The 248,896-nt window shown below is 44.5% G+C and overlaps 2 protein-coding genes across 2 annotated transcripts; one reads left to right on the top strand and one right to left on the bottom strand.

Annotated features, from left to right (window-relative positions):
- Positions 1–28,212: 28,212 nt before the first annotated feature.
- Positions 28,213–192,853, bottom strand: VWF (von Willebrand factor). Its single transcript, XM_079975009.1, has 52 exons — positions 192,758–192,853; positions 190,486–190,540; positions 186,124–186,261; positions 182,980–183,082; positions 182,678–182,886; positions 178,120–178,244; positions 170,048–170,264; positions 167,105–167,227; positions 165,793–165,904; positions 164,588–164,634; positions 162,339–162,475; positions 160,145–160,280; positions 156,898–156,998; positions 152,600–152,795; positions 151,624–151,839; positions 146,797–147,037; positions 145,079–145,173; positions 143,773–143,933; positions 139,979–140,082; positions 136,562–136,700; positions 134,781–134,921; positions 129,210–129,359; positions 125,764–125,904; positions 124,316–124,435; positions 121,154–121,310; positions 120,108–120,275; positions 118,453–118,588; positions 115,102–116,438; positions 113,405–113,524; positions 109,315–109,458; positions 96,257–96,400; positions 94,474–94,638; positions 93,225–93,268; positions 91,986–92,163; positions 90,820–91,040; positions 88,416–88,608; positions 87,435–87,776; positions 76,527–76,732; positions 70,990–71,092; positions 70,170–70,244; positions 69,167–69,271; positions 68,337–68,542; positions 65,721–65,870; positions 56,373–56,483; positions 54,660–54,843; positions 52,914–52,954; positions 46,876–46,992; positions 43,422–43,520; positions 40,455–40,583; positions 39,078–39,117; positions 31,176–31,273; positions 28,213–28,567 (listed from the first exon to the last, which is right to left on the bottom strand). The coding sequence occupies exons 2-52, from the start codon at positions 190,538–190,540 to the stop codon at positions 28,379–28,381; spliced, it is 8,409 nt and encodes a 2,802-aa protein (XP_079831135.1). The 5' UTR covers positions 192,758–192,853; the 3' UTR covers positions 28,213–28,378.
- Positions 192,854–207,091: 14,238 nt separating this feature from the next.
- CD9 (CD9 molecule) lies at positions 207,092–237,054 on the top strand. The gene is made up of 8 exons (XM_079975500.1): positions 207,092–207,250; positions 226,730–226,832; positions 229,055–229,152; positions 232,052–232,126; positions 232,935–233,027; positions 234,972–235,064; positions 235,720–235,803; positions 236,682–237,054. The coding sequence occupies exons 1-8, from the start codon at positions 207,185–207,187 to the stop codon at positions 236,745–236,747; spliced, it is 678 nt and encodes a 225-aa protein (XP_079831626.1). The 5' UTR covers positions 207,092–207,184; the 3' UTR covers positions 236,748–237,054.
- Positions 237,055–248,896: the final 11,842 nt, after the last annotated feature.

The following is a 248,896-nucleotide window of genomic DNA, read 5'->3' as shown; positions in this document are numbered from 1 at the left end:
GAGCTACTGGAGGCTGGAGTACCCAATGGAGTGAGCTACTGGAGACTGGAGTAGAGGTGCTCTGGTGATGCAGAGATGTGTACGGGGAAATGCCCCTATTATCACAACATCCCAGGGTCCCTCCATGCATGATCAGTCAACTAATTAACAGCAATTTGCATTTAGCTTCATAATTTGTTTAGCTTATCACTTATTCTAATAGCCATTTTAAATACCCATTTATGTTTCAAAAGTATTCCCCTACATCTTGCAATGATCTTAAACAATAGGATAGCCAAAGGTTTCTTCTGCCTTGCAGAACTGTGTAGAAAGGGGAATTAACCAAGTCCCTCACTATCTTTCATCCTTGCACAGCAAACATTTCGTAACAAAATTCCCTCCTTTAAGACAACTGTTAAAGGTGTAGCCTAGAGCTAAGTTCTGTTCAGGCATTCAGTGTGCACGGGTACCAAATGTCTGACAGGGTCAATGGGAACCCATAGGGTTAGCCAACCTCCTCAACAACAGGGAGCAGTCTGTCTGCTGCTGCCACCCCAGCTGACCCATGGCTGGCATCCATCCGAAGATGACTGCTTCTGCATTCATAGGATTTCCTTCACAGAGATGAGAGCACTGAATGAGCAGAGATTCCTGCCCCTGTGTTCACTGATACGGGATGCCTGGTCTCAGTGCTGTATAAGCACCTGGTTATCACTTTGTACAAGGGACGCGGGTGGCACTGTGGGTTAAACCACAGAGGCTAGGACTTGCCAATCAGAAGGTCGGCGGTTCAAATCCCCGCGACGGGATGAGCTCCCGTTGCTCAGTCCCTGCTCCTGCCAACCTAGCAGTTCAAAAGCACGTCAAAGTGCAAGTAGATAAATAGGTACTGCTCCGGTGGGAAGGTAAATGGCGTTTCCGTGCACTGCTCTGGTTCGCCAGAAGTGGCTTAGTCATGCTGGCCACATGACCTGGAAGCTGTACGCCGATAAATAAAGTGAGATGAGCGCTACAACCTCAGAGTCGGCCACGACTGGACCTAATGGTCAGGGGTCCCTTTACCCTTTACCCTATCACTTTGTACTGTACACTTAAACAGCAACTTGGTCTCCTGCAATTAGCCACCCCCCCCCGTCTTAGTTTTTAAAGATTTGTTTTCTTTTGGTGCGGGGAGGAAAGACTGCCTTGAAGAAGCCTTGGTGTCTTGTATGGATTATTAATATGCATTAAGCACCAAGCAATCAAGGAGGTAGTTGTTGCCATTATCTTTTCCAATTTCTCACCATAAATAATAAAAATTAGAATATGGGAAATATCAGAGCCTTTTACACATGCTGTTGGTTCCTTGGAGTTAGAAGCTTTCCAGAGACAAATTCAGGAGCTGCACAGCTTTCCCCTGACATCAGCCTTTGAAGCATCAGAAGGCTTTTTCCCTGGTTCTTCTAGCCTTCAAAATCATCCTTGTTTGCTTAGGTCTTTCAGAACAGTAAATAGGACCCAGGGCTTGGCGTTGCAAGAGATATAAATCATGTTCTGTACATATACAGAACTGCTACAAAGCTTCAAAGAGAAGGTGTTATGTTCATCTGAGCCTTGTGTGGCAGGCAGTTACGGATTTTGACAATATACCTGAAAGGATTTTGACAACTAAAAAATTTCAATGAATTCATGGAAGAGGAGTCTAATCAATGGCCACTAGTTATATAGGCAACTTCCAATTTCAGAAGCAACATGACTTGGGGAGATCAATTCTATATTCCCATTTATGCCAGGTTTAGCACCACTCTCCCAATTGAGTTTTGGCCACAACCTATTCAGCCCGGCATGTGAGGCTAAAAATAACAGGATGAAAAGACAAGTCCAGCAGAAAAAAGCGTTGGACGCTGGAATAAGTTGGCTATACCCTACAGTAACTAATTAAGGATAAAGTCCACAGTTGCTCTCTCTGCACATGCATATGGAGACAGCAGCCACCAATAATGTTCTGTACACACACACCCAGCATGTATTCAGTGTCAATTCATTCAGTGTCCAATAGCTACAGTGGCAAGGTCCACTAGATGAGCTGGAGGCAGGAGTTCAAGCACCACCAGGGGAAAGGTGACCCCCCTGCCTTTTCCATATCAAGAAGCTCCTATGCTCAAACACTGCAGACACCACAGACACCCTAACCACTAAGCCACAGCTGCAGATGGCCATAATAATAATTTATTATTTATACCCCGCCCATCTGGCTGGGCTTCCCCAGCCACTCTGGGCGGCTTCCAAAAGAATATTAAAATACTGTGATACATCAAACATTAAAAGCTTCCCTAAACAGGGCTGCCTTCAGATGTCTTCTAAAAGTCTGGTAGTTGTTGTTCTCTTTGACATCTGGTGGGAGGGTGTTCCACAGGGAGGGCACCACTACCGAGAAGGCCCTCTGCCTGGTTCCCTGTAACTTGGCTTCTCGCAGTGAGGGAACCGCAAGAAGGCCCTCGGCGCTGGACCACAGTGTCCGGGTGAAACGATGGGGGTGGAGACGCTCCTTTAGGTGTACTGGACTGAGGCCATTTAGGACTTTAAAGGTCAGCACCAACACTTTGAATTGTGCTCAGAAACGTACTGGGAGCCAATGTAGGTCTTTCAAGACCGGTGTTATATGGTCTCGGCAGCCACTCCCAGTCACCAGTCTGGCTGCTGCGTTTTGGATTAATTGTAGTTTCCAGGTCACCTTCAAAGGTAGCCCCACGTAGAGCGCATTGCAGTAGTCCAAGCGGGAGATAACCAGAGCATGCACCACTCTGGCAAAGCAGTCTGCAGGCAGATAGGGTCTCAGCCTGCGTACCAGATGGAGCTGGTACACAGCTGCCCTGGACACGGATTTAACCTGCGCCTCCAAAAATGACTCCCAGGCTGCGCACCTGGTCCTTCAGGGGCACAGTTACCCCATTCAGGACCAGGGAATCCTCCACACCTGCCCCCAGAAACAGTACTTCTGTCTTGTCAGGATTCAACCTCAATCTGTTAGCTGTCATCCATCCTCCAACTGCCTCCAGGCATTCACACAGGACCTTCACCGCCTTCACTGGTTCTGATTTAAAAGAGAGGTAGAACTGGGTATCATCCGCATACTGATGAACACCCAGCCCAAACCTCCTGATGATCTCTCCCAGCGGCTGCATGTAGATGTTGAAAAGCATGGGGGAGAGGACAGAACCCTGAGGCACCCCACAAGTGAGAGCCCAGGGGTCTGAACACTCACCCCCCACCACCACTTTCTGAACACGGCCCAGGAGGAAGGAGTGGAACCACTGTATGACAGTGCCCCTAGCTCCCAGCCCCTCTAGACGGTCCAGAAGGATGTTATGGTCGATGGTATCAAACGCCGCTGAGAGATCCAGCAGAACTAGGAAACAGCTCTCACCTTTGTTCCTAGCCTGCCGGAGATCATCAACCAGTGCGACCAAGGCAGTTTCAGTCCCGTGATGAGGCCTGAATCCCGACTGGAAGGGATCCAAATGGTCCGCTTCTTCCAGGCATGCCTGGAGTTGTTCAGCAACCACTCGCTCAATCACCTTGCCCAAGAATGGAAGATTTGAGACTGGGCGATAGTTGGCCATCGTGGCCGCATCTAAAGATGGTTTTTTAAGAAGCGGTTTAATAACCGCCTCTTTCAGCGGGTCTGGGAAGGCTCCCTCACGGAGGGAAACATTCACCACCCCACGAAGCCCATCGCCCAGCCCTTCCCGGCTAGCTTTTATAAGCCAGGATGGGCAAGGATCAAGGAGACAGGTGGTTGATTTCACTCCTCCAAGCAGCCTGTCCACATCCTCAGAGGTAACAGATTGGAATTGATCCCACACAACTTGAATAGACAGGACTCTAGCACTCTCCCGCCCCGGCCCTGCTCTCACAGTGGCGTCTACCTCTTCCCAAATCTGAGCGACTTTATCTGCAAAAAACTTTGCAAAATCATTGCAGATCATGTGGCCCGTACTGGGCCCCGATGTAGCAGGTGGTTCCGCTAAATTGCGGACCACCTGAAAAGGTCTCCTGCTGCTGTTTTCTGCAGATGCAATAGAGGCGGCGAAGAAAGTCTTCTTCGTCGTTGCTACCGCCACTTGGTAGGCTCAACATTGAGCTCCAACCTGTGTCTGGTCAGTTTCAGAATGGGTCATCCGCCACCGGCACTCTAGCCGTCTCAACGATTGTTTCATTGCCCTCAGATCCGTGGAAAACCACGGGGCTGTCCGGGCTCCATGCAATCGGAGAGGGCGCTTCGGAGCCAGACAGACGATAGCCCTGGTTAACTCCACATTCCAGCAGGCCACCAGGGAATCGGCTGAAAGGCCATCAACATGGGATAAAGCATCCCCTACCAGTCCCAACAAAGATCCCACAAACTTAGGGGGTATTGGAGGAACCTGGCTCTGGGGAGCAGGGAACATGCATGTGGAAGACTCCTGGTTTGTCTCTGAGGCACAACGACATATGGGGCGGGGGGCTCACACCTCAGCCAATCGGCAGGAGTCCTGCAGAAACCAAAAGCCTTGCTCCTTCATGGGTCAACCAGCTCTTTTGGCTGCCCCCTCATTGTAGCCTGATAGGACTCTGCATTCTTCCCTTCCAGACAATTGTCTCTCCCATGTCCAACTGCCTATCTCTCACATCATGAACCAAAAACAAACCCCTGTGTTGCAATAAGAACCAGTCATAACAATACAAACACAACACGAGGGCTAATAGTTAGTAGAGAATATGTAATAGAATAATGATATCATTCAAATTATAGGAATAAGCCAATCAAAATTCATATGTACAATATAACAATGTGTATGCAGGTAACTCAGTTTTGTTATCATTCATCGGTTGTATGCCTTGTATCTAATTTCCAGCTGATGAAGACTATTATGAAACAGTAGTATAATTCCAGAGACACTGTCCTTTTGAGACTTTTGAGATGTCTTCCATTGAAACTTTTAAAAGACTTCTGAGAGACTGTCCTTAGACATCTGTTTTGAACACACGGCTTGACGGTCCTTGCTACCACTCTGTTATATTGTACATATGAATTTTGATTTGCTTATTCCTATAATTTGAATGATATCATTATTCTATTATATATTCTCTACTAACTATTAGCCTACGGGTTGTGTTTGTATTGTTGTGATTATCTCTCACACCATGGCAGTATCCCCCATGGGATACTGAGAAGTCTGTTCCCTCACAACCTTGGGAACCCAAGTGAATCTCTTCCTGAGGCAGCTGAAGTGGCCTACTACTCCCCATCAATAAAGTTAAAACCTTGAGTGAAAAGCACCAGGGATGGAGAAGATCCTAAAAACGCAACACCAACATTTAGGGTTGCCAGCCAGTCCCTCCTGCAGGGCTCCTATGACTTGGGGGGTTTCCAGACCAACATCAGGATAGCAAATGGAGCACCACCAGTTCAATAAAAGAAGAGCAGCACATGCTGCGTTAATATCCATCGTGGGGAATGTATGCATGGGGAATGCAACCCCCACAGCAGAACACCAGGAGCATCATGGTTGCTGCTTCTTGTAAGGTGGCAGGCCTCTGCTGGATCCTGTGCCAGCTGGAGAGCAGCAATGGAAAGGAAGGAAAGGCACAGAGGAAGAGCAATGGGCAGCAGTTGGAGCACATGGTCCCTGGCCCTGCGGGCACAGAAGCCATTTGGGCAGGAGTGGTGCCACCTGAGTGCAATGCCAGGTGCCCTGGGATCCCTTAGGTCCTGCCACTGGGGAAGAAGGAGGCTAGAGTGACTGCGAGTATACTCACCCCTTCCATTTTTCTTCTGGTAACAAACACTATGGTGACAGCTTGCTCCCCTCGGTGCTTTTGGGGTGTGATTCTGCAAGGAAAAACCGCTCATGAGTTGCAATGGTTGGCGTGGAGTGTCTGGCCTTGGCCAACCCAGAGATTACCTGCACATGGGGATGGTTCCAGTGTTTGAAGAAGGGACAGGAGTGTTAGAGCAATGCAGGTTCAGAAGAGACATATATATTCACACAGCAAAAGTGGTAGTGGCTGTGGAGAGACACAAGACTGAGTCTTTTTATAAAGCAACAACAGCCAAGAGCAGTGATAGAAAGGCTAAGACTCCATGTGATGCAAGAACAAATTTTGGTAGATGCAGCCCTGCAAAGGCAAGGTAAGATACTCCTGCTTGAAATTTCCTCTTCCGTACTGATATTAACAGCCCCCTCTGATGTTTCATAGAATCATAGAATCACAGAGTTGGAAGAGACCACAAGGGCCATCGAGTCCAACCCCCTGCCAAGCAGCAAACACCATCAGAGCACTCCTGACATATGGTTGTCAAGCCTCTGCTTAAAGACCTCCAAAGAAGGAGACTCCACCACACTCCTTGGCAGCAAATTCCACTGTCGAACAGCTCTTACTGTCAGGAAGTTCTTCCTAATGTTTAGGTGGAATCTTCTTTCTTGTAGTTTGGATCCATTGCTCCGTGTCCGCTTCTCTGGAGCAGCAGAAAACAACCTTTCTCCCTCCTCTATGTGACATCCTTTTATATATTTGAACATGGCTATCATATCACCCCTTAACCCCCTCTTCTCCAGGCTAAACATGCCCAGCTCCCTTAGCCGTTCCTCATAAGGCATCGTTTCCAGGCCTTTGACCTTTTTGGTTGCCCTCCTCTGGACACGTTCCAGTTTGTCAGTGTCCTTCTTGAACTGTGGTGCACAGAACTGGACACAGTACTCCAGGTGAGGTCTGACCAGAGCAGAATACAGTGGCACTATTACTTCCCTTGATCTAGATGCTATACTCCTATTGATGCAGCCCAGAATTGCATTGGCTTTTTTAGCTGCCGCGTCACACTGCTGGCTCATGTCAAGTTTGTGGTCAACCAAGACTCCTAGATCCTTTTCGCATGTACTGCTCTCAAGCCAGGTGTCACCCATCTTGTATTTGTGCCTCTCATTTTTTTTTGCCCAAGTGCAATACTTTACATTTCTCCCTGTTAAAATTCAGGCTGCCCCTGTTTCAGGCTGTCCCTGAGGAGCACACCTGTTGCTGCTTTTGATAAGGCGAGTGAGCTTCCACATGGAGGAGGTTCCACACATCTTTAAGCTGCAATCAAATGTCACCCATTTTTGAGGTGAAATGTCTGAGGAATATTGAGGAAAGAAGAGTTTTGGTAAGACTAGCAAAAAAGCTCTGGTGGTGGGAGTTCTAGCAGAAGGGCATCCAGTTAGCTAGTTGTTAAGATCGACTTTTTAATCAGACATATCCTGGTTCATTCATAACTGCTTAATTAACCAGATAAGTTTAAGTAAGTCAATGGTCATTCCACTGATTCTACTTACAGAATTTTTATGAGTCGCTCTGTAGCCAGATGGTTCTGAAGCTCCATTGACTCTTCCAAAATGTACAGAGCGCTGATTTTGAGGAACGGTGAGATATTTTTTGCTGTTTTTTGAAGCAGAGATCTGGGTGACTTTTCTGTTGCAGGCAGGGTGTGGGAGAGTTAAAGGCATATCTGAGGAGCAAAGGTCAAGAAGAGGAATAATTCTGTAATATTTACATCAACTGAATAATTCACTACTTACTTAGTACTTGATTCATAGTAGCACGTGTGAATTAGCCTCCTTTGACAGGCATTACCAGTGAGGACATGTGAATGTCTGGAGGCGGTTGGAGGTTGGATGGCGGTTAATGGATTGAGATTGAATCCTGACAAGACAGAACTACTGTTTCTGGGGGACAGGGGGAGGGCAGGTCCTGAATGGATTAACAGTGTCATGGCTGGCATTTTTTTGGCACAGAAAGTATTGGGTCACATTATAGAGATCTTTTCTATTCTACTTGATTCAAGAAGGTTCTGGAATTTTCTCTGTTTGATACAAGATGGTGCAAGCTGGAAGTTTCTAGCTGACAAGTAAGTTTCCTTTGTGCTGGTGTTGTTTTGGTTTAAGATGGTTCAAACTGATATTCTATTATCTCTCTCAAGGTCATGCTAACTATAAAAACAGGCCAGAAGGAGCCTGGTTTCACTTTCACTTTCTTTCTTGGTTCTCTCTACTTCCTGTGTGGTGATCTGTACATAGCATGTTTAAGTGCTAAGGTTTTAGACTTATTGTAAGTTTAAGGTTTTGTTGCAACTTAAGGACTGTACCAATCCCGAAGAGTCGGATTTATGACCGTTGCACTCATTTGCCTTCAGTAAATAATTAGCGGATGAAGCTATTTACTGAAGGAGCGTCTCCACCCCCATCGTTCAGCCTGGACACTGAGGTCCAGCTCTGAGGGTCTTCTGGTGGTTCCCTCACTGCGAGAAGCAAAGCTACAGGGAACCAGGCAGAGGACCTTCTTGGTAGTGGCACCTGCCCTGTGGAATGCCCTTCCATCAGATGTCAAAGAGATAAACAGGCAGCCCTGTTCAGCGAAGTTTTTAGTGTGTGGTGTTTTTAATATTTTGTTGGGAGCCCCACAGATGGCATATAAATATAATAATAATAATAATAATAATAATAATAATAATAATAATAGTTATTTATTACACTCATATGAAAGTTCTGCATGAAGTGTTTCATCAGAACCAAAGTAGATCTGATGGGGTAGGCACTGTTCTTATTTGTATGTCAGCCCCACTCAAATAAAAAAGGGGGGGGGAGTGAGGTCCCAGTTTTACAAAAGGCGTGCACAGTGAGTCCCACAGCCTGATCTTCTGTCCAGCTCTGTCCAAGAGCCATACTGAGACAAAAGGTGCCTGAAGCAAGCACCTCAAGGAAGGGGAGGAAGAGGGTTTGGCTGTTTGGGACCAGGCTGCTTGAAGCAGGCTAATGGTTTCTGCAGTTCAAATTGATTTCAACATGGCTAGTTTTAATTGGCATCTCATTCCCACTGGGGCTCAGATTGGCAGAACCTTCTCAGTGGCGGAGCAAGCCGATCGGGCACCTGGGGTGGTGCACGTGCCCTGTGCCTGGGGGTGGGGCCAGCTGGGGCGGGATGCTCCATGGGACCTCCGAGGAGTCTGCCTGCCTCCTCCCACTCAGCCGCCCTACAGCTGGGGGGGGAGGCAACGGGCAGACCGTTTGGGCAGCATGGAGCCTGCAGGTGCTCAAGCCACCGCATCACTCCCAGGAGAGACGCGTGGCGCAGGCCCGTGGTGAGTGCCGCCCACCATTTTGCCCCCCCCAGTGGGGACACCCGGAGTGGGCCGCACCCACCACACACCCCTGCTACGCCCCTGTCCTTTCCCTGTTGTGGCAGCCAGCAGAGGCGGATTTAGGCGAGCACTACTGATTTAGTTAGGGATGCGGGTGGCGCTGTGGGTTAAACCACAGAGCCTAGGACTTGCCGATTAGAAGGTCAGCGGTTCGAATCCCCGCAACGGGGTGAGCTCCCGTTGCTCGGTCCCTGCTCCTGCCAACCTAGCAGTTCAAAAGCACCTCAAAGTGCAAGTAGATAAATAGGTACCACTCCAGCGGGAAGGTAAACGGTGTTTCCGTGCGTTGCTCTGGTTCGCCAGAAGCGGCTTAGTCATGCTGGCCACATGACCCAGAAGCTGTACGCAGTGGCGTAGTGTGGGTTGTCAGCACCCGGGGCAAGGCAAGTAATTTGCGCCCCCTAACCCGTGGATTTGCGCCCCCTAACCCTGGATTTGCCCTAACCCCAGATGTTGCGCCCAGTGCGGCCGGCCCCCCCTGCACCCCCCACGCTACGCCACTGGCTGTACGCTGGCTCCCTTGGCCAATAAAGCAAGATGACTGCCACAACCCCAGAGTTGGTCACGACTGGACCTCATGGTCAGGGGTCCCTTTACCTTTACTTTACTTATTCAGTTGCGCTGGGTGTGGAGCTTTGGGGATGCCTCAGGGGACGGTGCAGCTATGATTCAGAGTGGAGTGTGAGAGGTGGGAGGCACCAGATTTTGCTGTCACGCCAAACAGGGTCGTTGAAATTTGAGACCCCGTGGTCCGCCACTGCAGTCAGGTTACAGAATGTCCTCCTTTGAGAGGCCTGACCGACCCTCTCTCTGCTGCTAAGATGCTCTTATCCCAGTGTGACTTCCCATTTCCCACTGCTGTAGTCTGTGAAATATGCAGGCTAGAGCATGCATAAGCCCATTGAAAACTCCCCAGTTCCGCGCACGACAGCAACCTGTGAACATGATCTCAGAATCCACAAATATGGGGAAATATACAGATAATAATACTCAAATTATCACCCCTGCCCTTTTTCTTTTTCTAGTTTTCCCATATAGATTATGTTGCCTGTGCTAATTTATATTTTCCCAGCAAGAAACTTAAAACTAGATACAAGAAGACCTTTTTCCTGGACCCTGTTAGGAGGGAAAGCATAATTAAGAAAACCAGTCAAATACCATTCTGAAGTCACCTCCGTTCCTTCCCCTCCATGGGTTCGCCTCCTAGTGTCAAATTAACAGTGAAGCCAAGGGTAACCTTACCGTGGGCTTCCATATTTCAGCAAGGGCTTAAAGTTGCCTAGAAGTTGCCTGGACACTAAGAGGACGCGGCTGCGTTGGTCTCACGCTGGGGTATCATTGATGAGCAGCTATTTCCATCCTAGCCTGTGCTTTCTGAAAGTCAACCACGAGCCAAAGCAAATTAGCCAGATCTTCTGTTTCAATAATCACCATCTAAGCAAAGAGCAAAAATAACCAGCCACCATTCGCTGACGCTCAAGAGTATCTCCTAGGTGGGACAGCAGCATCTCTGCCTCCAGCTGCACAGACTGCCAAAAGCAAGAGCACAAACAGCGAGGGATAAGAAAAAGAAAAATCCAGGGCAAAGCCAGTGTCTTAAGTTAGAATCCGCTCTGCTCAAAAGCCAAAGGAAGCAGCTGCTTGTGTCGGTGAGGATTAAGCAAGGAATCCTAGCTTATTACTGCTGCAAAAAGCCGCAGTTCATCTGAAAGAGTGGACAATGCTACCTGGCAGGAGGTAAGTGTGGCAGACTTTTTAAAAGCCTGCACCTCAGCTTCCTCATGTTACCATACTGCCTGGATGCTGCATGCTCATTTCAACATGAAATATTCAAGGGATTATCTTGTAATCAATGGTATAATCAGAGCAAGGCCACCGGGTCCTACTTAGCCTCGAACCCCGAGGCAAAAGCAAGTCCTTCTCTGTGCTTGAGCTCTTGCTGGTAAAAGTTTTCTTGGGCAGAGGAAGTGTGGATCCCCGGGGAAATGTCCCTTTTGCCATTGGTATCCCAAATGATTTTTTATTTTGTCTTCTGTAGCCTAGACAATTTTGTACTGCGACATCTCTCACATGAGAGAAATAGAAAATGAGGCTGCCTGTTTATTGAAAACATTTTCCTTAAAGCACAAAAAGACAGAACATTGCAAAAGATTTGCCTCTTAGAAATGCTGACCATGTGTTCTTTAATGACAGGGTAGAATAAAACCCAGGGATTAACTGTAGTCAGTGTGGTATTAATTAGTTCACATCAGCAAGAGTTTCTCCCTTCTTCAACTAGCAATAATCTAAAAAGACACTTGCTGCTTCTTATTGGTTTAGGAAATGAGACAGAGCCACAGGGAACCAATCCACATTAGATTAGTATTCCGAAAAGATCACTGACCTCTTTACTAGGAAACAGATTAGCGGTGAAAGGGCTGTGCAAAATATGCGCCTTTATTTTCATGGGTGTTTCCTCCTTCGCTTGCCATGGCATTGCATGTTTGGGACGCTTGTCAAATAAATACATATATATTAAAGGTAAAGGTAAAGGTACCCCTGCCCGTACGGGCCAGTCTTGACAGACTCTGGGGTTGTGCGCCCATCTCACTTAAGAGGCCAGGGGCCAGCGCTGTCCGGAGACACTTCCGGGTCACGTGGCCAGCGTGACATCGCTGCTCTGGCGAGCCAGAGCCGCACACGGAAACGCCGTTTACCTTCCCGCTGGTAAGCGGTCCCTATTTATCTACTTGCACCCGGAGGTGCTTTCGAACTGCTAGGTTGGCAGGCGCTGGGACCGAGCAGCGGGAGCGCACCCCGCTGCAGGGATTCGAACCGCCGAACTTTCGATCGGCAAGTCCTAGGCGCTGAGGCTTTAACCCACAGCGCCACCTGCGTCCCTTACATATATATTATATTATATTATTTATTAGATGATGTTGGATGATGTTTGTTTTTTATGTATTGTTCTTTCTTTTTCTTTTTTGATTGTTCTGTTTTGACTTATATTTTTTCTTTTTTATCTGTAACCTTTTAAAAAAAATCCTAATAAAAATTTATTTTTTAAAAAAAGATTTTGTTTGTTACTATGGTATGCATTTCTGTGTTTTTAAATTGTAAACTGCCCTTTGATCCTCGGATGAACGGTAGTATAGACATCTAATAAATAATATATATTATATTATATTATTCATCCGAGGATCAAAGGGCAGTTTACAATTTAAAAACACAGAAATGCATACCATAGTAACAAACAAAATCTTTTTTTAAAAAATAAATTTTTATTAGGATTTTTTTTAAAAGGTTACAGATAAAAAAGAAAAAATATAAGTCAAAACAGAACAATCAAAAAAGAAAAAGAAAGAACAATACATAAAAAACAAACATCATGCAAGAACAGAAAAAAAGAAAAGAAACAAGTCAAACCTTTACATCACTTGCTTTCATTCGCTTACTTCCTTGACCTCCTCGCACCTTCCATTTTTGTATTCTAGTTCAGTTAGATATTTCAGCAAATCCTTTCCAGCTTTGTTTTTATCTTAATAATTTATCTTAATATACTGTGATTTTGCATTCCATAGTAACAAACAAAATCAATACTCTCTCACACACACACAGTTTAAAAGGCCACGTATTGTTTATTTATGCTGAGTGGCTGGTAAATCTGGGGTGAGTTAAGAATGGTTGCAGGGTACTGATGCCAAGTTCTCGTCTCAGATAGTCAACACTGTGCCCTCCTGATGTTGTGGAGTTGCAGTTCCTATCATCCCTGATCATGTTGAGAGCACCAGAGTCCAACAACACCTGGGAGAGACTGCTTTGGCTACAACAGGACTAGGATGAGTCAGGCCAGACGCTGTTGTACAAAAACCTCTCCTAACTTTTGCTTTTCAATTAGTAGCATCTAGCCCAGGCCCCAAGCTCTCGAGTGGCTGCATGTGCTCTTTATTGTCTTGGTTGATAGGCGTAATACCACTAAACTGTTGACAACATGAGACTCTGGCTGGTCTGCAGTCATTGTGCAGACTGATATCAGCCTTTTCTAATGCTACCCGTGAAAATGTGTCCCATTATTCTAAACTGAAATGTTGTGGAAGTGGCTAGGACCACTAATGCACTTCCTTTGTTTTGAGCTTCACCAGAAACTATAGATGGCCTAGGTTATTCATGATCTAGTTATTTCCAGATCACTGTGGTGTATTTTAAATACAGTGGTACCTCTGGTTAAGAACTTAATTCGTTCTGGAGGTCCGTTCTTAACCTGAAACTGTTAACCTGAAACTTGAAGGCAGTTTTGAAGCTTCAGTTAGCTAATAATAACAACAACAACAACAACAACAACAACAACAACAACAACAACTTATTATTTATACCCTGCCATCTGACTGGGTTTCCCCAGCCACTCTGGGCGGCTTCCAACAAAATATTAAAATACAACAGTCCTTTAGACGTTAAAAGCTTCCCTAAACAGGGCTGCCTTCAGATGTCTTCTAAAAGTCTGGTAGTTGTTTTTTCCTTTGACATCTGGTGGGAGGGTGTTCCACAGGGCGGGCGCCACTACCAAGAAGACCCTCTGCCTTGTTCCCTGTAACTTGGCTTCTCGCCGTGAGGGAACTGCCAGAAGCCCCTCAGAGCTGGACCTCAGTGTTCGGGCAGAACGATGGAGGTGGAGACGCTCCTTCAGGTATACTGGACTGAGGCCGTTTAGGGCTTTAAAGGTCAAGAACCAACACTTTGAAATGTGCTCGGAAACGTACTGGGAGCCAATGTAACAAGACCAAACAAGACCAGTGTTATGTGGTCTCAGCAGCCGCTCACAGTCATATTACTTTGCATATCAGTCATGAAGCACCATCTTCTGCCAATTGTCATGGTCATTGCAATGATGGACACAACACACTTAGATTGGATCGAATAAGGCCACATCTTTATTGACAACAGATGTGAGAGGTTTGGCAAAGGCGCTGGACTTCCAGTCCACCTGCCAGAAGCGACACCAAGGGTCAAACCAGCAGAAGGAGAAGGAGAAATGATGCTCTGACCGGGTCCTATAGTCCTCCCTCCTCCTTCCCAAAGTCAGGTGCCTCCTTGCCTGCCTTTGGGAAGGCAGTACGTGGACGGAGGGCGCCAAATTTTTGCTTCATACAGGGTGCCATGGTACCCAAGTCCACCACTGAGAACTGTACAGATAATTTCAATGTCCATCCACTTTGAAAAAGCCTCCGCACAGATGCAACAGTTACAGGTACAGCAGGAATAATGGGAAGTAAATATCTTGAATGTTGCATTGCACTTATGACTAAATTGAAAGGCTGCCCAAGCTGTGAATTATTATTTTTTTGGTTGATTATATAAACTAAAACACCTCTCTTGATTTCAGTCAGCAACTCTGTTGAATCAGTTAGTCCACTTTGCACCCCTTTCCAAGGTCAGCTCCTCCCATTTTAGCCAAAGATTTAACATCAAATACCAATTTAACTGAGGGACGCAGGTGGCGCTGTGGGTTAAAGCCTCAGCGCCTAGGGCTTGCCGATCGAAAGGTCGGCGGTTCGAATCCCTGCGGCGGGGTGCGCTCCCGCTGCTCGGTCCCAGCGCCTGCCAACCTAGCAGTTCGAAAGCACCTCCGGGTGCAAGTAGATAAATAGGGACCGCTTACCAGCGGGAAGGTAAACGGCGTTTCCGTGTGCGGCTCTGGCTCGCCAGAGCAGCGATGTCACGCTGGCCACGTGACCCGGAAGTGTCTCCGGACAGCGCTGGCCCCTGGCCTCTTAAGTGAGATGGGCGCACAACCCCAGAGTCTGTCAAGACTGGCCCGTACGGGCAGGGGTACCTTTACCTTTACCTTTACCAATTTAACTGACCATTTGCTTAAATCTACCACCTTTTCTTCCATCCACAGGAAACATTACCATGAAAGAATCATGTGTGAAGTTTGTCTTTGATCCAAGGAAAGTCTGTATTTCTTTCTTACATGCTTCCATGGGAATGTCTCTGCTGAGATAAAGAAGGCAGGCAATATTTTGTGGTATATTTTGGATTGCCATTTTGCCCCCCACCCCAAATTCCACCATTGCCTGTAAGGTAAAGGTAAATGGATCCCTGACCATTAGGTCCAGTTGTGACCGACTCTGGGGTTGCGGTGCTCATCTCGCTTTATTGGCCAAGGGAGCCGGCGTACAGCTTCCGGGTCACGGGGCCAGCATGACTAAGCCACTTCTGGCGAACCAGAGCAGCGCACGGAAACAGCGTTTACCTTCCCGCCGGAGCAGTACCTATTTATCTACTTGCACTTTGTGCTTTCGAACTGCTTGGTTGGCAGGAGCTGGGACCGAGCAATGGGAGCTCACCCCGTCGCGGGGATTTGAACTGCTGACCTTCTGATCGGCACGTCCCCTACCATTGCCTGTATGTAAGGCTTTATGTCTGCTTTTACCCAGAGCCCCAATTCCTGACAACTTCCCAAAATACCCTTCCAAAACAGGAATTGTTATTTACTTCGTCTAGTTGTGGCTAACATCTTTGTAACCATTTCAAAATCTTCTTAAGACCCTAACTTTTACATAGCCAAGTAAAGCAGCTTACAGGATATGAAGTAGGCCATTCCTTGTCCATTGACACATCCCTCTGTTAAAGCCTGAGACCTCCAACTTTTGTATTCCTGGAGATTGTAAATTTATTTCAGATGGTTTGAGTTAAAGTCAGTTACCAGGGGGATAGATATTACCTTTTTATATAATGAAGATGAATCTTCCTTTAGTTATCCCCCTCAGTGGTGCTTACAATTAAAGTCAGTAACTACAATCTTTGAAAGCAAGGGATACCGTATATTCAGTTTCATAAGATTTTTTTTATGCATTTAAGGAGGTTAAAAATTTGGACTATAGAAAAGAAGGGAGTCTTCCCCTTCTATTTGACTACCCACCTTTTGGAAGCTCAAACAATTATCTTCCCACAGATCCCAAATTGCTGTTTATATTGACAAGGTGAGATATCTCCCAGAAGATCTGGGGAGGAAAATAATTCATTATTTTTTTAAAAGAAACTTAAGACATGGTGACAAACCAAGATTCAGTCTGTTTTGCAGTTTCTGCCAAAATAAAGGATGCAGTCTTAAGTACACCAACAGATCTTCATGGGTGGGTGGGGAGACATTGTTACTCAACTTTGGGATCACCTCCTACTTCTTCAGCAGAACCTCAGCCTCTCTTCTCTGCCTTTGGGAAATGTTGTGAGATGTCCTTATTCAAACTGGATTCTGGTGTCCAGAGATAGCACAGAATAACGGGTATATTGTTATTCACCCAAGACCTTGGGGTGGGTTACATGTCCAATTAAATAAATGTAGTACAACTTTCAGTTGAGATAAATAGAGAAACACCGGTGTTTCTAGATTATATAAAGCATCCTAGTTCCAACTTCACTGGGTGTCTTTGTTTTCTTCCCAAGGCTAGGAGAGTGGTGTTAGCTGATAATGCAGAGCTGTGACAAATAATGCCGTTATGCTAGATAGTGTTTCACGTACTGGAGGAGAATAGTGCTTGAAAGTCTTTAAAGTTGACTGAGAGATTACATGCAGTTAATAATTGAGGAGTTATATAAAACTTCTCCCTAAATCCATTTAATGTTCCTGTAATCCATCTTCTCTGGTGAGCTGCAATTAAACCAGTTCTTCTCCAGTTGGCTGAAATGGTTGGGGCAAGTTCAAAACTATATTTAAATATACAATATCAGTGGTGGCACCAGTGCTTTTTTTCTGGAAAAATAGGTGCCGCTACTCACCATGAAGTTGTTAACAGTAAGTGCCACGCTTTTTAGCAATCCCCCAAAAGAGGTACCATGCAGAGGAAGAAGCGCAAGTGGAAAGGTGACTAAGGGACTGTGCTTAAGGTGAGGAATGGGTAGCGAAAGAAATTCCACCACAAGAAGGAATGGAAGGGCCCACGATGGAGATCTTCAATGCCCCACACCTCCAACCCCAGTTATGCCAACACCATCACAGGAGCTCTTGACATTGGTTGCAACCCACCAGCCAATCACACCTCACCGCCAGGCGTATATAAGCTTCGCATGGGCAAGCTGCAACTTAGCCCCGTACCAGATGAGCTCTTATCTATGTATGCTGCACATGATCCTGGCTGCATGGACATTAACAGGCAAAAGAGGACTCTGGCCCCGAAGTGCCCTTTCCTTCACCAAAGGTGCTTTGCAGTGCAAGGGAGCACCAAGAACACACAAAGGCTTCCTTGCTCACCGTCAGGGAACTTGGGGCAAAAGCTGCCTCCAGACTGAACTGGGAGTATTGGCCAGGAAAAACGGCCTTCCAGAGTTTGGGGAAGGGGGCAGGAAATAGTGTTTGAAAACAAAGAGTCCAGTGAGGTGAAGGTTATTTATGAATAAGTTTCAAAGCACTGGTCCCAGTGCAGACTTCTTCAGGGAGCCCATCAACACAGAAAGGGATTTGGGGGTTGTGGTGAGCAGCACAATGAAAAGAAGTTGGGGGTTGTTAGGCAAGGAATATTGACTACACCTGCCAGCATCATACTGCATGCTGGGTTGAAGGTTTTGCTGAGGTATCTACCGTAAACCCAAGGTCTCTTTCTTGTCATGTTAGGGATAATTGCTCCAATGTCTCTTTACCCGTTGACACACATCTGCCATTTTAATGCCCATTCACCCAATTTGGATAGATCCTTTTGGATCCATTGGCTGGAATCCATTGGTTCAGGTATTATCCTCTGGAGCAGGAGAAAACAAACTTGCTCCATCTTCCATGTATTCATGGCTCGTTTGTTACACTGATCATCATTATGCTACAGAATTCAATTGTATGTTATCTATAAAACTTCTGCCTTCTCTCTCTCTCTCTCTCTCTCTCTCTCTCTCTCTCTTTCTCTCTCTCTCTCTCTCGTGTGTGTACATACTCTCCCTAAAAAGGCATTTCTGTGTTTAAGTGAGGTGCCTTATCTAGGTGGGAAAAACTATAAGACATAGTATGGGGAAAGTGTACAGGGAGGGTCTTTCTCCCTCTCTCATAATACTAAAACCTGGACCATCCAATGAAGCCGTATGTTATAAGATACAGAAGAGATGAAATAAAGCACCTAGGTGAAACAATAGAATTCACTCCCTTTAAAATGTAGTGATGGCCTTTATAAGGGGATTGTTGAGGGCTTTCAGTTTTAACTCCAGTGTTGGATGTAGTGGGCCTCTTAACGTCATTTATTGGGAATCACAGGTGGAAACACTTCTGTTGCGATCAGGTTCTGCTTGCAGGCTACCCTGAAGCATATGGTTGGCCACTGAGAACAGGATGCTGCCCTGCAATGGGCCTTTGGGCTCTTTTTCTTAAAAAATACCCCCTCGCCCAGCTTGTCCGGAGTTTTGGGCTGGGTTGCCATCAGTATGCCGATGACACCCAACTCTACCTGTTGATGGATGGCCATCCTGACTCGGCCCCAGACACACTTGATCAGATGCTTGGAAGCTGTGGCTGGATGGTTACGTGGGAGCCGGTTGAAGTTAAATCCTTCAAAGACAGAGGTCCTCTGGCTGGGACGGGATGATATGGGATTGGGGTGGGGGGCAACTCCCACCTCTTGCGGGGGTGCAATTAGTGCCAGCACCATCCGTTAAGAGTTTGGGTGTAATCTTCGATACCTCCCTCTCCATGGAGGCGCAGATTACAGCTATGACAAAGGCGGCATTTTTTCAACTCCGCCAAGCTAAGCAGTTGGCTCCTTCCCTCTCTCTCCCTGACCTAGCCACTGTGATCCACGCAATGGTCACCTCCAGACTGGATTATTGTAACTTGCTCTACGTGGGGCTGCCCTTGAGACTGACCCAGAAACTCCAGTGGGTGCAGAATGCTGTGGCGAGACTCCTTATGGGGTCCTCGCTGCGAGATCACATTCACCCAGTGCTATACCAGCTGCACTGCCTCCCGGTGGAGTACAGGATCAGGTTTAAGGTGCTGGTTTTAACCTTTAAAGCCCTATGCAGCTTAGGACCCTCGTACCTACAGGACCGCCTCTCCTGGTATGTCCCACAGAGGAACTCATGGTCTTCAAATAAAAACATCCTGAAGGTCCCAGGCCACAGAGAGGTTAGGCTGGCCTCAACCAGAGCCAGGGCTTTTTCAGCTGTGGCTCCGATCTGGTGGAATGCTCTGTCACAAGAGACTAGGGCCCTGCGGGACTTGACATCTTTCCACAGGGCCTGCAAGACAGAGCTATTCCACCAGGCCTTTGGTCTGGGCGCAGCCTGACTCCCTCCTTTGGCAATCTTTACAGAACTTAAGCTTAATGGTTGCCATCAATTTGATTTTAATTAATTTTTATAATGAAATGTTTTTAGAATGTTGCACTATTTTATCGTTGTTAGCCGCCCTGAGCCTGGCTTCGGCTGGGGAGGGCGGGATATAAATAAAATTTATTATTATTATTATTGTTATTATTATTATTATTACGATTGCTATTGTGTTGTTGTTTTTAAGGAAGGAAAATACCTGAGAAAATACCTGTTCCTTATTATCAGCAAGAACCTTCCCACATGACTTGCTTATATAACTGTGTCGCCGCCCACAGTAGCAAATGCAACAGGGAAAAAATATTCCTGGCTCTTGACCCAGGAACAGCAGCTCAAAGATTTTTTCCCCACTAGAGACTCAACTCAAATGCACTCTCACTGCAAAACAGCAGGGAGCCGTAGAGTCCATATCATGCTCTTGCAGTTTGCTAAACTAGTTTATGTGCACAACATTCAACCTGGCTGCAGGCCCATCTCGTTTCTCAATCTAATCTCTTGATCTCATGAAAGAGCCAACATTAGCAGCCCTGAGGGGGAGGGTCTGTTTCTGAGCCATCTAATCAAACCGTGCGCCTCAAGTGGCTTGATTAAATTAATAGATGCAGAAGGAAGGAGCATGGCTTGCACAGCACTGGACACTGGACACTGGCAATAATTTTTGAGAGAGACAAAGGTAAGATAAATATCAAACGTGCTCAAAGTATAATGCATCAAAGGCCTGAAAACTTATTTGAGTGGAAGTGGCAAGGAGATATAAGATGAGTATGCCTACCATGGGCAATAGTGGTACTATCATACCACTTTAAATAACCCTGTCTATCTCTCGCCCGGGACTTTGATTCCCAGATTCCCACTCCTGCAACAGTCAGAGCTGCAGCAGGAAAACAAATGGCATTAACAGCTATGGAAACTGTCTTCTGGGATGCTGCTGGATGTTCTTGGAAACCCATGGTCTTCTCTGTTGGGAGCTTCTTGATGAGTGGACACCATTGGGCAATTAATGGGCTAATTCAGGTTCTTCATCTGGAAAATCCGTGCTGTCACTCTCAAGGTTGAAGTCTGCAATCTGCAGGCTGCAAGGAGGCTTTCCTCCAACCCCCAACTCACTCTAAACCAGGGGTAGGGAACCTAAGGCCCATGGGCCACAAGCAGCCCACGGGGGTCATTTAACCGGCCCACGAGCCACCCCCGAACCAAGATGCTCGTTTACAGAGTCCCTGCCCCTTGCGCTAAACCGGTGCAGTGCCAGAAATCTCTTCCTTTTTTAAAAAAAAATGATTTTTATTAACCGGCCAATCAAATCAAATTAAATCACATCACATCACATAAATTCTGAATTAGAATAGAATCATAGAATCATAGAGTTGGAAGAGACCACAAGGGCCATCGAGTCCAACCCCCTGCCAAGCAGCAAACACCATCAGAGCACTCCTGACATATGGTTGTCAAGCCTCTGCTTAAAGACCTCCAAAGAAGGAGACTCCACCACACTCCTTGGCAGCAAATTCCACTGTCAAACAGCTCTTATTGTCAGGAAGTTCTTCCTAATGTTTAGGTGGAATCTTCTTTCTTGTAGTTTGGAACCATTGCTCCGTGTCCGCTTCTCTGGAGCAGCAGAAAACAACCTTTCTCCCTCCTCTATGTGACATCCTTTTATATATTTGAACATGGCTATCATATCACCCCTTAACCCCCTCTTCTCCAGGCTAAACATGCCCAGCTCCCTTAGCCGTTCCTCATAAGGCATCGTTTCCAGGCCTTTGACCATTTTGGTTGCCCTCCTCTGGACACGTTCCAGTTTGTCAGTGTCCTTCTTGAACTGTGGTGCCCAGAACTGGACACAGTACTCCAGGTGAGGTCTGACCAGAGCAGAATACAGTGGCACTATTACTTCCCTTGATCTAGATGCTATACTCCTATTGATGCAGCCCAGAATTGCATTGGCTTTTTTAGCTGCCGCGTCACACTGTTGGCTCATGTCAAGTTTGTGGTCAACCAAGACTCCTAGATCCTTTTCACATGTACTGCTCTCAAGCCAGGTGTCACCCATCTTGTATTTGTGCCTCTCATTTTTTTTGCTCAAGTGCAATACTTTACATTTCTCCCGGTTAAAATTCATCTTGTTTGTTTTGGCCCAGTTCTCTAATCTGTCAAGGTCGTTTCGAAGTGTGATCCTGTCCTCTGGGGTGTTAGCCACCCCTCCCAGTTTGGTGTCATCTGCAAATTTGATCAGGATGCCCTTGAGTCCATCATCCGAGTCGCTGATAAAGATGTTGAATAAGACCGGGCCGAAGACAGAACCCTGTGGCACCCCACTAGTCACTCTTCTCCAGGATGAAGAGGAACCATTGATGAGCACCCTTTGGGTTCGGTCAGTCAGCCAGTTACAAATCCACTGAGTGGTAGCATAGTCAAGTCCACATTTTACCAGCTTCTTTACAAGAATATCATGGGGCACCTTGTCAAATGCCTTGCTGAAATCAAGGTAGGCTACATCCACTGCGTTCCCTTCATCTACCAGGCTTGTAATTCTGTCAAAAACCGAGATCAGGTTAGTCTGACATGACTTATTTTTCAGAAATCCATGCTGACTATTGGTGATCACAGTATTCCTTTCTAGGTGCTCACAGACTGTTTGCTTAATGATCTGCTCCAGAATCTTCCCTGGTTTCCCTCCAGAATTACAAAGCCGAATTTTAAATTTTGTTGGGGGGACCCATATTTCAAGATCTGAAGGAGGATTCTGATCATCTTCTTGCTACTGCGTTAATGTCCAAATCAGTCCAAATCAATCCAAACAGAGTTCATAATTCTATCCAGTCTTATATTGCTGTTCCCACATCACATCTTGTTCATATATTTTCTCTTTTTTCTTTATGATCTCTTCTGATAGTCTCCTCAAGCCGATAAACACCAATAATAATCCTGTGTGAATTTTTCCGTTCTTCCAATCCTCAAATCGAGATGGTTTCCATATATCATCGCCTTCATAAATAACATCGCTCTTTCCATCCTTAATCTCGCAAAACTGTCGCTCTTAAGTCCCACTGAAGAGTTTCACCCACAATATAAAAACAGCTCTATTTCTCTATTTCTCTTCTCAGACTTAAGGCCTCCGACAGAACTTCCCAATATGGCGACGGCATTTTTAACTGCGTCATTCCAAAGCTCTTATACATTCCACGAGCCGCCCCCGAACCGAGCCGCTCGTTTGGAGAGTCCCTGCCCCTTGTGCTAAACCGGTGCAGCACCAGAAATCTCTTCTGTCCATGTGCAGACGCCGGAAATCGAGTGTGCGTATGCAATCCAGCCCGTAGAGGGATCTCCACTGGAGTGAACCAACCCAGGTGAGGTAAACCTTGCTGACCCCTGCTCTAAACAATACCACACTGGCTTGGATTGGGGAAAGGGTACTCACATCCCCTGGGCAGAAGATCCTGGCTCAAGGCCATTATTTGACAAGCTACTATTGGCAAGGTCTGAGCACTGGTTCACAAACGGGTGTGGGTGTGTATACACATACACATGTTTGTATGTGTGTCTCAGTTTAACAAAATGTGGGTCTATGAGCATCAAGTATAGAATGCTTATATTTGTTTGTAAGAATACAAAGGGTTGAAGAACCCCAAGCATCAACCCCAAGCCTCCCCTGAGAGGTTGTGGACTCTCGACTCTCCTTCCTTGGAGGTTTATAAGCAGAGGTTTCTGGACGGCCACCTGCCATGGATGCTTTAGCTGAGATTCTACTAGTTGACTATTGGGGTCCCTTTCAACTCTACAAGTCTGTGATTCTATGCAGTGGCGTAGCGTGGGTTGTCAGCACCCGGGGCAAGGCAAGTAATTTGCGCCCCCTAACCTGTGGATTTGTGCCCCCTAACCCTAACCCCCGGGACGCAGGTGGCGCTGTGGGTTAAAGCCTCAGCGCCTAGGGCTTGCCGATCGAAAGGTCGGCGGTTCGAATCCCTGCGGCGGGGTGCGCTCCCGCTGCTCGGTCCCAGCGCCTGCCAACCTAGCAGTTCGAAAGCACCTCCGGGTGCAAGTAGATAAATAGGGACCGCTTACCAGCGGGAAGGTAAACGGCGTTTCTGTGTGCGGCTCTGGTTCGCCAGAGCAGCGATGTCACGCTGGCCACGTGACCCGGAAGTGTCTCCGGACAGCGCTGGCCCCTGGCCTCTTAAGTGAGATGGGCGCACAACCCCAGAGTCTGTCAAGACTGGCCCGTACGGGCAGGGGTACCTTTACCTTTACCTTTAACCCTAACCCCCAGATGTTGCGCCCGGTGCGGCCGGCCCCCCCTGCACCCCCCACGCTACGCCACTGATTCTATGAAGTTATTCATATTAACTGAAAGTTAGGGTTGATTTCGAATTATCAGGCTTAGGTGCCCGCTCATTTATCTACCCAATCGACTGTTTTATGTTAAAATCTTTAAGCAGTTTACAAAATAAAAGCATACATTCAAGTCTAGAATACAAACACAACTTAAAAAGTCAGTATCAAAATGCTAAACTAAATATTTAGCAGTGCAATCTAAAAAAAAATAGCAGGCAGGAATACTTCCTGCTTAGTGTTAATGAGGAAGGGTGCCCTCTGGTGGGAAAGCTCCCCACTGCACGTGAGAGAGTGAATGTTTTCCTTTTCAGCTATGATAGCAGCGGTGTCTTGATGAGGGTGGCTTAATGAATGTTTAAAGGTAAATGTAAAGGACCCCTGACCGTTAGGTCCAGTCGTGGATGACTCTGGGGTTGTGGCGCTCATCTTGCTTTATTGGCTGAGGGAGCCAATAAAGTACAGCTTCTGGGTCATGTGGCCAGCATGACTAAGCCGCTTCTGGCGAAACCAGAGCAGTGCACGGAAGCACCGTTTACCTTCCCCCCGGTGCGGTACCTATTTATCTACTTGCACTTTGACATGCATTTGAACTGCTAGGTTGGCAGGAGATGGGACCAAGCAACGGGAGCTCACCCTGTCATGGGGATCCGAACCGCCGAACTTCTGACTGGCAAGTCCAAGAGGCTCAGTGGTTTAGACCACAGCACCACCCGCATCCCCAATGGGTGTTGTCCTTGATCTGGAACACGGGGGGGGGGGGCACCAAGAGTAGCCTGCTAGTGGCGGTGTCACCATTTTGTACCTGACGGATGAGCAGCTCAGCTTGAACTGGCAACTGAAGTCTCGCCCTCCGGTCTTCCACAGTGGTCGATCTGAAGGACAGCAGAGGTTAGGGCAGAAGATGCCTCTTTTGGCAAGCTGCCATGTTAACACTCTCTGCATCTTGCTACAAAAGACTCAAGTTCTGAAGATGGCGCTGTGAACAGCTCCCCTCTTCGCTCTCTGAAAGAATCAGCTCGTAAGTAGCCAAATTATCGGTCTGCCTGGACTTTAACAGGGATTTAAGAAATTTCTTATCTTAGATTTCTATCCCCTTAACAAGATGTCCCCTAAAAGACCATCTGCTGCTTCTCCCTGTGCCTCGCCCTCCTCAATTTGCAATCAATCAGTCTTGGCTGAGCAGGGGAACATGGCCCTGGAGACAACTTCTTCAGATGTCCTCAAAGAGACTTTGGGTCAGCTTCATCTTTTGAAGAGAACTTAAGAACCATTAGGGAAAATATCTCCACGCTTCAAGGTGCTGCCCATTTTAGAGCAGACATTTCTGGGATAAAAGAAGATTCAAAACAAAGAAATGAAGAAGTCGGTTCTTCTGAAAAAACACCTGACTTTCCAAGAGACGGTTTCTTGGGCAAGCTACTACATTCTGGACAAGAGGACAACAGTCCTTATACGCCAGATGCATAGATGCGATCTTCATATAATTGACATTAGAAAAATTCCGTATCAAGAAAACCATCTGTCTTTATGGTGAACCGCCTTAAAAAACTTTTATCTTTGGGGGAAGTTTTCCCACTTGAAATAGACCAGGTCACTGTAATTCCAATTCTTCATCTCCCTCCAGCATTGTGATACTTCAGTTTCTTCGCCCTGAAAAGTGAGACATGATTCTAATTTTTTTTGTCCGCAATCTTCTTCTTCTTCTTCTTCTTCTTCTTCTTCTTCTTCTTCTTCTTCTTCACTTTTTAACTTTCTTTTCCTTGTTCTGGGCATATTGCCAAGAAGCAGATAACACTCAGCTAAATCGTCCATATAACAATACGCAGAACTCAGCCAAACTACTGCAGTATTAGGTTATAGTGAAGCATTTTCCCCACCCACCCCTCTTTCTTGCCATGAATGTAAATTGTTAGGCTCACTTCTTCATCGTTTTATTTGGACACCTGCAAAATATTTTTAAATGGCTTTTCTTTCCCCCTTTCCCCCTATTTCTCTTTTCTCCATCCCCTTTTTCTCTTTTTACCATGATTATTTTTTGCTTTTTATTTTTTTTATGATTGAGTTCTAATTCCATTGTCAAGAATAGAGAGATTTCATAAGCCTGATTCAAGTAGAAAGTTAAAAAAAAAGTTCTCCTTTTGTCTTTCTTTTTCCCTTTCTGCTTTATTTACTTTTAATTTTTTTAAAAGTATGCTGTAAGTTTTACTTTTTAAAATATTATTACCTTTTTTCTTAATTCACACAAGCATTTTTTTTAAAAAAATATTTTATTGTTTAAGATTTATTCTCAATTTCAGAAATAGAGCACACATATATTCAATAGAATCAAATTCATATGACAAGTTTAGTGACTGCGTAATTCTTGAACTTAGACTTTCTAGGGATTATAATAAAGGTAGAAAATATTAAAACTGAATCTTAGTCTATAAGGTTAAATTGTTAAATGAAGAAATAATTGAAGAAGATTGAGAAAGGAGTTAAAACTATTTTGACGACAGTTAGTCAATGTTAAAGGGCTGTGAGAATCCAAGAAACAAAAGCTAATTTTAACATATTTGAAAATGATGGGAGCTGACATAGCTTATTTACAAGAGATGCATTCAATTAAACAGGATACGTCCTCATTATTGAAAGACTGGGTGAGGCAGATATACCTTGCAGGGACTTTAATGAAACACTGGCTCTTCAGCATTTGTCATCATTACCAGCAATGTTGTGTGAACATTGAGTAGGGGGAAAACATGGAATTTATTAATTTCCAAAATGTACTTTATTATGTCTTTTCTTCAAATGTTTATATCCTGTCTTTCTGCCTCCAAGGCAGCTGACAATCAGTGAAAATGAATATAACATAAGGATTTGGGTTTTTTAAGACAGTGATGACTTAGGTGGGCTCTGAGAAGATTAGGACAGGAAACGTTATTATTTCATTTGTGATGAAAATAGAATTTGGATTTTGTCTCTGTGAAGTCAAGAGATAAACTTCTTTAGTTCAGAAAACTGCCTCAAGTTCAGGCATCTGTCTCCGTTGCTGCAGGTAATGCCCCCTCCTCAATCCATTGTGCCCCCCCCATACACAAGTTAAGTTTCAGGAAAGGGACTAATGGGAGGACTCAAGGCCGTCTTTACCTGGAGGTGCAAGCGGTGTGGGGTACCCGGGCGCTGAATTCTGAGGGGCGTCAGGTGCCCACCGCTGAAGCTGCCTAAGCTACCGTATCTACCTGTTATGAAATAATAAATAATTTTGATCAAGCTAGAAAAACAAAAGACATATATACCCAGGTATTTCACTAAAGGGCACTTGACCAAATTTAGCTGTGATCTCTCAAGAGCTGGTTTAACCTATAGAAAACAAAGAGATGGGCGGACAGACAAATCACTTTCCAAAATATATTGTATATGTAAAAACCAGTTCCCAACATTCCATCTCTTTCCAGTGTCACCCAAAGCAGAACCCGGGACTGGGCTATGTTTACAAGAGCTGTCTTGATTCTCAGTGGCTAAAACCAGGGTCGTCTTTACCTGGGGGTGCAAGGGGTGTGGGGCACCCGGGCACTGAATTCTGGGGGACACTAGGCACCCACCGCTGAAGCCACCTCAGCTCTTAACTATCTACCTGTTATGAAATAATAATTTTGATCAAGCTAGGAAAACAAAATACATATATACCTAGGTATTACCGAAATGTATACCTCCTGTTTCACTAAAGGGCATTCGACTTTCTGCGCTCATTTACCAAAGACGCGCTGCACCAGCAGTGGTACTTATCATTCACAACAGCGGTGCTTGACTCAGTGACGGTGCTTGTCATTCTCAACGGCGCTGTGCACGCAAAATTAACTCTTACATCAAAATATTATGTTATGTATTGTATTGAGCTGCACTGCTATGCGGCAGCGAGGTCAGGGAAAAATAAAAAAGTTTGTTTCTTTTTCCTCCCTTCTTTCGTAAACAAGAAACAAGGCGTAAGTGTGGTGTCTGAAATAAGCATAATCAAAGTTAATCTAGGGGCTAAACTAAATTTGGGGGCACTGGGTGGATCTTTGAACCCTGGTGGCACATATGCTAAAGACAGCGCTGGGAAGACTGACGGAAAGAGTTTCTGGGCTCATATTACCTGGAAGAAAACTCTTGCAGGGAGAGAGTTGGGTTCTTACATGGGTGTTCTTGGAGAGCAAACAATTCTCAGTTGAAAGTTTGGGATGGCAGTTCACCCATCAGCAAAACCCACTGGCCTAGAAGTCAATGGTTCCTGACTTCAGTGCTCTTCATTCAGTGGGAACAGCAGAAACGTAGATCAGAGACCTTAATTTTTAACCCAGAGTAGCTATGTGAATTGTCTAGATTCTAGAACTGACAGTTGTCCATACCACAACCCTGTATAAGGAACACGGCAAGATTCAGAAAGCAAAATATCCCAAATATGTGGCTAAATGAGTTCAGAGTTTATTGCTTGGTATGTTACAATGAATGCCTTGGCTAGAAGAACGGTATCAAAATACAAAATACACAAAGAAAATTAGAATTGGATTGTAAATTTCTTGGCAGCTGGGTACAAAAAAAAAATTTCACATTAGCTCCCAGAGATATTTATGGCTTGCATTTCCGAGAGAGACATTCACACTGTCTGGCGCTAAAGACTTCATGCTGTACGATGGAGCCATTGGCACAGCGGAGGGGCACTTGCATGGATTCTGTCGCTGTAGCCGAACAACAGGTGCACCGATCTTCAATGCTGTTCAGTGTAATGTTATAAATGGCTCTGCTTGTGCATTTGCCCTGAAAGTGAAATTAGAAATATTTTATCCCTGCCACACTATTTCCAGAGTAAAATGTTCTGCCATGACAATTGCTCCTAAAGTCTCTGGGAAATTAGTTTTGCAAAAGGTCAGGTGCAGACAGAAGGCCAGCTCTCTATAAACCATGGTTTGCAAATTGGACTCTGGCTGCAGTATCTACACTCCTCCTAAACAAAAATTCTACCTTATTTGCCTTAACCATGACTTAACATGACATCATGCCCACAACACAGAAAGGAGCATCAGTGTTCAGCTGTAATAGCCTTGCCAACAACTTCTTGGAAAAGCTTCGGTCATTAACATGGAGACTGACAGGCCTCTAATTGGACTCAAGAGTTTCTAAACATTGCCTGGATGCTTCCCATTCTATTCCTTTACTGAGTAGATATTTATTGCTATAAAAGCCTCATGATACACAGAACATTTTTATGTATAAACAATGTTCACAAAGTATTATAGACCATTGGAGTGTCACCAGGTGTGAAGTCTCTGCATGCTCCAAGCCCAAGATCAGTGAGCCCTGCATTGAGGAAAACCCCTGTTCACTTCTCCCTACCCAGAATCCCTCTGATTTCTGCTCTCTTCTCTGCTTACCCATTGCCACCTTCAGTGGGGCACTGCCCTAGGGAGTCGGAAAGGATGGAGTGAGTGAACTGCTTCCAACTCCCAGTGCTGATCAAAGGTGCTACCAGGCATCCAATGGAGATGGACCTCCACTGAAAGAGGAAAACCCATGGCATGCGTTTTCCTGCCCATGCTGGATAGCTTGGCTTCAGCAGAAGCAGGGCATGGTCGTCCTCCCAGAACTGGGAAGCAAGCACTTGACAAGCCTGGAATATGAAAGGGTTTGGTGTTTTTTAGGGGAAAGAATATCTACCATCTGTGGTTCCCCCATGAGTGCTGGAGAGAGAGAGAGAGAGAGAGAGAGAGAGAGAGAGGGAGAGAGATTGCAGATGACATGGCAGGAATGTGATGGGGGCACATCTGAAATGCAGAGAAGTTGGAGGGTTTGACTGGCCAGTTTCTGCTAAACCATTGAAAAACTTCATTGAGAGTTAGAGAATTGCAGCTGTCTGCTCCCCCTTTTTAACAGGGCATTGTTGATGTGACTGGCCCAGGGCAGGGCCTGACAGACCTATAAGAACTGCTGCTGGGGCTACCACCGAGGAGGACTCCCCTGCTCAGTGCCTGAGGGCCCCAGTCCTGCCACCCACAGTCCTGCCCAGGGCGGGGCCTGATGGGCTCTATAAAGGACTGCTGCTGCTGCTTCTGGGCAGAGAGGGCTCTGGTTTTTTTTGGGGGGGTGGTTGTTTTTTTTTTTTACCTATGTCATTTTAAACTCTGATATGAATGGTGTATTCTTAGTTTTAGATTTTGATTTATGTGGAAATTGTTTCCCATTTGGTTCTGAATTTTTTTTTATGTGGTTTATTTATTGTTTATGACTTTTGTAATTATGTAAATCTTGTTATGCTGTAAGCCGCCTTGAGCATTGTTTTTTTAACTGTGGAAAGGCGGCATACAAATTAAAAATGATGAATGATGATGATGATTGGGGAAGTAAATGTTTTGCATTCAGAAGGTCCCTCCCCAGGTGTCATCTTTGTGTCTCTAGTTAAAAAGGCTCTTGGCTGGCATCACAGAGTCACAGTGACTGCTACCTCACCCTCATCCCAGAACTATGAAGGAAAGAGTAAAGATCAGACATAGGCAAACTCCTTCAGATGTTTTGGGACTACAACTCCCATCACCCCTAGCTAACAGGACCATTGGTCAGGGATGATGGGAATTGTAGTCTCAAAACATCTGGAGGGCTGAATTTGCCAATGCCTGGTAAAGATAGTTGGATTGGGTCCAATCTAGAGACACAGAAGGGAGGCCTAATAAAAATGTAAACCCCAATGGCCATTCAAAAATTGAAACAGGCTTTGGAATTGGGTAAGTGGCAGGAGAAGAGATGATTAATTCTTTCCCTATTGGCCATCCTTCCACTACAGTGATTGCTCCCTTCCCCACTCATAGTGTTTCTACTGAGAAATAAACCCCCAGAGTTGCTTTTCTTCATGCAAAGTGACCATCAGGGCTTTGTTGTAGGGCCTTGTGTGTAGTTTGTCCCTGACGATATGCCCACACTTAGCAAGCCTTCTTTCCTTGGAAGATTTTAAGTTGCTGCTTATGATGCAACTCAGGCTGGGCAAAAGACAGGGAGACTGACTGATGCTGTGTACACATTCCTGTTTACTTTGTACCCAGTGCGCTCCTACTGGTGGTTTGGGAGCAGTGCACATTTTAAGCCACAACCCATATCTATCCTGGATCTATTCTCTTATTGTCTATTTTGATGCTTCTCCACCCCCACCCTCCGCCAAACCAACTTTGATCCAAATTGAGAAACAGAATGATCTGGGTGTGTTTCAAGCTGGCAATGTCTACAGCGCCAGAAAATACTGTTACAGAAAGAAAGGAACAAGCCTCCCTGCTGCTTGCTTTTTGTGAGTTGATGCTAGGACGTGTCATAGATTGTCTACAGAAATATCTCCTCCAACTTTGCTCACCCAGAGTTCACGAAATGGGTAAGGGTAGATTACCTCACAGTAGTGGATATTCAGCTGGCTTTCATTCACACAGTCGCCCACTTTCACATATTCCAGTCTGCCTGTGATTTGCTTGCATTCTGGCTCTACACCTAAAGAGGAAGGGAAAATGCAGTGGTAGCATCTGTAAGAAAGAGACATGCATCCTACCATTCTATAAAAAGGTAAAGGTAAAGGACCCCTGACAGTTAAGTCCAGTCACGGACGACTCTGGTGTTGCGGTGCTCATCTCGCTTTACAGGCCGAGGAAGCCGGCGTTTGTCCGCTTCTGCAGACAGTTTTTCTGCGTCATGTGGCCAGCATGACTAAGCCACTTCTGGCACAACAGAACACCAACACCAGAGCAGCGCACGGAAACGCCGTTTACCTTCCTGCTGGAGTGGTACCTATTTATCTACTTGCACTTTTGGCGGGTGCTTTTGAACTGCTAGGTTGGCAGGAGCAGGGGCCGAGCAACGGGAGCTCACCCCGTCATGGGGATTCAAACCTCAGACCTTCTGATTGGCAAGCCTCAGAGGCTCAGTGGTTCCACCCTATACTGCATACCAAAACAGTAAGCCATCTTCTGTGACACAAGTGGGCTGAGCTTGACAGGGTAAATATTGTTGGGTTCTACAGGTGGATTGACATGACCAAACCATGTGCTGCATATCACATGAGCAGTTTTTCTCCATGAGGTGGCAATAAGGCTGTCACTGCTTTAATAACTACCACCAGTAATAAAGCTGTGTGCCACAAGGCGGTCTACAGCCAATCTACAGGAGCATCACACATGCCATTGACATGTGTGGGCTTTAGCATTCATATTGTCCATCCTCACTAACACATGTGCTCTCTGGGACCCATGCAGACATGCAGCTGTGGCCCTCACAGGTCTGATGGCTTCCTTCCTTCTGTGTCCTGAGCTCTGACAAATCTTGATAGTGTCCAGGAGACTCAAATCTATGGCAATCTGAATCAGAAGCTCAATCGGGACAGCTTTGTTTTGTTTTGTGAATGTTTAAATAATTCCAAATGCCTTCTTTTGGTCCACCATAATAGCCAATTATACTGAAGCATTCTATGGATGCATTATAATCAGAAATGTATAAAAATTGCAGATTCTTTTAATGGAGGAAGTTGCACCAATCCAGGATAGAAACTGCACTATTTAGACCAAGGTTTACATTCAACCCATGCACAAAAACCCAGCTATTCAGGCATCGTGAATTGGTACAGAACATTGAAAAAACTGATGTGTGTGCATAGCACAAATTAACAGTAGAGCATTGTCTAATCCTAAATATTATGTGATATTTCAATCAGTTGACAAAGGATAGGCTTTACTAACTTTGAATAGAACCTAATAATCCACAAAAACCCCCAAAAAGAATTGTGGTCCCTTTCATATATGAGTGATATACTAGGAAAATCAGAGAGGTGATTGACAAATCAATAAAGCAATCAACCTATATAGTATTAGGCTGGCCCCATGTTCTCATGAAGATGTGAGCAGAACCTTAGAGACATTGTTAGCAGAAGAAATTGGAGGCTGATTTCTGTATACAATTAATTGCCTCATGGGGAAAAGGTTTTTGAACCCTACTGACAACAAACAGTATACATACAAACGGTTTTATAACTGTAATGCAAAAGGAGCGGTGTGTGCTATTCTGTGCCTCTGTAATGAGATCTATGTGGGAACAACAGTGAGATCCATCAAGGTTCGCATCTGTGAGCATTAAAGCTGCATTAGGAACCACAGAATACAAGCTCCCATTATCCAGCCTTTTCCAGAATATGGATGTATTCAGGAAGACCTAAATTTTTCTGCCTGGAAAAGGTCCGTGCCAAAGGATTACAATTCCATCAGAAATTCCTGCAGAAAGAACTATATTGGATGTAGACTCTGAATACAAAATCCTCCAGGGGCTTAAATCAAAATATGAACTGGATGGGTAACGTTATGAATTGTCTATAAAAGGAGATTCTGGCTGCATAAAGGCCATAGACGTCTGAGTATACATATAAGTATTTGTTCATGCTCTTTCAGTAATGTGCTCTGTATGTAACTATGTTTTGAAATGGAGGGTTAGTTGCTGCCGCATCAGTACAGTTTGCTGTAAATAAAATAGGGTTGCCATATTTCAAAAAGTAAAATTCCTGACAGCCGCAAAGTTGTTGACTTTTTTTTAAAGAAGACCTAACCCAAAAATGGACGCAGGTGGCGCTGTGGGTTAAAGCCTCAGCGCCTAGGGCTTGCCGATCGAAAGGTCGGCGGTTCGAATCCCTGTGGCGGGGTGCGCTCCCGCTGCTCGGTCCCAGCGCCTGCCAACCTAGCAGTTCGAAAGCACCTCCGGGTGCAAGTAGATAAATAGGGACTGCTTACCAGCGGGAAGGTAAACGGCGTTTCCGTGTGCGGCTCTGGCTCGCCAGAGCAGCGATGTCACGCTGGCCACGTGACCCGGAAGTGTCTCCGGACAGCGCTGGCCCCTGGCCTCTTAAGTGAGATGGGCGCACAACCCCAGAGTCTGTCAAGACTGGCCCGTACGGGCAGGGGTACCTTTACCTTTTTAACCCAAAAATAGAGATTTAAAGCTTTTTGAGCTGTTTCCGCAGCTTTTCCCATTGTGTTGCCATACATTTGGGTTTTCCCTGACATTTTGCCAATTCGGCAAAATTCCCCCAGCGCCATTTTTACACTGAAAACCAGGACATGTCAGGAATTTTCCTGACGTATGCCAAGCCTAGTTGTAAAAAACTTTAAGACTGGGATTTAGAAATGGAGGTTTAGGGCTCAATATACTAAGCTATGTGGCCATAGTAGTTGGTGTTCGTAAAATGAATTTTAAAAGATGACCTAGAATGCATGTGGCAGATGAATTGAAAATTTGATTTTGTTTGCATTTTAATAAGAAACTACTTAACTTCTCAAACCAATATGTAAAGCAAAATACACCTATCCTTCAATATTTGCACTTATCTGAATTTTGCAATACAACTCTCCATCTAAGCAAGGCGTACAAATATGCATGTATTATTACAGTAATATATACAGTAATGTATCAGCAAAAATAACACATGAAATGTATTTTATTTGGGGAAATTGCTTACAAAAATGTGCATATTAATTAAACCAGCATACAAAAATATATTTGCTAGGAGAAAATTGCATTAAATGCAATTTAATAGGGATTTTTTATTTTTGAAAAACCACATATTGCTGCAGAAATGTGAAGAACTGAAATTAAGATGGGAAAATACTTAAAGAACTAAAATACAAACTCATCCATTCATAGTGATTAGTACCCAAATAAACTGAGAAATTTTTCAGTTATTTCTAGTGTTGCATTAAAAATAACCCCGACAATAACGGACTGGCAGTACAAGCTACAAGAATTTGCTGAAATGGCGCAGTTAACAAATAACCTGAGAGGCAATTCAAAACAAAAATTTATGGAAAAGTGGGATAGATGTAAAACATATGTTCAAAAATACAGTAAAGGTTCGCTATCTATGCTAGCATTTGATTGACGTTGGAGTGAGACTGAGTTGAGAAATAACACTAAGAGCACATATTGATATAGGATTGTATTAGATAATATGTAAAGAAATATACAGTAATAAGAAATTCATTTGTAAAAAAGGAATATACAACGGGAAAGACAGGAAGTCTAGTGTGTTGGTATGGATATGATTGGGGGGGGAATGGGTTTTTTTCTTTGTTCTTTTTGTTGGTTGGTTTCATTTTCTTTTTAGGTATATAAAACTTGTATATAACTTTTGTATACATGTTGGAAATTATATTATAGTAAGTCCTGTAATGTAATATGACAATGTTTACCGATGCAATATAAGAATGTTAATAAATAAATAAAATGCTAAAAAAAATATATAGTTTGCTACTGTATTTGTCGACTGGGCACGACCAGTACAAGAAATCTTATCTGTAATAGCAATGTTACCCTTTTACATCACTATGACTGTCACCAGATAAGAGGTTCTTAAAATGGGTTCTGCAAAGGCACTGGCAAATGCATGAATCAGCATTATCGCACACGACTAAACGACTAAACAACAACAAGGTTGTGCTAAATGTATTCACTTTGAAAGGTGTGGGTTTTTTGAATGAGTGTCAGAGCTGCGTTCTCCTCCATTGTCCCTTCTTCCTCCTGCTGATGGCAAACTTCACTGTGACGTTCCTGGCTTGTATTAAGCAAGAACTCCCTGGTCCTGAATGGGGTAACTGTGCCCCTGAAGGACCAGGTGCGCAGCCTGGGAGTCATTTTGGACTCACAGCTGTCCATGGAGGCACAGGTTAAATCCGTGTCCAGGGCAGCTGTGTACCAGCTCCATCTGGTACGCAGGCTGAGACCCTATCTGCCTGTGGACTGCCTCGCCAGAGTGGTGCATGCTCTGGTTATCTCCCGCTTGGACTACTGCAATGCACTCTACGTGGGGCTACCTTTGAAGGTGACCCGGAAACTACAACTAATCCAGAACGCAGCAGCCAGACTGGTGACAGGGAGCAGCCGCCGAGACCATATAACACCGGTCTTGAAAGACCTACATTGGCTCCCAGTACGTTTCTGAGCACAATTCAAAGTGTTGGTGCTGACCTTTAAAGCACTAAACGGCCTTGGTCCAGTATACCTGAAGGAGCGTCTCCACCCCCATCGTTCTACCCGGACACTGAGGTCCAGCACCGAGGGGCTTCTGGCGGTTCCCTCACTGCGAGAAGCCAAGTTACAGGGAACCAGGCAGAGGGCCTTCTCGGTAGTGGTGCCCTCCCTGTGGAACACCCTCCCACCAGATGTCAAAGAGAACAACAACTACCAGACTTTTAGAAGACATCTGAAGGCAGCCCTGTTTAGGGATGCTTTTAATGTTTGATGTATCATAGTATTTTAATATTCTTTTGGAAGCCGCCCAGAGTGGCTGGGGAGGCCCAGCCAGATGGGCGGGGTATAAATAATAAATTATTATTATTATTATTATTATTATTATTATTAGAATTCCCTGTTATTTCCATACCAAGGAACAATGGCTCAGTCTCAGTTAAGAAGCCACAAACTCTTTTTATGTCTGAACTTGGGAACTCTGGTTTAATACAGTCTAGGATCTTCATGGTTTTCCCAGTAGTAATGTATGGAAGTGAGAGCTGGACCATAAAGAAGGCTGATCGCCGAAGAATTGATGCTTTTGAATTATGGTACTGGAGGAGACTCTTGAGAGTCCCATGGACTGCAAGAAGATCAAACTTCTCCATTCTTAAGGAAAACAGCCCTGAGTGCTCACTGGAAGGACAGATCCTGAAGCTGAGACTCCAATACTTTGGCCAACTCATGAGAAGAGAAGACTCCCTGGAAAAGACCCTGATGTTGGGAAAGATGGAGGACACAAGGAGAAGGGGATGACAGAGGACGAGATGGTTGGACAGTGTTCTCGAAGCTACCAGCATGAGTTTGACCAAACTGCAGGAGGCAGTGGAAGACAGGAGTGCCTGGCGTGCTCTGGTCCAGGGGGTCACGAAGAGTCGGACATGACTAAACGACTAAACAACAACAACAGGATCTTCATGCCAAAACTGGTACATGATAAGGTATGGCGAAAGCGTGGCACGTGACTCATGGCACCTTGAACTTGGACTGTGATTTGGTGTCCCTTGGCTGCTGCTCCTTCTTGTTGCCATTTTCCTTCATTTTGTCTGCTCTCATTGCCATTAAAAGACTCATTTGCCCAAGCTGTCATTTAATCCTGTCGTTTGGCAGTGGCTTCCTATGTGGTTTTAAGTGTCAGCGTTAGGAAATACAAGAATATCATTGAGACCATGCAGATGTGTTCACAAGTGCCAAAAATGGCTATAAAGAGGAGGTCCCTTTCAACATTTGCAGAAACCGACATGAAAAGAGGCAGGCAGTTTTGACTTAGCCCTAGAACTGACATGTTGGTCCTAAAAGCAACTTCTGGGCCTCTATAATGTTCATTGGAATTTTCACTGGATTCCCTCAATCTTGAATTAGTAGAAAATCCAATCAGAAAACTGATATTGGTCAATGTTCGGACTTTCCAACATATTTAGCATCATCCTATAAAAAGCTTTCCATTAGCAGATGAAAGCCAGAACTGGCAGATTACACTGTTAAATTTTACTTGCTTTGCTGATCATTTTCTGCAGTGTTTCTTTAAAGTTGTCTTTGAGCCTTTTCAGTATTACATTCACATCTGTTTTATGTAATGGTTAATTGGCTATTTTCAGTATTAGTCACTGTGCAGATAAAAAAAACCAAACCCTTCTTAATTAAATTAACCTGTGAGCACTTTACAGTGAGAGTCTATTATCTCAAGAGCTCCAGTGACTTTTATTTCTTAAAACTGGAACTTGCTGATATATGGACAGGCAACGGCAAGAAATGATCTTGGAATAAATTCCTCAAACTGGGGTTTTGTTACAGCAGTTAACTGTGGCTGCATAGGGATGGCCATCTTTTATTTATTGGCACATGAACAGAACAAAAAGTAAGAGGAGAGAGAATGAAGGGTGAAGAGGTGCTGACATTTTGACCTTCAAAGGAGGGATGGTTTTCAGTGATAAACAAATTCTATAATTATCCACCATATAACTTGACAACTGACGCCTTTATTTGAGGTCATGTTGAAGAATTAGTTTTGGAGACTGATCCAGGCAAAAGAAGAAAATCAGGGTAAAGTCTCCACTTTAAGAAATATAGTGTTTCCTAAACTTCTGGCAGTGGGAATCATACTTTTACAGCTCAAAAGGTTTATGCTTTAGAGAAGGCAATTAAAACAAAACCAAAAACAAAACCCCTGAGGAAGGAACTTTCTTGCATCCATTTTTTTCTGCAGGAGTCATTGACCATTGTGCATCTCTTTTTTATGCTTTGTTGTAAACACCAACAAAAATCAAAAAGAAAAACCATACATTTATGTCGTTACACCAAATACAAAATAAACAAAAGGATAAAATCATCTGTTTTGACGGTAAATCTTCTTAAGGTACATCTAATTTCCCGTCTTCTCCATGCTTCTTTTAATATTTACAATCTTATTGCATAAATCTATCTGTTCATTTTATATTAAAGTACTATTCTCTTATACCCTTGTTTCTTACTTAGTACAACTACAGAAGTTATTTGAAGGCTGTGACTACAATAATTGATCTTAAGATATGATTTGAAAACCTCCCATTTTGCAATAAATACTTGTTTTGACTTAGTTTTCATTTTTTCAGATAGTTGGGCTAGCTCTACATATTTGGCTAGTATTTGTAAACATTCTGACCTGGAAGGGGTTTTATCACTTTTCCATTTAGTCGCTTTTAAGATTCTCGCTGCAACTGTGGCATATAAAAAAAAACTTCTTTTACATTCTTAGGAATGTCTGATCCTGTAATTTTGAGTAGAAATGCTTCTGGTCTTTTTAAAAATGAAACCCTAAACTTTTTGTGATGTTCTATATAGATGTCGCCCCAGAAGATCTAATTTTTTTTTTTACATAGCCACCACATGTGGAACATAGTACCAGTTTCTACTCCATATCTCCAAGTACTAGATACACTTTTGAAAGCTTCCAAAAATGGGGGATACCTGCATCTCAGGGTGCTATATCTCTGTGTCAGAGAGAATCCTGCAGTCCAGTCACATCCAATACGGACAAAATGGAATCGAGCCAAGTGATTCAGTGCAGCGTAGCGGTTTGAGTGTGGGACTAAGACCTGGGAGACCAGGGTTCAAACCCTAAGGAAGCCATGAAACTCGCCGGATGTCCTATCTCACAGAGTCGCTGTGAGGATAAAGTCGGCAAATGGGAACTATGTGTGCCACCTTGAGCTCTTTGGGGAAAAACACAAATGTAAAAATAAATAAAAGATATGCAGCTACCAAAACAGCTACTTACATGTTTTGCAGCATGTGTTGTCAAGGTTTGCGACTTTACCCTAAAAAGAGAAGACATCTCATTTAAAATATTTTAAAATACAGTGGATGCTTAAGTTGCAAACGTGATCCATGCGGGAGGCAAGTTCGCAACCCGCAGCAGTCGCAACCCGCAACCCATGCATCTGCGCATGCGTGGGTTATAATTCGGCATGCTTCTCCACATGCGCAATTGCCGAAACCCAGAAGTAACCTGTAATGGGGTTTGGGGTTGCTTGTGCGTAAGGCGCAAACTGCTCCAAGCTGAGTAGTTTGGTTAAAACTTTCCCCTGACTGGACAGTCAGTATTCCGTGACTGTCTCAATCACTGGCAGAATCCATCAGTGGGCGTTTCCTGAATTTCCTCCAACATAAAAGTTCTTTGACACCAAGTCGCCGCCTAGCTTCCCTGCGCGGAAGCTTTCTGCGCAGAGTGGGCATCCCAAGGGGAGGTCCTGTGCTCTCCCCGCTGGTCTCGCTGGAACAGTCCCGGAGCCTTCCCTCCGAAGCTCCCTCAGCCTCCCCTTCCTCCCTGGCGCCACGTCTATTTCCTTCCCCAGCAGAAGCTCCCCCTCTCTCCTTGCTGGTTCCCTCTCCAGCGTCATCGGGGAGCCTTCCCACCACCCTTGGCTCCGATGGCAGTTCTCTGACATAACCTGTTCCGGTACTCCTGGGTTCAGCACAGTGCACAACCCGAAATCGTGTAACCTGAGGCATCTGTAACCTGAGGTGTAACTGTAAATGGAACCTGTCCAGAGTGGCGGGGGCAATGCAATCATATGGGTGGGGTACGAATAAAATAATAATAATAATAATAATAATAATAATAATAATAATAATACTCTTTCAGGGGTGCCAACTTCAAGAAATAATTGGGGGGTGGCAAGTAAGCCCTACCCCGCATATAATATCACAAGATGCAATGCACACACACTTTTTTTTAAGGCAATGCCTATCAACTGGGGGAGGGGGAGACCATCCTCCTCAAATATAATATTTAAAACATTCAGAACATAATTAAAATTAACAATAAGCTAAAGAGAGATTAAAACCCCTGTAAATATTCTGTATATCTGAGTTGACTTATCTAAAAACAAGAAATGTTTTAGCAGATGAAGGTGCCTGCCTGATGTCTGTAGGCAGGAAGCCCCAAGTGTGGGTGCTGTCACACTAAAATACGGATTTCATACAAATGCACAATGTGGCGCCTGTAGCAGGGCCAGTTCTGCAAATCAAAGCAGCAGAGTGCTTGTGTTGCTCTGCAAAGGACCAGCCACACAAATGGTGCCATAATAATCGGCACCAGCATCATTGCCACACTGTGCGATCTACTCAACAGGGCACTTGGCTCATTACTTACTCCTTCAGACAGACACTTGTTGGTATCAAATGGCGGGCAAGCAGTGATTCTCTTCTCCCAGGTGAAATCTCCTTTCATATTGACTTTGCAATAATGGGTGTCGCACCCGTCTTGGATCATTTCAGTGGGCTGTGGAAAAAACCAGAATTTCCAATTATACAAATTATTGTCATCATTACCACCATGCAGTTGTATTTTTCTCCCTCCCTACAGCAAGCCGATGCAAGTCTCAAGGTCAGCTCGCACTTCTACCAACCAGGGATTATTCACCTGAGTGTGGAACAGTCCCATGTGCTCCTGGTCATCTACTTATGGCAAAAGGTGGGGACCGCCCTGTCATCTTCGGATTTAGGATGGTATACAAATTTAATAAAGAAATAAATATGAATATTTTTTGGAGCGTGAAGTGTTGTGGTAGCTGGCCATGTGTACTCATGGTATGCGTAACATGTTCAGCAGAATTCATGTTGTGGGGGTACAGATAGCTCCACTGTTCCCTCCAGATACACAGTGTATTTGTCTGCAAAACATGTATAAACCAGCCCTTATTGTTCATGTTCAAAAAGGAAGAAGCCAAGCAAGACAACTGTTGTTGTTGTTGAGTCGTTTAGTCGTGTCCGACTCTTCGTGACCCCATGGACCAGAGCACGCCAGGCACTCCTGTCTTCCACTGCCTCTCACAGTTTGGTCAACTCATGCTGGTAGCTTTGAGAACACTGTCCAACCATCTCGTCCTCTGTTGTCTCCTCCTCCTTGTGCCCTCCATCTTAAGCAAGACAATACCTTTTGCCTATCTTCCCTCAAGTTTCCCCCTCTGACTGTAAACTGGATACCTTCCACCTGAAGGAGCATCTCCACCCCCATCGTTCAGCACGGACACTGAGGTCCAGCTCCAAGGGCCTTCTGCGGGTTCCCTCACTGCGAGAAGCCAAGTTACAGAGAACCAGGCAGAGGGCCTTCTCAGTAGTGGCGCCCGCCCTGTGGAACGCCCTCCCACCAGATGTCAAAGAGAAAAACAACTATTTGATTTTTAGAAGATATCTGAGGGCAACCCTGTTTAGGGAAGTTTTTTATGTTCAATGTTCTATTGTGTTTTTAATATTCTGTTGGGAACCGCCCAAAGTGGCTGGGGAAACCCAGCCAGATGGGCAGGGTGTAAATAAATTTATTATTATTATTATTATTATTATTATTATTATTATTATTATTATTATTTCATGATGCTGAAAGCCAGACAGGCCTAGAGACAACCACTCCTAAGACAACCTTATGGGGAGCCATCCGTGGGAGTTGTGGCTCAGCATCTGGAAGCATCCACAGATATATATGCAGTATACCTGAAGGAGCATCTCCACCCCCATTGTTCAGCCTGGAAACTGAGGTCCAGCTCCGATGGCCTTTTGGCGGTTCCCTCACTGTGAGAAGCAAAGATATAGGGAACCAGGCAGAGGGCCTTCTCTGTAGTGGCACCCGCCCTGTGGAACGCCCTCCCATCAGATGTCAAGGAAATAAACATCTATCTGACTTTTAGAAGATAGCTGAAGGCACCCCTGTGCAGGGAAGTTTTTAATGTTTGAGATTTTTTTGGATTTTAATGTATTGTTGGGAGCCGCCCAGAGTGGCTAGGGCCACCCAGTCATATGGGTGGCATATAATCACCATCATTTTTTTGTACATCTCCTGTTGCAAGTTCCTTACAGTACAGTGGTACCTCTGGATGCAAACGGGATCTGTTCCAGAGCCCCGTTCGCATCCTGAAGAGAATGTAACACACGACTGCGCATCTGCGGGTTGCGTTTCGCCGCTTCCGCACATGTGCGTGATGTCATTTTGAGCGTCTGCGCATGCGGCGAAACCCAGAAGTAACGCACTCTGTTACTTCAGGGTCACCGCAGAGTGCAACCCGAAAATGCTTAACTTGAAGCGTATTCATCCCGAAGCATGACTGTAGTTGTGCTGACATACCATCCCTAGTTAAGAAGGAAGGGGCTATATAGTCATTTGTTAGAATATAAGGTAAAGGTAAATGTACCCCTGCCCGTACGGGCCAGTCTTGACAGACTCTGGGGTTGTGCGCCCATCTCACTTAAGAGGCCAGGGGCCAGCGCTGTCCGGAGACACTTCCGGGTCACGTGGCCAGCGTGACATAGCTGCTCTGGCGAGCCAGAGTCGCACACGGAAACGCCGTTTACCTTCCCGCTGGTAAGCGGTCCCTATTTATCTACTTGCACCCGGAGGTGCTTTCGAACTGCTAGGTTGGCAGGCGCTGGGACCGAGCAGCGGGAGCGCACCCCGCCGCAGGGATTCGAACCGCCGACCTTTCGATCAGCAAGTCAACCCGAAAATGCTTAACTTGAAGCGTATTCATCCCGAAGCATGACTGTAGTTGTCTAAGTGCCTCTTAAACAAAAGGGACTCTCTCCTGTATGTAGCTGACACTCAAGGAACCGGACCGCTTGTTGCCTTTTCATCTGGAGTTTGAAAAGGCAGGAAATGTTCTTGCAGAAGCCCCTTTCTTGTCAATGGAATACAGTGGTGCCCCGCAAGACGAACACCTCGCAAGACGGAAAACCCGCTAGACGAAAGGGTTTTCCGTTTTGGAGGCGCTTCGCAAAACGAATTTCCCTATGGGCTTGCTTCGCAAGACGAAAATGTCTTGCGAGTTCCTGCGGGGTTTTTTCCCTCCCCCCCCCTTTTCCTAAGCCCTAAGCCGCTTATCAGCTGATCCGCTGATAAGCCGCTTATCAGCTGATCCGCTAAAAGCCGCTAAACCGCTAATAGCGCTAATCCGCTAAGCTGTCAATGGGCTTGCTTCACAAGACGAAAATACCGCTGTACGAAGAGCCTCATGGAACGGATTAATTTCGTCTTGCGAGGCACCACTGTATATGCTAGAGTGGAATCTTCCAGACAAACTGCATTCACTCGGCATGATAGTGGACCCAGTTTTAAGTGAAACCAACTCACCTTCAGGGAAATAATGGTTCTGTTCCTTAGCTGTATGGAACATGCAGATGGCAAACATTTGCCACAGCAGGAGCCAGAGACTGTTTCCATCCTGTAATTCTGCAAAGAAATAAAATGGGTGATTTCACTGAACCTCAGTTTTCACCGACATCAAAATAATCTGCTAAAGTGCTGTGGCACTGCCTCACTTCAAGGCCATACTCGACTATGGCAGTCCACTAGATTGAAGCCACATCATCTGTAACCCAGTGGGGATGCCATTCAGGAGACGGTCAAATCCATCGCGTGTCGAGGTTCCCAAGCCACCCCCTAAATAAATCACAATTCACACAGAAATTTTTGTTTAAGGTTTTTGGCATAATTTTGGCCACCATTTTATTAAAATACGTAATGCGAGTGGTTGCTTAGGCATTGGTTATGACTATCTGTAGGGACGCAGGTGGCGCTGTGGGTTAAAGCCTCAGCGCCTAGGGCTTGCCGATCGAAAGGTCGGCGGTTCGAATCCCTGCGGCGGGGTGCGCTCCCGCTGCTCGGTCCCAGCGCCTGCCAACCTAGCAGTTCGAAAGCACCTCCGGGTGCAAGTAGATAAATAGGGACCGCTTACCAGCGGGAAGGTAAACGGCGTTTCCGTGTGCGGCTCTGGCTCGCCAGAGCAGCGATGTCACGCTGGCCACGTGACCCGGAAGTGTCTCCGGACAGCGCTGGCCCCTGGCCTCTTAAGTGAGATGGGCGCACAACCCCAGAGTCTGTCAAGACTGGCCCGTACGGGCAGGGGTACCTTTACCTTTACCTATGACTATCTGTACCCGCCCTGGGACAGAACTGACTTCCAGATTCCAGCGAAAGCCAGTAAGGGAAAACAATATTGGGGAGAAATGGGGCTGGGCACCATACCGTCACCCCTCCCCACATGCTCCCAGGGGCTTGCATGGCCCTAGCCCCTAGCCAGGGATACGGACAAAAGTATGGCAAACCCCTGGATTCCTTTAACAGAATTCCCTTGCAGCAGCAGCGTTGGAGGGGCAGGCACAGCCAACCCTCCACCAACCAAAATTGGTACCAGCCAATCTGCCAAATGGACAAAATTCCTACCAGGCCCCTGCCCCAAAAAGCAGGCAACCCCATGACAGGCATAGCAAGGTCAATGCAATAGCCCTAGATTAGGGAGGGAGGGCAGGTGATCCGCAAAAGAGACTGAAAAAACTGTGTGCCAAGAATATATAACCTTTCTCACACCAGTGGCTCAGGTCCCTTGCGGGGAGACACTCCATATGATTATGTAGTTAGTGGGTTACAGATGACGATTGGTGGGAGGCAACTCTGTGCTGAAACACTTTTGCGTGGCAAATCAGATCCTCCTTAAGGAGGGTACGCATTGCACTCGGGCCCCCAGGCATCTCTCACCTCCTGGCGTGGGCAGGGCTATGCCCTGCTCAACTCTGGTCATTTCGCAGTCACTTGGTCCCTAAAGCCAATTGCTTGGCTTGGGGCGTGGCCACAAAACATTATTTAAACCCCGCGTGATGTTTGCTGGACTTCTTTGCCTTCGCGCAGCGGATCCCCCCCGCCTGCCCACCCCTTTATCTGGTGTGTGGGCCTTGCTATGGACATTGTTGGTCGCCTGTTTTGCAATGGGGGCCTGGTAGGAATTTTTCCATTTGGCAGATTGGCAGAGCCATTTGGTTTTCGCCTACCACGTAGCAATCATCACAGCTTTGTAAGATTTGGCGGTTAGGCATTGGATCAGCAATGTGTGGGGCGGAGAGGTGCGGTCATCACCTGCCCCTCTAAGCTCAAGGGTATTCTGTTAAAGGAATCAGGGGATGGCCTGGGTCTTGTCCGAAACCCCGCGGTAGGGGCTAGGGCCATACCAGGATCCCACGGGGGCTCCCTCTGGTTGTGTTTCACCCTTTTATCAGATTCCCCATGATGTGGGTGGGAGTCTGATATAGCTTGGATGATTCCAGTGCCTAAGCCAATACCACTCCCATTCTGTATTCAATAAAGTTGTGGCCAAAATTTTGCCCAATAACTTAAACTAAAATCCCGTTTCAATTGTGTTTTCATTTTTGGGGGGTGGTTGGGGGATCTTGAAGCGCAACTGTTCTGCAACAATAACCTGAGAGTCTGTCCTTAGAAGTCACACATTTGTCGTCATTTATAACAACACATACATAAATACTGCGTGCAATGTTACTTTGGGGGAGATTGGCAAAGGTCTATTTTTATTCCTTCCCCCCTCTTCCTGTCCCCCCTCAATGATTTCATCATTTGATGAGGAGGGATTGGGCTCAGAGGAAGCTTGCCTGGAGTCTAATCCCTCTTTTCAACAGCTGCTTTCAGGGATGAAGTGAATGTTAAGACCTCCCTTCATCTCCAAAGCAAGTCTTGTGGGAACAGAACTGGGCACAGAATAGGAAATCTATACTGAATGACGCTGAAGGGGTTCTGCCTTCACACAAAAACTAAATGAGCAAATCTGGATGGCAAATATTACAATAATAAGAAATATTACAATTTTTTTTTGAAATAATGGCTGTATTTCTAGCATGTAAAGACTTAAAGTGTCCAGTCCATCCAAGAACTCTTGAGAAATATAGGGGTCCCTAGAAACCTTGGCTGCTGCTGCTGCACACACACATGCAGTTTCTACCAGTATAAGCTGTGTTGTATGAACTGGTAAGTTAGCGGGAGAATTTCAGCAAGGTTCTGAGCCATACATGCTCCAGCCTAAAGTCCCCGCCAGTTTGGGATGCATCCACTATGAAAACAGTAATTTCAGGTATTTAGAAATGTTTTCTTAAGCGATTTTAAACAGATCCTTTACCTAATTGCATGTGGAAATATGCAAAATGCAACTCTAACCAAGTTCAATAAAAAATAAGGCTCACACTAAACAATATTCCGTTCTGAGCCAACCGGAGTGAGGGAACATGGAAAATTTAGGTAAGAATTGTGGCCGTGAAGAATGAAAAAGAGTCTTGAAAATTATCTGGCAGCAGCTGTCAAGTGTACAGAAAGACCCTGATCTTATTATTATTATTATTATTATTATTATTATTATTATTATTATCTTACAGGTAGCATTAGAAACATTTAAAACTTTTTGCAGACCATGTGCTTTAACTCCTACTTTTCTTTATGGCAAGGCTTAAAGGGCCTTCGGGTTCAAGTATTTATTTACTCATTTTGTAAAAGTTGTATACCACTGATTGTTATTTTTAAAAACCCTCAAAGTAGTATGGAAATCAGTGATACTGTAAGAAAAAGGATGTAGTTAATTTATATGGTCCAGCCAACTCCTGTGGCACAAAACGTATGCTGCACATTTCCATGAATTTTGGTAGAGTTTGCAACTGTGAGTGTGTGTCTTTTAACAGAGGTGTGAGAATATAGTAGCTTCGAATATATCCTAGACCTTCAATATCAGCAGGGCCATAACACACTCTCTTACCTTGGGGCAAGGTTCACAGGTGATTTTTCCACATGTCAATTTATATTTCAAAAACAGTCCCCTCTGTAGACTGCACTGACAGCTGGTGCATTGATCCAACAGCACACGTTTCCCAGGCTGAAAGATGAGAACAAAACTGCAGTTTCAACTGATCATGCTTTCTCATCAGAAACATGAAGAATGGACCATTCTTAACCAGATGAAAAATAATAATAATAAAACCGTTCAGCCTCTAAACATATAATTTCCCAAAAAAAAGATATGAAAACTTCTACTTTGCTGATAGTTCAAGCAAAAATGATAATAATATTAAGGTGTCCAGGGAATCTATTGGAAATGAACTATCAAGCAAATATCCTTCTGCCTTTCCATTCAGCTGTGGTTACAATCCATTAGGTAAAGGGTAAAGGGACCCTGACCATTAGGTCCAGTCATGGCCGACTCTGGGGTTGCGCGCTCATCTCGCTTTATTGGCCGAGGGAGCCGGCGTACAGCTTCCAGGTCATGTGGCCAGCATGACTGAGCCACTTCTGGCAAACCAGAGCAGCACACGGAAACGCCGTTTACCTTCCTGCCGGAGTGGTACCTATTTATCTACTTGCACTTTGACGTGCTTTTGAACTGCTAGGTTGGCAGGAGCAGGGACCGAGCAACAGGAGCTCACCCCGTCGCAGGGATTCCAACCGCCGACCTTCTGATCGGCAAGTCCTAGGCTCTGTGGTTTAAACCACAGCGCCACCCACGTCCCACATTACAATCCATTAGTTGACAATAAATGCAACAAAGGACACACACTCAAGGAAACGATATGCCAATTATTACCAGACAAACCTATATTAGGCTCCAGATTATCCTGATCCCCTTCATCTGAATTCACAGCCCTATGTTTAAGACAGGGTCACATACACAGGACTGATTTATTAGATTCCTACATGAAGTAGGAGAATTTAATTTTTGCATTGGCTAAAGTTGCCATAGAAAATCTAAAATTACTATATCCTAGGGTTGCTGGGAATTATATTCACAGAATTGAATCCAATGGTTCTCCATTCTTTTAGCTTGAATCATTTATTTAGAAAAAAAAGAAGTTTCTACGCTGTAACCTAGCAGAAAGGCAAAATTAAAAACCCACTAATATCCCATGTTTGGGGGAAAGCTGCCACCCAGATAAAATTATTATATAATTTCTTCAGGGATTATTCCTGGACGGTAAAAGGTAAAGGTACTCCTGGCCGTTATGTCCAGTCGTGGCCGACTGGGGTTGCGGTGCTCATCTTGCTTTACTGGCCGAGGGAGCCAGCGTTTGTCCGCAGACAGCTTCCGGCTCATGTGGCCAGCATGACCAAGCTGCTTCTGGCGAACCAGAGCAGCGCACAGAAACGCCGTTTACCTTCCTGCCGGAGCGGTACCTATTTATCTACTTGCGCTTTGACGTGCTTTCAAACTGCTAGGTTGGCAGGATCCTGGACAGTAAAGCCCCATTAACAAGGAGATTACTGGGAGCTGGCAAATGCATATTATTATTATTATTATTTAAGTTTGGGAAATACACCTATGAAATGCTGCATGAGAATCCTACAACATCTGCTAGCTCACTACTGGCCAATGCAAGCTGTAAAAGTCAATATCAAGGCAAAGAGCACCCGGGTCTTCCTTAATCACTCTGCTCAATAAAAGCCTGGGAAACCAGATGACTGTTGCAAGGCGATTCCATTTGGTAAGTCAAGCCACCTGGTTGGAAGTTTAAAGCAATTCAGAATGAACGCAGTTAAACCAAACTATGGGAGAATAAAGCTGGTAACTAGATACGAGGTGGAAATGTAAAGGGATTAAGGCAAAAACAAATGGCTCCAGTGATATAATGGCAACAGAAGACTCTGAACGTTGTTAATGGGGGCCAGTAGGGAGAGGTGAGGAAAGAAGAGAGGGGATTTTCCTTTAATGGAAAGTGAAATATGTACTTCAAGGGTGGTTAAAAATACATTTTTCAAGTCTGGGAAATGTAAGTGTGTGAGATACCAAGTCCTGCTTCCATGTTACTTCCAGCAGTACTTTATTGGATGAAGGCCAAACTCTCAGGAGAATGTCTAAATATTACAAATCACAGATTATGCATTTGGAGTTTCTTGGTTTTTTTTCATGGGAAAACAGAAACCCTGGAGGAAAGCTGGGTGGGTGTACTAAAGAAACACTGATGGGTTGAACTGAACTAGGAAGGGTGTTCTACAAAGAAAAAAACTTTTAATTAACACACTCACATACTTTAAACCGCTGAGAGTTTTTGCAGTGCTATTGTTTTTTTCTAGTTTTGTAAAGTTTTAGTTTTTTGCACTTTTGTCCTGGACATTCCAACTGGGGAACGAAGACAGGACACAACTTTTAGAACAAACAAACAAAGCTGCAATCCTATACTGCTTTATCTAGGAATACATTGCCATGAATTCGGTAGAATTTCTTCTGAGTGGACTTTCATGGGATTGCACTATAAACAGATAAATGCCCCTGAAGCAGTTATAATAATGAAGGACTAATACTGGGCCTTAGATAGAGCTAATAAGAAATATTTTAAAAATGTTTTCCTGGCATTCTCTCCCTCTCTATATCCCCCCCCCCCGCCCCGCTTCCTTTTCCTGTCTTTCTCTATCCTATCCTAATTTGCCTTTCTCTGATTCCCTCTCTGGCTCTCAGGGCAAAGCTTTTGATGCCCTAATTAGATTTGTGGGCAATTGTATTCTTACTTAAAAACTGCTGCTGGGGCTCCAGATTGGATTGAAACATAATGAAGCACCTTTTGAACAACCAAACTGCTTCTCGGGCATCTTCTCTGTAATCCTTTTGGATTTTTTTTGCTTTCAGAGTCAGCTTCCCTTTTCCACAGGCATTCCCCCCATGGAGGAAAATGCAAATGTTGCAAGGAAAGTCCCTTGGTCTCAGTTCCTTTTCATGGTAATAAAAAGGTAAAGGGACCCCTGACCATTAGGTCCAGTCGCGACCGACTCTGGGGTTGCGGCGCTCATCTTGCTTTATTGGCCGAGGGAGCCGGCGTACAGCTTCCGGGTCATGTGGCCAGCATGACAAAGCCGCTTCTGGCGAACTAGAGCAGCGCACGGAAACGCCGTTTACCTTCCTGCTTGAGTGGTACCTATTTATCTACTTGCATTTTGACGTGCTTTCGACCTGCTAGGTTGGCAGGAGCTGGGACTGAGCAACGGGAGCTCACCCCGTCACAGGGATTCGAACCGCCAACCTTCTGATCGGCAAGCCCTAGGCTCTGTGGTTTAACCCACAGCGCCACCTGCATCCCCTTCATGGTAATAGGGGTAGCGAAATCAAGCAGGGACATGTCACTCAAGTGCTTAGAAAGCCAGAGAAGAAGGAGACAATCCAGAAGAGGAGATGAGAGTTTATTCCCTGGTCAATCAAAGGGAATAACTGTATGAAAAACTCTCCAATTTACGATTCCACTTCTGGTGTGAGTAAAATGATCAAGGGTCTGGAGACAGAGGAACAATGGAGAGGGTTCAGTATGTTTAGCCTGGATAAGAGGAAATATGATAGCCATCTTTAGTTTTGTAAAGGACTGTCCCATGTAAGATGGAGCAAGTTCATTTTCTCCTGCTCCGGTGGGTAGGACTCAAATCAATGGCTTCAACTTACAAGGAAGGAGATTCCGGCTCCCAAACTATTTGAATTCTTTAACTTCCTCAGCTCATAGATATGCCTTTGTAAAGGCAAGATTCAGCACCTTCCCATCGAACGTGCTGAGAAATAGATTCTCCAATGGACAGATATCGCTCTTATGTGATTGTAATTGTGGGGCACCGGAATCGTTTCATCACATAATTTTTGACTGTCCTTTTCACTTACCGGCCAGGAGCAAGTTTCTTGCTCAATATCTTAAGGGAATTGCCGATGATACGATTGAAGCCAAACTGAGATATCTACTAATTCATGATGACCCCCTAAGATCACTCATGGTTGCCAGATTCTTGATCAGCGTCCTATCCCTAAAGAAGAGAAACGGACTCCTGTGTGGCTTGGATAATCCCTTTAAACCATGATCTATGTTTTAGGTGATATCACCATTGTTTTAAACCATGATCTATGTTTTAGGTGATATCACCATTGATATCCTTGATTAATCTATGAGCAGAGGGCGATGTATAGGTTACAAATTTATTGTAATGTATGATGGTGGTCTTTGTTTTTATTTTGCTTTGGTTCCTATTTGTCTTTTGTAAGTCTTGGCGATTTTAAATTTGGAGGTTTAAGTATATTATGTTTGTCTTTTGTAAGTCTTGGCGATTTTAAATTTGGAGGTTTAAGTATATTATGTTTGTCTTTTGTAAGTCTTGGCGATTTTAAATTTGGAGGTTTAAGTATATTATGTTGGGATGGGAAACTGTCGTGTAACGGGCCAATGGCCGTAATAAAGATCACTCCAATCCAATCAGGAAGAACTTTCTGACAAGAAGAGCTGTCTGACAGTGGAAAAGACTCCCTCAGGAAGTGGTAGACTCTCCTTCCTTGGAGGTTTTCGAAGCAGAGGTTATCTCGATTATCTGTCATGTAAACTTTAATTGAGATTCCTGCACTGTAGGGGGTTGGACTAGATGACCCTCAGGGTCCCTTCCAACTCTACAATTCTTTACGTCAGTGATTCAAGCAACCTATGAAACCTTATGGTCTCTTGATGTTTATGACTCCGCATACTATTGGCTATTTTTATCGTGATTTTGTTAAGTAGAGTTTTTGTATATTACTGAAATTGTAAGAAGCAAGAAGCAGTGTAAACATTTAATTAATAAAGTAGTAAGACCAGTTATAAGTAGAGAATTCCCCCCCCCAATCAAAACCGCTCAAATGGACTTGCGACTCCCGCTCTGGTATAAAAATATGTGGAGTTTAGCACTAGCTGGGAAAATAATGCATATATCATGTGTTGCCAAACACAGACATACAAGACTCCCTTCTCCACTGTCTTAACTGTACTCTGCTTACCTGATTTAAGTCTTTTCCAGATATGCTGTACTGCTTTTTTTGGTGGGGGGTGTAATTATACTTCCGTTATTGTTATTGTATTGCTTTGTTTTACTTACTTCAATAATTTTTAAAAGAGCGAGAAAATATACAGCATGGAAGTAAAGCACCTCCAGGCTGAATGTACTCAAAAAAACTGGTTGATGGCTCAGATCAAGGGAATGTAGAGGGAGAAGAACTATGAGGCTCATTTATACCATAAACCTATACAGGCGACTTTCCACTTACACAGGGATTATGTTCCAGGTCCCTGTGCCCATGCATGAAACACACATAAGTGGAGAGCACTGTGGCTCAGAAAGAGAGCCCAAAGATGATGTTAGGGAGGGTCTCCTCATGAGTCAGAGGTGCGACAGGGCTTTGCTCAGCTGATGCGTGGGAATGAGGCTGCTGCTGTGCTACCCCACGTGTCAGCTCTTTGGCGGGGAGGCTAAGCAGCCTCAACAAAGACCTACTGCACCTCTGGCTTGTGATGAGACCCTCCCCAGAGCCTGAACGGGGCCTTCACCTCCTCCTCAGTCTGGCCATTCCTTTTGGGTCCATCCATCCTTTCTCTTCACCCTCCAGCCCACTCCTGTTCTTATACACACCTAGGAGCAGCACATGTGTGGAGCTACTGCTACCAGTGTCTGTCCAACAAAAAGCTACTCCAAAACCAAGGAACGGGCTGCAGTTCTGATGTTCACCTGAAAACAGGATGGGACCCACTGGTGGTTCCTGTTGTGTAGATTGCATTGACCTAGATAGCCTGACCCAGTATGTTTCCTAGGTCCTTAACCCTGACACCTAGTTTTCTGTGCCAAAGAAATGTTTCAAACCGACAAAATTCATTCTTCAGAGATCTGATGTTCAGGGTTACCACCTTGTTGAGAACTAAGCCTAAGATTTGTGGTTAAAGGTTTAAAACTGACAGAGAGAAATGAGAAAATTTTCAAAACAGAGATCTCTTAACTCCCAAACTGAAGATCATTTCAAAAGTTGATTAGGTATTATCTTACCGCAAGAACGGTGCCATTCAAAACACAGCCGCTTACAGGTTCTACAAGAGAAAATGGGTGTCTATTAGCATGAGTACCTTCAATGCAACCACAGGGATTATAATAATCTATATGCAGCCATAAAATTAAAAGACGCCTGCTTCTTGGGAGAAAAGCAATGACAAACCTAGACAGCATCTTAAAAAGTAGAGACATCACCTTGCCAACAAAGGTCCGTATAGTTAAAGCTATGGTTTTCCCAGTAGTGATGTATGGAAGTGAGAGCTGGACCATAAAAAAGGCTGATCGCCGAAGAATTGATGCTTTTGGATTATGGTGCTGGAGGAGACTCTTGAGCGTCCAATGGACTGCAAGAAGATCAAACCTATCCATTCTGAAGGAAATCAGCCCTGAGTGCTCACTGGAAGGACAGATCCTGAAGCTGAGGTTCCAATACTTTGGCCACCTCATGAGAAGAGAAGACTCCTTGGAAAAGACCCTGATGTTGGGAAAGATTGAGGGCATAAGGAGAAGGGGATGACAGAGGACGAGATGGTTGGACAGTGTTCTCGAAGCGACCAGCATGAGTTTGACCAAACTGTGGGAGGCAGTGGAAGACAGGAGTGCCTGGTGTGCTCTGGTCCAGGGGGTCACGAAGAGTCGGACATGACTAAACGACTAAACAACAACAACAAATTCTGCATTTCCATGGTGTCATCTGGAGTGCACTGTCACCCATATGCAGACGGCATGCAGCCCTGTTTCTCCTGCTCATCAGGAGAAGCACATCCGTCTATGACCATTCTTGACTGCAGTGATGGACTCGATGGGGCCACACTGCCCCCTGAAGGATCAGGTTCATAGCTGGGGATACTCCTGGATCCATTGCTGTCATTGGTGGCACACATCGCTCCCATGACATAGGGTGCCTCCCGCCAGCTTTGGCGGATGCCCCAGCTCCACCCCATTGGGCTATCTGGGGGCTGGTAACCTCATGGGTAGATTACTGCATTGTGCTATACATGGGGCAAAAAACACATTTGTTCTGTATGATTCCTTCTGGGAGCAATGGAACATCAAGTCCTATTGCTCCCAGAGACTTGCTCTATCTGTGTTGAAAGTGCTGGTGGCAAGGAGTCCCAGGCACTAGCTGCTCAGGCTGTGGGTAGCTGGTTACCCTGTTTTAATTTAGCTGGTTATTACCATTTCTCAACAGTTCTTTAAAAGTGGTATACCATTTTAAAGGGGAGTGAAGAAGCAGAGGCAGCACAAAGCCCTCAGACCACCTCATAATGGAACAGGCCACATTGAGGATTCTGAAATGGACCACTGATTTCCCAAGGAAGCAGAAACTGCTATATTATTTTGCGCAGCCTGTTTTTGCTTCCAAAACTGTTAGGCAACAAAATGGTGCCGTAAAGTGCTTAGTCAGTCGTCTTCTCCTCCAAGAAAAAACATCCTGGAGCAATGAATTCCACAAGGCAATTGTGTGTCTGAAAAGAAAAGTGCAAAAAATAAAAAAATAAAAAAGCAAAAGTGAGTGGGGCCTGAGGAGGAAAGTGAGTGATCTAGAGAGGAAAAAAGCATAAATAGTGGCATCAGTATGTTCTTGATGTCACACATAAACAAAACAGAAAGCGAACTGTTGAGTTTGTAGCCCAAGTCCTACAGACCAAGCCAAATGCTTAACTTTTCGGACCACTTTTCCTCATAAGAAATACACAAGAAACTGGCGAGCCCTTTTTTGTGTGACAGACCATTCCGTACCACAGTGGCATGTAGGACAGCAGCCAGTTGTTCGACTACAGTGCAGTTCGGTTCCGAATGGGCAACTGGGTTGCTGTGCCTGAGCGCACGAGACGTTCTTTGTCTGAATAAACACCTCCTCGTTCACCCGGACACATTCTCTGACGATGCATGGATCTGAGGGAGAAGGCCACTCGGAGCCAACCTGTAAATGAAACACAGGAAAAGGACTTCTGTGGAATGAAGACTGCCTTCCTCTTTTAAAGTGGAGGGAGAAATATGTCAAGGCAGTTGCCTTCTCCCATCCAAGCAAACTCTGGCGACCGTGTCAGCCAGCCCTTAGGCCAGGCATAGGAAAACTCGGCCCTCCAGATGTTTTTGGGACTACAACTCCCATCATCCCTAGCTAACAGGACTAGTGGTCAGGGATGATGGGAGTTGTAGTCCCCAAACATCTGGAGGTCCAAGTTTGCCTATGCCTGCCTTAGGCCTTGCTGTTGCTAAATGTCAAGCAGTCATTAGAAAACAGCTACCAAGGATGCTATCAGGATGATGACACTTAATAGCATTGATCTGCCTTGTATCACCAAAGCCTGGCTGGGCAAAGGCAGAAAGAGGATTAGCTTCTCAATTATGCCCTATGTGGCTTCTCAATGGTGTGCCACCACCATGTTCTTCACTTTTTAGGAGTCCCAATTGTGTTTATATCTGGTGTTGAATATATAACCCCTATGGGACTCGCCAGCTGATACCTAGTGCTGAAGTGCCCAAGGCTTTCAGGCCTTGTCACCTGGGGACTTTGTGGGGCTATCCCAACAGATTAGACACCCAACAGTCATAGAATCATAGAATCATAGAGTTGGAAGAGACCACAAGGGCCATCGAGTCCAACCCCCTGCCAAGCAGGAAACACCATCAGAGCACTCCTGACATATGGTTGTCAAGCCTCTGCTTAAAGACCTCCAAAGAAGGAGACTCCACCACACTCCTTGGCAGCAAATTCCACTGTCAAACAGCTCTTACTGTCAGGAAGTTCTTCCTAATGTTTAGGTGGAATCTTCTTTCTTGTAGTTTGGAACCATTGCTCCGTGTCCGCTTCTCTGGAGCAGCAGAAAACAACCTTTCTCCCTCCTCTATGTGACATCCTTTTATATATTTGAACATGGCTATCATATCACCCCTTAACCTCCTCTTCTCCAGGCTAAACATGCCCAGCTCCCTTAGCCGTTCCTCATAAGGCATCCTTTCCAGGCCTTTGACCATTTTGGTTGCCCTCCTCTGGACACGTTCCAGTTTGTCAGTGTCCTTCTTGAACTGTGGTGCCCAGAACTGGACACAGTACTCCAGGTGAGGTCTGACCAGAGCAGAATACAGTGGCACTATTACTTCCCTTGATCTAGATGCTATACTCCTATTGATGCAGCCCAGAATTGCATTGGCTTTTTTAGCTGCCACGTCACACTGTTGGCTCATGTCAAGTTTGCAGTCAACCAAGACTCCTAGATCCTTTTCACATGTACTGCTCTCAAGCCAGGTGTCACCCATCTTGTATTTGTGCCTCTCATTTTTTTTGCCCAAGTGCAATACTTTACATTCTCCCTGTTAAAATTCATCTTGTTTGTTTTGTCACTATCCTTTAGTTGGTGTACTCTTGGACGAAGTCTAATTATGGTGATATATAAGTGGGGGAAGACGTCAGCTCTGCCCTTTCCACGGTCCAACCGACAGACTGACCTCATGCCAATGGACATCTTCATCTCCCGGAGACCAGTGTGATACCTCGTTGCACATCGTCTTCAGACATTTCCCACAACACACTCCTTCCTTGTTCACATACTTATATCCCTGGGGGGTGGGAATGGAATAAAAGACATTCTGATTGTACAATAGAAACAAAGGTGACTTAGAAATTAGTTTAATTCCTTTCTGGGGCGGGGGGAAGGAATTGTCAATTACAGATTGCCCTCAAACATTAACTACAGAGTTAACACATGCAACTAGAGAGATGACTAACCCTAGTTAACCATTGGCAAGCATATTTTTTTTAATTTAAGCTGTGTTTTTTATTTAAGCTATACCTGTGAGCAGATCCTTGCTCCCATTCTGCCTTGACAGCTGTACCTGACGGCGTGGTTGTGTATGCACCTAGGCAAGCGTAGGATCCCCATTCTCCCCCTCCTTCCATGTCTGTCTCCCCCCCAGCTGCAGGTCCCCTCCAGCAGATCCCATCCCCCAGAAGTGACGACGTAGAGCATGGGCAGGCAGACTAAGGCCTGGGGGCCGGATCTGGCCCAATCGCCTTCTAAATCCGGCCTGTGGATGGTCCAGAAATCAGCATGGTTTTACATGAAAAGAATGTGTGCTTTTATTTAAAATGCATCTCTGGGTTATTTCCGGGGCATAGGAATTCGCTCAATATTATTTTTTCAAAATATAGTCTGGACCACCACATGGTCTGAGGGACAGTGGACCGGCCCCCTGCTGAAAAAGTTTGCTGACCCCTGACGAAGAACCTAATAGCTCTTGCAAAGGAAGCAACCAGAGCAGTGAGCTGACCCTCCAATCACCCCTGATAAGGCTCTTCTGAAACCTCAGTAAGTACATCTAAATTGAAATAACTTGCTATATACATATTCAGCCATTTTGCCAGAGCCATCCAGATTTTTAACCCAGGTGGCGCTGTGGGTTAAACCACAGAGCCTAGGACTTGCTGATCAGAAGGTCGGCGGTTCAAATCCCCGCAACGGGGATTTCGAACCTAGCAGTTTGAAAGCATGTCAAAAAGTGCAATTAGATAAATAGGTACCACTTCGGAGGGAAGGAAAATGGCATTTCCGTGCGCTGCTCTGGTTCGCCAGAAGCGGCTTAGTCATGCAGGCCACATGACCCGGAAGCTGTACCCCGGCTCCCTCGGCCAATAAAGCGAGATGAGCATCGCAACCCCAGAGTCGGTCACGACTGGACCTAATGGTCAGGGGTCACTTTACCTTTACCTTACTTCTAGGTACCTATTCTATATCTTGGTTTCACTGTGTTTGCCATATCCTGCTACATGCCACATTCTTATTAACCATTCATTCTTTATATTATCTTCATATGGTCTACCTCAAGGATCACCTCTCCCCTTATGAACCAACCCAGACCCTGCAATCATCATCTGATCCATAGAGTGACAACACGAGAACAAGGCCTTTTCTGCAATGGCTCCCCAGCTGTGGAATGCTCTCCCAAGACAGCATCATTACATATCTTTAAGTGCCAGGCAAAAACTTTCCTCTCTAACCAGACCTTTGGCCTTTTAATCTGTGGCCTTTTAACTGTGTTTGTGGGAGGGAGTTATTAGTTTGTGATTTTTATTATGTATTTTGTGTTCTCATTTTGTATGTTTATGTTGGAAACTGCCCTGTATTCTTTGGATGGAGGGTAGTATACAAATTTAATAAGCAAAACGTTATCATCATCATCTAATAGACAGAACAGTGCCAAATCCACAGGTTATGATAAACGAAAGCTGTATGAACAAATTATTGTAAACTAAAGCGTTTAAATAGTTCTGATACTAAGGAACATAAATTAATTAAATCTAAGAGAGTTTCCAGTCCCTTTTCAAAATGATTACATGAGAACAATGTACAGAAAGTGGTAGAAAGCTTTGCATCTGCTACGGTCAAATTTGTGGTGATTCTGTCACCTCAGCTTTCTGCTAACCTGGATGTTTTCACCGTCGGAATGTCTGCTTCCCTTGTATTGTTTACCCAATTGTATTATGCTGTTGGGATTTAGAAATTTAACGAAGATTTAAAACACAAGATGTTCCTGTGATAAATATTCCTTAAGTTGGTCATATGGACAGCATGAAGATCACTATCTACGAGACTTGTGGGGGGAAATAATAATAATACTTGTCCCAGGAGGTCACGTTTTATGTAATTTTCTAGGTTTGAGCAGGTGATTTGGGAGTAATAATAAGCAGCAGCTGTGGGGAGACTTGCTCATATTCTGTTACAATAACTCTTTTGACTTGCTTTGCCAAAACAAGTACAATCCAACAGTGAGACTGAAGACGACACTTGCACTTTTCACCATGTTCTTTCTACTTGTAAAGCCAGAATTGGGGGTTGGGGGGTTGGGGAGACAATACTCATATTATGGAACAATGTGCTCAAGGAAGCCTACCAAAGTCTCACTACTTGCTAACCGCCAACTGCTGAAACTATTTTTCTTTTTCCTGGCAGTTTTTGGACATATCTGTGTTTCGAGTGTTATTATGGCTTTGTTTGAATTGCTTTTTTTAATGTCATTGCCTGCTTCTTGGGAGAAAAGCAATGACAAACCTAGACAGCATCTTAAAAAGCAGAGACATCACCTTGCCAACAAAGGCCCGTATAGTTAAAGCTATGGTTTTTCCAGTAGTGATGTATGGAAGTGAGAGCTGGACCATAAAGAAGGCTGATTGCCAAAGAATTGATGCTTTTGGATTATGGTGCTGGAGGAGACTCTTGAGAGTCCCATGGACTGCAAGAAGATCAAACCTCTCCATTCTGAAGGAAATCAGCCCTGAGTGCTCACTGGAAGGACAGATCGTGAAGCTGAGGCTCCAATACTTTGGCCACCTCATGAGAAGAGAAGACTCCCTGGAAAAGACCCTGATGTTGGGAAATGATGAAGGGCACAAGGAGAAGGGGACGACAGAGGACGAGATGGTTGGATAGTGTTCTTGAAGCTACCAACATGAGTTTGACCAAACTGTGGGAGGCAGTGGAAGACAGGAGTGCCTGGTGTGCTCTGGTCCATGGGGTCACGAAGAGTCGGACATGACTAAACGACTAAGCAACAACAACAACCTGTTCTGGTCAGACTAAGACTGAAGGAAGGATGTGGAATCTGCTGCAATGCATCTGTCCAAGGACAACCCCACAGTTTAGGAAGGTCTCTCTGGGTCAGGCAGAGGAGATGGAGCAAAGAGGAGCCACGACAAGGTAACCCTGCTCCTCTGCCCATTCTGTATTTCCTGTTGCTCCTGCCTTTATCTTATCTCCTGGGTAAAAGATAAAGGACCCCTGGACGGTTAAGTCCAGACAAAGGTGACTATGGGGTTGCGGCGCTCATCTCGCTTTCAGGCCAAGGGAGCCAGCTGGAAGCATCAGCCAATTTCCAGTCTGGGCCAGTGTTGCATGTATTCAACTGTAAATCTGTTCTGTCTCATTTTCTGAGCATTAAACACACACACGATTGCTTTTAAATTGCACACATGTTTATGCACATCCCCTGAAATTTTGTGTTTTGGATGTGTTTTATGATTGAAATATTCATCTTCACATGCTTTTCTGTGTCCTCCCCCCAAAAATGTGAAATTTTCTTCACATTTTATAAAAATCACACCAGAGAAGTATGTAGTCCAGTTATTGCCTGTCTTCTGAGCTCTGTCATGGAACTGATTTGCTTCAAAATGAAGCTGTAACAAATGCTTAATCTCTAGTTTCATCCGTTTAGGCAGTAAAAAGGTAAAGGTAAAAGACCCCTGGATGGTTAAATCCAGTCAAAGGCGACTCTGGGGTTGCGGCGCTCATTTCACTTTCAGGCCGAGGGAGCTAGCCTTTGTCCGCAGACAGCTTTCCAGGCCATGTGGCCAGAAGGACTGAACTGCTTCTGGTGCAACGGGACACTGTGATGGAAACCAGAGTGCACGGAAACGCCGTTTACCCTCCCGCCGGAGCGGTACCTAGTTATCTACTTGCACTTTAATGTGCTTTCGAACTACTAGGTTGGCAGGAGCTGGGACCAAGCAATGGGAGCTCACTCCGTCGTGGGGATTCGAACTGCCAACCTTCTGATCGGCAAGTCCTAGGCTCTGTGGTTTAACCCACAGCCCCACCTGCGTCCATGGGCTAAGCACACACTAATTTACCCCAAGACTTATAACAGATTAGCAGGAAAGGGGGAAATCTGGGAGGAAGAATACTAGTATGTCTGTTTGAAAGGAAGGTGATATAAAATAAAGCTCTACATCTACTAACCTTCGTCTGAATCTACATTCTTTCTTATAAGGCAACTGAATGCAACCATTCAGTCTCCATTTCCCCTCTATAATATGGGATAATAAAACTGGCCTATCTTACACAGTTGTAATGATTACAAAGCAAATGTATGCAAACTGCTTTGAGTACTTCTAATGTGATAAATGAATAATACTAAGTCTTCAAAATATAAGGTGACTTGGTATTTCATGTATTAATGCCTTCAATCCTGGCATTGCCTTTCTTTTTAACTTGTTAAATATTTTATTTAAAAATTAAATGTGCTATTTTTAAAAAAATGCTAGCATTCCTTTAAATAAAGGCCCTTTTGATCTTTAGTGCATTTAATGGTAAGTCCTTTTACACTCATGTTGAACATCTGGGGGAAGTTTGTGACTTCAAATAAAACTATCAAACTGAAATATTAGTGATTAAACTCATAGATTTCATGGTCAACCTCTATTACACTAACAATGCATCACGTGAAGCAAATATTCTAGTTTTCCTATGTCACACACTGGTCCAAAGGGTTGAGAAATATTTAACTGTCAATTTACATATGATTCAATGTGTGTATGATTAAAGTGTTTATTTCTGAAAATCAGAATAGGAATAGGGCAATTATTCTGCTTTAAAAGTGGTTATATATAATTAATGCAATTTCCAGGAAGAAAGAATCAAGAAAGCATATAAAGAAATAAATGCTTTGTTATTTTGTTTCTGCATGGAGGGTTTCAAAGTTGTCACCCACTTTATATGATTGCTGTGTTTTAAGATGTGAACACAAATCATGCTTACGAATCTCCAGAAGGCATTTTGGTCCAGGCAATTCTCCACCTGGTGGCTATCTTAGCAATAGCAGCAGGCTAGATAGAGAAGATTTATGTGGCGTCTTTGTTGGTTTATGGACCACCCAGCCCACAACACAGCACTCTTTGCAAAGGAAAGGGAGAATGAAGCTATCATTGCTTCCTTGCTCAAAGTCCATTTCACAAGGCTGCATTAGCAATCTGATATGTGTTACAGAAGGCTGATTTGCCTCTAAAGCTAAATGTTGGTTTAAACATGGGGTCACCAACCTGATGGCTACAGATGCAAAGCACCCCTGGCAGAGGCACCAGACTCTGAGCTTCCTTTAAAAAGGGGACAAAGGCTAAGTCTCTAATTATGAAAGAAAATGTGCAGGTATGCTTCTAGGCCAGGCATAGGCAAACTCAGCCCTCCAGATGTTTTGGGACTACAACTCCCATCATCCCTAGCTAACAGGACCAGTGGTCAGGGATGATGGCAATTGTAGTCCCAAAACATCTGGCAGGCCAAGTTTGCCTATGCCTGCCCTAGAAGTTCTTTTCTGAAAATACTTCTACACAGTAAGTGTTTCATGCAAGCCAGCCTGGAATGTATGGAGGTACATGCTAACCTCATCAGCCACACAGATTAGGAGTTGTTCCTTTGTATTTTGTGAAGGAATCAGAAGACTGCTTGACCCTGAATTCACTGCTCATCGTACCCAACAATCAACACTTCAGCATAATTAGCATATAATTAGTGCAGAGCCAACTTGTGAGATAGATTGGGGGGGGGGGGTGTTCCATGTATCAGGATGTTGGAGGGACCAGGAACATGGCAGCAGCATGGCTTCCATCACTGGTGCCTCTTCCTCCATCACCTGCCGCCACCACCAGCCAGAGATTGCTTCCTCCTCCTTCCAGGGGTGTAGGAAGGGGGGCGGTGGGAGCGGGTTGCCCCAGGTGCCCTCACTGAGGGGGGTGGCATTCGGTGCGCCACCCGCCCACAACTCCCAAGCCTACCCCGAGCCGTCGGGGTAAGGGGAGGAGCTGCGTCGCTTTGCCGGTGGAATTCCCCCCTTCCCCCTTCATTTTGACAGCTTGGGGGAGGCTTAGGAGTCGTGGCTCGCTCCGCCCCTGGCTGCAGTGCACGTGCACTGCTCCGGGTGCCAGAGCGGCTAGCCCAGGCCTGGGAGGGCACCCTCCACATCACGCCCCCCTCGGGAGCGCGCCCGCCCTGGGAAGCGCAGACATATACTCTGCCGCTGCCTCCTTCCCCTCCACGGCTGGAGCAAGAGGAGATGGAGGCAGGCACTGAAGTCCAGCTGTGCTCGGCTTCATGCTGGCCCCAGGTTTTTTAAAAAAATATATTGGGGTGGTGGTGCGTGAAACAGAAAAGAGGGAGATAGGATTCTATGCTGCCACTCATTCTGAGAGCAGCTTCTGAATCAGTCTTTTGCCAAGGCTTTCATTCTATAAAGTGTTGACCCTAATTCGAACCTATGGCTTAGGGAAGGGGAAGTCAACATTGTGTCCTCCATGCCGTGTAGGGTTATTACTCTCATAAGCCCCAAGCAGTGTGTCCAAAGATCCAGGATGCCAAGCTGCAGGCCCAACAATATCCAGAGGAGGCCATCTTGGCTACCCCTGGCTGAGGGTATATACAGAAAATATTATTTGATCTCGCCTTTGAAAAAGACAACCCTGTATTTCATTAAAGCAAGGGAGGTAAAGGTAAAGGGACCCCTAATGAGTTAAGTCCAGTTGTGGACGACTCTGGGGTTGCGGCGCTCATCTCACTTTATTGGCTGAGGGAGCCAGCGTTTGTCCGCAGACAGTTTTTCCAGGTCATGTGGCCAGCATGACTAAGCCGCTTCTGGTGAAACCAGAGCAGCGCACGGAAACACCATTTACCTTCCTGCCAGAGCGGTACCTGTTTATCTACTTGCGCTTTGATGTGCTTTCGAACTGCTAGGTTGGCAGGAGCTGGGACCGAACAACAGGAGCTCACTCCGTTGCAGAGATTCGAACTGCCAACCGTTTGATTGGCAAGCCCAAGCAGCACAGTGGTTTAACCCTCAGCGCCACCTGCTTTAGCAAAAACTGAAAGGCTTTAGCAAAAACTGAAAATCTTATCTAGGTTTAAATCATCAGATAAAACATTTTAGTACTCCTCAGCAAAGAAACATTCTGAATTTAATGTTTTAGAAGTAGATGGTGGGTTTGGTTTAGAGCAGAAAAACATCCCTCCTGCAACAAATAATTTTTACACTGTCCCTTGGACTTCCCAGCTAAAAGTTATAATGTCCATGATCCAAAAGAGCACACAGGAACCATCTGTGAACACACCTGGACTTTTTGGACTTTTTTCCCCTCTGAGTTTCCGCCACAGAACTTTTCCTGCTGCATTTTAAGCACCCTGGAGTTTAAAAATCTGTTTTGGGGATTGGAATGAAAATGGTTTTTAAACTGACAATAGGGAGTGTGGATAGCTCATAATCATTTGTGGAAATGTTTTTTTGTCTTTTTTTATAAGTGGCTCCCTAGCAAAAGTGCCCCCAGCAAACCTGCTCTTTAAAGTAAAGGGAGTTTAAAATGAGATTTGGCAGCACCTCAAGTTTTTGAAAATCCAGCAAACATGTTACCAGCTCTGCTCATGTGCACAAGAAGAGTGCAGTGCTAGCCTGTTATTAAATTCTGTTGGCTGCATACTAGATTGTCTGCAAAGGAGTTTTCTTGGTGTCAGTTCTTAACTTTTTTACTACCTGCCACAACCCACACACAGCCAGGGAATCTGGAGCGTGAAAACAACTGTAACTGGCAACCGGCCTCGCAGAAAACAACAGAAGCCAGAGTTAAAATTGCTTTATTAATATTAGTCAAGCAATAGGTGTCAGATTTTATAACCTGGCTAGGAACATTTAATACAACACTGGTTTGCGATGTATTAATGAATTTGTTTTATTACACAACTGAGAGAATGTGCAGGTCTAGGTCTTCTTCTACATTATGGTCTGGAGGGGAATGAAACCATGGAAAAAGTTTTAGGTTAAGAGGAGACTGAGAAGGAACATTTCCCACGCCCAGTTGCGCCAGAGCTAGCACAGGTCCCCACGCGATATATGTTCAGTGTCCTACATTGTGTGCCATGAACAATGAGGCCTCACTCCAGGGAGCAGAAGGAAGGCAAACCATACCAAATATGGTTTTAAAAGCCTCAGATCCACTTTTAGAAGTTACCTTTTGATGACCTTTTGTGCTTTTTGCTATTACATGAGAAAAATTATGTCCCGTTGCATGTTTCCTTGTTTGTGTCGACAGCCAGGAAATTAAGAGCCAAGTGTGTGGTTCAGCTCTGAATGCCTTTTTATGTTTGGTATGCTTACAGCTACACAAGTGAAATTATTACTGTACTGCACAAGTCTTCACACTGAATATTTTAGCGGTTTTTCAAAAATATTTTATATATTTGGTATTTTTTATATTTTGTTAGATTATTTTGAACTTGAGGTTTTGTAGCACCAAGCGGCTAATTGCAAATTTTGAAGATGGGCGGATGACTTAATTCTGAGAAACCCATGCTGTATCTTAGTAATCACAGCATCCTTTTCTAAGTGCTCACATTATCTGTTCTAGGACCTTGCCTCGTATCGATGTCAAGCTCACCGGTCGGTAGTTATGAAATGAAACTAAACTACTTTGTTACCAAAGAACAACAAATATAAAGTGTTAGGTATGCAAATCAGCCAACCATTCCATTTAGAGTAGAAGCTGCAGTGGGAAAGGGAAAGAAGTTCAGCAATGAGCGAATCTGCCCGTTTTCTGTTTCTCTCGGTTTCTCATTTTTCCAATCTTAAATTCACTTCTTCACATTTCCACATCAGTTTGAGAATCATGAAAACCACCAGCATTTTAATGCTAATTTCTCCTAACATAGGCATGCTTGTTTACAAAGTTCTGCAAGAAATTTTCTATAATATTGTGCATTTTTAATTTTGCTTTCACTTATATGTGCATTTTATGGTACTTTACCATAGTATATTGGAGAAATGTGAACTTCAAAGAAGTTCTCATATTGTTTCCAAATGTGCAAATTGGGTCTGAATCAAATTTCTTTCCCGTCCCTACAGAAGACTAACATGGCCATGGGAGGAAGGGTGCTTTCTAAGAACAGCCTTGCCGCCTTTAGGCCATCTGCTTCGCAGCAGTTATGCAAGGGTGCAATTTCCCCATTACACAGAACTCTATTCTAATGAAGATCTTGAAGTTTTACATACCGGTGGGCAAATCTTATTGCACTCCTTCTCAAGGCATTCTGTAATTCGAAGCCCGGTGACAGCATCTTCCATATCTGTGCAAGAACATTCCTTGCAGCCTTCCTCCCAAATCTTCCCAATAGGATAGACAACATTTTGATGGACGCAAACCTGCCAATAATTAAAACATGACACTTACTTCACACAAAACTGCACACCAAGTGTTCTCATAGGATTTTGCTGTGTTGCAAGGAAAGCAAGAATTCCTTTGTGTGTTCAGACCTTTAAACCTCCCACTTAAATAAATTCAGACAAGACTCAAATTTTGGTTTGGTTTTTGGCAGAATTTAGGCCACAACTTTATTGATTACAGAAAAGTGAGTGGTTGCATAGGCTCTGATTCGACTAGCTCCCTGCACTGTTGCAGGTAGCGCTGACCCAGGGCACCAGCATAGGTCAGCCAAGGGTGAACACCTGGATAAGCGGAAAGCCGGGAACAGGCTAATTCCGCCACCCAAGGGTCCCCCTGGACTCAGACACGGGCTCAACCCCCTCTCAGGGGTTGACCAAACCAATGAGTCCCTGGATTCCTTTAACAGAATACCCTTCACATAGGGATGGTGAGAGTGTTCTCCCATCCCTATCACCTGAACTAGAGCCTATCCGCAACCTAACAAGTTGTGAAGATTTGCTATGTGGCAGGCGAAACCCAAATGGCAACAGCCAATCAGCCAAGTGGGGAAAATTCCTGCCATGCCCCTGTCCCAACGACAGACGACACACAACAGCATAGCAAGGTCAATTACAAAATACCCTAAAATTAGGGAGAGGTGGGCAGGTGTTCCGATGCATGAGCCAAAAGAGGAAGCTCTGGGTCGCGTGGATAGGTATATATAGGTCCCTTGATCTGTTTAGGCTGTGTCCCATTGGCCTGATTAAACCCAGCCTCAAGGGACCTACCAATTGGGTGTTGTGGCTATCCAATCGTACCCACCCACAACACAGGGTTTGGTTGCCAGGTCTCACCGCAACATGTGCCCTTATTAAGGGAGGACCTGATTTATCAGGTGGACAAGCTTTCTTGTATGACAACAGGCATATCAGTTTGTTCACTGTTGCTAACATCCCTCACAATGTGCAGTTGTGGAAGCTTTGAGTTTGTTTTCAGGGCACACTCTCAGTTTAATCCTCCTTATGCTGATGCAGATACCGTGGGTCCCAGCAACTGTTTTATATATTTGCAAAACATTTTAGCAAACTTAAACCACTTCAGCAAGAAGCTTGCACAACTAATCTGGTCCCCCAAAACACCACATTTTTTTTTCCTGATATGGGGCATGAGATAGAGAAATGCACTGGAAAGTGTGGAATGACACTTGCTTTCATGAAATGTCATCTAATCTCCCTGCAAACAAATCAGAATGAATGCCCAATAAACGGATTGTCTGGAAGTGCTTACAATCTGCTATCAGTTTTATTAAATAATTCTGATTTCAGTACATCTTGCTGTGTGGTGTAGTGGTTAAGAGCGGTAGTCTTGTAATCTGGGGAACCGGGTTCGAGTCTCCGCTCCTCCACATGCAGCTGCTGGGTGACCTTGGGCCAGTCACACTTCTGTGAAGTCTCTCAGCCCCACTCACCCCACAGAGTGTTTGTTGTGGGGGAGGAAGGGAAAGGAGAATGTTAGCCGCTTTGAGACTCCTTAAAGGGAGTGAAAGGCAGGATATCAAATCCAAACTCTTCTTCTTCTCTTCTTCTTGTATTTTTTTGTTTTTTGTTTTGCATTTATTGTGTGTTATGTATTTTAGCAACCCCCCAGAGCAGTTTTGAATTCTTTTACAAAGAAACTTAGGATAGGATTCGAAAGCAAACATTGACATTTAGCATGCCAGAGTTTGCCTTCCATAACAACCAGTGCCGGATTTACTTATAAGCTAAACAAGCTATAGCTTAGGGCCCCAGTCTCTTTGGGGGCCCCCCAAAAATGAAAGAGAAAAAAACCCCTGGATGTACATTCCCAAAATATAAGATAAAAAACAAATAAAATAAAACCTACATACAGCAACAGTGTTTTGTGTTGTGTAGGCTCCTATGGTGTGAGTAATGGGCCCCACCTGCTAGCCTGCTCCCTAAAATACCACTTTGAAAAAATACATATTTGGTTATGTGCAAGTGGCTTTAGATACCTATTAGGTCCATAAATTACCATATAGCATACATTCAACACAAAAACAGCGACAATTTGTTGTTGACAAAGGACAGCTGGACATATAAAGGGCCCCATTACCTTCAGTAGCTTAGGGCCTCACCAAACCTAAATCCGGCCCTGATAACAACCATCTCCTTTTGATGTTATCCTCGTATTCTGATGGAGCCCTATGCATTACACCCCTATTGCAAAATGATACAATGTTCAGATAACAGCTGGATTTGGGTTGGATACACCAGAGCTGGCGGAAGATGGTAGAGGGAGGCGCAATTCCAGCCCCTGACTTGCACAAACTCTGCAAAGGTAGCATCTTGATGGGAATAAAGGAAATGGTCTGGGTGAGATGGGCAGGAATAGCCCATGCATGGTGCGAGCCTTGTCAACAAAGTCATTCTTCATGGGCAGGGAGGACAATTCATTATTTTTACCTTGTCGGGGTTGCAGGTGGTAGTTGTGCAGCCACAGTCGTTAGTGAGAGTTGTTGATAAGTATCCAGCAGGGCAGGCCACTGTTGAATTGACACAGTCACAAGTACACTGAAATTCATCACAGCACTGAGTCTTCTTAATAGTAAGCTTCCGGTGAGGTGGGCAGGGAGCAATTGGCTGTGGGTCGCAATCCTCTTTTTTGCACACTAGGAAACAAAAAATCCAGAAACAAACAAGGCTATGCAACAAGCAAGCTGTTATGTACTGAAGTTCTCACACTGGGCCAGCAGGGGGATACTGTAGATAGTTATGCAAATGAAGGATCGAAAGTGACGTTCAGTGATTGGATAGTTTTAGAAAGTTGCTACAGTAACGTTGTACTGGTGCTCTATATAAGCAGGCTGACTGAGCCCTCCAGCTCAGTTCTGTTCTGGCCTCTGAATAAACAAGAGCTGTTTGAAGAATCGCTGTGTCGTCTGATATGTTCATCCACAACTTAACACAAGCTGCAAAAGGAGCATTTGCTTTTCTTTTTTTTAAAAGAACAGTATTTGTATGTTGCCCAAAAGCTAATGTTCTCAGGGCAGTGAATACAATGTGAAAACAGTAATTAATTTATTAAGAAACAAGCAAAATCAAATAATTGCATTTTTTTTAAAAAAAGACCCACCACCAGCAATCAAGATAAACACCACAAAAATAAATCGAGTACATGGAGCTCACAGAGCACATCTCATATGCTCATTCATACACATAAACACACAAACATGCACCAGAAAGAATTGCATAAGTAAGTAAAACCAGTATTTGATGTTTCAAAGGAATTTTACCACATGCATAATCTGGCCTGCATTTTCCAGGATTTGTCTGCAAAAGCTGGAGACCATCTTCACAATGAGGTACAGCTGGCATTTTGCAACTGACCAGGTCGCAGACTAAAAACAGAAAACAGAAAATGGAAGGAATCAAGCGTTATGCATTTTCAGAGCCAGCCCAATCCCCACACAGTTTGGATAACCCTGATGTTCCCTAGATCCCCAGCTGGGGTCTGGGAGGGATAAATGCTCAATACCTAAGCCAAGGTCTCCCTACATCTGAGAATTTAATAAAGTTGTGGCCAATTTTAATCCCACAACACGTTGTCATGAGTCATTATTCCTCCCGGGGGTTGCCTGGGTTGGGGGGAGGGGTCTCCGCCTGGCCACACAATTTTCCTATTTGTACCCTACATATCTTACTGGGTTGCCCTAGTACTCCAGGCAGCTTGCAACATATAGAAAAACACAATAAACATTCGGAAAAAGCCTTCCCTACACAGGATTGTCTTCAGGTGGCTTGGGGGTTGGATAACTCCATACCCTCCCACATTTCTCCAATGAAAATAAGGAAAAGCGGGAAATTCCAGTGTTATGTACTGAGTTGAATAGGATCCAAATGCAGCAGTCTGATTGGTCCAAGAACAATAGGATCCAAAATGCAGCAGTCTGATTGGTCCTAGAACAATGCAGCAGTATGATTGGTCCACAGGAGCCACCCAATCCAGCTTCAGGAGGAAGTGAATCCATAACCTGATTGGCCTACAGGAGAATCCAGGAATTAGCCAATCATGTGCGGCCCATTGTGTAAATAATGTATATAAAGCAAATATTTTGGGGAAACTTTCATTCCTCACTACTATGAGCTGAATAAAGAGCATGAAATCCACACTTGACTCCGAGTATATTTCATCCAGGATCAAATCAGAAAGCGGGACGGCTTCTTTAAATAAAGGCCGTTCCTGGAAAATAGGGACACTTGGAGGGTCTGTGCATACAACCTCCCCCAGAGACTCACCGCATTCGTAGAACGGGCAGCACTGCTCAGAATCCCTTCGTAATCTTGGAATTTCACAAGAACCACAAGCAGGAGCTATAACAAGAGGGAAACAATAACCCACGTCCATTAATACTCAAAGCAAGAACAGCCAAACTTTCCCTCAAGGGCCACTCTCCTGGAGGCCAGAATTGTGGTATATTTCTCATAGATGGCCAGGCCCTATATATATTTTAAAAACTGGCCCTGGCTAGTAGTGAGGGCTTCACAGATGAAATCAATGACCTGGCACCTGAGGCAAATCACAAGATGGAACCTCCCTCCCCATAGGGGAAGAAAAAGTGAGTGAAGATCTACATCAGGATCTGCTGCCCCTGTGGATCTGCTGCTTGAGGTAGTCACCTCACCTTGCCTCCTGAGTGGACCGGCCACGGGTATAGGAAGAGGTAGGAATTAATGAAGCTCCTGAAAAGTCTCTTCCTGTGGCTCTGTGCCTTGCTATTGCCTTTCCACACTGTGCAAGAGCAATTAGCCCTGCTCAGGCTTTTAACTGAACACAAGTGGACTTAAAACAGAGGATAGGGAGGGATGGGCATGCAAGCTCCATCCATCCCAACATCCCAAAGGGGCGTATGGGCTCATTTTCACATCTTCATGTGTTTAACACAAAGGTCTGCACACATGTTTTAAGTGTGTTTTACAGGATGCACGTAGAAGGCAGGGCCATGGGGTGGAAGTACAGGTAATGTCGGACCGACAGCTTAATCCATGAAATAGCAGGGAAGTTTTAGATGGTAAAGGAAGTGTTGTCTTTTTTGAAGGGTGGGAATTCTTGACTTACGCTGGGGGGTTGGACAAGGCTGAATGGCACAGCTGATGGTCCTATTTTCTAGACACATGCAGATCTTGCAGGGTTCATTGGAAGGAATCCATGTTTCCAAGTGCTATATGTTTGAAGAAGAGAAATTGTCTGATTATTTGTTATGCAATCTGGTTGTGGGGGGGGGGGGAGAGTGGAAGAGAAGAGAGAGAGAGAGCTACCCAGAAAATAAAGCAAAACAGAATACTACATATGGTATTGCTTTGCTTTGTTAGAATAATTACAAGAAACCAGAGATGTTGCCCAATTTAACATTAGGGCGAATACATTTAGCAAAAGATGAAAAGAATGAATCAGATCTCTGCAATGCCCTTTTCCTGACTTTATGAGCACAATTATAAAATACTAGAGGAAATACTAGGCATTCTGGGGTTCTATAAGTTGAAGAACACATACCAAACATTGGCTGAGTAAGCCAAGTAAAGCTGGACCTTATAAAGTTTCACTAAATGAAATGTTTCAAATTAATCCTATTTTAGGCTGAGAATGTTCCAGATTTCTCGCTACAGCATATGACTATAGTCCTTTTCTATTGGATTTAGGCTGCTAGTAAACAGACCTTGGATCACACATCAAAAAAACCTCAGAGACATTGCTAAAAGACAATAAGTAAATTGGTAGCTGACGAGCAATTGACAGGTGTTCTGCACATGAAGGGAAATGAGGGGAAATACTTAAAAGACTAGTCCTAGGATTTCAGCCAACACATCAGTACATTACCCATGATCGGTGGATCTACATACACACAGAACATGCAGAAATTCATATTAAAGTTAGACAGAGGCAGGAATGGGATGTAAAGGAGGAAAGCGAAGTCCCTGGGGTCACCCAGCAATGGTAGGTTCACCACTCAAAAAGACCTACTTCTTCACACAATGCATAATTAACATTAACAGCCACAAGATGCAGCGACTATCACCATTTCTGAGGGCTATAAAATGGATTTAATAAATTATCACAGAGGATAAGGCTGTGTATATACTATACCTTATTTTTTTTTTAAAAAAATAATATTTATTCAAATTTTTCAACAAGAAAAAAGGTTACAGAAATAATGAAAGAAAGAATACAGAAGATGCATAACCAAAAAGGAAAAAATAGTAAAGAAAAATAAAAACCGTTAAAAATGAATCCCTCTTTCTCTTATCTTACCACTCATTTACTTATTTTCATGACTTCCTCACACCTCCCTTTTTTGTATTCCATTTAATAATTAGTTCAGCGAATCCATACCCTCTTTGTTTACCCTTAATTTCTTATCTTCACATATAAAAACTTCAAATTTTCATCTAGTATCAATCCATTTTTACATATTCCTTTTGCCTTATTGCTAAAACCACTTCCTTTCATTCCCACATCATTAACATTTGATAATTTTGCAGTGTTTCTGTAAATAGTCTTTAAATTTCTTCCAATCTTCTTCCACCAACTCTTCTCCTATACTATACCTTTAAAGCGCACCTGAAACACGTTCTTCCTCTTGAAGGGTCCTGGGCTCTGTAGTTTAACCCTCACAAAGTTATGGTTCCCAGCAACCCTTAACCAACTACAGTGCCCAGAATTTTCTGAGGGAAAGAACGTGCTTTGACTGAGCTTTAAGTGAATACACAGCATTGGAAAACCATAATCTATAATTCATTATGGTTCAGTGCACCATTTCCCCCCCGCCCCGCCACAGCCAGTCTCTCTGAAAACCCAACATTGCAGATAGGGAAGAGCCACTGGCTAAAAGCCCTGCTTAAAAGCTTTCCAGAGGCATTCAGTCAGCTGTCGCCGAGAGAAGCAAGACAAAGTTCAGAAGGTGCAGAATAGGTTATTGATCTGAGTAGCATAAATCTCAACAATCTCAGTCTCAGTGTATTTTAAGCCAGGATCTCTAAATTGGGGGACTTTGCAAAAAGATAGATACATTGACATCAATAAAACAATATTTTTAATTAATAAATAAATAAGGGCTGAGAAGGGAGTGCGGCATAAACTTTTTGTCTTTGGAAATGGGGAGGCTATGGGGAGGAAATTTGGAGATTTCTGAGGAGGGGGAATTGAGAAAAATGGGATAAGTTTTTTTTTAAAGCCTCTGCCATCACTACAGTGGTACCTCGGGATAAGTACTTAATTCGTTCCGGAGGTCCGTTCTTAACCTGAAACTGTTCTTAACCTGAAGCACCACTTTAGCTAATGGGGCCTCCTGCTGCTGCCGCACCGCCGGAGCACGATTTCTGTTCTCATCCTGAAGCAAAGTTCTTAATCTGAAGCACTATTTCTGGGTTAGCGGAGTGTGTAACCTGAAGCGTATGTAACCTGAAGCGTATGTAACCCGAGGTACCACTGTACTTTCCATTGTATGTTTGCATACTGAAAATTCCTAGAAAGTTCCCCTCTCCATTGCCAAAATGTCTTCCCCCACTTTAATGGCCAACAGAAGGATAAGATCAGGGGTCAGCAACGTTTACCTCGCCCGGGCTGGTTCACTCCAGCGAAGATCTGTCCGTGGGCTGGAGTGCGCACTCGCGATTTCTGGCACCACAGAAGCAAATCCCCGCGCTGCACCAGTTTAGCGCAGCGCACGGGGACTTGCCGAGTAGGCGGCTTGGTTCGGGGGCAGCTCGAGGGGTGGTTAAACGACCCCTGTGGGCTGCTTGTGGCCCATGGGCCTTAGGTTGCCTACCCCTGGATTAGATGGACTCTGGGGGAATTTCAGGAAGGTCCAAATATAGAGCATCCACCACCTTGGTTAGGAGCTGTTAAAAAAGGTGAGAAAAGCCTATCCTAGTTGCCTTTCTGACTTCACCTCTTCTCAGGCTACTTCTTTCTTTCTCACTCCTGGTATTAAGTTACTCCCACTTACCGCTGTGACTAAATCCACTCTAAAACATACACCTACTATATCAAGGGAAGTAGATCAAGGGAAGTAATAGTGCCACTGTATTCTGCTCTGGTCAGACCTCACCTGGAATACTGTGTCCAGTTCTGGGCACCACAGTTCAAGAAGGACACTGACAAACTGGAACGTGTCCAGAGGAGGGCAACCAAAATGGTCAAAGGCCTGGAAACGATGCCTTATGAGGAACGGCTAAGGGAGCTGGGCATGTTTAGCCTGGAGAAGAGGAGGTTAAGGGGTGATATGATAGCCATGTTCAAATATATAAAAGGATGTCACATAGAGGAGGGAGAAAGGTTGTTTTCTGCTGCTCCAGAGAAGCGGACACGGAGCAATGGTTCCAAACTACAAGAAAAAAGATTCCACCTAAACATGAGGAAGAACTTCCTGACAGTAAGAGCTGTTTGACAGTGGAATTTGCTGCCAAGGAGTGTGGTGGATTCTCCTTCTTTGGAGGTCTTTAAGCAGAGGCTTGACAACCATATGTCAGGAGTGCTCTGATGGTGTTTCCTGCTTGGCAGGGGGTTGGACTTGATGGCCCTTGTGGTCTCTTCCAACTCTATGATGCTATGATTCCATATGGCAGGGCAGTAGTACTTTTAATAACTATGATCCCAGGGGAAATTTGGCCCACACTGTGGATGCCCCTACCTTCGTTGTTGTAGAACTTGAAGTATTACAACAGTATTGTGGGATGAGCCCTTAGAAAAGTGGCTCCCATTTCTAAGAGCACCATATTTCTCATGCTGCGAAAACCGATGGAGATTTGCTGCAAACCGATGATGCCCTAACCCTGGTTCCTTTGCAAGGCTATTAAAAAGTTCGTGTGTATTGCATCACCCTTCTGCTGCTGCTTTTATGTTCTTTGGAGTTTTATGCATATTAACCTTTGTAATGCTGGAGATAGACGTAGGTGGCACTGTGGTCTAAACCACAGAGCCTAGGGCTCGCCGATCAAAAGTCAGCAGTTTGGATCCCTGCAACAAGATCTGCTCCCGTTGCTTGGTCCCTGCTCCTACCAACCTAGCAGTTCGAAAGCATGCCAGAAAATGCAAGTAGATAAGTAGGTACCACCCTGGCGGGAAGGTAAACAGCATTTCCATGCGCTGCTCTGGTTTTGCCAGAAGAAGCATAGTCATGCTGGCCACATGACCTGCAAAAACTGTCTGTGAACAAACGCTGGCTCCCTCCGCCAGTAAAGTGAGATGAGTGCGGCAACCCCCGAATCATCCGCAACTGGACTTAACTGTCAGGGGTCCTTTACCTTTGCCTTTAACGCTGGAGATCTGGGAAGGCGCTGGCTGGGGTGAGCCTTGTCCTTCCTCGTGAGTGGAGAAACTCGGCAGCAGGCAGGGAAAGATTCTATGGCAAGCCAAAACGTTCCTCCCTAAATGGTCAGCACTCACTTATTTTGTCAATAATGTACTACAAACTTGGAGCAAATTTAATTGCAGTTTCTTCTTCATGGGATACCCTTAGGGGGCTTCTATGCTGTATTGGGGTTTGAAGAAAAGAGGGTGCTCTTAAACCAAGAGGTATAGGAACAAAAATGTGAGAGATCAGATGGAAAGGTGAAGAGGGGAGTAGGGTTATGTGTTTTCTTTAGTGGCTATAAATCAAAGGTAGGCAAACTAAGGCCTGGGGGCCAGATGTGGCCCAATCACCTTCTAAATCCAGGCCACGGACAGTCCGGGAATCAGCGTGTTTTTATATGAGTCGAATGTGCCCTTTTATTTAAAATGCATCTCTGGGGGTATTTGTGGGGCCTGCCTGGTGTTTTTACAAAAGTAGAATGTGTGCTTTTATTTGAAATGCATCTCTGGGTTATTTGTGGGGCATAGGAATCCATTCATATTTTCTTTTAAAATATAGTTCGGCCCTCCACAAAGTCTGAGGGACAGTGGACTGGCCCCCTGCTGAAAACGTTTGCTGGCCCCTGCTATAAATGATACCCCCAAGGATACAGACATCACTACACGTGACCTGCCTTTAATTTGGAGGAGGGTTATGATAGAAGTACACATTATTTTAGCAAATGTATTGTTATGCATTGGGGGGGGGCAGGGGCAGTTAGGCTGGATGCCCTGGTCCCCTTCTAATTCTTGAAATAGCCAAGCTAGCTTCCTGGTGAGTTAAGGGGAACAAAGCAAGAGGCTCTTGTGCTAGATGGCAAATCGGTGGGGCTCCCTCTCTTGGTGGTTAGAAGCACAAAGGCAAAATGGAGAGCAGAAGAAGAAGAAGAAGAGTTTGGATTTGATATCCCGCCTTTCACTCCCTTTAAGGAGTCTCAAAGCGGCTAACATCTCCTTTCCCTTCCTCCCCCACAACAAACACTCTGTGAGGTGAGTGGGGCTGAGAGACTTCAAAGAAGTGTGACTGGCCCAAGGTCACCCAGCAGCTGCATGTGGAGGAGCGGAGACGCGAACCCGGTTCCCCAGATTACGTGACTACCGCTCTTAACCACTACACCACACTGGCTCTCCACCAGCAAAAAGTTGGAGTAACATGGATGTCCTTAAGTGAGCTGGAACCTAAGAACGATCTCCCTGGAAAACAACACTGACTCCTTAAGAGCCTGCCAAGATTCAGAACCGCTAAGCAGTATCTAGAGATCTACCTGGTGGCGTGTCCCATCCTCACTGATGCACTGGGTGCATTCTTCCTCATGAACACACCTGCCATCCAGGGTCACTTGTCCCTGTGGGCAGAAACAGCCTTCTGTGGGATAATCCATGCAGATTTCTGTGTTGGTACCATTCCCACAGTGCTTTATGCAGCCTCCTTGACAGTAGCCATACCTCATCGAGACTGGACATTCCATAGCTGTTAAGAACACCAGACACAAGGAAATAAAATAAATAAGTAAACAAATAAATAAAAATTATTATTATTATTTGTCTACAATGGAGATGCAATACAAAATAAAAACAGTCCATCTTAAATCCATCCTGAATGCTTGGATTAGGGTGAGAAAAATCTAAGTTAACTGCAATTCAATTCAATTCAATCAATCAATATTATTAATAATAATTTTATTATTTATACCCCACCCATATAGCTGGGTTTCCCCAGCCACTCTGGGCGGCTTACAGCATATATAAAAACATAGTAAAATATCAAGCATTTCCTGACATAGGAAATGCCAAGAGTGCCATTTCAGATTTCAGTTGGGCACATTGAATATTAAAACACAGGAGGAGGAGGAGGAGGAGGAGGAGGAGGAGGAGGAGAAGGAGAAGGAGAAGAAGAAGACTTTCTGAAGTCTTTATTGTGGTTACTTTTTGATGCCAACTATAAAAATGTTGTCAGCACTGGACAGCATGCCATTTTTTCAAGCAAATGGATGTCAGCCTTTGGCACACATAGCTCACATGCAGGCATTTAGAGTGCTCCAGGGGGTGTTTACTATGGAATGAGAGCTTCAGGAGCATCCATATGTCTCACAGCAATTCTTTCAAGCTCAGTCAATAGGGGCTGGTCTACGCATGCAGTAGATTGAGTGCTGGGAATCTTGAGGTAGCAAAGCTGGCTATGTGCAGATGGGAGGTGCCATTTCAGAATGCCCCCCCCTCTCTGTCTCTCCAGACTCCATTGTGGGTGGAATCTAGAAATCTACAAGGGCTCATAGAACACCTGTTCCACACTTACTTTCGTGGGAGATTGCCATCAAAATCCAACAATGCATATTCTTGCTGGTTTAGGGGCTAACAACTAATAACCTCCTCCATAGTTATTAGTAGTCCTTCCTGGCATTGGGAAGAGGGGGGTGCTAGGTATCGTATTGGACCTACACCCCGCCCCTCCCTCAGTGAAGGCTAATATTAGCTTCAAGAGAGGTAATTTAAGTCAGGGAAATGGGATGACAGTCCTCCTCACTCTCTCTCTAACCAACCCATATTCTGACCCTTAGCTACACAAATGAAGTACACCTCAATCATTAACTGTATTGTGTTTTCCTAAAGTAGATTTTGACAGGCTTCAGTGAAACTGAACTACTGAACATCTTCTCTTGTTTTTGATGAGAGGGATTTTCTGTGCAGACATGAACATAAGCAGAGCTTGTTAAAGATCTTATTTACATCAATATTGTGACCTGTACAATGCAATACACTTCAAATCAAATATAGGACCGCAGAACCCTAAAAGTTGCCCTGCTGGATCAGACCAAAGAACAGCCTAGCCCAGAATCCTGCTCTCCCGGGGAGAACGGGGTGTGATGCCTGTGGGATGCCTGCCAGCAAGACAACAGCCCTTCGCCCAGTTGGGAATCCCAGAAACTGGTATTCAGAGGCGTACTGCCTCCAACAGGAAGTACCGTATTTTTCGCCCCATAGAGCGCACCGGCCCATAGGGCGCAACTAGTTTGTTTTTTTTGGGGGGGTGGATAAATACAAAAAAATTATTTCCCCCCCCCCCAGGTGTGGGGCTGGGGCGGGGGAAGCCCGAGCTTTCCCCGACCCCAGCCCCCAGAACAGGCTGCTATCCGCAAGCCTAGGGAGCCTGGCGGGAAGTCACGCCGGTCTCCCCAGGCTTGCGGATATCTGCCGAAAGCCCGGCTTCGGGATGCAGGCAGCTCTCCGCAAGCCTTGGGAGACCAGCGCGACTTCCCACCGGGTTCCCACGGCTTGCGGATATCTGCCCGAAGCCCGGGGCGCGCTCCGCTCCGCTCCCCGGGTTTCGGGCTGCAGGCTGCTGTGTCCAAGCCTTGGGAGCCTGGCGGGAACTCCCGTGGGCTCCCAAGGCTTGCGGATAGCTTCCTGAAGCCCGCATTCGCCCCATAGGACGCACACACATTTCCCCTTCATTTTTGGAGGGGGGAAAGTGCGTCCTATAGGGCGAAAAATACAGTAGCTCAAAGTTAAGAGAAGTGAAATCAATGCATACCAACAAATTTAAAGCACTCAAATTTTGAATGCAGAATTGGCAATTAAAGCAAACTTTGATACTTAAGAGTTCAAAATGGCAAAAGTGGAAATTTGGGCAAAATTCAAATTTTGTGACACTCCAAGTCAGAGACTGCTCCAAGGTGCCGCAGTTAACTTTGCAGGCTGCACATCACTGTGACAATTCAGGTCATCAGACAAACTTTGTCCTCCCTTCTCCTTCTGCCTTTGCATTTTGGCAGATGGCTGCAGAGGGTCTTTGACATCTCAATCCCTCTTGTGGGATATACTATGCAGGAAAGATTCAAAGACGGGGCCCTTGATCGACCTGTAGTGTATTTAAAATATGTTCGGGTTTGTGCTTGAAGGATATTAGTAAAGCAACTGCAGCGGACTTTAATGAAGGTGTTACCCTTGTAGCATGTTAAAACGGGGGGAAATATATATCACAGAGACATCTTTATTGAAAGCCCTGCCAGAAAGTTGGCTTTGTAGCTGCTGAGCCTGCTCTCTCATTTATTTAAGTGACTATTACGAGTCAGCGCAAACATAACCCAGAACTTTTCCTATCCCATGTATCATTCTTTCTTACACTGGACAGGATCATCACCGGCTATTCAAGAATGAAACAAAATTATGTGTAACCCAGGGAGTGTCATGGTGGAAAGTCATTGCTGCCATCATGGTGGCTGCCATTGGCATTGGTGCGCCATGAGCTGAGCGCAAGAATCCTGATACCACCTCCTTTGGATGAAAGAACATTTTGCCTCTCCGAACTCCCCCCAAGTTCTCCTTCCCTACCCCCTTTCCCCCATCATAGCCCAAGCCAACCTAGAACAGAGGAGTCATTGGAAAAGGGTGATGTAACACCATGTCGTGTCACACATTTGTCAACTACGTAAGGGAAAGGGACCCCTGGACAGTTAAGTCCAGTCAGAGGTGACTATGGGGTTGTGGCGCTCATCTCACTTTCAGGCCAAGGGAGCTGGCGTTTGCCCACAGACAGCTTTTCGGGTCATGTGGCCAGCATGACTAAACTGCTTCTGGTGCAACAGAACACCACGACGGAAACCAGAGTGCACGGAAACACCATTTACCTTCCAGCTGCAATGGTACCTATTTATCTACTTGCACTGGCGTGCTTTCGAACTGCTAGGTCGGCAGGAGCTGGGATAGAGCAACGGGAGCTCACCTCGTCATGGGGATTCAAACCACCGACCTTCTGATCGGCAAGCCCAAGAGGCTCAGTGGTTTAGACCACAGCGCCACCCGAGTCCCTACAGGTAGGGTCATCTCACCCCATAGCATATACAATTTGGACCTTATGAAAGCTGTGCCTTGGGGGTCGGGTGGCAGGTGGACTGTAAATGTATTCCCTGGCTATTTCTTGTCGCAGGCATGCATTGCTCATTCACATCCATTACTACGGGTAACTAGCCAAGGATTAATTTATTTTTAGTTTTACAATGCACTCTCCTTTCCACAGACAGTGAGGTCATGTTCAGAAATGAGAACATTTTCCTAAACACCATCAGCATCCATCTGCAAATTTTTCGTTGCAAGGCGTGATGCGCATAGGTTACATCATACCTTTGTGTTTACTTAATTGCACAGCAACGTTGCTTTCTTTTTAGCTCTAGATGTGGTCCTTAAAATACGTTCATGGCTATAAAAGTCGGAGGTATTATTTGTAACACTTGCATCAAAATGGAGACATAAAGCCTCTCATGTGGGGCTTTCCTTGTGCTTGATCCAGAAGATGCAGTTGGTGCAGACTGCTGCAGCACAATTGCTGACGGGAGTGAGGCCTTGTCAGTATATAAGACCCATCCTCAGAGATCTGCACTGCTTGCTCATTTACTGCCGGGCCAAGTTCAAAGTGTTACTATTTGCATAGAAAATTCATCGAACCAGTTTACCTAACATCTCGCCTCGCGCCACATGTGCCCACTGGACCGCTTCAGTCGGCAGAATTGGAACTGCCACAGATGCCACATAATACCCGTTTTCTGCATTTGTAAAAACTTGATCATTTTGTGTGGCAGCGCCTACAACTTTGGAACTCCTTGCCAATTGAGATGCAGCAGGCGCCTTCGCTCTACTCTTTTCGGCACCTGCTTAAAACATTCCTGTTTAGACAAGCCTTCCCAGATGTTTAGAAAGTTGAAGTAATTTTTATCTTTATTATTTTTAAAAGTAGGTTTGTGATTTTTTTCTTTATTTTATTTCATTATCAAAATGTAAACTGCTTTGAGGTTTTATTTTATTTGATGAAATAAACAAAAGTTTAAACAAAATTATATTAAAAGTAATAGTATTACTATTACAGTGAGCTGTTCAGATATATCAATCTGTTTAGAAAACAAAATTATGAACACTGGGCGAGAGATTCCCCTCCCTCCACAAATATTGTAACTCAGTGTCAACCAATGAAACTGACTGACGGTAGATTTAGCATGACATAACTATTTCCCAACACAATGCACACTTAACTTAGCTTAACTTATCAATTCACTATAAGACTATTCAATTTTATATTCATTTATAAAAGTTGTAGACTGCTTTTCACTTCAGATGTGGTCCCAAAGTGGATTCCAACACAAAATGTGATCGATAGACTTCAGAAAAGGAGCCAAGTTCAGTTGGCTCTCAGCACAATCAACATTTAAGCAGAGAGGCTCAGAGATTGGGCAACCTTCACATTATGAGTCAATAACAATGGGCTGCGGGTGGCGCTGTGGTGTAAACCACAGAGCCTAGGGCTTGCCGATCAAAAGGTCGGTGGTTCGAATCTCCACGACGGCGTAAGCTCCCATTGCTCGGTCCCAGCTCCTGCCAACCTAGCAGTTCAAAAGCATGTCAAAAAGTGCAAGTAAATTAACAGGTACTGCTCCGGTGGGAAGGTAAACGGCGTTTCTGTGTGCTGCTCTGGTGCCGCTGTTCTGTTGCCCCAGAAGCAGCTTAGTCATGCTGGCTACATGACCCAGAAAAATTGTCTGTGGAGCAGACAAAGGCCGCTCCCTCGGCCTTTAAAGCGAGATGAGCGCTGCAACCCCAGAGTCGTTCGTGACTGGACTTAACTGTCAGGGGTCCCTTTACCTTTAACAGTGGGCCAGTGTAGCAATTAGGCTGGTGGGAAAGAGGAGATACAATTGGCGCATTGCCCAACTTTTGAGGGAGGCAGTGGAAAATGGGACAGCTAGCTGAAAAATCCACTGCAAATCAACACCCGAGGTACAATCATTGTCGAACTCACGAATCAGGGCCGAGAGGGGTGGCAGGTGATCCTAAATCTGAACCTGGACGCTATTGTTCTCTAGCTCAGAATCCCTGGGGTCAGTGGCTGGAGATGAGGAATCAAGGGGCTATAACCTGAAGTGCAACAGGCAAAAGTTACTGGCCTGTTGACCAGGCAAGGGCAGAATGACAGGCATGGTCAGTACACAGGCTTCATGCTGCTGACCAGTTGTTGAAGCCAGCATCACAGGCTCCTTTTCAAAAGAGATGTCCAGGCCCTGCACACACACGGTCCCAGATACTCATTGGGCCAGGTTCCAGATACAGCCCATATAGTTTCTCATTCAAGCCCAGGTAGCCCTAATATCAGGACACCCAGAGAAATGTTGTAAAGTAAACCATTTGAAGATCAGTCTACATCCCAATCCCAAAGAAGGGCAGTGCCAAAGAATGCTCCAACTACCGCACAATTGCACTAATTTCTCACGCTAGCAAGGTTATGCTTAAAATTCTACAAGGCAGGCTCAAGCAGTATGTGGACCAAGAACTCCCAGAAGTGCAAGCTGGATTTAGAAGAGGCAGAGGAACCAGAGACCAAATTGCAAACATGCGCTGGATTATGGAGAAAGCTAGAGAGTTCCAGAAAGACATTTACTTCTGCTTCATTGACTATGCAAAAGCCTTTGACTGTGTCGACCATGGCAAACTATGGCAAGTTCTTAAAGAAATGGGAGTGCCTGATCACCTCATCTGTCTCCTGAGAAATCTCTATGTGGGACAAGAAGCTACAGTTAGAACTGGATATGGAACAACTGACTGGTTCAAAATTGGGAAAGGAGTACGACAAGGCTGCATTTTGTCTCCCTGCTTATTTAACTTATATGCAGAATTCATCATGCGAAAGGCTGGGCTGGATGAATCCCTAGCCGGAATTAAGATTGCCGGAAGAAATATCAACAACCTCAGATATGCAGATGACACAACCTTGATGGCAGAAAGTGAGGAGGAATCAAAGAACCTTTTAATGAGGGTGAAAGTGGATAGCGCAAAATATGGTTTGAAGCTCAACATCAAAAAAATGAAGATCATGGCCACTGGTCCCATCACCTCCTGGCAAATAGAAGGGGAAGAAATGGAGGCAATGAGAGTTTTTACTTTCTTGGGCTCCATGATCACTGCAGATGGTGAGAGCAGCCACGAAATTAAAAGACGCCTGCTTCTTGGGAGAAGGGCAATGACAGGCCTAGACAGCATCTTAAAAAGCAGAGACATCACCTTGCCAACAAAGGTCCGTATAGTTAAAGCTATGGTTTTCCCAGTAGTGATGTATGGAAGTGAAAGCTGGACCATAAAGAAGGCTGATCGCCAAAGAATTGATGCTTTTTAATTATGGTGCTGGAGGAGACTCTTGAGAGTCCCATGGACTTCAAGAAGATCAAACCTCTCCATTCTGAAGGAAATCAGCCCTGAGTGCTCACTGGAAGGACAGATCCTGAAGCTGAGGCTCCAATACTTTGGCCACCTCATGAGAAGAGAAGACTCCCTGGAAAAGACCCTGATGTTGGGAAAGATGGAGGGCACAAGGAGAAGGGGACGACAGAGGACGAGATGGTTGGACAGTGTTCTCAAAGCTACCAGCATGAGTTTGACCAAACTGTGGGAGGCAGTGGAAGACAGAAGTGCCTGGCATGCTCTCGTCCATGGGGTAACGAAGAGTCGGACACGACTAAACAACTAAACAACAACAAACCATTTGCCTTATGAATAAGGACAGTTGCGAACCCCTGCTTTCCATCTACCCACCCACCTTTAAGACCCCTTCTTCTCCCTGGCCTTAAGGGGTGTGACAACAAATGCAGCAGCAGCACTGCAACCTGAGGGGAGCTCCATGAAGAATTACATTGCAGCTCCAGGAATTAACCAGTTCTCAAACAGAGATCTGCAGAAGTAGGTTAAATTAGGTTTGGTAAACCTATACGTATTTTTATTGGTCTGCAGTGTTACAGTGATTAAGCAATGCTGTCCACTGAGTCATTTGTGTATTCTGCACAATGTCCTTGTAATTGACAATGCTATTCCTGGCCACCCTAAGACGTGCACCTGCTCCTAAGAAACAGGGAAAGAAGATGCCATTGTTAATACACCAAAGACTACTTTATGTGAACTGGTAGTTAAATTGGGGAGTTCTTTGGCTGTATGTGGCTATGTCACAAGCTGAGAATCTGAGGAATTCAGAGAGGTTATTAAAATGCCTGAGCCTTGGATGCTATGACGGGAAAGCTGGCTTTCTCACTAAATCCAGGAAATGGCAGGCAGTGCTTTCTCTCTCTCTTTTCCCCCCTCAGATTATTCCTTATGGAGTATTTGCAGTAGGTAGTTTCTGAAAATACTAGGCTACTCAAATACTAGTGTCTTCTCAAATACGACTTGTGCAGTTCTCTTAAGAACTGAAATCTATTTCATTCTGCCTAAATTCCCCTTCTATTTTTCTCTGCTTGGATCTGAAGGACAAATGAAACCACCAAAAACACAGAGAGATGCCTTCTTCATATAGTTGCAAGGTGGAGACTAGACTGCACCTTCTGTTGTGGTTGCACCAACCTTTCAGGCTGTGGTTATTTTATGTGCAGGCTTGTGTGGCTGAGTAACAGAGGAATATTATAAAGAGTGAGAGGGAAAAGAGCAATACTGTACAGGAGAACACCCTTCACTGTGTCCTTCTAGGGAGAAAAGGGGCAGATCAGTAGAGCAGTGGGAGTTAACAGTAGACAAGAGAATCATGGCATATTCAAAATTTATATCCAAGATTTGTCTTGGAGACAGGCTATTGTTTTTAAGAAAACTGAAAGTGATGTAAAAGATACTTAATTTCCTGTTGAAGATACGCACTTTTTACCATATTTTTCGCTCTGTGGGACGCACCGGACCATAGGAAGGGGAGAACAGGGGGAAAAAATAATTCTCCCCCTCTCTGCTCAGCGCCCCTTCAGCGAAGCAGCAGGAGAAACGGAGCCCCTTCCATTTCTCCTCCCACTTCACAGAAAGGGAAAATTGTGCAGCGCCTCTCCAGTGAAGCGAAGCCTGGAGAGCAAGAGAGATCGGTGTGCACCAGTGGCGTAGCGTGGGTTGTCGGCACCCGGGGCAAGGCAAGTAAATTGCACCCCCTAACCCGTGGATTTGCGCCCCCTAACCTGTGGATTTGCCCTAACCCCAGATGTTGCGCCCGGTGCGGCCGGCCCCCCTGCACCCCCCACGCTACGCCACTGGTGTGCACCGATCCCTCTCGTTCTCCAGGCTTCAGGCGGCTATCCACAAGCCTTCAAAGCACAGCGGGAACTCCTGCTGCGCTCCGAAGGCTTGCGGTTAGCTGCCTGAAGCCCCCAGGGCGCAGCGAGAGTTCCCGCTGCGCTCCGGGGGCTTCAGGCAGCTTCAGCGAAAGCAATGCGAAGCCTCTGAAGTGCGGGGGGAGCTCTCCCTCTGCACTTCGGAGGCTTTGCATTGCTATCGCTGAAGCCAAGGAGCCTGCATCTGCTCCATAAGACGCACACCCATTTCCCCTTAATTTTTGAAGGGGAAAAGTGTGTCTTATAGAGCGAAAAATACAGTATTTACTGGCATCTCAGGCCCAGGGGCGTCTTGCCCATAGAGGCAAGTGGCGTGGAGTGCCAGGGCGCCAAGTTCTGGAGGGCACCAGGGAAGAGATGGAGGCTGGGCGCAGCACCTCCCGGCATCAGCTTTCTGCCCTCACCCGCCTCGCTGAAGCAGCACCGCATCCAGAGCCTCCACCTCTTCTCCACTGGAGGAGCCCCCTCCAGCCGCTGCCTACTGCCTACCTCCTCCAGCCCTGCAATGCTTCTGGCAGTGCCGTAAAAAGCTTGAGAACTCTGGGAAACGGGGGGGGGGGTGCGCCGGAGGGATCTTTGCACCGCGGCGCCGGATATACTTAAGACCTGCTCAGACCAAATGGATTTTTGAAACTGGAACATAAGAAGAGTCTTGCAAGATCACAGGTCCACTTAGTCAATCATCCTGTTTCCAACAATGAAATACGTCTCTGAGAAGTCAATAAATAAAGCATGGACAACTGTCCTCCCTTAAGTATTCTAAGGTATGCTGCCTCTGAAGAGGAAAGGTTCGTTAGATTTCCTGGCTCGCCCCCTCTAGAGCAAATGTGAGATGATACTACGACCAGCCATTTTCAACCTTCTGGGGCGAAAGCTCAACAACCATATTCTAGCCTTAAAAAGCAGAGCTTGATGTCAAATTACACTACCAATGGCCACTGGCGGAGGAAGAGGAGTGCGGGGGGGGGGGAGTGCACCGCCCCCGGCAGCATGATCATGGTGGGGTGCCATCGCGGTTGCTTCCCCCACCTGCGCTGGGCGCCATGCCCCCGCAGGTGGCGTGCCACACCCCCGGGATGCGTGCCAGCCCTGCTCCCTCCTGCTCTCCACCCCCCAGTGCCGGAGCATGAAGCTTCGCCACTGCCAGTGGCAATCACATGTATTTCCCACATAAGTCTGCAAAACTGAGCAAAGGGTTGGAGCACCCTCTCTATGAGAAAAGGTTGAAACATAAAGAGGCTGCATATGGTAGAGACAGCAGATTATGTGTGAGATGGGAAGAGTGAACAGAAAGCATTCTCCTTTCCTCATAATACTAGAATTCAGAATAACCCAATGAAGTTGATTGGCAATAGGTGTAGGTCCCAGTCAAGACTGGAGAGCCCATGATGGTTGACTCCATTGGAGCGGGAAGGGGAAGGGTCAACTCGAGAAAAACGGAGCTCTCTCTGCCCCAGCAAAGAGAAAGTGTGGGAGGATCCAAATCAAGGTGTGGCTTACCAAACCTCCAACTGAATTTCAAAGAGCAATTCTCACCACGGTTAATTGCATGTATTTAATTGTATATAGTTTCACCCTTAGTCATCTTTGTAAAGCAGTTACCACAGTCAGTGTAAACAACCAATTTACCCACAGCTATTAGTGAGGATGGTTTCATAATAGAAACAAAACAAAACCAGCCTCCACGTCCAAAGTAGTATTTCTCTGAATATCAAAAACTGGGAAGAAACCAGAGCGGAGGGCTACTTTCTTCACACCCTGCTTATGAACGTGTAGACATATTTGCATGGTTACTGCTGGGAGGCAGCAAAATCAAAATCAGTTATAAGCAGGGAGGACAACAGTCTGAATTAAAAGGTATACATTTCACACCTGTGTGTGTGTCATACATGTGTCTGTGTTGTCTTTGCTGGTAGTCAAGGGGGGGGGGAAATGCCCAACCTTCTCTTCCCCACCCCCACCTCCAAGGCTTAAATATTGTGTTCGGAAATTTGAGGCAGCTCAAAGACCAAGTTGGATTACTGAAGATTGTATTTCTATAAGAAGCAGTGAAATCCTTACCACAAAACTCTGGAGATCTCCAATCCACACAGATCCTTTGCATCCTGCAGAGGTGTGCGTAGGAAGATATGATCTCACATATTTCATCACCATAGCAGTTGTTTTCTTCACAAGCTGCATAGTACAAGTTTGGAGGAATGATTTGGTGACATTCGTAAAACTGAGGAGACAGCAAGATACTGCACTTCGTCGTGGCATGGCCAACGCATTGGCCAGCTCTGTTCACCTCACAGATCTCCCCTGGCTGCTTCACTGTCCATTCTTCAATGAAGATGCTGCTGTCGGATGTAAAGGAGCCATTTCTTAGCACCAAGTCATTGCCACTGTTTTGGTCACAGATCCCTACAGGAGAGGGACAGAAGAGAATATTATAATATCTTAGCTTTAGAAGTTATTTATCTCCAACAGGGAATTGAGCTTAGAATATGTATATGACCCGGACTTGAAAACGTTTGCTAATCCTACCAAAATTACGTTAGACCCATCTCAAAATTGCTACAGCCGTTTCACCTGAAGAGGACCCTTCAAATTTGCTCCACCGAATGCTACACCCCCTGCACATTTTCTGTACTTTAGGTGAGCGGCAGACACAATTCTAATCAAAAGTTCCTAGAAGATTTCTGAGAATGGCGAGAATTGGTTTATGCCATCTCCAATGCACACTATTTTCTAGAGAGGGCTCATCCAAACTTCTAGGCAAAGGTCTGGGCTTTGAAGCTGCATGTCCGAGTGTTTTTTGTTCTGCTGTGGTGTTGTGTTTTTATAATTTTTGTTGGGAGCTGCCCAGAGCGGCTGGGGCAGCCCAGTCCGATGGGCAGTATATAAATAATCAATTGTTGTTGTTCTTGTTTTGCCCCAGTTTTGCTTCCCCTGGAAAAGCCCGTGCTGAGTTGATATGAAATGCCCACCATTTAAAACATTAAAAACCCTTACCTGATAACTACCTGAAAACCACCCAAAGTGTAAAATTTTCTAACATACCACAAAGGCCATGCGTTTCTGAAGCGAAGCTCTTTGGGCTAAGTTGTAAAGTAAATTCATTGTTGCTTGGAGTGAAGGAGAGGATGTGACCCAGAAGAGAGAACCGGATTTCGTGCATTATTGCTCCATAGACATTGACTGCAACATGACCATCAGCATAAGGAACATTAGTTGTTATGCCATTCACAGCAACCTGTTTGAAAAAAAAAATGAGAAAAGCTTCTTGTTGTTTCCATGCATTGTTGTGAATTGCTTTGAGGGTAATGTAGACGATTAATAATAATAATAATAAAAATAAATCTTTATTTATACCCCGCTCTTCCTGGTTCAAAAACTGGGCTAAAGGGGGGCTAACAACAAATTTAAAACACTTAATTGTAAAAGCAGCATAAAATAAAGTATAAAAACATGGATAACAATAAAATTCAAAATTCAGAAATCAATTTAGGGGAAATAAGCATTAGAATAATCCCCAGGGCTAGGTGGATGAATTGGTCCTACTTGAGCCAGCGAGGAGGCCAGGGGAGAATTAGCTGTGGGGTCTCAGAGCGGGTAATCTTCATAAAAGGGGAGAGGGAGGGAAGGGAAGGGAAATAAAAGATCAGGCTGAATTCAAATTAAAGGCCAGGTGGAATAGCTCTGTCTTATAGGCCTGTCAGAAGGAGGTTAAATCCTGAAGGGCCCTGGTCTCATAGGATAGAGCATTCCACCAGGTCGGAGCCATCACTGAAAAGGCCCTGGCCCTGGTGAAGGATAATCTGACTTCCTTAGGGCCTGGGACCTCTAAACTATGGTTATTCATGGGCCTTAAGGTCCTCTGTGGGGCAGACCAGGAGAGGCTGTCCCGTAAATATGAGGGCCCTAAGCCACAAAGGGCTTTAAAGGTCAAGACCAGCAGCTTGAACCTGACCCTATACTCCACCGGGAGCCAGTGCAACTGGTAAAACACTGGGTGATTAAGGTGAATGACTGACTCATTTGGGGGACAGGACTTCATTAGGTGGCCAACACATTTGGGATGGGGGCTATACATTCTCCACTCCCCCGAGATCTCAGCCAGTGCAGTCTTTATCATTTGCGCCACTGGAGTGCAAAGATCCGCCCAGCACCCCCAAATTTAGTTTAGACCCCAAATTAACTTTTATTATGCTTATGTCAGACACCACGCTTAAGCCTTATCTCTTGTTTATGAAAGAAGGGAGGAAAAAGAAACAAACTTTTTTATTTGCTCATTTATTTACAATACACTTATACTGAAGTATACAACACCACCACACTTAAACTTCTAAGTATTGTTTAGGCACCTACTTAGGAGAAACATCAGTCGTGTCAAAGGTGCCGCTGACCCCGCTGCCACGTAGCAGCTCAATACAATACACAACATAATATTTTGATGTAAGAGTTAATTTCGTGCGCACGGCACTGTTGAGAATGACAAGCGTTATCACTGAGTCAAATGCTGCTGTTGTGAATGACAAGCACCGCTGCTGGTGCAGCTCGTCTTTGGTAAATGAGCACACAAAGTCGAAAGTCCTTTAGTGAAACAGGAGATATACATTTCGGTAATACCTAGGTATATATGTATTTTGTTTTTCTAGCTTGATCAAAATTACTTATTATTTCATAACAGGTAGATAGTTAAGAGCTTAGGTGGCTTCAGCGGCCGGTGCCTGGCGCCCCCCAGAATTCGGCACCTGGGTGCCCCACACCCCTTGCAAGCCCAGGTAAAGATGGCCCTAGTTTCAGCCGCTGAGAATCAAGACTGCTCTTGTAAGCATAGCTCAGTCCCGGGTTCTGCTTTGGGTGACACTGGAAAGAGATGGAACATTGGGAACTGGTTTTTACACATACTATATATTTTGGAAAATGATTTGTCTGTCTGTCCATCTCTTTGTTCTCCATAGGTTAGGCCAACTCTTGAGAGATCACAGCTAAATTTGGCAAGGGTGTTCTGGAAGTGGAGGTAGCGGTGTTTGTTGGGACACTGGCTGCCATTTTGAATCAAGATGGTCAACCGAAATGTCACTTTGGGTGACTTTGCCCGTTTTTTTTGGCTTAGGTTCAGCTGCCTCTTGTTTTGGCGCTAGGCTTCCCAAGTGGAGGGCGATGCTCTTCATCAAATGTTTGGAAACCAACTGCCATTTTATTTCAATATGGTGGGGATCTTCCAAGGTTCCTTCTAGCCAGCTGCAAGATTCAAGGTTGTATTCAGCTAAAGTATACTCAAAGTAGACCCAGTGGCATGAAGGAATGTGACTAGGTCCATTAATTTCAATGGGTCTACCTTGAGTAAACCTTAGTTGAACACCATCCCCAGGCTCGTTTCTTCTTCATTGGCTATACTACAACTCTAAGCTGTTTATCTAGTCCCCAGTCAAGCATTTTTCCCACTACAATGGCTTACCGTCATGTTGCTGAAGAGCAGCACAGACAAGCCCTTGTATGTGATCGCCATGGCATTCATGCAATTGAATCTTGGGGTTAAACTGCAGGGCCTGTTGCGAAGAACAACCTCAATATCATGTTCTTTGTCTTCAAACAATGTGTAGGAACAATTGCCTGTCAGTTTGAAATCCAGTCCATCAAAGGTGACAATATGCCTGGTTGAGCTTCCCATGCACGTGCCTGTAAAGTGGCAGGAAAAAAACAAAAACGACCATCAGGGGACCCGATCATTTTAATAAAACTTTCTCCTTGTTGAAATAAATTTAAAAAATTGTCCAGTGGCACCTTAGAGACCAACTAAGTTTGTTCTGCGTACAATCATGTCTTGTTTTGAGCCTGGGATCCGTTCTGGAGCCAGGCCACTAGGCAAAAAGGACACAGGGCAGAGTGCCATGTCTCCGCACGTGCGTGGAGCATTTTGCGCTTCTGCACATGCGCGAGCGGCAAACCCAGAAGTAACCCATTCTGGTACTTCTGGGTTTGCTGTGGATGTTCGCCAGAATGGGCGCTAGACGAGGTGGACGTTCGCAGAGATATTACTGTATAAGCTTTCGTGTGCATGCACACTTCTTCAGATATCCTATGTGAAGAAGAGTGCATGCACACGAAAGCTTTTACCCAGAACAAACTTAGTTGGTCTCTAAGGTGCTACTGGGCAATTTTTTAATTAATTTATTTATTTCGACTGCGTCAGACCAACACGGCTACCTCCCTGAATCTTCTCTTTGTTGACAGGCAAAGCAACAGGGGAAACTGAGCAGTTGGATTCTGGAGCCTTGCTCTCTATACCACTGTGCCAGTCCTCTACTGCGCTCTAGTGCCACAATTACAGGTGGTAAGAGGAGCCAGCTGGCAATAGTTGAGAGAAAGCTGCTGTCTGCAGCCCGGCTCCTGAGAGTGAGCAGTTTTCGAACTGCCAACCCACGCCTTCCTAGAGCCACTGTCAGCTTTCTTCCAGGCTACCTGTTTCACACGTATCCTCTACTTATAGAAGTATAGAGTCTTTGTAAAGATGTGTTGCTCTATGTGTTAAGTTCAGGTAAGCTGAAACTCTCATGCCTGTTACTTAATTCACTCTGTCAAGTACCGAGGGAGGATGAAAAGGCAGCAGAACAAACTACTCACATGGACACACCCAGCGGCAGCCACATGTTTCCTCTACTTTAATAGCAGGGAGACTGTTGCGACATGTTGGTCTGGGCATCTTCTCACAATTAATTCCATGGCTCTCCAGAGCTGTGCGGCCACCCGGGAAGCATGTCACAGTGTGACATTGATCCAGCAATGTCCATTTGTCACCAGGCTGAGCAAAAACGACATACTGAAGTTAAAATAGGATTCTATGTTTAAATGATAACAATGGAAGAGCATTTGGTAAGTAGCCACCAGACTGATCTACAGTCTAAAACTAGAAAGCAAGATGATACTCTCCTTGGGCTGCTAAAATAGCCTTGGACAATTAAATAAAAGAAAGGAACAGGGTTTTTTTTATGTGTGCAAAAATATGAACGATGTAGAGAAACACTTGGACATGAACCAGCCAAAGTCAGTGTTTTCAACTCCCACTGATTTCAACAGGAGAATTAAGCATGCATATTAAGGTTACCAGATTATTTTCAATGAATCCGAGGACACTTTTCAACTTCCTAATAAATAGATGGATTTTGTCAGGGGACTGATTTGTAAATCTGGGGACTGTCCCTGGGAAACGGGGGTGTCTGGTAACCTTAATGTATATATGTTTGCTCCACTGAGATCAATGGGACTTAGTTGTCTTTAGCTCTGACTGGATTGTCCCCTCTGCAAGAAAGACATGCCAAAATGTGAAACAATTAATATGATGGAATACAACACTTGAAGAGAATGGTATTGGTCCTATGAAGGACTTTACGATGAGAGTATATGAGTTCGTGCTTAGTCGTACAAAATTCAAAAGAGAAACATGCCAGTAAAGCACAGGATCTCTCTTACTTATTCCAACATGAAAACATCAGGAGTGAAACTGTAGACAGTCGCTTGATTAAAATTTACTAGAAATATCAGGTAAGAAAGGGCCACATTAGGTGGCACCACGTTTGGGTTGGGGCTATACATTCTCCACTCCCCTGATGTTTTGCTAAATGTTGACAGTTCTGATATATTAGCCAAAAATAATAAGCTCTTCTTCCATGGTTGAGCACCATCAACCTAAAAGGCATTTATTCCTCTGCACACCCAGTCCCATAAAACAGAAGTCATCTAGAGACATTCCCCAACACAAGTGGCTTTGCAGGCTGATTTGATTAGTTGGACATCCACATAGAATCTTTAAGTTATGTAAATGTAAATATAATGTAAATATAAACATATACTGCATCTACTTACTGCCCTCACATTCCCATCCTCATCTATGCACTCTAAGACAGGCTCTGAAAGACAAGCAATCATTACACATTTAGAATATCTCATTTATGCAGGGTGGTAAGGACTACTAAACTGTGGTTTCAAAAAATACAGGCTTCAGCACTGACCACTTGTCACAACATATGTTATTGTTGCTGCAGTATCCTGAGGAATCATCCTTTGCGGGTTTTAAGTTTTGCTCCTCACATTTTTATTATGTTCTCAATTTTGATATATCCACAAAATTCAATAAAAAGTATTGTAAAAATAAAATAAAATACAAGCTTCAGAAGAAAATTAGCCTGAAATATATTCTAACAAATGACTATGTAGCCTCTTCCTTCTTAACTAGGGATGGTATGTCAGCACAGGGATGGAGAGTGTAACCCTCTTGATTCCCTTTGACCTTTTTTATGGTCATAAAAGGTAAAGGTAAAGGGACCCCTGACCATTAGGTCCAGTCGTGACCGACTCTGGGGTTGCGGCGCTCATCTCACTTTATTGGCCGAGGGAGCCAGCATACAGCTTCCGGGTCATGTGGCCAGCATGACTAAGCCGCTTCTGGTGAACCAGAGCAGCGCACGGAAATGCCGTTTACCTTCCCGCCGGAGCGGTACCTATTTATCTACCTATTTGACATGCTTTTGAACTGCTAGGTTGGCAGGAGCGGGGACCAAGCAACGGGAGCAACGAGCTCACGCCATTGCAGGGATTCAAACCGCCAACCTTCTGATCGGCAAGTCCTAGGCTCTGTGGTTTAACCCACAGCACCACCCGGTCATGGAATCATCCTAAAAAACCCCACCCAGGAGCAGAATGGGACACACCTCAAGGTGCCCACAGACTAAGACAGAACAGATTTGTCCACCCTTACCAGTGGTGGCCCTATTCACACCCAACTTGACCCTATACTGGACTTGGGACCTTTCTAAGTTTCTCGCTTTCTGACAAAATTTGTTTTAAGCTACAAAGCAGATAAATAACCAGGGTGGGAGTTGGCAATGTGTAGCTCATAGTCTCCATTTCTTCTTAACAAGTTTTGTTCTTCATCTCTCACTATGTGATGAACTGGCATACTTGAAGAACGTCTACAAAGTAGGATCCTCTAGCTTATGAAAAGAGAGCGGCAATTTCTGAGAATAATGGAAGCCATTAAAGAAGTAAAGAGTGCACCTCATATATCCTGTTGTGGTGATGTTGTTTTCTTTTGGTTTGTTTTTCTGAAGCTCACCTGTGCAAAGTTTCCTGGAAAATGTATCACCCGATGCCAGCAGAGTTGGAAGATCATCAAAGCGTTGTAGCTCAATTATCCTGTCAGGGGCAGATGGCCCAGCTAAAGTCCTCAGTTGTGCCTTCTCGTATCTGTCTCCAACTCCAATGGGAAGCAATGCGACCCCTAAGGAAAAGTTTGGGATATTGAAATACACCCTTAGAAGGTGGTGGACTTGCTTCATTGGAAGTTCTTTAACTTATTATTATTATTATTATTATTATTCCCCACTCATCTGACTGGGTTGCCCTAGCCTCTCTGAACTGCTTGCCTTATATGTAAACATTTATAATAAAACATTAAACATTTAAAAACTTGCCTATACAGGGCAGCCTTCAGATGGCATGAGGTCAGATAAACCGTATCCTACTTCATGGAGGGCACGTGTTGCAGTGAGATCACCATAAACTGCCTCCCTGTTGTGGGGCAGGACTGTTTGGATAGCCACAACACACCACTGGTTGCCCCTCAGTTGCTGGGGCTGAAATTTGGCTGGTTTGGGTGTCTATTGGCTGCCAAGGGGCTATTTAAGAGGCTACATGTAGCTGGAGAGCTGCTCTTTCTCGCGACCTGCATCGAATCACCTGCCCTCCCACCCTATATTTAGGGCTGTTCTTTGGCCTTGCTATTTTGGAGCAGGGTCCCGGTAGGAATTTTGCCATTTGGCTGATTGGCTGTTGCCATTTGGTTTTTGCCTACCGTGTAGCAAATCGTCACAACTTTGTAAGGCTGGCGGTTAGGCATTGGTTCAATGTTTTGGGGAGGGGACGTGGTTGGCTGTGCCTGCCCCTCCATCGCTGCTGCTAGGGAATTCCGTTAAAGGAATCCAGGGGCTCGCCTTGCTTTTGTCCAAACCCTGTCAAGGGGCTAGGGCCACTCCAGAACCCCTGGGAGCATCTGGGGTGAGCTGTGAGACTGAAGCCAGCTTCTCACTCCCCCAGGATGCTTTCCCTTACTGACCTCTGGTAGCGCCCAGTGTCAGTCCTGTTCCTGCCACAAGCAGGTTCAGGTAGTCTGGAACCAATGCCTAAGCAACCACTCACATGCTGTAATCAATAAAGATGCCAAAAATTAATGCCAAAAACCTAAAACTAAATTCTGTGTCTATTGTGTCCAAATTTCAGCCCCAGCAACTGAGGGGCAACCAGTGGTGTGTTGTGGCTATCCAAACAGTCCTGCCCCACAACAGGGAGGCGGTTTATGGTGATCTCACTGCAACACGTGCCCTCCATGGAGGAGGATACGGTTTATCTGACCTCATGCTTGGGGGGGTCTTCACACGCAACTCCATACCCTCCAACATTTCTCCAATGAAAATAGGACGTCAGAAGGTAAAGCAAGGCATTAGAAACTGGGACAACTTCTGTAAACGTGGGACTATCCCTGCAAAATAGGGACACTTGGAGGGTCTGAATGTAAGACACCTGGAAAGAGCCAGGGAGGGAAAGGCTGCGCTTGGGAGCGGGACCAGTGTGTGCTGTGACATTGAGGGAGTGGGATTTACTCGCATGTTTTCATGGTTGCAAAGCCTCTGGTCTCAGAAAGGGGTACTTTGCAATAGAGACAATGTAGAGGGAAAAGGAACTCTTAATCATTTTTCTGCCAGACATTCTTTTGTCTCAACATATCCACAGTTATGTGGTTCCACTAACAACAACAATTCCCAGGGCTTATTTAAAAAAATGGAGTTACTTTCCAAAATACCCTCGTACTATAAAAATAAAAATAGTGGCAGAATATTTACTATTGACTCTTGCAGAATATACAGCAGCCTCCATGGAATCTTGTGATGGGGCAGATACAATGATCACAGCTATCTTGGAAGCGTTGGGTCTCCCTCCATTGGCTTCAGAAACGGCATGCTGAACCGTGAAGTCAATCACTTCTCCTGAAAATGAAAAGAAAAAGTGGTCCAGAACCCATAGTAGACTATTTTCAAGAGGGGTTAGTAAAGGGGCCCTCCACATATTGCTGGGCTACAACCTGCATGCTCTGGCTGGACCTGATAGGATTTGTAGTTCAATGAATCTGTAAGGTACCAGGTCAGTGAAGAATGATTTAGGCATGGGTTGGCAAACTAAGGCCCATTCGCCTTCTCAATCCGGCCCGCGGACGGTCCAGGAATCAGCGTGTTTTTACATGAGTAGAATGTGTGCTTTTATTTAAAAGGCATCTCTGGGTTATTTGTGGGGCATAGGAGTTTGTTCATCCGCACCCCCCCCCCATATAATCTGGCCCCCCCACAAGGTCTGAGGGACAGTGGACTGGCCCCCTGCTGAAAAAGTTTGCTGACCCGGACCCCTGATTTAGAGAGTAGTAGGAATGGTAAGGTTTAGGGGATGTATACTGTTGAGAGACAGAAGATTAAAAATAGGACAATTTAATAACTGGCTTCATTTAATCTACTTTATAAACTGCCAACCTAGCAGTTCGAAAGCACCTCCGGGTGCAAGTAGATAAATAGGGACCGCTTACCAGCGGGAAGGTAAACGGCGTTTCCGTGTGCGGCTCTGGCTCGCCAGAGCAGCGATGTCACGCTGGCCACGTGACCCGGAAGTGTCTGCGGACAGCGCTGGCCCCTGGCCTCTTGAGTGAGATGGGCGCACAACCCCAGAGTCTGTCAAGACTGGCCCGTACGGGCAGGGGTACCTTTACCTTTACCTTTACCTATGATACAGTGGTACCTCGTGTTATATACACTACAGGTTATGTACGCTTCAGGTTACAGAATCCACTAACCCAGAAATAGTACCTCGGGTTAAGAGCTTTGCTTCAGTATGAGAACAGAAATCGTTTTCTGGCGGCGCGGCAGCAGCAGCAGCAGCAGCAGCGGAAGGCCCCATTAGCTAAAGTGGTGCTTCAGGTTAAGAACAGTTTCAGGTTAAGAACGGACCTCCGGAACGAATTAAGTACTTAACCTGAGGTACCACTGTACTAGATAAGGCATTGCTGTAAGAAGACATAGGCTTGGTTTGCACACCACCTTAAGTCCAACCACCAAGAGACTGTGGTAGTTTTGCTGTTGCACCAAGCTGAGCTTAGTTTGACTTAGCATATCATCCAAACCTGGACTTGTGGCTCGGCTCTTTCCAGACTAACCACGAGCTGCAACCAAAATGTCCAGGAAGCAGCAAATCGACTCCTTTTCCAGAACCTGCACACTTGCACTAAGCCATAAATCGAGGTCATGCATAATACTAAACCAAACAAGCAAGCAAGTAGGGACCCAGAAGGAAAATGGCAGCTGCTTTGCTCTCCCCAAAAGATGCACTGCCTGCAACTTGCCATGGCTTAGTTTAACACAGTCTGCCCAAACCTACCAAGAGGGGTAAACCAAGAACTATTATTGGTTTCAGGTTGGGTTTTTTTTTTTTGGGGGGGGGGGGGAGACAAACCACAAACCTTGGTTCACACATATCACTAAGTCACACTGTGGGTCAGTTCTGGCTAGCACACCAGAAGTGCAAAGCGGCCTTGATTTCCCTTCTGGGTATTATTGCTATTATTATTTAGTAAATTTGTATTTCGCCCTTCATCTGAAGATGACAGGGCAGTTCACAACATAAAAATGGGAACCTTCGGACTTGCTCATTCTCATGCAAACCAGACCGTACATTTGTTTATATATTTACACTTGTTACTCTTTATGTTATGGGCGCAATATCCCTATAGCTATAGATCTGCAATGGTAGATTTATAGTACAATAGTACAAATTATAAGCATTTGTACGTAAACTGTAGAGCAAGATATAATAACGTACTTAATGTATCTGCAAATAGCTTGGCACTTACATGGAAAACAAACCTGCAAGGGAACATTGTAGAATGTAGAGGATATATGAAAAAGATTCTGGAGGGGAAATATTTTTAATTCAGTATCAGCCAGAACAATGGAAATTTGAAGTAAAAATAAATTACAGATGGCATTTATACACCCATTCAACTCTTCCTCATCACCTCCAGTCAATCTTCCAGTTGTTGGAAAGGATGTGGAAATACAGGAATGTATTTTTATTTGTGGTGGGACTGCCTTCTGGCAAGGATGTTATGATCCAAAATTTTTATTGAAATAAGGAATATTCTTAGATAGGCTGTTCAAACTACACCTCAGCTGGTGCTATTATCAATATTTTATAGTAGAAATGAGGAAATAAAATAAAACTTTGTTTTATTGTTTTTAAACTAGGTGGGAAATTATTTAATTTTTTTTTTTAAAAAAGACAGATAAATTATATGACCATACCATTTTAAATAAAATTAAAAGTTCACAAAAGAACTAGCTCATCAGGGCTATGATACAAAATTACCATTTTCAAAGCAAATTTGGAAATATTAACTTTCTAGTTATGAAACATCATTGAGTTATTTGGGCTGAAGGCTAGGAGAAATATTCAAACACAGCATATTTTAATGCCCTATTTAAATATTTTTAATGGTGCTACAGCGACACCCAGTGGAAAGAAAAAAGCAAAAAACATACTCATTCATTAGCACAGCATGCTACAACCATCCCAAACTCTTAGTCACTCGAACGCCAAAAGATATATTTAACAAATTCCTGACATGGCCTAAGGAGTGTTTTCACTGCTACCAGGAAAACACCCACAGAAGCAGCAGAGCAGCAAATTACCTGTGTGGCCAATGATCTGCCAATCTGGGTGACTAATCTGTATGTTGCTGTTAGGAGGGGCAAAGGTTGAAACGTTTGTGGCATTCATGGATAGGAACAGGAGACTCGCGGACTTGACTATGCTGTACTCTTTGTGTTTCTTCTGAAATGTTTACTTGGCTAAAACATTCTGTAGCATATTAATCACCACTATCGGGAATTTTTTTTTTTTTTAATGATATTTATTCAAAATTTCAAAAAAAAAAATAAAGAATACAACAACAAAACAAAAATACAACAACAAAACAACAAAAAACAGAAAAAAGAATAACAAAAAAAATACAAATACAAATTACATCCTTTCATTCACTTATTTCTTGGACCTCCTCACACCTGCCTTTTTGTATTCTATCTTAATTCATTATTTCAGCAAATTCTTCCCTTACTTCACAGTATTTATTTAAATAATTTGTCTTAACAATCTGTCTCTCTTCCCCCCCCCCCCGTTAACTCGACATATCCTTTCCAACTTTTACTATATTCTGTTATTCAATTTACCGTTGATTTCTTTAACCTTGTCTTACCTTAAGAACCATAAAATTTCAAAATTTTAACCATATTTATGCATACCTCCTTCAAACCTTTCTACTAAAGCCAATTAATTCCTTTCCAACATATTCTGATATTTCATTAGTATCACACTAATTCCAAAAAGAAAATATATAAGAAGAAATTCTTTTCTAATTAAATCCAACATCCCTTCTTCCTGGTTTCGGGTTATGTCAGTCCATTCTAACCATTACATCCTGTCCATCAGTCTGGTGTTCTAATGTCCGAGGCTCTCAGGTCTCTTCTACGCCCCCTCTATCAGGAATTTCTGTCCCCCCACCTCCAAAGAGATCTTCTGATGCCTTACAGTAACAATAACTGTGTTGGAGACACTTTGCAAGGTATGGAGCCACTGTGCCTCCAGATGGCAAGGGAACCCTGAGAAGGACCTCTAATGAAGAACTTAACACATGGACAGGGACATGTGGAGACATGCAATGGTTCAGTTCCATTTGCCCAAAGCCACATCGAAAACAGTAGCTGTACAGCATAACAGCATCATCCGAGAATCTAAACTTGATTTGCAGCACGTTTGCCAAAATTTTGACCACCTTATACTAGCCTTGCTTCTGAGCTGCCTTATGTACTCATTGTATATATATATATATATATATATAAAAGCTCCCCACATAGGAGAGTCTAGACTGGGGTCAGCAAACTTTTTCAGCAGGGGGCCGGTCCACTGTTTCTCAGACCTTGTGGGGGGCCGGACTATATTTTGAAGGGGGCAAAAATGAACAAATTCCTATGCCCCATTTAAATAAATGCACACATTCTACTCATGTAAAAACACACTGATTCCTGGACCGTCCGTGGGCCAGATTTAGAAGGCAATTGGGCCGGATCCAGCCCCCGGGCCTTAGTTTGCCTTAGTTTTGTTTATTTGGTCTTTCCATGAGCATTGAAATGTTTTTTTCATATTACACTACCCAGAGTTGTGATTATGTCTCTCTTAGATTTTTACGATTGATTTTACAATTACACTATTCTTATAATCTACTTAGAGATGTTTATGTTAAATGATATATGAACTGTAAAAATAAATCAGTGTGTGGGTGGCAAAGTCCAGAAACAGTTTTGCCATGCCACTCACTGTGTAGGTTAGACTAGCAGACATTTGTACTAACCAATAATAATTTAAAATCCCCATGCCAGGGACATATAGCGGGAGAGAATTGCAAGAGAAGTCTATGACTTGCAGATTTCCCCACTATGAGAGGGGATGAGAATATTTACTTGTTTCAATTCCTTTATGGTTTCTCTACTTGGATCTTTGCAGTGTTGAATTCTTGCTGAGTTCTGGTTTAACTAGAAGAACTTCTAAAATTAATTCCAGAATTTGAGCATACATAGCTTGCAACAATTTTCAGTCCATTTCATCTTCTCCTTGACCTACATTAATTACATTAGCATCTGCATACTTAAAACACTGCAAAACAATTAAGTAGCTGATTTTGCACCTGGAGGTGTGTGTGTGTGTGCCAAAAATCTTACCATGAACTAGAGATCAAGGTAAAATTTGCCAAAATTGCTCCTTGCAAAAAAATGAGGGGGAGGGAAGGGAAGGGACAAATTCTGCTTCAGACTGGCAAGAGGAAGAATTTCTCAGATGGGTGGGGGTTGACTTAGCAGTCAGGGGTCAGCAATCTTTTTCAGAAGGGGGCCAGTCCACTGTCCCTCAGACCATGTGGGGGGCAGGACTATATTTTGAAGGGGGGGGATGAACGAATTCCTGTGCCCCACAAGTAACCCAGAGATGCATTTTAAATAAAAGCACACATTTTACTCATGTAAAAACACGCTGATTCCTGGATCATCCGCAGGCCGGATTTAGAAGGTGATTGGGCCCCCGGGTCTTAGTGTGCCTACCCATGGCTTAGCTGGAGTGGGGAACCTTTTTGCTTCCACAGGTCAGATCGACTTCATGGGGCAAAGATATATCCAGGGAATTTGGCGATTAGAAGTCTTGACTTCAAAGCAGACAGCAAGGCACTGCTAAAGGAAGTCATTTCAGAAGCTGTTTCAACGCAGACTGCTTTAAGCTTTCCTTTTTGCAGCACATGGCCATTTTGGTCAAAGCACAGCCCACCAAAGAAGGTTCAGGTGCGTGAGAGAATTCCTTGCAGTGAACTCTCTTGCGCACCCAGATCAAGCAGGATTGCAGGGTTAACCTCCCTGCCTAGGTAAAGGTAAAGGTAAAGGTACCCCTGCCCGTACGGGCCAGTCTTGACAGACTCTGGGGTTGTGCGCCCATCTCACTTAAGAGGCCAGGGGCCAGCGCTGTCCGGAGACACTTCCGGGTCACGTGGCCAGCGTGACAAAGCTACATCTGGCGAGCCAGAGCTGCACACGGAAACGCCGTTTACCTTCCCGCTGGTAAGCGGTCCCTATTTATCTACTTGCACCCGGAGGTGCTTTCGAACTGCTAGGTTGGCAGGCGCTGGGACCGAGCAGCGGGAGCGCACCCCGCCGCGGGGATTCGAACCGCCGACCTTTCGATCGGCAAGCCCTAGGCGCTGAGGCTTTTACCCACAGCGCCACCCGCGTCCCTAACCTCCCTGCCTAGCATTTATTATTTGCAGTATGTCCCACTCTGCTCTTTTCACCCTTCCAACTGGAGGCAGAAAGGAAGGACTTGAAGCTCCTTCAAAGAGCAGCAGTTTCCATTTAATGGAAAGGAGAAATCAAGAGTGGATGAAAAGATAATAAAAACTAGGCATGTGCTTTCTTCAGAAACAGAGCAAAGTGCAGGCTCTTAAAGATGCAACAACAGGAGCCATCATGAAGGAACACCGCAGAAAGGTGAGAGCCACTTCCCTTAGGCGTGAGCTGTCCACCAAAATCTCCTAGCTCTAGAAGACTTCTGACTTTGCTCTGTGCAGGCATGGAACCCATATGTAGATTAGTTAAAGACCCACAAAGAAGAACTATTAAAATTAGACAGGCCGTCTTTTGCACCTGCCATATCAATGAACTTTCCACACTAACAATAAACTTCACAGGTAGTCAAGCTAGAAGTTCTTAATGGGAGATTTTTAGGCATATGAGGATCTATTATTCAACAATTCCATTCATGATTTAGAGAATGGGCGGGGGCAGAACAAGAGACAAAACAATCCCTTAGGCATTATATTGGGGCGCAATGGGAATGCGAGAGAAGCTGTAAAAAGCTAATACTTTTTAAAAAATTGGACAGGAAATAAAAACATAATGATTGGAAAGAGAAATGCAATGTAGACAAAAATCCAAATGTACTCAAATGGTAGAGAAGCAGAAACTGAAACATGATAGAATATCCATTTGTAGCTATTTTCTTCGTCTGGACACCCCCCCCCCAAAAAAAAAAAACCCCAAGGAATAAAATGTTAAATCATTTTAGGATGTTGTATAATTACAAGAGGCAGGGGAATTCAACAAAGCAGAAGTTCCTGCCTGGACCTCATGAATCACCATATTAAAAAGGTCTCCACGGTTCTAATCACACCTCTTCAATGGCTTTGACCACGGAAGCATGAATCCCCAAAGGCCTTTCTTCCCCCACACTTATGGAATGCTTCCTGAGGAAGAAGTCAAAAGAAGCAACTTACTATTTACTGAAATATGACAAAAGCAGACACCTGACAGGAAGGCTAAGACCTGTGATATATGATACAACTGCACTGAACTAAAAGGTTAACCTGTTGGACATACCCAACATAGCAGTTCTTCTTTGGCAATCACTCGTAGCCGAGTAAGATTGTCTTCCATGAACACAGTCTTAACAGTGAGTCTGTGACTGTGGAAGCCAATTCTGGATCCACATGTCCTTCCACAGTGGGGACAGAGGTTCACAGATGGTAGCTGATAACAGTGAGGGCTTGCTAACCGTGCTTTCCTCTTAGCTTGTATCTCCTTTTGGTCCTGAGTTTGAGCGTCTTCAAAGTTCATGACACCTTTGGTAAAGGCTGTTCTCCAATTGGAGCGCTCGCAGGCCAGTGTTTCCCAGTTGTCGTGTTCACACTACATTTTTAAAGATTTGCCTTGAGAGAGTCTTTGAACTTCTTTTGTTGACCATCAGCATTACGCTTACCATTTTTAAGTTCGGAATAGAGTAGTTGCTTTGGCAGACGATAATCAGGCACCCACACAACATGAACAGTCCAACGAAGTTGATGTTGAAGAATCATCACTTCGACACTAGTGATCTTTGCTTCTTCCAGTACACTGGCATTAGTTCGCCTGTCTTCCCAAGCGATATGTAAAAATTTTCAGAGACACCATTGATGGAATTTTTCAAGGAGTCGGAGATTGCGTTTATAAATGGTCCATGTTTCACAAGCATACAGTAAGGTTCGTGGTAAGATAGCTTTGTAAACAAGTATTTTGGTTTCCCTGTGAATGTCCCGGTCCTCAAACACTTTGTGCTTCAATTGGGAGAAATTTGCACTCGCAGAGCTTAGGTGATGCTGGATTCCGGCATCGATGTTGGCCCTTGTGGAAAGATAACTGCCCAGGTAGGAGAAGTGATCAACACTTTCCAATGTTACACCACTGAGTTGGATTTGTGGCACTGCAGAGCGGTTGTTTTGTGCTTGTTGGTGCAGCACTTTGGTTTCTAGGGTGTGGGGTAATAGGCCAAGCTTTTCATAAGCTCCTGCGAAGATATTTAGGATGGTTTGGAGGTCATCCTCCAAAGTGCACACACTACACTGTCACCAGCATACTGAAGCTTTATGATTGAAGTTATGGTACCCTTACTCTTTGCTTTCAGTCTACTCAGATTAAAGAGCTTTCCATCTTTCGATACATGATTTCTACCCTGGTGGGGAGTTTCCCTTTGACAATGTGTAGGATCAAGACAATGAAAATAGTGAATAGAGTTGGGGCAATAACGTAACCCTGTTTAACACCTGATCCCACTGTGAATGGTTCACTTTGAGAGCCATTGTTATCTGTGATAGTTGCTGTCATATTATCATGGAGGAGCCAAAGGATGTTCACAAATTTATCTGGGCAGCCAGTTTTCAGAAGGACAGTCCACAGGGCATTACAATTTACAGTGTTGAAGGCTTGAGTCAGGTCAATAAACGCCATATACAGGGGTTAGTTTTGTTCTCTGCATTTTTCTTGAAGCTGTCAAGCAGAGAGAAAATCATGTCCACTGCCCCCTTGGAAGGTTGAAAACCATTTTGGGATTCAGAAAGGGTAGCACTGGATTTGGTTGGGAGATGGTTTACCAACATCCTTCCAAGAGTTTTGCCGACCGCAGCTAATAAAGAGGTGCCTCAATAGTTTCCACAATCCGCTTGATCACCTTTTTTTTTTTAAAAAAAAAAAAAAAGGTTGATAATTTTAGCATCCAAAAGTCTGCTGGGATCTCCTCTCTCTCCCATATTTTTTCAATGAGCTTGTGAAATTGTTGTGTAAGTTCAGTTCCAGCCACTTTGAAGACTTCAGTGGGTATCCCATCGTGTCTGCTGACTTTGTTGCATTTCATTTGGTTAATAGCTGTACACAACTCTCCCATATTTGGAGATACTGCAAGCTCATCTGTAATTTGTTTCTGTGGAATTTGTGAGAAAACCTTAGGAGCTATGGGGGAGTTGCGGTTAAGGAGATGCTGGTAATGTTCTTTCCAGCACAATGCAATAGCTTCTTTATCTTTTAGAAGTGTGGTACCGTCTGTTGAGCATAGGGGACATATGCCATGATTTATTGGCCCATAGATGGTCTTTGTGGCTTTAAAGAAACTTTGTGCATCATGAGTGTTGGCTAAGTGCTGGATCTCTTGAGCTTTTTTTTTATCCACCAGGTGTTCTTTAGTTTTCTGGTTCTTCTTTGAACCTCATCCTTATAGCGTTAGCATAGGTTTTTTTCTTAGTTGCGCAGTTTTTATCTCTTTGCTAGATCTGAAAGGCCTTCCTTTTCTTGTCAATAATGCGTTCAATATCACTATCACTCTCATCAAACCAGTCGTGGTGTTTCTTAGTTTGGTATCCAATAGTTTGTTCCCAGGCTGCAATAATTGATGCTTTAGTTTGGTCCAGTGTTCCTCAAGGTTATTAGGGAACTGAAAGCAGATGGTCCTTAAAGAGTCATTTGGAAGCAATCCCACTTAACAGGATCTTGAAGGGCTTGAGTATTCATTTTGTGTCTTGGTTTCCTCCCTTGAAGCTTGCATTGAGGTATAATCTTGATAGCCATTGTGGAACGTATTAATCTGTGGTCTGTCCAGCAGTCGTCAGCACTCATCATAGCTCTGGTAAGGAGCACATCATGATGATCTTCAGCTCTTAAAATTACATAGTCTAAGAGGTGCCAGTGGTTTGACCAAGGGTGCCTCCATGGTGTTGTAAGATTTATTTATTTTGTTGAAAGAGTGTGTTGGTAATAACAAGGTTGTGCACTGCACATATAGTCAAAAGTAATTGTTGCCAATTCCTTCTTTCCCAATAGTCCCAGGCCACAGATCGAAATCTCACCCAACTCTTGCATTAAAATCACCCAGGATTTTATCTTCCTTCGGCGTCTCTGATAGAATGGCATCCAGCTAAGAATAAAATTTTTCTTTAATGTCTTCATCGGCATCCAGTGTCAGTGCATAAGCACTTAAAATAGTAGTCTGTTGGTTTTGGGCAAGTTTTATTTGAAGGGTTGGAAGTCACTCATTAATGCTGGTAGGGACTTCTGACAAGAGCTTCACAAGATTGTTTTTGATAGCAAAGCCTACTCCATGTATTCAACATTCCTGTTCAGACAGACCTTTCCAGAAGAATGTGTAGCCTCCTTTTTCTTCCTTCAGTTGTCCCTCTGCAGCTCTTTGAGTTTCTTGAAGCACTGCACTGTTAAAACATCACAACTCTCTTGCAATGATGGTGATCCTGCATTTGGGACTCTCATTATCTGTTTTATCCAGCAAAGTTTTGTTCCAAAGTTCAATGTACATAGTTAGGTAGGTGCTTCTGGGTGCAGATTTTAAGCATCCTTTTTTAATTATATTATCCCTCCAAATAACAATTGCAATTTTTCTGCCTCAGGTGCCAAAATGATTAGAACCTTGTCCTAGAGAGAAGCTGGAAGTGTGGATGCAGACTGAGGTCACATCCACACCATAGATCTAAAGGACATTGCTTCCCCCAAAGAATACTGGGAACTGTAGCTTGTTAAGGGTGCTGGGAGTTGCAACTCTATAAAGAGTAAGCTACAGCTTCCAAGACAGTTTGGGAGAAGCCATCGGCTTTAAATGTATGGTTGTAGATGTGACCAGAAGTGCACTAAATGTGATTCATCATATTTAACATAACTGTCACATTTTAACAAAATAATAATAATCTGACAATACAGCAAATTATACATTGCAATGGCTAAATGAAGCTGCCCTGCTGAGGATGGTGAAGGAATATATAAGCTACTGTTATTGCTAGCAGGAAAGAGCATCTTAGAGTTTTCTCATTCATCAAATGATAATATTCTCCAAAATTGACTTCTAGGAGCCAGTTTCAGAATGGCGCTGCAGAAGTATTTATTATTTATTATTATTATTATTATTATTATTATTATTATTATTATTTGTAAGATGACTAAATACGTATATAATAATAACACTAGAGCCAGTGTGGTATAGTGGTTAAGAGCGGTAGTCTCGTAATCTGGTGAACCGGGTTCGCGTCTCCGCTCCTCCACATGCTGCTGCTGGGTGACCTTGGGCCAGTCACACTTCTTTGAAGTCTCTCAGCCCCACTCACCTCACAGAGTGTTTGTTGTGGGGGAGGAAGGGAAAAGGAGAATGTTAGCCGCTTTGAGACTCCTTTGGGTAGTGATAAAGCGGGATATCAAATCCAAACTCTTCTTCATATGGACCAAGCTTAATGCCAATCAGACATAATGCTGAAGGCATAAAAAGGGATGGAGTCCACATGAAAGCAAGGGCCTGGAGGGATTCTGCATGTCATTTCCAGTCTCATAATCCTAGTTTTGCATCTTTACCAGCCCTTGGTGATTGCTGTTATGCATCTCCAGCCCCAAAGCCCAGGCAGCAGGGCTGAGAAAGACCTCAACCGAAAATTCTGCAAAATGACCACTAGCCAGAGCTGGCAGTGCCAGGCTAGACAGTCCCATTGACCCAGCCCTACAGAAGGGATCCTCGCGCTGCAAATCGCCCCAGACTGCTATGTGTGCATTTCTGCAACTTACCTATACGAGCGAAGCCATTCCTCTCACATAGAAAAAAAAAAAAAACCCTAACAGAAAATTCTTGACCATCTGTTTGGTTTTATTATTATTATTATTATTTCTCCAGGCTGAGAAAGCAATCATGGCCAATCCTCCAGCGAACTATGGAAGTCAGGTTTCATTTCTCACTTTTCGGCAGCAATAAACTCTACAGCACAAAGTAGGCCAAGGATCCTAAAATCTGGATACTCCCTTGCTCCTATGGGGCCCTGATGTTAGGCTGTTGCCAGACAGACTATATTTTCCAGTCCAAAAACATTATGGGTGGGATCCAAGGCCATCCACGGTGTTGCACACACGCACCAGGCTTGACTGATCCCCCCCCCCTTCTGTAGCAAGTTCTCTCCCCACACCCCCTGCTGCTCCTGAAGACTGTGGGATTCTCCGGAGTGGGAATAAATGTGGCACAAGGCACTGCGGCCAGGAAGCAAAACCAACGAACTGCCACCACTCCAAGCAGATGTGCACAGGAGTCTGTTTGGGTCTCGCACAATTCATTTTATGACCATTTAAGGAAAGCCACAAAATGAGGCTTGACATTTTAAAGGCTTGCATTGGGGCCTTCCGTTTACAAGGGGACGACCTCGTTACCTTTACTGTTTTTCAAAGGTGATAAGGAACGATTTGGCTAAGACTGGGGGAAATGGAAGCTTGTGGATTTCATTAAGGGTCCCCTTTCCACTCACGATTCCCCGATGATTGCCATGACAGAAATGTCGGCAAGGCCCTCACTGCATCGTTGGCTGCGACGCAGTTATGTACGCAGGTGACCTACAGGAGCATCCTTTCACCTGCTGAAAGCCCAGGTGACTTAGTCAGGAAGTCAGCTGACCTTAAGCATAGTCTCCAACTGCACCAAGAATGCCAGGACTGTCATGAAAACCCCTTAAGCTGTTGCACAGAATCCCCAATTCCCATTTTCGTTAAACACATGCTAACTGGAAATGGCTTCCTGTCAGGGGAAGTGGGGCGAAGCGAGAGTTGCGGCTGAGGCTGAATGTCACTTTGCTGTCAAGTGTGCAGATAAATGTGTGTGTGTGTGTGTGTGTGAGAGAGAGAGAGAGAGAGAGAAAGAAAGAGAACTCAACTAAGCCACATTAAAGCTACACCAGAATTTAGATCCAACCAGTATAGCTGGGAACCAATACATAGACTTTGAAGTCCTACATTTTCTGACTGCTGACAGGTGATTTCTAGAATTGTTGTTGTTGTTTAAGCCATGTTGTAAGCTGCCTTGTGCTATGGAAGAACAGGGGACGAAATGTTTTAAATTCAAAAAGCAAGTGTAGGTGGGGTCAACCCAATAAACCTTCATCGAGTCACTCTCTTTATAAAGTCCCTGCCCCCTCACAATAATCTGGTCCATCACTTACCTAGTTTGCTGGGGCCTTGCTCTCTTTGGTGAATTGAGCTCACCAGAGACAATAGGCTCGCTTTTTCTTGGGGTATGTTCCATGAAATTTCCAAAGTATTTGCTTTTCCATATTGAAGAACTGCTACCTGAGTTGTAGTTCGACCTGGGAGAGGGGGTGGGGACAACATAAAAATTATTGAAGGAAATGGCATCAAGAAGTTAAAGTGGTGGAACATATGCAGTCTGATTTTTAATGGTTTGCACCCACGAGACATTTAAATAGTTTGGGTAGCTAGAAGTGAGAGGACACTTGGATCTATGCTATATTCATTTATAACACTTGGTATCGGCCACCTAGTTCCCAGATTAACTTAGATCCGTCATTCAGAAGAAAGTTCTTTTGGTAACCAGTTTGCTCTATACCCCTTATATTGGCTGAAGTTGTCGATGCATCTACCCTGCCAGAAAAATAATTACCTGAGTGACAGGCCCAGTCAACACATGAAATGAGGCAGTACAGTTCTAAGGTGACAGAATAAATGCAAGGATGCAAGTGGGGAAGTTACCATATTTTTCGCTCTATAAGACGCACCAGACCATACGACACACCTAGTTTTTGGAGAAGGAAAACAAGAAAAAAAATATTCTGAATCCCAGAAGCCAGAACAGCAAGAGGGATCGCTGTGCAACGAAAGCAGTGATCCCTCTTGCTGTTCTGGCTTCTGGGATAGCTGCACAGCCTGCATTCGCTCCATAAGAGGCACACACATTTCCCCTTACCTTTTAGGAGGGAAAAAGTGAGTCTTATAGAGCAAAAAATGTGGTATTTTTGAATGTTCCCCTGCATGCAACGAACTAGCACAGGAGAGGACAGAGGGGGCTAGAAGCTTTGTCTTTGCCAAACTACTTTTATTTTTGCAGATGGTTTGTGTTTGTTTTTCTACAGGGGGGACAAATGGCGCTCCTATCTGCAGCCTGCAGCGCTACAGACCACTCTCATGACACTACCAACATGGTACTGTTACATGTTGTGGCAGATTAAACCCTGTCTGAATATTTCCTAATTTACACTCCTCTGCTTTGAAGTCATAGTGTTCATTTTTACTAAAAAATGTTAGTTTTCCCCATACGTCAAATATTGGCTTGCATATCTTTTTTATCAAAGCAGAATGGTTTTAGCAACATCTAATGCAAACAGACCAAATTCAAACAATTTACGTTGAAAAATTCTATTTTCATAGATATTACGCGGGCATGTTATTAAAACCTAAGTTGCTGATTAATTTATATTTCTGATATGTGTCTTTACAATAAAGTGGGATAGTACATTTCTCTTTGCTTTAGAAGACCTTGGATTTGAAAACAGCTCAAGGTTTGAAAACAGCTCAGGAATTTGAAGTTGCTTAGCAGGAAAGCAAGAACTTGTTGGTCTGCCACTAAGTGTCTGTCCTCTTTAACAAGGTCAGAAAAAAAATAGTAGAAATCTGTATGTGTGGTGTAGTGGTTAAGAGTGGTAGACTCGTAATCTGGTGAACTGTGTTCGCGTCTCTGCTCCTCCACATGCAGCTGCTGGGTGACCTTGGGCCAGTCACACTTCTTTGAAGTCTCTCAGCCCCACTCACCTCACAGAGTGTTAGTTGCGGGGGGAGGAAGGGAAAGGAGAATGTTAGCCGCTTTGAGACTCCTTCGGGTAGTGATAAAGCGGGATATCAAATCCAAACTCTTCTTCTTCTTTGTACAAGAAGAGATGCTGTGTCTGGTTGGGTGGATTCAGGTGTCTGAGCTGGCCCAACATCTGCCTTGAGTTTGGCATGTGCCAAACGAGCAGAAAATCTGGTATTGCTTGCTGTGATGATTGCCATAATCAGAGGCCTCGACCCAGTATACCTGAAGGAGCGTCTCTACCCCCATCGTTCCGCCCGGACCCTGAGATCCAGCGCCAAGGGCCTTCTGGCAGTTCCCTCACTGCGAGAAGTAAAGCTACAGGGAACCAGGCAGAGGGCCTTCTCGGTAGTGGCACCCGCCCTGTGGAACGCCCTCCCATCAGATGTCAAAGAGATAAACAACTACCTGACATTTAGAAGACATCTGAAGGCAGCCCTGTTCAGGGAAGTTTTTAATGTGTGACATTTTAATGTATTTTTAATCTTTGTTGGAAGCTGCCCAGAGTGGCTGGGAAAACCCAGCCAGATGGGCGGGGTACAAATAATAAATTATTATTACCGTATTTTTCGCTCTATAACACGCACCAGAACATAACACGCACGTAGTTTTTAGAGGAGGAAAATCCGTAGGCATGCCACCCATAGGCATTCCTTCCATAACACGCACAGACATTTCCCCTTACTTTCTAGGAGGAAAAAAGTGAGTGTTATGGTGCAAAAAATACGGTATATTATTATTACTAAGTAAAACTGTTCTGATTATTTATTTTACGAGGGTGGAATCCAACTGGTGCTTTTGCGCTCATGAAAGAACTTTTCATCCAGCCGAGATATCCACTAATGAAAAAGGAGCAAATGGGTTTTTAACCCAGAGTCCAGCCCTCTCACCGCACCTGTCTAAATGTCCCTGATAATCATCTCAAAAGAACTTGGGGAACCTCCTGAGCAGTGTGGAAGACGGCACTGGGGTTGAGGTTGAAGGGGGAGAATCAACAAAATTTGCCTTCCCACCTCCTTTGCTATTGGATGCCTCGAATGGATCAAATCCCTTCCATGGGTGCAAAGGTGTCAATACTGCCCTAAATGTATATCCCATCCTTCAGTATAAAACCTTTCTAGGGTGGTTGATATGTGGGGAAATCTATGTAGACTGAACCACACTTTGATATGTATCTCTTCTTTTGTTAGATTTTATCCATGATTTGTTCATCTCTGAACATGATTTAGTTCTAATATGTGGGATTTCTGGTACAGAATTCTGTTAATGGGTAATCATTTGTAAGCTTCTTTTCATAATATTTCAGCTAAAATTATTTGAATTCCAATTAACACAAAATTGTTTGCGTGCTTGGTGTAAAAATAACCAAGAATGTCACAGGTAGTTTAAATGTGTTCCTTTTTTATTGTGTTTTAACATTTGTGACCAGCCTCAATAATGTATCTGTGACTTGGATAATTGTTTTCTGTAACAGTATTTTAAAAATCCATCTGTAGCAATACACGGTAATAATGTATTTTCAACCCAACATTTTATCACCATTTGCAGGGGAGACAAATGCCCCAGAAATCTCAGTTTTCAAGAAGATGGTTTTATACTAATCAATATCATACAGCATCACATGTAGAACAAAATTTATTTTCAATTTCCCATTCTCAAGCTTAACAATAATGAAATTGCGAATGCACCCCAGTACTTCACTGGCTATTTCTGCTTTTGCAATTTCTTTCAGGATAATCAAATTTCTCAGAGGGACAAAGAAAATTATTACTGTTTGCGGTGCTTATTTTAAAATTATGTTAAAAATTCATTTACACTTTGCCTTCAACTGTTCATAGGGTTGTGCTGTTTCCTGAGGCAAAGCAGGGGACCTCAGCTCCCAGAGGTGAATTTTGGTTCCTCCATATCAGGGGTGGGAAAATTCTGGCACTTTGGCTACATTTGCTGCAGAAGTTCAATTGTTTGTTTTTTAAACACACATACCTGCTTATGTCTATGACAAATCAAGATTCTTTGCAGAAAGAATTTCTGGTTCACCACTTCATAGTCCCCTCATGCATACAATGAACATGGACCCCAAACTTCTAAAACGATTTAGTACAGTGGTGCCTCGCAAGATGAAATTAATCCGTTCCGTGAGGCTCTTCGTATAGCGGTTTTTTTGTCTTGCGAAGCAAGCCCATTGACAGCTTAGCGGATTAGCGCTATTAGCTGTTTAGCGGCTTTTAGCGGATCAGCTGATAAGCGGCTTAGGGCTTAGGAAAAGGGGGGGGGAGGGAATAAAACCCCGCAGGAACTTGCAAGACATTTTCATCTTGCGAAGCAAGCCCATAGGGAAATTCGTTTTGCGAAGCGCCTTCAAAACGGAAAACCCTTTCGTCTAGCGGGTTTTCCGTCTTGTGAGGCGTTCGTCTTGCAGGGCACCACTGTAAATATATGATACTCACCAACATTGCTGTGCTCAATAAACGCTTTCACAAATTGTTTCATTTCCTCAAATTCTGATTTGCTAACCTTCGAGCTCCCATCCAGAAGAAATATGACATCCATTGGTTTGCTGCAGGTTTCTAAAGATTTTTTAAAAAAGAAAAGGAAAAAGCTTGTAATTCTTTTTTAAAATGTATACAAAGCAACTGTTGATAGAAAGCAACCGCATGATTTCACAGAGAGAACACAAGAGGTTAAAAACATTACTGAGGGAATACATTCCCTGTCAACTCGTCTAGTACAGAATCCCTGCATGCCTCTCACAGAAACACTGAACTGCAGAATAGCTCTAGCATCCACACCATGCTCAGATTTTGGACCCTGCTGTCACCTCATGTCAATAAAAAACACAACCCATTTCCCATGTAGGAAAATTGCAGGGAGAGTATACAGTGGTACCTCGGGTTACATACGCTTCAGGTTACATACGCTTCAGGTTACATACGCTTCAGGTTACAGACTCCGCTAACCCAGAAATCGTGCTTCAGGTTAAGAACTTTGCTTCAGGATGAGAACAGAAATCATGCTCCGGCGGTGCAGCAGCAGCGGGAGGCCCCATTAGCTAAAGTGGTGCTTCAGGTTAAGAACAGTTTCAGGTTAAGTACGGACCTCCGGAATGAATTAAGTACTTAACCTGAGGTACCACTGTAGAACCAAACAGTGAAAATGTTCCAGAAGGCCTGCAAATGCCATCCTGGCAGTCAAGATAACCCTGGGACTAATTGTCATTTTGGTGCAAGAATGAGCTCACCTGTTTTGAATCTTTGAAGCCTTAGTTTTGGTTTAGCTGGTCAGGAGAAGGGAGGCTTCTCACACTGGCTGTCTGTCAGCTTCCACTTTTATCTAAGTCAGTGTTTCCCAACCTTGGGCCTCCAGCTGTTTTTGAACTACAACTCCCATCATCCCTGACTAGCAAGACCAGTGGCAAGGGATGATGGGAATTGTAGTCCAAAAACAGCTGGAGGCCCAAGGTTGGGAAACACTGATCTAAGTCAGGCATAGGCAACCTCGGCCCTCCAGATGTTTTGGTACTACAACTCCCATGATCCCTACCTAACAGGACCAGTGGTCAGGGATGGTGGGAATTGTAGTCCCAAAACATCTGGAGGGCCGAGGTTGCCTATGCCTGATCTAAGTGATGGAAGTAGACTGGGAAGGGGCCTCTAAGTCAGGGGTGAGTTAATAGGGCTATTGGTGCCAACTTACACAGCTTCCTATGCATATAAGTAATGCTCAACGTATTAGCACCTCACCGACAAGTCATGCCAACTGCTTGGTTGTATCTATCTTATTTGTAGCCATGCTCACACAGATAAGCACTAGAACTGGCCATTCGGGTGTTAATGACCCCCTTCTTTGGTATCCCTGCACCAAACCACTCACACAAGCTCTCCTTTGGGCCTGCAGATCAAAACAATGGAGAGATGAATCTTTACAAAAACCAGCCAGAAGCAACAGCTCAAGGGGGTAGGGTCGGAATGGTATGGCAATATGTGTGTTATCCTATCACCCTGAACCCTCTGTGGCCTGCTCAAATGTATTAGAGAAGATGCAATCTATTGGCTCCAGAGTTTAGCAGGAAAAAAATGGGTTAAAATTTTAAGAGGGTGCTCTCAAGATTCAAAACAAAACCCCAAGTTAAGAAAACAGGCATTACCTTCCTTTGAGCAGCATGTTTTTAATATCAAGTCAGGTCCCTCTTGGATGAGTCTGTCATAATCCTCTAAGATGATGGGAGCCTGAGGCTGGCTTAATTCTCTGAGTTCCTGGATGTTGGCGTTAGGGCTTATACCAATGGGAATGAGGTTGACATCAGTGGGTGGGCGAGTGATGGTATCTGTGGCAGGATTCGCAGTCACCATGTACACCAAGTGTGGAGCTTGCCTTCTTCCCCTTCTGCTTGTGGCTACAGTTTGTTCAGAGACAAAGTTGAGAGCCTTTCCAGTGTTGGTGGCATTCCCTCCACGGAACTTGATCTCCCTCACCTTCTTAATCAGGTCGGTTTTTGACTGTCTGTCCCTGAAGGAATATTCCACCGTGATTGTGAACGAGTACTGAATGATAGTGATATGAATGGTTTCTTCTCCGATATCCATTTCTCTGATTGTGCGGGCGATGAACTCTTTGACCAAATTGAAATTCTCCTCGCCAACTTTGTCAGACCCCTCAAGTAAAAATACAATGTCCATGGCCTTATGAACAGAAACTAAAAATGTTGTTGGGGCTGCTCTGGTTAACTCCCAGCCGAGTCCAGGGACTGCGGTGACACTGGGGATGGTTGCAGTAGGGGGCTGTGTGGTAAACAACATGGCATTTACTTCAGGCACAAGGCCACAGAAGTAATCAATTATTTCATCCCTACGTTCCCTTAGTTCAAGCACACTGTTCATTATGAAGGCTTTGTTCTCAGGTGACTGCCTTTCAATTAATTGAATTTGGTCAAGGCTGATATGAGGTCCAAGTCCGACTGGTATTACGGTGATTTTCTTCTTTTTCAAAAGTGGGAAGATCGTTTGAATTTTCTTCGGATCCTTACTAGCTGTAAGTAAGACAGCGATTCTGGCAGCGTTTGTTCGTGGCGCCTTCCCAAACACATGGAATACCACATACTTAAGTACTTCAGTTGCAGAGGCAACATCTCCACCAGTGTATTTTATATTCTGGACTATCCTCCTCATTTGAGATGGCTTTTTAATGTCTTTGAGGCCAAGGTAAATGTGTGAGCCAGTTCGGTATTCTAGGATCGCCAGGCGGATTCTTTTCTGGGAGATGTGGAGTTTTTCCATCATGCCAATTATGAAAGCTTTCAGCTGTTCAAAATCACTCTCAGAAAGCTTATTGGAGCCATCAACCAAGAAAGCAAGGTCCATCATTTTACTGCAAGAGTATTCATAGGTTATCTGATCTTCTGGAGCAATAGTTGTGGTCATTAGGATTTCATCTGTCTCCTTTGGATCACATTTATGGCATGTCAAGTTTCGTCCTTCACAATGGCTGGGGGGGGGGGGAATCAACAAGATAAACCATTAGAAACAATAGCAGTATTTCTCCACAAAACTTTTGCAACTAAGGATTGCCTCAAAACAACCAGGCAGAGAAGACACTGTAAACTGGAAATGAGTTGATTCCTTTCTCCACCTTTGGACTGTCATTGTGCTAGAATTAGTAACATATGCATAGGAAAGATTTAGAATAATTGTCTGCACCAACAGAATTACAATATGCAAGGTGAATAAAAGCCAAGCGTATTGGGTTGTCACAAATCCCTACTGCAGTGTGGCCTTAACTGGAAGTGGCCTTCATTCCCACTCTTCTGGTCATGACTCTCCCACTTACATACTAGGGCCATCAAACTACAGAACTGGTTATGAAAACATTCATACCCACCAACATTTCAATATATCTCAAGCATGATTTCCCCCTTGTTCTTGCCATCTTCAAAGAGTTTGTTTCTTCCAGTTGTTAAAAAAAGCAGATCTTGAAACAGTGTCAGAAGAGCGAGCACAAGAAGAGTGAGCAGACTAAGTTAAGAGGACAGTTTCTATCTTGATGAAACAATATGCCATGTGTACCTTCTTGCATTGCAGGGGGCTAGACTAAATGACCCACAGGACCCTTCCGATTCTACAATTCCATGAGTCCACAATTCTAGAACCTAGCCAAGGTAACATTAAAGAATTCTGCATGATTGTTTAATGTTATCTTAATGCTTATGTACCATGTTTTGTTTCAGCTGCTCCGTTGTTCCACCAAAATATAAGCACAATACTGATATGAAGGGGGATGGGAATGCGTCTTCTTAATTCTGATGCAACCAGGACAATGCAATACAATACAATACAATCAAGAGAATTAAGCGTCCCTGAAACACTTTTTTCTACCAGGAGATGTGGTTGCGGTGTGGTCAGGGATGCCACAGCATATAAAGTCTCCCTCGTGAGGCTTCCAGTTGCTGGAAGCATCAGAGATCTCTCGCTCCTGATTCTAGTTCCCTAGCTGTGCTGCACCTTGCCTGAATTTTCTGGGATGCTGACCTCACACTACTGCCTGACTTTGCCTCTGTTATCACGTCAAACCTATACTGATTCTCCATTCATGATCTTAGTTCCTATATTGGGCTGCTCTGCACCCATGTCCTAGTTGGTAGGGTTTTGGTAAGAGGCTTTAACCGGCTGGGCCCCTACACCCCAACCCCTGAGGGCACCCACTGGAATGTGATACTTTTGCCTTTGTCTTGCCTCATTCTGGGTGTGACAAGGACTGAGCTGAGGCTTTGGAAGTTCTGAAACAATAGCAGCGCATAATCCACTCACATCACTGGAGGTGACGTAATGCTGTTGTGGCTAAGAATTATTGGAATGAGTACACTGATTTACAGAACTATTGCAATTTATTATTTTAATCCTGGTGTAAATATTTGGTGGATGACATTCTACAAGCTTCCAATTTTCTTTGGATATTTGCTATAAAAATGCTTTCCTATTGTTTGTACAGGTGGCGTAGGCATCTAAATTAGGTGACAGCTACGTGCAGTGATGTATCCCTGGTGAGGCAAATGTACATAACATTCCAAAACCTCATGGAGGAAGAAGTCGCAGTGTGTTGCCATGCACGTTAAATTATTAGCAGGAAAACTATGGTATAGGATTCTAGGCGAGCAATTTCTCTCAAACGATATAGTGTTTAAAATGATCCGATTTTACAGTGCTGATAACCAAGGCCTGCATTTCCTCCCTGAATTCAGAGGGCAATCATCATTCAGAAAAGGGGCTTTAGGCATCAAATCAACCCTCAGATGTGTAAAGTAAACACTATATAAGGAATGATTCAGCATCCAGAACCTGGTTTTTACTTGCAGGGTGTCCTTCCTCCACAACAGAAAACTTTTCCGGAGTCTTGACTAAATACTTGTGCCTTCATGCAAAATCAATACTGGAATTCACTGTTCTGGGTTATTGGCATGCATACATTCATGCTCCCCATGCTCAGAAAAACACATCTGCTTTACCAGGATCGGCAGAGCTCCGCATCTTCAGTGTTCAACACGATCCTCTTCCCGTGGGGAATCCGGAGATTGTCTAATTCACACACCGGGCATTCTTCAAGATCAACACAAGACTCTGACAGCTCATCAAGTATTTTCCCTGTTTCACAAGAAGAAGAAGAAGAGTTTGGATTTGATATCCCGCCTTTCACTCCCTTTAAGGAGTCTCAAAGCGGCTAACATTCTCCTTTCCCTTCCTCCCCCACAACAAACACTCTGTGAGGTGAGTGGGGCTGAGAGACTTCAAAGAAGTGTGACTGGCCCAAGGTCACCCAACAGCTGCATGTGGAGGAGCGGAGACGCGAACCCGGTTCCCCAGATTACGAGACTACTGCTCTTAACCACTACACCACACTGGCTCTCTTAACCACTACACCACACAACAATATTAGAAGTTGGGCTTTCAAAAGAAACAGTAAGCAACAATCTACGCTTGCACTTCCCAAGCACCAATGATAAGGATGGGATCCGACATCTGCTTAATAATAATAATAATAATAATAATAATAATAATAACAATAATTTATTATTTATACCCCACCCATCTGGCTGGGCCTCCCCAGCCACTCTGGGCGGCTTCCATAGAAACAAAAAATACAGTAAAATATCACACGTTAAAAACTTCCCTGAACAGGGCTGCCTTAAGATGTCTTCTGAATGTCAGGTAGCTGTTTATCGCCTTGACATCTGCTGGAAGGGCGTTCCACAGGGCGGGCGCCACCACCGAGAAGGCCCTCTGCCTGGTTCCCTGTAGCTTTGCTTCTCGCAATGAGGGAACCACCAGAAGGCCCTTGGCACTGGACCTCAGCGTCCGGGCAGAACGATGGAATCGAGTTACCCATAATTGGTCCAGTTGAACAACTCAGCCAATCCCATCTCTACCTGCTCTGGGGACCATAGGAGCCAACTCCTAGGGGCTAAGGTCCCTTTGTCCCTCCCCCAATAAAATATTTGAGGCCCCCCCCCCAGGTAACATGCATTGCCATTCACATGATGAGTGAGTGTGTGCGCGCAGCATTTTGTGATTGATTATGTGAGGTGGGGTTTACCTGCCCCACCCTCAATATTTTATTCCAGTTGGCACCCCTGCTGTGGACAGTAAGGAAGGAAGTCAAGATCATCTGCGTGACTCCTCCTGCTGATGAGAGGGGCAATCCCAAAGAATCTCCAAACCAATCCCCTCCTTTCCCAACCAGAGATTGATAACAAAATTTATTTTCACTTTTGATTGCAGAAGATAAGCTAGTACGTCCACACCAAAAGGACCATAGAATCATAGAATCATCCAGTTGGAAGAAACCACAAGGGCCATCGAGTCCAACCCCCTGCCAAGCAGGAAACACCATCAGAGCACTCCTGACATATGGTTGTCAAGCCTCTGCTTAAAGACCTCCAAAGAAGGAGACTCCACCACACTCCTTGGCAGCAAATTCCACTGTCAAACAGCTCTTACTGTCAGGAAGTTCTTCCTAATGTTTAGGTGGAATCTTCTTTCTTGTAGCTTGGAACCATTGCTCCGTGTCCGCTTCTCTGGAGCAGCAGAGAACAACCTTTCTCCCTCCTCTATGTGACATCCTTTTATATATTTGAACATGGCTATCATATCACCCCATGCTTGCCTGTTGGACAATGCACATGGCATCCTTCGACACACTTCACAGGACAGACCACTGGATCCAAGTGTTGGCATGTCTTTGGACAGGCAGGGCCACAGCTGTTGTATCGCCATTCACACAGGTATCCTCCTCCTTCTCCTCCGTCCTTGTTCATGTCTTCACAACTTTGTGCTACCAAATATGAAGAAAAAACAAGAAGAACTGGATGCTTGTGCCATGAAGTAACATTGAGACTTCACATCTTATAGTGCTTCTGAGTATTCGGTATGCTTTGCACGCACCCGTTTATAACAAGCCTGCAATGTGTCAACACCGGTTATGACCATATTTGCAGATGGAGGTTATGACTTCATGGAAGAAGTGAGATTCAAACTGGAAACTTCATTTCACACTACTATAGATTCCATCTAGGGGTGGACTCAGCGACCTTGATCTGGTTTGTTTCTATGCCACGGGTTTAGCCTGACTATATATACCGTATATATTTAGGAAATTCTAAAAAATCCACACAAATTCAATACTTTTAAAAAATAAATGAAGTGGACATCATGCTTTCACTTTCTTTTTACACATATTACTATCTAGCTGAATGCAAAAATTCCAGCGAGTTCCATCCATAGTCATGCCCTAGGTGTGCTTTGCCACTCTGATATACGCACAAGATCTTGGCACAAACCAAAACATAGCAGTTGCCTTAATTCTGCAGAACATGGTGGCCATTTCTTGGTTTTGTTTTTTGATAGATTTCCCATTAACAGCAACAAACAGAGACTTGGATTAAATGAAACCGCCCTACTCTCTCCTATGCCAATGGAAGTGCTGCAAATTGCCACATACCGCACAGTTTAACAGTCCTGGCTTCCCCCAAGGAATCCTGGGAAGTGTGGTGTGTTTGCCACAGAGCACCCTGCCTGCACCCCTAACAAACTCCAGTTCCCATGATTCTTTATCCCATGACAGTTAGCATAGTATGATAGTGCTTTTAATGGGCACATCGCTCATGCCGTGATGATCCATTCCCCACCCCCCTACAACTCTCCAGCACTTACGGCATAGAGTAGGAGACCTCCAGTGAACCACAACCCCTTTCTGTGCACAGGCATGGGCGTAGGCAGCTAGGACGTCACAGAAACAAGCACAATCCCCAATGGATTCACAAGCACAGGTGTCATACAGGCAGATATCCACATATGGCTCAGGGTCCACCTACAAGGAAAGTCATATGGGTTAAATGTGCTAGTAACTTTCCATTGTATTGAATAACCATGGATTAGTCTCTCTCTCTCTCTCTCCCACACACACACACACACACACAGAGAGAGAGAGAGAGAGAGAGAGAGAGAGCTTCTCTCCAATTCAGACTCTAAACTTGTCTGTGTAATAAGATTTTGTTGTTGTTTAGTCGTTTAGTCGTGTCCGACTCTTCGTGACCCCATGGACCAGAGAACGCCAGGCACTCCTGTCCTCCACTGCCCCCCGCAGCTTGGTCAGACTCATGCTGGTAACCTCGAAAACACTATCCAACCATCTCGTCCTCTGTTGCCCCCTTCTCCTTGTGCCCTCCATCTTTCCCAACATCAGGGTCTTCTCCAGGGAGTCTTCTCTTCTCATGAGGTGGCCAAAGTACTGGAGCCTCAGCTTCACAATCTGTCCTTCCAGTGAGCACTCAGGGCTGATTTCCTTCAGAATGGAGAGGTTTGATCTTCTTGCAGTCCATGGGACTCTCAAGAGTCTCCTCCAGCACCAGAATTCAAAAGCATCAATTCTTCGGCGATCAGCCTTCTTTATGGTCCAGCTCTCACTTCCATACATCACTACTGGGAAAACCATAGCTTTAACTATACGGACCTTTGTTGGCAAGGTGATGTCTCATGTTAATAATGAAAGGATAGAGCTATAAAGGGTTCTGGTCCAGAGCGTCAATTGTCTTGAAACAGGAAGCTTGTAGAACTGATCAAGACTCCCAAAATGGGAGGGCGCTTTCTTGAGGAGAGTGACAGGCGCAGGAAGGAAAAGGACAGTAAAGGGTTGGAGCTCAAAGATGGTTGCAAGCTCCAAACCTGAGTGCTTTACTGCAACATAGAAGGGAGAGGAGGTTTCTACAGAGTGGGGAAGAGAAGATTTGTCCTCCCCCCCCAACCCACTGCAATCTCTCTCTCTGTGTGTGTGTGTGTGTGTGTGTGTATCCTTCCCCTTATACTGAGAGAAAGACCCCTTTTTCTTGTTTATTTTGCTTGTTTCACAAAGCCCTCAAAACTTCAGCCACTTTGGAAGCCAGAGCTGGTATGTGGTCTTTCCCTGCCAAGCTTCCTTGCGGAGTGGAGGGCCTCCGTGGGGGCTGCGAAGGGCTTTTATCAGCTGGGCGGGGTGTCTGTACAGAAGGGTGCAGCCTTTGTTTGCCTAGAACCAGGTGGCACCTTCTCAGGTGGCAGCAGACCCACCCCGCCTGATGGGGTGCATGCTGGCAATCTCAACATTCCCATAAGCAGAGGGTTGTTGAGTGAGTAGGGGTGCCAAGCTGGCAGGAGGGGTGGGAAAACTTGTTGGGACATCTTTGTCACTTCTTGCCCTGCTGCTGAATTCCCAAAGCATGACTTCTGAGAGCTGTGTCTGCTTCCAAACCTGTATCATTGCTTGCCTGACAGGATAGCTCTTCCTTTCTCACAAGCAAGAGCTTCTGTCTCTCTGTGTGTTAGGTAGGAGCCTAAACAGCCATTCCCCATTATCAAGATGGCCAAACTCAACCATAAGGTAAAGGGACCCCTGACCATTAGGTCCAGACGTGACCAACTCTGGGGTTACGACACTCATCTTGCTTTACTGGCCGAGGGAGCTGGCGTACAGCTTCCAGGTCATGTGGCCAGCATGATGAAGCCGCTTCTGGCGAACCAGAGCAGTGCACGGAAACGCTGTTTACCTTCCCGCTGGAGCGGTACCTATTTATCTACTTGCACTTTCACGTGCTTTGGAACTGCTAGGTTGGCAGGAGCTGGGACCGAGCAACGGGAGCTCACCCCGTCATGGGGATTCGAACCACCAACCTTCTGATCAGCAAGTCCTAGGCTCTGTGGTTTAACCCACAGCGCCACCAGCGTCCCATATACAGGACCTAATTTGGTATAAAAAATGATGGTCAACACTATCCGATAATCCTTGGCAGCAACTCGTTTCTTTCTTGTATTGAGGAATTCTTCTTATTTGCTTGTTCTTTGCAACAACATGTTTATTATATTTCTTCATAAAATATTGGAAACTTTCCAATAAGTTCAAGACAGCTTTAATCCTCAAAATTAAAACAAAGTAAACTGAGCGGCTTACACCTTACTTTCTATGATTATTTGTCCAAACTCCATTTTCTGGGTGTTCCTGGGTCTGATAATGGGAAGTGAGCTAGACTGGGAGGAAAGGGCCTTGGGCAATGGAGGGAAGAAAGGAGAATTCAACTCTCTTCTCCTACATCCACAAAAAGAAAACACATCCTCATCATCTGCGAATGCAGCAGAACACGACTAAGCATACAATGTTGTCATGGGCACCATGTCTAGTTTAGCCCTTAGATCCCACAGCAAATAGGATGAAGGATTATTGGGGGAGGGGCATAGCTGTCAACTGTCCCTTATTTTGCGGGAAAGTCCCTTATTCCAGCGTCGTGTCCCGCTGCTGTCCCTTATTGATGATGTCCCTTAAATTTCCCGGGTTTCAAAGGAAGCAGCTCCTCTCCCTCCCTCCCTGCCGGCCAGGGAGGAGGGAGGCTCCAACTGTGTTGCTTGGCTGTGTTGTTCACCCAATAAGGAGTCTAAGAACGACTGGGGGGGTGGAGCTTGCATGCCTTGTGCTGATCAAATCGGCCGCGTTGCCTGGGGATTCGCCTTTGCTCAGCGCTTCCCAGCGGAGAGGTGACGGTGGTTTTCCTTGCTGCATCCCCTTTGCTGGGTTGCTGCGCTGTGGGAACCACCGCTTGAGGCTTCGTTTGCTGGCTGGGCTTTCTGCCTTTGGCTTGGAGGGGCTCAGAAGCTGAACATACCTGTGCTTGGAAAATCCTTTATTTTGGCTGCTGATCCCTTATTTCCGAGGCTGCTGGTCCCTTATTTTCAAATCTGTAAGCTGAGAGCTATGGGGGGTGGGGATGCTGCTGCTGCTGCTGCTAAATATTTGTCCGGGTAATGAAGCCAGCAAAAGAAAGAATGAGAACTGGATAAGAAGCTTCTTACCAATTTTTTACACTCTTTGAAGGTATTGCTGTTCAGGACGTTGCAAGACGTTTCCACCATCACTTGCTTGACCACATTGCCATTGCACAAGGAAGATGCCAAGCTCTGTCCCTGAGAAAGCTTAACAAAGGGAAGCAATATTGGCATGTTGTTATTACTATACCATATGTGACTACTTAACATTCATCTGCTTATTTATTTCGCCTATATGTAGCAACAACAGTGATTATCCAATCTAGGAAGTCACCACTGGATCCCAATAAACAGACAGGGACAGATCTTAATATCTGACATTTCATTTCTTTATGAAAATGGCAAGATGAGCAGTTTAAGGTTGGGCACATGGAAGTAGCTGTGCAGTTCTTGCACCCTGTCCTATATTCACAATTTTAACAAGTATACATACAAAAAGGGAAATAGGTAAGCTAAGAAGCACATTTGAAAACCGTGATAGCAGAATCTGCTATAAATAAAAAGGTAAAGGACCCCTGACAGTTAATTCCAGTCACAAACGACTCTGGGGTTTCGGCGCTCATCTCGCTCTACTGGCCGAGGGAGCTGGCGTTTGTCCGCAGACAGTTTTTCCGGGTCATGTGACCAGCATGACAAAGCTGCTTCTGGCAAAACCAGAGAAGTGCACGGAAACGCCGTTTACCTTCCCACCTATTTATCTACTTGCACTATGATGTGCTTTCGAACTGCTAGGTTGGCAGGAGCTGGGACTGAGCAAAAGGAGCTCACCCCATCGTGGGGATTCGAACAGCCAACCTTCCAACCAGCAAGCCCAAGCCTCAGTGGTTTACACCACAGCGCCATAGGGACCTCCAAATATAGATAACAAACTGGAAACCATGCAAAGCCAGCTTCTCAGCATCCGGCCATACACTATTGTGTATAATGTTCATAACTCAGTTTTCAATTTCATACTGAAGCCTTAGAAGACTTCATGTTTGAATTAATTGTGGGATGTATCTTAATTTACTGATCACTTGTTTTTATTCATTGTCTTACTTGTATGATGTTAGCAGCTCTGAGTCCAGCTTTGGCCGGAGAGGGCGGGATATAAATAAAAATTATTATTATTATTATTAATTATTATTATTATTATTACCAGACTCACAATCATAACTACTTTAGCTTAATCTCCAACAATAAAATCATGGTTGATGCAAACTTCAAGGCAAACGCATCACAACCGTCACCATGTACTTATTTTGTCTTCAGAATTATTTATTACTCTTTGATTGGATTTTTTGTTGAAAGGTGTTAGGGAGGCTTAGACAATTCTCCAAGTCATACCCATGAGGCAAGGATCAGGGCCACACACAAATACTAGAACATTAAGCACATCCAGACCACTCATTAGACCTATCTATCTGGAGATTTAAAAAGTGAAAGTTTGAACAGGTGATTCTGCCCCCTTCCCATTCTGTTCACACCAACAATACCTTTGTGACATCAGCACACTGTGAATTAACTTTCCAGGAATTCCCAAAGTCACTTGGATCCACTTCAAGCTGGTTTTTGCTGCTGGTCAAGTCATTGTTTTGGATACCATCAAAATTGCCACACAGACCACATACTTTATCCTTGAAAATAAACAAACCACAATAACATACATTTATTTAATAAAAATGATTTTTGCACTCTGATTCAGTGGTGCCCCGCAAGACGAATGCCTCGCAAAACGGAAAACTCGCTAGACGAAAGAGTTTTCCGTTTTGGAGGTGCTTCGCAAAACGAATTTCCTATGGGCTTGCTTCGCAAGACGAAAATGTCTTGCGAGTTCCTGCGGGGTTTTTTTCCTCCCCCCCTTTTTCTAAGCCGCTAAGCCGCTTATCCGCTTATCCGATAAGCCGATAAGCTGCTAAAAGCCGCTAAAAGCCGCTAAACCGCTAATAGCGAGGCACCACTGTATTATTATTATTATTATTATTATTATTATTATTATTATTATTATTTACTAAATGTCTATACCGTCCTTCATCCAAGGATCACAGGGGAGTTTAGAATATAAAAACATAAAATGCATATCATAATAACAAACAAAAACACCCCATCACCACCATTCAAAAGGCCATAGATTGTTAAATTAGATTCCTGATTAGTTTACTTAAGAAGGTTTTTGCCTTGTACCTAAAGATATGTAACGAAGGTGCCAGGTGGGCCTCTCTGGAGAGAGCATTCCACAATGGGGAGTCACCTGAGAAAAAGCCCGTTCTTGTGTTGCCACCCACCCTCCAGGTGTCTCATGGAAGAGGCACACGAAGAAGGGCCTCAGATGATAATTACTGGGTCTGAGTTGGTTCATATGGGGAGAAGCTGAGGTCAGAGAGCTCTGAGAACAACTGAAAATGTAGGCTTTCCAATAAGTGGGCCTCTACCACAAATGTCTACTTTGAATGGTTTTAATTTTGCTTTCAATGCATTTGATCTTTTTGTTATTTCAGCTGTTATTAATTATCTTTAATGTACACTGCCTTGACACAGTTGTTTAGAAGGTGCTTAATAAATTGATGGTGGTGATGATTAGGTCCAAGGAGTTCACGGCAGTGTGGAGGTGAAATGTAATTTGCCCCATGTTCTCTTATCTTAAGAACAAGGCAGGTTAGGCTGAGAGGGAGGTACTGGCCCAAGTTCATGGCTGAGGTGGGCTCTGAACCTCAGTCTCCTCAGTGCTGGGTTACCAAATAGGCAGAGGAGCCAGATTTGTGGGGCCCTGCGACAACAAATCAAAATACCCGTATTTTTCGCTCTATAAGACGCACCAGACCACAAGACGCACCTAGTTTTCGGAGGAGGAAAACAAAAAAAATATATATTCTGAATCTCAGAAGCCAGAACAGCAAGAGGGATCGCTGTGTAGTGAAAGCAGCAATCCCTCTTGCTGTTCTGGCTTCTGGGATAGCTGCGCAGCCTGCATTCGCTCCATAAGACGCACACACATTTCCCCTTACTTTTTAGGAGGGAAAAAGTGAGTCTTATAGAGCAAAAAATACGGTAATATTGATTTAATTTTGAAAGAAAATTACAACCAAGCTTTCTTAGTTTGATATTATCCCACTAGGAGATAATCTGTGATCCCCCCACCCACCTCGGATATTTTGACCTCCTAGGGTCCTCCAAAGGGTTTAGTCTGGTTCTGAGTCTCTCCAGTTCAAACCCAACACTATAGCAACTACCTCATTGGATCTCATAAGCAATTTAAAAAGGATGCAATTCAACTAAGTTTTACTGAGAGAAGATCCATTGAAATCAGTAAGCATATCTGGTGCCATGGTGCAAAGCTCCCTCCGGCACACCTCCACCCCTGTTTCCCAGAGTTGTCGACCTTTTTTTAGGGAGGGCTTCATGCCACAGTGGCCACAGCAAATGGAGGCTCTGGACGCGACAGTGCTTCGATGCGGCATGGTGGAGGCAGGCGAGGGCAGCAACCTGATGTTGGGAGGTGCCACGTCCAGCCCCTGCCTCTTCCTTGGCGCTCTCCAGAACTTGGCGCCCTGGCGCCCCATGCCACTAGCCTCTATTGGTAAGATGCCCCTAGGTCCATTAATTTCAGTGGGTCAGCTCTGAGCTGGGCTGAATAATGCTCTCTATCCTGTGTTCTGTCAGATGCAGCACAAGTTTACCTCCATCAGCCCCTGATGGTGCCTTGCCCTGCCTTTATCATTCTCTTCCTTTCTCCTGTCCGAATGGTGTCAGTTGATTGGGAAAATGTATACCCAGAAACATTCTGTTCTGGGAATGCTGTACATTTGATTGCGCTGTACTGTTTAAGCCACCTTGTGGGCCTCAGTGAGAAAACGCAGAGTGAGTGCGAAGCAAATTTTTGGAGATGGAAGCCTGGCCTGGCCTGGAAAATGAAAGATGGAGAGATCACCTCATGTGGAGATCAGATGACCTTTGGATTATAAATCGGAGCCAGGTGGAGGTTGAAGTTTTGGGGGCCTTTGGATTGGAAAAGAGCGTGAAACAAGATTTGGAATATCCTATAGGCCTTATTTTTAACCATGGAAGTTTGGCAGGAAGGAATATGATTATCGTTGGGTTGGAGCTTCCCCAAGACCTGGCTTTCAACACCAAAAACTATCAAAAAGACCGGCAGAGGGGACATGAAAGAGACTTAAGAGCCTTGGATTTAAGATCTCTGGGTTGATGGTTTTCTGAGATTAATGGATTTTTTGCTGGGGGCCAAAACCGGGGAGGGGATCTGGTGGAAGAAAGTTGGGAATTTAAAATGTATATAATATAATTTGTTTCTTGTTTTTTTTTAATGAGAGATGGGAAAATCGTGGAATGGAATCTTTTTTGACCTTAGGGGAAACGTCTTAAGAATAAGTACAGATATATAGGTTTGGACGAGAGTTAAGATTGGACAAAGTAAAAGTGGACGGTTATTTGGTGAAAGAAAGAATGGAAAATTACAGTATAATAAGATAAGATATAAGGATAAAAATAAGATGAAGGATTTGTTGAAATATTTATATGAATTAGAATATAAAGAGGGGAATTATAGTATGTTAAAATAAATTATTGGGATTAAAATAAAGTTGGAAGGATTTGTTGAAATATCTAATTGAATTAGAATACAAAAACGGGAGGCGTGAGGAAGTCAAGGAAATAATGTAAGTAAGTGAGTTAAAGGTTTGACTTGTTTTTTCTATTTTATTTTTTTCTCTTATCTTTTTCTGGTTTTTTGATGATGGTTTTTTTTTGTATGTGTATTGTTTTTTCTTTTTTTCATTTTTGATTGTTATTCCTTATTATTCTTTTTTTCCTGTAACCTTTAAAATCTTAATGAAAATTTATTTTTTTAAAAAACAAAAAACGCAGAGTGGCTGGCATAAATACACACACACACACACAATTTCGAAATAAATCAAAGTGGACTTACTTTATAGTTCTCTTTCAGAATAACCGTAAGGCCCATGTCTCGATCCCAAGTGAGAGCAATTCCTCCTCCACCCAGTAACAAGATGTAGTAACGCCCAGACTTCAAGACTTCAAAGTTGACTTCTTCTCTAGGAGGTGTCAAGATGTTTACCTTCATCAGAAAATATATAGAGAGAAACTTCAGCAATGGAGCTATAGGTTACTTCCATACACAATCGCAGGAGCACCGTCAGTGATTGGCACTTGCGTTCAGCGCTGTGGGCTTGTGGGGGATCCTGCCCTCTCCACAGACCCAAAAATGCTGGCGCCACTGGCAAAGGACCAGCTCAGCCTAGGTCTCTTATATGCTTTATGCTTTCCCACTTCCCTAAGTGGTAAGACATTACAGGGGACAGCCTTTATAGGATCAGTTGTGAGAAGAATGTACAGGACATTTCTGGGGTCTTGCAATAACTATTTATCAAGTATAGTTGAAGTTTTCCTCAGGTTGATTGTAAAGGTAAAGGTAAAGGTACCCCTGCCCGTACGGGCCAGTCTGGACAGACTTTGGGGTTGTGCGCCCATCTCACTTAAGAGGCCAGGGGCCAGCGCTGTCCGGAGTTAATTCCGGGTCACGTGGCCAGCGTGACATTGCTGCTCTGGCGAGCCAGAGCCGCACACGGAAACGCCGTTTACCTTCCCGCTGGTAAGCGGTCCCTATTTATCTACTTGCACCCGGAGGTGCTTTCGAACTGCTAGGTTGGCAGGCGCTGGGACCGAGCAGCGGGAGCGCACCCCGCCGCAGGGATTCGAACCGCTGACCTTTCGATCGGCAAGCCCTAGGCACTGAGGCTTTAACCCACAGCGCCACCTGCGTCCCTCAGGTTGATTGTACACTGCCCTAAAACCTTGGACGAAGGGCAGTTTAGAAATATTTTAAATAAAGTAAGTTTGAATTTGTTTCACTGTTGGCTAAAGGGAGTAGCAAAGTTTACTAGCATTGAGGTTTAAAGATGTGCAACAAGCACACAGCAAGAAGGAGCATAAACACAGTTTTAGTTCAGCCCCCTCACGGAGGGGAGGTGTTGTGGGCGGGACGCGATTTCAGCGTCACACCAGGGGCGTTATGCCCCCTGCCCCACTCACCTGGCTGGCGCACCACGCCCACAGGTAAGCGCCCAACTGGATGGCTTGGAGAGGGCGTGGTTTGCAGATTAAGATACCGCTATGCCAGCCATTCTGCCTCACTTTTCACCTTCTCATTGCGAGTCACCCACCCACCACTCCCTTAGGGCTCAGGGCTTAGCTTTTCACTTGACCTTGCTTTGGACCTTTGGTTGGTCGCCCAGGTTGCCCAGGGGGCCTGGTAGGAATTTTTCTAACTGGCATTAGGCCTTTGGGTTTTTTCGCCTACCTCATAGCAATCATCACAACTTTCGTGGTATTTGGCGGTTAGGCATTGGAATGTGTTGTTGGTGTGTGGAAGGGCTAGGTGTGGCCATCGCCTACCCCTTCAAATTTGGGTATTCTGTTAAAGGAATCCGGCGGTCGTGGATCCTGTCCGATGCCTGTGTGGCGGGGGGCCATGGCACGACCCTCGGTGACATCAGGGGAGAGCTTATAGTTGTATTTGCATCAACAGGCTCCACCTACTGGTGAATAAACCCCCCTTTCAGGCTCACCCCTCTCCGAGTGGGTGGAGTCAACTGACGTAATCCAATGCCTAAGCCAATACCTTCTCACTTGCTGTAATCAATAAAGTTGTGGCCTTTTCTTGCCCATTAACCTTATACACTGTGTCCGTGTGTCTTTATTCCACAAAGTGGGGATCGGGTCCACGAACCACAACCTAGAAGCTCTTAGTAACTTGTAATGAATGTATGGGGGTTGCTCGTGCGTAAGTTGCCACCACACCTGGCTAGGTAGCCTGGTTAAACCTTTCCTGACTGGACAACCCTTCACTTCGTGGCTGTTCAGTCACTAGCAGAATCCGTCAGTGGGCGTTTCTTAAACTTCTTCCAGCACAAAAGCTCTTTGACGCCAAGTCTACGCCTACTTTCCCTGCGCGGAAGTCTTCTGCGCAGGGTGGGTGTGGGCAGAGGAGGACCTGTGCTCTCCCCGCTGGTCTCCAGCAAAGAGTCCTGGAGACCCCTCTCCGATTCCCCCAACCGCCCCCCTTTATCCCTGGTGTTACGCTGATTTCCTTCCCCAGCCGATGAGTTCCCTCTCTCCCTGCTTGGCCCTTCTCCGGCATCGCTTGGGAGCCCTGCCTCCACTTCTGGCTCCAATGTCAGTTCCCTGACATAACTCTTTCCATCAAGCAGATTGAAGATACTTTCCCCCTCTTCTGCTTCAAAAATATCCTGTTAGACCGAACTCAGTTAAGAATCCAGTCATTATCTAGGTCCATAGTGCCCATCATCAAGTGCCACACCATGCAAAAATTTGTTCTGCACTGCAACCTTTGCACGTTTACTCAGAGGTAAGTAGGTATAGGATTGCAGCTTCATGCAACTTTTCTAGGAGCAAGTCATGGCTCCTGCTGGATCTCTCATCCAGCTATCCCAGAAGGATAGGAAAATTTATGTTGGGTCTATTTCTGGCTGAACCAATGTTCATGGTGCAGATGCACACCAGCGGCCTGGGTAAAAAAAGAGCAAGGTTGGTTCAGTGCAGAATTTGGCCACTCGCCTTCACTAGCCAGATGCCTCTGAGGAGCCTTCAGAAGGAGCTCAGTGGAGACAATTATTTCCTTCTTATCTCAGGTAACACCCAGGTGTAAAGCTGATAGGTGTCTATAGACTTCTCCATGAATTTGTGACGTGCTTTTGAATTTTTTTAAAAGCAAAGTTAATGGGCATCACGACATCCACGAATGATGAGTTCCTGCACGAAAAAATACTTTCTGATTTCTTGCATAAACCTGTTGCCTGTCACTTGACTGGCTGGTTTTGAGAGGGAAACGTCTGTAAATTTTACTCACAGAATTCATAGTTTATAAATCTCTATTGTTTCTCTCTCTCTCTCTCTCTCTTTCTCTCTCTCTCTCACACACACACAGTGTTCCCCCTCCATGTGCCTAACTGGTAAATCTGTGTTCTTTAACACCGGAAGGTGTTAGCCGCCCTGAGCCTGGGGTATAAATAAATATTATTATTATTATTATTATTATTATTATTATTATTATTATTATTATTATCTCCTCTCTGCCACTTAAAGGCCATTGTGCCCTGAGGCAGAGGAACAGAGTTATACCAGGCCAGCAAACTGCTAGTTTATGTGTTTTAAAATATTGTTCCCTTTGCTGGTGTAAATTCATTTGAGCTTTTTTAAAAACTGAATTGTTTGTGTCTTCAAATAAAAAGAAGTGCTCCCCCCCGTGCAACTTAAAAATGAAATCTTTGAATGGAAAAAAAAAAATGGTGGCAACCACTCTTTGTATGTTCAAACCCCAAAACAAAGAAGCATTGTGTGACTTCAGAATTCACTGCAAAAAAAATGTTTGCAAAGCTCTAGTATTCCAGGGATAATACAGCACTTTCGGAAGTTTAGGTAATGGTAATTCTATAACACACTGGAGATCTGTGAAGGATGAATGCAGCGACATTCCTGGCTGTTACAATGCCCAAGACAAACAGCTGAACTCTGCCCTCTGGAAGGGGGCTCAGTCTTTTGTTCTTCCTTTTTCTGTGTGAGGGGAAATGCAAAGTGGGGTGGAGCCTCTGATTTCCTTTGCATAACATGTGGTTGAAAGGAGGGAAGAGCAACAGGGCCATCTACAGAATTATTGTTTTTCCTGGTCAACCCAAGATTTGCTTTTAACAGAGGGCTAAATATCTGAAGTCTCTTGCCTCCTGGATTTTGCCTTCTCTTGAAAGGTATGCCTTTTTTCCATCAGTCTTTTCTCTTCACCCCTGAATTTGTTGGGAAAGAATCTGGTGACTATTTAGTGCAGATCTGTCCTAAAGTTCTCGGCTTGGGGAAGTGTGAGATAGAACTGGAGCCCCTTCAACGAAGCACCAGTACAGTCGTACCTTGGATCCCGAAAACCTTGCGAGTCAAACTTTTTGGCTCCCGAACACCGCAAACCTGGAAGTGAGTGTTCCAGTTTGCAAATGTTATTTGGAACCCGAACGTCCGACAGGGTTTCTGTGGCTTCTGATTGGCTTCAGGAACTTCCTGCAGCCAATCAGAAGCTGCACTTCTGAACATTTCGGAAGTCAAACGGAATCCGTTCCAAGGTACAACTGTAGTGATATTTTAAATGCAAGGAAGAAGGAGGCACTTTGCTGGGTATGTAACAATCCAGCCTCCCTTAACTATCCTCTCTTGTCGTATTCCAGGTTTCCAGACTGCTGAAATGCAGTAAATACTTTTTAAAGGAGTGTCAGCAGTTAGAGTTTTCTTCTGCCATGAAATCTGAATTTACTTTCTGAATAACAAAAGATAGTGGGGCTCAAGTATGCCTTAGCAACAGGACCTGCACTTTGGAAATGATTACAGTCACCACAACTGGTTAACACAGATTATCTTGGTGCGTGGGACAGCAGGGGGGGGGGAATTTTTGACGTATTTAAGGCACCCACGAGCACCAACACAGAAAACAAGTTCTTGGGCTAATATGCAGGAGCCCTGCTTCAAAGGAAACCTTGCAGAGCCGAGATTCTCTGTTAGTAAACCTAAATTGGTTGCTCTCACCATCCACCAAGGGCTTCAGAGGCCTCATCCAGACTCCCACATGTCTTGCCACTCCCCGCCCCCTGGGAAGCCAGATCTTTACCGCTGAATCGGAGCATGCATCAACTGAGTTTTCCCCAGATTGGTGTTTGCTCTGATTCAGTGCTAAAGAGCAGGTTTTTTCTGGGGCAAATGGAAAACTGCTCAGACCCATGCTTTCTAAGCATGGGACAAGCGGAAGTGTAAACAAGCCCAGAAAGTCGTGCCCCACTGCAAAGTGGAATGCCTTGCTTTTAAACATGACACCACTGAGATCATAGTAAAGGTGAAGGGACCCCTGACCATTAGGTCCAGCCATGGCCGACTCTGGGGTTGCGGCGCTCATCTTGCTTTACTGGCCGAGGGAGCTGGCGTACAGCTTCCAGGTCATGTGGCCAACATGACTAAGCCGCTTCTGGCAAACCAGAGCAGCACACGGAAATGCTGTTTACCTTCCCTCCGGAGCAGTACCTATTTATCTACTTGCACTAGCATGCTTTCGAACTGCTAGGTTGGCAGGAGCAGGGGCCGAGCAACGGGAGCACACCCCATCGCGGGGATTCGAACCGCTGACCTTCTGGCAAGTCCTAGGCTCTGTGGTTTAACCCACAGCGCCACCCGTGTCCCACTAAAGTTTGCTCACCCCCTGTTCTAGTCCAACCCCCTGCAATGGAGTATACAGCTGTCCCTTATGGGGATCAAACCTGCAACCTTGGTGTTATCAGCACCACACTCTAACCAACTGAGCTATGCAGGCTGGTCATAGAGTAGCATATTAATCAAGTCAAATGTTCTTGGTCCAGACTTTTTAGAAAAGCATTATAAGGCTTGCTCCTCCACAAGGGGACTGAAGTAAAGATAAGAGGCTCATACTTACATCTCCGTTGTACAGCTCAATCACTCCACTGTCAAAGAGAATGCTAATCCTTTTAGTGCATGTCTCTCCTGTGAAGCTACATCCCTCATTGGCAATGAGTACTCGGAAGGTTCCAGAATCATCACTACCATCGCAGTAATCCTTTAAGAAAGGGAAGTGGTATTGACGACATGCACACAGCTCTGCAACTCTATCCAGGGGTCCATCAGTTTTGTCTGGCCTTGATACTCAGCAAAACTTTACAGTTGCCACCAACTCTGCCCTTTCCCCTAATTGCAGGTGGGATTCTCATCTGTGACACTATACTAACCTTCAGAACTAAAGTGAGAAAACTTGCTACAAAGTGCCTTTGGACCCCAGCACAATATCCCAAAAATCTCTCATCTTTCTCCAGGCTTTGGAGAAGAGTGATAACTTTGTTCTCAATATCATGCTGGGCTTTGGAGAAACTTGGAAACAGATGTACTTCTCATTGTGCCTCCAAAGCCCAGAACAAAAACTGTGAGGTATCCCTCACCAGATTAAAAGTGAACCATCACTGTGACAACTTGGCAGGTATGTTTGATCTGCCTCAATTGCTACTCAACATCTTAGGAACCTTCTGGCTATGCTTGCTTCACTGGCCAATGTTTGCACCAGCTTGGAGGGCAGGGAGCTTTGACCCTATTGGACATGGCCTGTTGTGACCCTACCCAGGCCTACGGCCTGTTGATGAGACAATGGTAGGCTCTTCTCCAATGCCAGACTGTGAAATCACACTCTTCATTTAAAGTTGTCATCAAATATATACAATCTAAAGTGACTTTGAGAGTTTCTTCTCTGGTAAAGCGTGTTCTCCTTCATGGAGAGCACGTGTTGCGGTGGGGGCTGCCAGGACACTCCAAAGTTGTGGGGCGGGCTAATTGATCGTTGGCCACTGATCCAATTGGGCTTCCGTTGTAGTTAGGAAGAAGTTAATGTTGCCATTTGTTGATTGACAGCCAGAAATGCTAAAACTCCTTGCACGAGGCTAGGGCTTCCTCTTTTTGCCCGTGCATAGGATTGCCTGTCCCCCCCTCCCTAGAATAGGGTTGTTCGCTTTGACCTTGCTATGCCTGTCATGGGGTCGTCTGCTTTGGGGCAGGGGCCTGGTAGGAATTTTGTCCATCTGGCTGATTGGCTGGGGCCATTTGGTTTTTGCCTACTGCATAGCAAATCGTCACAACTTGTAAGGTTCACGGTTAGGCATTGGTTTATGGTTTGGTTGGTTGAGGGGCATAGATTGGCTGTGCCTGCCCCTCTAATGCTGCTGCTGCAAGGGATTCCGTTAAAGGAATTGGGGGCTAACTATTGCTTGTCCACTCTGTCAAGGGGGCTCGGGCCATAGCAAGAGCTCCTGGTTGCATTTGGGGAGGGCTGAGGGCAGGTTCCCTGCTCCGTCGCTACCCCCAAGTGTATTCCCCTTTTCTGACTTTCGCATTGTGCGGAATGTCAGTCTGTCCCCCGTGGGGGGGGGGGCAAATAATCATAACCAATGCCTAAGCAACCACTCACATTTTTGTATTTTAATAAAGTTGTGGCCAAAATTATGCCAAAAACCTTAAACAAAAATTTCTGTGTGATGTGTGAGTTATTGGGGTGGCCCTGGGGACCTTGAGACGCAAAAGTTTTGAAGAATATTGAGGGAAGCCAAAAGAGTGTCCATAGGTTTTGATGGTAGCTTTACATATCTCTAACCCTTAGCATTCTCTCAGCCGCCGCCACCCTCATCTCCAAGAACTGCATTCTATCCCCACTCTTACCTGAACTAGCACATACTGACAGTTCCCTGGAAACCTGTATTTCAGTCCATCAAAGGTCAAGTAATGAGATGTGCCAATGACTGAGCAGGTACCGTCACAGACATTTTCTGTGCATTCCCACTTCCGAGCCCGACAGACACTGCAGAGGGCAAAAGACCAGCAGCTGTTATTGTCTGTGTTGATTAATAAAAGTCTGCTTTATAATTTGGTACATGGACAAAAGACAGTCTGTGTCTTGCAGGAAGCATGCAAAAATCATGTCACCTATAAAACCTTGAGACACTAACATTTCTAGATATCACTGCAATACCTTCACAATGCTTGTGAAGATAACAAGCTTCTTCAGCCTAGACAGTCAGATTACACACTTACTTACACACAAACTTCAAAAATTGAGGTCCTTTCCCCTGGTTATGACACTGCTGAAACTTCAGAAGTGCACAAATTTTTATTTAGTTTGGAAACCACCCAAAGTTTGTGGGTGCCATCAAATTTGCTCCTCCTCTGAGAGAATTCCAAGATCTAAGATTTCAAGGTAACTTTTGAAATCTGGAACCAGGCTTTTAAAAACTTTTTATGTGCTTCAGAATAGTTACACCTTCTTTATAACAACACACCAGTACCAAAGACCAAACAGGCAAAAAAAACCCCAAAACCAGTGTAACCATACACAGTTAGGATTCCCTACCATTTTATAGGCTTGAAAGTCTAAGTAATCTCCAGATTTTTCCAGGCTGCAGCCATGACCCTTTCGTGTCAACTGAAGTCTAGCGTCCAGATCAAGGGAAGTAAGAATACTGCTCTATTCTGCCTTGGTCAGATCCCACCAGGAGTCCTGTGTCCAGTTCTGGGCACCACAGTTTAAGAAGGATACTGACAAGCTGGACCATGTACAGAGGAGGGCAACCAAAATGTTCAAGGGTCTGGAAACAAAGTCTTATGAGGAATGCTTGAGGATGCTCAGCCAGGAGAAGAGGAGACTGAGGGCAGATAAGACACCCCCCAATTTTATTGTGAGGGTTAAATGTTAAGTTGTGGGTGAACATATCAGACGACACAGCGATTCTTCAAACAGCTCTTGTTTATTCACAGGCCAGAACAGAACTGAACTGAAGGGTTCAGTCAGCCTGCTTATATAGAGCTCCAGTACAATGTAACTGTAACAATTTTCTAAAACTATCCAATCACTGAACATCACTTTCGATCCCTTATTTGCATAACTATCTACAGTATCCCCCTGCTGGCCCAGGGTGAGAACTTCAGTACATAACATTAAACATGTGCTGAAATCTTCTCCTGTTGAAAACTGTGCATCTTAAACATGCATAAGTTTATCTGGATTGCACTCCACGCATTTTAAATGCTGCTTCTGAAAAAACCACTAACTTCCTTCTTTAAAGAAATGTACAGTCTGGCACACACTAATGTTGTGTGTGTGGAACCCACAAAGATCTATAAACAGCAAGTTAAGTTACCACAAATAGATTCTCTCTTTACTTAAAGGCTATGTGTAAAAATTTCTGCCACTTCTGTATTCCCAGAAAAAATCTAGGCATAACACAGAGTGGAGTATTTTACAACATGATTTACCATGGATATCCTGCTCTCTGCTGCTTATTCTCTTACGAAAACACTTTTATTGCCCTCTGAAGGCCAGTATGGGTTAAATAAGGGGTGTAATAAGGCTAGTATTTCCTTTCATTCATTCTTTTCTTTTTGTGTGTGCTCATAAGACGACTAAATAGCAGTTGAGGGCGTGAGACTGCATACTTCCTATGGCTCTCTGTTTACCAAGGATGGTCCATAATTTCTGGTAACAAAACAACAACAACAAAAGAGGCAACACATTAAAGGAACATCTGCCCTGACAGGAACACTGAATTCCTGGAAAGTGCTGTGCGCAAGGTTTTACTGGAATATGTTGAACAATTCATTATTGGGACAGTTTACTACTTTACAAAAATGGAATTTGCAGCTCCTTTCTGAGGCACCGCCTCTTCCTTTTGTTTCCTTGTGGTTGGTGCTGCCTCATTTATCACTTTTTATTTTCTTTATTTTAGCATCTCTTTTATCTCTGTCCCGTCTCTGGGAAGATTTCTGGAGATGCCTTTTAAAATCTGGTTATTTTGCTTCTACAGTAAAATCCAAGAATATTTTTCTTGGGTACCAGAAGTTTCCTGGATCTCAGAAGCTGGGGGTGGGAGACAGCTGGTCTATCCTGGGTGTGTCAAAGTCACACATGTGAACACGAAAGCAGCATGCCGTGCAGCACTGTGTTGCTCGTTGTTGATTTTGACATTATTCTGATTATGTTGTGCGTTTTTAATAGTTCTGTGGGTTCCTATGTTTGTTAGCCACTTACTGGATTTCCAAATAAAAATCGGGATACATAAGTCTTAATCGATAAATGAAGATCCCACAACAGGGCCTTGCACATGTTTCCATGTTTCCTTCCTTCCTTCCTTCCTTCCTTCCTTCCTTCCTTCCTTTAGTTCTCCCCCTGCTCTCTGATTCTTTGCATGGGAGGTGGGCTCCCCTTCCAAGTCGAGTTCTCTCGCTAGTTTACAGAAATGGCTTTGCTAAGAGGGATGCTCTTTTAGACTAGCATCTTATTGCATGACCAGGCGGCGACAGCCCCAGCCCCAGGAATCATAAGGAAGGAATAAAGACTCTGACAACGTTATATGGAATTAAAATTAGGCCACAACTTTATTAAACTTCCGAATGTAGGAAAACCTTGGCTTAGGCCTTGGGCGTGTATCCCTCCCAGCCCCCCAGCGGGGGGAACGGGGGCTCATCAGGGTAAATGGGATATGGGGGTGCTCTGCCAGACGTAAGTGTAGCAGGCAGCCAAGACCATATCCCTGCACACAGGGTAGTTCACTGACAGCCTTTCAGTGTATGGCCAGTGACACCCATATATATAACCCCTTTAAGAGGGGGACCCTGGAATCGCCGCCACAGGGGGGTGAGTCACCACTTCACCCCCCCCCCCCAATATAGGGAAGAAAAGGCTAAAGGATTCCACCCAAGGCCATAACCGCCAAAGTTGTGGCGAATTGCTACGGGGCAGACAAAACCTGCTAATGCAGGAAAATTTCTTCCCAGTCCTTCAACAGCAACCAGTCAAAGACCGCAGAAGTGCCAGCTAAACAGGAAGAAAAAGTTAACCTGCAAACAAGAAACATTAAACAAAGGGAGGGGAGGGAGGGTGAATCTCCAGAGCCAACTGCTTGGCTATTGTCAGCTCCACCCCCTATTTATAAATGGGGCTGGCCCCACCTCCCAGCAAGAAACTTGATTACTGAGGCTGGGCGAGAAAATCCAAAAATTTGTCATACAGAGTCAGGTTTTATTTTAATGCAAAATCAGTCTCCTTCCTGAGCCAAGGGACCTCAATGAGAAGCAATTGCTTACCAGGTATTGCAGTCTTTCATGACCGTTTCCCCTGGAGCGTACTCTCGCCCGTTATGAAAACAGGGGCACTTTTCAGGTACGATGCATTTGTTTCCATGTCTTACCTAGAACAGAGATGGGGGTTTTATGGAACCATTATAGGGGGCAGAATAAATATGGTAGCACACAACAGGAACATGAAAACAAGGCACCTAAGTAAAAACTATCAGGGCCAAATTATACGGAGAAAATTATACAGCCTCCAGTGAATACTGAAGACACAACTCTTTACCCTGACCTTTGACACCAGTGAGATGTGTTTGTAGGACCCATGCTACAAACCAAGCAGACGGCCTTCGTGGCAGTGGCGCCCGCCCTGTGGAACACCCTCTCACCAGATGTCAAGAAAATAAACAACTACCTGACTTTTAGAAGAGGCAGCCCTCTTTAGGGAAGTTTTTAATGTTTGATCTTTTATTGTGTTTTTAATATCCCGTTGGAAGCTGCCCAGAGTGGCTGGGGAGGCCCGACCAGATGGGCAGGGTATAAGTAATAACCCTAATAATGATGATGATGATGTTTCTGTAATCATGTGTTGGTTCAAATGGTCTTTAAACTGTTTTTCCTATTGTGTTTTGATGTTGTAACCCATCCGAACTCCTCAGGGTGAAGGGTGAGTAATACGTTATAATAATATAAGAAGATGATTTTAACAGTAGTAAAATATTTGAATGGTCAGTTGACTGGCATTCTCAATGGAACCTCATGAAAACAAATACTAAAGATATCTCTTAACCCTGAGTAAGTCTGCTGCCCACATAACCTGAATGAGTTAACCGCTAAGAAAGTGCAATGTGTGCCTTCAGAATTTGGTAATAATGAACTTTTAGAATCTTTTCTCTTTGGCACCCAGCAGAGAATGTCACACCTGGGAGTGCTGCAAAGATGCTGGCCTGTTTCTCTCTGGTCCTGGGGCCCTGATGGATTCCTGCTAACTAAAACTGTTAAGGCTGAAGGTGACAGAGAACAACTTGCTGTGAACCCAGAAAAGCAGGCTGTTTAGGAGTTTTCAATCATGTCAAGATTTAATAGTGGTGGTGTGTTACCTTTGCTGCTTTTGGGATTGTTTTTTTTTTTTTTTTTTGTATGTTCTTGTTAGACCTTACTCTTAATTTTTAAGGGAATTGCTTGACTTATTGTATATTTCTTAATGAGATGCTTTCATTATTGCATTTAAATTTTGTGCAGTGTTTTTTCATGCTGTGAGCTGCTTTGTGCCTCCAAATAAATGTTGATGATTCTTCCCCACCTTCCTTTCCCTGCTTTTCCAACTTATGGGGCTTCACTTTCTTTCTCATAAAAGGCAGAATTTGAGCAGATCTACCCTGTCATGCGGGACGCAGGTGGCGCTGTGGGTTAAAGCCTCAGCGCCTAGGGCTTGCCGATCGAAAGGTCGGCGGTTCGAATCCCTGCGGCGGGGCGCGCTCCTGCTGCTCGGTCCCAGCGCCTGCCAACCTAGCAGTTCGAAAGCACCTCCGGGTGCAAGTAGATAAATAGGGACCGCTTACCAGCGGGAAGGTAAACGGCGTTTCCGTGTGCGGCTCTGGCTCGCCAGAGCAGCGATGTCACGCTGGCCACGTGACCCGGAAGTGTCTCCGGACAGCGCTGGCCCCTGGCCTCTTAAGTGAGATGGGCGCACAACCCCAGAGTCTGTCAAGACTGGCCCGTACGGGCAGGGGTACCTTTACCTTTACCTTTACCCTGTCATGCAGAGGCACAAAAAGCTGCAGATGCCAAAACTCCAGTTTTCTGCACAAACATTGAAGGCAGAGGATCTATTTAGCTGTTTAGGCATCCACTTCTTAGTTGAGTAAGGAGCTGAGAAGCAGCGTTGAGCAAGAGTGCCATCTAGTGCCCTACAAAATACTCTGCTTTATCAAACGGGAAAAATATTATATCCAGCCGATTAAAAGCAGCTTTGGCTGGGAGTGTGGCAAAGACACATCCAAAATGAAGATTTACAGGATAGATGATTAAAATAAATGAGCGGTTAAATCTAGATGGCTTTCCCAACTTTGACGCAGGGGCTAAGACTTGAACTCAGTAAGTAGTCTGCAAGTAACCAAAGAAACAGCTTCTTTTCACAGGAAAATAACAATTATGGAAGATGCTTTCATGTGCGAATATATACTTTCTGATATATTTTTTCCTATATCTGTAGCCTGGCATTACTGCCTTTCTACAATTGACATACAGGAAACATTTTGTTTCCTGCATTGTAACAAAAGGGCTTTTTCCTTGTTTGTTTTTTTTTTGTTGTTGTTGTTGTTGTTGTTGTTGTTTTTTAGAAAAGGTCAATCAAAAATGAAAGTTTCCCCCAAAATGTGCTAAATAAATATTTTCCTCAGTAAAGAGGTTGTAATCGTTATTACATTTGAATCCTGTCTTTTCTCCAAAGTGCTTAGTTAGGACAGTGTTACGTCTATTGTCTCCATTTAATCCCCTCAACAAGCCTGTGGAGTAGGTTAGACTGAAAAACTAGCCTGTCCAGAGAATATTCAGACAATGTCCAGACAATGTGTACAGAATATGCAGGGGGAGGAAAAATATGATATCTTCCACTGTCCTTGCTCCACAAACTCTTATGCCCTCAGGTGAAAGCCTGAACAATGTGAAGGTCTGTTTGCTCTGAACAAACACAAACCCCTTTGTTGCAAAATGTGACAATCTACAAAAATGCAACGCGCTGGCTAATAACTGTTAGTAAATATATAGTCAGTATGTTGTCATTCAAAATATACGAACAAGTCACTTCAAAATAATATATATAACATACAACACATCTCACAAAATATACAAGTAACTGCAAGTTGTTATATGTATCAGAGTCAAACAAAGATTGAAACAATCAGTGAATAGCGAGGAACACCAAACTGTCTCTCAAAGGAAAACGTCTAAAAAAAAGTCTCAAAGGAAGATGTATCTCCAAAGTCTCAAAAGGAATAGGTCAACTGTTTCGGAATAAAGTCGTTAGAATTCACCACTAACTGGCTATTCATTGGTTGTTTGAATCTTTGTTTGACTCTGATAGATACAACAGCTTGCAGTTACTTGTATATTTTGTGAGATGTGTTGTATGATATATATACAGTGGTACCTCGGGTTAAGAACTTAATTCGTTCTGGAGGTCCGTTCCTAACCTGAAACTGTTCTTAACCTGAGGTACCACTTTAGCTAATGGAGCCTGCCGCCGCGCCAGCGGAGCACGATTTCTGTTCTCATCCTGAAGCAAAGTTCTTAACCCGAGGTACTATTTCTGGGTTAGCGGACTCTGTAACCTGAAGCATATGTAACCTGAAGCGGATGTAACCTGAAGTGGATGTAACCTGAAGCGTCTGTAACCCGAGGTACCACTGTATTATTTTGAAGTGGCTTATTCGTATATTTTGAAAGACATCATACCGATTATATATTTACTAACAGTTAATAGCCAGCGTGTTGTGTTTGCATTTTTCTACATTTCTACATTTGTGACCACTAGCAGGGCCGGCCCATCCATGAGGCAGACTTCGGCAGCTGCCTCAGGCGGCAGAATCCAAAGGCACCTTCACAGGTGAATCTCCCATCACCACCACTGTTGCCACCAACCCAGAAGTGAAATCTAGGAGTGGTGATTAGAGTGTGGTGCTGGTAACATCAAGGTTGCAGGTTCAATTTCCCAGATGGGACAGCTGCAGATTCCTGCCTTGAAGGGCTAGATGATCCTCAGATGATCCTCAGGGTCTCTTCCGACTCTACAATTGTATGATTCTTACCCATCCAGTGGGACAGAGGCAGCCAGATGTACATCCTTGGCTGAAGCAGCCCAATTCATAGGTTTGGCATGTCTTCATGCATTCAATTCCTTTAGCTCTTGGGTCATTTGCAGGACATACAAACATGGTCATTGGGTGCCTGCAGGCCACACTTCGTTTTGCTTTAAGAAATAACATTAGAACACAAGAGTTAGCATTCATTCCCAACAGCATATCATTACAATGCCCCAAAGGAGGTCAAACTTCATCGCTAATTCTCCGTACCCTATTGTATCCCTGTCCAAAAATTATAATAATGAAGCGTTAAGCAGAGGAACGGATGGAATAATAAAGAAATAATATATACAGTGGTGCCCCGCAAGACAAATGCCTCGCAAGACGAAAAACCCGCTAGACGAAAGGGTTTTCCGTTTTGGAGGTGCTTCGCAAAACGAATTTCCCTATGGGCTTGCTTCGCAAGACGAAAATGTCTTGCGAGTTTTTCCGACTCCCCCCCCCTTTTTCTAAGCTGCTAAGCCGCTTGTCCGCTAAGCCGCTAAAAGCCGCTAAGCCGCTAATAGCGCTAATCCGCTAAGCCGCTAATGGGCTTGCTTCGCAAGACGAAAAAACCGCTAGACGAAGAGACTCGCGGAACGGATTCTTTTTGTCTTGCGAGGCACCACTGTATACGCAACAACAGCAGCGAGAACGTTGGTGGCTAGTTACTGGAAAGGAAATAACATCCCAACAAAAAGGGAATGGTTAAGTAAACTATGTGAGTATCTGGAGTTAGCAAAATTGACGGATATAATAAGGCATAAATCTAAAACTATGGTACAGAAAAAATGGGAATGCTTAAATGAATATTTACACAAATTCTTGTGATGAACACAGAGAATACAAAGATTAGATGGACTATGAAAGAATTTAAGAGAAGTGACTGAAGAACGGATGTAATGGTGAATTAGATAACCAAGAGATGTGTGGTGAATGCCGTGGAAGTCTTTTATAATATTTTAACTAGGATTTATATATTGTAATGTTTGAAGTATGAATTTGGAATTATTGATTATGAAAAGTATTTTTTCTCTTCATTCTTTTTCTTGTTTCTTTATTTTATCTTTTGTCTTTCTTCTTTTCTAGTCTGCATTCTGGAAAATTGTGTAGATAAATGTTTTTATATATGGTTATGTATTGTTTCTATTTCTTTTTTTCTTTTTGGATTTTTTTTGTAACATCTAATAAATTGTTTTAAAAAGATTAAAAAAAGAAAAGAAATGTTAATTATTCGAACTCATTTTGTTAAAAGAAAAGAAAGAATACTAACCTCTGGCAGAAGGACGGTGTTGAAAGAAAACGTCTGGCAGGAAAGCCCCTGGAAGTCTGTTTGAGCTACAGTGCATGAAGCCGTTTTCACAATAGCTAGAAGAAAGAAAGAAGAAGTGACTCCCTTGCAATAAATTGAGGGACAGCTTATATACTATGCTTTGCCGCAGCAGCCAGTAGCCACATGGCTACCTGACTAGTGTCAACTGCAATCTCCAGAGGCAAAAAAAAAGGAGGGAAAAAAAGGTTGTAGGGTCATGTTCTGTTTCGCTTTAAGCAGCAAAATACAGTGTGTCAGGGAACTGCCATCGGAGCACGAGGTGGTGGCAGGGCTCCCAGATGCAGGGGAGGGAACCAGCAGGGAGAGAGGGAGAACTTCCGCTGAGGAAAGAGAGGAGGAGGAGGGGGCGTCGGAGGGAAGGCTCAGGGACGCTTCCAGCGAGGGCAGCGGAGAGAGCTCAGGACCTCCCATTGGGACGCCCACTCTGCGCAGAAAGTTGTCGCGCAGGGAATCTAGGCGGAGAGTCACTGTCAAGGAGCTTTTATGTTGGAAGAAATTCAGGAAACGCCCACTGACGGATTCTGCCAGTGATTAAGACAGCCACGAAGTAAGGGCTGTCCAGTTAGGGAAAGTCTTAAGCCAACTACTCTGCTTGGAGCAGGTTTGCGCTTACGCACAAGCAACCCCTTATCCCTTAACACAGTGGTACCTTGGTTCTCAAACGTAATCCATTCCAGAAGTCTGTTCCAAAACCAAAGCATTCCCAAACCAAGGTGCACGTTCCCATAGAAAGTAATGCAAAACGGATTAATCCGTACCAAACTTTTTAAAAAGACAACTCCTAAAACAGCAATTTAACATGAATTTTACTATCTAATGAGACCATTGACCCATAAAATGAAAGCAATAATCAAGGTAAAGGTAAAGGGACCCCTGACCGTTAGGTCCAGTCGCGGATAACTCTGGGGTTGTGGCGCTCATCTCGCTTTATTGGCCAAGGGAGCCAGCGTACAGCTTCCGGGTCATGTGGCCAGCATGACTAAGCTGCTTCTGGCGAACCAGAGCAGCGCATGGAATGCCGTTTACCTTCCCGCCGGAATGGTACCTATTTATCTACTTGCACTTTGACGTGCTTTCGTACTGCTACTGTACTATAAAATAAATAAAACAGTATTGCAGATGATAATTTTTTTTAAAAAAAACCTTACCTGCACTGATGATAGTCATTGTTTGGATGGGGGGCTTTTATCCATTTCCGCAGTCACACAATCAATCAATCAATCAATCAATCAATCAGTAGCTGAACTGGGATCCTCACAGTCACAAAAACAAATTAACTGAAAAGGCCTCAAAACAAAAAACGCAAAATAAATAGCTAAAACAAAAGCATCAAATATATCACCTCAGAACACTGCAATCGGAAACGGAAGGCTTGAATTACAATGGGGGGGTGCAAAGTAGCAGCGCAACAGGAAACAGGGGGACGCAAAACGGAGCACGTTCAGCTTTTGAAAAAAAGTTTAAAAATTGGAACACCTACTTCTGGTTTGGCAGCATTTGGGTTCCAAGTTGTTCGTGAACTAAGCTGTTTGAAAACCAAGGTACCACTGTATCCCAGCCTGGCCCTGCTTACTGTTCTCCTCACCTTCCAGACCTAGATTTAGACATAGCCACGCACAGTATGGTGGGATACAACGAGACCCGAGCCATGCACTCACCACATGGTGTGATGATCGGAGAAGACGTCATCTGGCTGGAAGATCTCTCCATCGTAGTAACAAGAGCACTGGGACTTTTGCACACAGTCTCCCTGCTGGTCAAGGAATAATCCAGCAGGGCAGTAGCAACCTTCCATGCAAAACTCATTGCAGTTTGTATCTGGATAGGACAAGGATCGGCAAGTCTGATTGCATGGACTTCCACACTGCTGGTAAATCTGACCTTCTGGACAACTCAAAGCTGTAGAACAGAGTAAAAGAGTGAAGAAATGTATTGTAGATTTTTAAATTATTATTTTAAAAGGTAAAGGGACCCCAACGAACAAAAAACACTGCCAATTTAAGATGAGCGTTAAGGGTCTCTCATGTTGGCTCAAGCCAATTCTTTCCACAAAGCTGGAAAACTGGAAGCCAAGCAGATGCTTCTACCCTAAAGGAGCCCACCTTTCCCTCGGTCTCTCAGGGCCAAATCTATGTGGGGATGATGAAGTATGTGGGACTAGCAGACATGACCCCATATTATCCCGGTCCTGTAGTTCCTTATGGAACCTCCAAACCTTACTGTTTTGCTAGAGCAGGTATATGGGACATTTATCTCAGCCTGAGGACTGCATTCCCGCATGACCAACCTTCCAGTTGGGGGAATCACATTAAAGGTAAAGGGACCCCTGACCATTAGGTCCAGTTGTGACCGACTCTGGGGTTGCGGCCCTCATCTTGCTTTATTGGCCGAGGGAGTCGGCGTACAGCTTCCGGGTCATGTGGCTAGCATGACTAAGCCACTTCTGGCGAACCAGAGCAGCGCACGGAAACGCCATTTACCTTCCCGCTGGACCGGTACCGATTTATCTACTTGCACTTCGTACTTTTGAACTGCTAGGTTGGCAGGAGCAGGGACCGAGCAACGGGAGCTCACCCCGTCGAGGGGATTCAAACTGCCGACCTTCTGATCGGCAAGTCCTAGACTCTGTGGTTTAACCCACAGTGCCACCCACGTCCCTATTATTATTTTACAGTTCCTGATATAACAGGAATGCTATTTGGGAAGGCGAGAGAGAAGAATTGGCCATCTTTTGTCAGAGTTGCCCCTCACCACTAGACATGCCAGAGGTAAGATCCTGTCAGTGCCTCTGACCTGTTCTCAAGCACACTGAAGAACACACATCCCAGTGGGAACAGGATGGAGAAACAATTTCCAAATGTCGAACTTTGGAGGTTTTTAATGCTGGGGAAATCACTACAAAAAAGTGCTGTCTTAAAGAATAAAGATTCAACCAAATAATTATTCCTTCTGAGCTCAAAAGCCACTGAAGTATATATCCTTTCCACACAATAATTTGGTTGAATCCATACTATTTTGTTATTGTTTTTAATTTATTCATACTCCGGTTTTTCCCACCTGATGGGGCTCAAGGCAGCTTATAATCACAAAAATAGGGGGAAATAACATTAATAGAATTGAAACTCTCTTTGTGGAACGCAAGGTGGCGTACAGACTTGAGTCAGGCCTGTTTAGCTTCAAAAAAATGGTAGCTTCAATCTTCAGACCATACTCTAGGGCCACCAGGTCAGATTAACTGGCCCTGAGTGACAGTGGCACATTTACTTACATTTACCTACATAACTGAAGACTGAAGATGCTAAACGCAAGACCTCAGGAATGAACCTTGTACCCTACCAGCTGGATTCCTCCCCCCCCCCCCCCCAGCCAAATTCTTGCAGTCCTAGCAAAGGCAGAGATTAGTCAATCCTTGCTGGGTCAGCATTCATGTCTGAATGTTCCATTTGGTGGGATTTAGGTTATTCAAGTGTGGTTCACTGTGTGAAAATAAGGACACAAATCATAGATTGAGGTTGAATCCTGACAAGACAGAAGTACTGTTTTTGGAGGACAGGAGGCAGGTAGGTATGGAGGATTCCCTGGTCCTGAATGGGGTAACTGTGCCCCTGAAGGACCAGGTGCGCAGCCTGGGAGTCATTTTGGACTCACAGCTGTCCATGGAGGCGCAGGTCAATTCTGTGACCAGGGCAGCTGACTACCAGCTACACCTGGTACACAGGCTAAGACCCTACCTGTCCGCAGGCTGTCTCGCCAGAGTGGTGCATGCTCTGGTTATCTCTCGGACTACTGCAATACGCTCTATGTGAGACTACCTTTGAAGGTGACTCGAAAACTGCAACTAATCCAGAATGTGGCAGCTAGACTGGTGACTGGGAGTGGCTGCCGGGACCACATAACACCGGTCCTGAGAGATCTGCATTGGCTCCCAGTACGTTTCCGAGCACAATTCAAAGTCTAGGTGCTGACCTTTAAAGCCCTAAACGGCCTCGGCCCAGTATACCTGAAGGAGCGTCTCCACCCCCATCGTTCTGCCTGGACACTGAGGTCCATCTCTGAGGGCCTTCTGGCGATTCCCTCCCTGCGAGAAGCCAAGTTACAGGGAACCAGGCAGAGGGCCTTCTCAGTAGTGGCACCCGCCCTGTGGAACGCCCTCCCATCAGATGTCAAAGAGAAAAATAACTACCAAACTTTTAGAATACATCTAAAGGCAGCCCTGTTTAGGGAAGCTTTTAATGTTTAATAGGTTATTGTATTTTAGTGTTTTGTTGGAAGCCGCTCAGAGTGGCTGGGGAAACCCAGCCAGATGGGCGGGGTATAAAAAATAAATTATTATTATTATTATTATTATTATTATTATTATTATTATTATAGCTAGAAAGTTCTTGTGTGTACAAAAGGACTACAGAAAAATGCAGCCTGGCAAACACCAATTCTTCTTTTTATGCACCCAACATTATATGGCACCAAGGCTGGTTCTGGACACATCAGAGAAGCATTTCAGTTAAACGAGTTGCAAACTTTGTATGAGAAATTGGGTTAGCAACATGGATCTGCACAGCGCCATCTGGTGTCACAGTGTTAGAATGCATAAACAACGCATATAAAGTGCTTTTTCTTTGCAAGAGTAGCCATTATTCTCTTTCCATCAGCTAGCCAGAAGGCCAAACTAGGTATTACTTTAATTTCATGATGAACAGCCAGCCACAAATATTAATAATAAGTTATTTATTTTATAAATAAACAAAATAACGGTATGTGCAAGTTATGTGTGGTTTTAATTGGGACAGCAAGGAGGGAAGGCTTGCTCCCTGTTGCCAAAGCCATGATCCTGACTAAAATCCCTTCTGAATATCACACACATACACAAACCCACATTTGGTATCATTTAAAAAAGCAAACAGATGTTGCTGCTGGCCACAAAACTAAAGTAACGTCTATTATTTTTATCTATTTTATTTGTACGCTGTTCTTCATTTGAAGATCACAGGCTGGTTCACAACTTAAAAATACAAAATGGGGACACAAAATTAGAATAGTGGAAATATAATTCAATACCGAAGGAACGTGATATTCCCCACTTCCCGAATCCCAAGAAGTAAAACTGATTCCTGAACCACCAGCGCCACACCTTTAATGCCACCCTTGGCATGCTGCCCACAATTGCACAAAGGTTTGTGCTTCTCTTGCCTGACAGGTTTCTGCAGGGCTTTGTAGTACTTCAATCCCCACAAAATTTATTTGCTCAGAGTCCACAGCGGACAGAACAATATTGGCACAAGCACAGCTCCGCCGCCTCACCTCTGAGCTTCTAGAAAACAAAACAATCATTCATACATCGCCTAGAATCCCAAGGACCAAAACTAGTTCAAGTCATTTTAACTGGCCGTGGAAGCACAAGATTCTTATTTCACTAACAGCCTGTGCGCAGGTCCCAATCCGGATTGTGGCGTGGGTGGGATGCCAGCAGGGGGCCCCAGCCCAATTTACGGTAATCCCCCACTGTAATCGTGATCTGGATGAGGGGGGCCCTGCCTCCTATTTGCATAGGAACAAACTCCTATTTGCTCCAATGAAAATTTTCCCCCCTATGCAAACAGCAGACACCACCAGGGCAACCTGAATCAGGACTGCAGTAAAGGCTTCCCCTCTCACAAGCCCCCAAATCCTATGGCAGTTTCCCAATCTGGACCAGGCACCCTGCGCTGGCTATTTGTGAAAGGAAAGTACTGTGCTCATGGAGAAACCACAGGATAAACATATTGTGAAATATGACCCACAGTCTCTGAGCAGGAAGCTGCCCAATACTCCAATACTCTGGTCCATTAGCAGTAATTATGCAAAACTGCCAGCTGCAATCTCAATCCATCTAAATGAGCAAACATTTCTTCATTGCACCATGAGAGGTATCTAGAGAACCAGGATCATGTAATGAGGCTTTTAATGGATCTGCAGCCACAGAAAAATCAGCATTTGTGCAAGGTGTAAATGCACATAACGGACAAGTGAAAGGAAGAACGAACTGCACCACATATCAAAGATTAATTGTGGCAATTGAATGTGTTCCAATTGTATCATTTTACCATTTGCAGTCCTTTCCCATTCCTTCCCCTCGTTCCTTTTATGATTGCTGCATCATTCTAGCAAAGTACTGCTGCCAACAAGAGGTTCATTATCACCATCCTCTCACACAGTCTCCAGGCCTGCATAATTTCAAAGGAGGATATATATTTTTTTCTCCTATACTGTTTCACTTCCTAAGCACAAACTATGAAGCCTTGCTGTGGCTTTGCATAGTTCTGGGCCACGTCTGATGCTGAAGGTCCTGGTTTTGCCATTTGAAGTAGGAAAGGGCGTGTCAGCCATGCATAATTGCACACCGACCATACACATTAAAATATATGTTCACATGCCCACAATGCACACTAAAGCACATAAAACATCATGCCATGTTTTATATTACTAACATTTCGGCAAAGCGCACATACCACAAAAATCTGGCTTCCTCCAGCTGACGAGAACTCCTTTGCGAGCGCAGGCCATCGCATAAGCAGAGACGGCGGTACACAGACAGTCTTTTCCGTCGGAACAAGAACAGACGTCATAGCGGCAATTCTTCAGGTACGGAGAAGGGCTGACTTTGCGGTGGCAAGGTTCAAACAACGGGGATAACAGAACTGAGCATGAGCCTTCAGCATACTTGGCTGAAATGAAAACAATTTCAACATGTTAGATGAGCAGTTATTGGCTGTAGAAAGAAATAGGAACCACCATAAGCCATCAAAAACACATTGACCCAGTTAGAATGTAACACCAGGCCAAACTTGTTTGTCAGACAAACCATGAGCCAGGATTTAGACAACACAGCATATACCTGAAGGAGTGTCTCCACACCCATCATTCAGCCTGGACACTGAGGTCTAGCTCCGAGGGCCTTCTGGCGATTCCCTCACTGTGAGAAGTGAGGTTACAGGGAACCAGGCAGAGGGCCTTCTCGGTAGTGGCGCCCTCCTATCAGATGTCAAGGAAATAAACAACTATCTGACTTCTAGAAGACATCTGAAAGCAGCCCTGTTTAGGGAAGTTTTTCATGTTTGATGTTTTATTGTGCTTTTAATATTCTGTTGGGAGCCGCCCAGAGTGGCTCGGTATAAATAAATTATTAATTATTATTATTATTATTATAGCATCCAGACCGGAGGAAGAAAAATGCACAAACAGTGGATCAAGGCAAAAAGGGGCACGTGCCCCAGGTGGCAGTGGTGGTCTGCCTTTTCTCCCTTTCTTTGTCAAGCTCTGAGCATGACAGTTCAGAGATAAAATGCTGATTCTCTCTTTTTTCCACTTCAGGGAGCCCTTTCCTTGTGGACTTGTCTGCAATGGAAGACGCTATGCTGAAAGAAGATAAACACGCTGCTATCTTTCACCACAAGCCAACCCTGGCTTCATTGCAAGGGCCAGTACCTAAGCGAGGGTTGAGACTGCAGGTATTGCTATCTTGCTTCTGCAAATCTTGACAATCTTCTTTGAGCTTCCAGGAATTCCCAAAGTCTTCCACAAGGGTTTCCACCAGGCCCGAAGGTGTCAGGAAATCATCTCCTTGGTTGCCATTGTAGTTGCCACACAGACCACAAGTTCGTTCCGTGAATTCTGAGGGTAACTGAAGAAGCATAGGAGTTAAATTCAGTATTTACACATTTCATTTTTTTGTCTCCAGTCAGCTGCTTATAGGACTTCTGTTGAATGAACCTTATACAAATTGTGCTAAATATAAAAGTGCTGTATATAAAACAAAATAAAAGGCACTGGCCATGATCCCCTTACCCAAGTAAATTTGACTTAAGGGAATTTAAGTGTATATAAGTACACATTAAACTTTGCGTTGGATTAACATAATAGTTTCTGTCCTCATGCAGAGGACAGATCCGTGATCTTCAGGATCACAACTGACAAAATGGTGGCGCAGATTGAGTGTTTTGCCCATATAAGCATTTTGCATGTGCCCAACAGTATCAGGAATCTTGGATAAGGAAAAAGCCAGATGATTATCAATATTTATCTCCTGTTTTATAGCAATATCACTCTTCCAATAAATATATTTAATATGGCAGTTTATACCTAAAATGCATTATATCTGAGATCCAGGGGAGCATAATAGCTATGGATCTGAGCAGGAAAATTCCCAGTTCAAATAGTTTATCTTCAACGTGTCTGACAAATTTGCCATAGCAGAGCTTCAGAGGATGCCCACACTCTTCCCATCGACAGAAGGCAGTAGTCCTCTCATTGCACAGAACGTGCAAAAAGCTCAAAAGTGTGTGTGCTCTAGCGCATACTTTGGCACCAACATGTGATGAAATTTTTTTTCAAAACAATATGCCCCCTAGGCTGCAATGCTTTACACACTTACTCAGAAGTAAACGCCAATGAATTCAGTATGTCTTCCTTCTGAACTGATATGCATAACATTGCATTGTCAGAGTGCAATTCAGCCAAAGTTTAACACTTTCAAATCCTACTGATTTCAAAGGGAGATTAAAAAATGTGCTGAAATCCATGGGATTTAAATATTTAAAATTGTTTATGTTGCATGCCAGCTGTCTGTTTCAAATATTATTGGGACATAATGATGTAATCCAGCCAAACCAAAGAAAACTGAAATTTTCCTGAAATCAATATAACCTTTAAAAAGTTTTCCGCTTTATATTCTATTTTTCCAATTTTCCAGTTAAGTCCTAAGTAGGAAATGGATGTTGTTCCTCAGGACTAAAGCAGGAAAACCCACATATTGTCAGAAAAGCAGTGTTTAATGTCTGGACAAAATATAAAGACTTATTGGAAAATAAAACTCCAAGGTGGCTTTCACCGCTGGAAGCTAAGGCCCGAAAAAACCCCAATATGGAGGTCAAATGGCCAAAATATTGGGAAATACTAGAAAAAGATGGAGACAATTGGAAATTGCAGAGTTTGGAGAAAATGAAGGATAAAGTGCGAGACTGGTTACACTACGCTCAGATTAAAGAAGTTTTTAAAAATGACAAAAAGCTAAGGTTCCAGGTGGAGAAATCGAAATTGGAAACAGAACTGTTAGAAGCTAAGACTAAGGTACTTTCAAGAATGTATAACTTGCTGTTAAAATGGAATACACAAGATGAAATGGTTAAATCGGCTATGATAAAGTGGGCACAGGATATTGGGTACAACATTATGTTTGAGGACTGGGAAAGGTTGTGGACCACTGGGTTGAACTTCACTGCATGTAATGCTTTGAAGGAAAATGTAATGAAAATGATATATAGATGGTACATGACCCCAGTCAAGCTTGCAAAGATATACCATGTGTCTGATAATAAATGTTGGAAGTGTAAAGAAGCCGAAGGAACATTCTTTCACCTCTGGTGGACTTGCCCTAGAGTGACGGTTTTCTGGGAAATGATTTATAATGAACTGAAAAAGGTATTTAAGTATACTTTCCCCAAGAAACCAGAGGCCTTCCTCCTGGGCATTGTCGGCCAGAGGGTGTTAAGGAAGGACCAAACTTTTTTTATGTATGCAACAACAGCAGCAAGGATACTTATCGCTAAACACTGGAAAACCCAAGATCTACCCACACTGGAAGAGTGGCAGATGCAGCTGATAGATTATATGGAATTAGCCGAGATGACTGGCAGAATCCGAGACCTGGGAGAAGAGAAGGTTGAAGAAGACTGGAAGAAATTTAAGATTTATTTTAAAAAGCATTGTAATTTGGTTGAATGTTAAGAAGGATGCTAGATCATAAATAATTGACCACCACTAAATTAGATGGAATTAGGATGATAAGTAGATCGAGGAAAATATAAACCATTTGGAGAACGATTAGACTATGTTTAAAAGAATGGGACCTAGGAATATAAATAAGATGATAATTTGCTGGTTAAAATTTAAGAAGATGTAAGTGGGAGCGGGAGATGTGAGGAAGTCCAAAGAGGTTTTGAAAATATGTCATGATATATGCTATATTGTTGATTATTTTTCCATTTGTATTCAAAAAATTTTAATAAACATTTATAAAAAAAAAAAAAGCAGGAAAACCCAGAGTTCATTATATTTCTCAGAAGTGTCTGCCCAGGTCACTGGGAGTGAAAGTAAATCACTTCCCCCAGTTGTCTAAAACATTTGGCAACGACGCACAAACATTTGTGCGTTTGTGTGCGTGAAATTATTTTTGATTGCTCCAAAAGCAACAATGTTGACCTTTAAGGAGCAGGTGGAAAGGAACACGACAATCTAAAAAGGCACTGGAAATGTTCTTTAGCTTTTATCGCTATCGCGACTACATTCAAAGTTGAGAAGACACAGCTGGCGTAGTCTGGGGCCTGAGTAAGTTTAGCCAGAAAAGCAGGAAAAGGTCAATCATGGCTTTGCTCTTACATGATCAAATTTCATATATTAATCAAAATCTCCATGTGTCTTAAATCTCAGAGAAAGACTATGTCCTCAGGCTGCCTTAAGAGTCAAAACTGTGTTATTCTGAGTATTAAGTGATCCTTGTTTAAGAAGACAGGAAATGGTTTGGATTAGACCAGGATTGTGGGATGTGATACATGAGAGGTGGTCAAGTACCACATACCTTGAAATGTTAGAGAAGACATGCAAGGGAATGTTTGGTCCAGCCAGTCAAAACTTCCTGTTCCTCCTGGCTGGAGCATCCTTCCTTTTGCATGTGATAGAAGGTGGGCGTGACCTAACCTGTCCAGGTAACAAAAGGACAAGTCACACAGCACACCCTCCTCTCTTTTTGACTTCCTTCTTCGTTTGACCAGCTTTTAGCTAGGACTAATCTACTAGCTCTCAGCTAGCAGAAGCACTGGGATTATTCCCCCATATGGGGTAGATTCACATGTACATATTTGTAACTAAGCCTGTCTTCAGGAATCCAACTGTGAACTGATGTGAGTAAACTTGTTATATTGACTTTGAATAAGATTGTGGCGTCTTTATTCTTTTAAGAAGAATTCAAGGGAATTTACCAGGAATGTACAATTCAATCTGAGACAGACTGAACTGTATAATAGTGAGAGACTCACACGAGCCTGCAATCAGCTATCTGCTGTGCATCTTTGTATAGTTAGAGAGAGGAAAAAGTTGGCTTGTATATCCTGACGCTTTTTTTGTTTTTTTTTGTTATAATTTTTTCTTTTGTATCTGTTTGTATGTTTGTTATGTGTATAACCTCAATAAAAATGTATTTGGAAAAAAAATAAAAAATAAAAGGGGAATGTAACTCTGCTAAGTAAAGGAACTTGCTAGCGCAAGTTAGGAAGAATAGTAATAAACAATATATCCTCTCCTGCCACCCTGAACATTCCCACAAAGATGCAATCTGCAATCTGTCTGGAGGGTGGCTGCAGCCCCTTGCAAGCTGCCCTCCATTCCCAGGGTAGCGAGGAATCACATCCCAGTGGCTGCCAGTTGTAAATTCGCCAGCTGGCCACATTGCAGGGCAGGTTAGCATGTCGAGTCCAAAGTTTAAATAGCCCAATCACGGGCAGCAAGTGGTGTGGAGCCTGGTCAGTGGACCCGAGAGCAGAAATTCTTGCTGGTCTGCCGACTGGGGTTAAAAGTCAGCTGTGCGTATTGTTTGCAGCGCAGTCTCTTCTACTCACATGTAGAGTATATCTAGAATTTCTAGCACACGGCAACCATATTTTCTTAGGGGGGAAATCAATTTAAATACAGATATATATTTGTGTGTGTGTGTGTTTGTGTGTGAATCATACCTTCATCGAAAGAGTTCCATGCCCATCCCAGTCAATCTGTATATTCTCTTTATAGCTGAGACGAACTGCAGACATTACGGTGTGCTGGATACGAAGAGCACCTGGGAAAACCAACTGCTAATTACAAAGGGATGAGCAACAGAAAATGTCAACGTAATACAGATCTAAATTGTCTGCTGAAGGTGTAGAGCCAAGCGACGCCTTATGAGGCTCACATAGCAAGTAGCTATGCAGGGGGAGGGGTGTAGGTTTGCATCCCCCCCTTGTTTTTAATTATTTTGTGTTTTTATCTTGCATTTCTATGTTGTGAACCACCCTGAGATCTATAGATGAAGGGTGGTATACAAATTAAACAAATTAATTAATTAACTAACTAATAATAATAATAGCTGTGCTCTTCTGGAATGGAGCACTGAAAGTTCCCTCCACAGGCAGGGAGGGCTACAATACTATGATGCAGATAAGGAGAAGACTGAGAGGAGATATGAGACCCATCTTCAAATATCTAAAGGGCTGTCAAATGGAAGAGGCTGTCACAAGAGGCCAAACGGTCTCGGTCCTGTATACCTGAAGGAGCGTCTCCACCCCCATCGTTCTACCCGGACACTGAGGTCCAGCGCCGAAGGCCTTCTGGTGGTTCCCTCACTGTGAAAGCCAAACTACAGGGAACCAGGCAGAGGGCCTTCTCAGTGGTGGCGCCCGCCCTGTGGAATGCCCTCCCACCAGATGTCAAAGAGAACAACAACTACCAGACTTTTAGAAGACATCTGAAGGCAGCCCTGTTTAGGGAAGCTTTTAATGTTTGATGTATTACAGTATTTTAATGTTTTTTTGGAAGCCACCCAGAGTGGCTGGGGAAGCCCAGCCAGATGGGCGGGGTATAAATAATAAATTATTATGATTATTATGATTATTATGATTATTATTCTCCTGCTCTGGACAGTAGGACTCGAACCAATGGCTTCAAGTTACCAGAAGGGAGATTTTGACTCAAAATCAGGAGGAACTTTCTGACAGTAAGAACAATTTGACAGTGGAACGGACTCCCACAAGAGGTGGTTGACTCTCTCCTTCCTCGGAGGTTTTTAACGTGTGATTTTACTGTATTTTTGGTTTTTATGGAAGCCGCCCAGAGTGGCTGGGAAGGCCCAGCCAGATGGGCGGGATATAAATAATAAATTATTATTATTATTATTATTATTATTATTATTATTATTATTATTATTAAAGCAGAGGTTAGGGTGGCCATCTGTCATGGATGCTTTAGTTGAGATTCCTGCATTGCGGGGGTTGGACTAAATGACCCCCAGGGTCGCTTCCAACTCTGCAGTTCTAGGATACTATAATCTGCCCATGAAGAGAGAATTATGCACATTTTCCTATCTATCTACATAACCCTGGGGAATGTGCAAATCGGGTTTTCTGCAGATTGCTGTCTGCTCTGATTCAGTGTTAAAGAGCAGGTTTTCCTGGGGAAAGCGCAAAGGCAAAAAATAAAAAAAGGAAAAATGCTTCAACACGGATGGCACTTTGGAGGACTTCACATCCATTCTTTCCCCTGCTTTCCCCTAAGCTTAATAGCAGTATGGAGAACAAATGTTACATGGATAATAGGAGGGGCAAGGGCAGGGCCAGATTGAGGTTTGATGAAGCCATGAGCTCCCGTTGCTCGGTCCCTGCTCCTGCCCACCTAGCAGTTCAAAAGCACGTCAAGGTACAAGTAGATAAATACCGTATTTTTCGCTCTATAAGACGCACCAGACCACAAGACGCACCTAGTTTTTGGAGGAGGAAAACAAGAAAAAAAATATTCTGAATCTCAGAAGCCAGAACAGCAAGAGGGATCGCTGCGCAGTGAAAGCAGCAATCCCTCTTGCTGTTCTGGCTTCTGGGATAGCTGCGCAGCCTGCATTTGCTCCATAAGACGCACACACATTTTCCCTTACTTTTTAGGAGGGAAAAGTGAGTCTTATAGAGCAAAAAATATGGTAGGTACTGCTCTGGCGGGAAGATAAACGGCGTTTCCGTGCGCTGCTCTGCTTCACCAGAAGTGACTTAGTCATGCTGGCCACATGACCTGGAAGCTGTACGCTGGCTCCCTCGGTCAGTAAAGTGAGATGAGCGTCGCAACCCCAGAGTCGGCCACGACTGGACCTAATGGTCAGGGGTACCTTTACCTTTACCTTTAAGCTACTGAAGTTAATGGGGCCCTTTATATGTCCCACTGTCCTTTGTCAACAAACAAATTGTCGCTGTTTTTTGTGTTGAATATATGCTGTATGGTAATATATGGAATATATATTAGGTTTCTAATAGGTTTCTAAAGCCATTTGCACATAACAAAATATGTATTTTATCAAAGTAATTGTTGAACTGAAATACAATTAAGAAGTATATTAATAGTGAAATACATTTAAGAAGAAGTATATTAATAGTGAAATAATTATTAAGCTCTAACTGTATGTAGGTTTTATTTTATTTGGTTTTTTTATCTTATATTTTGGAAATGTACATCCAGGTTTTTTTCCCTTTAAATGTTTTTGGGGGGCCCAAGAGAGTGGGGCCCTAAGCTGTAGCTTGTTTAGCTTATACATAAATCCATATAGGGAGGTTCAAAACTCTGCAGTCCTTATGATTCTTCGTCACCCACCCTGTGATGCTCTGTTAAGTAATAAGTAGCTGAGAGTGGGGGAAAGAAGACTAGACTGCAGAGAGGACTTAATTTTAATATTGAGCCTCATCATTATTCCAACTGCTTGGCCAGAATCAACAGGAGGGTGTGTTGTGTACCTCCTAATGTTAAATAGTGGGCCAAAAGCTGCCTGGGATGGGGAGGGGGAGATATGAGCCCACTCCCTTGGCCCAGTCTGAGATACATAGCTGTCAAGCGTCCCTTATTTGGCGGGACAGTCCCTTATCCCAGCGCCATGTCCCGCTGCTGTCCCTTATTGATGATGTCCCTTAAATAAGCTACTGAAGGTAATGGGGCCCTTTCTATGTCCAGCTGTCCTTTGTCAACAACAAATTGTTGCTGTTTTGTGTTGAATATATGCTACATGGTAATTTATGGACCTAATAGGTATCTAAAGCCATTTGCACGCAACAAAATATGTATTTTATCAAAGTAATTGTTGATCCCTTATTTTGGCTGCTGATCCCTTATTTCTGAGGCTGCTGATCCCTTATTTTCAAATCTGTAAATTGACAGCTATGCTGAGATACTCTTAGTAACATGACACAAACACACCTTGCGTGAAAGGGATTTGTACATCCTGCCCGTTCAAAGAAACGACACCACCGTGTTTCAGTTTAATAATGCTGTTCTCCTCCAGAAGCTGGACAGAGGCTGATCGGGTACACACCGCATCAGGGTCATCAGCACACTGAAAAGAAACCCAAGTGTTAAATTAGCATTGCAATTTTGATCTAGCTGCGGCCTCAGTCCATCTGTTGCCGTGAGACCATGCAAGTAATACTTGAACCAATGTTAAAATTGCTATCAGTACACAGCCAGTATCGTTGTTACAAACTCTTGCTGTGTGCACCTATGTTTTGTAAGTTCTGCTTCGCTTGACAGTAGCTTCCTACAAAGCGTGTTTTCCTTCATGGAGAGCACGTGTTGCGGTGGGGGCCGCCAGGACACTCCAAAGTTGGGGGCAGGCTAATTGATCGTTGGCCACTGATGCGATTGGGGCTTCCCTTGTTGTTGGGAAGAAGTTAATGTTGCCATTTATTGATTGACAGTCAGAAATGCTAAAACTCCTTGCACGAGGCTAGGGCTTCCTCTTTTCGCCCGTGCATCGGATTGCCCGTCCCCCCCCTCCCTATATTTAGGGTTGTTCGCTTTGACCTTGCTATGCCTGTCATGGGGTCGTCTGCTTTGGAGCGGGGGCCCGGTAGGAATTTTGTCCATCTGGCTGATTGGCTGGGGCCATTTGGTTTTTGCCTACTGCGTAGCAAATTGTCACAACTTGTAAGGTTCGCGGTTAGGCATTGGTTTATGGTTTGGTTGGTTGAGGGGCATGGATTGGCTGTGCCTGCCCCTCTAATGCTGCTGCTGCAAGGGATTCCGTTAAAGGAATTGGGGGCTAACTATTGCTTGTCCACTCTGTCAAGGGGGCTCGGGCCATAGCAATTTGGGGTGAGGGCAGGTTCCCTGCTCTGCGTAACCCCCAAGTGTATTCCCCCATTCTGACTTTTGCATCGTGCGGAATGTCAGTCTGTCCCCCATGGTGGGGGCAGATAGTCACAACCAATACCTAAGCAACCACTCACAAAATTGTATTTTAATAAAGTTGTGGCCAAAATATGCCAAAGATCTTAAACAAAAAATTCTGTGCGATGTGTGAGTTATTGGGGTGGACCTGGGGACCTCGACACGCAACTAGCAGAAAGTTTGAAAGCAATTTACAGAACAGAAAATAAAACACGAAAGATCAATAGAATCAATAATGATAAAAGCAGGGCATTACTAATTCGTTGTAGAGTTATTCCCCCACAATGTCTAAAAACATAAAATATTTTTTAAAAAAAATTGTGACCAAATAACAGCACAGTGGTCAGCAGCAGGAAAAATAAGCGTCTTTTTGCATGAGGGCGAGTGGGCATGTCTGGTTCAGCAGCCGTTCCTTCTTCCAAGGAAATTGAAATTTTGGTTTAGGACAGATAATTTATCAGCACCAAGCTGAGGGTGGAGAACCATAACAGCTATAGTAATATAAAAGCAATATAAATTTACTGTGTTGATATGCTCCATGCTTCAAAAAAGAGACACACATATTTACCTCTGATAGCACTGGCATATATCCTAAAGCAAAACACCCACTTCATTTGCAAATGTGAAAATGGTATTGCAATTAAGTCACCCATGGAAAGTCTCTATTCTTTGCAAGCTAGCATCTTGCCTGACCTACCATGGGGTATATTGATACACAAGTGAGCTGCTGCCATTATACAAATTACAGTGGTACCTCGGCTTAAGTACTTAATTCATTCCGGAGGTCCGTTCTTAACCTGAAACTGTACTTAACCTGAAGCACCACTTTAGCTAATGGGGCCTCCTGCTGCCGCCGCGCCGCTGGAGCCCGATTTCTGTTCTTATCCTGAAGCAAAGTTCTTAACCTGAAGCACTATTTCTGGGTTAGTGGAGTGTGTAACCTGAAGCGTATGTAACCTGAAGCATATGTAACCCAAGGTACCACTGTAGTCTCAATGTAAATCTCACTGTAATTATGTCAGGACACAAGATGGCCAAGAAGGAAAACTCAACACCAGGCTGCCATTTAAAAACACAACACAACACAACACAATACCTCAGGCTGCCATGTTCAGCTTTGCTCTCTTCAACATGTTGTTTGCCCAAGCACTTTGTCAAATCGGTCAGTGTGTTTTTGAGTGAAAGAGGCAGCCCTTGTTTTTCCTCTCAAGGAAGATGTTCTTACCTGGACAGTCTCTATGAAAACAGAAAAGGTGTTCTCTGCACAATCTCTGGCAAACAAGTAATGGCAGATGCCGCTGAAGGTGAAGTGCTTGTTGTCAAAGCTCTTGAAATGTGATTGGCCAGTGACAGAGCATTCACCTGAAAAAAACAGTACCAAATATTGATTTTAAACAACATGACTTCAAGCTAAAGCAGAGTTCTCACGATCATATTAAAACAAGAAAGAAGCATTCCTGATTCAAATGGCTGGGCTGAGCAGATGTCTGCCTCAAACCATATTCCTCTGTGGTTGCCCTTGTAAGAATAACTGCTCAAAAGTAAGTATCACTGAGATCTGTAGGACTGAATTTTAAATATTTTTAGGCCTGGGATCTAAGAAAGCTGGTATCAAATGGGATGGTAGGATAAAATAGGACGTGCCAATAGTAATCATGAGATGAAAGACCTCTGATGTGATAGGTAGCAATGTTATTGTTGTTGTTTAGTAATGTCCGACTCTTCGTGACCCCATGGACCAGAGCATGCTAGGGACTCCTGTCTTCCACTGCCTCCCGCAGTTTGGTCGAACTCATGCTGGAAGCTTTGAGAACACTGTCCAACCATCTCGTCCTCTGTCGTCCCCTTCTCCTTGTGCCCTTAATCCTTCCCAGAATCAGGGTCTTTTCCAGGGAGTCTTCTCTTCTCATGAGGTGGCCAAAGTCTTGGAGCCTCAGCTTCAGGATCTGTCCTTCCAGTGAGCACTCAGGGCTGGTTTCCTTAAGAATGGATAGGTTTGTTCTTCTTATAGTTAGTAGGTCTTAGTACTAGTGTGCTTACCTACAACGGACCTGCACTTAAATACGCAGCAGCAATGTATCTTCAGTGCTGCTGATGCAGCAAAAACAACATGAGAGGCAGCAGTTACAAGTCCACCTTTAAGGCAAGAAATTTATAGTTCTGGTTGGTTTGGGCACCCCCTTTGTGTTCCATTAGGGTTCCAGATCAGATATACCCAATTCACTCCTTTATTTGTGGTTTCTTTTTAGCATGGGTCCATGGCAAGTCACCACACTCACTTTCTAGGTCTCTGGGATAGTTTGGGGTCCTTTTTACTCTCAAGATCAAGGTGTATATGGTGTGTGATTTGCTGCCCACTTTTATTGTAACCTTGCTATCTGAAAGCAGCATCAAGTCACACTGTCATTTTCTTCTTCTTCTTTGCCTTTGTAGACATTACAAACACATGCTATGATAAAACATCATAAAACATCAATATATAAAAATTTAAAATATATACAAATAAACAGCCATGACAAGGATTATATATCACTGGGATTTCTTCCTGCTAAATAGTGCCATTCACCAATCCGAAAGATACTATTGATAAAAACTCAGCCAGCCTTGCAGTTACTTCTGGGTTAATGTCAGACGCATAGAATCTGGTATTTTCATTGTGCTGTGATGTTAGACTACCCAAAAATGGGGATTGCATGCATTTGCATAGCTGGTTGTATAACAGACAGTAGAAAAGAATATGTTCTACAGTGTTCGGCACATTCAAAGGACATCCACAATATCTATAATTTCTGGGTATGTTTAAATATCTGCCCTTGACAAAAGCTGAGAGGAAAACGTTCAGTCGGGCTAAGATAAATGACTGGAATTATTAATTTTGAGATATAAGTGACCCTGTTATCTGTTGTATTTAAACCATAGAACTTGAAGGAGCAAATTTTATATACAGCTGACTTGGTGTTTGGTTTTTCAATGTCCCTCAATCTGGTTTGAATATTGCAATAAATATATTGTTGTCATTTTCAGTTCTGCATAATAAACCAAACTTTCTTTGTTCCTCAGGCGTGTGAACTTTTCAATGGGGCATAAGGATAAGGGCAGAAATGCATATTCATAACAGACATGTGTTCCAACTCCAGTTAAGGATCCTAGCAGGAATACACATGAGTGTTAGACAGGCATGTGGGTTCAGATGCACACCTCATAACAAACTCATTAAAATAGTGTAATTTAAACAGTGCATGTATTTAAGCATTTTTTGTGTGTGTTTTGTATCAACTTATCAAGGGTCTTCAGTGTGCCATCACAAAATACCTAGTTTAAAATTTGAGTTCACCAACGGGGTAGAAATATGTATCCTTCCTTCAAAGAATCTACAACAGAGAGCAAGATACTATCTGCGATGTGAGACACTTGAGAGTTAGGACTGAAATAGATTGTGCAGATTCACTTACTGGTTATTCAGTATCAACTTACCTGGGCAAGGTTCATTGCTGCAGATCCAGGTGCCATGCCTGCAAATACTGAAAAATGCAATTTTTTATTATTATTTAGATACATGGGCAAACTGAACATAGCCTGTCATTATTCATACTAAAGTGCACATGACATGGAGATTCATGATGGGATCGCCAAAGGTCTTTTTCTTTAGCAGTCAAGGAAATGAATTTGATGGGGCAATTGACACAAGGTAAGGGAAGCCATACAGATCCTTTTTCTAGTACCTGCATGCCTACTTCTCTGTGCCTAACAGCAGCTCCTGGGGATGAGAACCCTTTGCACTTTGCACTGGGCTGTCCCCATGGGGGGAAATCCTTCTCTGGAAGCCCAGATCCTAATCCTTATTGCTGATTTAAATCAATTAAATCTCACTTCTCATGCCGTTATCCAACAAAGTTCTCTTTAATGTTTTACGTAATGATCTTCAAATGAAGGGTGGTATACAAGTAATAATAATACAGTGGTACCTCAGGTTACATATGCTTCAGGTTACATACGCTTCAGGTTACAGACTCCGCTAACCCAGAAATAGTGCTTCAGGTTAAGAACTTTGCTTCAGGATGAGAACAGAAATTGTGCTCCGTCGGCACGGCAGCAGCAGGAGGCCCCATTAGCTAAAGTGGTGCTTCAGGTTAAGAACAGTTTCAGGTTAAGTATGGACCTCCGGAACGAATTAAGTATTTAACCTGAGGTACCACTGTAATAGTGTCCAAGGCCTTAAGCACATGCATGAGTGTGTTGAAACTTATTCCTTGGGATCATCTATAGTTCTGGCCTAGGCACTTATTTTACACACTGAGATACAGGAGAATACCAATTCATGCTCCAGGCAAGGAGCTACATGTCTGAATGTTTCCCTATCAATGAAGTTCCTTGTACATAGAAAAACAGCATATATGGGAGACAGCTAGACTGATGTCTCCTCCCTCACTTGACAGCTTTCTATGTGTCAGTTGAGTGGAGTTTTTGTTCTTTGGTGTTTTTGGTGCTGTGGAACTGAAACGTGCACCTAAAGCACCACAATCCAAAATAAACATTAGGACTGCATGTATAGATTGCTCTTCAAGGTATATAACCAGTGAGTTGGCCAGAAATGTAAGTGTCTATGGGGATAATCACACAGGGTCTCATCTCATCGCCTGTGACAACATTACAGTTGTGGATTACATTATCCTATTTACCATGAGTTGCAGTCCTGGTAGACAGAAGAGCCGGGAGAGTAGCGCTTTCCTGAATGTAGGCAGGGGCAGTCAGAGCTGTCAACACAGAGGTCTCCATCAAGCAGCTTGCCCTCTAGAGAGGCCAGCAAAAACACTGTTAGTTTCCACAAAACCATTTTAATCCTAAATTCTAAGGAAGAAGATTGACACAAGTCATAAATGTTTATCAGCTGGTATCTTTCACCCTAGCACAATTATTTTCAAACTGTGCTGGAATTTCCTTGCAAACTTATAAGGGATTTCTATGTTTCCACATATAAGGAGATAGAGAGATAGGTAAAGGTAAAGGTAAAAGACCCCTGGATGGTTAAGCCCAGTCAAAGGTGACTATGGGGTTGTGGCACTCATCTCGCTTTCAGGCCGAGGGCATTGGTCCTCAGGTAGCTTTTTGGGTTGTGTGACCAGCATGACTAAACTGCTTCTGGCACAACAGAACACTGTGACAGAAACCAGAGTACACGGAAATGCCGTTTACCTTCCCGCCGCAGCAGTACCTATTTATCTATCTGCACTGGTGTGCTTTCGAACTGCTTGGTTGGCAGAGATGGCCAGACACACACACACAATTAAGGCACAAAGAGGAGTTTTGTTGCTGCTACCTTAAACCACTGCAAGTCAGAAACCCTTGCCAAACTATTGCAAATCACCCAGAGATCTACCAGCAGATGCCAATATACCTTCTGCCCACTCTTGACCTTAATGTGCTCCTGCAATATTCTGTGATAAACTGGGGCTTCGTAGGGGTTCCTCAGCAGACAAGTCAATATGGGACAGGTCTGCTGAACACCATTGCCCTAGCAAACAAAGTTTGCCTTAGCTGAGCTGTGAAAACAACTCTAATCAGAGAGCTAGTATACTACCCAGTGTATGTCTAGCTGAAAAGAATACATACTCTTACATCTCCAGGCTCAATTAAAAATCCTCTCACAGTATATCTTCTTCATTTTCTTTCCCTAACAGCTGGAATGACTTAGAAATAATTCAGAAGCAACTTAAACCATTGCAGGCAAAAGGAAAGAAGTAATGTATCATCATCCATCGCTGAACTCACATAGACCTTTATTTCTTTTTATTTAATAGTAGCTCTTTGATAAAATGCATGTAGTCAGTATGCAAACTGCCTAATCTGGGGGCAGAGAAAAAGAGAAGGAGAAGAGAGAGAAATAAATACTCCTAAACATTTGAAAACAGACACCAGTTTTCTTCTTTAAATGAAATGGGAAATGCTACTGCTCAAAGATTGGCTCTGTAAACAGATCAGTAAATAAATTACCAGGGCAGCTGCAGCCATCAACACATTTTTCTTGGCACACTTCATTGATATTCAAACTCTGGCAGGTTTTGGCACAAGGCGGTGTGCACTCCTTATACTCCAAGCCAACTGGACATTCTGGCCCTGAAAAAGTTGCAGGGATCTGAGAGACAAATCCTTTAGGAATCTACTAATACTCTACTTACTTTATTATACAGAAGGGTGGATATTTTATTTGGTCAATTCCTTTCTTGTATTTTATTTTTTAAAAACCACTTCTAAGGAGGTAAACTTATACATACAAAACAGATAACATATTACAGTGACCATACAACATTTGGCAAATTGAATCATGTGTGAATGCTGAAATTCCAAGAAACATTTGTGAACATCTGAAAACTTAGTTCTGGAGACAGACAGGAACTGAATGTGGCTCAGGAGATATCTTGCTTTCCATGGTGTAAACATGCAGTTTGTTTGTTCTATCTCTGGCCAAATCATCTTTGAAGGAACACCAAAACCTGCAAACAGCTATTAGCTGCGGTTAACAGAGAGATGAGCAGACATACCACATGCAATGAGTGTTCTTTCATTCTGCCTTTTGCTCTCTGGAAACAATTATAAACTGTCTCCACCTTCAGAGATACAAAGGTGAATGCCTGGCTGTTATTGTTGCAAATTATGGCGATTTGCATTGGGAAATATTCTGATGCCTTGGAGCAGAAGGGAGCTGCCGTTCAACAATATCTGCAAGGCACCTCTCCTGCCTTGGAGAGTAGCCTTAATACAGTGTGTTTGTGTTACTTGTATTCAGTAAATAAAGCTACTGTATTAAAAAAAAAAAAAATTGAAACTGCCAAGTTGGCCGGATACGTACTTTCAATTACTTGTTACTAATGAATTTATGAAATGGGGGGGAGGGAGGAATCTGCAGAAAAAAATCATTGCAAAATTTGGAACCTCTGTACACAGTTTGGAAACGAGGGTGAATATATAGGAGTAAAATCTCCCTGAAGTATAGAGGCACTAGACTAAATGGGGCTTTAAAAGTCTTCACCAGCACTCATAACTGGACCTAGAAGCTTGTGGCGTTCGTACAGAGCCCCCGGTCATTTCACGGACTATTGACCTATACACCACTACTTTATTCTTCCGCTGCCACCAATTTTGTTGAAAAAAACCCAGGGTTCCCCGGTGAAGCATTGAGTCTCAGTCAGGTAGAGTTAACAATGAAGATTAAAGTTTATTTCAAACACAAATAAGTTTTAAAATATATTCAATACTGTCACTCTATTCCCTCTCAGTCTTGTCCCTGTTTCTGACTCCTCTATCTCCCCCCCCCCCAAAAAAAAAGAACCAACCAAACTAACTGTCAAAACCTCTGGGCTGAACCTCAAAATCATGTAGGCTCCGCCCCTGGGCTTTCTTATTGGTCAACCTATTAACCCTTTCTTTTCCCCAATACAAACGTATCCCCAAAGAATGGGCAAATGCCACAGAGCTAACAGGGAGTCAGAGCAGCTTAAGCCCAGTTTATGTACTACTCTCCCACAGCATCAGCTGAAGCTTATGAATTGTCTTCAAGCCCTCAGTGGAGCACCTTACAGCATTTGATATGAGAGGTTTCCAATGGATGACCAAGGGCAATTTTTTTGGAGAAAAGCACCCGCAGAACTAGCTCACCTGTCCAAGCTTGTGAAAAGGAATGATGCAGGAGCAGCCCTTGTCCTTTAGAGGGACAGATAAATCCGGTCCTCCTTTAAAGAGGGCACATATTGCGGTGAGACCTGGACAACCGACACCCTGTGTTGTGGGTGGGTACGATTGGTCAGCCACAACACCCGACTGGTAGGTCCCTCATAGCTGGGTGAAATCTGGCCAATGGGATGCCGTTCAAATGGTTCAAGGGACCTACTTATACCCATGTATGTGACCCAGACCTTCCTCTTTCAGTGCTTGCATTCGGAACACCCGGCCACCTCTCCCTATATTTAGGGCATTTTGCGATTGACCTTGCTATGCCGTCGTGTGTCGTCTGTCATTGGGACAGGGGCACGGCAGGAATTTTCCCCACTTGGCTGATTGGCTGTTGCCATTTGGGTTTTGCCTGCCTTGTAGCAAATCATCACAAGATTGTGGATAGGCTCAGGTTCAGGTGATAGGGATGGGAGAACGCTCTTGCCATCCCTATGTGAAGGGTATTCTGTTAAAGGAATCCAGGGACTCGATGGTTTGGTCAACCCCTAAAGGGGGTTGTGCCTGTGCCTGAGTCCAGGGGGACATTTGGGTGGGGGAGATAGCCCGTTCCTGGCTTTCCGCTTATCCAGGTGTTCACCCTTGGCTGACCTATGCTGGTGCCCTGGGTCAGCGCTACCTGCAACAGTGCAGGGGAGCTAGTCGAACCAGAAGCTATGCAACCATTCACTTTCAGTAATCAACAAAGTTGTGGCCTAAATTCTGCCCAAAACCAAAATTTGAGCCAAGTGTGAATTTATTTAGGGGGGAGGTTTCTGGGTCTGAACACACAAAAGCAAAAACCCTCTTGCCCATGGCCAGTCCATAATCATAGCCTTTGACCTATCCAGATTGTGATTCATATTGCTAGCCCTCATCTAACGCATAATTTGGTGCAGACATTCATTCAGGGACTTGGCCACGGCCACCGGGTTTGGTGAAAAGATGAAGAAGTCCCGTGTGTCATCAGCACAGTGGCAGTAACACCACCTGACAGCCCCTCCCAATGGTTACACATCTCTGTTGAAAAGCATGGATAAGAAATAGCCCACAAATAGCTGGCACCATGAGAGATGCAAGGTCAGAGCAATGCCCTGTCTGTGCCCTTAGGCAATCGTGAGAGCTTTCTGCTCGGAACTGGGAGTTCAAGCCATGTTCCTAGTGTTTCAGAACTCTCCAAATCAATCTGTACTGCTGGGATAGTCTACAAACCAAGTCTTGGAAACTTACGGCACGCAGCGCTGGCAGGCCATCCTTCCAGAACCACACCTTGCCGAGCACAGTTTCTGGCATACTCTAGAAAAACGGGACAGTGGCAGCTCCTATCCTGGGCACATCTGCAGATGTCTTCTTCACAGAGGCCAATGAATTGCTCGGGATCAACCAAGTGATGACATTTGGAAAAGACAGTGGATGTCCTCAGCAGCTGGCAATTTTCTATAACGCCCTGCAGGTACAGAATAATTAGAGCTGTCACAAAGCTATTACAATAAGCCTCATGGGATAAGCGTGGGTTCTGGAAGGGAAGGGTGTAACTGCAGGAATAAAGGTAAAGGGACCCCTGACCATTAGGTCCAGTCGTGGCCGACTCTGGGGTTGCAGCGCTCATCTCGCTTTATTGGCCAAGGGAGCCAGCGTACAGCTTCCGGGTCATGTGGCCAGCATGACTAAGCTGCTTCTGGTGAACCAGAGCAGCGCACGGAAATGCTGTTTACCTTCCTGCCAGAGCAGTACCTATTTATCTACTTGCACTTTGATGTGCTAGGTTGACAGGAGCAGGGACCGAGCAACGGGAGCTCACCCCGTCACGGGGATTTGAACCGCCGACCTTCTGATCGGCAAGCCCTAAGCTCTGTGGTTTAGCCCACAGCGCCACCCACGTCCCTAACTGCAGGAATATGCAGGTGCTATTCTCTTCCTCCACCCCATGAATTGTCCCTGGAAAGATGTCAGGAGCAGGGCTTCATGTCTGAATACTCTCTCCTCTGTTCACCCCTGTCTCATTCACCGCAGAGACCTCATGGGGGGCCTGGCCCTGGTGGCTGGTACAGAGTAGAGGCAGGGCCAGATTTAGGTTTGATGAGGCCCTAAGCTACTGAAGGTAATGGGCCCTTTATATATCCAGCTGTCCTTGTCAGCAACAAATTGTTGCTGGTTTTTTGTGTTGAATATATGCTATATGGTAATTTATGGACCTAATAGGTATCTAAAGCCATTTGCACATAACAAATAGGAACCTACACAACATAACACAAAACACTGTTGCTGTGGGTTTTATTTTATTTGTTTTTTATCTTATATTTTGGAAATGTACAACCAGGTTTTTTTCCTTTAAATTTTTTTGGGGCCCCCAACAGAGTGGGACCCTAAGTTATAGCTTGTTTAGCTTATAGGTAAATCAGGCACTGAGTAGAAGCCAAGTCCCCAGTGCAAATCTCACCTTTGCCATCAACTCATTACACAAAGTGTCTTTAGTCAAGGCACAGACTTTCCTTTCAAGTCAGGAGGCAGGCTAGCTCCTGCCCCCTCTCTCTTTTAAAAAGAATTAAATGCTTCATTGTGTCATAAATTTTATCCTATACTCCTTTTATTTATTAGGTTCTTAATCCCATAGACATGCCTCAACGCTGAACCCATTTTTATCCTCAGAGAGATTAATCTGAGAAACAGATTTAATGTTCACTGAAGGAACTGGCAGGACTCAAGAGTCACGCAGCACTTCTCCACCAACCCCTTTGAGTAGGAAGAAAGAGTACGAAACCCCATAGCTCAGTAGTGGTGGGCAGAATACAGACTGAACCATAGCTATTGTTCTCTGCCCCCGACAGCTGACCATGGCACATTGAAAAGCGCTGAGGGATGGGGAATTGTGCATTCTTGAGGCAGAGCCTAGCAAACAAAGGATGCTGTTTTTCTTTATGTAAAAGATCAAAATTCTTCCAACAGGCCCTGGTATTGCTGAACTGCTATTAATAGAACAATGTATTGCTTTGAGAATGAATAAATTAAACTAATGTTTGAAAATGCCACAAAAGTCTCCTGAATACATAACACAGAGGCTTCGCTTCTTCAGCCTGCAGGAGAAATAATCCTCTGTCCATGCTCTCTGTTGGATAGTAGTTGATACAAGCACAACTGCTGTGGTATCATTCCGTAATCTGTAATTCTGCCCAAATGAAGCTCAGGGTTACCATGAGGCAAGGTGAGGTGGGCCACCTCAAAGAGAACATTTCTAGCACCATTGAAGGTCAGCAAAGCAGATAGATGGGGGCACAGGACACTGGCAAGCTGGCAAGCAGTGCACCCCATATTTAAAGGAGCCTGAGGTGCAGAAGTCACGCTAATGAGCCCTTAGGATTTTCTGCTTTAGTCCGAGACCAAGGAGAAGAGTCGGCGGAAGAAGAGTGGAAGAAATTTAAAGTTTATCTTCAGAAATATTGTAAAATTAAGGAATGTTAGAAAGATATTGGGGGAAAAAATTATGTGGTTTTAGCAGAATAAAGGATTAAGTAAAAATGAATTGGTGAAAGAGAGAATGTAAAATTATAGTATGTTAAGATAAATTACTAGGATAAAAACAAAGTTGGAAGGATTTGCTGGAATATCTAATTGAATTAGAATACAAAAATGGGAGGCGTGAGGAAGTCAAGGAAAGAAGTGAATGTAAGTAAGTGATTTAAAGGTTTGACTTGTTTCTTATTTCTTTTTTCTGTTTTCTGTTTTTTGATGATTTTTTAAAATATGTATTGTTTTTTCTTTTTCTTCTTTGATTGTTATATATATATATATATATATATATATATATATATATATATATTTCTTTTCCTTTTTTTCTGTAACCTTTAAAATCTTAATAAAAATTTATTTCAAAAAATAAATAAAAAAAGGATTTTCTGCTTTAGGTCAAAAGGCCCAAATCTAGTCCTAGTTCTCATATTTATTTATTTATTTATTTATTTATTTATTTATTTATTTAAAAAATAGGTTAGATCCAGACCTGATCATGCTTGGAGCAGACCCACTGAAACCAATGGGGCAAGCTGATCATTACTAAGCTAAGTTCCATTGATTTCAATAGAGCTACTGTAAGCACGACTACTTGCACAATCCCCCTAACCATGCCTACTCAGACATGCATTCAGTGGGGCTTACACACAAGCAAATGGAATCAGGATTGTAGTCTAACTCTAGAGCCAACCCAACAATATCATCACAGTTAAAATGGCTCTCATTACCACAAATGTGGCTCCTCCAAAGCTGGGGTCTCATGATGAAGGGTAGCAATAAAGAATCCTGTTGTGGAGGTCCCTTGGGGCACAGGAACGGGCTGTAAGCCCTCCATACTATTCCATGCCAAAGGGCCATTACAACCAAAACATTGTAAGTTTTCAAAACCAGCAAAAGCTGCAAGTTGGGCTAGATGTGGCTAGGTAGGCAGAACTAGACTGGCTGAGGGCAGAGGAAGGAGGAATTGTCCCTGTTCTGGGAGTGAAGAGCATTGAGGGCCTTGGTTAAGCATCTCCAAGCAAAAGCCCAAACAAGCCGAAAGCATCAGTCATCAGAAAGTTCAATGGTACAAAAACAAACAGGATTATTTGTATGAACCAGGACCTCTGTTTTCTATCAACAAGTGGCTGGGCGTTGCAAAAGGGAACAGAAAATGGAAAGCAGATTGGCAGAAACAAAGTTAGCACCTCAAAGGAAGTCCAGAACATAATAAACAGTCTGGGTGAGGCAGTTTGGGTAAGAGACAACTCAGAGAGGGGGTGCTTTCAAGACATACATGACTTAGCAGCCGCTTCCAGTCATTGCTGGTCAACTGTAGCTGAATAGCGACTCTAACCTGAATAACATTTTATAACCAGGTGGGCAATTCCCCTTCCCTAGACCCAAATGTGTGTATGGAAGAGGGTGTGTGTGATTTTTATTTAGATCATTGTTTATGGATAAAGGGTTACATATGTATTCTGACCCTTGCTACAACCCTGACCTCCCCATCTTAGAACTGAATGATCCCTGCTGCAGAACTTCCAGTGGTCGAGACCGCTTGCACTGCCCAAAAAACTGCCTCTCTCCCCACCAGAGACCCACATCAACACAGTCAAGAGGTCTAGAGCAGGGGTAGGCAACCTAAGGCCTGGGGGCCGGATGTGGCCCAATCGCCTTCTCAATCCGGCCTGCGGACGGTCCGGGAATCAGCATGTTTTTACATGAGTAGAATGTGTGCTTTTATTTAAAATGCATCTCTGGGTTATCTGTGGAGCATAGGAATTCGTTCATATATATTTTTCCAAAATATGGTCTGGCCTACCACATGGTCTGAGGGACGGTGGACGTGCCCACAGCTGAAAAACGTTGCTGACCCCTGCCTCAGATCCTTAATGGCCTGGTCTTTTATTGCAGCAGAAATAAAATCTATTGAATGCTTTTGAACCACTGAGGTTTCTTGGGATGCCTATTCCTTTTAGTAGCATGGTACAATATGATTCTACTGTCCCTCGATCGATGAAGTCCATTCCTCTTCCAGCATCTGAGGGACGGTGGACCAGCCCCCTGCTGAAAAAGGTTGCTGACCCCTGGTCTAGAGGGGAAGGAGTGCAAGTCTCCAAGTCAGAGGCCTCTCTCTTTTAAGCCATCCACTCCTGTCGGAAGAGGCTGGTTGGTGCAGCCCTAGAAGCACCTCTCAGGCTTAGTCAAGTTGCTCGCTAGGAGCCTGCGCTGCTTCCAGTGGCGTAGCGTGGGTTATCAGCACCCAGGGCAAGGCAAGTAATTTGCGGCCCCTAACCCATGGATTTGCGCCCCCTAACCCATGGATTTCCCTAACCCCCAGATGTTGCGCCCGGTGTGGCCGGCCCCCCCTGCACCCCCCACGCTACGCCAGTGGCTGCTTCACAGGTTTTTTGCTGGATTGGACCATATATTCTCCAACTGCATCTTCTTCTACCTGCCCCGCCTCTGCACAGTGTAAGTGGCTGACTGGCTGCGACATTCACTGCTGGGTAAAGCAGAGGCATATTTGCAAGCAAAACAGTATCCACTTGACCTCACTTTGCCAACAAGGAACACCACTATATCCTTTTCTTATTTTTTTATCACAATTAAAGACTATAAATGAATAATTTTACAGTTACCTGTACTAATCGATAAAACAAACCGTGTGTACATCAAAATAAGAAAGACAGTAATATACACCCGTGTGGCTTCCCTCCACCAGTTCGACTTCTTATAAATTAGTGTATATATCACATTGTGTCATTATCCTGTTCATTATCTAACCATCATTAAACTTATTTCTAATTGATTCATCTCTACATATTTAATCTATACATATCAACATACTGTATTTTTTTTTGGACCAGTATTTTCCCATATATTCTTCAAAATTTTGATTAGATTGATTTCTTATAGAAGAAGAAGAAGAAGAAGAAGAAGAAGAGGAGGAGGAGGAGTTTGGATTTGATATCCCGCCTTTCACTCCCTTTAAGGAGTCCCAAAGCGGCTAACATTCTCCTTTCCCTTCCTCCCCCACAACAAACACTCTGTGAAGTGAGTGGGGCTGAGAGACTTCAAAGAAGTGTGACTGGCCCAAGGTCACCCAGCAGCTGCATGTGGAGGAGCGGAGACGCGAACCCGGTTTCCCAGATTACGAGACTACCGCTCTTAACCACTACACCACACTGGCTCTCTGCCGTTAATTTAACCAAACCTATAAATTTGCCTAATTTGTTTATCCACTCCTCCTTCATGGGGCTAATATCTCTTTTCCAATTTCTTGCCAGTAATATTCTGGCCGCAGCAGTTGCATATAAAAATATCCTTTTCTTATCTTTCCCTACTATGCTCAAAAGGAGAGCCTTTTCAATTGAAATTTTAAACATCTTTTTAAGCTCTTCTTGAATAATCCCCCAGAAGCTCTTAACTTTCTCGCAGCCCCACCAGACGTGCATCCTTGTTCCCTCTGCATTTTTGCATTTCCAACATAAGTTGGATTTTAACTTATAAACCTTGCCTAGTTTTATAGGTGTCATATGCCACCTATATAGCATTTTCATGATGTTTTCTTTGATAGTTTGGCAGGCAGTAAATCTGATGTCTGACCTCCATAATTTCTCCCACTGGTCCAATTGTATTGTACGGCCAATGTCCTGGGCCCATTTTACCATTGCTTCTTTTACTGCTTCATCTTTAAGATCCCATTCCAATAAAAACTTGTCGGTTTTAGATAATAGCTCTTTATTGCTTTTTAATAAAACCATATGCAATTGGGATTCTTCCTTACCAAAACCCGTTTTCTTGTCTGAATTAAAAACATTGTATAGTTGATGATATTGAAGTCAGTCAGTGAGACAATGTCTTATCTCCTCAAAGGCTTTTAATTTTAAATTCCCTTCCTCTTCTTTTAACAATTGGCTATAGGCTGCCCAGCCACTTCCCATGTTGATTTTTTTAACTGTAAAGGCCTCTACCAGGAACAGCCAGCACGGAGTATGGGGCTCTAATAATGGTTGATACTTCCATTTCTTTTATCAACTGTGAAGGTAGGCAATTTCCATTAGAAAACCACAAAAATATGAGCACAGAGAGTTGAATCCTCCCTCTTTCCCAGTACTATCCCTGCACTCAACTTTGCAACCTTACTGCTGCATTTCCCTTTTCAAAACAAACGCTCTACTCTGCCTTCTCTCTCAACCACATCTCCAGCTTGCAGTGTTTACAGTAAAGTACACTGGCCTCTCTCTTGCTCTCTCTGCCACAGAACTCCCCCACCCCCACAAAAAATGCCACAAATCTTAAGTATGCATTTGTCTTGGCAGGCCAGTTGTTTGCAATGTAAAAAAAAACAAACAAACCACAAACTTATTTCCCCCCACGAAGATAGCATGACTTAGAAAAGGCATGAAAGCATCTTCCTAATATTTTTCTTTCTTTCTTTCTGGGTGGATGCCATTGTTTCCTATGGACAGCTCTCACTTCTGCCCCAGGAGATGAAAAGATGCTGTCAACCCCAACCTCTTATTTTATCAGTAAATAAATGTTCTTAAAAGGAAGCAGGAAGTGGGATATTCAGGTGCTTGAATTATCGAGTGTACAGTGGTACCTCGGGTTACATACACTTCAGGTTACAGACTCCTCTAACCCAGAAATAGTACCTCAGGTTAAGAACTTTGCTTCAGGATGAGAACAGAAATTGTGCAGCAGCAGCGTGGCAGTAGCAGGAGGCGCCATTAGCTAAAGTGGTGCTTCAGGTTAAGAACAGTTTCAGGTTAAGAACGGACTTCTGGAACAAATTAAGTACGTAACCAGAGGTACCACTGTAACACTCTGCTTCATCTGGCTTTTGCTTCCTGAGGCTCCGGTTCCTTATTGGGATATTTGGTTGCCAGTTGTGAAATGGGCTTCCCTTAGCATCTAACTGTTAATCTCTCTTCCCGACTGACCACAGACGGATAGAGGAGAGAGCACAGAAGGGACAAGAAGAGCTTACTAAAACCCCACATCTCTCCTAACATGGCTGCTAAAGATACAGGAGCCCTGTTGCCCCCCTTTGCTAAATCCTGCTGCGTCACAATACCTGAAGACCTGCTAAAAACAGCAGGCAGGTGACGAGTACAGGTGAAAAGGCCCAGGAGATAGTCACAGCTGCCTTGTCTTCTGATTCAGCCGTGATTTTTTGCAACGTAACAGTATCTGAGAGAAGCAACAGTGGCCGAAGGCAAATTTTGGGTGTGTGCCTCGCTTCTTTTCTTTTGGAACGTCAAAGGAGGGAGTGTTGCACATTGTCTCTGCTGAAACAGGTTCTGCAGGGAATTTGCATGGTTTCAAAATCTGATTGACCAGAGGTGACAGTCAGACAAATGAAATGGGAAGGGGAAACTCCCTTTAAAAAATGCCACTTGGAACTTTTTAGTCCGCTATCAGCCTCCTACCAAATGGGTAAAGAAAAGGTGTTCACAGGACTTGCCTGGGTCCTGTCAAAAATCCACACTAAAACGCTTTGTGCAAATTTTAAAACAGCATCTGAGAAACTGCTTAGGACAAGTAGAAACTGGTTGCCATCCACTGGCAGCAGGAAAAGGCCTCTGCTGTGGGGTTTTTAAATCATGAATATACAGTTTAAGAGAATAAGGTGCATTCTTTAATATGCTTTGAAATGCTGAAATGCTGTTATTTTGGCACAGGAAATACTGTGTGTGTGTGAAAATGAATTACCATTTTGTACTGCAAAACTATAATATAAATTAACTAAAATGTAAGATTCCCTTCTGTCCTGCTGTCAATGAATCTCTCGGTGCTGCACCAACCTTCTCTTCCATCTCAGATGAAATGTTGCAGGTATAGCTTGGGGGATTGACCCTCTGACATCTCCTCTCTTCACTGTGCATGGCCCAGGAGTTAGCAAAAATGTAGGGGTCCTCTTCCAGAGTTCCTGCAGTTGCAAGGAGGAAAATAGGCCATTACTTGAATATGACAATTTGCTTAGAGTTCTCCGATCAAGAATGAAGCTTAAACAAATGAAACTTCGTTCCTCAACAGTCGATTGTGCTGGATAGTTTTCTGCAGACAAGCAGACCATTTAAAATCTTCTGCCCAATGTGTGCAATTTTCTTCTAAACATGTTCCCACAATGTGATCCTTAGAATGATAACACATCTGAAATGAACTGCCAAATACCTCCTTATAAAGGTTGGAACTGTTTACTGAGGTAGCTTATTATAAAGAGAAGACATCAGAACTCCAGAAAGCATCACATTTAATTATGAATGTAAAGGTAAAGGGACCCCTGACCGTTAGGTCCAGTCGCAGACGACTCTGGGGTTGCAGTGCTCATCTTGCTTTACTGGCCGAGGGAGCCAATGTACAGCTTCTGGGTCATGTGGCCAGCATGACTAAGCCGCTTCTGGCGAACCAGAGCAGCACATGGAAACACTGTTTACCTTCCCACCGGAGCAGTACCTATTTATCTACTTGCACTTTGACGTGCTTTCGAACTGCTAGGTTGGCAGGAGCAGGGACCGAGGAAAGGAGCTCACCCCGTCGCAGGGATTCGAACTGCCGACCTTCTGATCGGCAAGCCCAAGGCTCTGTGGTTTAGACCACAGCACCACCCGCGTCCCTCAATTATTAATGTAATTTAATTTAAAACAACAAGTGATGAAAACTTGCCTACGTTAACTGGTTACAGGTCCTATGAATAGCACTATTTAGAGTGATTATTTGTACATATAAAAGTAAAAGCATGCCTGGCAGTTGTGGTGGACTGAAAGAAAGTGGCTTGGGTGTAATCAGTTTGAGAAGCAACCAGCAGAGAGAAGATGTGGTTAGAGGAATTAATGCTCACTTGAAGTCATGAAGAGTGGGTTTGCGATCAGCGAGTGCCAGGTCCACGTGGGGCAATCTCTGGACCACCCCCCAGCCATTGGAGGGAAGCCAGGGCCTCCATCTTTGGCCAGGCAAACTGGAGCCAAAATCCCATTTAAACAGGCCAATCAGAGGAGTTGGGGTGTGTGGTTGCCGCCTCTTATAAAAGCAGGCTGCACCCACCCCTCCCTCTTTCTTGAGGAACAACTGGCAGAGAGAAGGTGTGGTTAGAGCAGTGGTTCCCAACCTTTTTTTGGCCATGCCCCACCTAAGCATCTCTAAAAATCCTGCCCCCCCCCCCGGATGTATAATTCTTATTATTCAAAAAGTGAACTCCTATTCACATGGAAGAAGCCTAAAAGGCCATTAACTGTTAATAACTCATTCTTGAATTCTCCCCCCCCCCCTTAAAAATCAAATTGCCCCCCTTTGGGAACCACGGGGTTAGAGGAAAGATTCCAAAAACATGGCTACCAGTGTGAAAACCACATCCACTGAAGCACAAAGAAACATCCACACCTAATGTGCACCCCATTATTATTATTATTATTATTATTATTATTATTATTATTAACATTGCTGTTTCAGAATTTTAATAAAAGTCAGACTTCCCTCATTAGCGGGGGGGGGGGGGGCAGGGGAGATAGGAGGAAAACACCCTGGATAATTTCACAATGGGAAATTAACAAAATCTTAATGGAGTGCAAGGTAAAGGTAAAGGTAAAGGTAAAGGTAAAGGTAAAGGTAAAGGGACCCCTGACCATTAGCTCCAGTTGTGACCGACTCTGGGGTTGCGGCCCTCATCTCGCTTTGCTGGCCGAGGGAGCCAGTGTACAGCTTCCGGGTCATGTGGCCAGCATGACTAAACTGCTTCTGGTGAACCAGAGCAGGGCACGGAAACGCCATTTACCTTCCCGCAGGAGCGGTACCTATTTATCTACTTGCACTTTTACATGCTTTTGAACTGCTAGGTTGGCAGGAGCAGGGACCGAGCAGCAGGAGCTCACCCTGTCGTGGGGATTAGAACTACCGACCTTCTGATCAGCAAGTCCTAGGCTCTGTGGTTTAACCCACAGCCCCACCTGCATCTCTTAATGGAGTGCAAAGAAGGCACTAAAAAAAGGTCCATGTGGAAGCAGCCTCTATGAGTATTGGATGAATAAGAAAGGGAGTAAACGTTGGCTACAAGAGATTGCCCTCTACCTCTGGAGAAAGCAGGCAGCTTGCCTGCCAACTGCCTCCATTGGCACCCCCCTCCCCCCACGAAGCTTGACAGCTCTGCCAGCAGTTAGCAATATTCCGCCTCTTATTTTGGAATATTTTTGCGGACTTCCCAGTCATGCATACTCCTAAACTGAGTCAGCATTCCACTTTTTTCATATATATTTTTCCAAAAGAAGGATGTTTTTCAGGTACAGGGAATCTACAGGGCTAGAACAAGGTCAGTCAGAAACAATGAAAATAGACCTTTGGCATTTGGCTGTTAATTTAGCAGCCCTTTCCCACTCCTGTAAGAACGCACTCACGGTGTTTTAAAGTGCAAAACATTTTAAGATACACACACACACACACACACACCTATTCTGAATTTAGTTTTTAAACTCCACACAATAATACCCAGAGGTTGTTTGTAATGAATTCACAGGGAATTTGAATGCACTGTTTAATAGTTGATTCACACTGAACCTATTTGTCTAAAAGACTTGCTGCCATAGCCACATCTCTACCTCATGTTTCTGTGGACTCCTCTACCCTAACAGGCATTAGCCTCCTAATGTGCTTTTTGCAGGAAATAGCACTTACACAAAGAACCAGGTTGGAAGGATAATTGTTATCGGGAAACAAGGCTGCGTGGAAAAACCCTCCCCACAGGCCAATCTCCAAATCCAGCTGCTTTTTCTTTTTTAAAAAAATAATAATCCAGTACTAAGAACACTTTTAGAGTTGTATGTAGTATAGTTACTAAGGCTGCAATAACCAGAATCATAGAATCATAGATTTGTAGAGTTGGAAGGGACACTGATAATCATCTAGTCCAACTCCCTGAGATGCAGGAATCTGCAGCTGTCCCTTGTAGGGATCAAACCTGCAATCTTGGTGTTAATCAGCACCATCCTCTAACTGACTGAGCTAATATTTAGTTCTGAACTAATTGCTCTGGTTCGCAATTGCTCCGTAGGAGTTTTCACGCTTGAAACTTAAATATACTGGAAGACATGACGAAAGAGTTGATTAAAGAGGATGTTGATCATAATGTTGGGATAAGTAGGAGCCAGAATTATTTCCAAGAATAAATCCTGCCAGGTGAATCTTATCTTCTTTTTAGATTGTTATTGGATTACTAGTTTGGGTTACTCGTGTACTAGATTGTGGGCATACGGTGGAACTGCATCTGACAAAGTTTGCCAGGCTATTTTGGTTAGCAAACTAAGCAATAACACCATCGGGTGGATTCAGAACTGGTAAAAAAAAAAAACTTCTACCCTGAGTGCTCATTAATGGTCCCTTATCAAAGTAGAGATATATTTCAAGGAAGTACTGGACTTTCCAGTTGAAGAGTTCATTCTCTGCATGAAGCAAGACCAAGGCCCATTCCTTGGCATCTCAACTTGAAAGGACCTCAGGAACTCAGGAAGCTGAGCTGAAGCAGACCCTTGGCCTGAGATCTTGGAGGCCTACTGCCAGGTCAAGTAAATAACACTGGGACCACGGACCATCTGTCACTCCACATAAAACCCTCATAAATGGAAGTGTAAACGGATTTGAATGTGAGCCAGCCAGTCCACCTACAATAATTTCACCTCAGCTAGGGGAGCTCACTTGGTTGCCTTAAGCAAGAAAACGTTCTCTCAGTCTCTGTACGCCCATCTGCAACTTGAATATTGTAATACTGATGTACCAAGCTGGATAGGAAAGACTGCTTAGAAGAACTCTGAATACTTTCTTATATATATATTTTTAAAAAACTATAGAAAAGGTAAAAGGTAGTATTATCAGCTAATTTAATTTGTTGCTTCAAGGTAAAGGGACCCCTGACCGTTAGGTCCAGTCGTGGCCGACTCTGGGGTTGCGGTGCTCATCTCGCTTTATTGGCCGAAGGAGCCGGTGTACAGCTTCTGGGTCATGTGGCCAGCATGACCAAGCCACTTCCGGCGAACCAGAGCAGCACACGGAAACGCCTTTTACCTTCCCGCCAGAGCGGTACCTATTGATCTACTTGCACTTTGACATGCTTTTGAACTGCTAGGTTGGCAGGAGCAGGGACCGAGCAACGGGAGCTCACCCCATCGTGGGGATTTGAACCGCCAACCTAGGCTTGAGAAGAACTCTGAACACTTTCTCATATATATATATATATATATATATATATATATATATATATATACCATAGAAAAGGTAAAAGGTAGTATTTTCAGCTAATTTACTTTGCTGCTTCAAGTATAGTTGGAAGAAAACCATGCCAAACTGTCCAAATCTCTCCTGAATAATGATGAACCTCACCTTCTTGTGTCATGAAATCATCTTCACCAAAGTTATTCAAGTTGCCACAGAGTCCACAGGTCTTATTGTAGAGCTTGTCCGCAAGGATTATATGAATGTTTCCACTGATATCAGCCTTCACCACAAAGCCATGTTCTTCACTGGATAACTTATAATAACCTGCCTCCATTTCTATAAATACTCCATTGGAGGCATGAGGTATTGAAATCCTATGATTAGAGAAACAAAGATTCCTAAGTACAGTATAGGATGCAGAGAAAAATGCATTCTTCACAATTCATTGCCGCTATCAAAATCTTTACCTTCCATCACCTTGAGTCACCGTGCCATCTAAAAACAAATGAATATCAAAATATTCTCCGAGGTACAGAGAAATACTGTTTCTTTTTCCATTCTGGTAATCACCTGGAAAGAAACAAGACATTATGAATTTTCTCCCTTCAAAAATGACGCTTGCCCTTTTTGAGAAGTACAGACAGAGCTTAAGGCCAGCCCCATACTGTTTCCTCATGTGCCCATTCACTCGACTTGAACTTGGGCTTAGCATACAGGTTTTGTTTATGGTACTTAGTATGTAGAAATCTATAACACAGCTGTCTTCTGAGTTCTCCCCAAGAGCTGAGGGAGATGCCAGAGCCCTTACCATTGCCTGAGACCATCCGGCAATCATGGCCTCATGCCAACATGACTGATCTCGCATACAGAAGCTGAGGGGTGATAACAGGGTGCTGTTATTGTTTGTACAAATTTTAGCAGTAAGCAATCCCAGGGGAACCAGGGTGATGCTCCAGCTTGGGCATGATCCCACAGAGAGGGTGGGCCTTTGTCCTTCATCTGAGTCGCGCTCAGAAACAAAGAATGCAGCCACCATCTAAGTGAATGCCCTGTTTTGCTGATTACCGTATTTTTTGCTCTATAAGACTCACTTTTTCCCTCCTAAAAAGTAAGGGGAAATGTGTGTGCGTCTTATGGAGCGAATGCAGGCTGCACAGCTATCCCAGAAGCCAGAACAGCAAGAGGGATTGCTGCTTTCACTGCGCATCGATCCCTCTTGTTGTACTGGCTTCTGAGATTCAGAATTATTTTTTTTCTGTTTTCCTCCTCCAAAAACTAGGTGCGTCTTGTGGTCTGGTGCGTCTTATAGAACAAAAAATACGGTAATTCCTGATGTCCCTTTAGAAACATTATCCAAGTGCAACACCACTAAAATGACGATTGCGCACTAATTAACCTTTAATTATTTCAACTTAGTCAAAACCGCTTCACAACTATGTTACATTTTCGGTTAGGCCCATTATGTCGCTAAACCTCAGTAAATGGAATTGTGTCACTGTCAAAGAGGACAATGATTTATGATTTCAAAATACTGAACACACAGGGATGTACGCCAGGAAATCTTTACTGGCCGCCATTCCCTCCAGTTGTTTTGGGACTACAATTCCCATCATCCCTGTCCACTGGTCCTGTTAGCTAGGAATGATGGGAATTGTAGACCCAAAACAGCTGGAGGGCCGAGTTGGGCCATCACTGCAGCTAGCACATGCCTCCTGTCTGTCTGAGACTGCTTGTCTCTTCTTTGAGTTTTATGGGCTTGTCATGATAGAACCAGTGCAATACTGATACTCCCAAGGCAGTCTCATCTTGCATGGAGCCTCTTTGGAATCATGCCCCATTTCTTCAGGGAGGGGCTGAGGACTAAAGAAACAGAGCTTGAAGCTGGAATGTAGGCAGCAACGAAATAAATGCTGGGCTTTTGCAGGATTTGGTTGGCAAGAAGCAGTCTTGAGGATCCAAGGACACACATTTTGTTCTTGGAGAAATGATGGTCTTTCAAGGCTAGCCTTGCTTCTTCCTCCAAAACCACAACTTGCTTGTCATAATCCCCCATGTCCGTCTTCTCACAAAGAAATTGTCCCTGCAAAAAGCTCAGGGACGTGAAGGAGCATGACACACTTTTAAGTGATGTAAAAGCTTGCAGATTCACTTTTTAGTGCACCGAGATTTGGACAAAATTCATATAAAATGCCTGCCCAAACAGGGCTCGTCCTACTATTAGGCAGAACATACCAGGGTGCTGTTGTGGTTTACAGCAGGGGTCAGCAAACTTTTTCAGCAGGGGGCCAATCCACTGTCCCTCAGAACTTCTGGGGGGTGGTGGACTATATTTGGGGGGGGGGAGAACGAATTCCTATGCCCCACAAATAACCCAGAGATGCATTTTAAATAAAAGCACACATTCTACTCATGTAAAAACACACTGGTTCCTGGACTGTCTGTGGGCCAGATTTAGAAGGCGATTGGGCCGGATCTGGCCCCCGGGCCTTAGTTTGCCTACCCATGGTTTACAGTGTTGAATTAGGACCTGGGAAATAGATTTAAATTCTCACTCCACAATGAACCTCAGTTGGAGACCTTGAACCATTCAGCCTCTCTACCTAATCTATCTCAAAGGGCAGTTGAGAAGACAAAATGGAGAAGTAGAGGGGACCCATGCACTCCATTTTTAACTCCTTTGGAGGAGAGGTGGGATATAAATAGGTAAAGTAAAAAAGATAAAGGACCTCTGGATGGTTAAGTCCAGTCAAAGGCGACTATGGGGTTGCGGCGCTCATCCTGCTTTCAGGCCGAGGGAGCCGGCGTTTGTCCACAGACAGCTTTCTGGGTCATGTGGCCAGCATTACTAAACTGTTTCTGGTGCAACAGAACACCATGACAGAAACCAGAGCGCACGGAAACGCCATTTACCTTCCCACCACAGTGGTACCTATTTATCTACTTGCACTGGTATCCTTTCGAACTGCTAGGTTGGCAGGAGCTGCAACAGAGCAACAGGAGATCACCCCGTTGTGCAGATTTGAACCATCAACCTTCTGATTGGCAAGCCCAAGAGGCTCAGTGGTTTATACCTTTGCTATAAATAGAAAGCAACAGATAGGTGGCAATGAAGTGATGGCAGTCAGAGCTGGGTGTGCCCCCCCAGTCTGCCCTGCCCCCCTCACCTAGCCTGCTGTGCTCAAACACGGTGGTAGCTGCATTCCCATCGCCAGTGAGATTCAGCTGTCAGTCCAGCTGGCCTCCACAAATGGAAATGAGGGCACCATCTTAGACCTTTGCCCCAGGTGGCAAAATCTCATGAGCCAGTTTCTGGAAGCGGAATACAAATTGCCCACCTCTTGACTTGGAAGACAACAGTCTTGCTGCAAAATTTGGACAGCAATTCCTGCCTCCACCTGTCTCATGCTGCTGCCCCCACCCCACACACTTCACAAACATCTGCCACAAGGCTGGAAAAGGTAGAAAAGACTGTTAGATGTTAAAATCCAGAGAACGAAGTGGTTACAGACACCCAGATAACTAGATTGTTAGATTTCATTTACACCTGACTATCAACCACAACTGTGTCCGTGCACACAAGTTTGTTCATTCAGAATCCAGTTTGGACTCACCCAAGAGTGAGAAGGATCTCGTGTGACAGTCTCCAGCAAGCAGATAACTGCAGTCACCGGCAAAATCATACAAAGATTCATCAAATGTTTTAATGTGGTGATCTCCAAAAAGGCTACATTGTGCAAAAGGTTGAACATCTGCAAGAGAGAAAAAAATAATGATATAGCATTTCCAAAACGTTGAAGTGCAAATCTTGAGGGATGGCTGTGTTTCAGTTTGCATATTGAAACAGTGCTAATTTAACTCATGCTTTTGTTTATTTCAATGGTCCTTGCCAGCATGACTAAGCCGCTTCTGGCGAACCAGAGCAGTGCACAGAAACACCGTTTACCTTCCCACCGGAGCAGTACCTATTTATTTACTTGCACTTTGATGTGCTTTTGAACTGCTAGGTTGGCAGCAGCAGGGACCGAGCAACGGGAGCTCACCCCATCACGGGGATTCGAACTGCCAACCTTCTGATCGGCAAGCCCTAGGCTCTGTGGTTTAGACCACAGTGCCACCCGCGCCCCTTGTACAGCAATAGTTGAGATGATATCAGGGTGAATAATCTGTATTCAGAATTCTTTGATCTTGGCACGGGAAGTTGAGAGATAAGATAAAGATAAAACTTTATTCGCATTAGCCAATGGCCATAGCAACAGTAAAACATTACAGTATATGCAGAAAAGGACGTTTGATATGAGCACAATTTAAAGTCCTGAATCAGCCGTCAGTTAGTGGCCCTTATTCTGATTGCCCCTGCTATGAACCCAGCAACCTTTGTTGTTTTCTGCTCATTTTGATCTGCTAGAAGAAAGGACATTGTGGCAGTGGTTGAGCACCCTGGGATGGTTAGTATGAGTGGGGTGATGATCTCATTCCTCAGGTCTTTGTAGAGAGTACAAGACAGGAGGACGTGTGCCACTGTTTCGGTGCTACCATCTCCACAGGGGCAAAGACGTTTCTCAGGCAGGATCTTTTGGAATCGACCCTCAAATACCGCAGATGGCAAAACATCCAGCCTTGCAAGTGTAAAAGCACATCTGTATTTTGGGATAATAAATTTGTGCAGATATGGGGCCAGAGAATCAAAACGGAGAGGTGGAAAAGGAACATACCAAGGGCAGAATTTCCTTATAGTGGCCAGGTTGTTCTGATGCTCGATAGGAAGTTGAGAGACATGTCCACAGTTGCTGCTCATATACGCATCCTCAGTGGAGCTTTTTGCATAGGTAATATGTGAGTTAAGGCAGGTGAGGTTGATCCACAGGTTTGGGGGCCATGTCCCCTTCGAGGCCACTGAGCCGCATTTTGTGGTTCCCCAGCCAAGGATACTGAGAAAATTCTTTTTCCATGCTAAGAGAATTGGGGGGGGGTGAACTTAACTTGCACACCCAGACCCCGCTGTCCAGTGTTCACCAAGTGCCCTGAGGGCACCCCAAGTAGCCCCAAGCCTCATACTGTGAGTGATGACCCAGGAGTTTCCCCTACCCAATAATTTTTCAGTGTGTCTATCAAATAAAGTATTAGATTAATTTAACTCTCCTGCCTGCAGTGGTACCAAATTAACAAAATAGGTAAAGGGACCCCTCTCATATTAATCAAATGTACAACAACAATGGTAAAGGGACCCCTGGCCATTAGGTCCAGTCACGAACGACTCTGAGGTTGCAGCCCTCATCTCCCTTTATTGGCCGAGGGAGCCGGCATACAGCTTCCGGGTCATGTGGCCAGCATGACTAAGCCGCTTCTGGCGAACCAGAGCAGCGCACGGAAACGCCGTTTACCTTCCCGCCGGAGCGGTACCTATTAATCTACTGGCACTTTGACATGCTTTCGAACTTCTAGGTTGGCAGGAGCAAGGACCGAGCAACGGGAACTCACCCTGTCGCGGGGATTCGAACCACCGACCTTCTGATCGGCAAGTCCTAGGCTCTGTGGTTTAACCCACAGCGCCACCCGCGTCCCTTGTCTATCAAATATAGTCTTAGATTAATTTAACTCTCCCACCTGCACTGGTACCAAATTAACAAAATCAACCCCATCAAAAGAACTGAACACCTTACAGTGTGGAGGAGGCAAAAAAGAGCAGTGCCAAGTGCCAAGCAGGAGCCCTCCCTCCCCCTCCCCCGGCAAAAATATCCTACTCAGCCCCAGAAAAGGCAGCAACAGAAACCCCCACTGTAAAGTGGGTGCCGGAGGGTTGTACGATGAGGAGGAGGAAGTGGGCAGCCTGAAATGCAGGGTTCCATTGCCCCCTCTTCATTTGATATTCCAAAAGCAATGACAAACCTGGACAGCATCTTAAAAAGCAGAGACATCACCTTGCCAACAAAGGTCCATATAGTTAAAGCTATGGTTTTTCCAGTCGTGATGTATGGAAGTGAGAGCTGGACCATAATGAAGGCTGATTGCCAAAGAATTGATGCTTTTGAATTATGGTGCTGGAGGAGACTCTTGAGAGTCCCATGGACTGCAAGAAGATCAAACCTCTCCATTCTTAAGGAAATCAGCCCTGAGTGCTCACTGGAAGGACAGATCCTGAAGCTGAGGCTCCAATACTTTGGCCACCTCATGAGAAGAGAAGACTCCCTGGAAAAGACCCTGATGTTGGGAAAGATGGAGGACACAAGGAGAAGGGGACGACAGAGGACGAGATGGTTGGACAGTGTTCTGGAAGCTACCAGCATGAGTTTGACCAAACTGCGGGAGGCAGTGGAAGACAGGAGTGCATGGCATGCTGTGGTCCATGGGGTCACGAAGAGTTGGACACAACTAAATGACTAAACAACAACCACTGTATGTAGCAAAATGATAGGTCACCATATTTAGATAAGACCCTTATTGGCACTTTTAACTATGGGCAAAACACAGACCTCGCTTCTGAAGGCATTCTGCTACTTCTCTTGGCAGCGACCAAGCAAACGATAGGACATAACTGGAAATCAAATGAGGGAGGATCAATACAAGAATGGGCATTTACAGTTGGGCATGTTGCTTTACTAGAAAAAACTGACGATGACGATGTGGAAGACAGAAGTGCCTGGCGTGCTCTGGTCCATGGGGTCACGAAGAGTCGGACATGACTAAACGACTAAACAACAACAACAAACCTTTTGGCCAAAAATCTACCTCTCTCTGGAAGAGACCAACACGAGCCTCTTCTGAGGAGGAGGGAGTGAGAATGCCATCGTCAATAGGAGCCCTAAAAGCAATCTAAAACTTTTCCTTTGTAGCATGGCCACCTGTGCTACAGAAGATCGCTCAGAGGGAAGAGAATCTTGAAGTTACCACCTGTTCGTTGATGGGCAGTCGCTCCCAGCATCTTTCTGCAGGGATTGGCTGTGTGATGGTGTTTCCTACAGGGAACTTGGTTGTGCAACCAGTTCGGTGGGCTTTGTATTGCTGCCTATCAGCTGGTAGGCAGAGGCATCAAGCCTGCTGGCATTCCCCGTACTGGGCAGGGGTTGGCTGTGCTAGCAATTACCCTATAGGAATTGTGCACCAGAAGCTGGCCTATCTGCCCCACACCTGGCATCACATATGACAAGAGGTGTGGGGCAGGGGCACATGGTCTGAGGAAAGCAGCCTCATGGGCTGTATAGGGGCCTCTGCCAGGCTAGTGAGACCCACAGGCTCTGCACCCTGAAGGACAAGGAAGGGAAACAGAGGCTGTAAACATAATGGACAAAGGGACAGGATTGTCCATTGAATTGCCCTATGCTGGTTGGGTTTGCACTGCTTTTGCAGTGATGTTTTCTCAAAGGGAAAGGAGCAGCAGAAAAAGGGAGGAGAATGAAAGAACGATGGTTTGATGGCTGCGCCATCTGGGTGATCAGTAAAAAGTGAGTAAACTAGGATAGGGATTCTGGACTAAAAACCCGGTGTGGAAACAGCTAGCACATCTCGAAAACTGCCAGCCTCTTCTATCTCCATCTAGAAGCTCTTTTTCTCTGCTGGCAATCACCTTCTAGAAATGTCTCCAGAGCAACAGATTTCTCCTAGCTTATATAGCCAAGGATAACAGATCTGGCCAGGGCCAGGGGCTATACACTTAGCTACAGAACAGGTTTAACAATTTTAGCAGTCCTCCTCTTCTCCTAACCCCAGTCTCACAATAGTACATTAGAATATGGTTAGAAGGGACCCCAAGAGTCACTTAGCTCAATCGCATAATAATATGTGTCTGCCTTATCCTCAGTTCAGACCACCAGCCCATTTAGCTCATCCTTGTCTGCTCTGTGGCTCAGCGTGAATAAGCGCAAAGGTATGCACTTGGTGTGGAGATGGATTTCTCAATGAAATTGTTGATCCCTTGTTATGTTTGGGCAAGAACGCCAAGACAAAAAATGCAGGGCATGAATTATAAACTTTCTTACCTAGTGCAGAGACAGGCAGAATTAACAGGAGCAGCAACGCTGTAGAGCCTATCATCTAAAAAATAAACGCAACAGAGTTAATAGAAGTTTTCCCCACCCCTTAATGTATCAAGCTGTAGAGACAACAGTACAAATAGTGAAAGGCTTATGCACATTTTAGTTATATTGAGCATGATCTAGCCAAAGTTAATGCTTTGAGTTCAATAGGATTAAAACAGGATTGAAATCAATGGGTCTTTAAAGTGCATAGCCATGCAGTACAACCCTACGCATATTTACAAAGAAGCAAATCTCGTTGGATTAAATGGGATTTATTGCCATGAGAGTGTGCATAGGGTTTTAGGCTTAATCAAATCCCGTTCATTCTTTTTATATTCATTGGCATTCTATTTCTCCTCCATTTGTGCAGGATATTTGGACCCCAAAAATGTGATTTATTAATCGGTCTCTTTCCTCCACCCCCCAAGCTATATCCAAAAAAAAATACATGCTTTGGATTTATTACAAAATATGTATAGGGATGACTTTCTATGGCTTACAACCAGCCATGTTCAGAGCCATGCAGTGACATGAGACAGATGTGTGTGTTGTTCACAATTCCACCAGTTACTCCTGCCCCCTCATCTTACCCAATCTTTATTCGTTGGACTGGATCTGCACTGGATTCTATGCACAAACTCTGCAATGCATGTAGGTGTTTGTATCTAGCCCTTGGAAAATGAAGTGTGCATTCAGAACTTATGCCTGTTGGAGTGTGCACAGACAGGACTGGGGGTGGTGTCAATGGCCATGATCCTGCCCCCTGTCCCCCAATATAACTAAATGTGTTTTGTGTAGCCAACTACACACGGCTTCAAAAGCCAGATTATTTATGTTCCTCTGAATGGGCCTATTGCAGGAAGAAATATTAAGAATGCTGTTCTAACAGGCACAATGAACTACGCATGCTTTCAAATACAGGAAACTAATAGACTTTAACCAACCTGGAGTGAATACGGATAAGCATTTACCAACTAGTAACTTCTCACAGAGTGTACGTAACCAGTTGGTAGCAAGCAGCCAAGTGTTGGGAAGATTTTTTACCACTCCTTTCTCCCCCAGATTTCTGAGCAAGTGCAGAAGCATAGTAATATTTTCCTTATCTCTTAGCAGAATTATACAAAGTGGTTTATGAAGTGATTACATGCCCACTGTAGTAAGTTATCCTGCAGCCAATGCTTCTGTTTGTCTGTGTCCCTATGAAACTGGTATAACAGCCCAGCCAGGCTACCACATGCTAACTGCGCTAGCGCAATGCAAACACTTTTTTGGGCAGGTTTGGGGAAAGGGAGGGGGAAATATGCAGTTGATTGAATTATGTCATCAGTTACATGGAATAAATTTCCACATGTCTAATTTCACTAATACCAGTGAAACATAAATTTGGTGTATGCATGTATGGAAAATTAAACAAGAACATTTGAAAAAGCATGTCTCATTCAAAAATAGCAAAGAAAACAACAGAATCACAATACAGTAGTACCCCAATGGTGCTTGCAGCGGATGGATTCCTTGCACATGAGCTGCCAGGCTGCATGTAATAAGTTTCCAAAACTATCCAGCACAAGGTTCTATGAGAGTATAGCTTCAGAATATTATTAATGACTGGGTCCCCGAGGAATCAGTGAAATTTGACGGACAGGCCCCCATTCTGGGTACTAGTATAGAAAAAACTGTTTGCAATTGGTCCAACTTAAAAGTCTGAATGTGATCTTAAAAAAGAACAGTTGAGACTAAAATCAACTGGAGCATCTTATATTTTGTGTAACAAGTCAGTTCAATGTCACAGTATATTCTGTATCACCACAACCACCCAATGAGATAAAGCCAGACTGAGATGGCGTCTTTCTCCAGGCCATCCAATCTTCTTTACCTCTAAACTGGAATACAAACCCAGGCCCTCAAATGTACAGCATTTACTCCTTGCATCAGAGACATTCTAGAACTCTAAAATTTTCACAACCCTAAGTACACACATGCACTTCCATATTTTAAGCTTGCTTTTTGCCTTTTACCCATTTCTGATTCCATGAATATTTCTTTTGACTACCCACATCAAATAAAGCCTGAACAACCCAGATGGTAAACAAGTATCAGTTTTCTAAACATTTATCTGTTGTAAATTCCTTCCTAACATTTATAAAGGGTCCACTTAATTATTTTCAACCGATGGACCTGTAATCTGCTGCATCAATGATAATCATAAAATCTGCTGAAATAATAATATAGATACCTTTGCTTCTGTGCAAAATTTAAATTGCCCATCAACAATGTGCTTCTCTAATGATCGAAACTAGACTCCTGAAGGTCCTTAAACCTCCTCTCCATTAGAAGGCCACATTGGAATAGCCTCGGTGGGCTATTTGTTCCTGTTATATAAGCCAGGAACTCTTGTTCACCAAAGGGAAAAGATAAAGGGTGACGGTTGCTTCCGCCAGATTTGCAACACAATGGTGCAACCAGGAAAATCAGTTGCCTTAATGGCTAAAAAATAACAATGAAGGGAAGTCGTATTAAATATCTTTACAAGACAGATAAACCTTTGAAATGATGTGTGCGTCTCTGTGTGCGTGAGCATAAAAGTCCGAGAGACGTTTTGCTTATGCGCTGCAAATAAGACTTTACAACCAGTTGGGGGGAAGGAGTGAAATAATAGATTTGGTTATATTGGAAAGCAATACCACGCTTCCTCACAATAGCAAAGTGATAGCTTCCAAATAAGACGATGATTGACGCTTATTTCTAAAGAGCTGACAGCTTTCCTGGGGAATAAAAACAGAAGTGGAGCCAATTGACACCTTGCCACTCCCAAGTCAATAAGCTGGTGCCCTTGGTAATAAGAACTTTAAGCAGTAGCTTAATCTAACCCAGTAACAGGCACACAACCATTCAAGGTCTCAGGCAGAAGGCTTTCTCAGCCTCATTGCCTGTCTTCCTTTTAACTAGGTGACCTGGAGACTGAACATGGGACTTAATGGAAGCCACTAAGAAGTGATTAGACGCGGGTGGCGCTGTGGGTTAAACCACAGAGCCTAGGGCTTGCTGATCAGAAGGTCAGCGGTTCAAATCCCCGCGACGGGGTGAGCTCCCGTTGCCCCATACTTCCTTGGTGAACTCTTCCTGGATTCACTAGAAGAAAGTTGAGTCTTAAGTGGAGCATACTCACAACCACTGGGCATTATAGTATCTGTGGGTTAAACCAAAGAGCCTAGGACTTGCCGATCAGAAGGTTGGCGGTTTGAATCCCCGTGACAGGGTGAGCTCCCGTTGCTCGGTCCCTGCTCCTGCCAACCTAGCAGTTCGAAAGCACACCATTGCAAGTAGATAAATAGGTACCGCTCTGGCGGGAAGGTAAACGGGGTTTCCGTGCGCTGCTCTGGTTTGCCAGATGCAGCTTAGTCATGCTGGCCACATGACCCGGAACCTGTATGCCGGCTCCCTCGGCCAATAAAGCGAGATGAGTGCCGCAACCCCAAAGTCATCCACGACTGGACCTAATGCTCAGGGGTCCCTTTACCTTTACCTTTACTAAGAATTGAACCCACACCTGTCACCTTAGCCCAACTCCTGCCTGTTTCTAGGAAAACAGTCAGTTTGGCTCCTTCCTTTCAAAAAGTCAATGTGTAGCTAGACTTTAGGAATAAGGTATACAGTAACTTGTTCATGAAACATGCAACTTTGAATTTTATACTTAAAAATATTTGTAAACTATTATTATTATTTTATAAAATTTATATGCTTTTTTGTAGAAATAAAATCTCAAAACGGTTTAGACACGAGCTGATTGCGTCAAGTTGGAATGGTCCCTCATGGCAGATGTTGGAAATGGGTTAGCTCTTTTTTTCCAGGGATCACCAACCTTTTTAAACTCGTGGGCACATTTCAGATTTTAACAGAGTGTTAGGAACCTGTTACAAAATGGCTGTCCTGGAATGGCATGGCAAAACACAAAATTAGAGAGATAACTAGAGCTGGACAATGTATTGTTACATCGTCAGAAACCGGTTTGAAGTCCACATCATGGTAATGGTTTCATAATATTAAACATGGTGATATATCACGAATCACGATGTGTGTGTGTTATGTAAAAAAAAACCTGTGATGTGGTTCCTTGTTGCTCTGTACTGTAACAGTTGTAAGGATATGTTAAAGGTAAGTTTTAGACCCCTAAGTAGTAGCAATTTCCAGGATATTACTCCTTTACATCTTTATTTCAGACACTGTGATATATCAATATTTCACGGTGTTTAGCTGGTGACACCTGAAGGAGTGTCTCCACACCCATTGTTCTACCTGGACACTGAAGTCCAGCTCCAAGGTCCTTCTGGTGGTTTCCTCGCTGCAAGAAGTGAGGTTACAGGGAACCAGGCAGAGGGCCTTCTCGATAGTGGCGCCCACCCTGTGGAATGCCCTCCCAGCAGATGTCAAGGAAATAAACAACTATCTGACATTTAGAAGACATCTGAAGTCAGCCCTGTTTAGAGACGTTTTTAATGTTTGATGTTATATTGTGTTTTAAATATTCTGTTGGGAGCTGCCCAGAGTGGCTGGAGAAACCCAGCCAGATAGGTGGGGCAAAATAAATAAATAAATAAATAAATAAATAAATAAATAAATATTAGATGCTGAAAGCCAGACATCGCTCAGTCCTAGAGACAACCACCCCTAAGACAACCCTTATGGGGTGTCATCTGTGTCCTGCTAGTCCAGATTATGGAGTCACACACTGATGCTGTTGCTGTCTAACAACAACAGGGAACATTTTTAAGTACAGTGGTACGTCAGGTTACATACGCTTCAGGTTACACACTCCGCTAACCCAGAGATAGTGCTTCAGGTTAAGAACTTTGCTTCAGGATGAGAACAGAAATCGGGCTCCGGCGGCATGGCAGCAGTGGGAGGCCCCATTAGCTAAAGTGGTGCTTCAGGTTAAGAACAGTTTCAGGTTAAGAACGGACCTCCGGAACAAATTAAGTACTTAAGCCGAGGTACCACTGTACCAGGAAAATATATTTAAGCTGGCCATACCACTCTTATTTCACAGAAATAATTTCAGAACTTATGCCTACCTGGCCTTGGTGTGCATCTGCTAGAAGACACCTTCAGAGGGGTGACCATGGAGCACCCACAGAGAAGTAGAAAATGGGCAGTGCTGGCTGGATTTTGGTGGCAGGAGATAAACACCCAAGGCAGGGGCACCAGGAAAATAAGCAGCTTTTGTCCAGTGGCAACATTCAGCAGCCAGGAGAGAAAAAGACATGGAAAGTGCTGGTTTGATTTTGATGACAGGGAAATATGGCCCAAGGCAGGAGCAGCGGGAAAGGTCACATTTTGGACAGCAAAATTCAACAGGGATAGCAAAATGGACAGCTGATGGGGGAACGTTCAGGGGGGCACAGGTTGGCCACATGTGGTTTATTCTGCTACTTCTATGCCAGGGTGATGGGAACTGCAATTCTAATTTGTAGGTCAATTGACCAAATGGAATCCCAAATACCCCCCATTTCCTCTTGTGATTAAAGGTAAAGGGACCCCTGACCATTAGGTCCAGTCATGACCGACTCTGTGGTTGTGGCGCTCATCTCGCTTTACTGGCCGAGGGAGCCGGCGTACAGCTTCCGGGTCATATGGCCAGCATGACTAAGCCATTTCTGGTGAACCAGAGCAGTGCACGGAAACGCCGTTTACCTTCCCGCCGGAGTGGTACCTATTTATCTACTTGCACTTTGACGTGCTTTCGAACTGCTAGGTTGGCAGGAGCAGGGACCGAGCAATGGGAGCTCACCCCGTAACGGGGATTCGAACCGCCAACCTTCTGATTGGCAAGTCCTAGGCTCTGTGGTTTAACCCACAGATACTATAATGCCCAGTGGTTGCGAGTATGTTCTACTTAAGACTCAACTGTCTTCTAGTGAATCCAGGAAGAGTTCACCAAGGAAGTATGGGGCAACCTGTTCATTTATATAGATCTTTGTACCCACAGCAGGAATTCATTGGCTCTTCAGTAACCTTGGCTGCCCGAACAAAAAACAACAGATTCTCTGTAATCTCATGGAAAATTGGCAACTCCTCTGCAATACCAACACCCAGACTTTCAAAACTGCATTTTGAAAGCTGTCTATATTTAGAAAAAAATAAATATGTTAAAGGAATGAGTAACAAATGAACATCAAGTTTCACAATATTATTCATAAATACTACGTAAGAGTTATTGCACAGCAAATGGATTGTGCAAATATGTACAAAGGAGTCATATATGAACATCAAGTAGCAGATTATTCATAAGTATTTAGTAACAGGAGTTGCACAGCTACTTGTGGAAATTCTGCCTGGTACAACAGACTTTCGAGGGCAATGGCAGTTGTCTTCTCCTGGTTCTACAATGGAGCAAGGTTGTAGTCACAGCCAACAATTTAACAAACCTCTGCTGGCAGATGGCTGGCTTTCTCCCTCACACTCTGTTCACGTGCCTCTGAACATTAGTTTTAAATACTAAAATCTGGCAAATGAAGATTTTTCTTAACTCTGAGATATCTAACAGCAGAAAGTCCACATGCTAAATCAGGTTGTCACATAGAGGAGGGAGAAAGGTTGTTTTCTGCTGCTCCAGAGAAGCGGACACAGAGCAATGGATCCAAACTACAAGAAAGAAGATTCCACCTAAACATTAGGAAGAACTTCCTGACAGTAAGAGCTGTTTGACAGTGGAATTTGCTGCCAAGGAGTGTGGTGGAGTCTCCTTCTTTGGAGGTCTTTAAGCAGAGGCTTGACAACCATGTGTCAGGAGTGCTTTGATGGTGTTTCCTGCTTGGCAGGGGGTTGGACTCGATGGCCCCTGTGCTCTCTTCCAACTCTATGATTCTATGATTCTATGATTCTAGGTTTCTTTTCAGAAACACAGAACCAGGTCAGTAAAAGCCCCACCGGCAGGAGAGAAGGTGTGAGGAAATACAAAGGGGTGTGTGTGTGTGTGTGTGTCTGTAGAGCTTCACATTTTGATAATCTAGCCAGTCCATAAAAGGATTCATGTTCCATACCCTCCAACATTTCTCCGATGAAAACAGAGATGTCCTATTCCATATTTTTATTTATACCCCACTTATCTGACTGTGTTGCCGCAGCCACTCTGGGCAGCTTCCAACATATATAAAAACATGATAAAACGTTAAAGATTTTAAAGCTTTCCTGCCTTCAGATATCTTCCAAAGGTTGTATAGTTACTTATCTCCTTGGCTTGGTGGGCTCATAAACCCATGTCCACCAACATTTCTCTGAGGAAAATAGGGAGGTCCTAAAGGAAAGCGGGGCATTCCGGGATCAAATCAGGAACCGGGAAGGCTTCTGTAAATCTGGGGCTGTCCCTGGAAAATAGGGACACTTGGAAGGTCAGATGTTCCTTTAACACAGAAGAAATAGTTTTCAGCAAGTTCAGCCTTTTTTCACTCCTACATGACAGGTTTCTCCTGCTGTTGCACAGCTTTTATGTCTACAAGAACCTTGCCCTCCTTTGCACTCCCTCACCCCCCCAGTTCTACTACTTCCCTATGTAACTTTATCCAGAGTTTAAAGATATTTTCTTAACAAGTTACCACTGTCTTTATCCCTTCCTCCCCAAAGGCACGGCTTTTCAGATAAATGAATAATTCTTCCTCCAGCACAGAGTTCCTGTTGAGCTCTTTTCACTTCATAGTGAAGCAGACAGCTGCTTTGTAAATAAATAGACTCCCCACCCCGCCATGGAAATCACACGGCCCTTTTTCTGATGTTGTGCCTTACCCTAGTACAAGACGGTGCATGTTACTCATTGTGATGGATGATAAAGTCTTGAGACATTCACTGGTCCTAGAAAGAACAATTGGTGCAATTATTGCATTTCTCCCTCTAGGTAATTTCAAATAAAGAGTCTTTTTTTCTGGCTCTATATAACTTCCCCAAATCTTCTTTTCAATCCATATCTCATGAAGTTAATCTCATGAAGTCTGATCACCATCTGACCTTTTAACATTCTGCACTTTGTTTTCAAGATTCGGGACCACAAATCTCAACACACAACTAAGTATACACCTGTTATGTATGTATCACCTTTTAAAGGAAGATGAGCCAAACATGCAAGTACATTCATACAAATATTTAAGTCTAGTTTCCACAGGCAAATGGTACAGAGATTACAGACAGAAGTATTTTGTAAGACCTGGCACTCTGCCACTCTGGTGCTATTTGTGTGATCACGTGATTCTACTTTTTGAAAATGCTGTATTGCAGGGTGGGAAATTGCTGGTCGTGTGTGTTGTGTGATAGCATGTTGTTGTTGTTTAGTCATTTAGTCGTGTCCGACTCTTCGTGACCCCATGGACCAGAGCACGCCAGGCACTTCTGTCTTCCACTGCCTCCCGCAGTTTGGTCAAACTCGTGCTGGTAGCCTTGAGAACACTATCCAGCCATCTCATCCTCTGTCTTCCCCTTCTCCTTGTGCCCTCCATCTTTACCAACATCAGGGTCTTTTCCAGGGAGTCTTCTCTTCTCATGAGGTGGCCAAAGTACTGGAATCTCAGCTTCAGGATCTGTCCTTCCAGTTGAGCACTCAGGGTTGATTTCCTTAAGAATGGATGTGTTTGATCTTCTTGCAGTCCATGGGACTCTCAAGAGTCTCCTCCAGCACCATGATTCAAAAGCATCCATTCTTTGGCGATCAGCCTTCTTTATGGTCCAGCTTTCACTTCCATACATCACTACTGTGATAGCATAGGATACCAGAATCTCTCTCTCCATTTGCTGCTGGTGCATGCGACATCCTTCCTTACAGCTAGGCAACTTAAGAGGGATGATTGATAGTTAGTGGAGCACTCTCTTTCAAGGAAGCTTCTCTTTCATTACTGATCTTCTCCTTGAGGAGCCACAGACACCTTTTCAAGAAAGCCCCAGGGCTCTTAGGAACAGAGTTTAAAAACACTGGTGTAAACCAGGCACCCCCAACCTTCGGCCCTCCTGATGTTTTGGACTACAATTCCCATCATCCCTGACCACTGGTCCTGTTAGCTAGGGATCATGGGAGTTGTAGGCCCAAACATCTGGAGGGCCACAGGTTGGGGGTGCCTGGTGTAAACAATGCTGTGGCAGTAACCTGCTAAAAGCTGTGCATTGTGTGTACTCCGCCTCATATAGATGTAAACAGCTATTACAAATAGACAAGGATTAGCAACAGCTAGAAATAACATTCACCTCCTTTTTTCAAAAAAAGTAAGATGTTGTAAAATATCTCATATATGCATATATTAATGTGACAAAGATTCATCTTTGCAGCATTCAAGCCAGATATTCTGGGGTGACGGGATGCAAAATCAGGTGGTTACAATCTCCTCTCTAGAAGGTTCTGAACTTCTTGTTTACAGTGCAGCCGTTACTCTAGTGTGAGAGAGGAGGTATAAACACCTTTGTTTGTGAACACTGGGGACATTACTTTCATTAATGAACAGTTAACTGCAATAACGTGTAGCTCTAAGTTTTGTTAAAACAATTTCCAAACTTCATTTATCCAAAAACATTACCAGCTGCTCTACACACTAAAACTGAAACAGGTGTCGGACAGAAAAATTAATATGTTCCCCTACAATTTCAACATTTTCCCTATTTCTGTTGAACACTGTTCCTGTTTAATTTCTTTGTGTCCTGTTGCTAGGCTCCTCCACCAACAGAAGCCCTCTCAGGACCTGCTTTTCCCTCTGAGTATGACAGCCGGAGGAAAGCAGGGCTTGTGCCTTGGGCAGTTCCATGGCAGAAGTGATTTCAGCAGGGATAAGAAAAGCTGACTTGCTCCAAATTCTATCTTCCAGAGCTCTGTTCTCTTGGCAATTGGTTATCTGGAATAAAGTGGGTTTGTTTCATGGGTTGTTGTTGTTGTTTAAAGAAAGCTTGGTGCAGTTGGCCCATTAAGTGTTTGTTCTGTGCTGAATCCAAAGCTGTGACTTGGAGCTTCAATGGGAACCTAATGGAGAAGCAAGATCTGTTGGGGTGTTGATGCTGTGAGCCTCTCCCCAATCCTGTGCTCAGGTTGCATATATGTGCAAATAAAACTATGTACCCTAAAGACACCCAAGTCTCCAATGACCTTCATTCCAAGAATACAGAACCCCGGCACCTTAAACCAGCACATAACAAACACTACGATCACATGGAATGATAGGGCAATTTCCTCCTGGTCCTTTCTGATGCAGACAAATTTGGCAAATTTGGTCTTAACTGAGCCCCTCCAACAAGCGCAGTTATACATTTCACTGCTGAGTGTGAGCAAGGTCAGAATTCTAGTGGCAAAGGCTGCTGAGCCAGTCTAGCTCCCAGGACATTTCTCTATCATATGTGGTGATGATGAAGGAAGTTGTTTAGTAGTCACAGTTACCATGATGATGATGATGATGGTGATGATGATGATATTGTACTGTTTATACTCTACCCGTCTGGCTGGGTTTCCTCAGCTACTCTGGGGAAGTATGTGCCAACATTCAAAATGACAGAATTGCTGAATGGACCACACAGGAATTAAAAGGATAATTTCCATCATAAATTAGTTGCTTCCCCTCCCTTAACTATCTCATTGGTGAACCCTCCCAGTAACCTGAAAGAGACTAGAGTCCACTTCATTAGAAAATTGAAATCCTAAATTAGATTAATTTCCACCACTGTTGCTGCTTATTATTTTTATAGTAAAATGGTAAAGGGACCCCTGACTATTAGGTCCAGTCGTGGACAACTCTGAGGTTATGGCGCTTATCTCGTTTTAGTGGCCGAGAGAGCTGGCGTACAGCTTGACTAAACCGCTTCTGGTGAAACCAGAGCAGCTCACGGAAACACCGTTTACCTTCCTGCTGGAGTGGTACCTATTTATCTACTTGCACTTTGACATGCTTTCGAACTGCTAGGTGGGCAGGAGCTGGGACCGAGCAACGGGAGCTCACCCCGTCGTGGGGATTCAAAACGCCGACCTTGATCAGCAAGCTCTAGGCTCTGTGGTTTATAGTACTTAACGCCACCCGCGTTTTATAGTACTTAAGTACTAAACAATTGTTTATAGTACTAAACAACTGATAATTAATAATAATAAAAGTTCAAGTTCACAACCTAATAAAAGTCAAAAGTACAAGAAGGAAGGGAGAGCAGGAGGACTATGCCAATGCTGAAGGAAAAATAATATCACAACAGAAGCAAAAGCAATAATCATTACATTGAAAAGTAGGCTCCAAAGGGAATCTGATTTGGGCAGCTTCCCATAATCCACAGCTTGAGTCCCACCTAAGGACTGCAGCTGCTTTTACAAAATGAAATTAATCTGGGTCCTGTAGACACAGAACAGCCAACTTCATGTCCAAGGCTGTAGCTGAGTTTCCTGCATCGCAGGGGGTTGAACTAGATGGCCCTCAAAGACCCTTCCAACTCTACAATTCCATGACTCTATGAAGTCATGTGCCTTAAATGTGCACTGGCTGCATAGTGTGGATCTGCTCCTAAACTGCCCTCAGTCTATGAATGCTGCTGTCTACACAAGCTTCTTGCCTGCATTTCACAGGGATGACGTTGGTGTCTAGTTTCCAGTTCCTTATTGGAAATAGTGTCTGAATAGCCTGAATCAGGAACTGATACCCACACAAAAAAGGCCAGGAGACTGTCCTCTTCTCTGCAATGAAACTTTCTTATGTAACACACATTAACACATGATGACCTCAGGCCATGCTTATGAATAGGAAACTGGGGAATTTTCATTCTAAAATTTCCTACAAGCACTGCGACTGGTCCACACTTTGTTTTGGTGAAAGATTTTACCCGTTGCTCTTCACATTGCCAATAATTGCCAGTACACACACGCAATATAGGTATAAATGAGGAACTGGAGTTGTCAGCCCCAAAGTAACAGGTAAAAAGTAAAGGGGCCCCTGACCATTAGGTCCAGTCGTGGCCGACTCTGGGGTTGTGGCACTCATCTCACTTTATTGGCCGAGGCAGCCGGCGTACAGCTTCTGGTTCATGTGGCCAGCATGACTAAGCCGCTTCTGGTGAACCAGAGCAGCACACGGAAACGCTGTTTACCTTCCCGCCGGAGCGGTACCTATTTATCTACTTGCACTTTGACGTGCTTTCGAACTGCTAGGTTGGCAGGAGCAGGGACCGAGCTACGGGAGCTCACCCCGTCGCGGGGATTCGAACAGCCGAGCTTCTGATTGGCAAGTTCTAGTCTCTGTGGTTTAACCCACAGCGCCACCCACATCCCAAAGTAACAGGAGCGAGGCCTTATTGACATATAACACTTGTGCTCAGTGATCAGAGGTTGCTGATTTACTACTAAGTTCAAGGTGTTATTATTAGCATACAAAGCCCTTAGCAACCTAGGACGAGTTTACCCATGAGATCGCCTTTCCTGACATGTGGCCACCCGACCATTTTGAGTGGTGGAATTGGCACTATGACAGGTGCCACATAATCCCCATTCCACTTTTGTAAGATCTCAATCATTTAATGAGGCAGTGGAACCGCCTGACTATTGAAATCAAGCAGATGCCCTCTTTTAAAAGGTAAAGGTAAAGGTACCCCTGCCCGTACGGGCCAGTCTTGACAGACTCTGGGGTTGTGCGCCCATCTCACTTAAGAGGCCAGGGGCCAGCGCTGTCCGGAGACACTTCCGGGTCACGTGGCCAGCGTGACATCGCTGCTCTGGCAAGCCAGAGCCGCACACGGAAACGCCGTTTACCTTCCCGCTGGTAAGCGGTCCCTATTTATCTACTTGCACCCGGAGGTGCTTTCGAACTGCTAGGTTGGCAGGCGCTGGGACCGAGCAGCGGGAGCGCACCCCGCCGCAGGGATTCGAACCGCCGACCTTTCGATCGGCAAGTCCTAGGCGCTGAGGCTTTAACCCACACTCTTAGGGACCTGCTAAAAACATTCCTCTTTAGATGATGCTACCCAGATGCTTCAAAAGCAGGCAGAAATGACCGGCAGAATCCGAGACCAGGGAAAAGAGTTGGCGGAAGAAGACTTGAAGAAGTTTAAAGACCATTTGCAGAAATATTGTAAAATTAATGAATGTTAGAATGATGTTGGGCAGAAATTAAGTGGTTTCCAGCTGTAATGCTTTAAGAGATATGGAAAATAAGGTTTTGAAATAAGCAAAAACTTAATGGTGAGGATTTGCTGAATTAATAATTTGAATTGGAATATAAGAAAGGGAGGTATGAGGAGGTCCGGAAAATAAGTTAAAAGAAAATAAGTAAAGGGAAATTCTATGTGTGTTTTTTTTAGTTGTTTTTGTATTTTTTTGTATTTTTTATTTTTGTTGTTTCTTTTTTGTTGTTTTACAGTGTATTATTCTGGAAAATTTTCAATAAATATTTTATAAAAAACAAAAACAAAAGCTGAGGCAATTTTATTCTTTTTCAGTATTTTAAGTTTTGCATGTTTTAAAATAGGGTTGTAATTCCCCCCCCCCCTTGATTTTGCTATCTTATGCTTTGTAAACCTCTTTGAGGCTTTTTGCAATCATATGGTATATAATATATATTTTTTGAAATAAATAAATAAAGCTGCGGGCCACCCCCAAATCATGTACCCATACTTCCAGAGAGCATAAGGTTAAAAGAAGATGTAGTTAAAAGGAGAGAGAGAGAGAGAGAGAGAGAGAAGAGTGGGAGGAAAGGAGTGAGGTCAACCAGTACACCTGTGGCAATGATACCACAAGCGGGATCTGACGTCACACTGGAGAGGGACAGGAATAAAGAGATGTGGCAATCGGAAGAGAAAGTCATCTATTGAAACTCTTAATTGCTGGGGCAGCTTAATTAGGCAGCCTGAGCTCCCCCACACAGAGTGCCCTCCATAGCAATATGAAAGCTGCTTCCTGGCCCACCTTCCCTGCGATACCAGCTTTAAAATTATAATGCTGTAAATTGATATACATTATATCTCCTGCCAACCTAGCAGTCCGAAAGCACGTCAAAGTGCAAGTAGATAAATAGGTAAATAAATAGGTAGATAAATAGGCGGGAAGGTAAACGGTGTTTCTGTGCGCTACTCTGCTTCGCCAGAAGTGGCTTAGTCACACAACCCGGAAGCTGTACACCAGTTCCCTCAGCCAATAAAGCGAGATGAGCGCCGCAACCCCAGAGTCATCCACGACTGGACCTAATGGTCAGGAGTCCCTTTACCTTTACCTATATCTCCTAATACTGTAAAAAAAAAATCTTTTTTTTTACTTCTTACATTGGACATTTTGTTGCGTAAATGACGTTGGAAATCAATAAAAATATTATATAAAAATAAAACTTTGTATTCAAATAATACACTGCCCACTTTTTATGCCCTTTAAGAACAAATGTGCTGAGGGGTGTGTGGGTGTGGCAGCGCCCCCAATCTAAGGCTTTGACCTGGATTAAAGCCAAGTCCCCCCCCCCCCTGCGTTCCAATTCAGTGGTAAGGAACAAGTTTTCCAGGGGGGGAGGGGCAGGACAAGTGGAAGCGCAGAGAGAGCCTTTTAAAAGAGGGTCGGGCAGATTTATGGAGGATGGGCTATGGATGGCTACTGGCTATAATCGCTATGTACCCTCTTCCCATCTTGGAGGCATACATTCAGTGCTTTTTTTTCTAAAAAATAAAAATATGTTCAGGGATACTCTCATTTTCCTACTCTTGTGAATTCTTATAAATTATAGATTCACAAAATGTTTAGGGGTATGCGTACCCCCCCCAAAAGCCCTGCATATATTATTCTGAATATCAGTTGCTATTACACTCGTGTCTTGCTTGTGGGCTACCCATAGTTAGCCAATGTAAGGATGCTGGACTAGGTGGTTATTGGATGAGATTCAGCAGGACTCATTTCCATGCTCTGATCTGTGTACCTTAGGATTGAAAACATTTGTGTTCATGCACACACAAAATGCCAAGTCTCATAAAGAAGGCTGATTGCCAAAGAATTGATGCTTTTGAATTCTGGTGCTGGAGGAGACTCTTGAGAGTCCCATGGACTGCAAGAAGATCAAACCTCTCCATTCTGAAGGAAATTAGCCCTGGGTGCTCACTGGAAGGACAGATCCTGAAGCTGAGACTCCAACACTTTGGCCACCTCATGAGACGAGAAGACTCCCTGGAAAAGACCCTGATGTTGGGAAAGATGGAGGGCACAAGGAGAAGGGGACGACAGAGGATGAGATGGTTGGACAGTGTTCTCGAAGCTACCAGCATGAGTTTGACCGAACTGCGGGAGGCAGTGGAAGACAGGAGTGCCTGGCGTGCTCTGGACCATTGGGTCACAAAGAGTCGGACACCACTAAACGACTAAACAACAACATTTCCATGCTCTGATCTGTGTACCTTAGGACTGAAAACATTTGTGTTCATACAAAATGCCAAGTCTAAGGGCCCATCCACGCTTCCTTCTGTGTTGTGTTTCTAAGCATAGGGATGGGGTTCCCAGCTCCACATCTGAGTGGTTTCTTTCTCTTTTCAGCAGCTTTTCCTGGGGAAATCTGCGTTTTAGCCCTGGATCTGAGCAAACGGGAGCTGGGGTTTCTGCGGACTGTTGTTTGCTCCGATTCAGCCGGGATTCACCTGGAAATCCCAGACCTGTGCCTAGGAAGTGTGGATAAAGGTAAAGGTAAAGGTACCCCTGCCCGTACGGGCCAGTCTTGACAGACTCTGGGGTTGTGCGCCCATCTCACTTAAGAGGCCAGGGGCCAGCGCTGTCCGGAGACACTTCCGGGTCACGTGGCCAGCGTGACATCGCTGCTCTGGCCAGAGCCAGAGCCAGAGCCGCACACGGAAACGCCGTTTACCTTCCCGCTGGTAAGCGGTCCCTATTTATCTACTTGCACCCGGAGGCGCTTTCGAACTGCTAGGTTGGCAGGCACTGGGACCGAGCAGCGGGAGCGCACCCCGCCGCAGGGATTCGAACCGCCGACCTTTCGATCGGCAAGCCCTAGGCGCTGAGGCTTTAACCCACAGCGCCACCTGCGTCCCAGGAAGTGTGGATAAGGAAGGAAAAAGCACCACCTCCTAAGCGTTTCTGTGTTTGGGGCTGCCGTTCAAAGAGAACGAGGGTGGAGCGCAAAACAAGAGGAGGAAAGAATCCCTTCCGCTTGTTTCGCTTTGCCTCCACCGAGTTTCAGGCGGCAAGATCTTTAGGGCAAGGGCCTGCCCTCTTTTGTTGTGTAAAGCAAAAAGTGATGACGCCGGGCAAGTCATAATGCCAAACAAGCTGGGCGAAAAACAAGAAGCAATTCCGGCAACTCGGCAAGCTTTCGGGGTCCACCGGACTCTTCGCTGGAAAGCAGGCGCGCCCCGGCGGGGTGGGTGGGCGCGCCAGGGCAGGGCGGCGACTCTCCCCGCTCGCCGGCGACTGTGACTCAGCCCCAGGGAAGCCCGGCGCTTCTTTCCGCCCCAACCTGCAAGGCTGCGCCGCCGCCGGCGAGGGGGCGGCGTCGCTGGGCAGCTCCAGGAAGGGCGTCGGCGAGGCGGGCGCAGCGCTGGAGGAGGAGGAGGAGGAGGAGGCGGCGCGCAGCGGCAGGGCGAGGCCGCCAGGTCGGAGCAAGGAGAAAGCGGGGCGGGCAGACGGAGCCGCGTCGTCCAGCAACGCCGAGCAGCTCAAGTCGCCCCGGAGCGAAACGCGCCCGTCTAACCCTCCAAGATGCCCGTCAAGGGAGGCACCAAGTGCATCAAGTACTTGCTCTTCACCTTCAACTTCTTCTTCTGGGTAAGTTGGCGCGTCGTCGGAGAGGCAGCTCGCCAGGGCGCACAGACTTGGCAGCGCTTCCACTCTCCTCGCCCGGGGCTTCGTGGCCCCCCAACAAGTTGCGAGGCTTTGGGGGGGGGCCGTTTCGTTGCTTTCCCGAGACCTGAGACGACCCCCCCCCCCTCCCCGGCACGTGTTGCGGAGCTCCGTGTAGCCACGGCCGGCCGGAGCTGAGCTTCCCTTGCGGGCCAGGTGTGGCGCGTCCCGGCCAGACCGGGGCTCCCTAACCTCTCCGAGGCCGCGCCTTTGTTTGGGCTGGGTGCGGTTAATTAAAGGGACTTAGGACCCCTCGCGCAGTTTAGCCGCCCGCTCCCACCCCCCCAAAAAAACTTTGCGGCAAGGCAAGTAGTGGAAACATAGGAGCCGACTCCTAAGGGCCGGGGTCCCTTTCCTCTTTTAAACAGTATTTGATAGGGCTGCCCCCCCCCAAGTGAATGGCACTGCCATTCAAAACTTTGTTCCAGTAGCACCTTAAAGACCAACTAAGTTAGTTCTTGGTATGAGCTTTCGTGTGCATGCACACTTCTTCAGATACCTGAAGAAGTGTGCATGCACACGAAAGCTCATACCAAGAACTAACTTAGTTGGTCTTTAAGGTGCTGCTGGAAGGAATTTTTTTATTTTGTTTTGACTATGGCAGACCAACACGGCTACCTATCTGTAATTCAAAGCTTTGGTGCGTGATTGATTATGCAGGGTGGGGCTTACCTGCACCCCCCTAATATTTTATTCAAGTTGGCCCCCCTGGGCAGGGAGACGCCCGGGGAGTTGCGGGGTGATGCTTGCTTGGTGCTGCCTCCAGTCGCCGGGCAAGCGCTCCATAAACAGGCCCTTGGGAGTTTAGGGACCTTGGCTTCCTCCCCCGGGAAGTGTCTCCTGGCAGGCCCTGAAGCTGAGGCCGAGCGGGGAGTGGCAACCCAGCGCCGGGATCGGGGGAGCGGAGGGAGATAGCACACCTGCCCAGGTGCAGGGTTTCAGCTGGCAGCTTGTGCATAAAAGATAACCTACCCCTGGGCAGCTGCAGAGTGTATTTCCCTTTCGGCTGGGAAACCACAGAGAACATCTTGGGAGCTAGTGGGAAGAGTTCCAGAGAGCTGGCAATTGGTGGAGAGTTTATAATTAAGTTTATCCCCCACACAAGAGAGGTGTGAGTTATCAGGACTCATGGTAAGAGGAGTGGTCTGCGCCACTGATGAATCTGGCAGAGCACGTGGTTTCTTGGCACAACCCCCCCCCCCATCATGTACCTTGAGGGCTTCTCTGCTGTTTCCTCTGCTGGGAGGGTCACTGATCAGTGGCGGGGGGGGGGGGGAGCTGCCTCAATTTGTGCCCCCTCCAGTGTCATACTGTAGCTCTCACAGTCGATTTGAGCTGAGGAATCTCTAGGATTCAAGTCTGAAACTGTTTTTCACTCCCAGGAGCTCCGTTCTAAGAACATAAACACAGACCTGGCCCGGAAGCATTGCTAAACCCAAGCTCTCTGGCTTAGTGGGACCTCCCGGGAGGGGAGATCGCAGCCGCTTGGCTCCTTCTCTGGCTTGTGTCTGCTCTGAGCTAAGCCACCATTTGGCTTGGTGTGTGCTTGGAGCCTGAATCCAGGCTCGTAGCTTGCCCTTGCTCCGTGAGCTGTTCTTGGGTTCACAGCTTGCGGTTTTTCTGGAGGCAAACCATAGTCCTGGGTTCAGACAACACTTGAAGGCAAGCCATGACTTGGCTCACAGTAGCTGGAGGGCCTCTCCAGGAGCCCCCACATTTGCTTGTTTTCACTAAGCCAGGATTTGTCACGACGACATGTAACACTAGGAGCCCTGATCATGCACAGAGGGCATTTCATGTAAAAAGGTATAACCACAGGGCACCCAGATTAGAATAGCTTCTGGGAAAGACGGTGCAGTTTTTAAGTTGTAACTTGAAAGGCCCTTTCCAGTACATACTTGCAAGATCTTCAGTAGCCAGAAAAATAATTGGATGTACAGTGGTACTTCGGTTTGAAACCGTTTTGGATTACAACCCATTTTTTTTTTATTACAATCCTTTTTTTTTTTTTTGGAGGCCCCATTGCCTTGGGTTACAACCTGTTTTGGTTTACAACCGGACCTCTGGAATGGATTATGATTGTAAACCAAGGTACCACTGTAGCTGCTTTCCATATCATTGACTGAAGTTCTCTTAATAGGTTACAGGAGACTCCTGGAAGGTTTTCCAAATTGTTGCGCTCTTTGTAAAGAAGGTACATTCTGAAGGTGCTTCCTTAGGAATGGTATCATTTCCCTGCTTTCTGTTCTAGATGGCAGAATGAGTTGTAGACCAGCCTTCCCCAATCTGGTGTCCTCCAGACTGAAACTCCCATCATCTCAACCAGCAGGACCAATGGTCAGGGATTATGGGAGAGCCTCAGGCTGGGGGGAGGTATTTCAATCCGTGTTTGAGTTACATACTTCTTCTGCCCTAGTGCCATCTTTTATCTTGGCTTTATCTGGAATCTGTCTCTTTGAAATAAATAAAGTCCTCCACAGGAGTTAAGGTTGGTGTAATCCAATACTCTGCTTCCCCCATCAGTGTTGCTTGCTTGAAATTGCCTACCTGTGAAAAGCGCCTCATGCCAAAATGCATTTATTCAAATATGCGAAACTCTCCCAAAGGGCCTTCAAAGGCTGGTGTAGCATAATGACTAATAATGAACCAGGAACAACCCCCCTCCCCTTCAGATCTTGCCTTTCGCTTTGAACTTATTAGGTGGCCTCAGTCCACTTATCTAGAGTATGGGGAATAACAATAAAACTGGAATGCATCTAGCTGGTACATGTGAATCAAGTCCCCATGAACACCAGAAAGTGCTATACAAATGTTAATTCACAGTGATGCAAAGCTGATAGAGTCCCATAGGAGTACTGTGCCATCGCAGCTTGTGAAGTGACTTGGTATTCAGTAAGTTCCAGAGCAGGTCTGAGACTGAAATGGCGAAGGAGCCAAACTGCTGATAGTGGATTTTAGCAAGGGCCCTGTGTTTCAGGCTGTGGTGAAGTGGGGGCTTCTGAGAAAGCTTAGCTGAGTAATTGGCCTGTTTCTCCAAGAATTATCGTGCCCACGAGGAGACTAAAATTCAATACTTTCTGCCTGCCTCCCCCACCATTGTGCAACTTCAGGTCTAACCTGCTTGGGAGGTTGTTGCAGTATTGCATATGTGTAAAGGGATTTTCCAGTACAAGGAATTTCCCTTCAGGTGGAAACAGGAGAACATCGAAGTGGGCATGGATGCCATACAAGTTCAGAGTGTGTGCAGGTATATTTATGTATATTGCACTTCTCTCCCCCCCCACCCCCATTGCAACAAAGCACCTTTCTGCAGTGATGCAGAAGATTGAAAGTCAGTGGGTGACATCTGGTGACTCCTCCATAGGGCAATCTTCGGATGAACGGTATTCTAGAAATATCATATCCCAAAATGTTCTCAGTTGGGTTTTGTTGTCCTGCTTTAGTGACGCTATAGCCCCTTCTGATAGCAGCAATGTACAGTGGTACCTTGGGTTACATACGCTTCAGGTTACATATGCTTCAGGTTACAGACTCCGCTAACCCAGAAATAATACCTTGGGTTAAGAACTTTGCTTCAGGATGAGAACATAAATTGTGCTCCGGTGGTGTGGCGACAGCGGGAGGCCCCATTAGCTAAAGTGGTGCTTCAGGTTAAGAACAGTTTCAGGACCTCCAGAACAAATTAAGTACTTAACCCGAGGTACCACTGTAGTCGCATTGAGCAAACACAGAACATCTAAGGAAGCAGAATGATAATCCACTGTTACACTGTCAAGAACTTGTGGCAGAATCTGCAAAGCGCTCTGAAAAACCACCGTCTTAAAGGGGCCCTAATTGTATTTTATTTTTGCAAAAGAGGCCCAATAACAAAATCCGAGTCTGCTCACTGCAGAGCTCAGATATTGGATGTGGGGCTAGGTATGTGGGTGAATGTTCACTCTTGGCTCCTGGATACTTTGTATAAATTGCTGTTAGTGTGTTCTAGCCATGCAGTATCCAAGCTGTGTACCTGCATCTCACAATAAGCAGCTGAAGAGAAGTGCTGGCAGCTAATGCTCTTCGGAGGTCTCTGTGGCAGAGAAGGTGTTCTGGAGCACTTCAAACCAGGGCTCTCTTACCCATAGAGGCTAGTGGTGCCGGGGCGCCACGTTCTGGAGGGCGCCAGGAAGAGGCGGAGGCTGGACGTGGCGCCTCCCAGCATCAGCTCACTGCCCTTGCCCTTGCCCGCCTCCGCCATGACGTTCTAAAGCAGCACCGCGCCTGGAGCCTCTGTCTGCCGCGGCCACCACAGCACAAAGCGGCTAGCTGAGCCGGGAGCCGCCGCGTCCAGCCTCCACTTCTTCCCCGACAGAGGAGCCACCCTCCAGCCGCTGCCCGACTCCTCCAGCCCCGCCGGCAGTGCTGTCCTCACTAAAAAGCTCTGAGAAAGGGGGGCGCCGGAGGGAGTTTTTGCACCACGGCGCCGGGTATCTTTAAGACGGCCCTGCTTCAAACATGCTTGACCAGTTTCAAATTGGCTTGTCTGCTGTTGTGGGTTCTGTGTGTGTGTGGCGAGTAGTTGATTGAAGTAGGGAGAGAAATTTCATTTCTCCTTGTTCGGCGTTTTGTTGTTGCCAGGGAGTGGACAGGCTTGTGTTTGCATAGTTCAGATTGTTCTTTGATGCTTATGGTTCGCTTTAGTATGAAGTTTTTTAAGGCAGCTGAAGTCAAAAAGAAAGCACACGATAAGAAAGAAAGAGCGCTGAAAGGCAGCGAGCATCTTAAAAAGCAGTTGAAACATAAAACCAGTTTCAAGAAAGCAACCTGCGGAAGTTCATTGAAATAAGTTTTTGCTGCTCATCTAAAGATAACAATGACAGGACCAGGCAGAGCTCTTTCTTGGGGCCTGTTTCTAAACAGAGCAATCCTATGACTAATTATTATTATTATTATTATTATTATTATTATTATTATTTATTTGTGCCCCGCCCATTTGGCTGGGTTTCCCCAGCCACTCTGGGCAGCTTCCAACAAAGATTAAAAATACATTAAAATGTCATATCCAGTACACGCACATGCACACATGATGGTGCGTTCCAGAGTGGAAGAAAGTGGTGCACAAGGTGTGTTTTGTGGAATCTTGCCTGCTGTTACTGACAGAGGCATTTCTGATAAGCTACCGAGGAACCCCAGGAAGAAGTGGATCTTACTCGGTTCTTGTCTGTGAAAAGTGATGGTGCCGTAAAACCAGACATTCCAGCACAGCTTAAAGAGGTAGCAGGATGGCTTCCTTTTTTTTGCTGCGAAAGCTGCTTCCCAGCAGTCCCTCCCCTGAAGCTGTGAAATGTCTTGGTTGCACAGGAAGGGGGGGGGGGAGGGACTTGGCTTTGAAGGTGCAAAAACTCAAGGAGGTGGCTTGTTTTAAAGTGAAGTTAGAGAAATCTCCACTTGCCTGTATGCATGAATACATATCCTTCCAGCCCCCGCTGCCTCCCCCAAGCAACATAGGATATATTCTAAGATACTTTTAAATTGGGGGGGGGGACCCTCACTTTAATTGAAGAGTTTAGACACCAAAAATGCAAGGAAATGGCAAGGAATCATGGCACAGTAAACACATTTCTCGCCTCACGTGATGTGCTGACTTAGAACTGGGCCTTTGTGCACCCATGCTTTCTGCCACAGTGCTGGCACCCAGTGTTCAGGTGCACCAAAATTTATTGCTATCTGATTTATCATGTTTTGAGCTATGTGTTGTAAGGAAAGCCAAAAAAGTATGCTGTGTAAATTTTATGCACTGTGTAAGTATATCCAGTTCTCCCCCCCCCCTTAAAAAAATGTTTAGGGGTACTCAAGAAAATCTCCATTTTATAATTCAAATCGGGGAAAATAAATACAGTAAATGGACAAAAGTACAAAGAACATGCATTACCTCATATTACACAGAGTCATCATTAACTTTACACTTCTTTGCTGGCTGTGTTGATGAAAAATAGTCAGTAATTTTCCTACTCGTATTGAAATACAGCCCCTCAGTGAGGCCAAACTTGCACTAGTAAAACACCACACATGCACATTCCACACTGCTTCACACATTAAACGCCCGCTTCTGTCTGAGACTCAGAAAATACTGGGAAAGGAAATGAGGCTGCCATTGGGGGTAGCAACGGAACTGACGATTCACCGTGCTAGAGGAGAAACTAAAAATTTTAAGTTTCTTCTCCCGTTAGATTCACAAAATGTTTAGGGGTATGCGTCCTCCTGCATCTCCCCAGAAAAAAAGCAATGAGATATCAAAAGCTTTCGAACAGTGCAAATATTTGAACTAAAATACGTAATTGTGGGGGATAGACAACCATATAATTTTATCTTCAAAGCTTTATTTGGAAATCATTATCGGTTTCAAATAGTTGTAAATCATTTTAAAATAGTATACACACGTCTTACATGGTTCAATGGAATAGTTGTCTTCTTTTAGTAAACTTCTTCATAATTGCTGGTTGCAAAGCTTAAAACTGCAGAGTAATTCTTCCACACATCCAGGGGTGAAACCAAAAAAGCAATGATTCAAGTTTATTCAATTTATCAGAACATTAAGGCTAACCCATTACAAAATATATCCTTTACATGCTTTCCCTTACCATATGCCACTGCGCAATGTTTGGCAGCAGTGCCAGATTTACGTATAAGCTAAACAAGCTATAGCTTAGGGCCCCACTCTCTTAGGGGCCCCCCAAAAAAATTTAAAGGAAAAAACACCTGGATGTACATTTCCAAAATATAAGATTAAAAAACAAATAAAGTAAAACCTACATACAGCAACAGTGTTTTGTGTTGCGTAGGCTCCTATTTGTTATGTGCAAATGGCTTTAGATACCTATTAGGTCCATAAATTACCATATAGCAATAAACTCAACGCAAAAAACAGCGACAATTTGTTGTTGACAAAGGACTGCTGGACATAAAAAGGGTCCTGTTACCTTCAGTAGCTTAGGGCCTCATCAAACCTAAATCTAGCCCTGTTTGGCAATGTGGTGTAGTGGTTAGGTTATTTGAGTAAAACCTGGGAGGCCAGGATTCAAACCCACAGTCGGCCATAAAGCTAGGTCACATACCCTCAGCCTAATGTACCTCATGGGGTTGTTGTGACAATAAAATCCAAAGGAGGAAGAACCATGTACAGTCATACCTTAGGTTACGAATGCGGTGGGTTGCGTGTTTTCGGGTTGCGGACCGCACCGAATCCGGAATTACCGGAACGGGTTACTTCCAGGTTTTGGAGCTCGCGCATGCGCAGAAGCGCAAAATGACGTCATGCGCAGACACACCAAATCACGTCATGCGTGTGCGCAGACGCAGCACTTCAGACTGTGAATGCTGCGGGTTGTGAATGTGCCCCCCACACAGATCATATTCGCAACCCAAGGTATGACTGTACAACCCCTTTTAGCCCCTTGGAAGAAAAGTGGGATATAAAAGTGGGAAGAGACATTTAAACATTTCACAAGTGTGGGAAAGCAGTGCTTCAGTGCAAAAATGTTAAAAGTACTATAAGGCAGCCATTTTTTTTTTTTAAAAAAACCCAACAACCAACTTTACTGAAGTTTGATTCAACAAGAGGTAGAGATCCATGCTAAGCTTCAGAAAGATAGGATGAATAATTTGATTCAGAATGAACAGAAATGCCATACTTTGAGGCACTCTTATTCTTAAAGTAGTGTAATTGTCAGAATCCTAACCAAATTGTCATTTTCTTGCACTCTTGGGTTTCATAAGTGTCTCTTCTCTGTCTCCCAGCAAGTTTCCCACCTACTACATCTTGCAATCTTTACCCCTTTTTTGATGAATTATTTTTATTACAGTCATACCTCGGATTGAAGTAGCTTCAGGTTAAACATTTTCAGGTTGCGCTCCCCGGGGACCGGAAGTAACAGAGCGTGTTACTTCTCGGTTTCACCACATGCGCAGACGCTCAAAATGATGTCATGCGCAGAAGCGGCGATGCCCGGACGCGGGTTGCATTCGCTTCAGGATGTGAACAGGGCTCCGGAACGGATCCCGTTCGCATCCAGAGGTACCACTGTAGTACCATAAATGCAAAATTCAATATAACATTAAAACACACACACAAATACAGCATTTCAGAGGTTTCAGGTGCTCCATTAGTTAAAGGTTCTGATAATTTCACCAGTACTTCTACTTGCAGCTCACATTTTAACTTAATAGTACATTATACATTTATGACAGATGAGCTATGACAAATCTGAAATGCTGTATAAATGTTAAGTGGCATGAGGCTTACCACTTCGTTTCACCCCTAATCTCTTAATTATATTTGTTTGTACAGTATTTCTGTTTTGCTCTCACCCTGTCAGGGTGGAGTACAGCAATGTAAAAACCTTTAAATGCAGATTTTCTTGAGTAGCCATTCATTCATCTCCAGTACATGCACAATACATCTCCAAGAAGGCTGTTTGTAAAGGATTACTGAGTATGTACTGCGAAGTTCATTGAACATGCTGGGGCATGATGCACCCACAGAAGTCCCGGTTGATTTAAGCTTGGGCCCTTGTGATTCAGCAAAACTGGCTGCTACGGAAAGGTGGCTTTGCGTGGTTCTTCCATGTTGAAACCTGTTGTGGTTGTGTCACCGCGAACGCACATAAGCAAAGCATAATCTGCACATGGGACATAGGCGGGTGGTCAGTCTGCTGTCACAAACATCCTGTTTACTGTCTATGTGGAAATAAATGGCTATGAGGTCATGTCTTCCTCTTCTCTTGCACAGAGGACAGCTGCCTCAAGAAATGAGGAAATGCTTGCTTGTAGGATATGGATGTTGTCAGGGGTTCAGGAGCAGAGGCACAGGGAAGAGAGGAGATGGAGAGCGAAGGGGAAGAATCCGAGGGGAGCGTAGGAGAAGAGGACAGTGGACCGAGGGATTCCATGAGCCTCTCCAGCGAATCGGAAGATTCACAGAAGGGGGCGCCAGTGGCCAGGGGTAGGGGGTTCCCAAGGGGAACGCCCCAGGAGCAAGGGGGTAGCGGGGACTCCCAGAGCAGTAGTTGGAAATCAGGACCAGCTTCCCCACGAGAGCAGAGTGGGGGGGAAGAGTCCCAAGGATCGGGGCCAGTGCATTCCCCACCAGGGAGAGAAGATAAGGCAGGGCTGACCACACCTCCATCGGAGAGTCAGACAACGGAGGGGAGGTCAGATCCGGCCAGTATCCCGGAAGAGGGAAGCAGTGACAGAAGTAGTGTAACGGTCAGGAGGAAGGTCACTGGGTTGGCGCGAGAGGCAAGTTCAAATGTACAGGAGCGCGGGACAGCAGAGAATGAGGATTGGGAACCGGGTCCTAAAGCCCGCCGGAGGGAGGGGGAGGAGCTAAGCGACTCAGCGTCGGAAGAGTCCAGAAAGGGGAAAGCCCCAGCGGGCAGGAGGACCCAGAGGAGGAGAGAGCAGCGTAAAAGGTGGAGCAGGGCTAGGATCTTAAACTGGTGTCATAGGGGAGGAGACTCAGACGGTACTTCGCCGGTCTAGGGTTAAGACGTAGAGCTGCGCGCTGCGGCTTTGAAAAGGAAACTGAACCTCAATAAAGACTTTTGTACATAACGACAGCCTCGCGTTGGTCCTCTGTGAGCTGGGACCTAGGGGCAGCTCTGACAGATGTGATTTGTTTTAAACTATAATCTCTACTTCACCAAGAGAATGCCATGCAGTAGACCCTGGACCTCTTGAGAAGTGTAGATCCTGTATAGAATAGTCATGAATATGTCTGCAGTCCGTCTGTTTCTATAAAGCTTGGACCCTAAGAGGCTTGGCTCTGTAGCCCAGCCTACCTCAACCTCAGCCCTCCAGATGTTTTGAGACTACAATTCCCATCATCCCTGACCACTGGTCTTGCTAGCTAGGGGTCATGGGAGTTGTAGGCCAAAAGCATCTGGAGGGCTGAGGTTGAGGAAGCCTGCTGTAGCCTCTAAAAAAGGTAAAGGTACCCCCTGACTGTTAGGTCCAGTCGCGGACAACTCTGGAGTCTATTAGTGTGCTTCAGCACCTGTTTGTCACTACCACTTACCTAAATTAGGTGAGAAATAGAAATGAAGTTGATGTCCACATATTTATTGCATCTCAATCAGTTCCATATATACAGTAATAATAATAATAATAATAATAATAATAATAATAATAATAATAATAATAATTTATTATTTGTACCCCGCCCATCTGGCTGGATTTCCCCAGCCATTCTGGGCGGCTTCCATAGAAACCAAAAATACACTAAAATATCACACATTAAAAACTTCCCTGAACAGGGCTGCCTTAAGATGTCTTCTGAATGTTAGGTAGTTATTTATTGCTTTGACATCTGCTGGAAGGGCGCTCCACAGGGCGGGCGCCACTACCGAGAAGGCCCTCTGCCTGGTTCCCTGTAGCTTTGCTTCTTGCAATGAGGGAACCGCCAGAAGGCCCTCAGCGCTGGACCTCAGCGTCCGGGCAGAATGATGGGGGTGGAGACGCTCCTTCAGGTATATGTTAAAAAGCATAGGTAGCAAGATTAAACCCTACCCTGTACTAAGGAATGGGAGAGTTGTCCTGAAGCACCAGTCTGAAGGCAACTACCATAAAAGCGGCGCTTTTAAATCCCAATGATCAAAATCTAGAAGGGTACTATGATCAGTGGAATGGAAAGCCCTGAAAGGTCTAGGACAGGCATGTCCAAAGTTTGTTTCGGGGGCCTAATCCGGCCCGTTGGTCAGTTTAATCCGGCCCCTGTGGCAGTTTATTTCCTGGGGTAATGGGGTTAAATCCTAAAAAAAAAACCTCAACAACTTCAGCCCTCAAGCTCAAGAACTTCAATCCTAAAAAAAAGGTTGGCCCTTTGGTCGGCCCTCACGGCCCTTCACTTTATCAAATCTGGCCCTCTTTGAGAAAAGTTTGGACACCACTGGTCTAGGAGAACCAACACGCTTCTACTCCTCATCTCTCTCTTGGCATGGGAACTACCACAGGATGAACAGGGCAGTTTCTGTACAAAAAGTAGGTCTAAAACCCAACTGAAATGGATTGAGAAACTAAGTCTCCTCCGAGCTGGGTGTGGGAAATTGAAATTTATCAATTATGAAAGTGCTTGCAGATCAGCAAAGTTGTTTATATGCCGTATATTTACACGGTTTAATACAAAATTGTGGTAAAAATATATTTTCCTTTTTTTTGCCAAATTATGCGTACAACACAATCCTGTACAAGTTTTCTGAACACCAAGTTCAGTTATGTACAAGGTTAGAACTTGCATGGAAAACAATAACATGTCTCTGATGAAAACAGGGACATTTTTTTCTATATTTGTTCTGAATAGGGGCATTTATGCCAAAGATTGTTGCCTGAGCAACATCCCGCCTCCACGAGCCTCAAAGTGATTCTCAGACTGCTGTTTGCATTTTGCAGTAGCCTATCCTGCAGTGTTTATTCTCTGGATTAAATTACACGTTAGAGGAAATCTTCCCCATGCCTTAGTGTCCATGTTTGTTCAGCAGAGACAAGGGATGTCCCGGTTAAGCCTGAAGGGTGATTCTGTCTAGAAAAAGGCTCCCTTTTACAAAGAGCCATTTTACATATGGAAAAGGCAAATAGGTGTCAGTGATTAACAGGGAAATTCATCAAACATCATTTAGCTGTAAAAGTTGCTTAGTGGTGCATACACAGAAAGAATATTACCCAAGTTTCTGGAAATTGCCTAATTAACCTCTAGCAATGTTTGGCTATTTAGGGCAAAATTACACGAGGAGACCAATCTGGAGCTGAGTTTTTATTGCTAAGGGAAAATACCACTTGCCCTATTTAAGTGCAGTGCTAGGGTCTTGGAAGCTGTTGCGTAACTCTTCTTCTGCCCCCCCCCCCAACTTCATTTACAGGATATATTGAGCTATATTGACATTTGCACTCAGATCCCTCTCTGTGAATATTTTGCCCTCATTTCTCTTTCTCAGCTTTAACTGGAAGCTGCCAATTGCCTTTGACTTAGGACCTTAGCCACTGGCTATGGAGGAATCTTCCCTGCTCTAGGATTTGAAAAATATACATTTTTGGGCAGCCCAGGTCTGAAATATATATTTCAAAAGCTCTAGGTGCCATCACCATCTATTTATTTTATAGGTATATGCCAAAATGGCTCCTAAATAGTTTACAACTATGAAATCCATACACAATCATCAAATTACTGTGTGCCCGGATATCCTGGCATAACTCTAATCCAGTCCCGGCCCATTCCTAGGAATTCTGTGGCACCACGTAGTTTTTCTCTCCTTTGTGACTGAAAAGGTTATTTCCACCCTCTGAACATAAATTGCACCATCTATCCTTTGTGAGGCATGGCCAGCTTTTCTCATACTGTGCCAGAAACCAATTCTTCCCCTGCTTAGACTTGCACTGTGGGTGCAAGTTAAGGCTTGGGGTGGCAGGCAGAGCTGCTGTTCTTGGGTTGCTTTTATTCAAGAGTTGCGTGGATGATATCTGCAGAGTCGTGTGGAGTGTTTTCATGCACCATCTACTCTTACGTGCCATCTCTGTTCTGCCTCTTAGGACCATTCTTGAGGTGCCTTGTTTGTTCTAATGTGCGCAGTCTTGCCATCCTGAGGTTGCCGCCTCTTTCCTCGCACTGAGAGTTAACTTACTTTCCCAGGAGTGGATATCGTTTGTCTAAAGTGCACATGGAGTGCCAAAATGCATTCAGCCTTCCATTTCACATGTATGCAGTAGCCGTGTTGAACTGGAAGTGTGATTCTGTATTGAAGGACAATTACGTATGTGTGTTCTTTGGGTTATGTTGTCCTGCTAAATCACAAGAGCTAGAAATTTGCTAAGTTGATACTCATCCTGGCTGCTGCGCCAGCTTGGCTTTGCAAAGAGAGGAAGAAAAGAAGAGGGCTAAGCTACTCCACTCTGGCTCCCCTCTTGTGGCTCCCCTGTGTAGACAGATGCACAAAGTGTGCTGCAGAAGAAGTTCAGATCATATCTTCTGATTCTTGTCTCATCTAAGACCTTAGGCTCCACAACACTGTACCACTTTTTCTCTCTCCTCTCCTACTTCCACCTTAGGTTTTACTGTTTGTAGCCAATGGACATTAAAAAGTAACTTCAAAAGCCAGCAAGGCAGTCCACAGTTCTTCAGAAATGCAGTAATTCTTTGTGATATATCACTGTCTACACCAGGTTAGTTGTAGCCAGAAGCAGTAGGAGAAACGTGTGCTTCAGAAGGGGAGGGTGTTGTCTACAGGGAAGATGTTATCCTGTTTTCCAAGTTGTGGTTAAACACACCAGGAACTTACCCGCCCCACCAAGATAGCTGTGGATCGCTTCTTAAGAATTGTTCGTAATACAATAAAGTGTTGTCAATGAAAACTTCATGCCACAGCACACTGACCTGGTTCAGATGTTACACAGGGGCATGTGAAACCTGGTTCACACTTTCCTTATATTATAGCATTTGTTTTGAACTAAGTTTGTGCTGAGTTTGAATGAAATGACATTCATTCAATGGTTTCAAATGGAAGCAGATGATTCCAGTTTGCAAATGGAAGCAGATGATTCCAGTTTGCAAATGGAAGCAGATGATTCCAGTTTGCAAATGGAAGCAGATGATTCCAGTTTCCTCCTCCTTGTGGCCCTGTGCCCAGATGATTGGGTAGCTCTTAGGAACATGAGGATGTTAGACTAGAATGTTGCCATTGAGCTACTTGATACCTTGCAGCATCTCTTTGTGTTGGTCTGATAGAGCCATCCACTTATCCTAGCAACAGTGAAGGAGAGGGGAGCTATGCATTCCCAAACAACCAGAAGAGGGAAGGAAAAACTTGTAAAGTTTCTTACACTGGCAATGTTTGAAACTTCTCTCGATGTAGCTGCTGAGATCTCCTTTAAGAGCTGCTAATCACCACCTCCATATCAGGACGTTGGTGCATTTTTGATGCCCTTCTTCTTTTCATGAAGGCTGACAAGTGCAAAGGATGCACATGAGACTTTAAATATGAGAAACTGGTTTATATAGCACTGTTCACAGCGGATAACTTGTGTAAGAATATTGCAGTGACTCTTCAGTGTTCAGTGAGATCCACAACAGAAGAGGTTACATTTTCTGAGAATCCTCCGGAAAAACAATCTCTCAAAGGACCTGTTGATGGCATTTTACCATTGCACCGTGGAGAGCGTACTAACTTATGGTCTGTGTGTGTGGTTTGGGAGCTGCATGGCCAGGGAAAAAACAATGCTATCCAGGGTTGTAAAGACTGCAGAGAGAATAATTGGGTGCACTCTTCCCACCTTGGATCAAATCTATGCTGCCAGGTGCCATAAGAAAGTGGCAGAGATAGCGCAGGATAGTGCGCACCCCGGAAATGATCTCTTTCAACTTCTGCCTTCTGGAAGAAGGTATAGGGTTATAAAGGCCAGGACTAGCCACCTGAGAAACAGTTTCTACGTAAATGCAATTCTGGTTCTAAACGCAGCATAAGGGGTCTCTGTAGTATAGTGTATTTTAAAATGGGGTTTTAGAGGTTTTAGGGGGTTTTGAATGTTTTATGTAGTTTTGTAGTAGTTTTATGTAGTTTTTATGTAGTTTTGTGGTAGTTTATGTAGTTTTGTGGTAGTTTTAAGTAGTTTTTCAATTTCAATGTTCTGCAAGGGACAATGACAATAAAGATATCGTAATCGTAATCAGAGGTGTTTTCAAGCTACAAAAGAAACCTTGACAGAATTAAAGGATTGGCTCTGTTTGTGTGTTGTGTTGCTTTTGTGTTTCTTTATATATAATATTTATTGAAATTTCAAAAAAGGTTACAAAGGTAAGAAAAAGATAAAAAATAAAGAAAAAAATACAAAATACACAGTACAGAAAAAAATAAACACAATTAAAAGTAAGTCCATCATTCCCTCTTGAACTGGTAATGCCAGGGATTGAGTCAATGTTAGAAACTCAGATATATAAGCTAGATGTCAAATGCCTCCTTAAACCAGGGCTGCCGTGTCCATTAGAGGGGCAGATGGCTTGCAAGTCATATTAGAAAAACAATTTACTCATTTTTCAGAACCAAATCGATCAGCTGCAAGAGTAGACTATGTTGGACATCCAGCGAATTAGTACCTAGAGTTATAAAAATTGAAATTCAACCAAAGATACTTTCGGATCATAATGCAATTAAATGCGAGATAAAAGAAATAGACGAAAGTCATATTTTTCAATACAGTGGTACCACATCTAGCGTCCGCCTCGTCAAGCGCCCGTTCCGTCGAACGTCCGCTGCAAACCTGAAAGTACCGGAATGGGTTACTTCCGGGTTCGCCGCTTGCACATGCACAGAAGCACTAAATCACACATGTGCAGAAGCGCAAACCTCTCTGTGTGCGCGCGCAGACACGGCGCTTTTTCCAGCATCCTTTTCGGCCAGCAACTGGGGCTCTGGAAGGGATCCCGGACGCAAAACGAGGTACTACTGTACGACTTTTTGGTTCCTGAAATATTCTGATTGTGCAGATAAAATATAACAGAATTCTATAGGATGTGTTGCTAGCGTGTGAAAACAGTCGAGATTAAAGAATCCCCAGGCTTGCATCTTGAGATGGTGTAGATGCCAGTCACCATCCTGGTGCCAGGCAACTTCACTTGGTAGCCAGGTGCAAAATGTGCCTGACAAATTTCAAACACTGGCTTGAATCTGACACCTTCTCTGTATACTAGGGTACAGCCTTCCTTTCATTGTACAGTGGTTCCTTGGTTTGCATACGTTTTGGATTACAAACACGTCAAACCCGGAAGTGCGTGTCCCGGTTTGCAACCTTTTTTCGGATTACAACCCCTTTTTTTTGGATTACGAACAAATTTTTTTGGGAGGCCCCATTGGCGAAAGCGCATCTTGGGTTGCAACCTGTTTTGGTTTACAAATGAACCTCCACAACATTATGATTGTAAACCAAGGTACCACTGTACAGGTTTTTCTAGGATGAACTGCTTCCATTGGGAAAAGACTAGCGTTTGAGGAGATATCAAATGTTACATTTTCACCTTCTTGTTGGATTTCTCGTCTAGCAAGCCATTGCAAAGGGAAGGGCTGTGGCTCAGGTATAAATCTGCTTTACATGTAGCAGGTCACTGTTACGGAAGTGTCAGGATTCAAGCCCCCAACCCAGGATGTTTGCAGTGGCCGATGGAACTTCAGAAACCGTTGTCAGTAAAATGACACATTTGTGAGAACCTTTCAGTGCTTCCCAACTTGCTCTCACCATGTGAATGAAGCAAATGGGACACCCAGCAGCTAAAACACACTCCTATTTCTACTAAGCGTGACATAACCCAAAGAGATACACATGGGAATAGTAGGAATTTTCCACTCACAAAACAAGATCTTCTGCTCTTCCTCCCTCTTGTTTGTGTGTTTGCCCCTAGGAGATAATCACGTCTTGAGATAAACTACCTGAGCCTACGTGGTCTGGTGAAGGATGCCTGTTGCGTTCAGTTTATGCAGACTTTACATTCCACCCAGCCCAGAGTTGCAGGACCCACCATTTCTCATAAACACATTTCTCTTTCTTTCACTTTCAATTGCTTTGTACTTTCATTTCTCCTCCACAGTAATGAGCTAGATGTATCAATGGTCTCTTGCATAAAGTAGTTCCCTGTGTTCCTAAATTTGGAGGTGTTATGAGAAAAAACTGCTCCTTTTCCCTTCTGGGGTACCCAAGAGCCCATATAGAGGTCCTTTTGTAGGTTCTCTATTGGTAGGAGAAAATAACAGAGGCCAACCAGAGAATACTGAGAAGCAATGCAGCTAGTAAGCCTGATCTTTATTAAAGCTGTTGCTACAGGGTACTCCCCCCACACACACACAGGAAGGGGGGGAGGGAGCCTAGACAAAGGTGTGCAAGCCCTTATATAGACTTTGAAATTGCCCACCCCAGATACATCATACCTACAGCACAGAAGGGGTGTAGCCCAAGACCGCCCCCTTAATACATCAGAGAAGGGGTGGACTACAACAGAAATCTGAGTGCCTTGTTTTTATCCTGTCTGACAGGTTACCTGATTGGATTACCTGGGCATCCTGGCCACTCTTTTGTTATGATAACTACTCAACTTCTGAATCCAGGTCACAGGCTCACCCTATTCACATCTTAAATGTGCCCTTGAGACAGGATTTGTGAGCAAAGAGACAATGGGGAGGCAGAGAAATATTTGAGGTCAATTTGGAAGAGAGAAAATGGTTTCAGGACTTTCCTGTGGGTTTCAGACATGTGGTTTACATATTTGTATGTTGAAATATATAAAAGAATAAATTGTCCAGTAGCACCTTAGAGACCAACTACGTTTGTTCTTGGTATAAGCTTACATGTGCATGCACACTTCTTCAGATTTACCACATATTTGTATGTGTTTGCTTGGTACATTTATGAACATCTGTTTTATATATCCAAGACTTAAAATGGATTAACACACATTTGTAAATTGAATTTTTATATATATAAAAATATAAATTTCTGAAATGTTGCAAGGACACGTTATTGTGAATTCTTCTCTTAAAACCATTTATGCAGTGGTTTAATGGTCTTCTCCTGGGAACGCCTTGTACCCAATAATAATTGTGCTTTCAGAGATGAAACAGTGTGTCCTTGAATTGGATCTTCCGTGAGTTGGCATTGGTGCTTCCATACCCTAGATGGGTCTGTGGGTTTCAAACTGCCATCTGGAAAACTTAAGGGGTTTCTCAATGACAAGATTAGTTACAAGCTTCATTCAAAAAGAAGGAATTCTACCAAGCTTCTGCAATGTACCGTATTTTTCGTCCTATAGGGCGCACCGGCCCATAGGACGCACCTCGTTTTTTTGGGGGGAAATGAATTAAAAAAAAATTATTCCTCCCCCCCAGCCGCGGCTGCAGCCCCAAGCCTTGCGCACACCTGTCCGAAGCACGGAGAGCCCTCCAGAGGGCACCCCGTGCTTCGGGCTGCAGGCTGCCGCCCCAAGCCTCGTGCGCCCGGCGGGACCTCCCGCCGGGTGCGCAAGGCTTGCGAACACCGCCCTCCGGAGGGTGCCCCGTGCTTCGGGCTGCAGGCTGCTGCCCACAAGCCTTGTGAGCCTGTGGGAACTCCTGCCGGGCTTGCAAGGCTTGCGGATAGCTTCCTGAAGCCTGGAGAGCACCAACCCCTCTCGCTCTCCAGGCTTCAGCGAAAGCCTGCATTCACCCCACAGGACGCACACACATTTCCCCTTCATTTTTGGAGGGGAAAAAGTGCATCCTATGGGGCGAAAAATACAGCCAGGTACATTGTGCTGGCTGTGCATTCTAGAGAGCATTTGCAGATCACAGTGTGGCAGTGAGGCCCAACCAGCTCAGCCAGACGTTCCACAACAGCAGAATGCACATCTTCGAAAGCTCACCTTAGAAAGCTGTAAAGTGCTGGCATTCTTTCCTAGAATCCCAGTTTGGGAGAAATGAGTATAAAAACATTTAGTAGTAGAGTTGTTGTTGTTGTTTATTGTTATTATAATGAATGGCAGTCTTGTGTCCAGAATTTAATAATCTCCTTCATAACACAAATTGTACAACTTTGCAGTGAATTAGGAAAGCTTGAGGACACTCTTAAGAAACCTGTAACTTTTCAGAGTTTGGGATGGGGAGAGGCAAAAGATATGTGAGCAGCTCCCCTTCAAGATTTTTCTCTTCTCTCTTCTTCGCCTCCAACCCTCTTTTTAAAAAGACAACCATCCTGGGATCCTGTATTTGCCACCCAAGATTTCTAGAATTCCTGTTCCGCCATAATGACCAAGTACTGATACTTGCAGCAAATGATCATGGCTTGCCTGAGAGATTCCAAGGGCATTTGGTTGGCAGCTCTTGAAAACAGTAGATGGTAGTAGATGGGCCTCTCTTGTTTTGAATCAGAACAGGCAATTCTTACATCTTATATCTGTTACCCCAGCAGAATTCTACTTAACGTTCTTACAAACTCTTATTTCTACATAAACTACATGTTTATTGCGAAAGGTGTAAACATATTGGCATGCTCATGGATCAGTATAATTTGGCAGATGGCTTCAGCCATTTAAACAGAAATGCAGTTTCACTCTTCTCTGTTTTTGTGAAACCTGTGGGCACGGGACTATATTAATTGGTGACCCATGTGTTTTCACCCTAAGTGCTCTCCACACTGCCCGGGGAACACTGCAGCCACGACCAGCAATCTTTCTGGGAACCCCTTCTCATGATATCAGCTTCCAAAGGACCACAAGTTTGAAAACCAATTAGTCGAATGCATATGGGTATTTAAAAAGTCAATAATACCTGAGGACTGTCCACAATTGACTTGTTATACACCTAAAATGGTAAAATGCATAATTAAAATGTTCTCTTTTTTTGTTCCCCACCCCTTTCTCCATAGCTTGCAGGAACGGCAGTCCTTGCAATTGGACTATGGCTTCGATTTGATAAACAGACAAAAGATATTTTTGATCAGGAGGAGAATAACAATACATTCTATACAGGTATGTTGTAAAATTATTGCTCAATGGTATGAACAGTACACTTGATACCTACACTGCTTTTAAAAGTATTAACAGTGACTAAGGAAACCAATGATAAGATGTGTACAGATGCTTAGTACAGAATGACCTGTTCACACAGTTACCAAAATTATTAGGGTATTTCCTTGCCCTTGACAAAGTGAATTTTTTTATATGTGCCATCTCAGATTCCTTGGTCTCTAAAAATGTACAAAAATATATCTTCCAGCTGGAAACGGGGCTCTAGTGTGCACCCTAAAAAAGGATATGGCACTTCTAATCTAGCTGGAAATCTGAAATTGTGTAGATATGCCACCACTTGGCAGAAAATTGGATACTTTGATATCTCATGATCACCGCTAAGGATACACCTTAAGAGATGCTAGCACAAAGCAAGCCAAGCCACTCTTGGGAAAGACCTTTAATATTAATATAGTGAAATAATTATTATATTTTGTACTGTTTTGATCTTTAGTTTTTCCCAGAAAAGCAGCCTTTGGGGCGGGGATGATCCCAGGCATGGAATCCTGGTCTTAGATTGCTATGCAGTGCTATGCCTTGAAGAAAGGGGAATTGCTATCCTTCCTTTCTTTTGACAGTCCCACTGTAGGAACATTGGATTTGTGGACAAAGAAGTCTGTGGGATTTTCTCCCTTGCTTCCTCCCCTCCCAATGTACCAACCAGTGCCAGTTTTTTCCTCAGCTAATCCCCAGACCACTGACACACTGGCAAAGTTATTAATGGTTATATATTCCATCCAAACCCCATGAAGGTGTTACTGGTTTCCTAGTCCTTGTCTGGCAGAAGTTTCAACTGCTGGGCGGCTTCTTCTTCTTCTTCTTCTTCTTCCCCATGTACATGTCATCAGCTAAACCTCTTGTGTTTTGGAATTGCAGTCAGTCTGGATTTTATGCCATGGTCCATAGACATGGATGGTATTCTCTTTTAAAAAAAATAATAATATTTATTCCAATTTTAAAGATTACAAAAAGAAAACACTAAATTAGGCATGAAAAAACAAAGCAATACATCACAATAAATACAAACAGACAAAAAATAAAGAAAAAAGAAAGAAAAACAACACAGAAAAATACGAACCGAAACCAAACCAAACCTTCCCATAACTTATTTTTCATCTGCTTATTTCCTTGACCTCCTCACACCTCCCTTTTTTGTATTCTAGTTCAATTAGATGTTTCAGCAAATCATTCCAAGTTTGTTTTTATTCTAATAATTTATCTTGGTATACTGTTCTTCACGTCTTTCACAAATTAAGAAGTCAATTTTAACCTAATCCTTATATCATTTCTGCTAAGAGCACATTACCTCATTCCAACAACCTTCTGACATTCCTTAAACATTCTCTGCCTTATAGGCCATCTTTGAATTGCACTAATGGTTCGCCAGTTGTAACTTTCTCATATGGCCTCAAGCATTGTGGGAAGATGTTGGAAAGCCATCTTCCTACAGGTCATGCACGAGGGGAAAGGTTGTCTCTCACACTGATAGTTCAGTGCTGAAGCCGATAATAAAATTGGAGGATTTTATGGATTCCTTAGGAGGAGGACAGAGGTACCGTGATGCAGAAGTGTTGAGGGCAGCCCTCCACAACATATATTGCAAAGATCTTTCTTTATGGGTAAAGTGGTCATCTAAAGGCAATTGGCTGAGAATGGCCATTTTGTCTGGCCGACTACAGGAGTTGAAGGTGCTGGCTGCTTGCAGACATTTGCAGATGCAATTGGGGTCTTGATGAGTCCAGAAGCTGGATTATTAAGGTTTGCACAACTGATAAATAAGCTTTGATGGGTCAGGAGGGAATCTCTAGTCAGGAGGGAAATACTCTTAAAAAGGACTGTTGTAAACCTTTTCTGGTGATAAGAAAAGCGACTGATTTATTTTATGGGAATAGACAAAATAGCCTTCCCCCCATCCTCTGTACTCGCCACCAAAAACCCATTTTTATAGAAACTTCTTCTGAAACACTGCTAGTAGTGTTTTCTTTTTAAAGAAACAACAGTAATGGTGTTAGTGTACACAACCTTGAGGTCCTTGGGAGAAAAAGTGGTTTATAAATGTAATACATACATAGTAGTGGCAGTGTAGCTGGTAGCCTTCATGTTGTTCAAACTTGGAAAATGTGAAGTTTTAGTTGAGAATAAATCTTCTCTGTTTTGATTTTTAAAAATCCCTCTTCCTCCAGGGGTTTACGTTCTAATTGGAGCTGGTGCCCTCATAATGCTGGTTGGTTTCTTGGGATGCTGTGGAGCGATACAGGAGTCCCAGTGCATGCTTGGTTTGGTAAGTATGGCATTAGATTCTACGGTAGGAAGAAGGCTATACCGCTTTCATGTCTGCTGAATTCTTTCTGGATCCTGTTTTCAAAAGGAAGTACTTTCCTTCACAGTGCACATAAACTCCTCCTAGAATGCACACTGTGCAAAAGTTGCCAACACAAGTTACCGTATTTTTTGCCCTATAGGACACACTTTTCCCCCTGCAAAAATGAAGGGAAATGTGTGTGCGTCCTATGGGGCAAATGCAGGCTTTCGCTGAAGCCTGGAGAGCGAGAGGGGTCGGTGTGCACCGACCCCTCTCGCTCTCCAGGCTTCAGGAAGCTCTGCGCAGCCCTCAGGAGCCTGGCGCGAAATTGCGCCGGTCTCCCGAGGGTTGCGCAGAGCTGCCTGCATTCCGAAGCCTGGGGCGTGCGGAAGCGCGCGCCCGGGCTTCACACAGCTCTCCGCAAGCTTGGGGAGACCGGCGCGACTTCCCGCCGGGCTCCCTAGGCTTGCGGATAGCAGGCTGTTCTCGGGGCTGGGGTCGGGGGAAGCTCCGGCTTCCCCCGCGCCAGCCCCGTGCCTGCGGGGGAAATTTTTTTTTTTCTTTATTCCCTCCCCCCCAAAAAATAACTAGGTGCGTCCTATGGGGCGGTGCGCCCTATGGGGCGAAAAATACGGTAGATTTCAATGTTTATGTCACAGAACTGGATCCTCCTACATGTGGTGAAACTCATTCACGTTAGAGCCAGGGGAAGGCAACCTAAGGCCCATGGGCCGGATGCGGCCCAGTCACCTTCAAAATCCGGCCCGCAGACAGTCCGGGAATCAGCGTGTTTTTACATGAGTCAAATGTGTCCTTTTATTTAAAATGCATCTCTGGGTTATTTGTAGGGCATAGGAATTCGTTCATTTCTTTTCCAAAAATATAGTCCGGCCCACTACATGGTCTGAGGGACGGTGGACCGGCCCATGGCTGAAAAAGGTTTCTGACCCCTGTGTGGTTATACCTCGAGCCCAGTGCTCCCTACTTCATCCAGTAAAAGTTCTCCAAGAAGGCTTTCCTAGTTTTGCTACCTGAGGATCCCTTTTAATTGGAGGTGCCGGGGATTAAAATCTACTTCCTTCTGGGAAGTCTTGATATAATTTGCCTTTGAATTATTTCCACTCCCTAATTCGTCCTCCTTTCTATGGGCTTCTGTGATTTAGAACACCCATTTAAGGCTTTGGGTGCAGCCCATGGAATTTCCCAGTAAGTACCCATGTGGAGCGGGACGCGGGTGGCGCTGTGGGTTAAACCACAGAGCCTAGGACTTGCTGATCAGAAGGTCAGCGGTTTGAATCCCCGCCACGGGGTGAGCTCCCCTTGCTCGGTCCCTGCTCCTGCCAACCTAGCAGTTCGAAAGCACATCAAAGTGCAAGTAGATAAATAGGTACCACTCCGGCGGGAAGTTAAATGGTGTTTCTGTGCGCTGCTCTGGTTCGCCAGAAGTGGCTTAGTCATGCTGGCCACATGACCCGGAAGCTGTACGCCAGCTCCCTCGGCCAATAAAGCGAGATGAGCGCCGCAACCCCAGAGTCGGCCACGACTGGACCTAATGGTCAGGGGTCCTGTTACCTTTACTACCCATGTGGAGCACAGCTCCAAGTCTCTGAGGCTCGAGGCTTCTCAGTGCATGGCCTTACTTTTTGGAATTCCCAGATACGGAAACAGAAGTGACGCCATTCCGTTGGTTGCTGTATGTGTATGGTGCAATAAGCAAAGCAGGGTGTGCAAATGGATACTTGGCTATAATTTGATCACAGAGTTCACAAACGGTGCTTGGAGAAATGCAATGCAGTAAGCCCGCAATTTATTGCACATTTAATTTGCGCACATTCAGCTTTAGGTGTGTTGACTTTAAAAAGGAAAAATATGGGGCAGGGTTACTGGGGAAAATGACTTTGGCAATCCCACCTGCTATTGAACCCAATGTGTTTTGACGATATGCGATTTTGGCTTTAGGCACGACCCCCGGAGCAGACCGTATTTTTCTGTGTATAGCACGCTCCCATGTATAAGATGACCCCTACTTTGGGAGACTCAAACTGAAGAAAATGGGGGGAGGTTGCCCAGAGCTGTTAAGCTTTTTTTTTTAGGGGGGAGATTGCCGAAAATCACTCACCTGTCAGAGCAGTGCTGCCACCCACACACAGCAAAAGCCGCCTATCAGCTGTTCCTTCCTCGATGAAAAAAAAAAAAGGCACACGTATTATTACTGCAGCAAAAGCAAATAGGCACCAGAATTTGTCAAAACCATCAATGACACCACAGACCAACAAATCCCAACTCAGCAAAATGCACTGGCCATGTATAAGACACCCACCCCCCATTTCTTAACGTTATTTTTTTTCTCGAGGGGAAACCCCGACTAATACACAGAAAAGTACGGTAACCCCTGCATAAGTGACAGGCTTACTATATTGGGGAAACGTCACTTAGGGTTCAGAGATGTGTTTAGCAATAACATGCTCATTAGGTAAGAGAAGAAACCTCTGTTTTTGCGCTGAGAATTTTTCAACCGAGTCAAAGCACTTTATACGCATTTATCACAATAATCCTAAGCATGCATGTGTAAGTGCTGTTGAACAAAGTGGAACTTCTGGCTGCGGAGGATTGGGCTGCGCAAGTGTGAGCTAGGAAGCCATTAGTTCCTATGTCTCCTCCAATGTCCTCAGTGGTCTTACATGAGCTGCTACACTTAGCCTGCTATCTTGCCTTGGAAGGTGACTGTGATATGGTAACGGAGATAAAGTTTACGAAGCACGCAGAGCATTCTAAAGCCCTATCTATAGACTTGTTAAGTATTACTGTCTCATGGTTTTATAAACCATTGTTCAGCCATGACCTTACTCAAAATGTCTCTCGTCTCCTTTGCCTCTAGTTTTTTACCTTCCTTCTTGTGATTTTTGCCCTTGAAGTAGCTGCCGCCATCTTGGGATTTTCAAACAAGGAAAAGGTAAGGCAGACATATTTTTAAAGTTGATTTTATATGCCATCTAGAATTATAACAGAATTATACATCCAAATATCTGCTCAGGATTAGCAGATAGAAACTTGAAGTAGAGTTTTGGGTCACCAGTATTCTCGGGACTTGGCAGCTGAAACCTCCAGGTGATTTTCCCCAGTGGTTTACTATGGGGGCTGTAGTTGTTGTAGTAATAGTAGTAGTGTAGTAGTAATAAGAATTACTGAGGGGGACAGAATAGAACTTGAGGCACCCCATAAGCAGAAGGCCATGAGATACAGCAGCAGTCCACTAGCACCACCAACAGGCTCTGTCCTGGCCAGAAAGGACTGGAACCAAGACAAAACTGTGTCCCCCAAATCGAGTCTGACAACCAATAATAAACCTGTCAGTCTTTAAGATAGCACAAGGCATACGTTATATTTCCTTATTCCAAGCATTCCTTTTTGGTAGAATAGGGGCTGCCTCCCCACCCCTCACATCTGATTGATGCAGTACACACCACTTAGACCTAGATACAACCACGGTGTTCTGCTTTAACCCCAATTGAGAATTCAAAGCTACAGAAGTACTAGTCACCTATTGTCCTCCTTTCCTGCCCCTCTGTAGACATTAAGCCCCTAGATATGGCCAAGTTAGATTTGCGGGGAGGGCAAGGAGTGTTTGATAGATTAGCCTGAAGGACTTCAGCAGTCATGTCGTAGACAGCATATTCCAGCTTCTCCTTTTTAAGCAAAAAGGTTAATGTAACCACTATCATCATTATTGGGGTAAATTATTATGTTGTTTGTGTTTTTAGATTGTTAAGGAGGTGCAGGACTTTTACAAATCAGTATACGACAAAAGAAGGGAACCTGCCACCAAAGAAACGCTGAGAGCCATTCAGGCTGCGGTAAGCCAGATCAGATCTCAACTATTTTTTTCTTTGCTTCTGTAACCGGTCCAGAGCACTTATCCATGATGGGGCTGTTGGTATTTTCCCCTCCCAGACAAGTGCTAGCTATAGTTGATGTTAACATCCTCACCGAACGTGTTTAAAAGCGACCGTGGTTGGTGCTCAAGTTGCATCCGTCACAAACACTGTCCGTAGTTGGAGGGGAATTGAAGTGGACGAGGGGAGGAGGCGCTTGTGAGTTTGTGGGGTGGGGTGGGGGAGTTTCCAAATCGCTTAACCATGCCTAAGAGATTGAAAAACATCACATCTCTATTGAGCCAGCAAGTGCTAGGAATGAAAGCCAGGAGTCCCAATTTGCAACAGCTTAATCTGGGACGCGGGTAGCACTGTGGTCTAAACCACTTAGCCTCTTGGGCTTGCCGATTGGAAGGTCGGTGGTTCGCATCCCCGCAATGGGGTGAGCTCCCGTTGCTCGGTCCCTGCTCCTGCCCACCTAGCAATTCGAAAGCACATCAAGTCCAAGTAGATAAATAGGTGCCGCTCTGGCGGGAAGGTAAATGGCATTTCCGTGTGCTGCTCTGGTTCGCCAGAAGTGGCTTAGTCCTGCTGGCCACATGACCTGGAAGCTGTACGCCGGCTCCCTCGGCCAATAAAGCGAGATGAGCACTGCAACCCCAGAGTCGTTCACGACTGGACTTAACTGCCAGGGGTCTTTGACCTTTAATGTGAAAGGGGTGCTATTTGCATTTTTGTTTCTTTGAATGACCATCAGTCGCTCCCACCTAGACCACTTGGGCTCATTGTAGTCTGGATGTGTTGTGTTCCGGTCCAGCGCAAGGCTGCTCAAAGGTTGCTGGACCATGGATAGCTCCAAGTAAGCAGCTTGTTCTGACCAACTTGGGGAGCAGGCAGGCCTTTCATGCCTTTAACCCCAGACTACTTCCTCCAGGGGGACGCGGGTGGCACTCTGGATTAAACCACAGAGCCTAGGACTTGCCGATCAGAAGGTCGGCGGTTCAAATCCCCGTGACGGGTGAGCTCTCGTTGCTCGGTCCCTGCTCCTGCCAACCTAGCAGTTCGAAAGCACGTCAAAGTGCAAGTAGATAAATAGGTCTACTATTTCCAGTGGGAAGGTAAAATGGTGTTTCCGTGTGCTGCTCTGATTCACCAGAAGCAGCTCAGTCATGCTGGACACATGACCTGGAAGCTGTACGCCGGCTCCCTCGGTCAATAAAGCGAGATGAGCGCCACAACCCCAGAGTCGGCCACGACTGGACCTAATGGTCAGGAGTCCCTTTAGCTTTACCTCCTCCAGGCTTCACCCCCTAGAGACTGTTTCAGAACCATAAAAGGCCAGCCCCTTTGGCCTGAAGACAGGCCTTCCTCCTCCTTTGTTCCACAGCCTCCCGGCAGGTGTGCTCCCAGTACTGCTGGACTGTTGGTGTGTGATGGCAGGCATCTGATTCTTCAAGCTCAGCTGAGGGTCCAGACGCTGGCCGGATCAGTCCTGGTGCTCTGAGAAGTTCCTCTGGGAATTTTCGCCCAATTGCCTCAGGCACCCTGGTCTCCCTGTCTTTGTATTTAGCTGTGAGACAGTTTTCCACCTGCAGCTTCTAGTTTCTTCATCCAGGTCCCTGCTGGTGGGGTGGGGTGTTTCCAGTGCACGTTCATATTGATGACTTGCATGGAAGTGTGAATCTACATGCGGTTGTTCTTTGGCCGAATCTGGGCAAGAGCATAACTATACTAAGTTTTAGAGTTTTACTGCACAGGAGGCTTCCATGGTTTGTAGGTTTTTCTAAAGGCACGTTTTCGAATAATCTCCAAAGATCTTATTTCAGCAAAGTCCTTCAAACTGATAATTTACCCAGATCTGTTGACTTGTATGTTTCATCCGTATTTTGAAACACAACTGAAATGTAACTTTTCTCTCTGCTCTAGCTGAACTGCTGTGGCCTCACAGGGGCTATTGAGGCAGCAATTGAAGACACTTGTCCCAAACAGAGCGGTGTCCTTGAAACCATTCAGCTACAGGTATGTCGTTGTGCCACAGATAGGGACATGCTTCGTGTTACTAAATCTCAGCATAATATGGCAAATTCCATCTCTTTGGTGCTTGCATGTATAATATGGTTACCAGATTTTTTTTCCAATGAATCCGGAGACCCTTTTTTATTATTTTTTTGAAGCTGAGTAGCAACAGGGAGTCAGTAGTGGGGATGGTGAGGCAAAAGACCCTGGGCCCAAGCACACATGCATATTGTATAAAGGTGCAAAGCCCTTCTTTCGCACCCTGTGAAACATAAATGTGCAGAGTTTTTTTTTAAAAAAACTGGGCAACGGCCGGCCACCCAGAACTTCTGAGCCTCCCCCATCAGTCAAAACAAAGGGGGCAGGGGGCAGGAGATCTGTACCACCGGACATCCCTGGTTCCCCTTGAGCCGTGGCAGCCAGCCTGGTAGCGCAGTTGGCTCTGGCTGGCTTCAGAAGCTGCTCGCTGCCATGGCACCCACCATTTTTCCTCACCGGAAGTCCTCATATGATATGTTTTGCACAACTGCTGAGGCTGCCGCTGCCATGTTTCCCGGGGACACATTTGCAAATCCGGGGACTGTCCCCAGGAACCGGGGACGTCTGGTAACCCTAATGTATAAGAGTACACAAGGTGAAGGCTTGGTTTTTCTTCCAGGCATGCCCTACAGTTATTGAGGAAGTCTTCACCAAAAAGCTGAATGTGATTGGGGCAGTCGGCATTGGTGTTGGTGTGGTGATGGTAAGTATCAGTATTTTCCATAAGGTTGGCATATAGCTGCATGTTGCATAATGCCAAGCATGGCGTTCTTTGTAAGAAAATAATAATAATAATAATAATAATAATAATAATAATAATAATAATGCTATTTAATTATTCATACCCCGCCCATCTGGCTGCATTTCCCCAGCCACTCTGGCCGGCTTCCAATAAGGATTTAAAATACAATGCAGTGGTACCTCGGGTTACATACGCTTCAGGTTACATACACTTCAGATTACAGACTCCGCTAACCCAGAAATAATGCTTCACGTTAAGAACTTTGCTTCAGGATGAGAACAGAAATCATGCTCCGGCGGCGCGGCGGCAGTGGGAGGCCCCATTAGCTAAAGTGGTGCTTCAGGTTAAGAACAGTTTCAGGTTAAGTACGGACCTCCGGAATGAATTAAATACTTAACCCGAGGTACCACTGTAAAACACCAGTCATTAAAAACTTCCCTAAACAGGGCTGCCTTCAGAGGTCTTCTAAACGTTAGATAGTTGTTTATCTCTTTGACATTTGATGGGAGGGTGTTCCACAGGGCGGGTGCCACTACTGAAAAGGCCCTTACATGTAAAAGCCGTCAACAGGCCCAATTGCCCAGCGGTGGGAAGCCTGCTGAGAGAAAACCAGCCGTGGCAAACACTGTGAAGCTCAGTGGCTGGTGTGACCTACTCTCCTGCAAGATGGGGGGACTGAGGGCACTTCAGAAATTGAGCAGTGAACTGCTTTCCAAAGAATCGCTAGCTTTGAACCATTGCAGTTTTAAGCCTAAACCAAAATTATTTAATTCACTTATCTCCTTCGTGGTATTCTTCATGGAGAAACTTTGCCAATTGTGTGTCTTTCTTTTTTTTAGATCTTCGGTATGATTTTCAGCATGATCCTTTGCTGTGCTATTCGTAGAAACCGAGAAATGGTCTAAAGGAGCCTCAGGCAGAGTGGGACGTTAGCAGCATTCAAGGAATCTCCAGTTATTCACTTTAGCATTCTGAAAGTCATTTCTAAAGTTATATATTTGTTTTAAAAATGCTTTATTTGGTACTGATCTTCGTTTTTATGCTTTGTTTATAAAAGTTTAAAAGAAATCTAATTTTGAGAAGGTACTATATCTGTTAAGCTAAAGTCTAACAACTTGTATATAAGGGTTTGTCTTCTTTATTCAGACTTAACAACTGGGATGTAACTTACATTGGAGAAAATTTGATACTTAATAAAGATTTAAGAACACATAGTGACCTTTTTTTAAAAAAAGCGCCTTTCTTTTCAGTGTACTGATTCTGACACAGGAGGGGAAATGAGGGCTAAATTGTTTTTTCATGGTATTTCTTAGCAAAAATCTCAAATACTGAAAATGTTTCTTGCATGTGGGTGAGATCCTGACTCTTTTCTCCCATTACTTTAACAGACTTGGTGGGCAGCAAATATTAAACTTAGGCATCCTATTCATGAGCAACTGACTAATAATTGAAATTAATTTAGATATATATTGGAAGTGATTTAATGGATGGTAACTGACAATGAATATCCATGCAGAGGAGTATTTTTTAGGTGTTGGGAAAAACAACAACATGTGACAGACATGAAGAGATGATTCAAAATACCGGTATTTGGACGGAATTTATGCAGATGGGTTCGCATTTTATACTCAAGACCTAAATCATGGAATTGTAGAGATGGACAAGGGTTATCTAGTCCAACCCCTTGCAACACAAGAATCTTAGCTAAAGGATCCTTGACTGATGGTCATCCAATCTCTGCTTAAAAACCTTCAAAGAAGCAGAGTCCACAGCCTCTTTAGGGAACCCATTCCACTGTCAAACAGCTCTTATTGCCAGAAAGCTTTTCCTGATGTTTAGCCAGAATCTCATGTCTTGTAACTTGAATCCATTGTTTCGGGTCCCACCCACCAGAGCAGGAGAAGGCAAGTTTGCTCCCTCTTCCATGTGACAGTCCTTTCGATATTTGAAGATGTCTCTCGTATCTCCTCTCAAACTCATTTCCAGGCTAAACATACCCAACTCCCTCATACCCAATGTGAAATGCATACTGTATATACTCAAGTATAAGCCTACTTTTTCAGCACATTTTTATTGTGGTGTGGTGAACTGGCATATACTCATAGAATCATAGAGTTGGAAGAGACCACAAGGGCCATCGAGTCCAACCCCCTGCTACTCGAGTCAATAAGTTTTCCCAGTTTTTTGTGGTAAAATTAGGTGCCTCGGCTTATATTTGGGTTATATACTTATACTTGAGTATATACGGTAATTTAATTTTCAGTTGTCTACAGAATTCTGTCTAAAGAGAGAAAGAAAGCTTTTGTAAAAACATAGCAGAAAAAATGGAATGTAGACTGCAGGCCTGGGCACACCAGTGTTGAAGCAATGATTCTTCAACATCAACTTCGCTGGACTGATCATGTTGTGCAGATGCCTGATGATCATCTTCCAAAGCAAGAGAACAGCCTTGACCAAAGTTGTCATGGGCTTTGAAGACACTCGAACTCAGAACGCAAGGGAGAAACGTGCTAAGAGGAAGGCACGCTTGGCAAATCCACACCATGATCAACTCCCGCCCGGAAACCAATGTCCCCACTGTGGAAGGATGTGTGGATCCAGAATTGGATCCACCGTCACTTACGGACTCATGTTAAAACTGTGTTTAGGGAAGACAATCTTACTTGGCTGTGAGTGATTGCCAAAGAAGAAGAAGACATTTACCTGTAATTTTCACTTTTAAAACAGATAGATTATGGACAGTCTATCCATTCATCATGTAAATAAAGCAAAATGAGGGTGATACCCAAGAGCTTCTTTTAACCATACAGTGGTACCTTGGTTCTCAAACTTAACCCGTTCCAAAACCAGAGCGTTCCAAAACCAAGGCGTGCTTTCCCATAGAAAGTAATGCAAAATGGATTAATCCATTCCAGACTTTTAAAAACAACCCCTAAAACAACAATTTAACATGGATTTTGCTACCTAACGAGACCATTGATCCATAAAATGAAAGCAATAATGTACTGCAGTCACACAATCCATCAGTAACTGAACTGGGTTCCACACAGTCATAAAACCAAAACCAAGAAGAGCCACGAAACAAAAACGCAAAATAAATAGCAAAAACAGACAGACCTCAGCATAACACTCAAAACAGAATATGTTTGGCTTCTGGAAAAAGTTCACAAACTGGAACACTTACTTCTGGGTTTGCAGTGTTTGGGTTCCAAGTTGTTTGAATACCAAAGCATTTGAGAACCAGGGTACCACTGTATTATGGTTTGCCATGGCATAATTTTAATTAATCTTGAAAGGAACTTGATTCTTAAAGCTTACTTGGTGCTGAATTATCATCTGCCTGTGTAACACAGAGCAGTATGTTCTGGCTATGGAGTAGAAGCTTAATCGAGGCTTCATGGCTTCTATATTTAGAATGTGGGTGGTGCCTGCAAGTTCCCCTGTAATTGCAAGGCACATATAATGAGCTACATCTTTTCTTTTCTTTTCTTTTCTTTTCTTTTCTTTTCTTTTCTTTTCTTTTCTTTTCTTTTCTTTTCTTTTCTTTTCTTTGCTCTTTTACAATGGTTTAAAAAGAAAAGAAAAAAGAGGGAAACTAAAATGCATAATTACAGCTTGCAACACTCAGGACCCCAAACAGTTATATAGAACCAGAGGCCGTTTTGTGTGCTCTGTAACTGGATCGCAAAACCAGATGAGAGATTTTTCCATTGTCAGACACAGACTGCCACATTCTCCTCTTACTGAAAATAAATCTACAAGGCAGCCATTCATTGGGCGTGAATGCTTCACTTGACTGAGAGCCCTGTTTGATGTTCAATAGATCTTCAGAGCTGAGCTAACTGCTGGCCTTTGTGCGTGGGTTTGTCAATTGTGACATTTATCCCAGCAAACTCCCAGCAAATCGGACTACGGCAGATTTAGAGCTTTTAAGATGCAGTAGAAACAATTCTTCTTAAGATGAGCGTTCTGGAGAAGAAACTGGCTGTCGTTCTAAGCATTCCCACATTGATTTCAGTGTGCTTAAGGTGGAACCGCAGGCCACAGTGCCAAGGCAAAGTTGTGTTTGCCAAGGCAACACCAGCGTAGGTGTGGGTGGACCGCGAACAGAAGCACAAAGAAAGTACTTAACTTTTAAACACCCAGGAGTGGGGTGTGTGGCTGCTTTATATAGGGTTAAAGCAACGCTATGGTGGGGGTTATGCTTCCCCATTCTAGATGTACAGAGGCTGGCTCAGATTACTCAACAGGAGGAAAAGGTAATCTGCACATGCACAGGTGCTCTCTCTGGGAGTTACTACATATTCCTTTCCATAACTAGCTAACTTTGGAGCTAGTAAGTCTTGAATTACAATGGAAATTCTTTTGGCTTGTGCTTTTCTGCTGCTCCCCACCAATCCCGCAACTGTCATCTAAGAGCTGCTAGCCCTCCAGCCCAGGTTCCAACATTATTATTATTATTATTATTATTATTATTTACAGTATATGCCACCCTATACCTAGGGGTTTCAGGGTGGTTCACAGAATAAAATCAAGATATAAAACCACAAAATACATAATAAAAAAAAGACAGTCCAATAGCCCCCACCCCATATTAATAATGCTATTAACAGAAGCATGGATCTGGAAGTTCTGCTAGGGTCAAAGCCATGATAAAGGTAAAGGTAAAGGTAAAGGGACCCCTGTCCATTAGGTCCAGTTGTGTCCGACTCTGGGGTTGCGGCGCTCATCTCACTTTATTGGCCGAGGGAGCCGGCGTACAGCTTCCGGGTCATGTGGCCAGCATGACTAAGCCGCCTCTGGCGAACTAGAGCAGCGCACAGAAACGCCGTTTACCTTCCCGCCAGAGTGATACCTATTTATCTACTTGCACTTTGACGTGCTTGCAACACATTAATCTCCTTTCCTCTTCTTTATGAGGCAGGGGAGACAAAATTCGGTGTTGTTTCTGCATCATTTTAATACAACTTTTCAGTGACAACAGCTGATGATTCAGTCACAACTATAAATGTCTTTATACTTGGCAGCAACCTTTGAATGTAGCTTTTTTTTTTTACTGATTTGTATGTTAAAGCTTCCATGGGACGCGGGTGGCTCTGTGGGTTAAACCACAGAGCCTAGGGCTTGCCGATCAAAAGGTCGTCGGTTTGAATCCCCATGACAGAGTGAGCTCCTGTTGCTTAGTCCCTGCTCCTGCCAACCTACCAGTTCGAAAGCACGTCAAAGTGCAAGTAGATAAATAGGTACCACTCTGGTGGGAAGGAAAGCGGCGTTTCCGTGCGCTGTTCTGGTTCTCCAGAAGCGGCTTAGTCATGCTGGCCACATGACCCGGAAACTGCACGCCGGCTCCCTTGGCCAATAAAGCGAGATGAGCGCCGCAACCCCAGAGTCATCCGCTACTGGACCTAATGGTCAAGGAGCACCTTTACCTTTTTTTTACTGCATGTACCAGGGAGCACAACAAATGGCAGGTTTGGGGAAAGAAGGCACTTGGGTGTCCAAAGGTACATGCATTTCCTCAGTGCTGGAGCCTGACAGTCTGACAGTCCTTATGTTCATAATGTTACATTCTCAGAGTACTCATTGTGGAGGCTGCCCATCAAACTGCATTTTTTTTCTTGCTCCCTTCTCTGAAGCCTCGGATTTAAGCTTGATAACTTTGGAAAACCAGGGTTGGAGCCTTGCCATTTCTGGTGGATTGCTCACCCAACATATACAACTGAAAAGGAAGTACCCTTGCCCTTTGCTTTTCTGGCAACTGGCAGCAAGAACAACGAAAAACTCCGCCAGACCGGTGTGTGACTTGGCGTCATCATTCCCAAGGCCTCGACTCGCTGTCATCAAGCTGGAACCACCAGCCTTCCTGATCATGGTGCCCAGGTCTTCCTTACCCACTTCCTTGCGTTCAAGCATCCAGTCCGTTTCCTCATTTTATTTACATTAGGCCCGCTCTTTCCCGTTACTTAACCCCCGACATAAATATCTCATTTTCAGTCTAAGGAAGGAGGCCACCCTGAAATGTTTCTGCTCATTGTTAAAGTGGGAGTTTCTTTTTCCTTGAAGATACCACAGGAGTGACCTCCCCACTTCACGAGAGAATTCCTTATGGTTGCAATGGCCCCAAAGCCATTCTGAATTATTATCTTTATGATGCATTTCTTTGGGAAATGTTTGAATACAACAAGAGCTGAGATGATGCATCTTCTCTTCAGAAACACGGTAGTAATTCTCGTATGGCTCCCCGTAATTATCTTGGTTCATGACACTGAGGGAAATAACATCCAGATACTTCTAAGAATGGAATTAAATGTTGACGTTCACAATGCTAAGGTACACAGGCATTCACTGGGATAATTTGTGTCTGGGCAGTAGTAGTAAATATTTATTCTCCAGCAAATCCTTGGATGTCATTCCTTGGCCAGGCTCCAAATCTGGAAACTAGTTTGGGCAAGGAGAAAAGCATTTGGCAGAGGTAGCGTGGAAGGGGGTGTTTACAGGGGAAATTAGGGAGGAAGGGAGGCATTTAGTGGTTTAGCACTCCTCTCCCCTGATTCTCCTCCTTCAGGCAACATCCAGTTGCTTCTCAGGCGCTCAGGGTTGGTAACAATAAACATCACACACACTCAAAAATAAAATTATCCCTTGCTGGGTTGACCTGGCCTAAAAATGCTGGCTCACAGAGGAATGTTTTGCAGCTCTTTAGGAAACCATTTGGTCTCAAACTTTGAAGGGCTTGAAGCAGAAAGAGCTATTAGAAATACCCCTTTGCTCATCCTTGCCTGGTTGATACAGAGATCAGCATATGCTCAGCTTCAGTTAATGGCCACAATGGTGCAAAACACAGAAGGCAGGCTCAGAAGTATGTGGGGCCCAAGGTATTATGGCTGTGTGTGTGTTACAGGCCGCATCAACGCAGCGAATCATTGTTTTTGTAGAATACCTACAAAATACCTACAAAAGCTATGCAAAGAACTGGACTCATTAGCAGGTTTTGAGTAAACATTTACAAGTAACAAAATATGTACAAGATTAAATATTTTTAAAATGAATGGAAAGGAAATAAGCAGGAACTGATATTGTGTAAAAGCAATCTAGAGAAGGAGGTTGAGAGAAGTTCCGGGGGAGGGAGGGAAGGGATAATTTGGGATTGGTGAATTATGGTATTTGCTATAATGTAATTTGGGGGTGGGGTGGAAAAAGTTAATAAAAACTATTTTAAAAAATACAAAAGTAACGCAACCACTGCCTTCAAATAAAACAATGTTACCAGCTAAACACACATACACACACACCGTGAATCATGCTCAGAAAACAAAACTGAACCAGGTATGTGAAATTATGTTAAATTGCATTGTTTAGCTTGGATTGCTTCATTTTTATTCTTTATATAGCACCTGCCAGGAGGCCTCATCAAGACTGTTTCTTCAGTGGGAGGGCTGTTGGCTGCACCCCACCCCAAAAGCTCCTCCTGTCTGTGCCCAGAGGATATCTGCCAGTGGCACCTAGCTTCCCAATGCAAAAAGTTGCTGGTTGGGACCACAGCACAGCAAGAAAGGATTAAAAACATGCAGCAGTTCACAGATGCTATTTAAAGCTGTAAACCGTCTCCAGCAAATTAACATTCAGACAAATATCATGTTCCCAATGAATATGTAGCAGCAAACCCATGCTCTTTGGAGCCATGGACAGAGAGGAACGAAAGTGTGTGTGTGTGTGTGTGTGTGTGTGTGTGTGTGTGTTTTGAAATGGAGGGCAAACATCACAGACCCTTCTAGCTGGGCCAATTTGTTCACCACGGCTCTGTGTTTGTGCCATCGCTGAAATGAGTTAACATTTTGTGGGCACATGATGGGAGGAGATAAATGCATTATGCTCCAGTACATGCAGTCTCCTGTCTTTGGGTGTGGAGTTGGAATCAGTAACTTTTGGGTTTGTAACAGCTCCCTGGGCTTTCCTGCCAGTTGTTTTTTAAAGTTTATATAAGCCTACCTACATTCCTTTCTTATTTGTGTTTGACAGTGTTGCAATTAATCGCCTAAGAAACCCTGCAAACAAATGAAAGGGCTCCCTTTCATTTCAGAGCCTTCAAGGGTGCGGTGCTCAGCTCGCTGTGTGGAGAAATGGTTAGATTTTTGCTGGATGACTAAACTGGCAGCTATTCAGCTGTCCTCCCCACAAAGCTTTTTTATTTTATTTTCTTCCTACGCCATTATTCGCCAAATGGATTGTTCCACTGGATGGAGTGCCTCCGGGGACACTGGATAGTATTCTCCAAAGCGGATCACGGAGACTGGATCCACTGTTTACTGACTGAAGGAAATTCCTTTCGTCACAGGGAAGTTTTAGTAGAAAGAGAAGGCTTGTTACAAAGCAGAGAAACCAGTTTCCGAGGAAATTGCAAGGGAGTTGCAGCCTCAGTGAGTCAGTTTCAACATATAACTGGACTTCCCACTCTTGTCTGTTTCCTAAACTTCAGGTAGCAGAGAAATACTTTTTCTGAATTAAAACTGGTGGCACAACTCAACCTTGTGGGCCCAAAAGTTTACTTTTAGAGTGTGGCAGTGTAAGAGTAAGGTTGGAAAGAACCTCTCTCAGAGAAACCCAGGCCGTGTGTTTCTGCATCAGAAGGGAGCCACAGCCTGGGCAGTTATCCATGCAGAGATGCAGCAGGACGACTTGCCTAAGGACAACCAATTTTCCTGTGGTTTTGCTTAGGGGAATGAGTGACCGATTCATCGCACCAGATGCAGGGATAAAGCAGAGTGGAGGCAATGCAGGGCCAGAGCAAAGCATCATGCAGAGACACAGTGGGCAGCCTCCTCTGCGATTTGAGGTGATTTGTTTGCCTTATCGTGGCACACTGGGAACCACACAGTGCCCCCCCCCAATTCATTTGTTTGAAAAATTCTACACCACCCTTCAAGAACAGTTCCCAATTAACATAATTAACATAATAAATGGGGAGGGGGACATAATCATGACATAAAACAAAAATAGCAGTGAAAAACAGCATAAAAACTAATTAGACAAACTGGAGGAGACCAAAGGAACTAACCAGATAACAGCAGAACCTCCCCGTGGAGAGTGTTGCAGACATGGGTGCTGCAACTGAAAAGGCCCTCTCCCTAGTTTCTTACTTGCCTTCCTAGAATCATAGAATCATAGAGTTGGAAGAGACCACAAGGGCCATCGAGTCCAACCCCCTGCCAAGCAGGAAACACCATCAGAGCACTCCTGACATATGGTTGTCAAGCCTCTGCTTAAAGACCTCCAAAGAAGGAGACTCCACCACACTCCTTGGCAGCAAATTCCACTGTCGAACAGCTCTTACTGTCAGGAAGTTCTTCCTAATGTTTAGGTGGAATCTTTTTTCTTGTAGTTTGGAACCATTGCTCCGTGTCCGCTTCTCTGGAGCAGCAGAAAACAACCTTTCTCCCTCCTCTATGTGACATCCTTTTATATATTTGAACATGGCTATCATATCACCCCTTAACCTCCTCTTCTCCAGGCTAAACATGCCCAGCTCCCTTAGCTGTTCCTCATAAGGCATCGTTTCCAGGCCTGAGCTGGCAGGGGCATTTGGAGGAAAGCACCGCGACGGGGTGCAGGGACGCAGGTGGCGCTGTGGGTTAAAGCCTCAGCGCCTAGGGCTTGCCGATCGAAAGGTCGGCGGTTCGAATCCCTGCGGCGGGGTGCGCTCCCGCTGCTCGGTCCCAGCGCCTGCCAACCTAGCAGTTCGAAAGCACCTCCGGGTGCAAGTAGATAAATAGGGACCGCTTACCAGCGGGAAGGTAAACGGCGTTTCCGTGTGCGGCTCTGGCTCGCCAGAGCAGCGATGTCACGCTGGCCACGTGACCCGGAAGTGTCTCCGGACAGCGCTGGCCCCTGGCCTCTTGAGTGAGATGGGCGCACAACCCCAGAGTCTGTCAAGACTGGCCCGTACGGGCAGGGGTACCTTTACCTTTACCTTTACCGCGACGGGGTGAGCTCCCATTGCTGGGTCTCTGCTGCTGCCCACCTAGCAGTTCGAAAGCACGCCAAAAAGTGCAAGTAGATAAATAGGTACCGCTCCTGCGGGAAGGTAAACGGCGTTTCCGTGCGCTGTTCTGGTTTTGGTGTTCCGTTGCACCAGAAGCGGCTTAGTCATGACCCGGAAAAACTGTCTGTGGACAAATGCCGGCTCCCTCGGCCTGTAAAGCGAGGTGACCGCGGCAACCCCAGAGTCGTTAGCAACTGGCCTTAACTGTCAGGGGTCCTTTACCTTTACCTTTTTACTGGCAGATGATCTCAATGTGTGGGCCATTCCAACTGAAAAAATATGAATGACAAAGGAAGAAATTGCATTCAGAGCTCAGTTATGACATCCACCCAGGCAGCCACCACTTCAAACATCAGATTCTTGGCCATTATCCTCCAGCCCATACATACAATTGTAGAGTCAGAATTGACTCTGAGGATCACTAGTCCAAGCACCTGCAATTAACGAACATGCAGCTGTCCCATGTGGGGATCAAACCTGCAATCTTGGCATGATTGGCGCCACACTCTAACCAACTAAGCTATCCAGAAGGGGAATACACACATGCATGCATGGGTATATACATACACACATTGGTTTGACATGCGTGTTGTGCTGGGCCATGAAATGCTTTAGACTGCTGTTTGAATGGTTTAGTTTTGTGTGTGAAGACCTCCCAAAGAAAGACACAGTTGACACCAATATCAGTTTAAGGTTATTGGTGTAATTTTGGCCACAACTTTATTGATTACAGAATGTGAGTGGTTTGCTTAGGCATTGATTTGACTCGCTGCATCTACACCTCTGGCAGGGCAGCACTGACGCCTGGACTCCGGCAGAAGTCAGTAAGGGGAACGTTGGTCCTATCACAGACGCAACCTCACCCCAAAATACTCCCAGGTGCTCTGGCATGGCTTTAACGGATGTTTTTGGCCTACAACTCCCATCATCCCTAGCTAGCAGGACCAGTGGTCAGAGATGATGGGAATTGTAATCTCAAAACATCTGGAGGGCCGAGGTTGAGGAAGCCTGCCCTAACCCCTGGAAGGGGATCGGACAAAAGCGTGGTGAGCTCCTGGATTCCTTTAACGGAATTCCCTATCACACATTGGGAGGGGCAGGTGTGACAACCTCCCCTCCCCTCCAGCTTGAACCAATGCCTAACCGCCAAACCTTACAAAGTTGTGACGATTTGCTACATGGCAGGCAAAACCCAAGTGGCACCAGCCAATCCGCCAAATGGGAAAATTCCTACCAGGCCCCTGTCCCAAAACAGACAACCCACAACGGCATAGCAAGGTCATAATGAACCCTAAATATAGGGAGGGTGAGTGGGTGATCCGGTGCACGAAGAGAAAGCTCTATGCAACGTGCAGTGGTATATAAAGGTCCCTGGGTTAATACACAAAATTCCCCATTGGCCAGATCTGCCCAGCAACCGAAGGACCACCAATCGGGTTGTTGCGGCTATCCAATCGCTCCCACCCACACAAACAGTGAGGTCAGTCCTGATGATCTCACTGCAACATGTGCTCTCCGTGAGGGGGACCCAATTTAGGGGAATGAGATGATTTATTCATTGGAATGAGATGATTTAGTTCAAATGTGTTATTTACACATCATGTGGTATGTCCTGAAAGATGGGATGGAAATATTTATAATAAATTCTGAGTGAAGTGTGTTATGCTTCTTTCTATTTTTCTGGTGCGCACTGCAAGGTTAATTACTGACATACAGTGGTGAGGGTTGTACCTACTCATTTTTTCTGTAACCATTATTTGGATTTCCCTAGTATTAAAACCCGGGTTCTGATTGTATTCACCTAAGTCTGCAGGGGAAAATCTTTGGCTCCGAAAAGGAAAATTTCAATGCACAAGAGAGGAAATTTTGACGGAGACAGTTCACACACACGAACATGACTAGATCTCCCTTTCAATTGCACAGAGTTGAGAGGGCTTGCTTATATCCTGCGGTTACTGTGGCGTAATGCAAAAGCAGAAAGCTGCTTTCAAAAAGGAGAAGTTTTCTGCGAACAAACATTGACTGACATCAAAGGAGGAACTGTCAGAGTCTTGGAAAATATATTCTCCACTCATCGCTTTTGTTCTCTTAGAATCCCTTGTGTATAAGTCCCATTTGTGCACTATAAACCCAAAGCAGCAATGCACAGCTTCCACTACAACAGCAGAGATTTCACGACTTGAATCTGTACCCTTTTCCTGGTTTTCTCTTCCATACGGATTTGAACACGCCCAAACTACATGTTACAGAAAACAGACTGGGTCTATTTAGCTTAATTTAGCTGCCATTAAAATTAATGAGACAAATTAATCATGGCTTAAATCCCTTTGAAAATGGGAACTAAGTGGGAACTAAACTTAGCAAAGTAGGCTGCATTTCTACAATGACCGCTCCCTACATAAAACGGGGGGCGCCCTTTGCGTGGACGCGTGCAGCCCCTGGACCCGGTGCGGCTCCATCAGCACAGGCTTGGCTTTGCCTTCCCTCAGGTGGGAAACCTGGAGGTCTCCGCCTACCTCAGTCAGTTGTCCAACCCCACCTGGGGGAAGCGTTGCCAAGGAGACCAGGCCAGGTAGGGGAGGGATTACCTGCCCACACAATAGAGGGAGGATCTTACCTGGGAATCCTCAATTGGCTCCAGAGCTTCTCCCACCCTACCCACCCTCAGTTAAGTCTTATTTTGCAGGTTAACTTTTCTTCACAGGTATGCGGGCGTTGCTACGTTAAGGTCGCTGTTAAAGGGCTGGAAAGGAATTTCCCTGCATTGGCAGGTTTCGTCTTTCCCGTAGCAAAACGTCACAACTTTGGCAGTATCAGGCCTTGGGCAGAATCCTTTAGTCCATCTTCCTCTTTGCAGCAGCGATACCAGGGGTCCCCATTAAAGGGGTTTTTGAAGGGAGGCTTTGACTGTATGCCAAGAGGTCGTCATTGCCCTCCCCTGCGGCGGTGGCGTAACGGGGGCGGCTATCTCTGCTTGAACATATGTTCTCCAGAGCCGGCCCATCCCCCCCCCCA

This window comes from Podarcis cretensis, assembly GCF_951804945.1.
Source record: "Podarcis cretensis genome assembly, chromosome: 5".
Lineage (NCBI taxonomy): Eukaryota > Metazoa > Chordata > Lepidosauria > Squamata > Lacertidae > Podarcis > Podarcis cretensis.
This window is presented reverse-complemented; position numbering and strand designations above follow the sequence as displayed.

Coding starts and splice junctions, on each gene's coding strand:
- VWF (XM_079975009.1), bottom strand. CDS start 190,540: ATGATAGGCTCTACAGCGTTGCTGCTCCTGTTAATTCTGCCTGTCTCT. Junction 69,272..70,169: donor CTGCCCGTTCTACGAATGCG/GTGAGTCTCTGG, acceptor TTCTGTTTTTAG/TCTGCGACCTGGTCAGTTGC. Junction 56,484..65,720: donor GCAATAAGATTTGCCCACCG/GTATGTAAAACT, acceptor CCCACCCCCCAG/GGATATAAGTATGTGAACAA.
- CD9 (XM_079975500.1), top strand. CDS start 207,185: ATGCCCGTCAAGGGAGGCACCAAGTGCATCAAGTACTTGCTCTTCACC. Junction 226,833..229,054: donor TAACAATACATTCTATACAG/GTATGTTGTAAA, acceptor CTCTTCCTCCAG/GGGTTTACGTTCTAATTGGA. Junction 235,065..235,719: donor TTGAAACCATTCAGCTACAG/GTATGTCGTTGT, acceptor TTTTTCTTCCAG/GCATGCCCTACAGTTATTGA.